This window comes from Molossus molossus, unplaced genomic scaffold (genome assembly GCF_014108415.1).
Source record: "Molossus molossus isolate mMolMol1 unplaced genomic scaffold, mMolMol1.p scaffold_m16_p_12, whole genome shotgun sequence".
In the NCBI taxonomy this organism is placed as follows: domain Eukaryota; kingdom Metazoa; phylum Chordata; class Mammalia; order Chiroptera; family Molossidae; genus Molossus; species Molossus molossus.
Genome location: NW_023425347.1, coordinates 54,602,106 through 54,890,463, shown reverse-complemented (window position 1 = coordinate 54,890,463; position 288,358 = coordinate 54,602,106). Strand labels below are relative to the sequence as shown.

Below are 288,358 nucleotides of genomic sequence, written 5' to 3'. Positions count from 1 at the left end.
TTTAGACATTTTCCCCAGTTACCCTCTCCAATGAAATCTTAATACCACAGATATATTACACATCTGTTCTATACTGTAGATCTGTTTATGTGCTCTACTCATGAAGAGTAAGAGTTTTTTCAATCCCAAGAATCAATATTTGCCCCCTTGGGGGCGATATTGCCCTTGTTGAGAATGCATGGAACAGAGAGACCAAAAATGGCCAGGTTACCAAGGCCTTGAAATTCAGGCACAGAAACTAAATTTAGTGCAGTAAGCAATAGGGAGCCATAGTAGGTTCTTGAGCAGGGGGATGCATTGAGGAAAGAGGTGAAGAGTATCCATTAAACACTACATGCCAGCTATTCTGCCAGCACTGTCAATATCATTAAGAAAAAGACCAACATGGCCCTCCAATGCCTTCACAGGGTAGAGGGAAACAATGTTTAATATATATACAAATAATTATTAGAGTTATGATAAATGCTGAAACCAGCTTTGTATTTTGTTTTATTTAACTAGCATTTATATAGTGCTTATTACACTCCAGATGCTATGCTAAGCACTATACTAATAATTAGCTCATTTAATCTTACAAGAGAAGTATAGCTAATTATATCCATTTTGCAGATTGGGAAATTGAGGCACAGAAAGTATCTTGCCTAAAGGCACAAGGCTTGTAAGGGTGGAGCTGAGATTCAAATCCAGGCAGTCTGGCTCCAGAGTCAGTATTCTAAACTGCTACACGACATGATGTGAAAAAATAGAACCTATTTGTGTGAAACCATAATTCAGTCTGTACCCAGTGTGGGGTGCCAATATGGATTCATTGACCTTTTGCCATAAGTCAAATGGAGCCAAGGGCTGCCAGTTGGAAACTGGTGGACTAGAAGATTTTTAAAATGTCTTTATGACTCTAAAGTTCATGCTTCCAATGGAATTTTTAGAAGGGCGTAGGAGTTCAGGCCCTGTTAACTTCAACTCGTGTAACCAGAACAAGCCAACTGACCTCAGGCTCCCTTCTCAGCAACCAGCAGAAGAGGCACCCCCCCTTGGTGCTGGATGTGGATGAAATGTAACACACAGGCTGTGACTAAGTCATGTATTCGAGTCTCTAGTGAAGGACAAATGTGCCCCTGGACTTGAACATGAAGAGGCATGAAACCAAAAACATTACTTATGCTTAACTATTTGGTCACTCTGAACTTTTTCCTCTCCACCCTTTTGACTGTTACCAACGAATGAGATAGATTTCTTTTTAACGATAACTTTTGCTTATACAGGATTCATCTACCAGCCATAATCTGTAGTTTTTTCCTTTAATTAAAAACAATCAAACCTGTTTTTCCTTAGAGGTCTTATCCTACTAAGATACCAGTTGGAAGGATAATGAACTAAACTCGGAAGAAATCCCTCTCCAAGCCTGTCACTGTCCTGTCACTGTCCCGTTACTGAACTCCTCCTACATGCCAGGCACTGTGCTTGGTGCTGGAAATGCAGAGATCAACGAGTCATAGGAACTCACAGATGAGTAGGGGAGACTGATATGTACAGAAATCATTGCAGTGCAGGGGTTATATTAATATATATACACCACAGGTTCCATGATGATTTTAGCCTATAGACCTTTGCACATGCTGTTCCCAAGGTTGGGAATGTGTTTTCTTGACATTTTGGTAGGCTAATTCCTGTGGGATAGCGCATAGAACAGGTATCCTTAACCTAGCAGAGGTCATCAGAGATGGATCCCTGGAGGAGGAATGTGTAAGCCGAGACTTTTAAAGATTAGCATTCAGCTTGGTTGTCTATGTCTCTAGTTAGACTTCCTGAGCCCACTGACTGAGTGACGTGTGCCTCCTTTGTACTCCCTAGCCTCCTAGGAAAAAAGTAAATATTTGTGACTGCTGAATAAATAGCACTCATCAACATCTTGTAAATGTCTATAAACTAGTTAACTTCTCTACAAGACTGTGAGCTCTCTGAGGGGAAGGAGTGTATAGGGTTTTTCTTTCTATCTTTGTCAATCAGGGAAGTGTCTTGCCAAGATAAGTCCTCACTGAGGGCAGATTCAGGGATGGATGGAGGCATGGCTAGATGAAGTCATGGATGGATGAATGGGTGAGTGTTTGGGTATCTGGGAACACAGAGAAGAGAGTATATAACACTGTCCAAATGGAGATAAGGGGATAAGTTGGATAGGAGGACCAGTGACACTTTCATAGAGGTGATGACTTTGTGTTGCCCCTAAAGAGTAATCTAGTGCTGTGCTTTTCAAATGGTAAGGCACTTACGAATCACCTGGGGGTCTTGTTAGAATGCACTAACTCATTCAGTAGGTCTGGGGTGGAGCAGCACATTCTACATTTCTAATAAGCTCCAGGAAATACTGCTCCTGCTGACCCTGAGACTGAACTTTTGAGTACCACTGGTGTTTGGAGAGTGTGGGTTTGGGGACAGGGAAGAAGAGAAGATGCTCTAAGCAGATGGAACCGCTGGGAGATGTGCTGGTTCAACCATGGTGCAAACAGGGACCTCAGTGCCACAGCCTAGGGAGGCAGGTGAAGGGAGAAAGGATGGCACAGGATGGTGGACATAGGGCTGTCTCCGAAGGTATGGGGAACTCAGGCTGTCTTGGAGAGTCAAGGAGACCTAAAGCAATGGACATGGCAACCAAAGCTGAGATACATGAAAGGCAGGCAGAGAACACATGTTTCTTGAATATGTGTCTTCTGTTGACATCCTAATCTATATTCATACCTGTATCTATTGATCACATTCATTTTGTCCTCATAACAGCCCTAAGGATATGCAGAAAATTGAGGTTCTTTCATCCCTTCCCTTCTTCTTCCTTCCTCCCTCCCTTTCTCCCTCCCTTCCTTCCTTCTTCTTCTTCTCTCTCTCTACCTCTCTCCCCTCCTTCCCCTTTGCTCTATTTATTTATTTTTTGTTGCACTTTCTTTGCTTGTTTTTAAGTAGGTTACTTCACTAGGGCATCCTTCTCTTAATGTGCTATAGGTTGCAGATTCAATTCCAGTCAAAAAATAAAAACAAAAACATTCTTTTTTTGGTCTTCATTTATGCCATTGATCACAGAGAAAGTGAAACATAAATCTGTACTACTGTCATTGAAAATAGTAAAATATTTTGAACGAAAAGAAAAAGAAACATGGAGATTCAGAAAGCTTAGGTTACTTGTCTTAAGTCTCGCAGATAGTGACAGAGTTGCTATTCCAGCCAGGTCTAAGTAGGTATGAGAACCCGATTAAGTAGACGGAAGGTCAAAGACCTCTCAGCCCCATGGGGAGTTCAAGTATACAGGAGGCATTTGGAGCTTCCTGCAGCTGCACAAGCGGGGGCAGTAGATCAGGATTCTGGAAGGCTGGCATCTAAGAGTAGGCTAGAGCAGGGGCCCTGGGCTCCCAGCAGGTTCAGAGAGCAGTCCAATCCCACATTCCCAGACCCAGCAAAGCAAGAGCTGAAGTTAGAGGACCCACTTCCGTCCAGATGACTAGAAGACTCCATGGCAAAACCTATAGGACAGCAGCCCATAAATGTGGGTGAGGAGTCCTGGGGAAGACAAGGGAGAGGGAGTAGAGAGATAACTTATTAACTCAGTAAACGCAAGGATAAGAAAATCTTACTTAAATTTTAACAGATTTCTTGTCTTTTGCCATAATGAAATTACAGCGTTCTTGAGGCAAACATAGGTTCTTTTTGAGCTCCTCAACACAGGCTCCCCCCTCCCTCATCCATCCATTTAACGTTAAATAGAGACTACCTATGTAACCACCAAGGACTGCACCTTTCAACTAAGAAATGTCTACAATAAAATAGGTTTGGTTTAGGAATGGAATTGCTTCACTTAATTTGTAAGTAGCTCTGTTATTCCAACTCACTATGTTATGACCCATTTAGTCCATTTTCTGAATAACTGAAGACATATTTTTAAAATCTCTATTTTAGCCCAGACCAGGTAGCTCTGTTGGTCAGAGCATCGTCCCAATACCCCAAGGTTGCGGGTGGGATATCTGGTCAGTGCACCTACAAGAATCAACCAATGAATGTGTCAGTAAATGGAACAAAACAAAACAAAAAAATCAATGTTTCTCTCTCTCTCTAAAATCAATCAATAAACTTTAAAAATTAAAAAAAAATATTATTAACAAACAAAAATCTATGTTATACATAGCTCTGTATGAACTAGGGAACTCCCTAAGGAAACCTAAAAATAAACTGCATTCTATAAAAAAACAAAATGACATTGTTTTGATTGTGACCCACTCACATGTGCTTTCCAGGTAGGAGGGTGAGCACCAGAAGTCAAGGGATGCAGAGGCTGTGACACCCAAAGAATTATCTGTATGGGTAAGGAAATCACAGGATTGTGATGGGAATACTGCTGGGAGAGGCACAGCAAGCCAGGAGCTAAATCGGCAACCCAAGTGTTGGTAGATGACTATAATGAATATAGTGGGCAGCATGGTCTGAGAATATGAGAGTTACTGCTGGGGCTAGCAGGGTCCTTAAAAAGTCCTTTAATGCCTTTCACTCAAAGGTTTAAAATAGAGACCTGGAGCCCTGGCCAGTTTGGCTCAGTGGTTAGAACTTCAGCCTGCAGTCTGGAGGGACCCAGGTTCAGTTCCCACTAAGGGCACGTATCTTGATTGCAGTTTGTCCCCAGCCATGGTTGGGGTTGTGTGGGTGGCAGCCAGTTGATGTGTCTCTCTCACATCAATGTTTCTTCGCTATGTCTCTTCCTCCCTCTCTCCCTCTCGCTCTAAGAATGCAAAAAGTATCCTCAGATGAGGATTAAAAAAAAAAAGAGACCTGGTGATAAACTATTGGAATAGTTATATTTATTTTCTTTAACAGGTGCATAGTGCTTATTGTGAATCAGACATTGTTCTGGGCACTTTTATGAATATCAAGCCAGTGAATCCTATGAGGTAGATATTATTTCTATCCCCATTTTTCAGCGAGGAAACTTAGACATACAGAGAGCTTAGGTCGCTGCCTGAACCTTAACAAACATGCAGTTCAAGATTCCAAAATGGCGGCGGAGTGAATGGAAGGTATACAGCCAAGACCAGACTGGAATTACAACTAAAAAAAAAAAGCAACTGAAAAGCAGCTTGGAGGACCATATAACCAGGGACACTGACTCCATCCTGGTAGGATTGAGGAGGCACAAGAGGCCGGCTGGGAGCCCACGGTCGGCAGCTCGGCAGCGGCCTCAGCTGGGAGCAGCGCCCTCGGGTTACACTCCCAGGCGGCTCCACAGCGCAGAGCCAGAACAGAGGCTGAAACAGCCACAGCCACTCACCCTGGGCTCCGGCAGAGGGAGGGCGGACTGGACTGGAGCTGTGTGGGGACACTCGGGATTTGCAGGGCACTCAGAGCTTTTGCTGAGTTGCAGCCACACAGGACGGTGGCCATATTGCTCCTTCCCAGGGCTCTGGGGAGAGGCAGCAGCCCCTCCCTCGGAGATCCAACCCCACCCTGTGGGCCACTGAAGTGCTAATTGAAGCTCATTAACAACCAGCATCTGCCCCACCCTCGAGAATCCCCTTACATTGAGTGCCTGAGGGAGTTTTTCATTCAACTGAGCACCCAAGGCTACTGATAGCCTGTAGGCAAAAGCTGGGGGATAACTGAACCATTCCTGGACAAGCAACTCTAACCAGGAAAATAAGACTTGACAGTGGTGTTTAATGTGGGTCCTCCCACACTCATCCAAACCCAGTAGAGGGAGCTGCAAACAGCAGAACACCAACACCCACAGGGAAAATTTGGCAGGCTCCAAAGCCCACTGTGATAGCCAAAATGGTGAAACAAAGAAACAAATGCCAAATGAAAGAACGAGAGACCTCCACTGAAGATGAGATAAATGAGGAGCAGTTAAGCAAGTTATCAGAGGTAGAATTCAGAGCCATGATGTTGAGGAAGCTCAACAGCATGAGTAAGGATATCAACACCATAAAAGTCATAGACATGTTGGAAATCAACGAATTGAAAATTAAAAACCAAGAAGAAATGAAGAATGACATATCAGAAATAAAGAACACATTAGAAGGTCTAAACAGTAGAGTAGAGGAAGCTGAGGACCGGATCAGTGAATTAGAAAACAGGGTAGAAAAAATCAACCAATCAGAAAACCAAAAAGAAAAAACAATGAAAAAACAGGAAGACAGCTTAAGACAACTGGAAACGTAATAATATTCACATCACAGGAGTCCCCGAAGAAGAAGAAAATGAGCAAGGGTCAGAAAATATATTTGAAGAAATGGTGACAGAAAACTTCCCTAATTTGGTGAAAGAAGAAGGCATTCAAGTTCAAGAAGCACAGAGAGCCCCAAGTAAGAAGAACCCAAACAGGCCCACACCAAGACACATAGTAATTAAAATGCCAAATATTAAAGACAAAGAGAGAATCCTAAAAGCAGCAAGAGATAAGCAACAGGTTACCTACAAAGGAAACCCCATGAGGCTCTCAGCTGACTTCTCACAAGAAACTCTACAGGCCAGAAGGGAATGGCATGAAGTAATCAAGGTCATGAAAAACAAGGATTGGAATCCAAGACTACTCTACCCAGCAAGGCTATCATTCAAAATAGAAGGTCAAATAAAGAGCTTCCCAGACAAAAAAAGGCTAAGGGAATACATTAGCACCAAACCAGCACTGGAAGAAATGTTCAAAGGACTGCTGTAACTAGTAGAAGAAATAAGAAGAAAAATATAACCACACTAAACAAAAATGGCAATAAATAAGTACATATCAATAATCACCTTAAATGTAAATGGATTGAATGCTCCCATAAAAAGACACAGAGTAGCTGATTGGATAAGAAAGCATGACTCATCTATATGTTGTTTACAAGAGACCCACCTCACAACAAAAGACTTACATAGGTTGAAAGTGAAGGGATGGAAAAAAATCTTCCAAGCAAACGGAAAGGAAAAAAAAACTGGGGTAGCAATACTCATATCTGATAAAATAGATTTCAAAATAAAGGCCATAACTAGAGACAAAGAAGGCCACTACATAATATTGAAAGGATCTATCCAACAGGAAAATATAACCTTGATAAACATATATGCACCCAATATAGGAGCACCAAAATATATTAAAAATCTTCTGGAGGACTTCAAAGGAGAAATCAACAGTAATACAATCATAGCAGGGGACTTCAACACCCCGCTGACATCACTGGATAGATCCTCTAGACAAAAATTAGCAAGGAAACAGAGATTCTAAATGAAGCACTAGACCAAATGGATTTAATAGATATCTACAGAGAATTACACCCCAAAACTACAGAATACACATTCTTCTCAAGTGCACTTGGGACATTCTCAAAGATAGAACACATGTTAGGACACAAACTAAATCTCTACAAGTTCAAGAAGATTGAAATCATATCACGCATCTTCTCAGATCACAATGGCATGAAACTAGAAATCAATTGCAACAAGAACATGCAAAGACATTTCAACACATGGAGGCTAAATAGCATGTTATTAAACAATGAATGGGTTACCGAGGAGATTAAGGAAGAAATTAAAAACTTACTTGAAACCAATGAAAATGAACACACAACAACACAATATCTATGGGATGCAGCGAAAGCAGTTCTGAGAGGGAAGTTCATAGCACTACAGGCCTACCTCAAGAAACAAGAAAAATTTCTAATAGACTATCTAACCTCACAACTTAAAGAACTAGAAAGCAAACAAAAAGAAAACCCCAGTGCAAGTAGAAGGAAGGAAATAGTAAAGATCAGAGCAGAAAGAAATGACATAGAGAAAAAAAAAACAATTCAAAGGATCGATGTAACAAAGAGCTGGTTTTTCAAAAAGATAAACAAGATTGATGGACCCTTAGCTAGACTCACCAAGAAACAAAGAGAGAGACCCTAAATACACAAAATCAGAAATGAGAGAGGAGAAGTGACAACTGACAGCACAGAAATACAAAGGATCCATTAACAAATACTATGAACAATTATATGGCAACAAATTCGACAATCTAAAGAAATGGAAAAATTTCTAGAAACACACAGTTTACCAAAACTGGACCGGGAAGAGATAGAAAACTTGAACAGACCAATAACAACTAAGGAAATTGAAGATGTGATCAAGACTCTCCCAGCAAACAAAGCCCAGGCCCTGATGGCTTCACGGGGGAGTTTTACCGAACATTCAAAAATGAACTAACACCCATTCTCCTCAAACTATTTCAAAAAATTCAAGAAGAAGGAAGACTTCCAAACTCGTTTTATGAGGCCAGCATAATTCTAATTCCAAAACCAGAAAAAAACACTACAAGGAAAGAAAACTACAGGCCAATATCCCTTATGAACATAGACGCCAAAATCCTGAACAAAATACTAGCAAATCGGATCCAGCAATACATCAAAAAAAATTATTCACCATAACCAAGTGGGATTCATCCCAGGATTGCAAGGCTGGTACAATATTCGCAAATCAATAAATGTGATACACCACATAAACAAAATGAAGAATAAAAACCACATGATCATATCAATACATGCTGAAAAAGCATTGGACAAAATCCAGCATCCATTTCTGATAAAAACGCTCAGCAATGTGGGAATAGAGGGATCATATCTCGACATAATAAAGGCCATACATGAAAGACCTACAGCCAACATCATATTCAATGGGCAGAAACTAAAAGCATTTCCCTTAAGAACAGGAACAAGACAGGGATGCCCACTTTTGCCACTCTTATTTAACATGGTATTGGAAGTCTTAGCCACAGCAATCAGACATAAAGAAAAAATAAAAGGGATCCAAATTGGAAAGGAGGAAGTGAAACTGTCATTATTTGCAGATGACATGATATTATACGTAGATAACCCTAAAGACTCCATCAAAAATCTACTAGACTTAGCCCTGGCCGGTTTGGCTCAGCGGTTAGAGCGTCCACCTGCGGTCCCGAGAGACCCGGGTTCGGTTCCCGCTAAGGGCACGTACCTCGGTTGCAGTTTGTCCCCGGCCCTGGTTGGTCGTGCGGGTGGCAGCCACTCAATGTGTCCCTTTCACATCGATGTTTCCCTCTCTCTCTCTCTTCCTCTCTCTCCCTCCCACTCTGTCTGTACAAAAAATGGAAAAATGTCCTCAGATGAGGATAAAAAAACAACAAAAACAAAATGGAATGGCAACCTACTGTATGGGAGAGCATCATTGGTAATGATACATCAGATAAGGGGTTAATTTCCAAAATATATACAGTGCTCATACAACTCAACAAAAGGAAGACAAAGAACCCAATTAAAAAATGGGCAGAGGAGCTGAACAGACACTTCCCCAAAAAGGACATACAAATGGACAAGAGACATATGAAGAAATGCTCAACATCACTAATCATCAGAGAGATGCAAATTAAAACAACAATGAGGTATCACCTCACGCCTGTCAGAATGGCCGCCATCAACAAATCATCAAACAAGTGTTGGCGAGGGTGTGGAGAAAAGGGGACTCTAATACACTGCTGGTGGGAATGCAGATTGGTGCAGCCACTATGGAAAACAATATGGTGTTATCTCAAAAAAATTAAAAATTGAATTGTCATTTGACCCAGTGATCCACTTCTAGGAATACACCCTAAGAAGCCTGAAACACCAATCAGAAAGAATATATGTACCCCCATGTTCATAGCAGCACTATTTACAATAGCTAAGATCAGGAAACAGCCCAAGTGTCCATCAGTAGATGAATGGATAAAAAAGCAGTGGTACATATACACAATAGAGTACTATGCAGCTGTAAGAAAGAAAGATCTCTTAACCTTTGAGAGGACATGGAGGGACCTGGAACGTATTATCCTAAGTGAAGCAAGCCAAGCAGAAAAAGACAAATACCACATGATCTCACTTATGGTTATATAATGATCATAACAGTCTGAGGTATAGGGTAGACCCAGAGACGTGGAAGTAGGGTACAGACTGACAACCCTCAGAAGAGGGGGTAGTGGGGAGAGGGAAGAAATAAACCACAGAACTTATATGCATGAACGCATAACCAATGGACATGGACAACAAAGCCGGGGACGGGGTGAGGGAGATGGGGAAGAGGGAGTCAATGGGGTAAAGAAGGAGAAACATCTGTAACAAAAATAAAAAAAAATAAAAAAAGAAACATACAGTTCAGTGGAGACACTGAGTCCCAAAGAGGTGAACATATTTGCAGCGGAGTATAAGGGAAGCAGAAAGGGGTTAGAGCTCCCATTTCCCGAATCTCAGCTCACTACCTTTTTAGCATAACATCTTGCCACTTGCTCAAATCTAAGATTTTAGAAACAAGGGGGTCATTTCATTGACATCTTCTCTAGCCCCTTGTGCCTCTGCGAGACTTCGCACGTATCATTTGCGCACTTACCCCACTGTCTTGAGAACATCTGTGTTCCCGTCTTCCCGACTAGACTTCCAGCTGCTGGGAGGCAGTAGCTACATCTTGCTCCTTCCTGGGTGGATAGTGGCGGCTGAGCACAGCCCCGGCATATACTGGGCATATTTGTTTATTGAATAAGTGAATGGATTAAGTCTAAAAAAACTCACCCTGATTCTTTGCTGAGTGCTAGTGCTTTGCCGCCTTGGATTTATCTTTCTGATGCCATGGAAGCCTGGTCCAGAGGCATCGCAACATCACCTGTCTTACCTGATGGCCCTCTGTGTTCCCAACATTTCATAACTGCGGGCTGTATGTCCTTTGTTCTGGGCCTGGCACTATGCCAGGGAAATATCTGACCGAGTGGTTTTCTGCAGAATAGGCTTGACCTTCTGCTTTTCTTTCTTTCTTTCTTTGTTTATTTATTTAGTTGGTATGTGACCCTAGTGGGAACCTAACCCGGGACTCTCTGGTCTGCAGGCCGACGCTTCAACCGCTGAGCCAAACCAGCCAGGGCGACATTCTGCTTTTCTAGTTGTTTTAGTGCCCAAGTTTTGGTTTCTTCATATGTTGTTCTTTCTGTCTGCTTTTCAGACCAAATGCACTGCCCCTGAGTGATTAAGCAGCACATATAGGGTGGGGCAAAAGGAGGTTTACAGTTGTTTGTGTGGAAAATAATACAGTAATTAATAAAGAATAAACTCTTTATTTCATGTACTCGCAACTGTAAACCTACTTTCCTACCCTATATAGTGTAAGAACTTAAGATAGAAATTTATTTAGAGTAAATTAACAATTTGTGAAGTATTTCTAATGTGTCAGGTACCTTGCATTCATTATCTCACTTAATCCTCAAGAAATTTCTGTGAAAGAGGCATTATCCCCATTTTACAGATGTTGAAAATGGAGGCTCAGAGGGGCTAAGTGATTGATCTAAGTTTATGCTGCCAGTAAATAGTAAAGCCTGGATATGTGTGTATATGGCCAAAAATTATGCTCTTTCCCCTATAGCACACTCTTGAGGGAAATATATATATATATTTTACAAAAGCAGTCTGTGGAAGATCTGCCTGGCTATATGCTAGTATTTTTTAGAGATTCTTAGTGATTTGAGTGACAGCGAACTCTGGGTAGATTGTCACTGTTGAGGTAGAGTAACTGCCAATGCAGGTAGCAGTGAGCTAGAATGCATTAGCTGACTTTGAAAGCATCCAGAAGGAGACAAGAGTCTGGCTTTATTTGGGGAATAAGATAGATACATTCTCTTTCCTCAAGGAGTTTCTAGTTGGGTATTGTTTTCAGTCTTGGCCATGCAATTCAGTTGTGAAGCTGACAAACAGCAAAGCATGTGGAGAAGTAGGACCAGAATGGTGAGAAACAAGAAGGAGCAGTTGAAAGAACTACAAACAGATAGATAACAGAGATCTAGAGATTAGATATATTCTAAGTGGCACTTGAAGGTATAAATCCTGCTGGACTGAATACAGCTGGCATTTAAAAAATATATTTCCAAGCCCGGCTGGTGTGACTCAGTGGTTGAGCATCAACCTATGCACCAAGAGGTCACTGGTTCGATTCCCCATCAGGGCACATGCCTGGGTTTTGGGCTTGATTCCCAGTAGAGGACCTGCAGGAGGCAGTCAATCAATGTTGATGCTTCTTTCATTGATGTTTCTCTCTCTCTCTCTCTCTCTCTCTCTCTCTCTCTCTCTCTCTCCCTTCCCCTCTCTCTCTACAAAAATCAATTAAAAAAAAACATTAAAAAATAAATATATTTTCTAATAACTAGCAATACATTGCCTCTAAAAATAGTAAGCCTCCATTATTGGTCCAAGCAAAGATTGTGATCACTTTTTAGTGACATCAAGAGTAGCAGTGTGCCTGAGCAATGAGGATGGACTCTGGTTTACTGCCTGTGTATCACTGGAAAATTACTTAGCCTATTTTTTTTATCTCAGCTGGGAAAATGAAGCCCCTTCCTCTGGGGAGGCTATGAAGTAGCAGAGCATATAGCTGATAGTAAGCCCTCAGGAAACGGTGTCGAGTGTTATTGGTACATCAGTAGAGGTGAGAGTAGATGGCCATTAAGTCCCTTTCAAGTACACGAGTCTATGGCTCCACACTTAGCATTGAATTTGCTCCCTGGTGAAATTTTACAAAAATGGTTTCTGAATGTCCATAATTCCTGTGCAAGTACCCTGGCTGGGAGAGAGTTGGGAGAAGAGATTAAGGAGAGGAGCCCCCTCTAGTAGGTTCTCAACTCCCCCAAAACTGCTGATGCTGTTTGTTTTGTGAGGTAAAAGAGAAATAAGTGTGATTCTATTGGAGGATGTAACTGTCCTTGCTGAACCAATAGTTCTTCACACTTGTTTGCCCCAACTTCCTTGTGGTCACACAGGGTTCTTCTCTAGGGTACTTCTCTAGTTTGTGTGTTAGGGAGAAACACCTTCAAACTTGAAGGCAAAAAGGGAGAGAAGAGAACAGAAAAGAAAAGATTTGTAATAGTGAAAATCAAGGCATGACCCAATGAACATGCTCCTGTTATGAAGAGCAAGGGCCCCCAAGATCTTCCTGAATAAATAGGGCTCTGCCTGTAGGAAATGTGATCTGATTTTTCCTCTTCCTTTGCCATGGAAAAATTCCACTCCCATCACTAGTAACTCCTTTGGCTCAGAGCCAAGAGGCAATCAAACTGCCTTTTTCCACTTTTCTCCTTCCCCAGAACACAGAGTTCGGAAGGACCGTTCCGGGGCTCGGGATTCCTCAGCCCTCAGCAGGCTGGTCAAGTTAAGAAAAGATTTACGGAGCTCAGTCACAGGGTTTTAGCCTTCGTTTTCCCAGGTGTGTGTGTGTGTGTGTGTGTGTGTGTGTGTGTGTGTACTTTTAAACTTTAGATTTTCATGTTGAAGTACAAAACTAATGACAGCTTGAAGTAACAAACAGATGATATCACTGTGTAAATCAGTCAACAATATCCCCTTCTGCTTAATCTTCCCAGCTCTAACAAATGTGAACTCAGCATATGTCTTTCCTCACTCTTATCTATGTGTATGTGTGCGTCTGTATATACGTACATATATCTATATATATATCTATATATATATCTATATATCTATATATGTAGCTACACACATATTACATACATAAGTATATGCATATTCACTTATTTAAAGATATTTAAAGATTTTGTCATACTCTCTTTTTTTTTTCCCCTCGAGGATAGAGTAGGGAGGGAGAGAGAAAGAGAGAGAGACAGAGAAACATCCATGTGAAGGAGACACATTGACTAGGTTGCTTCCCACACAACCCCAACCAGAGCTGGGGACGAACCATAACCAAGGTACATGCCCTTGGCCAGAATTGAACCCCGGTCTCCGGTCCGCTGGCCAATGCACTAACTGCTGAGCCAAACCGGCCAGGGCTGTCATACTCTTTTAAAATGGGACTTATAAACTCATAAAAATAACTTGCTTTTTTTCATTTAAACTCCTCTAGGTAAATACATATAATTTTAACTTATTTTATGCATAATATCAATAGTTTGCATATACCATATTTTATTTATATATTCCCCTATACTACATATCCAAGTCGTTTCTAGTGTTATTGTCTTTTGCCACTTCAAATCATATTGCATACATATGATACATACATATAGATACATAAAAGAGTCATGTATCTATGTTCTCATTTATTCATAATTTTAGTTTAGAGGAGAGATTTTCAACAGTCAAATTTCTGGGTTCACCAGAGGATTTTAGATATTACCAGAGAGAAACATTCAATGCCTAGCAAAACACACATCCCTTTGGCAATAGCTTTTTCCTCTCTGTTGGGAAGAAGGCCTGGAAAAATAATGTCCCTTTCTCTTCTTTCCCCACACATTATTCTTCTGCAGCAGAATGGGCAAGGATAATACATCCTGTGTAATTCAGCAAGGACTAAGAATCATCAGTTTGCTGGGTTGTTAGAGGATACAAGCGAGGCCCCAATTAAATCACTACATATTCTTTCAGTCATTCTTCTGTTCCTTTTTTTTTTTTTTTATCTTTATGAAAAGACAGACAATAAAGAAGAGGAGTTAAAGAAAGATAGACTGCATTGCTGGGCTTTAATAGGTCGATAGTTAAATAACGGCACCTGTAAGGCCATTGGCTTATTTCTCGTTCAGGATCTGAACATATCTTCCTTTCTGTAGACCAGAGGGAAAAGGAAGTGAGATGACTGAGAAGAATCACACCAAATGTCCTCTCTCATTACGATTTTCAAGTGTTCCCATCCCAGCTCAAGTTTGGAAGTGATCTTCAGACATCTGGTCTGTTCACTGTGTCTGGCCTCATCTTGTTCCTAGTTTCTGCATTTCTCCATAACACAGTGTGTTTGGTTATTTCTTTCTTCCCTCTATGCCTTCAAAAGAACATTTATTGAATGCTTCCTGTGTGTTAGATCCCAAGCTAGTCTCTGAGGGTAAAGAGGAAAGTCACAGACCCAGGCCTAAAGTAGCTCACAAATAAGAGGAAGAAAAATCAGTAGACTTAAAGTGATAAAGGAAGAAAGTAGATGTGTGCGAGCACTCAGACAACACAGAACATGGAGGAGCAGCACCCACCATAGTGACACCTGGGCATATGAGAGGTGAGAAGAGGCTGGTGAGATCAAGCTGATTTTAAGATTGAATAGAATTTTGCTACCTCTGACTATGCAGAAGGTACAGTATATACAAAGGCCCGGAGATCAGTGAGAACACAATACATTAACGTTGTGATTGTAATTGATTAAGAGTGGCAGAACTATAGGGTGCCTATGTGGAATGATGGAATATGAGCGTGGAGAGGGAGGTAAGAGCCAGATTTTGAAAAACCATATGTTCCTCGCTAAGGAGTTTGTGTTTTATCCTTACGCAAATGGGGAAAATTTTTAAGTGTAGAGTGACAAGATTGGATATGCATTTTATAAGGATCTTGTCAGAGTCAGTGCAGAAAATGTCAGGGAACATGAAAGAAGGGTTTGCTAGTTTAAGGAAAGTTAGGTAAGGAATGAGCAGATCTGGAGGCAAGATGGACATATGAGTGATCGTGTGCAGGTTTTAATAAAGAATTAAATATCCAGCACAGCTGGTGTGGCTCAGTGTTGAGTGTCAACCCATGCACCAAGAGGTCACCAGTTCAACGCCGGGTCAGGGCACATGCCCAGGTTGTGGCTTGATCCCCAGTAGGGACCATGCAGGAGGCAGCCAATCAATGTTTCTGTCATTGATGTTTCTCTCTCTCTCCCTCTCCCTTCCTTTCTCTCTAAAAATCAATAAAAACATATATTTTTTTAAAAAAAGAATTAAATATTCCCACAGTTACACTGAATTTCAGTTGTGGATATACATTGAACATATAAACCTGAGATTCATAGGTAGGAGTCCATGTAGAATTTGGGAATTTTTTAGCATAGAAATTAATATTGTAGGAAAGAATGAAACAAGCAAACAAAAAAGGTCAGGAGTAAGAGACTAGACCCAGGGAGACAACTGGGAAGCTGGCAAGTCAGTGAGAAACAGCAAGAAATAAGGAGGAGGACCTGCATTAGACAGTGGCATTGGCCTGGATCACTAGACAGTGGATAGAATAGACTGGCCCTGCGACTCTTTAAAAATGGAGGGAAAGAAAGTGAGAGGAATCCCAGAGGCACTTAGGTTTCTGATTTAGTCTACTAGGTAGTTGGTACTTCCCACTGATTTAGATAGGGAATTAGTTCAAAGTTCCTGAGATATATCCAAGTAGAGGTGGGCATAGCAGTTAGCTATATGAGTCTGGAGTTCAGAAAATAAGTATAAGTCAGAAATATACACTTTGATTTTACCAACCTGTGAGTGGTGGTTGAAGCCAAAATTGTGGCCAAGATCACTCAATGAGAGAATACAGAGTGATGGACAGACAGGTCAGAGACAAAAGCCATAGGGAAAAAAAACTACTCATGTTTAAGAATTACGTGCCATTTGTGATCACGTGGACAAACCTAGAGGGCATCGTGCTAAGTGAAATAAGCCAGGCAGAGACAGACAAAAAATGTATAGTATCACTTATATGTGAAATCCTAAAAAAAAAACAAAAAAAAAAAACCCAAACCCACAACAGCCATTAAAGCCAATTTCATAGAAACAAAGAGAATGGTGGTTGCCAGAGGCTGGAAAAGGGAGAAATGGGATGATGCAAATCAAGGGTACACATTTTCAGATATAAAAAGAATACGTTCGGAGGGTCTAATATACAGCATGGTGACTACAGTTAATAATAAGGTATTGTGTACTTGAAAGTTGCCAAGAGTAGATCTTAAGCATTCTCACCACAGGCAAAGGCAGGGTTAACTATGTGAGGTGATGGATGTGTTAATTATCTTGGTCTTCGTAACCATTCCACAATATATATCAAATCATGACACTGTACATTTAAAATACTATATGCAATCACACTTGTCAATTATTTCTCAGTAAAGTTAAAAAGTTAGGTAGGGGATGAGGTGCTCAAGAACAACAGTGGGATGGACAGAGAAGAAGCAGGAAAACTGGAGGAAAATGGCATGGTAGAAGCCAAGAGAGAAAGAATTTTCAAGATGGAAGGCGAAGTCAATAGTTGGTGAATGCTGCAGAGAGTCAAATAAAGTTAATAGTGAGAAATGTCTTTCAGATTTAAGAAGCAGGAGTCCCTTCTCCCTTCTCATTTGGTCTTTTGCCTCAGGGTCTTTGTACTTGCTGTCCCCCTTTCTTAAACTCCTCTTACCCCTCCCCCCACATATTTGTATGTCTTACACCACAATTTCGGTCAGACTTCTGCCTCAAATGTTACCTTTTCAAAGAGGCCTTCTTTGACAACTTCATCTAATCTAGCATCCCCATCTCACTCCAGCCCCTTATCCAGATGAGTTTCTCATTATGGCACTTAGCTCTGCTTGACATCACAAGATGTGTCAGTTAATTGTCTGTTACCCCTGCTGGGATGGGAACTATGTAAGTACAGGGATTTTGTTGAGTGCCTGGCATAGAGTAGGCCTTCAGTGAAGATGATTGAGAGAGAAATGACTGACAGGTCATCTTGATAAAAGGAATTTCAGGGAGGTGGTTCGGACAGAAGTCAGACTGTAATAGGCAAAGGCATGAATGGCAGGTATGGAGGAGGAGACATGGAGTGAAAACAATTCCTTCTAGAAGGAAAAGAGAAACAGCTGGGGAAGGAGAGATGGCTCAAGATCCGAGAGACTTGAGCTGGCATGTATAATCAGAACGAGAACACAGTAGAGAGGGAGAGGTGGAAACTACACAAGAGGAGATCATTGAGAGGACAGGATTCAGACGAGGCCCCCAAACAAAATGTTCCAGGGGATTTGATTCTGTAACTTCCTCCAGTGTTGGAGAGGTGGATGCAGCCATGTGTCTAGACCTGACTGGTGGGCATGTAATGGAACCAAAGAGTCTGTTTCTAGAGAAGATCCCCTAAAGCCAGATGCCCATCTAACAGTGAAGCAACATTTTTGTTGGTGGTATTAAAGATGGTACAGAAGAATGCAATTTGAGAGACTACTTTGAACGGTATGGTAAGGTTGAAACCACAGAAGTTATGGAAGACAAGCAGAATGTAAGATCGATTTGCTTTTGACATTTTTGGTGATGCAGCTGATGTGGTTGTTCAGAAATACTACACTATTAATGGGCATACTTGCAAAGTAAAAAAGTCTCTTTCTAATCAAGAAATGCAGTCTTCTGGGTCACAAACAGGTATGGAGGGGATCTGGCAATTTTATGGGCCACAGAGGGAACTCTCGCCCTCGAGGTAACTTCGATGGAGTCAAGTATGGTAAAGGAGGTGATGGCATCGCAGGCAGTTATGAAGGACATAATAGTAGATACAGTAGATTTGCAGGTGACTGGTAACTACGGCAGATGTAGTTATAGCAGTAGAGGGGGTGATGGGCCAGGATGTGGAAACCAAGGTGGAGGCACTGTGGTAGTGCTGGAGGATATAATGGTTACGAGATGGAGAACATTTTGGCCATGGTAACTATAGTGGTGGAGGAAACTATAAAGATTTTGGAAATTAGCCCTGGCCGGTTTGGCTCAGCGGTTAGAGCGTCGGCCTGCAGTCCAGAGAGACCCCGGTTCGGTTCCCGCTAAGGGCATGTACCTTGGTTGCAGTTTGTCCCCGGCCCTGGTTGGGTTGTGCAGGTGTCCCTTTCACATTGATGTCTCTCTCTAATCCTCCCACTCTTTCTGAACAAAAAATGGGAAAATGTCCTCGGGTGAGGATAAAAAAAAAAGATTTTGGAAATTATAGTGGACAACAGAAATCAAATTATGGACCAATAAAGGGGGCAGTCCTTATGGTGGTGAGTATGAATCTGATGGTAGACGTGGTGGGTATGGTAGTAGAAGGCTCTAAAATCTCAGCAGAAAAGGGCCATAGTTCTTAGCAGGAGAGAGAACAAGCAGTCGTCAGGGAAGCCGCAGGTTGAGAGTCATCCGAAATGCATTAGAGGAGCTATAAAAATCTTCCACAAAAGGAATGATGATCACCCATAGCCAGCGACGTTACTGCAGCTTAAACAGGAAACCCTGCTTGCTCAGGACTGTTAGAGTCACAGCTAGCAAAAAGTGCAATGAAAATGAATGCAACATAGCGCCAATTAGATGTACATTCTTGGCTCTTTAATGAGTTGTAGTTTTCCCTTTTTCTTTTTGCATCAGGCGTATTGCCCTGATTTGTAAATTGTGGTAGCGGTAGCAGGAATAAAAAAGTTAGGACTTACAAAGAGAGACAGAACTCATGGACAGGAACAACAGTGTGGTCATTGCTGGGGGTAGGGAAATGGGGAGGTGGAGGAGGGTACAGGGGAGATAAATGATGATGGATGAAGATTTGACTTGCTTTGGTGAACACACAATACAGTGTACAGATAATGTGTTCTAGAACTGTGCACCTGAAACCTGTATAATTTTGTTAACCAGTGTCACTCCAATAAATTCAATAAAAAGAAAAAAAGTTAGGACTGTTTAACTCCACACCCTACCCCCACCCCCACCCCAAAAGGGTGATGCAGTGGTTTTAAAAGGTCAGTATTTATAATACCCAGGAAATCTAGCCTTTGCAATTACTTAAACTGATGATCAAAAGTTCTATATGTCAACATAAAAAGGTACAAGGTGAGCAAAAACACTTAAGGAACATAGGTATAGAGGAAAGAGTGCAGCTTTGGACTAAGGAGGCTTAGAAGCTGCTTGTCATTGTGTGTTCTTGGGCGAGTCACTTTACCTCTCTCAATTAGGTTTCCTCCTCTGGGTATGCTACCATTAAAATGGATTTAATAATATCCCACACTTCAGAGGGAGGATTAACAAGATAAGACACATACAAGAGCCTGAAACATGGTAAATGATAAGTAGTACTTCCTTTCTCCTTACAACAATGCTGCAAGAAGGTATTGATTCGTTCATTCAACAGCAATTTTTAGCACCCATGTGTCAGTTGCTATTCTTGAACCTGGAAATACAGGCTGAATAAAGCAAACAAGGTTACTAGGACGTGGATAAGAGTAAGCTCTTGGAGCTGGAGTGTCTGGATTAGAATCCACTCTTTACTAGCTGTATAATCATTGACAACTCACTTAATGTATCTCGGCTTCAAGCCCTACATGACAGGGATGGTGATAGTACCTTGAAGGGTCCATGTGTTAAATTGTCAAGGAGTTAGCAATGTGCCTGACACATGGTAAGCACTCAGTAAATGTTAGCAATTAATGTGATTCTTCTTGAAGCTTGCAGTCTAATGTGGAGAGAAGAGGGCAAAAATATTTGTCAGATTTTATAGGTAAAAAACTGAAGTTCAGAGAGGTTAAGTAAACTACCTAAGTCAAATAGACAGTGGAGGTGGAGATGAGACTTCCAAGCCTACACTATCTCTGTCGAGCCCAGCGAATTCTTGCAGGGCGTGTCTTCTCTGGGACATCCCCCACTACAAATTCTACTGGTTTTGCTTTCAATGGAAGGCTTAGAAAAATCCAAGGAAAGAATTTGTAAGCCTCCAGAGCCCTTCATGATCTTGGGTCTGTCCATTGCAAAGTCCAGCTTCTGTCCCTTTGGGTAAGACGTTGTATCCCTCAAACCATCAAATTATCTGGAAGGAACTCAGAACTCAGGAAACATGCCGTACTCAGAAGTGGCGATTGTCATTGATTCAACGTAATATCAACTAGCCTTTTGATTGTTTGACATTTTGAAACTGTGCGATGATCTAGGTACTTTCCTGCATCATGAGGCTGTCAGGTCAAACACACAGTCCCTGTCTCTTCACAGTTAGGGGGATCCCACCCATGAAATCAGAACCCCTAGCACAACGTGCTGTATCCTATGACAACTTTGATGTAAAACCCAGCAGTAGGACTTCTGAGAGGGACGTAATTAGCTGAGCTACGGGGGTGAGACCCCTGAAGAGGAGAAGTGTAAGCTGGACCTTCAGGCACGAGTAGGTACATTCTTGTGGGAGCAGGGGAAGAGTTATCTGGGCCCTGGACAAAAATCCGAAGTCTGAGAGGGAAAGAGAGTTAGGTGGAAGGGGCTGGAACACACTGTTCAGGAAAAAAATTTGTGGTGAGGCAAGGGGGTGATGCTCCAGGAGAAAAGGGACTTTCCTTTCTCATCCCGAGGCTTAAAATTGTGCATGACATGTAGCTGCTACTCATTAATTACTTGTTAATTAATTGAAAGCTAAAATAGTGTGTCTTCTCCCAGGGATCCTGACTCCGTGGATCAGGGGAAGGGCCAGGGTGCTGGTATGTTTTAAAAACTCCCCAGGTGATTTTAATATACTTCCAGGTTTGGTACCCCAGGACGAAATGAATGACCTCCACCAGCAGAGATGAGAACATCTATATTTATAGTTTTCTTTGGGTCAGAAGGCTAAATCTTTGAAAACACCCTAGATTTTTCTGTTTTACTGCAGGGGGAAATGTAAGCTGCCCAAGGTTTGTTTAAAAATAAACCTGGCAAGTATGGTAAAATGGTATAATATTAATGGTAGAATATAGGTGATAAGTATACAAGTGGGTATATAACTTTTTTTTCCCTCCAGTTTAGATGCATTTTTCAATATGTTTTTCTTAATAAAATGTTGGAGAAAGAAATAGCTTGAGCCAGAGATGAAACACTCATGGAGTCTCAATGAGAAATGGCCAGAAACCGGTGTGGCCCGGCATTCCCTGCGGGCGGAGAGGACCCGCCGAGGCCGTCCAGGTGCGAAGCCAGCGGCGCCGGGTTGCCTGCCACTCTGCTCGCTGGAGCACAAGCCGGGTGCTCTGGGAAAGAGCCCAGGCTGTCATTTCAGCTGGGGTCCAGTGACTGTGGCAACTCTCATGACGCCTCTGCACCTTAGTTTCCTTCTCTGTTAAATGAGAGTCATGTTAACAGCTGTTTGAAGTACAGAACTCACGAGTTTCCCAAGACAGATACAAAGAGTTCCCAAGAGGCCGGGCAGCAGAGAGGATCTCAGGGGAGCTGATTTCCATGCGTGGTTTTGCTAGCAAGGACTTCTCTGAGAAGGTGCTGTGTGTTGAGGTGTTATGCCAGTTTTCTTTCTCAACTCCACTTTCGTAATTAGCCACGTCCCATCTGATAAAATAAAAAGGTCAGCTTGTCCCGTCCCGTCCCCCCACCCCCCCTCTTACTCCGCTGGAGGCAAACACCCCAGAGCTCCCAGGAGACCCTTCCGAGTGCTGCGTTAGGCTGACCCTGCGCTGGTCCAGGCAGTGCGCACCCAAAGCAGGGCTTGTGCTTCTTCCTGACTTACACAGGCTGTCAAGAAAGAACGGTGGCATCTGGAATGGACTATTTTTGCCCCCGTTGGGATGTTTTGAATCTGGTTACACAGTTTTTATTTGACTCCCTCAGCCTTTCTACCCCCTGACTGATGGCAAAGAATCTATCACTTCTGATACAGAGTCGTGTGGCAGCCAACACACACACACAAACAAAACCGCCCTAAACAAAACGGGGTTTTGATTTTTTAAAAAAGCAAAAAAATTAACTACAATGACATTTTATATATTCCATTTCATTCAGGAACACATTCTCAGCAGGGTTCTCTTTCTCTCTCTCTTTGAATTCAGAAGTGAGATGGTTGTCATGGGGATGTGTCTTAACATGTTTATTTGAATAGAAAAATGTAGTCAGATCTTTTCTGACACAGAAAAAAATCTGATTTGGCCAGTTGGTTTGACAGTGAGGGCTGACTTTGGCAGTTAGGTGGCAGGTGAATATTTTCCATAAATCAGATGAGCTGGAAATACAGCACCAAGATTTTAAAATATATTATATTTAAGTCACATGATTTAAGTGAGAAAAATTTCTTGCCAAAAATTTTATTAACCGAGGTATTTTGAAATTAAAAATGATTTTCATTTGCTAATCCTTTCTGAACATATCAGGTTAATCAAAATGTCTGTAGGTGAAAAAATAACAGGTATGATTTAATAATCATTTAAAAATTCTTTAGAAAGCCTTTTTAATAAACTTGCCAGAAATCCAGAGGGTGAATGACTTTCATGACTGGATAACAAACCCTTTTGCAAGTCAGATGCTTGTAATTTTTTGCAACAGAATTGAGGGAAGAATCAAGTTTCAGCTAACGGATGAGTACAAAATGCATTTTTAAACATAGATCACTCTGTGGTTTTTGGAATATAACTTGGGAGCTATTCAAAGAAGTGAATGATATTGCTGCAACAAAACTTCTATTCCCAACCTCTGATTTATGTGAACAAGTTTTCTCAACACTTATAGCTAATAAAAAAAAAAAAAAAAATGGGGTAGAATAAATGCTGAACACTAACTCAGTCTAGCAACAATATTCTCATGAACCAATTTTTAAAATGATAATTTATCTTAATAAGAGAGGCATTTATAATAAAATATTTCATTTAATCATTTTGATCAAAAATAGTCAGGCATTGTTTATTTGGATCAGTTGTATATGACTAATCGTTATAACAACAACTCAATTCCTAGAACTGAGTTCTTTTTGAACTGTTTTAACAGGTGTGAGGTGATACATCTCATAGTGGTTTTGATTTGCTTTTCCCTGATAATTAGTGATGCTGAGCTCCTTTTTATGTACTTGTTGGCTATTGATATATTTTGTTTGGAAAAATGTCTGTTTGGATCCTCTGCCCATTTTTTAATGATTTTTTTTTTTTTTTGCTATTGTAGAATCGAGTTATTAAAAAAAGAAGAGTTTAAGGTCACAGGAAATGATCAAAATTGATGTATGTATATATTGCCAAATATATTAGGGTAATGAAGAAAAGACTTTCAAGAATAAAAATCTATTACATCACAATAAAAGCGAAAGTGGGATGGAGATGTTGGTTCAGGTTCAAAAAGATGGAAGTAAAAATTTGACTGTCATAGAAGAACTTGTTTATGTACTTTTCAAGATGATAGTGCTTATCCATTGTCTAGGCATTTAGGTTCCAATACGCTTAAAAGAGTAATATAAGTTTTATTTTAAAATGTCAGTATTATAATATGGCTGGAAATTATACTCCTTGCCACTTTTTACATTTATAATGTACAATTTTAATAGGCAATGTGATGTAATAGATTTTAGGGTTATGTGTTTCTAAATTATTTTAGGAGGTAATGGCACACAAAAGTTCAAAGGCCCCTGATACAATATATGTGAGAAGAATTCTTTACCCCTCACCTGTTCTCCTCCTGTGTTTCCTGGCTCGGTGAGGGGCACCATTTTTCCTTAGTCGTAAAAGTCAGAAACCTGACTATCATTCTTACTGCTTTCTCTTCCCCTACATCAAGCCACTTTATACTAGTTCTTAGGTAATTCTTATATTCAGTTCTTCTCTTCTATCCCTCCTGCCACTGTCTCTCCTAGAATATTATCAATATCATCTTAATTCATTTACCTAGACTCGATCCATTCTATTGGGATGTCTGCAAGGAGAACAAATTTATTTTTCTAAAATTCAGAACCAATCACACCACTTTTGTTCTTGTATAATTCAATGATTCTCCATTCCCTTCACATACAATCTAAGTGGTTAGGACTGGAGAGAAATCTTTCTGGGATCTGGCTTCTGCCCTCTCTCCTGCCTTTTCTATCCTTACTCCTTTACTCTTTAACCTGTAGTAATTCTGGGTCTTTTTCTCCCTCTACACCCCACATTCTCGATGTTATTCCCTTTGCCTGGGGTACACTGTGCACTTCTGAACCCTTGGCAGATACATCCTCAAAATCAAACCTCAGGAATTATGAATTTCTAGAAAGGCTCCCTTGTGTCCCTCCGATAGACTGAAGTGATTTGCCTTTTCTTTTTCTTTTACATATTTATCCAGTGCCTACCACGTGCCTGGTACATTGCTAACATAGCGGAGCTGTTGGTTTCTCACCCATGTTTCCTTAACCCTGCGGTGAGATCAAATGCAGACAATTCCTATGCATGCAGGGGGCTTCCTGGCTCTTTCTGCTTGAGGGATGCCTTATGAGCAGACTTCCACCGATGAAGAACAAGTTGGTGGACTAAGTACGTTGAGTGCTGAGGTGCTTTTACACAATCATTCTTTTTTTTTTTTTTTATCCTCACCCGAGGACATTTTTCCATTTTTTTGTTCAGATAGAGTGGGAGGGAAAGAGAGGAAGAAAGAGAGAGAGAGAAAAACATCGATGTGAAAGGGACACATCGAGTGGCTGCCACCCACATGACCCAACCAGGGCCGGGGACAAACTGCAACCAAGGTACATGCCCTTAGCAGGAACCGAACCCAGGTCTCTCTGGACCACAGGCCAGCACTCTAACCACTGAGCCAAACTGACCAGGGCTACACAATCATTCTTACAGAGGGTCGATCACTATAAGAATGAGTTCCAGTTGCCCACAGAAGTAACCCTGTAAATCACATATACTGTATTGGCTTCCCTCCATTTCCTTTCTCACTTTTCCTTCCCCTCACCATGCTGTCTATGGTCACCTCAAAAAAAAAAAAAACTTGTACCCTAGTTTTTTCCTTAGGATCTGGGAGAGTTCCAAGCTAGGAAGACCGGATTCTGGAGATATAATGGTGAGTTTCATATACACCTTCCTTATATTTATTTTATTGTATGAAACAGTAATGTAAGCCGCACAAAAGCAGAGATTTTTGTCTGTTTTATTCACTGTTGTATCACAGGCATCTAGAACAGTACTTGAAAGATAGTGTTGAATGAGTAGTAATAATAGCTAATATTTATTGAGTGCTTTCTATGTGTTTGATACATGATTTTTTAAAAAGCATTTAATCATCAAAAAAAAAAAAACCCTTATGGAATAAGTATTATCATTATTATACTCTTTGTAGATGTAAGGGGATTGAGGCTAAGCAATGGATCAAAATCACCTGGTTTGCAAATGCTGGCCCTATTTCTGATTAGGTGACTTTGACACTACAGCCCATTCTTTCAAAGTTTTTGTTTTGTTTCATTTTTGTTGTTGCATGTCTGACTCCCCAATTAAACTTAAAGTTTATTAAAGGTAAAGACCCTATTCAACTCTGTATCCCCAAAACCTAGCTGAGACCCTGGAATATAGTAGGAACTCAGTAATTTTGGTTGAATGAATGAGATGAAAATTGGCTTATTTGTACATACTTATGTTGAAGAAGAAAGGAAAATAATGTTTCCTGGATCTAGTTGGAGAGCCCTAGCCGGTTTTGCTCAGTGATTAGAGCGTCGGCCTGCGGTTTGGAGAGACTCAGGTTCGGTTCCTGCTAAGGTCTTGTACCTCGGTTGCAGTTTGTCCCCGGTCCTGGTTGGGTCATGTGGGTGGCAACCACTCAATATGTCTCTTTCACGTCGATGTTTCTCTCTCTCCCTCCCTCCCACTCTATATGAACAAAATATCGAAAAAATGTCCTTGGGTGAGAATAAAAACAAAAGAGAAATTTGTGTAGTTCAAAATGAAGTCTAGAAGATAGCATTGTAATATTCAATATATATTAGCTATTATTACTATTCTGTTTTATTAAGAAGGAAAAATTCTATCTGCTACTTATTTATTAATCTTTTGAGGGTTAATAGAACTTTTTGGGATCTCTTACTCAAGCAGCAAAAGACACACTATTGTGCTCATCCCCAGAAGGATACCATATCGCTTCAGGAATGGCTGAGTAATTCAGAATATTTAGCACAAAGAAGAGAAGCTTCCAGTGGGACAAGATGTCTGTTTTCAAAAATATTAAAGTCTTTATGTGAAAAAAAAAAACTGTACAAACAAATAATATGAACATCCTCAGAAGACAGTCCTGGTAGTGGAATATATTTGTCTGGCATGGCTTCCTTCTTCCAAGAACTTGTCTTTAGTGCCATGAAATACATTGACCTTTGTGGTGACTGAAGAACAATAGCTATGAAATTTACAATTATATAGTGCTTACTGTATACCAGGCGTTGTTCCAAGTCTTGGATATATTAACTCGTTTGAGTTCCCAACAACTCTATCACATAGGAACTACTACTGTTCCCATTTTTTTTTAGGTGGAAATAATGGAGCACCAATGAAGGAGCTAAGGTTGCACACCTGGCAAATGGTAGAGCCAAGAGTTGAATCTGTCGGTCCGTGTCTAGAGTCCATCCTCTTCACTCTTGTGCTAATTTGCCTTTCTATATTTGGGATTCACTTAGAAACTCTAATCATCTTTCTAGCAACTGGTCATCACATTTCGGAACTTTGTCATGCTCTGAGTCTTCTGGGAAACTCTCCAACAAGACACTCCTTCTAAATTATACTCCCTTTCTACACTTTTGGTTCATCTCTCAGAATGACTTGTCCATAGTAAGCACTCAGGTAAGTGGGGTCTATGACCTGGGCTGGGGGTCTGGAGTCCAGTTTGGGACTGGTGTGGTAGATAGATGGTGATGGTGGTAGAGGATGACCGCTGGAACCTGACCCTGGAGTTGGCAGGCTGGCCTGTAGCCATGGGGTGAAGAACAAAGGGGAAATGCCATTTGAGAGCCAGAGCAACAGAGCCAAGCATCATGTCAAAGGCGTCTGGCAGCAAGACCCAAACCTGGGACACAGCAATAATTTGGCAGCAGAAGGCTGACAGATGAACTGGCAAATTCAGGAGGAAAGATGTGAGTTAAAACCTGTGGAGATTCCTGAAAGAGAGGGACTAGTGGGAAGAACCTTTCATAGAACCCCAGCTGTCTCACCCAGTTGTTGACATGAGTGACTTTCTCCTTCCTGTTAGCGTGTCTCTATATAATCAGGTGCAGAATCTCCTGACAGTCTTAGAAACCCCTTGACTCAAGTACTAGGGACACTGGGTAGGGTGTAGTAGTTTCCTGCTTTGTCCCTGATGCTTAGGATCAAATCCCAGCTCTGCTACTAACTGAATCAATGACTTTGGGGGAATACATTACCTAACCTCTTAGTGTCTTAGTTTCTTTCTATAAAATACAAAAATAAGTGTTACTCCAGAGGTCTCTGAATCAGTATAGCACTGTAATTAAAGAGAATGGGCTCCGGAGTCAGGATGCTTGATTTGTGTCCTTAATCTTCCACTTACATCTATGGGACTCAGGCAAGTTACCAGATGTCTTGCTTCAGTTTTAAGGTCTATAAAATGTTCACACAGTAGTAGGCCTCCTATGGTATAGTTCAAGAGAGAGAGAGAGAGAGAGAGAGAGAGAGAGAGAGAGAGAGAGAGAGAACTGGCCTGGCACATAGCAAACACTCAATAAATATTAATTATAATCTTTTTTTTATCCTCACCCGAGGACATTTTTCCATTTTTTATTCAGATAGAGTGGGAGGGAGAGAGAGGAAGAGAGAGAGAGAAACATCAACATGGAAGGGACACATTGAGTGGCTGCCACCCGCACGACCCAACCAGGGCTGGGGACAAACTGCGACCAAAGTACATGCCCTTAGCGGGAACCGAACCCGGGTCTCTCTGGACCGCAGGCCGATGCTCTAACCACTGACCCAAACCGGCCAGGGCAATTATAATCTTTACTGCCCTTATCAGAAGACCAAACTTAGAAGACTTCCACACATGGGATCCTCTTTACCCACCCAGCCTTGTTGAGCTAGTCTGGAGCAGGATATACTCAGTGTTCAGTTCCAGTCCCTCCATTCAGTTGGAGCAGAGAAAAGTTGCACTTTCCCTGGCAGTTACCTTCCACCCAGGAAAGACACACCCAAAGTCATCTGATCTCCAGACACGCCTACTATAACCCCAAGGCAACATCTAGAAGGAATTCTGCTAGTGCTGTGATTAGAAAGATAAGGTGAACAGTGGGAATGACACAGCCCAATTCATTCCCACTACATGATGTACAAAGCAGAGCAAAGTTCTGAGCAAGATGCCATCATCCTATCATATTTGGAGGGGAAAGCATAATGGATTGTTACTTTGAGAGCGCCTCTGTCATAAACTGTGATTCCAGGAGAGATTTGTAAAATAGTCTGTTGCTCATAGAGAATAATGGTCGTGACAGTTAAATACAAAGAATGTTGATTTCTTTCCTCTCAGTTATTTATTTTTTTAACTGCTTGGGAACTTCTTTGTTTGTTTGTTTGAGATAGCAGGCTTGTAAAATAAATGCTGTCTCTTTTCAATACCTGTTAATAGCATGTGGGCTAGTAAAATTTGGGGATGATTTTTTTTCACTTTTAAGAACACACTATGTTCACAAATAATGCCATGTTAGTCCTATATCCACCATTTATTCTCTCAGTGTGACCATTTGGCTTCTTGAGTGTTTAATGAGTGCGTGCAGGAGAAAGGAGCTGGGTACACTTGGACTGAAAAAACACTTGGAGTGTTTTTTCTTCCTATGATTTTCCAGCTTTCTTTTGTGAATCTTGGCATGTCCAAGTCACTAGCCTTTCTTCTGTATATCCAGAGAAGCTGCACAGAGGGCAAAGAGAGAAATAACCATCCACTCATTCATTCAGCAGTGAGTCAGTCATTCAATAATATTTGCTCTCCATGTCTGGACTCCGTACCTGGCAGTGTAGAGGCCATGATGAAAACGAGGAAGCCACATGTTTAAAGATCCTACTGTTTCCATCAAATACAACAGAAATATGCCTAACATTATGATAGAAAGTGACCAAGAGATGATAGCCAGAAGAGTGGTGTTTAACTTCTGAAGTGGGATCCGTATCATATCTGTGAACAGTGGTTGGGGTGGTCACGTCATTAAAAAATGCTGGTGGGTTAAATTACATTTCCGAGGTACACTTTGAGGTACAGTAGAGTATGTGACATGCATCCCTGATGATGTAAGAGATAATTTGATATAGTGTTAGAGATGATTCTAGGTGGTACATGGAGCTGGCTTCAGATAATATTAAACTGAATATTTTGAAGGTAATCCATTTCTAATTTCATTTTGAGCTATGCAATTATAGATAAACAGAAAATCTTTAGGTGTTACATGGTCTTTAACATCTCTCTAACACTTGGTAAACAACCCCCTTACTTCTTGTTTTAAATAAAGATTAAACTCAGAAACTCAATGGGTAGTCAGTTAATAGAGTCCAGTTGGAATATGGTAACTGTTTTATTTTTATTACACCCATTTTAGTGGGTGTAAAATAAAATCCTTTTATTTATGGTTTGTAAATTATATATAGTTTCTTTTTCAAATAAACTATTTAAACAAATTGAGTTGATGTAAAGAAACATGGTAAGCAGGTAAGAGCTGAGGTGAGACAGGGCTATGGCAAAATTATGAAGGTAGTGTAGCAGTGACAAGTTTAACCAACAAGAGTGCTGTGCTCGAAATGAGAAAACGAGGGATTGAGTCCCTGCTGCATCACCTGCTAACTCTCTGGCCTTGGGCAAATTACCTAATCTCTTGAACCTTAGTTTTCTCATCTGTAAAATAGGAGCAAGAACATTACCTTCTTTGCATGCTTGTGAGAATATGATGAAGGAATGTGTAAATGTAGACTTTGTGTTACCACCTAGTGAAGTTGCAGACAGGCTAGACCGCTTAATGTTAAGTGTGTTGGGAGGAGGAGGGAGACTTGCCAACAGGAACAGAGTACTTATTATATGCAAAGTGCTGTATACTTTTGAGAAAAGAGTGATGAATAAAACTTGGCCTCTGTCTTTAGAGGTTAGTTTGTCTACAGGAGAGACAAACACATAGATACATATTATTTTGTAGACTGTGATCAATTATAAATGGGGTTAAAACTGTAGGCAAAGGAAATAGGAAGAAGTTGATTACAGGAATATATGTGATAAGAATAGCTACCATTTCTTAAGGCCAGGGCGCCTGTTAGGTTCTTTGTCACATTAGCTCATTTATTTCCCACAATTTGGGAACTGAGATTGAAGAGGCTAAGTAATTGTTCCATGGTTAATAATGATGATGTTTATGATGAAATACTTATTGTACGCCCAGCACTGTGGTAAATCCTTTACATGCATTATCTCATTTCAACCTCATCTCCTTTTTTTTTTTTTTTACTGATGAGCAAACTAAGGATCACAGAGGTCAAGAGGCTTGCAGACTTAGTAAATGGTGCTGTTGCAGTCTAATCCCAGGGTGTTTGACTCTAAAATCCATTTCTTCTGACTCTACTGCTCCAATCAGCAGCTGAGCTGTGGGGCTCTGATGTGGCCATGCACATGGAAGGTACTTTGAGTGCTCTTTTGTGAAATGCTAGGTTCCAGTCCAGGCTGGGTTTCTCTAGTGAGTTTACCTATGTCACAACTCCTTTTTCTGTTTCACAATAGAAGCTCTTAAGCCCCCTAAAGAACAAAGTCCTAGGACCATGTGAGTGGCCAACACTGCTCCATGATACTATAAGGTAAAGGCATTTCAAAAGTAGACAAGAGAACTGGGTGATAGGTCAAGGTTTTTGTGGAGGCTAGAGGCTGTATTTTCTGTATGAACTTACAGAATTAATTTTTGATAGATACAAAGGGCCACACATGCCACAGCAGGCAGAGGAATCAAGATACCGGAAGTCTCCCATATGTCAATGCTCATATCACTAGAGCAGTGGTTTTTAAAGTGTGGTCTCAGGTCAGCAGCCACAGCATTACCTGGGAACTTGTTAGAAATGCCCACCTTGGACCCATGAATCAGAAACTGGGAAATGGCACTCAGTAATCTGTTTTAACAAGCCCAGGGAGAGATTCTGAGGCATGCTCAGGTTTGAGTACCAGCACAAAGTATGTGATATATATTATGGCATATGGCAGGAAGAAGAGGAGAGATTTAACCCATTCCACCCCGCCCCCCAGCTATTCTTTGCTCCCAGGTGAAAGACTGAAGGGGATCAGTGTAACAACCACCCCCCTGAGATCTACAGCAGCTCCGATATTTTAGAGAGGGGGATGAGCCCATGGAACCAGGGCTACCCTGGCATTGGCAATCGAGTGCGCTCCTAGGTAGCCAGACACTAGGTGCTGCCAGGTTGCCTGTGGGTGGAGGACCAGGGTTGCCAGAGGCAGGGAAAGGATACTATGCCAGGCTCTTCCCTTCACCCCAGCCTCCCAATACAGACAGAGCATCCAGGAATCTAGAGAAGACTTCTCTACACTGTCCCTCTCCAACTGTGAACCATGGTTGGTGGCACTCAGAACCTTGCAATGGATTTCCCAACTGCAGGAAGCCTGTAGAAAGGGGGTAGAGAAAGGGGAGTTGGTGGAATGCAAATATACGTGGAAGACACCGGTTTGTGTTTTTTTTGTTTGTTTGTTTTCTGCTGGATATTTTTACTTTATCTTGAAGGGACAATAATATCTGAGGTGAGAAAATAATAGAAATTGATTTGCACTTTAGCAATATCTCTGGCAGCCGTGAGGATGGACTGAAGGAAGCCAGAGACTTTTGGGCCAGCAGTTATCACACTAGTCCCAGTGAGAAATCAGGTCGGAACTGATTTAAGATTTATGAATTTGGATATTCAGGGGAGAGGAGAGAAGAGATAGCACCCATTTGTATTTGATTAATTGTAAATGCATTGTCAACAGCTGGGCCCTGCAGTCCTGGAATCAGTTGGCTATAAGATTCTGAGCACAGGTGAGTGAACACCCCCTTCTTCTTTCTGCCCCAAGGAACCTAGGTTTTGGAATGAAGCAGACGAGGGTTCAAAATGCCCGCTGGAATGTGGCTTCCACCGGGGCGGAATTCTATCTCTGATTCACGTCTGCCAAACGTGTGTGTCTGGCACACAGTAGTCACTCAATAAACATTTGCTGAATGAATGAATCAGTGAATGAAATGAATGGTCATACTACTCCAAGCCTTTTTTCCTCAACTGTGACTACCCTACCAGGACTGGTCATGGCCTAAGGAAATCACCTAGCCCCCAACTCCACACACAGCAGGCGCTCAGCAAGTTGTGTTTTCCTTTCCCGTTCATAGTAGGTCAGGTCCTCAGGCGACCACAAAAAAGCGCTTTCGGTCCCTTCTGTCTTCTCCACCTCCCTTCGCCCCCACAGCCCCTACTGGGTCTCGAGGAGCACGTGGGCCCAGGAAGGCGGGGTGGCAGAGCGGTGGGCAGGGGAGCGGACACGGGCGGCCTCTCGCGCGGAGCCCGGCTCCCCGGCTTACGTAAAGCCGAGTTCTGCGCCGCCGGCCGGGACCGGGGTGGGGGCGGGTGGAGGCGGCACCGCCCAGAAGGATCCGGGCTGGCAGCCTGTCGGAGGGCCGAGTCCCAGCCGAGGTGTATGTTTATGTGACTGCTTTGGGTGGAGACGCGCTGGACCCCGGGGGAGCACATCTATCAACCCCCGGTGGAGGTGGGCGCTGGGGTGTTTGCACCGGCAGCAGGCGGGCGGCCCCCCGGGGTGACTGGGGGATGTGACAGCCTCCAAGGAGGGTGAGGAGCAGACTAAACAGCTGCCCACGTGCGCAGACCGGGTCAGGGGCTCAGCCCCCTTGACGCCTGGGGCGTGGAATTCAGGGGCGAGGGTGTGCGCTTGGAGTCACCGCCGACCAGCTTCCCCTCTGTGGGGACTGGCTTGGGGATGCCGCTTGGTCCGTTCCTCTGACGCGGCATGGAGAGCAAGACAGAGGGAGGGATCGAGGTAGGACTGGCCTGCCGACCTCTGAGCCCCGAAGGCTGATCATGCCAGCGGCGGGGGCGCGGGACTTCTCCAAGCTCCAGGCGTGGGGGCGAGGAGGGCGGGGAGGTGTAGCGTGGCGCCTCACTCCGCCTTCCAGCCGCCCCGCAGCGGGCTGAGGGGAGGGGCTGTCTCAAAACTCTGCTTCCCCTGCAGGGGCGGCCGACAAGTCCCCGAGCGAGCGGAGGGTGTCAGCAGCAGAGGCAGAATAAACAAAGTTCCCGGGGCTCCTCCGAGGCTGCTGTCCCCATTCCCCGTTTGGCTGCCCCACTCCTCGAGAAGGCAATGGCTTCCAAACTCCTGCGCGCGGTCATCCTCGGGCCGCCTGGCTCGGGCAAGGGCACCGTGTGCCAGAGGATCGCCCAGAACTTTGGCCTCCAGCATCTCTCCAGCGGCCACTTCTTGCGGGAGAACATCAAGGCCGACACGGGTGAGGGGGGTTCGGGGGCGAGGGGCGGGGGTGATCCGAAGCAGGATCCGGTAGGGCCGGGCAGAGGATCGGCCTGAGAGGGGCCGGGTCTCCTCGGTCCCCGGGGGCCCTTCCCCCGCCCGCGTGTGGTCGTGCAGGCTCCTACGTGCCGGGGCGCATGCAGCCGGTGGCCCGCGGCGGTGCGCCGGGGGAGAAGGCCGAGGCTCGCGGGGAGGAGGGTGGGAGGTGCACGCGGCTCCTCTCTGCGCCCGGGCTCCTGCGGGGAAAAGCCGGTAACCACCCAGCTGAGGGAGCGAGAACCTGGCAGCTGACAACGCCGAGTACCCCTCTAGCACTGTTTCCTTAAAGCAAAACCTCTGGTCCATCCCGGAGCCCACTCCTCGCCCAGGCCCCCCAGGCCAAGCGCCACCCACCTGTGGGAGTCTGTCCGGGTGCGCGCTGGGGAACCTGTGGCTCCGCGCAGTTCCGAGCCACGCACTGTTCCAGCCCCAGTGTCGCCTCGGGCCTCCGGGCAGAGCCCTGGTGGCTCTCAAAGGCCTGTCTGTTCCTTGCAGTCTTCTAAGGTGAATTCTCAGCACGAACTACCCCCCTCTCCAAGCCTGGGCCTGGCTGTTAGGAGACCAGTGGGAGACTAGATCTGATAAATTTAATACTGAATCTAGCTTCCACAGAACTGGCTTTTTGAGAATGCCTCCTTTGGCTTGCATGATGAATTTGGGGATATAGATCTGATCTCTTGGGCTTTCAGGACAGCCCGTCTCTCTCTCCTTCCACCCCACCTTCACACCAGTTCATTTACTGGCATTAAAAGGCAAGAGGTAGCTGTTGTGCTGCTTGGAGGTACATAACCCTCCTGGGATGCGGATGCTTATAATTAGCAATGCCTTTATGAAAACTTGTTATTGCAAACCGGGTGCTGGACAATCGCTTCTGTTCTCAGTGTCCAAGGTGGTTATTATCCAGGGATCTTCATTATTACAGAAGCACACATTAATTTGAGGAGGTGGGTGAAGAACTGTGTGGGAAAACAAGCTCAAAAGTTAGGAATTAAGTATCTTAAAGGCAGAATTTTATTATCTCTTAAGCGGGTAGTAAAATGCAAGTTTTTACTTTGATTTTCAAGAATACTCGCTCCCCCAGCCCCCATGTCTTGGAAGGCAGAGTTCTGTTTTTACTGGGAGGTATAGTTACTTAAATTAGGTCTATTTTAACTTTAATACCGGATTCAAATGCATTTTATTCTTGCAGTGTTTGGGATTGTTCTTCCAGTTTTGGGGGAGTACAGTGTGAGAGGGAAGGCTGGCTGTCAACCTAGGGGTTTTGTGATGAGGGGAGGGAATGGCAGAATATGACTGAGCCATTTCATAGCATTCTTTATACCTGACTTTGTGACCCCTTTCCATCTGGCATGAAGGGCTTCACACCTACACTGTGGGACTGGATTAGTGGTCCTTTCCATTTTTAAAGAGAATGGGATGGGAAGTGGTGTATTTCTGCCCCTTTTTAGAGGTCTTAAAATTTTTCCACTTGCTCTCTTCTCTTATTCTCATTTTATTTTTCATTTGACCTTTCCTTTGTTCTGAATTTTAGTTTTCATTATCTTTCAAATACCTTCATCTCCCATCCCCCACCCCCAGTGCTTCTCCCTGGAGTAAGAAGCGACTATGAAATGTTTATATTATCTTTTTCTTTTTTCTGTTGGGAATCAAGTAGTTTTTGCATGAACCCATTTAGAGAAGAAGAAAAATAAAGGATAGGGATTGTTTTTTCTCTCATTGATAATTAGACCGAGATGAAGGGTGAGGGAGAGAGAGAGAGAAACATCAATGTGAGAGCAAACTATTGAATTGGCAACTTTTCTGTTCAAGGGATGATGCCCAATCAACTGAGCCACACCGACCAGCCAGCAATTTGTTTTAAAGTAGCTTGTTTCTAGTGGATTTGGAGGGTGTTCTCATATTATTTTTCTCAGAAGGTCTAAGAGTCTTACAGGCTCACTGCCTAGTAAATAAAACATTCCACAGTATTTTTCTGTTACCTGCTGTTTTCTTTTAGCTAATTTCCTGGTAGAGAAGCACAACAACCCCTGTGTATGTACCCCCTTTATAGTTGAAGGCTTGAAGGCGATGATGAAACACAACAAAACCCCAGGAAAGAAAACCTTGGTAGGGATTTGAATTGGAAAGTAGCTCAGGCCATCTGTTCCAGCTTCGATCAGGGCATACTCCTGTCCACATGGCTTTCTGGCAGCCTCTGCCTGCTGAAAAGCTGTTCCTCCAGGGAAGGGCTACTCTTTGCTTCTGGGAAATCTTCCTTGCTTTACCTTCTCTGGCAGAATTTGTCTTTTTCCTCTGCACATAGCTTGTTTGAGTTGGTTGCTGCTGTCACATACAGTTATAACGAAGTGCAGTAAATGTCTGTCCGAGTCAGCCAATAGATATTTACTGAGAACCTGCTGTGTATCAGACAGTGTTCCAGGTGCTGGGGGCTATAGCAATATTAAAGATGGTTTTGTGCCCCTTGGTCCTTCTTCCTTCACTGTGTTGCAGTTCCCACTGAGGAACCTAGAGGAGAGGGATTAACTAATGCATAAAATGAGTTCAACAAGTCTGTGTCAAAGGCATGGGTCAGAAATTCTATCTACATCTTCTCCAGAAGGAGTCAAACAGCCTCCAGTGATCAAATTCATTCTGCTCAATTAGCTCGAATTTATGGTAAACATTTGTACTTACTATTTGGGGGGAGGAAACATTTTCCTCTACCCTTTGTTAAAAAAAAAAATTCAACTGAATTAATTTGAACATAGAATTGGCATTATTAAGTATTCATGAATGGGGCAGAATCCTATCTAGCAACTAAAAGGACACTCAGAGGGGTTTACAAAATGGAAGACTTTTATAGGAGCAAGGGCTGGGCAAGGGAGCCATTAACAAAAGAAAAACGATTATTTTAATCTTTTTTTGGAGGGGGGTGGGGATGGGGAAAATGGGAAGTTTGTTTTTTGTTTTTGTTAAACCTCACTGGAGGATATTTTTCCATTGATTTTTAGATAGAGTGGAAGGGAAGGAGGAAAATAGAGAGAAACATTGAGGTGAGAGAGACACATTGATTGGTTTTCTCTCGCCTGGCCCCAAATAGGGCTGGGGATCGAACCTGCAACCCAGCTACGTGCCCTTGTGCCCTTGACGGGAATCAAACCAATGAACATGGGCTGATGCTCTAACCTCAAAGCCAAACTGACCAGGGCTGGGAAGAGTTTTTATCATGCACACTTTCTTTTTTTTTTTTTTATCCTCACTGAGGACTTTTTGCATTTATCTTCAGATAGAGCAAGAGGGAGAGAGGAAGGAAGAGAGAGAGAAACATCAATGTGAGAGAGACACATTGACTTGCTGCTACCCACACAACCCCAACTGGGGCTGGGGACAAACTGCAACCGAGGTACGCGCCCTTAGTGGGAACCGAACTCCAGTCTCTCTGGACCGCGGGCCAATGCTTTAACCGCTGAGCCAAACCAGCCAGGGCCATTTTCTCTTTTTTGATTCCTATATTGGTCTTTATTTAAAAGAGAATGATTTAAAAAAAAATTAATTTATTTTCCAATTACAGTTGACATATATATTATATTTGTTTCAGGTGTACAACATAGTGATTAGACATTTATATACCTTATGAACTGATCATCCCCAAAAGTCTAGTACCCATCTAATACCATACACAGTTATTGCAATATTATTGACTGCGTTGCCTATGCTGTACTTTACATCCCCGTGACTGTTTTTATAACTGAGATGATTCTTTCTCTGGGGGATGTAGAGGGCCCATGTGACAGATTATCTCATTGGTGTTGACCAGAAAAGTCCAGACTGGTTGATTAAGATTATATTTCTGGAGAGGTTGAAAATGTAATCAGACTAGGCATTATGGGCTTGGTATCATGGGCTTTTAGGGTTGTGGTTTTCTCTTTAACACCTTCATGATACTTCTGGCTGGTCTAATAATCAAATTAACATGAGGCAGATTAGCAAGAGAGAAACAAAAGTTTAATAACATGTATGTTTTCATATTGTATATATGGAGAAAACCCAGGAAAACTGAGTAGCTTTCCAAAATGGCAGAAGCCATCACCTTAAATACCATCTTCAGCTAAAGACAAAAGATGTTGGAGGGAGAGAGTCAGTTTATGATAGATTACCAGTCTGCGGTTTCTTTAAATTAACGAGTCTAAAATAATTGCTGTCCCAAAGAGTCATATTTTGGGGTGGCAAGCTCTGCTCTCTTTCAGTTCCATCTTTGGAACTTCAAGTAAGAAATTTCACATTCCAGAGCAATGTTTATAGATTGTTCCATGTCTCACGGAACTAGTCTCAGTCTTGAGAATAGGTCAGTTTAGGTAAGCAGTTGTATTGCATTTCAGGATGTGGTCTCGCAGATGGGCTTCCAACATCAGGCCTGTATTGAGCAGGCAATCAGGTAATTAATAAGGGGTATCTCTGTGGAAACAAAAGAAAATCAAAGGCTAATGATTGGATCAAATGATAAAGCAGTTTCTGAGCCAAGGCAGTAGCCATTGAAGAAGATTTCTGGGTGTCAGGCTCAGAGCTTCTTTTGCAGGTTGAAATGTCTATGATGTCATCAGGTGCCTGGAGAACATTTTTAGTGGCTTATGTCAGACCTAGAGGTTGACTAAACATGAGCTACTGTGGCAGTGTTTTCGGTTTCTCTTATGTTTTTATGTTGAGTCGTCTAGTTGCAGTTTGCAGGGCTTCAGGAAAGAGGGCTGTTTTAGTTCTCAGTGGTTCCAAGTTAAAGGATGGGAGAAGACGTGAAACATTAGTTTGGAGAGTTCAGCCAAATATTTGAGGAAACTAGAGTAATTTGGAATCCCGTCCAGTTTGCAGATAGGAGCAAAACCTTAAAAGACAATGACTAGCACTAGAATTTTATATCCACAAAAGTGTAGTACTGAAAGAAATATTTCTCTCTAAAATCACTCTCATATTTACCAAAGATTGCCAAATTAAGACTAATTTATTTGCAAAATAAGGCTAGTTTCAATAAATTTGGCCTAATTGTGTAAGTTCAACAAGAATAGTAATGAATTATATAGGTGCTTTTAAATCTGCTTTGCTGGAATTTTTCATAAGGAATCTTTAGATTGAACTTTTAATAGCCTCTCAAGGCCAGAAAAGCCAAGCTAAGGACTTGCCATTCGATTTCATGTACAAGACCTATAGATTTGGATGTAACCCTCTTTTTTTGAGGTCCCCAAAATATCTTGAGGATCCTGTACCTACCAGGAAGTGACCTTCACTTACTTGGTAGGCTGCTGGGAACCCTGTAAGCAAGGTATCAATCAGGCTGGTATTGTCAGGAGGCTTTTTATTGGCTCCGAAAGTCCATAAAGCTGTCTGGTCGTATCTGAGTCTATGCCATGTCTCTCTTAAATATGACAGTCCAGTTAAAGCTTTGGTGATAAAACCAATGTTTCCAAATGTGTCCTGTTACAAGGAAAACAAATTCTTATTGAACTTATGCAAACAACTATATAATTGCCATAAAAATAAGAATACTCACTAAGAGTTTCCAAATTCTGGAGGGATCACGTGGGGAGAAAAACATAAATGTTTTAATTCTGTTCACAAAGGTATCATTTACCAAATCGATCTAAGTCATAGGTAGTTTAAGAGAAGCAACTTTTCTTATATCTGGAAAGTGAAAGATTTAAAAAAGCAGCAATATTTCAAACAAAAAGTCATAAAAATTATAATCATTCTTATGAGTTCATTCATTCCCAGTGTAATTCAGGCTTGCTCTACTGGAATCCAGTTTTTCCATTTATTCTCTTGACCTTCACTGCTGATTGAGGGTGGTAATGACAATTCCAAAAAGTTTGCAAGTCCTTCATTGAGGCTCTTATGATTTGCCCAGTGCGTTGGATGCCTTGAACACTAGAAGCTGTGGAAGGTGTACCCCAAGTAGGAAACACATTTTCTGACAGTTTCTTTGTCACTGTGAGGGCATCAGCCTTGCAGCAGGGGAAGGCTACAACCCATCTGGAAAACATGCAACACAAACGTATTGATAACACATACCGAGTGGCCCTGGAATGAAGTCCGGCCTGATTGCCCTACGGTGAATAAAGAATTGCAAAATACTGCAAAATGGGATCTGCCTGGGAGCCTGGAAGAACCAAGAGGCTTCCTAGGTTTCTTGCAGCCCCGACTATTCACTTAATTTACAAACATTTTTTACCCTCACGGTATACCCTAGTAGTTTATCATTACTTATTTGACCTTGGTTTCCATGCGATTCAACAAACCGAATAAGCCAAATTAGTTTATGCTCTCCTCTTATAAGCAGAGAAATATCCTTTGAAATGACTCAAGGGCCCTTTTAGAAAATCTCCAAGTTATCTTTAGTTTAGGAAAAAGACTCTACTTAAATATTTGAATTTTGGGAAGTGGTCAAAAATATCAAAAGATTTAAAAACACTTGACTGAATAGGATCATAGGTCATAATGAAACAATACTTAATTATTTAACTAAAGCTACAATAAAAGATTCCAAAGACAAATACAGGTTATATCATTGTTAGCAAAACCTGGCTCTTACTATTGAGAAGATTTAGGTTTTTTAAGTGGTCCAGAATGTGATTCAGACAACATAATTCCCTGGCTGGTGTGGCTCCATTGGGCGTAGTCCCATGCCGGAGACAACTTCGATTATACTCAGAGCACATGCCTGGGTTGCAGGCTTGATCCTCGGTCAGGAGCTTAGAGGAGGCAGCGGATTGATGTTTCTTTCTCTCCCTCCCCCTTCCTGTCTAAAAAAAATACTTTTTAAAAATATCTTTTTATTTATTGATTTTAGAGAGAGAGAAGGAGAGAGAGATAGAAACATCGATGAGAAAGAACATTGACTGGCTGCCTCCTGCATGCCCCCACTGGGGATCGGGCCCACAACCTGAGCATGTACCCTGACCGGGAATTGAACCGGCGACCTTTTGGTCCATGGGTCGATGCTGACCACTGAGGTACACCGGCCGGGCTCTAAAAAATTTTTTTAAATTAAAGAAAAAAATAAGAAGAGGAAACATGCTTCGCCAGAGTTTTTTTCTAAAACACAGACAACATAAAACACAGAAAATAAATTTAATAAAACAGAATATTTGCTTTCTTGCTTTCTTGACAGATTGCCTGAAAAGGAAAACCTTTTACAATCTCTAATACGGAGGAGCCTGACAGTCTAAGAAAATTCTGTTCTTTTAGCAGATAAAAGAAAATTAAGTTATAGCATTAACCTAAGTATACCATTCCTATTAAAGCTTACTTTTAAAAACCTTTATAACAACAATTTAACTGTAGTCAGTTTAATTACACAAGGTAAAATTTTCTTTCTCTTCAGCTTTTGTATATTCATAGTTTTGCCCTTTATAGCCTCACAGACTAGTTTAAACAAAATTACCCTCATTTTCTTGAACAAAAGTACATGTCCATATCTCACATCCCCACCCCCACTTTTTTTTTTTTTTTACTAAAAGCACATTCTACTTTCCTTCCATTTAAAGTTGTTTCCCTTATTCCTAGTCATTTCAATTACATACATAGGGACATTTAACCATTATAAACTTTGATTTCTAATCAAAAATAAATAAGTAAGCAATTAGGATTCTTTAGATTGGCAAATATATGAATACATTTAATCAATAGAAACACATAGGCTCTTTTACCAGCAAATATATTTTATAATTTCAAGAAATATGCCCTTTTTAATAGTACAGTCTTTCACTCTGACATAAGACATATTTACTACCAAACTCAAATTCATCTTTTACTTTCTCTGTAACGAGAACCAAAGTAGATAAACTTAGACTTTTTAAACAATTACTATTTCAGTATTTATCTTTTTTGGAAATGATCTAGATACTTAATAATTTTCATCATTTAATTCAACTTAGTAAAACTCTGAGGTTTCAAGTTGCCAAAATATTTGGGGAAACTATTTAGGCAGACGTACCATAGAACAAATATTGCTGAAAACTTCATTTAAAATCCTTTTATTCCACCTATATTTATTTATTTTACTTGTTCTCAATAATTATGTTTAGGATACCCACAAAACTTTTATGAAATGTGAGACTAGCCCTGGCCAGTTTGGCTCAGCGGTAGAGTGTCGCCCGTGGACCAATGAGTCTCGGGTTCGCTTTCGGTCAAGGGCACGCACCTCGGTTGCAGTTTGTCCCCAGTCCTGGTCGGGGTCGTGTGACACGGAGGCAACCAGTCGATGTGGCTCTATCACACTGATGTTTCTCTCTCTCTCTCTCTCCCCCTCCCTCCCTCCCACTTTATCTGATGATAAATAGAAAAATAGCCTTGGGTGAGGAATTAAATAAATAAATAAATAAAATGTGAGACCAAATCAGCTACCATTCTAATTTGTTATTTTTGCTCATAAGCTTATAGGCCTAAGTAGAATAAAAGTATTATATTTAAGGCTAACTCTAAATACATCTGTTTTAATTAAACCAACAAACAATTTTTAATTCTGAATATTTTCCCCAAATCATGTTACCTGATTTGGGAAAAACATTTAGGTTAGTTTCCCATATTTCTGATAATTTTAGAATACCCCCCCCTTTTTTTTTTTTTTCAAATTAAAAGGAGAGTATTTTGTTCTTTTATTGAGGCTCATTTAATCGAGGGGTAGGACATTCAATCAGGGGGAGGAGTATTCCAGGGAAGGGGCTGAGACTTGTTGGAAGAGCCCCATTGGCCATTTTGTGTCCTGTTATTGGTGGGGTGTCCTCTGTGGCCCCACCTGTTGCTGGTGGAAGTGGGCTTCTTGTGATGTCATAAGAAAAGGAATTTTCTGAGACTTGCAGAGGAGAATGAGGTATCATAGCTTTATTTCTGTGGAATCAAATCCCTGAGTTTCCGAGGTCCCCTCTCCCTGTATCCGGCTATGAAAGAAGTCCAGCTGTGTCTTCAGCAGAGCCAGGATTAAAGCCGTTGCCCAGTTTCTGTTTCAGATTTACACGGTCCAGTCCAGCGTCAGGTTAGCTTAGCTTCTGTTTCCAGCTGTAATCCATTGTGTGTGTGCTCGGCCATGTGGCTTCTAGGGCCACATGAGTATGGAGGGAACAGGGTTAAGCGCAAGGAAGCAGGAGCAAAACCAGAGGAACAAGAGAGAAACAAAAGAGAATTCCTTTAGGGATTTTAACCTGCTAAGATTTTGCTCACTTGCAGTGGTTTCCTGCCTCTGGCCATTTATTTTTGTTTCCGGGTTAGACTGACAGGCAAGTGTTTTCCCTGTGGTACCCTGACTTTACATCTCCCCCTGCCTCCAGCGATCTGCAGGGAAGGGACAGGTGGTGCCCTGGGGATGCAGAGTTGCAGCTTCCTGGTAAAGCTCAGATGGCCGTGCTTATGATGTGTGGCCTTTTCTTTGTTTCTTTTCTGTTATTAATAACTAGTTAATTACAACAGTAACACTTACATGGGCTTTCTGTTCCTAGTCCTGGGGCCAGCTGATCATGGTAGGGTGAGCTGTGTGCCAGTGTATTACAATGGGTATATAATGAGGCTAGGGGTCACTGTAAGGCGAGATGAGTTCCCATCTTGGATCAAGTTGGTATTCTCCCGGTTCTCAGCCGTAAATCTGTTGGGGGTTCATCTTATTATATCCTTGATAGTCTCTGTAGTCCTTATTGGTGGCATACCTATGTCACCAGAGTTAGTAACAGCTATTCCAAAATACGGGGAATCATGTGCTCCCCCTACCCCCGCTTTTGAAGAGAGTAGAGAGAATAGGGTATCTTCATTTAAAAAAATGCTGTGTCTTCAGATCCACTGCCTGCTGGATGAATATCATCCTCTGGCTGGCAGAAAACTGAAGCCATGAGGGGCCCTGTTTTTGCCATCTTTGGAGGAACTGGATCAACAGAAAACAAGAACATTCAAACCAAATCTTTACCAGAGTTTTGTTTGCCCAAGAAACTAGTTTCATTAATATTTTCTTCTGCCCATCTTAAATGAACTCACCATGTCTGACTTTCTCCTAGCCCCAAAGATGGAATTCAGGGAAGCTGACCGAGTAAGAATGCTTACTTCCTGCCTGGCTCCCCAACTTTGGGGGAGGAAAAATTTTCCTCTTCCTTCTGGTGGTTGGTCAAATAATCAAATTGATCTAAGGCAGATTAGCAGGAGAAAAACAAATAAAAAGTGTAATAACATGTATGCCTCCTGTATACATGGGCGACACCCAGGAAAACTGAGTAACTGGCAAAAATGGCAGAAGTCATCACCTTAAATACCACCTTCAACTAAAGACAAAAAAAGATGTGGGTAGCCCTGGCTGGTGTGGCTCAGTTGGTTGGCGCCTTGTCCCATACACCAGAAGATAGCAGGTTCCATTTCCGGTCAGAGTACATGCCCAGGTTGCGAGTTCCATCCCGTCAGGGTGTGTGCTGGAGGCAAGTGATCGACGTTTCTTCTTTCTCATCAATGTTTCTTAAAAAGAAAAAAAAAAAATGTTGCTGGTGGAGAGTCACGTATGGGAGGTTACCAGGAAAAGCACAGTAAACAGGGTAAGATTGCTATGCAGATTCAAATCCAAGCCTTCTCTGTTGATAGTGCAGGCAAGCCTGGTACAGTGAGGGAAACACCCTCCCAAATGGAGATTTCCCTTACAAATGTAAATGTACTTCTCAAAGGGTAACTTCTTGTTTTTCAGAGCTTTTCCCATGTCTGCTGTGCTTAAAATTAACCAGCCTAAAATAGTATCCCAAAGAGGCATATTTTGGGGTGGCAAACTCTGCTTCCCTTCACTACAGATCTGCGATTAGCCTTATGTTAGCTGTCACACATTAGCTCTGCCTAGTCTGCCTGGAGCAGTGCAGGCTGAGACTTATCAAATACCTTATTTGAAGACTCATCCCAGATCTTTGGCTCACATTATCTTTAGCTCATTGCATGAGTAAATAGAAGGGAGAGTTCTCTAAGTTTATAGGAGCTGGGTCCTATACTCTGACATAAGGAGTATTAGCTTGTGTGTGTGTGTGTGTGTGTGTGTGTGTGTGTGTGTGTGTATGGACTCAGTAGTGAATCTCACTAAAACTTTTTTATATGTAGTGATAGCTTCCTTTGTTGAGTGATGGGTGACTGAAACCTTCCTCTGAAGTATGTGAGTATCCTGTGTTAAGGGTTGCACAAGTAGTGGTGTTTTTAAAAATCACATTCTTCTGTATTGGATCTATCTCAAGTGCAGGAAAGTTAGCAGATTTTCATTTGGAAGCTTCCTGGACCTGACTGAGAGAAAAGATGTTCAAGAACAAACCTGTTTCTGCTCTTAATTATTAACTGCAGCTCTTGCTGGGGTTTGCAGATGGGACTAGCATTTCAAATTAGACTATGGTCTGAGTCTGCTCTGAAAAGATGACCTAGTTCAGAGGGCTCAGGATTTTTTTTTGGGGGGGGGGTACTCATTAAGTATAAATGTGTGTCTTATGTAAGAATGAGGTGGAACCAGGCGGTGCAGGGTCTCCAGAAGTGCAGGTTTATTGGGAATCAGCCTGCCGGGCTACCTCTAAGGAGAGAGTAGCAACCGGCTTGTACAGACTAGGGATTTTTAAACTCAGGGCTGGGGTGGTGGTCGTTCAGCTGAGGAGACGTGGTCATCTTTGATTGGCCGGGGTCTCCCCAGTTCTTGATTGGTCGGGGGCTGGGGTCTCCTGAAACTTGTTTTTCTTGTGGAGCGACCGTTTGCAGTTTTGGGTGGGTTAGGGTGGTTCCATCATATTGATCCTCCTGACTGGAGTGATGGGTTTTAGTTTTCTGGAATGAGAGGCTTAGGGCAAGGTTAAATGATAAGAGTGATGGGTTTTGGTTTCTTGGAATGAGAGGCCTAGGGCAAGGTTAAACGATAAGAGTGATGGGTTTTGGTTTCTTGGAATGAGAAGGTTTAGGGCAGTAACATGGAAGTTAAGATCTAACATTTTATTACGTAAGTGAAAACTTCTGAGAATTGAAGGGTAGAGAAAAGCCGTGTTAGAGAGACTTGAGAGACAGAGTTCAACAATGTATCTAAAGCAACTTTATATAGTTAACCTTTGTGTAGATCCTCCGGGGCCTTGGCTTATTACAGGATTTCTAGATTATGCTTTAATGCATTTTTCTCTCTAGCTGGGTGAGACTAGGGATGTAGCCCTGGTCAAGGAGTCTGACCAGTTATGAGGCATCTCTTTAGTCTGCTAAACATCTTTTTTTTTTTTCTGGTTTCTTTGGGGTTTTCACACATTTGTAGATAACTGTTTGTGACTTGAATAAAGTAGTCCATGACAGTAGGTCTACCTCAGCCACAGGTATTGCTGAATCTGAACATTCTTTCAGTGCAGACATTTTTTTTTAAAGTAGCTTTTTCTGATCAAAGTCATACATTTTAGAAAATTTGGAAATGTGAACCTGGGAGAAATTGAAGAGACAATAAAAATTACCCATAATAACCACCCTGACACTTGAAAATTCTGATAAGTTCTTTTCTTTTCTGTGTCTTGGCTCTGCTACTTCTAACAAACTAACTTGGGGTTGTATTAGCTGATAACTTTTGTCCTCCCACTTAGATATATGTATTGTGATAATTTTTTCTGTGTTTTTAACGCTTTTTCAAAAGTATTTTTTTTTAATTCTCACTTGAGGATATGTTTTTTTTTTTCCTCACCCGAGAACATTTTTCCATTTTTTGTACAGATAGAGTGGGAGGGAGAGAGAGGAAGAGACAGAGAGAGAGAAACATCGATGTGAAAGGGACACATCGAGTGGCTGCCACCCGCACGACCAACCAGGGCCGGGGACAAACTGCAACCGAAGTACGTGCCCTTAGCGGGAACTGAACCCGGGTCTCTCCGGACCGCAGGCCGGCGCTCTAACCGCTGAGCCAAACCGGCCAGGGCTGAGGATATGTTTTATTGATTTTTAGAGAGAGAGGAATGGAGAGAGAGAGAAAGAAACATTCATGTGAGAGAGAAACATCGATTAATTGCCTCCTGTATGTGTCCTGACCAGGGATTGAATCTGCAAACTAGGTATGTGCCCTGACTAGGAATCAACCTGCCACCTTTTGGTGTACAAGATGATGCTCCAACCAACTGAGCCACCTAGCCAGGGCCTTTAAAGTCATTTTTAATTTCTATATAATATTCCATTTATTCAGCAGTTTTTTGACTATCTACTCATGCATCCCTTTGTTCTTAGAAATGCCAGTCCCCAGGTACATGAAGGGACAAGGAAATTAAGAGGACAAATGAGTCCATATGGAATAAACAGGATAGGATTAGATGGAGGAATATGTTATGAAGGAAATGAAATGGTGACCAATTAGTAATGAGGGCTAAGGTGGCTATCCAAGGTGGGATGATTAGGAAAGGCCTCTCTGGGAGGTGAACAGCCATAGGAATGAACATGTAATGATCTGGGATCAGAGTGTCTGAGGGAGAAGCAAGTGCCAAGGCTTTGAGGGGATAAAAAACACAGTTTGCTTGAGGCACAGAGTTTTTGGATCATAGTGAGCAAGGGGAATATGGACAGAGGTCAGGTGAGAAAGATGAACAAATAGTTCTGTAAGAGTCCTGAAAAGGATGGTTTTTATTGAATGGCATTGGAAGGCTATGGGAGGGTCTTTAAATAAGACAGTGATGTTCGGATTTACCTTCTAAAAGTTGACCTTTGGGATGCTGTGTGAAGTGACTGCGGGTGACCTAGAGTGGTATCAGAGGAAAGCGTATAATACCTGCTCCGTGTCACTTTTGCCAGCTTCCTTACTTGTGCTTGTCTTTAAGGTACACACAAATACTGTGCCATCCTAATTTATGAAACTTTAAAACTTCTGCTTCAAACTTCCTGGAACTCAGGTAATCGCAACTGATCATGAAACTAGTTAATGGGGGACCAGACTCTTAGCTATAAATCCACCCATCATCAAGGACATATTGAATTGCCTGTTTCCTTTAACATCTACCAAGTAAATTGTCAAAGGGTATTGTATTACGCTAGTCCACTCTTCAGCACTCCGTGTGGTCCATGCTGTGAGAGAATTTAAGGACTTGGAAATTATGTTAGTGTTGTCAAGTTTTTAGACAGTATGCTTTCACAGTGGGTCAGATATGTCAACCATGTATTGTCTTTCAGCAAACTACATTTTTTTTTTTTTGAAAGCATAAGCAGGTAATAGAGGTTTTGGATTACTTTGTGCGCCCCCCCCCCCAACACTTGAAGTTTAGTTTGCAGGTTGGCCTTTAAGACCTGGTACAGAAGGTCTCATTTTTATAGCTTCATGATGTCCAAGTAGATGTCTGATGTTACATTTTAACAGTCGCACTTCTAAATTCCGAGAATTCTTATACTAGTTATATGACAGGTCAAGCATCCCTGACTTAGCCAGTGAAAGTGGTAGTATCGAAATAATGCAGAGTCACTCCTACTCATGAAATTGCCAAGAATCTAGAAATCAGCTGTTTTCTGTTCTTAGTACTTTCTTCTTGACCAGCAACCTGTGACACTGGCACTTTTTGTAATTCTCGTGACTTGGTCATTATACCTAACATTTGCAGTAGGTCAAGCATGTGCTAGGCTTGGTACTGGTGAATGTATGCATATTATCCCTTAGTCCACACACCGATCTACTGAGCAGGTGTTACTATATCTTTTTTTTTTATTTTTTTTATCCTCACCTGAGGACATTTTTCCATTTTTTGTTCAGGTAGAGTGGGAGGGAGAGAGAGGAACAGAGAGAGAGAGAGAGAAACATCGACGTGAAAGGAACACATCGAGTGGCTGCCACCCGCACGACCGACCAGGGCCGGGGACAAACTGCAACCGAGGTACGCGCCCCCTTAGCGGGAACCAAACCGGGGTCTCTCTGGACCGCGGGCCGACGCTCTAACCACTGAGCCAAACCGGCCAGGGCACTATATCATTTTTAAAATAAAGAAAAGGCCTCAGAGAGGCTGAGTTATTTGCCGTAGGTTAAACAGCCAATTAATAGAGAAGCTAGCATTCAAACTTGAGACTCCATAGCTAGGGATAAACCTTCCCTTATGTCATGCTGCCATCAGGTATTCCAGTAACTCGTGAAATATCCACTTCGTGTCCCATGAATGCCACACTGGGACAGTGGACAACAGGGAATTTTTGCAGCTTAGTCCTCCACAGGTGCACTGAAATTCAGCAGGTTCTTGAAGGGTAGGCTGGAGGTATGTGGTTTGTTGTTGTTGCTCTGTCCTTAAAACATTTAAAAAAATTTAAAAAAAGGAAAAACCGACGTCCTTCTCCCTCCCCCAAAAGGACCAAAAAAAGGTCTAAAGTAGAAACCGTATGTCATTGTGAGGAGGTAGAAGTTGCTTTTCATCACAATGGTAAGAATTCTGGAATAATATCTGAACTTGATATTTCCTTAGTCACAGGACAGATGTTTCTATGCCTGCATTAGGTATAGGGAGGCATGCAGAAAGAAAACCTGGCCTCTGCCCGTGAGGCACTGACAATCAGGGTTCAGGTTCTAGGTTCTGTATCATATTCTCATGAGTCATGGTGGGGAGTATGTGCGGGTGAAGTGTTAAAATCATGGATCAGGAGAGGGAGGGCATTGTTCACAGGTACCTTTCTCCAGGATTCCTTTCACACCTGTTGATCTTGCAAAGTCTATTTTCAGTCGCATCACTTTGGTGAAGCTATTCCATAGCTGTTGCAGCTACATGTCATTTTCTTCCCTGAAATTTCTCTGGTTTCTAGTCTGTACTTATAATATGGTATTCAGAATCATCTCCCTGCAAGACGATCTATTTCATGACTTCAGTTATTGTCTGTTGCCACCTGAATAGTAAATCCATTAGTGCCAGTTCAAACGTTTTATAACCTACATGGCAGGAGAGAAGACATGGAAAATAATCAAGATAACCTAGTATTTCTTATGCCATACCTTATATATTGTATAAGTACTACAAAGGAAGTACAGCAGTGCAACGATGGGTAGTGACTGGGAAACTAGATTGTGGAGTCGGAGAAGGTCTCCCTGAAGTGATGTTTACACTGAGCTCTGAATGAGGGTAGGAGCCAGATGTGTGAAGAGTTGGGGACAGAGGGAGCAGCATGTGGAAAAAGCCTGATGTAGGAGTAAGCTTTCCATAAGTGGAGAGGAGAAGAAGCAGGTGTCTCTGGAGCACTATGGGTGAGGAGGAGATGGTAGAAGAGGAGGCTGGAAAGGTAGGCATAAGGCATTGAGGCGTGACCAGGAGTTTGAGCTTCAGTGTGACTGATGGGAAGAGATTGGGGTTTTTTGTTGTTGTTATTTTTGTTTGTTTTTGTGTATAACAACTTTACTAAGACATAACTTGCATATAATAAAATTTACCCGTTTAAAGTGTACAAATCAATGGTTTTTAGTACATTTTAGACAATTGTGAAATTTCAGAACATTTTCATTATCCCAGAAGGAAACCCTGAACCCTTCAGCCGCCATTGTCCATTCCCTCTCCTTCCAAGCCCACGCAGTCACCAATCTACTGACCGTAAGGATTCGCTTATTCTGAATATTCAATATAAATGGACTTATATAATATGTAACTGTGTATCTGGCTTCTTTCACTCAGCGTGTTTTCAAGGTTCAACAGTGTTGTAATATGTATCGGTACTTAATTCCTATTTTTTATTTTATTTTCTTTTTTTCTTTTTATTTTTTTATCTTCACCCGAGGACATTTTTCCATTTTTTACTCAGATAGAGCGGGAAGGAGAGAGAGGAAGAGAGAGAAACATCGATGTGAAGGGGACACATCGAGTGGCCGCCACCCACACGACCCAACCAGGGCCGGGGACAAACTGCAGCCAAGGTACATGCCCTTAGCGGGAACCGAACCCAGGTCTCTCTGGACCGCAGGCTGATGCTCTAACCACTGAGCAAAACCGGCCAGGGCTAATTCCTATTTATTGCCAGGTAATATTCGATTATATGGATATACCACATTTCCTGCTATGAACAGTAGTATACACTTTTGTGTTGATATATGTTTTCATTTTTCTTGGGTACATACCTAAAAATGAGATTGCTGGGTTATGTGGTAATACTATGTTTGACATTTTCAGGAACTGCCAAATGTTTTTCAAAACAGCTGCACCATTTTACATTCCTACCAGCAGTGAATGAGGTTCCAAGCCTTTTCACATCCTCGTCAACATTTACTGCCTTTTTTATTTTAGCCACCTAGTGGTTGTGAAGTGGTATCTCATTGTAATTTTTAAAAATATATATTTTTATTGATTTTAGAGGCGGGTGGGGGGAGGGGAGACATTGAAGTGAAAGAGAAACATCTATTGGCTGCCTCCCCCATGCACCCCTAGTATAGATTGTGCCCACAGCCTGGGCATGTGCCCTGACCAGGAATCAAACTGGAGACCTTTCAATGCACTGGAGGATGCTCAACCAACTGAACCATACCAGCCAGGGCTCCTTATTGTGATTTTGATTTGCATTTCTCTAAGGACTCATGATATCTTTTTATGTGCTATTGACCATTTGTATATGTTTGGAGAAATGTCTGTTCAAATCCTTTTAATGAGTTCATTTGTCCTTTTATTGTTGAGTTCTTTATATATTCTGGATACAAGTCCTTTATTAGATACATGATTTGTATATATTTTCTCCCATTCTGTGGGTTGTCTTCTTATTTTCTTGATGAAGTCCATGGAAGCACAAATGTTTTTAATTTTGATGAAGTCCAGTTTATCTATTTTTTTCTTTTGTTGCCTGTGCTTTTGGTATCGCAGATAATAAGCCATTGCCTAATCCAAGGTGAAGTCATTGTTTTTAAATATGGGATGGCAGTCTGATTTACATTTTTAATAGATCGCTCAGGCTATTTGGAAGCGGAATTGGAAGGCTCTACAGTGGAACTAGAGAGAATAGTTAAAAGGGTGTTGTAGTATCCACAGACAGATGGGTAGATTTAAATGTCAGTACAGTGATACCTCGGTTCTCGAACATAATTCGTTCCAGGAGGATGGTCGAGAACCAAATTGTTCGAGAACCGAAGCAATGAAACCCAATAGGAAATAATGGAAACTGGATTAATTCGTTCCAAGCCCCAGAAAATGCCTATTTACTGGCCTAATTTGTATATAATATGTAGAAAAACATAAGTCTCAACAAGAAATAAAAGTGTACAGTATGTCTAAGGGTTAAATTCAGTGTAAAGCGTGACTCTCTCCACAAAGCGTGACTCTCTCTCTGCACGCACACTGATGACGCAAGCAAGGCGCGCTGGGCCGAATGAACGCCAGTCGGCTCAACTCGGCTCATCTCGGAAGTTTGAGTTCCAAATATTTGTTCGGATTCCAAGACAAAAGTTTCTCGAATCTCCTGGTCGAATACCGATTTGGTCGAAAGTCAAGGCGTTCGAGAACCGAGGTATCACTGTAAGTACTTGTTAAGTCAATGTATTCCAATAGCATCCTGTTAACGGGAATAAAAATGGTCTCCACCTTTAAGGAATTGACAAGGTAAAACATATGCCCAACGAACTGTTTTATAAGGCAGAGTACACTGAGTACCATAAAAAATGAATAAAATAAAAAAAATTTTAATAAGGACAGTGAAGAGAGAAGTTACTTGTATAAACTCTTGAGTTCGTGTTTGTATCTCCAACATCTAGCCTACAGTCATTGCTTACTGGTTGTTTGTTACACCTCTGCACGAAAGAGTAAATGGAAGCTATCGGAGAGATGGCATTAGAGCCGAGCCTTGAAGCACGGGTAAGGTTGCAGCAGGTGGAGAAGTGGGAGCAGGGTGTTTTTGATGGAGGTGTCATATCATATCTGGGAGTAGGTCATTAAAATTAAGGATATTTTGGTTGAAACCAAGAGTTGGAGGAATTATAGGCGGGAAGTTGGAAATGTTCCTTGGGGCTTACATGTGATTCCAGATTGCATTTATAAATAGGAAGCGTGTGGGAGTCAGTGTCTTCCTCCAAGTCCTTCAGTGGCTGGTTGTTGTCTGTCATAGCAAAGGAGAGTGGATTGTAGGGGAGAGAAAGTGGAGCACAGTCAAGGCTGCACCACAACGCTTTCGATCAGCTGTAGGATAAAAGTTAGGGAAAGAAGGGGATTGGGAGAAGTTGAGGTAGTGATGCAAGTACTCAATATGATTGTGTGTGGGGATGGCGGGAAGGGCAGAGCCAACCGCAGCCCTTTGAAGGGTTGAACGTCAGTGATTGTGGGGGAGAGCGGTCCCCTTTAACAGAAAGAGGGCAGTCCAGAGTTGGGGAGGATCAGGAGTTTAACATGCCTGCACATTTGCGGAAGTTCCAGGTGGAAGGTGCCCAGTGGGTTTTGGCATCGCAAGCGGTAGGCACAACAGCTGGCTGTGTGGCATAGAGAAAATGGAATTGGGCTTTGGAGTCAGACATACCTCTGGCTTGAACTCTTACTGGCTTTGTAAATTTGGGGGGAAGATAATGAACTTGGTTTCCTCCTTTGTGAGACTCCCTACCTCACAGGGTTCTTAGGAGGGTCAGATGGGGTCGTCTCTGTCCAGTGCCTGGCGAGTAGGAAGCTTCTTCCCTCTGGTTTGTTCCCTTCTGCCCTGGAGTCATAATGCTTTGGTTTCATTTGAACTCTCCCCCAGTGGATGTGGTGCATTGAATGGAGCCACTGGCACGGCCCAGGAGGCTTGAGGCAGTGGGTGTGCACGCCTGTGTGTGTAGCTAAAGCTGCAAGCACTCACTCACTGTGTTTAAACTCGTTGTCAGTTGTGTTGTTCTATTTTCCTTTCAACCTGTCTTGTTTCCACTGCTGTCTGAACAGAAATACTTACATTAAAGTTATGTGTGTAACAATTTTGGAAGATTCCCCAAACACAAAATGGCTGTTTAAAAGTTGCCCTGGCCAGTTTGGTTCAGTGGTTAGTGTGTCGGCCCTCAGACCAAACATCGAGGGTTCGATTCTGGTCAAGGGCACCTACCTCTGTTGTTTCCATCCCCTGCCCTGGTTGGGGTTGTGCGGGAGGCCACCAATCAATGTGTCTCTCTCACGTCGATGTTTCTCTTTCTTTCTCTCCCATCCACTCTATCTGAAGATAAATGGAAAAATATCCTTGGATGAGGATTTAAAAAAAAAAAATATGTGTCATCATTAAGATGGACTGTTTTCAAACTTTACCAGTTTGACTGGATAGGTTTTCTCAAGGTCTTTTAATGTGCTGGGCTGCCGGTAACACCTGATTCGACTTTTGCTTTGTTTTGTTTGCCTAACTTCTAATGCAACTGCTTCTATGTTTTGTTTCTTTTTTTTCCCTACGTGATACCTGTAGATCTTTGTAAGAATAGCCAATGTAATTTTCAGGATCGCTATAAAATATTGATTGCATATGTGAGTAGTTTCCCACATATAAATACTATCTCAGGACATATTTTAGTTTTTCCAAAAGGGAGATTGATTTTTAACTTGTCAATACTTCAGTGGCTTGGTAATTTTAAAAAATCAAGAATCTAGCTTGGAATAAAATGGAACTGTAAGACCTCCTTTCCATTAAGCTCATAGCTTTCTTTTAGTTTTCTAGGGTTTTTAGGAAGTAAACACTGTGCATAACAATGAATGTGTTAAGTTCAATTATTTGTTCAATTTCTTAATGTCTTAGAATTGGAAGGGATTTTAAGTCTTTCTGTCCAAGTGGCCGTTCTGTGCCGGATCCTTCTATAGCAGCGGACAGCCAGCTCGCCTCCCCTGGCTCAGGCTCTTTCATCGCTAGACAGGTCTAATTGTTGGAAGACTTTTTCCTTATACTGAGATGAAAGCCAGCTCCTTGAGACTGTTACCCATAAACTGTCAACCACTTGTCCAACTTCATTCTTTTGGTGTCACATAAATTAAATCCACTGGTTCTTCAGATAATTGAAAATAGTTGCTAGGCACCATTTCCCCAACTTCTAAGTTGTCTTTCCCCCACCCCCTACAAGAAAAATAGCTTTGGTTTCCTCAGCCATTCTTCCCATGATATCATTTCTAGGTTGTTTTTGAGCCTGTTTCACTGTGACCCTTTTTTTTTTTTTTTTATCCTCACCCGAGGACACTTTTCCATTTTTTGTACAGACAGAGCAGGAGGGAGAGAGAGGGAGAGAGAGAGAGGGAAACATCGATGTTAAAGGGATACATCGAGTGGCTGCCACCCGCATGACTAACCAGGGCCGGGGGACAAAACTGCAACCGAGGTACGTGCCCTTAGCGGGAACCGAACCTGGGTCTCTCCGGACCGCAGGCCGATGCTCCAACCGCTGAGCCAAACCGGCCAGGGCTCACTGTGACCCTTTTTAACTGCAGTGTCCACCACCACTATGATCTGGCTGAACGTGGTAAGACTATTGTAGCTGAAGTGGATTTATTTCTAAGTTCTGCGCTCTTTGTAAATGAATACCTTATTTGGAAGTGTTTCTGAATATTGTCCTACAATGCACACTGTAGCTCAATTAGCCCCCTAACTCTGACAGTATTTGTGGGTATGTACCAGGGTCATCTCAAAACCTAATCATTGGCACCGGCTACTTCAGGCTACTCAAATGTGTAGTCCTGTCCCTTTAAGTGAGGATCCAGATATCCCCTCTCTCCCTTGGCTCATTCTAAGGGTTAGGATGGCTAAAGAATTAGAGACAGATTAGAAAAATTCCAGGAGTTTGGTGGAATTAACTAATAGTCTAAACATTGCAGGACATTAATCAGTGATGAACAAGTGAAGACTAAATTTGCCTAGATTATCATTAATTATAGTTTATTTGGATTGTTTTCCACATATTGTTTCTTAAAATGCAGGACCATATAGATTAATGCTGAATGCTTTAGTGATTCAAAGCTCAGAGAGGTAGTGTGGTGCCTTAGGGCGTGGGCTCTGAGCCACATGGCTGGATGTGGAGTCCGACTTGGCTTTCCCGGCTCTACAATCTTAGGCAAAACAGTTAACCGTTTTCATTTGTTTGCTCACAGATGAGAGTAACTGTAGAACTATCTCAAAGATAAATATTAAATTAATATGTGGCGACAGGGCTGAGGCTAGGGTGAGGGTAGTGAGGCATTCTCCTTGAGTGAAAAATTTAAGGGGGCACCAGAAAACCCCACAACTCAATAATTTAGATAAGTAGTAGTTTAATGCAATAAAATGAACAAAATACCAACATTTTATTTATTTATTTATATTGAATTTATTGGGATGACATTGGTTAATTATGTAGTTGTGCCTTGGCTGGTTTGCTCAGCGGTTAGAGTGTTGGCCTGTGGAACAAAGAGTCGTGGGTTCAAGTCTGGTCGAAGGCACATACCTCGGTTGTGGTTCAGGGTTGTGCAGGAGGCAACCAAATCCATGTGTCTCTCTCACATTGATGTTTCTTTTTCTCTCTCCAACTCTATTGGTAGGTAAATGGAAAAATATCCTCGGGTGAGGATTAAAAAAAAATTATGTAGGTTTCAGGTGTAAAATTCTATAATACATCATCTGTATATTGTATTGTGTGTTCCCCACCCCAAATCAAGTCTCCTTTTATCACCATTTATCCCTCCTATACCCTCTCTACCTCACCCCCCTCCCCTTTCACTCTGGTTATCACTATACTGTTGTCTATAAGATTTGGGGGATTTTTTTTGCCTAATCCCTTCACCTAGCTCCTCAACCTCCCTCCCCTTTGACAGTTGTCAGTCTGTTCTCTGTATCTATGAGTCTTTTTCTATTTTGTTAGTTAATTTTGTTCATTAGATTCCACATGTAAGTGAAATCATATGGTACTTGTTTTTCTCTGACTGACTTATTTTACTTAGCACTGTCCAGGTCCCTCCATTGCAGTCCCAAAGGGGTAAGATTTCCTTCTTTTCTAAGGCCGAGTAGTATTCTGTTGTGTAAATGTACCACAGCTTTTAATGCCAACATTTTGAATCCAGTAGGATTGAGATTAGGGTGAAGTCAATGAGTTGTACAAGTGTAGTGTTGGATCCTGTCTTTATTTAAAATTTTCATAATGGATTTTTGTGTGTGCAATTTTTCTATTTTAAAATATTGCAACAAAATATTATTTGTCTTGATCACTAACAGAAGACAGTGACCAAATGTATTGCATATGTATGTATGGGAGTTCCCTAAGAATATGGGACCCATGGACAGTTGGGACAGTTAATGGCTTATATGCCATCTTGAGTTAAAGAGAAGGTGGGGAGGGGTTGTGATTTGGGACTTCACAGGGCCAGAAGGCAATTCCCATGGGGACTGAAAGGCAAATGTTTGGTAGATAAGTGTTTGCTGAGCCATCTTGACAGTGGGGCACAGGTCGCACTTAGTAGGTTCCTTCTTGTCTGTCACACTTCATTCATATTGAACTTTAGTCATCTACCATAGTAGTTCCCTTCCTGGAGCAGGTCCTCTGTCAAAATTCCCTTGAGGCAGTTGGAGGGAAGGTCAATAGATTTCCCAGAGTTGTTTATTTCTTGAAAATAACTAGCTTAAAATGATCAATACCCCAAAAGGCATATTTTGGAGTGGCAGACTTTGTTTCACCTCAATTGCAATGATATTTTATAGAGGAAATGAATTTTAAGAGCCTAGGGGAAGGATTTTTTTCCCCAGTGCAGATATTGTCTCCAAGTGTCAGGCTAAATCTTACAATCAAGGTCAGTTTTAGGTTCTGAATGTCATGTTTCAAAAACTCTAGGAGCTCAAACCCCAGAGAATAACAAATGGGAACACTTAGCTTATGTCTAGAGGAACCTAGCCAAGCCAAATAGCACTGAAATATTGCTTGTCCTTGATGGCCAGGATTGTGAAAGACAGCCACAGATGGTGGCTGAGCCATAGCTGGAACTACTGTTAGTCAGCCCAGGATGTTCTCCGTGACAGAGCCAGGAACCCACTGAGGGTGGGTTGCTGGGAAGTGTGGTGTTTTTGGAAGTTAAATTATGATGACAGAATCTTTCTGTAAATCTGGTTCTACTCCAACTTGCTTTTAGTTATATAGACCTGAATATACCCATGTCTTAGGAATCTGTTTCATAATTAGTGGCCCATGAAAGGCAGAAAACATGCTGCAGAATCGATTTTTTTTTAAAGCTTAATTCTTGGCAGTCCAAGCGTCACACAAGGCAAGGCAGCTGTTATCTGTTGGGGCATCGTCCCTGGTGTAGTGGCCTCTCTCTCTCTCTCCTTCCTCCTTCCCTTCCTCCCTCCCTTTCTCTCTTTGTTTTTGTTTTTCTTTTTGACACAGATTTATTTAATGATACTTTCTGCACAAAGTAGTAGAAATAGTTGCTCTTACATGAACTGGATGTTGCTGATGTTTGGCATAAAATAGGTAATAATAGCCACTATCACAGTTATCATTGGCTTTGATTAGATTTAAATGTATCTGAAAATTTTATCCTTTTGTTTTTAGATTGCTAAGTAGAGGAATCCAATTATGTACTTGAGATTTGGAATGCGTTTAAAACATGACTTTATGTTGTTGGCTGCTGCCAGACATGACCGCCTTGCTGTAGTGGGTGACTCAACTGCATGAGTTTGATCCCCCCCCCCAAATATTTTTATTGATTTTTTTTTAGAGAGAGAGAGGAATGGAGAGGGACAGAGAGAGGACTATCAATGGGAGAGTAGAACATCCATCGGCTGCCTCCTGCACGCCCCCTACTGGGGATCGAACCTGCAACCCGGGCATGTGCACTGACTGGGAATCGAACCTATAACCTTTTGATGCACAGGACGACGCCCAACCAACTGAGCCACACCAGCCAGGGTGAGTTTGATTACTTTTAGAGACTCCAGGTATCTTCTGGCTTAGTATTAACAAACAAACAAACAGGGATGGAAAATTCTTGTTTCAAAAAGAATATATGTCTCCTTCTTTGTACCACTTTTTAGAGAACAGCTGTGGCAGCCGAACTACCTATGCTTGCTTTGTTTTCCTCCTTTCACTTGGCAGGTGGAGCAAGAGTGAGGTTTTAAAGTGAGTCTAAGATTAGTCTAGTGCAGCATTCAATTTCATGTATATGCTACTTGGAATAGCAATATGTAACAGAAGGAGATGTAGAGATTTGAGTCAGAATGAGCTTAGAGATTGAAATAAAAAGGCCAGTGCAGTTTGATTTATGAGGGAAATATTCTCAGATATCTAAGAACTCATTGAATAGAGGCAACTGTGTGAATAGCTTGTCTTACCCCGAAAGTGATCCTTGGTTTAAAGGGCAGGGTTTGATGTTTCCTGCTGGGTAATGTAGCAGCTCATCTTTAGATTAGTTAGTGAGGTAGGACTTCCCGAGTTGCAAGATGAAATCCAGTGCTTTCTTCTCCTCCTTCTCACTGCTTCTGCTTTGGACTGAGTGAGAGATTTGCAAACTCAAATCCCGGTTGTGAGTTTTGAGCCATTATGAGCTGTAGCATGGGACTGATTGCATTGCGTGGGAACAGGTGTGCTCTCGCAGCGGGAGTGGTTGGTGCCACTGGATAACAGTCTGTCGCACTTGCTGGGCCTCCAGCATTATCTACTGAACTGAAAGACTTAGGTCCTCGTCACCAGCTTGGGGCATGCGTAGTGTTTGCTCCACTCCACTGTGTACACACCTTTCTCTATCACCTCTCAGATTCCATGTTTCTCTGGGATTCTTCACTTCTGCTTTCCAGTATCTTGTAAGGGACCGCCCTCTGCATTCCTTCACCCTATGTTGGACACTACCTTTGTTTTCCTCTCCCAAAGGACCCCTAATATAAGGTGACTGTATTACTGGTTTGTGGGTGACGGGGGTTAGAGTCTGGCACAGGCAACATCTTGACATGGCGTATTAGACGCCTCTGCCCTACGACCTGTCAGTCATTCCCTACACTCCTGCTCCTGTCCACCCTTCCCCTAGCTGAGAGCTCCATCTTTCACCTCCTTTCTCTTTTCCCTTCTGGAGAATTTGTTCTTTTTCTGTCTCCCTGATTTCAGTCCTCCAATACCTGTTACTTTCTTATCCAAAACAGTTTGCCTCTTCACTGCTAACCCCCAAATAAATCCTAGCCCTACCTTTGCTGAGCCCAAAACTTATTAGATTACTTTCCCTGAGCAAAGGACCTGGAACAAAGCATAGATTGATGCTTTAAAACTTTAGTGTGCGGCCCAGCCAGGACGGAGTGGTCCGGGTTCGACTCCCGTTGGGGCACATGACTGGGTTGCAGGCTCAGTCCCCAGTGGGGCGAAGGCGGCAGGTGGATGTTTCTCTCTCACCTTGATGTTTCCATCTCTCTCTCTAAAAAAAACCAATAAAAACATATTTTAAAGAAACATACAAAGTGTGTGTGTGTATGTGTGTTTTAACCTGATTAAAATTTTAAAGTGTTTTATTTCCCCTCAAGTATCTAAGAAAGAGAGGCGTATTATTAAGACTTAGTTTCCCTTTGCCTAGGATAGGTTTATTATTTTTTTCTTGCTACCTTTTATTTTGCTTTTCTTCTTTAAAAAAAAAATCCATCTTTATTTATTCCCTTATTCAACTTAAAAACTATTGAAGGTATCTTTCGTTCCCGAGGCTCAGTGTAAGTCCCTCAGCGAACAAACGTCTCAAGGGGCAAGGGCAGATGGACCAGGATTCGGTGTGGCGGGATCGGGGGACGAGGCTGATTGCTCGAGGAAGTGGAGGAATGCTTTGGAGGCAGGGCTGGGACGACGCCCCACGCAGGGCATCGGAGCGATCGGCCTCTGGGATCGCACTGTCTGGGAAGCCGGCCAGCAAGCTGTTCAGGCGCTTCGCATCTCTCTCACCACAGACCCAGATGACACTGGTACTGCCCTCTTAGTGTTGTAAGAATTAAATGAGATGATGTGTGTAAGGGATTAGAGTAAGGCTTGGCCCCGTATTTCATGTTTTTGGTTTGTTTGTCTTGTTTTGTTTAATTTTTTTTTTTTTTTATTAATTTTTGTTACAGATGTTTCTCCTTTTCCCCCCACTGATTCCCCCCTCCCCTCCCTCCCTGCCCTTTCCCCAGTTTGTTGTCCATGTCCACTGTTCATGCATACATGCATGTAAGTTCTGTGGTTTTGTTTTGTTTAATTTTTAAAAATGTGACCCATAGTAGTGGTGAAATAAATTTCTCGGCCGGAGGACCGGCTCCTGCCTGGGTGCCGCGCCACCGCTCTGAAACAGACAGCTCGTGTCCCTGTGAGTGTGCTGCTCCGCCGATCTTGGCTGCTGTGAACAGTGCTGCAGTGAACGGGGGGTGGGGGGGTGGGGTGCATGTATCTTTTTGAGTTAATGTTTTCATTTTCTTTGGATAAATACCCGGAAGCGATTCTTTTTGTCAATGTTTTGGGGGAGCCTCCATACTGTGTTTCACAGTGGCTGCCCTTTGGCTTTGTTGCTCTTGCTGGGTGTTAAAGGATCGTTGCGTGTCACCCGACTCAGTGGACCTTATGACCCCACTGGGAGCCCTGTCAGAAAAGAGGGTTAGCATCAGCTGCTTGTCTCCTTCTCTTCCCTTTGTTTGCAGGACGGTCTGCTGCCAGCTCTGGGCAGCTGGTGAGCATGGCACACCTCTGGTGTCCTTGTTGCCAGTGCTACACCAGAGCTCGGCCAGAGACCTATGACCGAGGGAGGGGGGAGAGCCCCATGGGCAGCAGTAGCGGTCCATCCAGTTTGAACAGATGGCACTGGAGGAAACAGCAGCCTCCCTCCGCTGATCTGCCACAAGATCCTGCACAGAGAGGCCAGTGGAAAGGTGCCTGGCACAGCCAGATCCGCACCCCGGGCCTTCTGCAGTGAGAAGGAATTTCTTTTTATGGTGCTTTAAAAGTGACATTCCTCCCTATCCTCTGAATGGGGCTGGTAATTGGGTTGTGATAAGGTGATAGGGGAGGCAGAGAAAATCCAGAGACTCTAGAGATGAGAAGTACGACCCTACTCCTTGGGGCTGAAAGTGCCCGGTGAGGTGGATACCGAGGCAGACGTGCCAAGCGTGGACTTGAGGAGATGGTTAAACTTTTGGGTCTAAAATGCCTCTGGAGTTCTGGTAGACCTTTCAGATTACTTGCCTTTTCCCATTTGTTCCCTTGCCCAGCTTCTGTTGCCTCCACTCCAATCTGCTTTTTTTCCTCTGCTGCTTATATAAGGCAGCACATGGTCCTACGCCAGATGTTCATGGTGTGCTTATAAGTGCACGTGTTCCGATTCTGGGCCAAGAAAATACTCCTGACGTGGGACAGCCAGTATTTTTTTGGCTTATGTAACCCCAACATCTTTTTCTTTCATGATTTATTTAAAGTCTTAAAATGAGATTACTGCAGTGTTTTATTCTTTGAATCAGTACGGAGGGTCAAACAATAATGGACCTGTTGGTGGACTGAGAACGCTCACGGGTGGAGAATCTGCTGGCTGTCCTTTGTGCTTAGACACTGGATCCCTCCTCTCAGTAATGCGAGCCCCTCCCCTCCCCGAAGTCTTTGTTGCTCTTGTCCATGCATATTTTTATCTTGGCTATTACAGAAACACACCCACTGCCAACACGTTTCAGGACCCACAGTTACAAAATTAGACTGAGTGTAAATATCCAGTCTGGCTAGAGGGAAAAGAGCAGAGGCCTAACAAAGCATTGGCCCTTCTTCCCAGAAAGTCTTCCAGGCCAGGTATGATAGACAGGACACTAACAGATGACTGGTGTCTGAGTTCTGGTCTGGACTCCACTCCTTATGTCTAGAATGGGTGCAGTGATCCGTGCGTGCCTTGGCTGCTCATGACAGCTGGGAGACTTGCCTTAATCTCAGTAGGTATAAGGATACTCGTGTCGTTTGAGGCCCACTGGGGAAGCCAGTCCACTCACTTTCACAGGTGGCCACAGGGCCAGGTACAGGAAATTGGAATTCCAGCTCTGAGATGACAGAGGTGGAAGGGTCCAGCTCTCTCGTGCGGAGGAGGAAACTTGAGGCCATAAGTGAAGTACACTGATGTGTTCAGCCCCGTGGGCAGTCACTTGGAAGCAGAACTGGAGAGCCAACTCTAGATTCCTAGCCTGCTGGCAATTCCTTGTATCGTACTGACTTTTTGCCTTATTATGAAGCCATGCCAGTGTTTTTGAAAGAGTATTTTCTCATGATCAAAAGGTAGGTATCAAGAATAAATCAACTATATGATGTCACTTATGTGTGGAATCTAAAAAACAAGACCAACTGAAAAACCAAGTTTATAGATACAGAGAACAGACTGGTGGTTGCCAGAGCTGGGGAATTGGGGGTAGGAGAGTGGGGGAGGGGAGGGGCAAAATGGGTGAAAGGAGTTAAAAGGTACAAACTTCCAGTTATAAAATAAGTAAATCATGGGGCTATATACAGCATAATGACTATAGTTAATAATACTGTCTTGGGTATTTGAAAGTTGCCAAGAGAGTAGATCTTAAAAGTTCTCATTACAAGAAGAGATAATTTGTAACTATATATGGTGACAGATGTTAATTATACCTATTGTGGCTATCATTCTGTGTTTGATATACAAATATCAAATCATTATGTTGTATGACTAAAACTAATGTTATCTGTCAATTGTACCTTAATAAAAAAAGAAATATAATTTCGTTTTAAATCTCACCATTAGTGGTAAAGAGATACACCCACATATTGGTACTTTACATAAACTTGGGTTCAAATCTAGGTTACAAGAAACTTTTTTTTTTCTATTAATCTTCTTTTCACTTAGGAAATGATTAATTATATAGGTCACAGATTCAAATAATTTTAGCTACAATTTCATTTGGCTAATACACCTATAATAATTGTCCTTATGATGAGCTAAATATTGTACCCTAAGATTAATAGCAAAATAAAGACAGGTGTACTCTGTGTGAAGTCACTGTTCCTCAGGGGAGACATGATCAGTAACTTGATCCCATGGGGATCTTAGTCTGCTAATGTCCAAAGGAACAAAGAATAAATAGTGATTAAAGAATGAATGAATGATTAAAGTCGTACTTTATAGTTTCAAAGTGTATTATTTTATATTAAATAAATTATAAAGCTATCTTTCTTACTGTCTTTAGAAATAGTTTACAGTTCCTAATGTCTTGTGATTTATCAGAAAACCTTTAGGGTAAAGATTATTCTAGAAAACCCAGACGAAGAGAAAAGTTCAAAGACAGGTAGCGTATTCTTTTGGTCATCTAGTCTAGTATAACCCCTCCCTTGGGGTGACTTCCAATTACCTACATATTAGTTTGACAATAAGTTGTTTCCTTCATGCTAAACTTTCTGCTTTTTTTGTTAGAGAATATTTTGGAGTCATAAGCTCAGAAATCTTTAGAAGTTGACTCATACCTATTTTGTGGGTGTTTAAAAACATCAGATGGCTTCAGGAGGAGCAGGCCTCCATCTGTAGGGACAGATCGGTCTTGTTAGGAGGTCAGGCTTGGGATGCAAATGCAACCTGTGGTAATGGCCGTGGGGTGGCGGGGGAGGTGTTGGGGGAGAAGAGGACTTTGCACACCACCAAGGAATTATCTAGTACCAGCAGGGTGTCCTACATTGCAACTCAATTCTGACATTGTCTGGAAACAGGCTCAGATGCCATAGTCCACCTAGTTCAGATACCAATTGTCAGCCCAGGCGGTCACCTGTGCTTCTGACCTACTGACTATAAATCAGAGGTTCCCACGACTTCCTCCTTGGATTCTGTTGCTAGAGCAGCTCCCAGAATTCAGGAAACCCATTTACTTATTAGATTACCCGTTTATTACATAGGATATTAAAGGATACAAATCAGCAGCCAGATGAAGAGATACAGAGAGTGAGGTCCTGAACAAAGGAGCTTCTGTCTTCATGGATGTTTGGGGTCGGCACACTGAAGTGTTGTGGGTCCCCAGCCTGGAAGCTCTCCAAACCCCCTCTTTTTTGGGTTTTTATGAAGGCCACATTCCATAGGCATGATTGATGAACTCACTGGCCATTGGTGATTCCAGCCCCTCTCCCCTTCCAGGAAATCAGGGGGTGGGAGTGAAAGTATATTCCTCTATTCATGGTTGTTGCTCTGACAACCAGTGCTCACCCTTGGGTGCTTTCCAGCAGTCACCTCATTAATATAAACCCCGTTGTGGAAAGGGGCTTATTATGAATAACAAGACACCATTTCACTTTTAGGGCTCTGGATCATTTTCAGGAACTAAGGACAAGAGACCATATATTCTAGTGAAAGATGCTCCCATTGCTCTTGCCACTCAGGAAATTCCAAGGGTTTGGGGAGCTCTGAGCCCCACTTTGGGCCATCTGTATGTTTCTTACAAATCACAAATTACACGTGTACTCTAACATTCAAAGTGCTTCTGTTCAAGGAAATGCTCACAGACATTGAGAGACAGTGTAGTATAATGAGTGGTTACGAAAATGAGCTTGGTGCCAGCCTGCTTGAGTTTGAGTTCCAGCTCCACCATTTATTAGCTGAATTACTGTGGGCAGTTTACTTAACCTCTCTGCTTCAGTTGACTTACTTATGAAATGGGGAAAATAATAACATTGACCTTGTAGATATTTATGACGGTTAAATGGGTTCATGTATATAAACTACTTAGAACAACACCTGCCATATAGAAGCAACTACTCTCTCCATATCCTTGAATGAAATTTGCAAAGAGCCATTATTTCAAGTCCTTTACACTTATTAACCACATACAACCTCAAAACAACCCTAGGTGGTATTATTCCCAACTTAGAGATGAAGAAACTGAGGCAAAAACACACAATGTGACCAAAGTCTTAAAAGCCTTTAAGTGGCAGTGTTAGGATTTGAACCCAGGAAAAATGCTTGTAAAGTATCTGCTCTTGACCATTACACCAGACTCAGAATTGTCTTCATACCTACCAACCGGGAGGTTCGTGGAGGGCTTTGTGTTCATGTCTATTTGGTGGGAAGGAAAAGAAAGCCTGTCTTGGAGCAGGGCCAAACTGAAAGGTGGGATACTGGACATCTGAAATGAGTCATTCAGTGAAGTGCCAAAATACCCTAAATTTAGGAGTTTCTTCCATAATGTTCACCTCTAAAGGTCCTTGGTATTTATTTCTTAACCAAGATTTTTTTTGTTAAAGCTTATTTTCCTAACCAGAAGAAACTCATCAAAGTGATAGCAAGGATAAGCAGTTGATAGAATGACATTTTTCTTTGTTTTATTAATTTTTTTCAAGTAACTACTTCGGTGCAAAATATTCTTCAGGGTGGGGGAAAAAGAACTTGTAGTTGGCAGAATCACAAAGCTACAGTTCATCTTGCCCCTGCCTCGGATGGTGCATGCGTGCGTGCGTTTTGGCATTTTCAGTGACCTTTTGAAGAAGGGATGATCCTGGGAGGGGCATGTTTCTCCTAGTGCTGGGCAGCCTTAGGAGGGAATCGAGCTCTTTGATAGGGCTCTTTCATCCTCAGTTTTCTGGCATGAACGATGGAAAGGACATTGAGTTGTTATCTGTTTCTGGTGATTTGGCTAGGCATCTTGGGGAATTTGCTGCTTTGTGGACACTTGTCCAGCTCTGTGTTCCATATCCAGTTTGCCCTGACTTTATGGACAATCAGCACAAAAAGACAATGTGTATTTGTCTACAGCCTTTCTTTGGAATTCTGCTTGAGAAATTGGAGCAGCTATGTGTTGTATCCAAACATGCTAGCGTTCACACTGAAGGATACTGTTATGTCTTCCAAGCAAATTGATAGGGGCAAGTGAAGGTCGTATTTTCTGGAATGGACCTCTGTCTTCTGACCCACATTTTATTGGTTTGCTGTTGTGGTAGGATCTTCATTCAGATGCAGTTATGTTCTTAAATCCATTTCGCTCTGGCTGTTGACCTTTCCAGGTTTTCACGGTGGGGACTGAGGGAGGTGGTGGAAATTTGATTTTGTATCAGATTGAGGATGTCATGCCTGTCCTGCTCCAGAGAAGAACCGTGGCTGCCAATTCTTATTTCCTACATACTCAAGAAAAGATTTTTGACTTTTCTGTCTTTGTTAATCTGACAGGTGAAAAATGATAACTTGTAGCTTTAGTTTGTGTGGCTTATTATGGATGAAAGAACCTCTGATTTCTTTATGGAATTTTTATAGCTCCCATTTCAGTGTTGAAGTTGAAGTTAGGAGTGGAGACCCAGTCTTGGGAAGGAAAGGCTCTACCTTAACTTCAAGGTGAAGGTAGGGAGAAAAGGATTCTTGGGCTTTCCCCCCGCATAGTAATACAATTCTGCTTCATGTTTTTATACGAACTTAATTGGCTTGTGGAGAATGTGGTTCTTAATGGTTCACTGGCATTTCCCTGGAGAGCGAAGGACTTCATCTTGGTTTTAAAAAAAAATTCAGTTCCTAGAAATTTAACCAGTTTAAACTGATAATTTTTTCTCCTGAGCCCAGCTCACAACCTCCACAAGTAAGGAATTGTTTTAAATTGAGATAGAAGCACTTGCCCTGGCCAGTTTGGCTCAGCGGTTAGAGCGTCGGCCTGCGGTCTGGAGAGACCCAGGTTCGGTTCCCGCTAAGGGCACGTACTTCGGTTGCAGTTTGTCCCCGGCCCTGGTTGGTCGTGCGGGTGGCAGCCACTCGATGTGTCCCTTCACGTCGATGTTTTTCTCTCTCTCCCTTCCTCTCTCTCCCTCCCACTCTATCTGTAAAAAAAAATGGAAAAATATCCTCCAGTGAGGATAAAAAAAAAAAAAAAAATTCTCACTAGGAGATAGAAGCACTTTTTTACCCCTGAACTTAGCATTCCGCTAATAACACAAAGTTTCTTTTACAATTATGTCAGTATGATGCCATTTGCTTATACTTGAGGCTCCCTAAAAGAAATAAAACTATTGTTTGTATTATCCAGCATTCTTTCTAGAAGAACAGTGGAAATGTTTTTCCTTTGGCTCTGAGGAATGGTTGTGCTTCTCAGCTTCCTTCAGTCTTCTGCATACCATGAGCCATGCAGGTGGCCACATTTCCTCGTTAGAGACTGTTGGGAGGCTCAGTGTCCAGTTTGTTGCTCACCTTCAAGAAGATGCCAAAACTTCCTTCCTGGCCTTTTGTGTACCACCCTGTCTCTGGACTCCAATTTTGTTTCTTACTCTTATTTTAACTTTATGTCTAACTTATATATTTTTATTTTTATTTCTGTCTGTGTATATCTTTAAGAGCTGCTTTTAAAATTTTGGGGGAGACAAGAGGGAGACAGTGCCACCATTATTGAAGATAGTATTTATTAAATTTTTTTTTTCCTTTTTGGTTTTAGAGAGAGGAAGGGAGAGGGAGAGACAGATAGAAACATCGATGAGAGAGAACATCAATTGGCTGCCTCCTGCCTGCTCTCCACTAGGGATCCGGCCCACAACGTGGACACATGCCCTGACCGGGAAATGAACTGGCGACCTCGTGGTGCATGGGTCAATGCTCAACCACTGAGCCACACCAGCCAGGCTGAAGACAGCATTTAAAACATTACTCTAAAAACATGTCTTTAACGTTTCCCCCATAGCAACCAGGAGAAATGGGAGATAAGGCAAAACTGTCAAAAAAGGGTTTGTAAGTTTTTTATTTTTATGAAGCTTTTTTTTGAGTGTCTCTTCTTTCCTGTCTTTTAATAGAAGTTGGAGATATGGCAAAGCAGTACATAGAGAAAGGTCTTTTGGTTCCAGATCACGTGATCACACGCCTGATGATGTCGGAGCTGGAGAACAGGCGGGATCAGCACTGGCTACTAGATGGTGAGTTGAAGCCATGGGTAAGCTGGATTTCTGGGAGTCGTTTGTCCTTCATTGAATTCCGTTATTTTTCCAGTTTTGAGGATGCCTTTTGTTTCCATGACTAAGTCGTCAAAAGTATGACATCTGAAATCAGAGGTTCTTTCATTATAATAGGCCACACAAATTAAAGCCATGAGTTACCACTTTTCACCCATCTGATTAACAAAGATAGAAAATTTGAAAATATCTTATTGAGTAGGTAGAAAACAAGTATTGCTGAGAATATAAAACGGGCAACCTGTGGAGAGCAGTTTGTCAATCTTTATACTTTTCATTTCAGCATTATTTATAAATAGCAAGACATTGGTAACAACCTAAGTAGCTGTCAGGGGATGACTTAAATTTTGGTATATTCAATAGCCAAATAATCTGTATCCATGTGTTAATATGGATAGATCTCAAGTTAAACTTCCAAGTGAACAAAGTTACTTGCAGTATAGTACATATCATGTATTTATGTAGAAATGGAGGGATGGTAAAATATTACTGTATATACTTATGAACACATGCATAAGCTGTCTTTGGAAGGATATAAAAGCTGATAACAGTGGTTGACTCTAGATAAGGATTAGGGTTGGGAGACTTAACCTTTCACCATCTATACCCTTTGACATGTTTAATTTTTAATATGTATTTAAACAATACATGAACCTGATTTAAAAACTCAGCGGTTCCTAATCCTTTTAGGCATTATGGATCCCTTGATGAGAACTATGACACTGCACCCAGGAATATGCATAGAAAATACTGCACAATTTTGCACTTCAGCAAGCTAGGATTCAGGATCTTCTCCTTTTAAGTTTGCTCAGTATACATCTTTTGATTGATTAAAGGAAAAAGATGGGCGGGGTGGATTCTTCATCTTACCAAATAGCAAGATGTCTTAGTGCGAAGAAAATAGAGACAGGATGAACGTACTACTTTCTCTGAGCAAAAGATGTGGCGTTGCACTTTAGCTCTGACAAATGTCTCTAGTTCACACGGTGCACTCATTTCTTCCTTCATCTGGTGAAACCCAAACCTTAGGAAGCTGTGACGGTTAAAACCTTGTTTGCCAGTCATAGAGAAACCAGAGGAATTGTCCTGCATTGAAACTATCAGATGGCCTGCATTTCTGCTCAAGTGTAGAGCCACGAATCTCCCAAATGACTAATATGGTGAATATTTACTCGTATCAGTCTTTCTCAGTGTGTAGTGTGCAGTGTTTATAACTGCTAGACTAGAAAACAGGCTTTGTGTTCAAATATGTTTAGAAAATGTCAGTTTAAATATTAAAAAAGGCCAACACTTACTGTGTGTCAAGAATTATTCTGACCGCCATCAACAAATCATCAAACAAGTGTTGGCGAGGGTGTGGAGAAAAGGGGACTCTAGTGCACTGCTGGTGGGAATGCAGACTAGTGCAGCCACTATGGAAAACAATATGGTGTTACCTCAAAAAATTAAAAATTGAACTTCCATTTGACCCAGTGATCCCACTTCTAGGAATATATCGTACGAAGCCTGAAACACCAGTCAGAAAGAATGTATGTACCCCTATGTTCATAGCAGCTCTATTTACAACAGCTAAAATCTGGAAACAACCCAAATGTCCATCAGTAGATGAATGGATAAAAAAGCAGTGGTACATATACACAATGGAGTACTATGCAGCTGTAAGAAAGAAAGATCTCTATCCTTTGAGACGACATGGAGGGACCTGGAAAGTGTCATCCTAAGTGAAACAAGCCAAACAGAGAAAGACAAGTATCATATGATCTCACTTATTTGTGGAATATAATGAACATAACAGTCTGAGGAATGGGGTAGTCCCAGAGACGTGGAAGTGAGGTACAGACTGACAATCCCCAGAAGAGGGGGTGGTGTGGGAGAGAGAAACCACAGAACTTATATGCATGTATGCATGAACAGGGGACATGGACAACAAAGCTGGGGACGGGGTGGGGAAGGGGGGAAGCGGGAATCAGTGGGGGAGAAACATCTGTAACAAAAATAAATAAATTAATTGAAAAAAAAAGAATTATTCTGAACACTAGATATTATCTCTTTCAGTCTCTACCATAACTGTATGAAGTGGGTATCATTATCCACATTTAATAGATGAGAAAACTGAGACAAAGTAGGGTTGTTACCTGCCCAGAATTAGTAAGTATCAAAGTTTTAACCAGTTTCCTTTACTTAAGGATTTTGCCAAAACTTTAATATGATAATGTAATTTGTTGCTTAACAGAAAGAGACATCGTGAGGTATTTTCTGACCCTAGAATCTCCCGCCTCGTTCCCAGCACCCAATGAGAACCTCCAGGATGGGTCTGTGGAGCATTCTTTGTGAACTGCTAGTCAACATGTTTCTCACTTTGTAGGTGTTCTGAAAAGTTGACTATAAAGTAGATCATATCTTTTTAGAATACCTTCCCTTAAAAAATGTGGAACTATGTCCTCATACGGCTAGAGGGAACCAATAGACTAAATTGAAAACTTTTGTTAAGAGAAAGGCTGGCCCTGGCTGGTGTGGCTGTTGGTTGGGCACCATCTCATACACCAAAACGTTGCCAGTTTGATTCCCGGTCAGGGCACATGCCTGGGATTTGGGCTCGATCCCTGTTAGAGAGAGTGCAGGAGGCAGCTAGTATATGTTCTGCTCTCAGATCAATGTTTCTGTCTCTCCTCTCCCTTCCTTTCTAAAACTCAATAAAAATATTTTAAAAAGACTATATGGCTTACAGAGCCTAAACAAAAACAAGAAAAAAAGAGAAAGGCTATCATGGCTTGTGGAAGGCAATAATGAATAAAGTACCTACATGTGTCATAAACTATTAAATGATGTTGATAAAAATGGTAAGACATTGTCTCTACTCCTTTAAGGGACTTGTATCACAGAAGGGGAGTCAGGTATGTAAAAAAATTAATTACTGAGGTATAATAGAAATACGTATATATATGTGGTACCCTGAGGGCATAAAGGAGACAATTATGGTCTATTAGTGGGAGGAGGAATTGGAACAACTTTTGAAAAAGAGATGAATAGAAAGATGTTCTGCAGGTTGATGAATAGGGATGGGGGGGGCGGATTTTTTCCAGCAGAGGGGCAGTGTGACTGGCAAGAGAGAAATGCCAGCCTACTATTTCCTGGGCCTACAGGCAGGAGTCAGCAAGAGAAATCCTGGAGTGGGTGGTATTTGAGTCTACACAAAGATGATGGAATGGAAAGTACTGGCTATAGGGACCAGTGACGAGTTGTTAAGTAGGGGCGTGACGTGATCTGATCTGTGTCTCAGAAAGAGGAGAGATTCGGTTCTGGGGCAGGGAGGGGTGATGACTAGAAGCCAAGAAAGAGATTGGTAGAACAGTTGGACCGAGGGACGCTGAAGGTCTGAGTGTAAGCAGTAGCAGGGTGATGGAAAGGAAACACCATTTGGGAGAGAATAGATTGACCAGGAAGAATTGACAGGGTTGTGACTGATGTTAGTTAGGTACCACAGCCTTGGAGTTTTTTTAATTGTCTTTTCCAGCCAGGTGAATTTCCCTAGACATTACACATTTAACTCACAAAAGTTAGCCCATCCAACACTTCCTGGGTCGGTATTTGCCGTGACTGATAAACTTTGGCTTTGCCACCACCCAACAGTGATTTCCCAAGTTAAAATTAAAAAAAAAATTTTCTTTATTGATTTTAGAGAGAGAGGAAAGGAGAGGGAGAGAGAGATGAGACAGAAACATCAATAAGAGAGAACATCAATTGGCCCCCTCCTGCATGTCCCCCACTGGGGATTTGGCCCACAACCTGGGCATGTGCCCTGACTGGGAATTGAACCGGTGACCTCTTGGTGCATGGGTCGACACTCAACCATCGAGCCACACTGGCCAGGTTTGAATTTAATGTAAGGCTCTCAACTTATAAAACGCACATTTTTAGTAAACTTAAAATCTGTTTTGAAAAGGGCTCATCTGTGTTACACATTTTTGGGAAGGTGGTTAGTGTAATAATAATGAACCTCAGGTAGTGCCAGACTGCCCATTTTGAATCTCAGCTCTGCCATTTACTGGCACTGTGTGTGACCTTGGGCAAGATACCCTTCCTGTATGCATCCCCTTCCTCATGGAAAACAGGGATTAGAAAAGGGTTTGTCAGGATCAAATGAGTGAATGTATGCAAAGTGCTTAGAAGAATGCTTGCATCTAGAAAGTGCTATGTCAGTATGAGATTCTGTTATTATTTGCTGTACACAATATGCTGAACTATTTTTTTCTTGGTCACATCATGAAGTGCTAAGTTCAAAAGTCCTCTTAAAAACATTCAGCTATGCGAAGTTGAAAAGGCAGTTTCAGTTATGGAGTGTTTTATTTATCTTTTCAATGCTCTGCTTGGGCCGTAACTTTTCCTCTCAGGGTGAATAGCCCCAGTTCTTTTACATCATAGGTCTGTTTTTAATCAAGCACGCCCGTTTCCTAACTGACTTCGTTTGTATGTTTCTCCTTGAACACCCATCTGGTCACTTTTTCAGTTGTGATTTTCCTGTAAAGTTCTGGAGTAACTCCATTTGGCAGCGTGAGGAGTGTCGGGAATGCTGCGTCCCGTGTTCGGCCTTAACTGTCTGGGTGCAGAGCACGTGCTCTGCAGAGGATGAGCCTGTCGAGTGTGCAAAGGGGGACTGAGTGTGGAAAGGCCAAGAGAAGAATTCTGGATGACAGATGACTCATCCTCTTGGTCCATATGGTGTAGAGAGGCGTCCTGTGAGCGGTGGGTGGAAATGCGTCCAGTGGACACAAGCCAAGGGAACACCAGGTGGTTGGAGGATGGGGTTGGTGGAACTCTGGGGTTTGGTCAGCTGTGTCCTTGCTTAAAAAAGTTTAGGACCACCTCACCTTCACAGTGTACTTTCCAGTTGGGTAAGAAACACTCTTTCATGCATTAATATGTGTGGGTTTTTTTTTTTTGTTTTGTTTTCCTTTAATTTCCTTGAATGTGTGAGAGCCGTATTTTAAGAAGAGTTTTCTTTAATGTTTAAAAAAAATATTCTGTCAGAGGAAGGTAGTGCACAAGACTTCTAAATGTGTTATAAAACCATGTGTTTTTTAGTTTCATAGAAAAGATATTTACTGCTTGCTAGGTGAACTTAATGTGAAATAGTAACTAGGGAATAATACCAGCTCTTTAAAACAAATACAATTTCTTTGTTTTTAAAAAAGAGGGCTGGCAATAATGTGGGCCAGGAGGGAGGTTTGTTGGTATTAGATATATATTTTTTATTTTTAAACTAGACTGTCAGCCTGTGCATTTAAACAGTAAACCTGTATGTTCTTAAACTTAGTCTAATTTATCTCTAGGTAGCAAGATGCAATAGGATTGTCTGCCAGGTGATTTTAGGTGTATGTCTCAAAATATTTTAAATTTGTTGTCAAAGTTTGGCTTCACAGAAAGCAGCCTTAAAGTTTGGGATTCTAAGTGGAATAGAAGTTAAGCTTCTCCTTAGAGAGAAAGATACCCTTAGAATGAGAGGCGTCATTCAGCCCTTGGATGTGAGTTCCATTAGTTTTGTTCCGAGCAGTGTTGTTCTCTGGTGCTTTCCGTAGGTAATTCTGGGATTTTTAAGAAAGCAGAGGTCTGAGCCGCTTGAACGTGTGCAGTGTTTTGCGTGTGTTTGTTTTCCCTGAGGGTTAAATGATCTCAGACTTGAGCTATTCCAGGGTACATGTTCACTCAGAGCCCTAGGTATCTTTATAAAGGTGGGCGCTGGGAAACCAAACTACAGATAACAGACCTGGTATTTTGTTCTGATTTTGCAAATGTGTTTTGCTCTCCCGGACTGATACATAACTGCTCTGGCTTTATCCTCTCCATATTTTTCTCTCTGAATCAGATACTCTGAAGAGTGTCAGATCCCACTGGGCAACATATGCCTACAGAAAAAGAAAGCCGATGATCACATAACTTCTGAATCACATCTTTGAAGAAATGCCAAGGGCAATTTTTTTTTTTCTCTTGCTCTTATGAATGTAGGGTATGTTTCAAGAATCAAATGTATGGCCCAGCCTGTGTGGCTCAGTGGATTGAGCGTTGTCCCATGGACTGATGTCCCAGTTCAACTCCTGGTCAGGGCACATGCCCAGGTTTCAGGATCGATCTCCAGTGTGTGTGTGTGTGTGGGGGGGCATGCTGTTTCTCTCTCACATCAATGTTTCTATCTCTCTCTCTCTTCCTCTCTCTAAAAAAATAAATAAAAACATATTAAGCCCTGGCCAGTTTGGCTCAGTGGTTAGAGTGTCAGCCCTTGGACCAATGAGTCATGGGTTCGATTCAGGTCAAGGGCACGTACCTTGGTTGCGATTTGTCCCCGGCCCTGGTTGGGGTGGTGTGGGAGGCAGCCACTCAATGTGTACCTTTCACGTCAACGTTTCTCTCTCTCTCTCTTCCTCTCTCTCCCTCCCACTCTATCTGAACAAAAATGGAAAAATGTCCTCAGGTGAGGATTAAAAAAACAGCATAAAAAAAAGAATAAAATGCATGATAGGTTTGTTTGGAAAGTCACTGAACAAGCAAACAAACAAAAGCATCAGGCTTTTCTCTCTCTCCGTGTATGTGCGTGTGTGTGTGCCCACATGTGAGTGAAAGGGTAATAGGTGATCTCACCTGTTTACCTTCAGGTGCGCAGTCCTGAAAAACAGTACTGGCAGATGACCTCCGTATCCTAGGTCATTGCTAAGGCAGCCACGTGTACTCTGATACTCCGAGCGGAAGATCTGAAGCAAGCGGAACGGTTCCTCGAGAACGGAGAGCGGTCACAGAGTTGGTGGGACGCCTCCGGGGTATGGTGGCAGTGTGTCTGCCACACAGAGGTTGAGCAGTCAAAACCTCTGGTGCCTCGTCAGCCTCGTCCTTCTGACACACTCACGACCGGCCCCTCCTTGTAGCTGTTCGTTCAACACAGATTTATTATACAAACTTAAATGGGTGAAATACCTGCCGACTCCTGGGTATTTCTAAAGTGAATAAAGTATAGGCACGACTGACCTTGCCCTGGCTCGGTGTCCATGCACACAGAAAGAGGGAAAGTCGTTGGAGAGAGCGCAGAGTGGGGTAAGCTTAGCAAGGACTCCGGGTGAAGACTTGTGCAGCCTGTCTGGCCACCGTGAGGTGGTGTCTGTTCTGAGAGAGACGTGGAAAGATTTTTTTTTTTCAAGAAAGGAATAGTATTCTTGGTGAAAATGACAAAGGTAGGTGTGTGTATAATTAGTCTAAGTGCCACACTGCCGGAGACCCGTTCATGCCCTGAAGGAGTGTAAATGTCTGACAAATGATTCCTTCTGTTTTGTTCGTATCCAAAATTCTCCTTTGAGGGACAATTTGGGCAGCAGTCCTTAAATGAATGTTGTTTTGCTTATTTTGTGTGTGGGTATGTTTTTATTATTATTGTTAATATTATTATTATCATTATTGTTTTAGTGCTATGAAGGTGGAGTTTGATGAAGGTTAATTGTATGTTTGGGTTTCATGAAGGATCAATATCTATTTGTGGGCTTGGTTGACTTACAAAGCTGTTATTATAGCCAAATAGCCATAATAGTCTTCTTAAAAAAATGGTGCATCTTTACATTTGTGGTTTAAAAACAAACTTGTCACTTTAAAATCGTATTCTTGGAGGAATGAATTATAAAACCTGAATCCTGTGTTAGCTTATGCTTCCTAACATGATGAAGTATTTGGGTATTCTTAAATGAAAGGAGGTGTAGGCATATAATTTGTTGCAGGCTGAGCGGTATGCAGAGGAAGGGCACATGACTCACCAGGGGGAGGGAGGCAGTAAGACTAAGTAACAATTTTCTCAACAAAGCGGTATTGGTCGAGTTAGGCAGGAAAGACGGTTCCTCAGCGGGGTTAGGTTATGAAGAATCATTTTGATGACACCCGAATTGAAATTTAGCAGACGCTCTCCTCTTCTGACAAACCTTATCCAAAGTCCATGATTGCAGGGGACTGTGCACATTTCTTTCGGCTCTAAGTATTCATAATTTTCCCTACAACTAAGTGTGTATTGAGCACCAGTTCTGTGCCAGGCACTGTCCAGACATCACGGGAGAACAAAAGCGTGGGCAGGGCCTGGCCCTCTTGGAATTCGGTTCAGCCGTTGAGCTACCCTCCCTAGACAGTGAGGGTTGTCTCTTATTTCTTTGATTTAAATCCAAACTATATGAACTTGGTTTTTACCAATTGTTTCAATAAGAGCTCGAGAGGACTTCAGTGAAAAACAGTGTGAAGCCTTGAGTGTTTTCTTCATGTGCTTGGATTCTCTTCTGAGACCCTGCTCCTGTGTCCATTTCTGGTAGATTCTTCTCATTGATCTGACTGCTGCCTTGGGATGAGAAGCGACCTTCATGTAATAGACAGCCCTGTTTATTCGGTTTGTTTTATCAGAGAATGACTAGATTTTAATATGAACGCATTAAGGGCCATGCATATGGAAAACATATGTATTCGGATATTTGAGCATGGCCTAGAGAAACGGTGAAGAGATCAAAAGTGTGCCCTGATGTTCTTGGCGTGGGTCCGTCTGGGGAGGGAAGAGAGCACGTGTCCTGACCTCATAGTCCAGGGGAACAAATCCTGCGTAAACAGTTGCAGTGTAGGATCTTGGGAGCACCAGTGAAGGGCAAAGGTAGGAGGTAGCACTTAGCAGAAAGTGGCTGTCACCCTCTTTTGGGGGAGAGACAGCTATTAGGAAGGCTTCCTGGAGAAGCTGACACCAACAGCTAAATTTTGAAAGTGAGAAGAAAGCACATTTTAGACAGAGGGAACATCATGTGCAAAAGATACAGAGACATGAAACAGTATGACGTATTCTGGAAACCATAGTAGTTGGATGATCTTAGAGCCGAAAATATGAGCAGATGAGGCTGGAAAAGTGTATGGGGGCAAAAAATGAAATGCCGCATAAAATTAAAAAACAGGGAGTTGAATAAGTATCAAAGTTAATATTGAATATGAGTGGGAAGTTAAAAATAAAATTTAAAACTTTGAGTTTGAAAGAGTGAATAACCTATTTTTTAACTTTCTTATCAGCATTTAAAAATCAACTAGATTAGCCCTGGCTGGTTTGGCTCAGTGGTTAGAGCATCGGCCTGCGGACCAGTGAGTCGCCTGTTCGATTCCAGGGCACGTAGCTTGGTTGTGGTTCATCCCAGCCCATGTCCGGGTCATGTGGGAGGCAACCAGTCAATGTGTCCCTCTCACGTCAATGTTTCTCTCTCTCTCTTTTCCTTTTTCTCCCTCTCTCCCCCGCCCACTCTATCTGAAGATAAATAGAAAAGTATCCTAAGGTGAGGATTAAAAAATCAACTAGATTTAAAATTTTTAATTTAAATACACTGTAGACATGGAACTATGGTTTCTCTACATTCGGGCCGTGTCTTGTCATACACTTTCAGTTACACTTCATCCTGTTTGTTATTGCTAGTTAATTAGAAGTCTGTAAAGTAAGGCACAGGATCTGACTGTCTTCAAATCCTAATTTTAGGTGTTAGGAGAGCCTGCTTCCCTAAAGTATGGAACAGGCATCTTGAAAATTGGATAGACTTAGAAAATTTATCGCAAAGCTTCATGTGAAACATCTGAGGTATGCTTTGCTAGTTTAAAATTAAACAGTTATTGTGCACTTAGTCTGCACAAAGCACCATACTGAAAAACAGTGACGTGGTGGAGGAAGCATGGACTTAGGAATCAGATCTGCCTGAATAACGTATTATCCATGTCGTCTTGATCAAGCAAAGTCACCTTTCTTGGATTCCTTTTTTTTTTTTTTTAAGATCAAGGAACACCTGGCCCATTTCTTTTCTTTTAAATATGTTTTTATTGATTTTTTTTTAGAGAGAGGGAGAAACATCGATGTGAGAGAGAACATCGATTGGCTGCCTCCTGCACGCCTCCTCCTACTGGGGATGGAGCCCACAATCAGGGCACGTGGTATTCCATTGTAAATGTACCACCGATTTTTTTCTGACAAGGAATCAAACTGGAACCTTTCAGTCCATGGGAGGACGCTCAATTCACTGAGCCACACCTGCTGGGCTTGGATTCCTTTTTTCTCATCCATAAAGTAGGCGTATGTATGGCATAGGTTTGTGAGGACTGACTAACAAATGTAAAACTCCTGGTGCAGGTCTGGAATGTAGTAGGTGGTCAAATGGTAGATATGTGTTGTTACGATTATCAATGTTAAGCTCTTGTTAGAACTTAACATTTCAATACTCTTAACTGCTGAACTTGTTATTCAATAATATTAACTGAGAACTTAAAAGTGTTGGCATTCTAATAATTAAGGATGATCATATTTACTCCTTATTAAGTACACTTGGGGAAAACATAACTAAGTAAAATCACTCATCTTTCATTAAAATCTACCTAGTAACTTAATATAAAACAGTTGATTGTGCTGTCACTAATAAGAAAATCTAGATTTTGGAAAGATGAACAAGTTGATTAGGGTTAAAAATAGAATGTGAGCCCGGCCAGTGTGGCTCATTGGTTGAGTGTCGACCCATGCACCAAGAGGTTGCTGGTTCGATCCCTGGTCAGGGCACATGCCCAGGTTGTGGTCCCAATCCCCAGTGGGGGGCATGCAGGAGGTGGCCAGTCGATGTTCTCTCTCATCAATATTTCTATCTCTCTCTCCCTCTCCCTTCCTTTCTCACTCAAATTAATAAAGAACAATTATTAAAAATAGAATGTGATGTGGGGAAATGCAGAGAATTTAATCTTTTTACAGTGTTTTTATAAAAGTGTTATATGATCACTGTAAAACATTCAAACCATATGGAGAAATGAAAAGAAAAGCAACAAATCACCTAAAATCGCACTAGCCCCAAATAACCAGGGTTAACAATCAAAGGCCATCATTGTAGACACCTCTCCATGTATATGCGCAGATGGAAATGTTTGAGAACGACGTCATACTTTACATACTTTTGAAAAATATTTAATTTTACTCAAATTTAACAGCCAAAGCTAAAGTGAACCTGAAGGAATTATTACTGAATTTCAGATAAACCTTTGTTCATCACCACGGATATTAATTCCTATGGGAGCTCTCTAATATTATGAAAGCCATTAGGAGATTGACATATTTTAAAATTTTTTCACATTTCAAATTTACACAGGAGACATTGTCTTTTTTTTTTCTCTTTATTCATTTTTTTTTTACAGCTGTCCCTCCTTTTCCCCTTATTGACACCCATTACTCTGCTTCCGTCCCCCTCCCCACCTTCACCTTACTATTGTCTGTGTCCATAGGTAGTGCATATATGCATATAAGTTCTTTGGTTTATCTATTCCCACCCTCCCACGCCCTTTCCTCTAAGGCAGCCGTTCTCAACCTGTGGGTCGCGACCCCTTTTGGGTTCAAATGACCTTTCACAGGGGTCGCCTAAGACATAACAGTAGCAAAATTACAGTTATGAAGTAGCAATGAAAGTAATGTTATGGTTAAGGGTCACCACATGAGGAACTGTATTAAAGCATCGCCGCATTAGGAAGGTTGAGAACCACTGCTCTAAGGTTTGTCAGTCTGTTCCCTACTTCCATGACTCTGGATCTGTTTTGTTCATCAGCTTATTATGTTCATGATATTTCACAAATAAGTGAGATCATGTGATATTTGTCTTTCTGTGATTGGCTTATTACGTTTAGCATAATACTCTCCAGGTTCCTCCATGTTGTCTCTTTCTTACAGCTGCATAGTATTCCATTGTGTACATGTACCACAGCTTTTTTTGATGGACACTTGGGATGTTTCCAGATCTTAGCTATTGAAAATGGTGCTGCTGTGAACATAGGGGTGCATATATTCTTTCTGATTGGTGTTTCAGGCTTCTTAGGATATATTCCTAGAAGTGGGATCACTGGGTCAAGTGGCAGTTCAGTTATTTAATTTTTGGGGGAAATATACTGCTTTCCATAGTGGCTACATCAGTCTGCATTCCCACCAGCAGTGTACCAGAGTCCCCTTTTCTCCACACCCTCGCCAGCACTTGTTTGATGATCTGTTGATGGTAGCCATTCTGACAGGTGTGAGGTGATACCTCATTGTTGTTTTAATTTGCATCTCTCTGATGATTAGTGACATTGAGCATTTTTTTTATATGTTTCTTGGCCATTTGTATGTCCTGTTTAGAGAAGTATCTATTCAGGTCCACTGCCCATTTTTTAACTGGGATTATTTGTCTTTCTTTTGTTGAGTTGTATGAGCACTCTATATGTTTTGGAAATTACCCTTTATCTGATGTATCATTGGCAAATATGTTCTCCCATAAAGTGGGTTCCCTTTCCATTTGGATGCTGGCTTCTTTTGCTGTTCAGAAGCTTTTTAGTTTGATGTAGTCCCATTTATTAATTTTTTCCTTTTTCTCTCTTGCCCTAGGTGATGTATCAGTGAAAATTCTGCTACGTGTAATAACGTTTGAGATTTTGCTGCCTAAATTTTCTTTTAGGACTTTTATGGTTTCATGAGTTATATTTAAGTTCTTTATCCATTTTGAGTTTATTCTTGTATGTGGTGGTCTAGTTTCATTTTTTTCCTGTACCTGTCTAATTTTCCCAACACCATTTATTGAAGAGACTGTCTTTACTCCATTGTATGTTTTTGCCACCTTTGTCAAATCAAATATTAATTGAGCATAATATCTTGGGTTGATTTTCGGGTTCTCTGTTCTGTTCCATTGATTTATATACCTGTTTTTGTGCCAGTATCAGGCTCTTTTTATTACAGTGGCTTTGTAATATAACCTGATATCCATAATTGTGATTCCTCCAAATGTGTTCTTCTTTTTCAAGATTGTTGTGGCTATTCAGGGTCTTTTATGGTTCCATATCAGTTTTTGGAGTATTTGTTCTCGATCTGTGAACTACACCATTGGTATTTTAATAAGGATTGCATTGAATCTATAGATTGCTTTGGGTAGTACGAACATTTTAATGATGTTAATTTTTCTAATCCATGAACATGGTATATGCTTCTACTTTTTTATATCTTCCACTATTTCTTTTTTCAATGTCCTGTACTTTTCTGAGAACAGGTCTTTTACCTGTTAAGTTTATTCCTAGGTATCTTAATTTTTTGTTGCAATGATAAATAGGATTTTAAAAAAATTTCTCTTTCTGTGTGTTCATTAATGGTGTATAAAAATCCAGTGATTTTTGGATGTTGATTTTATATCCTGCTATTTTGTTGAATCCATTGATTAAATCTAGTAGTTTTTGGTGGAGTCTTTAGGGTTTTCTGTGTACAATATCATGTCATCTGCAAATAACGACAGTTTTACTTCCTCTTTTCCAATTTGGATGCCTTTTATTTTTTCTTGTCTGATTACTGTGGAGACATTGTCTCTTTACAGTGAATAGTAACCTCTTATATACTTCCTTCTACCTCCTCTTCCAATTTTTTTTTTATCCTCATCTGAAGACATGTTTGCATTTCAATAGAGCAGGGGGTGGGGGGGAAGAGAGAGAGAAACATGGATGTGAGAGAGACACATCGACTGGTTGCCACCCACACAACCCCTACCAGGGCCAGGAACAAACTGCAGTCGAGGTACGTGCCCTTAGTGGGAACCGAACCTGGGTCTCTCTGGACTGCAGGCCGATACTCTAACCGCTGAGCCAAACCGGCCAGGGCCCTTCCTCCTAATTTTTGTTGGCTTTTGTTGTTAATATTTATTATAAATTTACTTTCTCCATTGATTTTTAAAGAGAGTAGAAGGGATGGGGGAATAGGAGAAACATTGACGTGAAAGAGACACATTGGCTGGTTGCCACCCATACACGCCCCGACGGGATAGGGATCGAACCTGCAACCCAGATATGTGCCCTTGACTAGGAATTAAACCTGCGACCCTTCGGTGCTCAGGCTGATGCTCTAGCCACTGAGCTACGCCAGCCAGAGCTCTTCTGTATCTTTAATTCCCTCCCTTTTTTGTTTTACATTTTTAAAAAATTTAAATGAATTTTCTGCAGCATTCTCCCCACCCCCTCAAGTCCCACTTCTCTGTTCATTTTATTCTGATTAATCTCTTGGTGATATATCTGTGACTATACTAGAAATCATTGTATTGTGCACTTTAAATGAATGAATTGTGTGGCAATGAATTCTGTCTGAATAAAGCCACGCTTCTTTTTGACACAACTTTTCCATTCATCACTTGATTGACTAGATTTTTTAAGCTAGTTTTTCCTCCCTTCTTTTCTCTTTCCCTCCCTCCTTGCAGAAGGGCTTATGAGGCGCTATGTTCCATGAGTTTGCATGTTTGAAAATGTCTTTTTGTTGTTCAGCAGTTCAGCTGACCGTGATATTCTTGAGGAGTGGTCCTCGTGTCCAGAACTTTGTAGCCGTTATTGCATCTTCTTCTGGCCTGAGTTATTGCTCTGTAGAATCCTAAGGCGCATCTGACTCTCCCTCCCCCCACCCCTTTGAATATGGTATTTTTTCTATATCGACTTCCTGAGGAATTGTTTCTTCTTACTTGAAGTAAATAGAACACCCCCGTGCTTTCCCCCTCCTTGATGCAGTGTGTCCTTTGGATCTGCGTGCAGATTTCCATGTGGATCGCTGGGTTCAGGTCTCTGCTGAAACATTGTCAGCTCAGAGTCCTTCCTGCACCAGCCTGTCTACCCAGGTCGCGCTCTCTTCTTACCTTCTAGTCAGCTCTTTCCCTTTAGGGACGTTCTCCTGTATTTTATCTTTTTCATCCATTTGTTCAGTGTTTCTGTTTCAAGAATTCCAGTTATCTGTATATTTGATGTTTGCCCCTTCCCTATACCCTCAGCCTCAAAAAGGCCTCAGGAAGCGGGTCTCTCTGTTTTGGTTATGGCTGTATTGCCAGTACCTACAACTGTGTTTGACACAGAAAATATATATCCGATGATAGAGAGGTCTCACCTGCAGCCTGTTGTTGAACCTATGTAGGGGATACTCAGCCTCTGTGTTTTCCTTGGAGCAAAAATATGGGTCTATGTGAAATTATTATAAATTCCTATTGTGTTAACTTAGATAGAGTAGGACCAGTCTCCCCCTAATTTGTTTCTAGAGATTTATGTTCAAAGAACAAGCAAGCAGAATTCTTAAACAGCAGAGCCTTGAAGGAAGGAATTTGCAGACGACAGATCCTTCCTTAATGTAGTATGCCTCTCCCTTACTAGGAAAAGGGTTCAGTGATTGTAGCATAATGTGTTTAAAAACAAAGGTTATACGCTAATATTCATCTGTGTCCTTAAACAAGAAAAATCATGCGGATATCAGAGGATCTTAGTGTCATTTAGAAATTTCCCCAGAAATGCCTATCGCATAGGAATTCATCTTTTATTTTACTAAGCCACTTTGAAGAGGCAGACATATGATTTAAAACCAAATTTTCTAGAATATCTTTCTCTTTATCAGTGGATCAATAAGTAGTGATTATAACATATCTAGGCTTTAAAATCATTTACCACTAATCTACAAGCTCCTTGAGAGCAGGGCCCATTTATTACAAATCTTTTAAACTCTAGGATGTAGTAGAGAGGAGTCCCAAGGGTCCCAGGAAGGTTTTAGTGAGCAGGAAGTGGGTCCCAGGGCTCACAAAGCAACACGGTGTAGCCTGGGCTCTGTGTGCCAACATCTGGAGCACCATCTGTCCATAAAAACCAGATAAAGTGGAATATGGAAGTCTTAGATACACATCCAAGTAAACATTGTATGGACAGATAAGATAATTATAAGATGAGAGAGAAAAGGCCTTCAGAAAACAGGTTTTGATGGTGATTACGTTTAACTTGCTACTGAGGCTTCTGGCTGGTGACGTGGAAGGTGTGGATGTCTCTGGGTTAGGGAAGACTGTGGAAGAACAACCGGACTGCCTGCTTTCAACTTCAGTTGATCGCTCCGTGATTGATTGTGAGGAGCCATGGCTTGTATTTGCAATTTGATTCTTGCTTTCCCAACAAGCTGGGAAGAGGTGGACGGCCTCTTCCATACTAGCCCCAGGTTTTTTGGGGGTTTTTTTCAGTTACAGTTTACATTCAGTATCGTTTTTGTATTAGTTTCAGGTTTACAACATAGTGGTTAGATAATCATATGCTTTACAAAGTGTTTCCCCCAATATTTCCAGTACCCAGCTGGCACCACATACAGTTATTACAATATTACTGACTATAGTCCCTGTGCTGTACTTTACATACCCGTGACTGTTTTGTAACTACCAATCTGTACTGCTTAATCCATTCATTTTTTTTTTTCCAATCCTCACTTGAGGACATTTTTTCCATTTTTTGGTTCAGATAGAGCCGGAGGGAGAGAGAGAAAGAGATATATATAGAGAGAAACATTGACATGAAAGGGACACATTGAGTGGCTGCCACCCACACGACCCAACCAGGGCCAAGGACAAACTGCAACCGAGGTACATGCCCTTAGCAGGAACCGAACCTGGGTCTCTCTGGACCGCAGGCCGACGCTTTAACTGCTGAGCCAAACCGGCCAGGGCAATCCATTCACCTTTTTCACTAGATTCCCCCAACCCCCTCCCCTCTGACAACCATCAGTCTGTTCTCTGTATCTATGAGTCTGTTTCTGTTTTGTTCATTTATTTTGTTCTTTAGATTCCTCATATAAGTAAGATCATATGGTATTTGCCTTTCTTTCACTAACTTATTTCACTTAGCTTAATACCGTCTAGGTCCATCCATGCTATCACAGGTGGTAAGATTTCACTTTTTTTTTTTGGTTAATCCTCACCCAAGGATACTTTTTCTGTTAATTTTTAGAGAGAGTAGAAGGGGGTAGGGGGGAGAGAGAGAAACCAACACCGATGTGAAAGAGACACATCGATTGGTTGCCTCCTGCACATGCCCGACTGGAGCCAGGGATTGAGCATGCAACCCAGGTACGTGCCCTAGACCAAGAATCGAACCTGTGACCCTTTGGGCCGTGGGCTCCAACCACTGAGCCACACCAGCCAGGGCAAGATTTCATTCTTAATGGCGGTAGGAAGGGGGCCTGATGTCACACGGCGTTTTCACTAGCTGCCAGTCATAGGCTGATGTTGCCCTCAGAGCTGCTGTTTTATTTCCATCAAGTGGAGGGCTTGCTTTCCTGCTTGTGAATGTGGAGTGGACTCTGGCTCTGAATGCGACTCCAAATTAGAAAAACAGAAGCGTCCTAGCTCCCTGTTCCCTTCCACCGCTACAGCTTGTTGCTGTGGCACCAGCTGCCCTCGGGCTCTTGGCATGGCTAAGAGGAGCACTGCTGGGAAGACCGCACCAGTCAGGAACTTAGTCACATCTCCCTGCACTTAGTGAATCTGTTTTGAGAGGGACGATGTCTAAAATGCAACCTGTAGGCACCAGAATTCATGATATAGCATGCCAGGTTTGAGGAGAAATTTATGTAAAATTTTAGCTTTCAACCTGGATTTGCTGTTCGATTCAACAGGACAGAGCAGCTTTTCTAGGCTGTGGTGTGAGATGAGGGATAGGAATTGCCCAGTATAGAAGCATAAGGTAGGTTTTCCATACTCTTGGTGAGAAATCAAGTGATGGAACAGTCTTGTGTGTAGTTAACAGGGAGGAAAACAAGCTTTCTGTGTTTAAAATGTGATCTTTATTTTTCTGTGCCTATTGGGTTTTCTAGTTTCCTCAACAATTAATGGAATATATTCACTCGGAAACCATTATCTAAGGAAGCTGGAAAATGCTAGTTATTTAGAAAGCATGTGTTTGAGGATTGCTTTAGTAAAGATAAAACCATACCAGAACTTGGTCGCAGTTCTTTCTAAAAGGAAAAATTATTCATGCTGCCACCTGTTGACAGGATTTGAGTGTGCATCTAGTCCACAGGTCAGTAATCCCTGCCCATCAAGAATACAATATCCTCTTGGAATCTTGGGCACTTCAGGAATAAACTCAGCCCCAGCCCTCAAGGAGCTTCTGATTTTCACAGAGGCTACAAACAAGCACATTTAAAGAAGAATACACAAGCCCTGGCCGGTTTGGCTCAGCGGTTAGAGCATCAGCCTGCAGTCAGAGAGACCTGGGTTTGGTTCCCGCTAAGGGCACATATCTTGGTTGCAGTTTGTCCCCAGCCCTGGTTGAGTCGTGCGGGTGGCAACCACTCGATGTGTCCCTTTCACCTCAATGTTTCTCTCTCTCTCTTTCTCTCTTTCCCTCCCACTCTATCTGAACAAAAAATGGAAAATTGTCCTCGGGTGAGGATAAAAAAAAAAAGAATACACTCAAAGCTGGAGTGTCAAATTCTCCTTGGGCCTACCTATGTAATCAAAGCCAGTTCAGTGTCGATCGCTTATTTAAGAGAAGATAATCTCTAAGTTAGAATGCATTTAAGTACATATGCATTGAAATACTTTCATGTTTAGAATGGCTATTTTTATTTAGATATAGATTTTCTGTTACAAGAATTCCACAGATCCTGTTCTAACATTCAATACATCTAACAATTATTTTCCTTGCAAATCCCGATATCCAACTAAGTTGATACATCTACTAATTATTTGTTTCCTTTCAAATCTTGATATCCTAGGAAGTCGAAGTACCAAAGAATTCAGTCTCATATCAGTAGTTCTCTAGAAGAGAACCTGGATCAGTGGATAGCAAATGTCAACTAAATGTATTCGACAGCAAAATAACCACGTGCCCCCTTCCCCAAATTAATATGAACATTTCACGTCCTGGTACAGGAACATTCTTGATGAACAGGTTTCCACTAGTTATAACATTTTAGTCCTCTGACAATATGCTCCTTTTTCAAAATATACAGTATATGGCTGGATAATGGCACTTTGCAAAAAAATGGTTTAAAATGTGCCAGTCAGATTGCACCTTATTTGACACTCTGTTCTAGGCAGCTGATTGATGTGAAATCACACTTGAATTACTTTCATAATTTGCTCAGCCCGAGTTGAGACCTTGATATAAGTCAGTTCAAGGAATTCTGGAAATGCTGTGTCTACCTTTTAGGACACCATTTCGTACCTGTGCCCTGAAGCCTTTGTTAGGCTGAAGACTCTCCATATTTTAAGAGTCTGGTAGATAAGTAAACATGGCTGTTCACTTCATGGAGCCTTTGCCCTTATGCCTAACCCGAGTGATGAAAGAAAGCCTGTCTCCAGACCTGTGACACTGCACCTCAAACTTCAGTGGGAGCCCCAGGCCCTCCCCAGGGCCCTGGTGACAACTCCAAGGATTAGGGCAGCACATCTGCCCTGACTTATGCTGTTTGAGGCTAGTCACTTTCAGATGTGCCTTCATCCCTGTGATGCTTGGGTAGTAATAGAAAGGTAAGCCATCCCTCAATGTCCTTTTTTAAAAAATTTAATGTTTTCTATTACCGACTCCTCCTCCTTCCCCCTGATTTTTGACCCTGTCCCTGTCCCCTCTGGAATCCTCTTTCCTTGTGCGTTTCTTCACCCTCCTGTCCACATGCTCCCTAGCTCTTTGCAGAATGCTCACGTTTTCTGCCTTAAAGGAAACATGGTCTCCCCTTAGGATGCTCCTTTCTTGTCTCTTCTGTTATCAAGGAGCCTCCTTCTCCCACGTGAAAGCATCACGTTGGGTAAGGGTGGTGGTGGTGGTGATGTTTCGTCTCCCAGACTTACCTTCATCCTGTGTTTGCTGAGTGACTACTGAACTGTGGACTTGGAAGCCGTCCCGTTCAGCTTCTCCCACGTAGAGTTGCCTCGTCTGAGTGGATGCCTCGAGGAGTGGGGCCCTCGTGAGTGGAAAAGGCTGACAAGCCCTCCCTGTCTTGACTTGGGTTCTGTGTGACGGTTCCTGCAGCCTGTGTGTGGAGGGTGTGTCCCGGTCCGGCCTCCTGCTAATCTTGCACTATCAGCAGCTTCCGGCTGAGTCTTAGTGCTAATTTCCTAGTCTTTTCATTAAATCCAAAGTAAAGCTTGTCGTGATGAGGTGTTGAGCTGGATCAGGAAAGCAGATTGAAGGAGCTTTACTATTAAGAAATGAGGTGGGTGATGAGAGGGGCAAGCAGGTAACCCACAGAGCGGGAGCCTCATAGCAGAGCAGCTGTGCTGTGCCTGGGGCCTAAGCTGTGTTGAGCTCCCTTGCGCGTGGGCGGGGACCGGAATGTGGGTCCCTGTGACTCACTGGACGTGCCGAGCTGTAATTGTGGCAGAGAGCACAGAGCTCCAGTGACTCCTAAACTCTTCGAAAATCTCAGCAAAGGAATAGAAGACGGGCGAGTTGGTGAGTCGGGGACCTTCGGTTGCACTGGGAGACCAGCTGAGCTCCGGGAGCGCTCCACCAACCGCAGCCGCAGCCATGACCGATCACGCACGCTGTCCACACCTCTTTGCGTGTTAAACATTTTATAGGGACCGGCTCTTCTAATGTCAGCTGCCCGATGCAGTAGGCATTACCTTCTTTATGAGCTGAGTTTTGTTTACCCCAGATTTACGTGTTGGATACAAACGAGGAAAGACCCTATGATGGCACACAGGAAAGATGGTAGTCTGCAAGGCAAGGAGAAAAGCCTCAAGAAACCAACCCTGCTGCCCTGGCCAGCATGTGCAGTGGTTAGAGTGCCGGCCCACACGCCAGAGAGTTGTGGGTTCTGTTCCCTGTCAAGGGCTCATATCTGGGTTGTAAGTTCAATCGCTGGCCCTGGTTGGGGAGCATGCGGAAGGCATCCATTCGATGTGTCTCTCTCACATCAATGTTTCTCTCTCCTTCTCTCCCTCTCTCTTCCTCACTTCCACTCTCTCTAAAAATCAATAGGATATTGGGTAAGGATTAACCAATAAAAAGAAAAGGACCCAGCCCTGCTAATACCTGGATCTCAAACTGCTAGCTTCCAGTACTATGTGAAAATACATTTCTGCTGTTTCAGCCACCTGTTCTGGGATACTTTGCTACAGCAGTCCTAGCAAAGTAACACACCCTTGTTCTATATCTGGTAAGCTAAGGATAGAGAGATGACAGAACGTGGGGAAGTTTTCCCAGTGATGGCTGGATTGAGCTGGGGTTGAAATCTAGGTGTGTTTGATTCTAATGCTTGTTACCCGTAACTAACAGGTCATACTGAGTCCTGAGTGTGTCTGACTTAAGGCTGCTTCTCCTCACTTTTGAAACAGCAACTGTTACCCAGATCTTTGACTTCTGGTCTACTATTTTCACTAATATACCGTATTTTATCCCCTGCCACTTTCTTTAGAGGTAAGTCCCTGGATAGGAATGGGATGAACAAGTGACTGGGATTAGGGGCTTACTGAGTCTGGAAAGACTGGCCTGCATTTGGGACCTCCCTTCTCTGCTCTCCCATGAACAGAGATAAAGGACACTCAGTGTTTGAAGTAGTTTGTATCTGCTTAGAATTGGTGTGAAAACTCCCCAAAATGGGTCAGATAAAAGTACTTAATACTGCATTTTCATTCTTGCTGTCACTAAGAAATTTGGTGGTTCTTTGTCAGAAGGAATTATTAGGATGACCTAAATACGTTTTAAAAAATACCTAAGTCCTGATCCTGTGGCTAGATACTATGTTCTAGGAAGCCTGGGGTGGAATCTGGACACCCATAACCTTTATTTTCTCCTTTAAATCTTCCCTAACAGTTTTGATGTGTTCTATCAGTTAGGGGAACCCTTGAAGCTGTGAAATGATTCTGTTGTTGGTATTTCTAAACCAGCAATTTTCGACCTTTTTCATCTCATGGCACACATAAAGTAATTACTAAAATTGTGCAGCATTTTGCTGATCTAACAAAAAATAGGTATAATTTTGATTTATTGATACAAGACAGCTATTGTGGTATTGGCTGTTGTCATCTTTTTTATTTGACGATCTAAGGAAAAGAAGGTCAGTGTCCCTAACTCATTAGTCAAGTATTGCATGTTTTAAAAATTCTTGTGGCACACTGGTTAAAAAGCACTGTTTTAAACTATTGAAATGGCCCAGCTGGTGTGGCTCAGTGGTTGAGCGTCGACCCATGCACCAAATGGTCGTAGGTTCGATTCCCTGTCAGGGCACATGCCCAGGTCGTGGGCCCGATCCCCAGTGGGGAGCATGCAGAAGGCGGCCAATCAATGTTCTCTCTCCCATCAATGTTTCTGTCTCTTCCTCTCCCTTCCTCTCTCTCTAAAAAAAAAAAATCAATAAAGAAAAAAAATTAAAAAAAAACAACTTGAAATGGTTGCATTCCAACAATATTAACATCTCACAACTAAGGCTTTCATTTTAACTTTCCTTAGATGTATGTATTTTCTATGGTTCTTTTAACTTTAACCTATTTTGAAGTTGGAAGGACATGAGAAGAGCCCTGGACCTAACAGAAGGCCTCTAAGCCACCAGAATTAACGATTCTGTGTGGGTCTTAGCAGTTCTGAAAGTGAGAGCCCAATAGGTAGGGACTACCCAAAATATTTTTTGAAATCTGTTCATTCTGAGTTCCGATTATTTTGTACACGGTTGCATTTTCCACCCATTCCTCCAGAGGGCCCCAGAGTTCAGAAACAGTTGGGAAGCTGAGCAGATTGGCTTGCAACCTGGTTACACAAGGAAATGTTAGCCAATAACAAGGTTTGAGCTTTTATTTGTTGGGAGAACTGTTATGTTCTCTTTTAGAGTTCCTCATTCTTTCCTTCTGCTTTTTTCAGCTCTCAGCCTCTATCCAAAGGGTAATGAACAATGTTTTCTTGTCGGGGTAGTAGCTCGTGATGTGAAAACACAAGACTCAGGCCTGTAGCTGAGAACTCAGGCTTTTAGTGGCATGATCTCTCAAATTCTTTGTGCACATTTACCAGTAAAAATATTGAATGTTCATCTTCATATATAGATATTTATGCATAAATTATGTGTGCATACAATTTTATTATATACCTTATAAAATGTTTCCTCCAAAATAGAAGGTTAAAAAGAATGAACAACAACAACAAAAAATACAATAGGGTTTGGCCAGTGCGGCTCGGTTGGCTGAGTGTCATCCTGTTCACCAGGAGGCTGCTTGTTGGATTCCTGGTCAGGGCACATGTCCGGGTTGCCGACTCCATCCCCAGTAGGGGTTCTGCAGGAGGCAGCTGAGTGATGTTTCTCTCTCATCAGTGTTTCTATCTCTCTCTTTCTCTCCCTTCCTCTCTCTGAAATCAATTTAAAAATGTATTTTAAAAATACAATAGAAGCTCTGTTATGTTCTGTGCTCTAGTTGGCGTCGCTGGACGCTACTGCTTTAGAAAATGGATTTTTTAAAAAGGATTTGAGGAAAGAGCATAGAGATTGATCTTGGGGTTATTTTGGCTGCAGGAACCTTTAAAAAAAATTTTTTCTTTATTGATTTCAGAGATAGATAGAAACATCGATAAGATAGAACATTGATTGGCTGCCTCCTGCATGCCCCCCACTGGGGATCAGACCGACAACCTGGGCATGTGCCCTGACCAGGAATCAAACCGGTGACCTCTTGGTGCATGGATCAACGCTCAACCACTGAGCCACACCAGCTGGGTGGCTATGGGAACTTTTAAAATTCCAGTTGTCATCTTTATTTAGTGAAAACTGGGTCACACAGGGCAGTCAGTGAGGGAGTGCCTTTATGTGGAAGGCTCGCTGTCCTCTCTGTGCTGGGGCTCAGTGTAGAAGGTACCATGTGTAGCACCAGAGGATAACAAGGGGAGTAAGACACATCTTAATCCTCGTATCAGAAAGCTCATCTTCCAGGCCAGACTCTGGTGCAGTGCAGGAGAAGGGAGTCTAAAGTACAGACTTCGCATAGTGCCCAGGCCTGCTCCCAGGGTCCTCTCTCTGGCATCCCCGTTCTGATCTAGTGAGCTGCTGGGGGAGGGGAGGCAGAGGAAAGGGTCTGGTTGAGGGTATGTGTAGTATTATAAAGGTATTTGATGGGAACGCTAAAGGAGGCATGGCTTTATCTGGACTCTTCTGAGACTCCTTCCCCACCCTCCAGTCTATGTAGCCGTAGATTGACTTGAGCCCTGAGGGCCCACATGGGTGCAAATCTTGCTCCTTGGTGACTCAGACAGCATCACACTGTTATCTACCTGGTAGCTATGGTACATTTGGTGCTCAAGAATACAGCCAGGTGCTATAAAACCCCAATTATAAAATTTAGTTTTTAAACTTAATAATCAAAAGAAAAGTTGCTTAATAAATTAACAGTAAAGCAATCAAGCCATTCCATAATAGAAAGAAGGTCACATATTGAGTTTACAGAGCTCAAAAGAGTCATATAATTTCATGAAATTAAATTAAGATTTTTTTTTTTTGTATGTGCCCCTAGTGGGAACTGAACCCGGGACTCTCTGGTCCGCAGTCCAATGCTCCACCCTCTGAGCCAAACTGGCCAGGGCTAAATTAAGATTTTAAAATAATCTGGCTGGTGTGGCTCAGTGGATTGAGCGTCGTCCCATGGACTGAGAGGTCCCAGTTTGTTTCCTGATCAGGGCACAGGCCCAGGTTGCCAGCTCGATCCCCAGTAGAGGGAATGCAGGAGGCAGCTGATCCGTGTTTCTCTCTCACATTGATGTTTCTATCTCTCCCTTCTCTCTTAAAAAAAAAAATCAATAAAAACATAAAGTAAGGTGAACTGGTCAAATAAGTATTGTCACGGAATGGAAAGCAGGAAGACAACGACCCTAGTGTCACATTTCGTGTTTGCCCACTGTGCGCCAGGACTTACTGCCTTCCAAAGCTAAGGCCAAGGTTTCCATGGTATGTGATTTGGGCAGATATGATTTGACCTTTCACTTCCCCAAACGTCAAGTAACCATAACTGAATCTAATAGAAATTATGTTGGAATTTGAGAAAATCTAGTCAGCAATTCTCTCTATAAAGGCAGAATGCTTTTTCCATTCTGAAAATATCATATGCTCAATTAGAAAGTGTAGAAGAACAGAAAGGAATCACCCATCTTTTCATTGCAAAAGAAAGCCACCGTGAACATACTTCCCAGCCTAATTTCCCAACGTGTGGGCGCCTTCAAATGAGGAGGATGCTTAGCCAGAGTCACTGTGTGAGGAAGGGTGGCTAGGTGGCTGTTGGCACAGGAGCCTGGGCTGCAGATCAGAAACACCGGTGTCTCTGTTGAATTTCTCTGTTGAAGCCAGTCTGAACGCCAGCTGGATCGGAGGACAGCTGTGAGGATGTGAAAGCATCCTTCGGACGCCATCTGTAGTGCTGGAACAACCATTTCACCTGGCGGGAATATGCGTATATTGAGTTAGGCACCTGGTAACCAGGAAACTGACATGGAACCTGCAAGAGAAGCCTTTGCCCACCTCTGAACTTGTTCTAGCTTTTCTGGCCATAAGCATGGTGTTAAACTCACTGCAGGTTCAGTGCTCTCTGTTCTTGTGACCTTTTGGGAAGAGATGCAACTTACTTTATATCCCTTCCGTAATAAACACTATCAAGTTATACACTGGGGCCACTGGATGCTCTCCCTTATTGAAATTACAAAGTAAGCTTGAAGGGAACCCTGGAACAAACTATCTGTAGTGAAAGTCTAGTTTTATTTTTCCCCCCCCAATCCATTGTAAAACAATACTTTTGTCAAATACAACAAAAACAAATTACTAGAAAATTAAGAGAAAAATAAATTCAAGCCAAACTTTTAGATTAAAAAAAAAAAAAATTCAAATGACTCTAGAATTTGCTATAAAATTGCTAAATACTTTTTCTCATTTCTGTGCTTACTGTGACCCAGACTTGCACTAGACTGCAGACCACAGGTTGAGTTTTATAAGATGTAGGGAATAATTTCTGATGGATTTGCAACCTTAGATAGAAAATATAAGCAAGTTTATTAGGGCATAAACTTTGGAAATAAGGCCATATACTAATTTGCTTATCTGTGTTTATATTTTAAGGAGCTAAAGGGTATAGCAATGTTCAAGACAAAGTCCATTTTCTCAGGATGTGAGGTAGGAATAGAAAAAAAAATAAATGCTAAGAAATTATTTATAGTAATAAATAATAGAAATAAAAAGAATACTGAGATAGAAGATGGGAGGGGAATGGGGCTATTTTAATATTCTAGTTCCAGAAGTCTCCCTGAGAAGTTACTTAGGCACATATATCCCAGATGATAAGGAGGCAGATATTCAGAGATCTGCATGAAGAACACTCTGGGCATAGAACAGCAAGTGCCAAGGCCCTGCGGTAGAGGTGTCCTCCACACATTCAATGACAGAAAAGAGCTAAGAAGGTCTGCAGAGAGCAATACTGAAAGTAAGTTGATGCGGCCAAAGTCATCTTTGCGCTTCATGTCATTTGATGATGGACAAAAGAAGAATAAATTAAGGAAGTGTAGATAAGTAGAATGGTTACATGGGCAGCCTGAAAGTGAAATTGTGGGAACAGGTGAGTTGGGTTGCAACAGAGTAACATGCAAGACCCAGGAAAATTAGGGATCTCATTTATGCCTAAGCCCATAGCCCTGCTATGTGGAGAGGAAGGCAAGAGGGGCCTTTTCCTTTATGGAAAAGTTGGTTGATGAGGAGCCTGGGAGAGATGGGTTTTGGAGAGCGGGGCCTGGCCTCATGGACAGGCAACAAGGAAGGCTTTACAGGGAATTTTGGAGAGAGTTTTCAACAGTGATTGGTACCTGAAGCAGGGATATAGAAACAGCCTTTGAATGGACTTTGTCACATATAACTCAACAAGCACTCTGAAATTTGACATTAATGCCACTTTGGAATTTCAACACAGAGCGTAGGACATTCATGTTTATTCATGTTTGAACAACTGACTTCCTGTAGTAGGAAAAGGAGTTCTTTGAATAGTATGGGTTTTAGGGCTACGAATACCCGTCTTTACATCCTCATCTTGTTATTTCAGTGGTGGAAAGGTGGAGATAGGCTGGTGTCCTTACCTACGTGATTTAAAACCTTCTCTTCTGAATGCTGCACTTGCTGTGATACTTTCCGTTCGGCTTGCCATCCACCCGACTCTCTTTCCCGTGATGTAAAGGACATTTTTATTTTTAAAGTGATGTTAGACACAAGAAGGTTTTTAATAGAGGCGACAGCCTGAAATGATTCATTTTAGGAAAAATATAATACCACTGTGTATAATATACCCCAGCTATACCTGGAGTTACATTTAAAGCAGATTAATCCCTGGGTTAAAAAAACATAATTCGGAGTCACCTAACTCCCAAGGTCACCTGGAGTTTATGCTTAAAGGGAAAAAAGGAAGAGATGCGCATGCACCCACATTTCAGTTTCGCTGTTTATTTTCCCACGCGTGGAAAACCAGGCTGAGTTTATACACTTTGCAGTACCCACATAGTTTTAAAAGCACCAGTTCTTCTTGAGATTGGACTTTTTCCCACCTTGTGAAGATGCAGGCTCAAATGAAGCCAGAGTGGAAAATCCCACTTTAATTGACTTAGGCTCTTAAAAAAATAAAAACATACACAATTTTTGTGTGGTAACCTAAGAATAATATACTCACAAGCTTTTAGAGATAAAAGGGCACAAATATAATTTTGACCCCTCACTTCTTTAACAACAGAGGAAGTGGGAGTGATACCACTTGTCCACGGTCACACAGGTGGGTACGAGCAGAGCCAAGACGGGGTCTGGGACTAGTTGCGTGATTTTTAGTTCAGTGCACTTTCTCCTTTTATGTGACTCCTTACCCTTTGAGTATCCCAGATGCTGGAACCACATCCGAAAGTAGCGTGTTTTCTTCTCATATTAAATTTTGGGGGTAGATACTATTTCAGTGACGGATTGGAATTGAGACATGTCTTGCATTTGTTGTGTTTTGTGTGGTTGGCATTTAGGTTTCCCCAGGACACTAGTCCAGGCTGAGGCCCTGGACAGAATCTGTGACCTGGATCTAGTGATCACTTTGAACATTCCCTTTGAAACACTCAAAGATCGTCTCAGCCGGCGCTGGATTCACCCTGCGAGCGGAAGGGTGTATAACCTGGACTTCAATCCGCCTCAAGTTCATGTAAGCATATACAACGCGCTCTCACACACTGACAAGGAACGTGGGTAAAAGATATGAAGAGACTGTTCAAAAATGAACAAATATACACAAGCCAACAAATGTTTAAAATGCTCCTTCACTGGTGGTTAAGGAATGTAAACATAGATTGCTGAATGGAATGTTGGGAAAATGGTGCTCTCATCTTTATTAAGTATATGAAATATTAATAGTCTTTAAGAAAGCAACCTAATAGTGACCATTAAGGGTGCCCTCCTAGCTCCTGGATGGAGGTTCAGTCAGGCTCCATGAGTTTTGCTCATCTGTGTTGAGCACCAGCCTCTTTTTGAGGTCTTCTTTTTCAAATGGAAGTAGTTCTGGAATTCCTTTATTCGGTCTTTCTCCCCAAGAAGCTAGTGGGGATGGGGGTGGGGGAGGGAAGAGGGTTCTGAGTATGCACTGAAGTCCAGTACAAATGCTTCCCAGTTTGCCCCGCCCAGACCTGCTTTTGCAGAGATTCTCATACCATTTGAGAAGCTTCAACACTGACTCGCTTTCCAAAGACTGGGTTTCCCGACAGGAACACCTGCAGTTACAATACTGCTTCCAGAGACAGCAGGGGAAGTGCTTGTCCGGGCCAGCTCCGCCAGCGGCTGTGGCCCAGCCCCCCAGGGGCACGGGGCTGTCGCCTGGCATCCTTCTGCTCTTTCTGGAAGCCGCTGTGCTCGCTGGTGCTCTGAAGTCCTGGAAATGGGACAAAAGGAAGATAAACGAGACGGGAATGAATATAGGTGATGTGCAGCCTCCCCATCCCGGTCGCTCCTGTTGTGTCAGGGTCATGACCATGGGGTGCACACGTGGTAATTATGTGATTGTGAGTAAATCATCAGTGTCAGCTATGGGCCCAAGACCCTGAGCTGTAATGGGATTTTAGTGCTTTTCAAATTTACAGCCAGTTTCTGATTATCCCGTTGAGTTGCCTGAGCATTTTGGTTGTGCTCTAGCCTGCCTTTGGACAGATTTACTTCTTTTGACCATCTCCCCTGGTGAATAATAGCCATGGACTTGGGAGGCAGAGTTCTGATGTGTCGAATTTGCTATTTCTAAGTATGGCTCCCGACAAGGTTAGAATACATTTAAAAATCAAGGTTTTTTTTTAATTGCCATTTTTCAGTTCCCAGAGTGCTTGTTCCTGATTACCATGGGTGTGTGATTCATGCCTATTTTAATTTACCTTTAGATAAGTCATTATTTGACTTAGGAAAATAACCTGAGTAAGATTACTCCTCAAAAAGCTACACGATAGAATTTGAACATTAGCTGAGACAGGATGGAAATACCTTCTCCTCGACGAGGGTTTTTCATAAGCAAACCAGTGGTTCCTTGAAACATTTTATTTTCTAACTCGGACTTTGGAAAGCAGGTTTGTTTTTGGAATGTTTAGGGGGCCAGAGTAGCATTGTTCAAAGCTTGCTTGTTGGCGGAGGGAGGCGGCGTGGAAATTTAAACTGAATTAAAGGTATCATTTATCACCAGCACAGGAACATGTTTGGAAAGATCTGAGAAGTTAATAAAGATTTAATGTCAGCTCTCATGAAGTAAGGTTGACATGCTGTTAAGAGTGCTGTTTCTTTTCAAGTACCTTTACCATTACCTTTGTTACCCAGGCCTGATGGATTATGTGGGAGGAATCAAAGGGGGATACGTGGTTTTGCCAGGAAAGTTTTTACCTGGGGTTTCTCTGGTATTTGTAGGGGGTTGATGACGTCACTGGTGAACCGTTGGCCCAGCAGGAGGACGATAAACCAGAAGCAGTTGCTGCCAGGCTAAGACAGTACAAGGATGTGGCGAAGCCAGTCATTGAACTGTACAAGTGAGTGCGCGTCCGTGTTTCAGTGGCCGTGGGCCAACGGGAAAGACGTGGAGCCTCGTGGGAAGGGCCTTGGGGTGATGTCTCTTTCAGCAAGATAAACCCTACAAGGCCAACACATCTCCACATGTCAGATGAAGTGCTGGAGTTGTTTGTGAGAGATAAAGCCCAGTAAAAGCTCTGCAACCTGACTGTCCCTGTCTGGTTGTAAATTTCATCTAGACCTCTATTCTTTTTTTTTTTTCTTTTATCCTCACCTGAGGACATTTTTCCATATTTTGTTATTGTTGTTCAGATATAGTAGGAGGGAGAGAGAGGGAGAGAGGGAGAGAGAGAGAGAGAGAGAGAGAGAGAGAGAGAGAGAGAGGAGAGAGAGAGAAACATTGACGTGAAAGGGACACATCGAGTGGCTGCCACCCGCATGACCCAACCAGGGCCAGGGACAAACTGCAGTAGAGGTATGTGCCCTTAGCGGGAACCGAACCCGGGTCTCTCTGGACCACTGGCCGATGCTCTAACCGCTGAGCCAAATTGGCCAGGGCTTCATTTTTTTTTTTTTAAATGGCCGAAATAATGTTTTACATTTTGACACCACCACACATAAATATCATATTTGGCTAAAAGATTCGATGTGTGGCCTAGATGTGTCTGGAGGGAGTTTAACAAAGAAAAGCTAAAACTACGTTGCAGATTGCAAATTCAAATGGCTGCAGGGGCCAGGCAGGTACTGGAAATGAGTGTCAAGCCTTGGGGTGGGGGCAGGTGCAAGGGCAGTTGGGTGACAGTTGAATGTACAGCTTCTAGGCAGCTCCAGCCAATTATCACCACAGGGGTCCTCAGGCTCAGTGTGACCAATGATCCCTGTTTTTTCAAGAGAAGCAGAAATCTGGCTCTTTGTGTGGAAAAAAAAAATCCAATTTTTATATTAGTGACAAATTTAAAAAATGTTAATAGCATGTAGGCCAAATGAACCCACACAGGCACCTGCACTCAGGACAGCAGTTCACAGCCTCCGCTGTAACCCGTTCCTGACCTTGCAGCCTCCAAATAATTTAGCCAGCCGATCAGATTATTATGATTCATTTTGCAATTTTATGATCATGGTCATGATTTAGGTTTTAGAACACCAAATTTTGTCAGTGATTCGCTTTTCAGAAGTGTGTAGTGAGGCAGATTTGGGATTGTCCTCAAAGAGTAATGTTATTCTTTGATATGTTTTTTATCCTCACCCGAGGACATTTTTCCATTTTTTGTTCAGGTAGAGTGGGAGGGAGAGAGAGGAAGAGAGAGAGAAACATCGATGTGAAAGGGACACATCGAATGGCTGCCACCCACACAACCAACCAGGGCCGGGGACAAACTGCAACCGAGGTACATGCCCTTAGCGGGAACCGAACCCGGGTCTCTCGGGACCGCAGGCCAATGCTCTAACCACTGAGCCAAACTGGCCAGGGTGTTCTTTGATATGTTTTAAAGGGAGAAGAAAGATGGCATCGTGGCAAGTCAGCCAGAATTGCAGAAGCCATGGCCTCCTTTAGATACGCCTGTTGCGGGTGGTGATACGTTTGAAGGGGCCGTTCAGGCACTTAGCAGTGTGTGGTGTAGACTACAAGACTGAGCTTGCATTTTACCTGGGACTCTCATGTTATCGGCTCTCATGTTATGTTAAAAGGAAGCTAAAATGCCTTGTGTGCTGGGCTTTGTTTTTCAGGAGCCGAGGAGTGCTCCACCAGTTTTCTGGAACGGAGACTAACAAGATCTGGCCCTATGTTTACACGCTGTTCTCGAACAAGATCACACCTATTCAGTCCAAAGAAGCATACTGAGCCGGCCGGGAAGAACCAGGAAGACGTGGTCGCTCTTTCCATTGTCTGTGTAGTATTGGTGCCGTGTCCCAAGTAGGAGCTAGCTGAGATAGCTTGCCGTGTCTTTTCTAGTTTAAGTGGGGGACTGACTGAAAACTGATGCGTGAACGGAGTTCATGAAGAGGCTCCTGTCTGCCTTTGGAGAGAAGGGTCACCTCCAAGGACTGAAGATGTCTCTGCACCGTTGTCCAGCCCTTCACCAGAAAGCGAGTACAGACTGGATCTCCAACGATGTAAACCCAAGCTCTAGCTGATTTCTGACAATGATGTTGCCATAGTGGTATCTCTCACCCGTAATGGTGGAGGTCTCTGGTTCTCCCACCCCCTAAAGGCCATTGAACCATAGCACCTGTAGGCCTGACAGGGCCAAGGGCTGTAGCCCGAGCTTTGTTTCACGGCCTCTGGTGTGTGCCCCCTGGAGACAGTGAGGTTGAAGCCATTGGCTCTCAGTGGTTGCTTCTCTGACTTCCGGTGACTGAATCCACAATGTTCTTTGGTTGGGAGAGATATTCTTGTCTGCATCCATGCTCCATAGAATCTCTCCTTTTCGGATATCCCGGAATGAAAGGATTTGGCTTCTGCTATTTTTATTAGACTGTGGTTTTTTTTTTTTACATCTGTTTCGTCCCCTCCCTTTCTCCCAACAGATGCTTACTGCTTTTATCCCTCTGAACTGTCTAAGAGCTGAGACTAAGGGGTGATGTCAGATCGCTTCATGTACCAGGAACTGAGCTCTTGGAGGCTCTCCTTCAACTGCTGGTCTGACTCTCATGGGTGGACATCGTTCCTTTCGTTTTCTGTGGAAAAATAAAATTCTCAAAAAGTAAGAAATATTCACCTACATAAATGTTGAGAGATCATATCTTATGTATAGCTGTAATAAGACCCTATGGAATTACTGGACTAAAGGAATAGTTTACTTTTTATTCAAGATAAAAAAAAATGTATTTTGAAAATGCTGCTAAATGTTGATGCTGATAGTGTTTTTCTCCTGTGAGTGACCCAAGCGTATTATAGACGGTGGGTAAAGGGAAGGGAGCCTGTGGGGTTGTGGGAACAGGCTGCGCCGGCCGTGCCTACACTGTGTGTGACAGCTTTACAATGATGAGCAAACAAAATCTGAGTTTTTCTTCTAGTCCAAAGATTCTATAGGGTGGCCATAAAGTCTAAAAATACAGATAGTACTGTTTTGTCATTCATCGTAATATAATATCAATACATCATTTATTAAGGACTTGCTTGCTTTCCAGACTTGGTGGCCACCTTGTATAATTAATTCTCGCTCTCCTCTGGGATGGGCAATGAAATGTATTCCTGTTGCCTTAAAAATAAATACCCCTCTTCATGCATTGTGATTGTCCCCAGCGAGGGTCCTTTACTGTTCCTGGGAGTGACTTCAGTGCAATCACTGCCTTTGGAGTTTTGGGGGGAGGTATAGGGAAAGGGAAGTGGCCTGATCCCCGAGGCCACACTCTATGCCTCCATCCTTCACTCTCTTCTCCCTCCCAGCAAGATCCACGGCCACAGCCAGTGCCAGGCCACAGCGTGTCTCGCAGTGTTTGCTCTTTCTGAGACTGCACAACACCTGGGGGCCCTCGGCTGGGTGAGACCAACAAAGGACAAACACCTTTTCCATGGCCTTTGACAGACGATGCTTGTTGCACGTTCAGTGGCCGAAAATATATATATTTCTGGTTTTCTTCAACAAACCCCTTCGGTGATTTTGTAAAAAAGTTAAAATTTTTTTGGAAAATATTTTGAGGAAAGTGAAATTCAAGAGACAGCTTTTCCTGGTTTTCATTCCACTGCCCCCCCGCACCCCACACACGGTTCCTTGGCTGCTCCACAGGCATAGTCTGGACGGTCTCTAAGGTTCCGGCTTGTCCTCACGTGCTGGAGTTCCAACCAGCTCCGAATTCACTCTGCTCCCCATTATCCTGGCAGGCTGCCTACTTCTTGAGAACTACAAAATGTCGCTGTGTTTACCTTTACCATGAATGCAAACATCAAATAGGTACCATTTATTGAAGGCCTACTGAGTGATAGGTTCAGTTTTAGGACCTGTATCATGACAGGGTGGGACACAAGTAGGTTTCCAGTTCATATGGGAAATAATAAAATAATTAATAGATAATGATACAAGAATAAAATATGTGTTGTGGACTCACCCCTGTCAACCTGCCTTTGCCCCGCCCGTGTTCCGTCTTTCAAGCATCCTATGTGATAGGCACCACCCCACAGTTATAAAAGAAGGTCAGACAGGTGAAATGCGCTGGCCCAGCTCCTGCTGCCAATAAACAGCATAGCCAGGACTCACTCGGGTTTCCTGACTCTGCAGCCTGAGTTTGCTCTTGGATGCTAACTACCTGTGTGCTGTCCCAAGCAACCCAGGCGAGAGCTTGCTTGGTTTTGCTTGTATTTAAGAGTGGCCTCACATCAAAATAGAGTTTCCTATGGTGACACTCTTCTTCTTTGTCCCATTGCTTAAGCAAAGGAAGCTGCTAGAGGACAGTCTGAGCCCTGATCCTCCTCCGTAACTACTCATTTATAAACAACACGAAAGGCTGTCAAAGTAGGCTGGCTGGCGTCCAGGCTAATCAACGGAGAAGGCGAGCTCATGTCCCTCACCAGCCTTTTGTGTCCATTGTTTTGTGCCCTCAGCCATGGTGCTCACACATAGGTCTGGGCTCCTGGGAGCTCTCCAGATACTACTCACTTTTCTTTCCTGAGATCAGAACAAATAACTTCCTCGCTGCCACCCCAGGCAAGGCCCTGCTAATAAACTGATCCTGAAGTTCTGGCAGGTGAACCAGTGGTGACTGTGTGCCCAGCCCAGGGTAGCCCTGACTTTATACTATTTCCCTGTATTCCCTCCCACCCTGACATGCTTCTGATGGCCGAATTCACACCTTTGCCTGCCATCTGAGGTGGTGGCAAAACGGGGGAGATCGGCTTCCTGTCTACCCCGCTTCCCCGGGGTCACTTCCCATCAGCCTCCAGGAGACATGCTCAGATGAGCTCCAGCTTCAGCCAGGGTCTGCCCCCCAATTTGGAAGGGGAGGGAAAGGAAGGAATAGTGATGGGTGAGAGGTGCTGCTGCGGCTTTTCGTGCCACTTAAAATGTTGAGACAGGATAATGTTAGACAGAAAGATGCCTGCGCAGACCCATACGTAGGGCTTTTATAAAATTTAATTCACTGGAACCCGAGTTCAGTATTTGACTTTCGCTGTCTGTCTAAACAGTTGACCAGCCTGCTGCGCGTCTTTGCTCCCATCATAAAGACCACACCTTCGCGAATGTTCCGTGGCATGGGCATCCTTAGCAGCTGCTGGTTACTGCTACTTCATGCTAAGTGCATTACATGCATTGTCTAATTAAATCCTTAACACTTACCCTAAATAATAGATATTATTTCAATGATCCTGCCTCCTTGTATTTAAAAACGGAAATAAGCCTGTTTATGTCCATTTGTGTTTTCATGTTCCTAGAGGGATTAATCAGGAAATTCAACAGGGCCTCTTTGGTACCTTTCCATTCTCATTAATAGGCAAAACAATGTATTTGCTCCCGCCTGGAATCTTTGTTTTTGGCGCTCTGGTACTGAGACAGGAAATGGGCACTCAGTGGGTCCTGGTGGTAGTGTACACTGAATATGCAGAGGGCACACGTCTCATCTGTACTCTGCCTGGGTTACAGGATCTCGGGAGGCATCCCTGTCTACCTGATGAACTTTGTTTATTACCTTTCATTTAACAGTGTCTTTTCTTGCTGCAGTTAATTTTGCCAGAGGCCATTCATAATGCAGAGTTGGGAAAAAAAAAAGAACATGAACATGGAGTCATGTTCACAGTGTGAATTGCTTCTCTCTTCCCCTCCATTTTTAGTAACTCCTTTGTGTATTTGGTGTTTCAAAAGAAGAATGTGGTCTGGTCCTAGGTTATCATCCTTTCTGAATGTAACTGACTCATTCTGGTTCCCAGAGGAGAAGTGTGCAAGCCCCAGCTGTCGGGAAACCATGAAGCCGTACTTCAGCTGTGAAGAAAAATCTGCTTCCTGCATCTGTTGAGATGTATTATAATTACAATTGTTTATTAAATGCCATACCTTATCTTCCTTTTAATAAATTGCACAGTTCTTGCCAAAAATAAATGCCATTATCTGTATGTTTCAGGGAACCCCTGATTTAATTAGTGTGTGTGTGAGAGAGAAAGAGATAGATGGTAAAACATTCCCAAAGGGAGAAAGCTCTCGTGGCATGGATATTCCTTCCTTGGTGATACTTAGGCTGTGCCAGGAAGTTCAGTATCTTGGAAATAAAAACTTCCTGTTTAAAACTTATCACAGGAGCTGTGCACCTAGAAGATTCTCTCTGGCATTAGTGGTGTGTCTAACTCCATTTCATTGAAACTTTTTTCCCTGTACTTTAAAGCTTTGGCTACTACGTCAGAAATGTACTAATAAAAACAAACTGATTTGTGTTTTATTTAAGAGACCAGGAAAGAAAAACGAAAACTCAGTCTTAATGTAAGCTCCAAGGTGTCAGGGTTTAGAGGGCTTTTCTAGTTTTATGAGAATTTGTACTACTGATTTTTATATACTCTTGTTTTCGAGATGAACAGATCTCTGGGGGGAAATTGCTGAGTTCCGATGGCAGTTCACTGTGAACCCTCTCAAGCTTACATCAGTTTTTTAGCCTATTGACTTGTCTGTTCGGTTTACTGTCCTGTGAAACGTCAGCTCCGAGTCCCCAGAAGTCACGTGTTTACGATAAGTCAGCGTTTTCCCTCCGCGGGAAGGCCCTCGGCCCCCTTGACTTGGGTGTATGTGCTTAATTCAAAGTATCTAAACCTAATCTGTAAGTGTCCTAACTGTTAATTGTATTGATTATTTTGATTATCTTGCTTGAAGCTTATTCCTACTTTTTGATTTGACAGAAATAAAGTTTTTTCTGCTTCTAACTAGTGAATTCATTTAACACTGGTATAGCTTTTCACACTTGACACTACATGTCTTCACGGATATTCTCATTGTGCCACTCTAGCCACTCCATTACCAAAGTGTTTCATCTCCAAAGTACGGACGGGGAAGTAGAGAACGCAGTGTTGCCTGGGTAGGTTAGTGGCAGAGCAACATCCTGAACCGAGATAGGATCCCCAGTCTCCTTGTTTTTTTCTACTGCATCATGTTGCCTCATTTTGTATACCCTCAAGTACCTTATTTGTCCAGCACCTTATTTTTCACATGTATTCAGGGACATTCTTTCATTTTATTTGTGAAACAACTGGGTGATGTGAGCAGATCCCATCCTACTCAGATCCCATCCTATAGATTAGGAGACTGGATCAAAGTACACGACTCAGTCCACAGCGCCCGGGTGCTCAGCAGAAGCGGAAACCTCGGCAGGCCCGCCTGGTGATGGTTGAAGCCATGGAGGAAATACAGCCTCTGCAGGAGGAGCCCCGGCGCTGGGAGGCAGCCAAATGCCCTGGCTTCTCCCAGCCTCACACTGGCCTGTCTGCTGGGAGGGCTTCCCATTAGCAGAAGCCAGCTGACAGAGAAACCTGAGAAATGTGTTCTGCAGGTTCCATGGCCCGAGGATGGCGAACTGGATGTGATGGCAGAGTGGTAAATTGTATTCAAATGCAAGCTATTCACCTTTTAAGAGGATTTTGCATCTCTGCCCCATTGGCTTCATGCTGGTGCATATGATTTGCGTTAGCCAATGGAATATGAGCAGAAATGAAGTGTGCCACTCAGAGCAGGAGCCTAAATGCATCAGGAGCCAGAACATAGACACCAGCCTCATGCTGCAGCGAGACTGGCAGTCCCACGGGGCTTTTCTATCAACCTGGGTCCTAAAGTGAAGACATGGAGGCGGGATGCAGCCAATCCATGATGCAAAAATAAACCTTTCCTTGTATCAGCCACTGAGATTTGGTACCACAGCATAATTTAGCCCAAGCTGACGGGTCAAAATGGATTTAGTATATGTCAAGCATCCAGTTAGAACTTTCTTTATTGAGCACTATTAGGCTCTGGGGATGCAAAGATGAGTGAGACCCAGTTCTTGCCCTTCCTCTTGGAGGGAACGAACATATGATTATATAACTCTACACATAACTGTTGGAATTAATCACTGGATTACACTTGAGAGAACACAGGAGTGACACTTGGCTGGCCAGGTAGAGACCAAGGAAGAGCTCGTTGAGCTTGGCGATGCAGGAAAGGGAGCCCGAGCAGAGGGAAAGGTATGTGTACGCCGGGAGGCGGGACGGGGAGATAAAGATAAGATTGAGTTGGATTGGGAAGCTGTGTGGACCTAGTCTTTACTGTTCACAGTCCAGTCCAGTCTATGCCAGAAAGGGATTTACTCAGCAGGCTTACATGATAACATCGGAATTGTACTTGAGGTCTGGACTAGGATGTGGAAGTAGAATTCAACCAAAAAGGATGGTTGGAACAGGAGTCAAAAGAGTCAAATACCTCTGGGGGAGAAGTCAGGACCGAAAATGAGTGAAACGCGAGTGTGAGGCCGTAGAGAGGGGCAGGGCTGTGAGGAACTTCTCTCTAACCGGGAGTCACGGCTCAGCCCAGCAGAAAGTCACTGCCTCAGGAATGCTGCCCAGTCATTCCACTTGTGGAAAGAAACCAGAAATATTTTCTTGTGTGAAATCTTACATTTAAATGTTTGCAATGTAAATTTTGATAAAATGTGGCACAGGCCAAACAGCACATCCGTTTTGGGACTTCTGCGCTGGAGACATGGTGGGTAGGGGTGAGGGTCTTCGTGGCTAGATGGATATCTACGAAGTACGGAGGCAGGTTATGTAAGGGCAAAGAGTGTGAGGGGAGATTGTTTAGCTTTCACAACGATGACAAATGTATAGTTATATAGAATTTTGCTTTATCAGAGAATACCACCTGTCCAAACAAATCGCTTCAGTTTTTTTTGCTACAGATTTCAGCTGAGTGGGATTTTCCCCATATTCATTTCAGCAAGTTGATATGTAAGCATCTAATAATTTTTTGTTGTTAATCCTCACCCAAGGATTTTTTTCCACTGATTTTTAGAGAGAGGGGGAGGGAGGGAGGGAAGGAGGGAGGGAGGGAGGGAGGGAGGGAGGGAGGGGGAGAGGAAAACAACCCATCAATGTGGGAGAGAGACGTCGATTGGTTGCCTCCCACATGACCCTGACTGGGGCTGGGGATTGAACCTGCAACCCAGGTACATGCCCTGGACGAGAATGGAGCCCATGACCATGGGCTGATGTTCTAACTGCGAAGCCAAATTGGCCAGGGCAACATCTAATAATTAAATGAAAACCATACCCATACTTGGAGAAACCTACCTAAACTATGAGTGTGTATGTTTTGTATATATGTGTGTGTATGCAGAGGTGGGCAAAAGTAGGCTTATGGTTACTTGTATGGAAAAATAGAATAGTTAATAAAAAAAAAAATACAAGAATAAACTTTCACATACAACTGTAAACCTACCTTTGCCTACCTCTGCATATTTTTATATGAGTGTGTAAATAGAATTATATGTATATGTATATACACACATGCATATGTAATTGAAGACAGTTAAATTTTTTTGAAGGTGTATCGTGGTGCCAGGCAATAGGCCAGCACTGCACAACAACTACAGATGATGAACCTCAGGCTCAGAGAAATGAGGTGTTAGTTTAACCAGTCAGTGGTAGAAGGAAGACTTCAACTCCAGTGCTTATGACTGGTCAGCTGTTCTGCCTTATTCTGACTCTCACTACCCAAAGACTTAGAGGGACCACAGTTAGGGGCCTGCAATCAAGGCACCTTTGACCTTGGGCAGAACTTCCAGGAATTGGGTGAAGAGTCCTGCCACTTGGAGGTGACTAGGACCTGAGCAGTATGGAGTCTCTCCTGTGGCCAGCTCTCCTCCTAGCCTGGATCCTAGGACCAGCTTCTTTAACAAGCCTAGAAGGCCTTCCATGGAGAGATTAGATCTCATATCCCATCAGGAGCTGACACCACACACTCCTCCAGTCTAGGGCCATCTACCCAAGAAGAGATAATATTTCCTGACAAGGAAGAATCAAGGATACAAAAATGAATGATCCATATCCAAATCAATCAATACAGACCAGCCTCTCACTCTCTTCACAGTGATGGTCCACGTACTATAAACACTCTAGATCCACTGACTATGTCATACACATCAAGTATCCTGGGTGCACTGACCATCTGAGACTACTCTGGACATACTGACCACCAGGACATTCTACCCTGGACACTTTGATCACATGCATTCACCACAGTGAGGAATTCTATCGGTGCAACAGGGTCAGGGAGAATGGGTGAAGGCTGAAATTGCTTAGAGATCTGAATGAACCATCTTCTATATTTCATTTGTATAAAAAATGTTGCTGTGTTTCCTTCATATGGAGCCAATAAGACAGCCCAATTGTCTAGTGCTCATATGAAACTCTCCTCTAACAATTTATGTGTCGGCGTTTATCAATTGAGGCTGTAGAATGAGGGCTCTTTGAAGATAATGACAGATGCCTAAACTAAATCTCTCTGCATGTCTTCCAAAAACCATACAGATCAAGGACAGCAAATAAAATCACAGTTAACTCACCATCCAACACAATTATATCTACCATATGACCAGGACATAGAATACTGCAAACTCCCATTTCATTTGAGGGGAGTAGTAAACACCAGAAGTCAGTGGCACCGGCTGTAGAGCCCACGAGGAAGCGCAGAGTTAAGCAGGGACTCTGGAAAGGAGAGTGCAGTGGCATCTCAGAGGGTCCCACACTGAGAAGAGAAATGCCGAGAACAGCCACGTTAGCTTAGAGCACTCACTAGTAGGGAATTGAAAAGGGGGCTTGAAAGTACATGAGTTTAAATGTGTATGTATAGAGATGGTGTAGCTTTTGGACAAGAACAAGGGAACTTAGAAGAAGGGACATCTTTTGAAGATTTGGTGATGAAGAGGAAAAAAAAGAAGTTGGTGGAAATTAAGGTTCCTACAGAAATTAAGAGTTTCATAAAATCTAAGACATACTAAACTCTCCCTATCCCTCCTCCCCCACTGCCAAAAGATGCTATTTATTAAAGAAGTTGAACTTCATTGTACCAACTGAAGAGAGCAGTCATGAACTAAGAAAAATAGTAAGCCACCCAAATCCTTCAACCACATCTGTAGAAACCCCTGGTCCAGGAAAATCCAAGTCTTGAAAATAAACAGTAAGAGAAAGTCAGTATCCACATAAAGTTACTCTAAAAAGGAAATAAATGGAGACTCAACATTCTTCATCTGATGAAAATGCTCAAGACCCAATCTTGAAGCAGAAGAAACTGTAACACAACACTCCAGCATGAATCAAATATTGTTAGACAAGCAATAATAAGTATGAAAAAACACCACAAATCATAAATTCACAAATGCAGAAGAGAAGTGGGTACAAAACAAAAATAAATAAGAATTGATTGAACATAGAAAAGAAAGTGAAGAAAAAGACAATGATCTCAAAATTTAGGACTAAATTAAAAGATGCACAAAAAAGTAAAGGTTTTTAAAAGTACACAGAACAGACATGGAAAAGTGAAATGAATATTTCCAAGAGACTAAAACAAAACAAGAAAACACAAAAAGCTCAGAAAACAAATAATAGTTATAGAAGATCTAACACGCCTATAACTGAATTCTCTAAAGAAGAAAAACAAAACAATAAATCAAAACCAAGGTTAAAAGCTATAATCCAATAAACACTTGCAATAAATAAATAAATCCTGAATCTATATTTGAAAGGATACATGGTAGAACTATGAAAATTGGCTCAGTAAAATCAACTTTAAGATATTTCACTATGTCCAGAAAACGCGCACACACACACACACACACACACACACACACACACAAACAAACAAAAAAACTCCTCTAAACTTTCAGGCAAAAAGACCAAGCAATTTGATATACAAATCAAAACAACAGTAAAGCAACATTTTCGTGGAAGGAAACTGAACGAAGGATTTTATATCTACTCAAACTGACCTTCAATTATCAAACAAATGTGGCAAAAAATGTATATAGTTGCTGACTATGGGTGAAGGGCACCAGGGGTAGTATTAGCTTTTCTATAAGTGGGAAAATTTCTAAATACTACATTGGGGAAATTTTTTTTTTAAATTTAAACAAGTTTTGACTATTTCTTGATCTCATATTTCCTCCCTCTCCCCAGCCCCTGACAACCACTAATCTACTTTCTGTCTAGAGATTTGCCTATTCTGGACATTCCCAGAAATAGAAATTTCTTATATAAATTGAATCATCTAAGTGTCTTTTTGTGATTGGCTTTTTTACTTAGCACAATATTTTTAAGGTTTATCCATGTTTTAGTGTGGATCAATACTTTATTCCTTTTTACGACCAAATAATATTCTGTTGTTTGGATGTACCACATTTTGTTCATTCACCAATGGACATGAGTTGTTTCCACTTTTTGGCTATCATGAATAATGCTGGTGTGAACATTTGTATACACACTTTTATGTGGACATGTTTTGCATTCTTTTGAGTATCTATGTAAGAGTCAAATGACTGGGTCTTATGGTAACTGTTAAACTTTTTCAATAACAGCCAAACTGTTTTCCAAAGCGACTGCACCATTTTACCTTCCTACGAGCAGTGAATGTGGGTTTCAGTTTCTCCACATCCTTGCCAACACTTGTGTCATTTGATTGTAGCCATCTTTGTGGGTGTGAAGTGGTATCTCATTTTGATTTACATTTCCCTAATGACGTTGAACATCTTTTCATATTTCATTATTGGCCATTTGTATATCTTCTTTGAAGAAATGCCTATTTGAATCCTTGGCCCATTTTATAACTGGTTTCGTTGAGTTGTAAAAGTCCTTAAAATTTTTTTTTGAGATTTCATGTTTGTTTTTATTTATTTGTTACTCTTAGACAATCTCAGTTTTGGCTGCCCGCAGACTTCAAGGTAGATGCTCTCAGAGAGGACAACCTACGTCTCTTAGCAATCTGTTCCTGGCGGTATTCTTTGGCCTCCTTCATTTTCTTAGCCAAAAGTTTAGCATATTCTGTGGCATCTTCCTTGTTTTTCTTAGTTCGTTGTTTCTTCAGGGCAATGTGCTGGCATTTGTATTGCAGGACACGTGGAGTAATAAGATGCTGAATCTTGGGTGCTTTGTTCCTAGGTTTCTTACCTTCTTTATTTAGGGACTTTCTCACAACACATTGGCAAACATCATCTTCTTTAGAGAGAATGAAAAGTTCGCAGATTCTGCTAGCTCTTTAGGGCCCCAGGCAATGAGGCATAGCAGTATCAGTGAGACCAGGGATATCTTTCTCCCCTTTTTCCCCACTATGACCAAGTTGAGAACACGGAGACTCTCACAACCGTCTATATTTGTTGTTTTCTCTTCCTTCCCTCACTGTGGCAATGAGCACAAAAGAGCCAAACTGTTTGAATCAGAGAATTGTAGTAACAGAAATTTGCTTAATATTTTTAAATATTTTCATGTGATTTTTTTTTTAACTCATATTTATATTGATGTAGAAGAAAGATCTGGAAAGGTATATGTCAAACAGTTAACAGTGACTGCTTCTGGAGAAGACTGTAAAAAGTGGGGCCCTGGCCAGTTTGGTTCAGCGGTTAGAGCGTCGGTCTGCAGTCCTGGGAGACCCAGGTTCGGTTCCCGCTAAGGGCATGTACCTCGGTTGCAGTTTGTCCCGGGCCCCTGTTGGGGTTGTGTGGGTGGCAGCCACTCGATGTGTCCCTTTCACGTCGATGTTTCTCTCTCTCTCTCTCTCTCTCTCTCTCTCTCTCTCTCTCTCTCTCTCCCCCTCCCTCCCTCCCACTCTACCTGAACAGAAAAAGAAAAAATGTCCTCGGGTGAGGATGAAAAAAAAAAAGTGGGAAGCTGCACCCTGCCATGTGCCTGGAGGGAGACAGAACTTAACATCTGTGAAACCCATTAATGACTTCACATCCTCCAGACTAGAGGTTCTGAAAAAGTGACATGTACAAGAAGGATTCCCTCTCCACTCTGTGCTGGGTGATTCTTCACAAGGAGAGTAGGTGTCACCTGTCTTTCGTCTTCTCCTGACTGGGGATATGATTAATAAGTAATGAATTTATCACATGAATTTCTGATCTATATTTAAATTCTGATTGGAATCTTCAGTGCACCCCCCAAACTGTATTTTATCTCCATTGTTTCAAACCTCTCCTGTGTTGCGTTTTGTCTCCAAAGCTATTAGGAGTAGTAAAGTAAAGTTTATGTCCTCTCTTTCACCGAGCTTGACTGTCTTTTGGTTTTGGTCTAAACAGAGAGACCTAAGACGGAGGAGGGGGGAAAGCAAAGGGTCAGGACCCAGGAGAACAGGTGGTCCCGGGACAACATTCCGGTCAAGATCAGTGCAAGGGGAAGCAGATCTACATATCAGGAGCAAGGCCACATTTGTTACATGACATACAGGCCGCTTCTTGGCCCTGAGTGCTTCAGTGACATGGAAGTAAAATCATGGTGACTCATTCACAGCTGGGAGGGATCACTGTCTGGACAAATGACTCAAGGTTTCAAAAGACCTTGAGTCTAGGTCAAAAAAAAAAACACAACTTAATGGAAACAAATGCCAAGTCTTACATTTAGGTTTAAAATATTTAGTTGGAGAAGTATATATAGAATAGGAGAAAATTGGCTTATTATTTTATTTTTTAAAATCTTTATTGTTGAAAGTATTAGGAAATTGGCTTATGACAAGTATTATGAAAATCATTCTGAGATTTTAGATGATGCTACATTAACTTAACCTAATATTAAAAATTTCCCACCCCCTGCAAAGAACAACTAATATAATCTGAGCTCCTATGATAGAACTGTAGTATTGTGTTCAGATTAATGAAGGTCATTATATCACTGTACTCAGCTTTGAAAATATTTCCAGATATGTTTTTTTTTTTTTTAATCCTCATCCGAGGACATTTTTCCATTTTTTGTACAGACAGAGTGGGAGGGAGAGAGAGGAAGAGAGAGAGAGGGAAACATCGATGTGAAAGGGACACATCGAGTGGTCGCCACCCGCATGACCAACCAGGGCCGGGGACAAACTGCAACCGAGGTACATGCCCTTAGCGGGAACCGAACCCGGGTCTCTCCAGACCGCAGGCGGATGCTCTAACCTCTGAGCCAAACCGGCCAGGGCTTTTTTTTTTTTTTTATCCTCACCCGAGGACATTTTTCCATTTTTTGTTCAGATAGAGTGGGAGGGAGAGAGAGGAAGAGAGAGAGAGAAACATCGATGTGAAGGGACACATTGAGTAGCTGCCACCCGCACGACCAACCAGGGCCGAGGACAAACTGCAACGGAGGTACGTGCCCTTAGCGGGAACCGAACCCAGGTCTCTCTGTACCGCAGGCCGACGCTCCAACAGCTGAGCCAAACCGTCCAGGGTCCAGATATGTTGTTAATGAACACTATGTACAATATGTAGACTATGATACCATTTATGTAAATAAAAGTGTGTGTGTGTGTGTGTGTGTGTGTGTGTGTAGTGGATATGAACTAAATTTTACATTTAACTCTCAAGATTTAGTTGCAGAAGTAAATCTTCATAAATTCATTAAAAATTTTAAATGAATACCCCCTCATGGCCATGTATCTTGGTAAGCATTGAATATGTAGTATTTAAAAAATGTCTGAAGTACTTGGGAAAGTTCTGGGTTCTACTTTCTGAAAGATATTGTGAAAAAAGAAAATATTCAGAAGAGAGTGAAGAGGAGGAGCCAAATGAGGGTGTGAAGGTGGAGGACCTGGTCCAGGGTGTGGGGAGGGGACAACAGTCATATTCTTAGATATCGAAGAGCTGTTATGAGCAGCCCAAGGCAGAACTACGACCAGTGACTGAATGCTATAAAGAAGATAAATCTGTGACGGTCATTACTATGCCATAGTGGATAAGGTTGAGTTCCTTCCCACTGTATCCCTTGCCAACTGGGATGATGATGATGATGTGAGCAAAAATGGTTACTATTTATTGAGTATCTACTAAGTGTTTTTCATGTATCTTATTTAATATTCTCAGCAATGCTAGAAGGCTCAGAGAAGTTAAGTAACTTGACCAAGGTTTGAGTGCCCACACACAAACCCACAAAAGAGGGGTAGTCTAGTACATCCATGTTTCAAACACGTTTTGCTCTAGTCATCTAACGGCCTTTTAGCAAAATGAGAATTCAGCTTATTTCAATAGCTAGCAGAGACCCTACAGGAGTAGATGTTCAGTGTACACTGAATGAGAAAGAGTACTCTCTGAATGGGAATGAAGCACAGTGTGTAAGAATGGGGTTTGGAATAAATGCACCCAGCACTCTGCCATGGTTACAGATCTTGAGAAGAGCCCAAGAGGCTAATAGGGTTGTTGGAAGGATTAAATACACAAATATATGTAAAATACTTAGGTCGCTGCCTGACACATAATAAATGTTATACAAGTGTTGGTTATGTAGTAACAGTCCTCTTACATTAGGGTTCATTTCCTATACCTTGAATATTTTTCTCCTGGACTACTGATCATCCTGCAGGTCTCAAAGTCAATGCCATTTTCTCAGGGAGACTTTCCCTTTCATTTCTCCTCGCCAGCACTGTTATACGCCCTACCCGTGCTCCTAGGCCGGGCTTTTCCTTCCTATCGCCTATTCCACTCGCATGGTCATCTATTTGGGGGATTGGTTGTGTGATGTATTTCTCCTCCATTAGACTACACGCTTCTTGAGGAAAAGAACCACAGTTGCCCAGTTGTTCAGAGTTGTATCCTCAGGGACTAGTGTAGTATCTGTTCAAAGCAGTTGTTTAATAAAAGAAAGAGTTCGTGGTGGTATATCAGTAGTACAGGAGAGGGCAACCTAGTCTATCAAGCCGAACGAACAGAAGCAAGCTCTCAAACATTCATAATGTCTTTGTTTTTTTGGTTGTTTTTTTTTGTGGTACGTGCCTCTAGTGGGTTGGGAACCGAACTTGGGACTCTCTGATCCGCAGGCTGACACTCAACTGCTGAGCCAAACTGGCCAGGGCTCAAACATTCATAGTGTCAAACCCTTTTCCACTTTGTAACACCTTTCACTCTGTCCACCTGGTTCAGCTCTCTCCATATCATTAACAACCTGCAGTTAAGCAGAGGTAGTTATTCATGGAAGAGGGAAGCATAAACCAGCCAACGTAATTCAGAGAAATTTGTCTTCAGAGGTTACATGAAATGATCTTATTTGTGTTTTGTGGCCCCTTGACAGATGTTGACATGCAGCTCCAGCTAATCCTCCCTTGAAAATGTCCATCTGACATCATGTTGGACACCACTCGGGGTCAGTTACTATTTCTCCCCCAGTATGTAGCCTCTGTAGGTGTCTTAGTAAAGTGTATGCTCACTGCTATAACAAACAACAGCAGAGTCTCAATGCTGGGCATGGCAAAGGGGTTTCTTGCTCACATTGCGGTCCAATGTGATTGATGGAGAAGGGTTTGTTTTATGCAATCATTCAGGGACCCAGGTTCCCTCCCTCTGGTAGCTCCACCATCCTTCAGGGCTTCAAAGTCAGCCACTGGACCGTCAGCCTCCAGCCAGCTGATGGTGAAGAAAGAGAGCTGGAGGGCTAAAGGGGAGCTTTCAGAGGCCAGGCTATAAGCAGTGTATATCACTGTCTCCCATTCCCTTAGCCAGACTCAGTAGCATGACCATGACCAACTGCAAGGCAGGCTGGGAAAGTAGTCTAGCTGTGTCCCCATGATGGGAAGAGATGCGGATGTTGGTGAGCACCTGACATCTCTGTCACAAAAGCAAAATAATACCACGATAACAAAGACACATGGCAAAGGGGGGAGGGAGGAGACTCCAATGTTAACTATAATTACACCTCAACCCAAAAAAGAGAGTGTGTACACATTCTAAGTCTTGAGAGCATATAGGTTTCTCTGAAGAAACCACACCACGACCCTAACTATTGCCAAGGCAATCTCCAGAACAGAAGAGATGAGGACTGCAGACCCAGAGGGCGAGGCTGGTTTGAAATGCTCATGGCTGTCCACGCAGCTGCAGCTCAGTACCTACTGGGGCCCATCACTTCCACTGGCCTCGCCACCCACCCAGTGTGAAGCCTCCCCAACAGTCTTCTCTTTCAGGGGGCCTAAAACTGGACACCTAATTTTTTCTTATTATACAAGTAAGATTCACTCATAGAAAGCTTGAAAAAAGAAAAGAAATAAACATGAAGAAAAAAAAAATTGATCATCACTGATTGGGTTGTCATTTTCAAAAAGAAGATTGAAGAAAGAAAGGGAGGGAGCCCCAAAGCACCCTCTCTCAGGCCCTGCCAGCCACTCCCATGGTCCTGTCCTCCACCTTGAAGGCCTCTCAGCTGTGTCTATAATCACCCCCGTGTTTCATTTCCCATCCAAGGCATACGGTTAAACCCCGAGCCATCGGACAAAAATTTCTAGGAAGGTCCCTTGCCCTTTGATGGATTTCCCAGTTTCTACATAAAAGTTCTCTAATAGACAAGAGTTGAATACAAGACCCTTTTGTTGTAATATGCTCTGTGTCATTTAAAGGGGAGGGTGGGGATTAGCACAGTCTGAACATTTGCTTTATGTCAGACAAGCCTGGATGCTTTATACATATAATCTCACATTTCATCTTTATCCCTCTGGGCCAGATATTCATTTCCCAATTTTGCAGGGGAGAAAACTAAGTCACAGAGAGGCCAGGACCCTGACCAGGGTTGCCCAGAAGTGGTCAGCTCTGTGCCTTTAATCAGCCTTCTCCACGGCTCCTAAGCTCCAGATATTGCGGGGAACACAGGGAGGAGGACTTCTGGGAAAGCTCCTTCGAAGTGGGGGATGTCTGGGCCATGCTAAGGTCCAGGTCAGAAAACAGTTTGAGGCAGAGCCTATTTCTTCTCCTAGGTATCACCTTGGTTCCAGCTTCTGTCTGGTGATCCCCAACCCTGGACTACTGTAACTCTTCCTTTAAAAAATTTTTTTTAATTTTTTATAATGCATGAAGTAGGCACACAAACTCCATACTGGACTTTCTTTTTCTTTATAAAAAAAATTTTTTTTTATCCTCACCCGAGGACATTTTTCCATTTTTTGTTCAGATAAAGTGGGAGGAAGAGAGAGGGAGAGAAAGGGGGAGAGAGAGAGAGAAAGAGAGAATAAGAATGAGAGAGAGAAAGAGAGAAACATCGACGTGAAAGGGACACATCGAGTGGCTGCCACCCGCACGACCAACCAGGGCCAGGGACAAACTGCAACTGAGGTACATGCCCTTAGCGGGAACCGAACCTGGGTCTCTCTGGATTGCAGGCCGACGCTCTAACCACTGAGCCAAACTGGCCAGGGCCTTACTGGACTTTCTACTTCTTCTCACCTTCCCATCTCATCTCACCGTTGCACCTAACACCTGCTGTGACAAATCGGCATTGCAGGTGATGGATTCAATCCACCGCCCCTCTGCCCCAGCTGGTTTCAGGCACTGTTTTGGCAGAAAGTGAGGTCCAGGGGGTTTGCTCCCTTTAAAGTTCTGAGCTTTTAAGAGTAGTGCATCATTTATTTACAAAACATTTGCAAAGCGGTTTATTGGATTATTGTCAACAGAGCACGTTCGCACGTGCTCTCATTGCTGTCTCCTTGCAGTCCAGGATAATTGGAAATGCCCCATTATGAACAAAAGGCAAATATTATTATCCCCAATTCACTCGCACGATGAGGAAAGTGAAGCTCAGACAATTAAGTGACATTGTGTAAGGACATTAAATGACAAGTAAATTAGACTCAATCCAGGATTTTGATGCCAAGCCTGGTATTCTTTTCACATCACTTAGTGGGAGAGAGTCACGAGATTTAGTTTGGCACTGTAGGTGCTCAAAAAACATCTCTATGATTTTAATTTGTGATATTATGATTTTTGCCTTTGAATAAGTGTCCCCTTTTTATGCCCATCTTCCCATTTAGTGGGCCTTTTGCAGAACCCCAAGTTCTGTGAGGAGTGTTCATTCAGCACAATCCTCTGCTGTCTATGAGACTCCGGGTATAACGCCACATATTGCTGGTTGGGGTTATTCTTTGACTGGTGGGGGCCTGTGCTGTCTAGTCCCTGAAGGTGATTTCAAATTATTCTGCCCTTTTCGTATGTGTATGTCACTCACCTCTCCAAGAGGTGAAGCTTATGACTTCTCCCTTGAGCAGCTGAGCCTGTGGCCGAGTTGACCAACAGAAGAGGGATGAAATGCCCAGGATGCTATGAAATCACCGCTGTCGTTAGCCTTGCGCGGACAGTATTCTGTGCTGCTGCTGCACTGTGCGCTGTCAGCCTACAGCAGGAAAAGCCAGGCTTACAGAAGGAGGCTCCTTCAGCAGTACTAAAAGCACCCTGAATCAATAATGAGTAGGGAACCACTCCAATAAACATATTTTGTAGAACAACAACAAAAAAGAAGGCTAGCAGTTCAGCTTTTTACCTTTTGGAACCCAGCCACCGTGCTCTGAGGAGGTGTAAGCAACCCTGTGGAGGAGGACCAAGGCTCCTGGCCGAGCCGCCAGCCGGCACCATTTCGCGAGCTCTGTGACTGAGCCACCTTAGAAGCGGATCTTCAAGCCCTGAGCAAGCCCAGCTCACTTCAGGTGGAGCAGAAATGGGCTGTCCCCTCTGAGCCCTGCCTAAACGGCAAAGTCATTTGCCAACAGATGATTGTTTTTTTGTTGTTTTTTTTTATCCTCACCCGAGGACATTTTTCCATTTTTTTGTTCAGATAGAGCGGGAGGGAGAGAGAGGAAGAGAGAGAGAGAAACATCGATGTGAAAGGGACACATCGAGTGGCTGCCACCCGCACGACCAACCAGGGCCGGGGACAAACTGCAACCGAGGTACATGCCCTTAGCGGGAACCGAACCCGGGTCTCTCTGGACCGCAGGCCGACGCTCTAACCGCTGAGCCAAACCGGCCAGGGCGATTGTTGTTGTTTTAAGCCATTTAGTTTGGGGGTGATTTATTATGCAGCAAGAGGTAATTGAGACAGATCTGTTGGAGGCTCGGAAAACGTTTTCCATGAGCAGTGTCCCTCCACGCGCACCAGAGACCACCGCTGAAAATGTCGTGGCTGGGAGGCTTTCGGTGGGTGCTGCTTTTACGTCTTGAGGACATCCTAATCTTGTCAACTGAGAACTCCAGGTTGGAAAATAAGTTTAAAGTGCTTTCTGAACTAATTGGCATTGCTGCTGGGGTCAAAGAAAACACTGGAAGGCTCTCAAGATGACTTTAGTGGTACAGCTTTGTTTATATTCTAGAACTCTCTGTAAGGGAAGGTAGGTAGCAGGACCCTTCAAGCATAACAGGAGACACAAGACTAAATCATGAAGTTTGAAGGGTGTGGCCTTCACCCCAAATCAATATTTTTCCATTTCTCTCTCTTAACACACAAACACACATTTGTTGCAAAAGAAGGTGCTATTATTTTCTATCTGTCATTGTCTCCCTAAATGAACATATTATTATAATAAGCTACCATTTATTTAATCTATTCAATGCTTTACATATAACAGTAAAACGTAACCCTGTGAGGCAGGAACTCTTTACTATTTCCATTTTGCAGATGGGGAAACTGAGACAGAGAAATTAGGTACGCTGCATAAGATCGCACAGTTAGTAAGTGGCAGAGCCAGGATTCACTCAGCTTTGTATAGCTGGAAACTCTAAGTTCTTTCTATTAGCCCCCCCACACACACACCCATGCACACATGCAGAAGAATCGTGTATCTCATTGACTCTGACGTCTGTCAGTTTCATATTTCTGGACCTAGCTTTGAAAGTACAATGATGTGAATGAAATTCAAGAATTTTTTCCTATTTGTTTTCTCCCTATGCCCAGTGAGCCAGATGTACAAATAAGTGGGCTTGTTTCGCATTTTTGACATTTGAAAAGACGTTCTATGTTGCTGTTGCTCATGAATGTGCCTAGGGGCACTTGGGTGTTTCTGCTTGGGTGGAAGATCGCTCAGGCCGCATTCTTTTCCCATGGACTCCAAAGGCTCGGAGAAGACGCCCTGCTGGATCTGCCTGGAGCAAGCTGTGACTGTGGGAGCCGGAGACTTCTGGCCTTGTTTTAGCTCCAGGCTGGAGGACTGCCACGAAATCACATGATGTTTGGACTAAAAGGGCAAGCCAGAGAATGTGTCTTTCATCCTTCCTGGACCAGTGAAGTCTAAGCAGTGAGAAAGCGGGCCCCTCCCAGGAACTTTTCTGATGCACTGGCTGTATCAGGGCAATGCAAGAAAAGGTGAAGCCAGGCCCACTGGGGTTGCTGACACTTAGCAGTATCCCGTAACCAGTTAGTGAGAGTCAGGACACGCAGGGAAGGATGGTGGGAGACCCCGGATGGAAATGTCTATGTCACCTTGTTAAATCCCCTCCATTAACAGGACTGGAGGTGATGGCGGAGATTAAAATGGGAAGCCAGGTGGGGAAGGAACAGAACCAATATTTCACAGATGGTTGGGGTAACCAGGACTAGATTCCAGGTGTCCTAACCCCAAGGCCAGGTAAGACGTCCCAGGAGCAGAGTGAAACTCTTGTCCTAGGGAATTAGTTGGTAGTATGCAGCTGCTACTCCTGAGTAGCTTTGTTAATTAGATTGTTTCTTCTCAGGGCCTATTTTTCAGACTTCAGTCTGGATGACTTAGGGAATGAAGTCTGGTGTAGAAGAAAATCAGCCTGTTGTTGACAGAGAGGACACCTCTCAAGGTCCACCCTCTTGACAGTCTCTCCCACCTCCCTTCTTTGTTTCATATTACATCTTCCTATTCTTCTGGATTAGAGAAAGAATAAAGTACGGCTGTGCCATACTTGCTCCCGGAGTGTCACTTAACTAAAATCACTAAGGGACTCATTCCAATCAGGAGAATAATGCAGCCCTCCCTGACTGACCTGGGTCGCTGTGCTCCTGTGACCTCTCTGAGTCCCTCATGCTTCCCTTCTGAGGCCTGGCAGATAATCCCTGGCCTCCCGCAGTGAGCCAGGGACCGTGAGAAAGTTAGCGGAGCCATCAAGGAAGGGGTCTAGGTTAAATCTTGGCTCAACTACATTTTAGATATTGAAGTGAACTATACGAAATTATAGATATGTAATGAAAAAAAGATTAAACATTTTATTTTTAAAATAATTATCAATTCACATGCAGTTGTAAAAAATAAGAATACAGAGAGATCCCATGTACACTCTTACCCTTTGCTCATAATGGGAGCATTGTGCAAAACTGTAGTCTAATACCACAATCAGTGTATTGACATTGATACAGTGAAGACACAGAACAGTTCCATCACCACAGAACCCCTCCTGTTGTCCTTTTATAGCCACACCTGCTCCCTGGCAACCACTATCTGTCCCTCTATTTCCACAATTTTTCCATTTCCAGAATGTTCTATAAATGGAATCATATAGTATGTAACTTTGAGATTGGCTTTTTTTATTCAACATAATTCCCCAGAGATGCATATAGTTTGTTGCCTGTGTCAAACGTTTGTTACTTTTTATTGCTGAGTAGTATTCCATGGAACGGACATTTCACAGCTTGTTTAACCGTTCACCCATTAAAGGACACCTGGCCCAACTGCTGTGGCTCAGTGGTTGAGGCTGACCCATGCACCAAGAGATTACAGATTTGATTCCGGGGTACATATTCAGGTAAGGGCTCCATCCTCAATAGGGGGCATGTAGGAGACAGTTGATTGATGTTTCTCTCACATCTCTTTCTAAAAACAAATCAATAAAAACATACATATATATTGATTGATTGATTTTTTTAGAGTGAGAGGAAGGGAGAGAGAAACTTTGATGTGAGAGAGATACAATGTGAGAGAAATACATCAGTTGGCTGCCTCCTGCACACCCCCAGTGGGGATCAAGCCCACAACCTTGCATGTACCCTGACGGGGAATCAAACCAGGACCTCTCCGTCCATGGGAGGATGCTCAATCCACTGAGACACACCAGCAGGGCTAAAACATTTTGTTTAAAAAACGACATCTGGGTTGTTTCCAGTTTGGGGCTATTACAAGCCAAGTTGCTATGCACATTTGTGTATAGGGTTTTTGTTGTTGTTGTTGTTTTTTCTGGAGAAAGTACCCAAGAGCACAACTGCTGGTCTTACAGACTTTGCGTGTTTAGTTTTATAATAAACTGTGAAACTCTTTTCCAGAGAGTCTATACCATTCTACATTCATGTATGAGTGATCCAGTTTCTCCCTCTACATCCTCACCAGCATTTTGGTGATGTCACTATTTTTTCATATTAGCCATTCTGATGTGTGTGTAGTGATATCTCATTGTGTTTTTTGTTTGTTTTTATCCTCACTCAAGGACACTTTCCCACTTATTTTCCGAGCAGGAGGGAGAAAGGGAGAAAGAGAGAGTAATATCAATGTGAGAGAGACACATTGAGTGGTTGCCACCCACACGACCCCAACCAGGGCCGGGGACAAATTGCAAGTGAGGTATATGCCCTTAGCGGCCCTTAGCGGGAACAGAACCTGGAACTCTCTGGTCCAAAGGCCGCCACTCTAATCGCTAAGCCAAACTGGCCTGGGCTCATTGTGTTTTAATTTGTATTTCCTTAATGGCTAATGATGCCAAGTATCTTTTCATATGCTTATTTTCCATCTGCATATCCTCTTCAGTGATAGATTTGTCTTTTGCACATTTTCTAGGATTTTTTTTTTTAATGTTGAGTTTTAAGACCTCTTTGTGTATTATAAATAATGGTCCTTTGTTGGATATGTGGTTTGCAAATATTTTTGCCAGTCTGTAGCTTTTCTTTTCATCCTCCTTAACAGGGTCTGACACAGAGCAAAAGTATTTAGTTTTGATAAGGTCCAATTTATCAATGTCCCCTTATGGATTGTGCTTTTGATAACAAATCTAAGAACATATTGCATAACTCTAGGTCCTAGTTTTTCTCCTAAAACTTTTTTACATTTATGTTTGCAATCCATTTGACTTCATTTTTGTATAAAGTGTGAGGTTTAGGTCGAGTTTTATTTATTTATTTATTTGTCAATGGATGTTATAGCACCATTTGTTGAAAATTTTATTTTTCTTCTGTTGTATTGCTTTTACACCTTTGTCAAAAATCAGTTGGGAATATTTATGTGGGTCTATTTCTGGATTCCTCTGTTTAATTGATCTTTCTGCCAATGCCACACTGTTTTGATAACTATAGCTCTATAGTAGGCCTTCATATCAAGTAAAGTGATTTTTACCACTTTATATATTTTTTCCTATGGAAAAATATTTTTATCATTTTACTTGGGAATAAATGTTAAAGTTGCAAGAGTAAAAATAGTACAAGAAATACTCATATACTCTTTTTATAGATTCACCTATTATTTACATTTTGCTACATTTGTTTTATTGTTTGACCCCCCCTCCCCCCCGGCCACACACTTTAATCTATTTATTTTTACTAAACTGTTTAAAGAAAGCTAAGTTAAATGCAGCATGGACCTTTGTTCCTAAACACCTAATGTGTCTTTCCTAGAAATATGGATTTTTTTTTAACATAACTAAAATACAGTTACTACTCCAATGAATTTATCATTGATAAATACTCTTAATCTGCTATACGTATTTTAATTTTTTTTAATTGACCCAGTAAATGTCCTTTAAAGTCTTTTTTAAAAACCCACTCCAACACAAGGTTTAGTCTAGAATCAGGCATTACATTTAGCTGCCATGTCTCTTTACCATCCTTTAATATAGAACAACTCCACATCCATTCTTCATCTTTTATGTTATTGATGCTTTTGAAGAATACATCCCACCCACCAACTTTTAATAGTTCAGCCCTCATTTAGATTTCCCTATGATTAGATTTAGGTGGTACATTCTTAGCCAAAATACTACAAAGGTGATGTGACTTTCTCGGTGTAACATCTGGAGGCTGTCCATTTTCATCTGCCTCCACTGGTGGTTTTAATTTTGATCATCTGGTGAAGTTATAGTATGATACTTGTTTAGGCCTACAAAGATGGCAATTTCACAATTCAACCTAACATATAACCTTCATTAATTTTTATATGTGTAATCTGACCCCCCTGATGCTTTGTTTCCTCCATTAATTAAACTTGGATATTAGTAATTTGTCTCCCACGAGTGTCATCGGAGAGTTAAACAGGTAATGTATGTAAAATCTGGCCCATGGAAAGCAGCCCATAAACATTAGCTATTACCGCATCCAGGTAGTATTAAAGGAACCTTGGTTTTGATTTTCCTCGCAGACACCCCCCCCCCCCCCCCCCCCCCCCCCCCCCACACACACTGACACGCAAATCCAGGACAGAGACAAAATGGTTGGAGTGGAGGCAGCCTCAACTCTGCCATTTCAATCTCTTCCTCTGCAAAATGGGAAACCGCCTCCCACCGCACAGGTGTCCCATGAGGTTTAATGGCATGTATGTAAAAGTGCCCGGACATAGAACAGATTCTCAAAAAATCGTGAATGATTCACATAACCTGTTGTACGAGGAAATTAGAAATATCTGTCAAACTTAAAAACAAAACCCCCAAACACTACCATAACGTGGCATCACTCAGAGGCAGTAGCAAGGTATGAAAGAGAGCTCAGGGCTTGAGAGACGTCACCATGTAGCAGTTGGGTGATCTCTGGGCAGACTCGAACCACTCGGAGCTTCCATTTTACCTCTGTAATTTGGGGACAAAATCACACCCCTTGAGATTGTCCTGTTAACTAATGTCGCGTAGCAGCACTTGGGCCCTCCAGCGACACCCCCTGAGCGGAGGACGCGCGCTGAGCCCTCGCCGGGAGGGCGGCGCGGCACCAAGCGCTCCCGGCCCAGCGCATCACAGTAGCGCCCACGCCCGGGCCGGACCGCGCCCCGCAGGCGCCGCCCCGGCAGCTGCCCCCTCCCCCGCCTCCGCCCCTCCACCCCTCCACCCCCACTCCCCCGGCCTCAAGCTCCTCCCCCCGCGGCCGCGTCTACCCAGGCGACTGCCTGGCACCGGGCAGACGCGCGGCGGCGGGGGAGGCAGAGGCGACCCTCGGGCGGTGGCGGGGGAGGGGCGCGGGCGCACAGATGGGAGCAACTGAGAAGGGCGGCAAGAAGAGCCGGAGGCTGTTTTCTTCTCTGCGGCCGTGGAAGGCCACCCGGCGGCTGTGGAGGACGCGCTCAGCTCCCACGACGGCGCAGGGTGAGTGTGGGCGCGGCCGGGGACCTGTTACCACGCGCGGCCGGCGTTGGCCACCCAGTGCTGCGACTCAGGCCGAGTTCTCGGCCCCCGGGACCTGCGGGCCGGGGCGGCACGGCCTGGAGGTCCAGCCTGGCGCCCCTGCACCCCGACCCTCGGCCGTGGGAACGAGACCACCCCCCGAGCTCCCCTGGGGCCCATCGACCAAGCGCAGGGGCCAGTCTTGTCACTGTCCCCTCTCCCCCTCCTGCGTCTCCCGTTGGCCGAGGTGGTTGCAGCTTATTTCCCGCAAAAGTCCTTTTCTGCCCGTTTGGCTCTGGACGGAAGGAATCCAGTTGCCTCGGGGACACAGCTTTACTCAGGTTTGCATCCGTCCCCCACCACCCAACACCTGGTCGGCAGCTGCAATGCAGTACTTTGGGGGAATGAATCTGGACCCAATGATATCTTCAAGGTCCTCCACCATTGGACCCACCCCCTTTCCAACCTGTTTGGGGTGACTCCCTGTTATCTCCTAAGCTCTAGTCACAATAAACTATTTCCCAAACATATTCCACCCTGTCCTCATCAGGGCCTTAACTCATTTATTCAGTCACTGACTCACACCATTCATTCATCCCACAATTTTTATCCAGTCCCTACTGTGTGCCAGGGCCTGGAGTGAACAAGAGAGGCAAGACTCCAGCTCATGGACCAACTTTTAGACAGGGAAAGAGACATTACACATATAAAACAGGTAAAAATCCCCTTTAGAAATTGCTATGTGTCCTGAGAAGGAATCAGTCAGCTGGGAGAAGAGAAAAGGGGGGGAGGGGTCCCGTTTACCTGGCAGGTGGACAGGGGAGGGCTCTCCGAGGCAAGGCAATATAAATTCGGACCTGAACTCTGATTAGGAGTTATTCCAGCATGGAGCCCAGGAGAGCATTCCTGCCAGAGGGAATAACAGGTGGAAAGGTTCCCAATGTGCCCAGGGAAAGTGGGGGAAGTGGGGCCTGGATCGGGGTCTGGGTAGGCCATGACGAGGAGTTTGGATTTTATTCTTAGTGGATTGGGGAACCATTAAAGTATTCTCTCAGGGACATGACATGATCTGCTGGCTCACTGCCTTCTTTCTGTCTGCAATGGTCATGCCTTCATCTTTCAGCCCGGCCTATCCTACCCATCCGTCAAGACTAGCATAGATGCCATCTCCTCCGTGAAGCCTTTCCTGCCACCCGGAACCTCTCTTTTAGTATTTCATCACCCGTTGGGCATTTGTTGCTGCTTATTATAGATTCCATGCCACAGGTTCTCATCGGTCTCATCTTGGCATTCTGCTCTAGGCTCAGTCAGGGTTTGGCATTTTGTAGATACCTGTTTGCGTGCATGTGTTTGTCCTATCTTGTCCTTTTCATCTGTTTCCATCATCTGAAGATTCTTCTTGTGAGACACTGACATGCCTTGATTTCTAAAATGGCCGATCTGAACCAGGGCAGAGGCTGGATTGCACTGGAGCCCTGTCATTCATGTGGTCCTCACCCTCTCACCCCAGGGTTGTTTGAGCATTAAATGAATTAGTGAGTTAATAAATATAAAGTGCTGATGCCTAGTAAGCATACTAAAAATAAATTTGACAAGGAGCACCAATAATTATCTTTCAAACTTTTATTGCATTAGAAACAGGCTTTTCTATTGTTGGTAGTTAGGGAGACTCTGTAGCTTGGCATTGTCCTCTTGTGGCTTTCAAAGGATGTGTGATTACTTACATCAATGCACCAATTAAATCCCTTCCCCGCTGACATCCAGAACTGTTGCTGAAACTTAGTAGGGCTGAAGGCTGACCACCCCGTTTCTTGATCTTGCCTGAGTAGTTGAATACATTGGGAATGACAACAAGTATTCCTTGAGTGATAATCACATGCCTAGTGTCATTCCAGGTGCTGTGTGAATGTTTACAAAAGAGGAGTAAATGGATATTGCCACTGTATTGAATTAACTTAGAATAAGTTTCCCAGTTTTATAATTTTTAGAACCAGTTCCATACGGTGTATGCAGCCGTCCTCTCCTCCCTGCCCCTCCTAGAGTTCACCCGTTGCCATGCTATACCTCTCTTTCCTTCATTAGCATCTCGGCGGCTCCCTACATTTCTCTACATCCCCATCTCCTGTACAACCTGGGGATGAGGTCATTACAATGTCTTGTGTTATGAGATCCTTTACAGTTTACGGAATAGGTCAACTACAGAATCTTGGTTAGGTCTGACAACGCCCCTGGAAGGAGGGAGGGAAGATGATTTGTTTTCCCATTTATAGATGAGGAAGGTGAAACAAAAGATAGAGTGACGTGCAGGAGCTTATGTGACGGGTGAGTGGCAGACCCACACAGCACCTTTTCTGCCACATCTCCAATATCTATACTCATGGAAGGGAGACGTAAAATATCTTGCAATGAAAGAAATGTACATTCCAATTTTATTTTATTTTAAAGGTTAGCCTGAATATCTCATGAGGATGTCCCCATCACTTTGGGCACCTAGAATCATATGCTTTGGCGTCAGACAGACTATGGTTTGAATCTGCCACTAATAAGTGACATACTAAGAAAGTGTGTGATCTTGGGCAAGGTCCTAAATCTTTCTAAGTCTAAAACTCCTTTATAAATCATATATAAACTAAGGATGATAATGCCTATGTCATAATGTTACTGCGATGATTAAATGAGTTAATGTATATAAAATGCCTTGTTCATAGTGGCTCACAAGGTGGTGGTTGTTTTTATTAATATTAGTTCAGATCTTCTACCATATGATCATACCCCACATATGTTCAGTCGCGGGGCTGGAAAGTTCAATGAGCCATGGAAAAAACCATGGCTGGAAGTGCTTTGGGACAGCAGTCCCTTCTGGACCAACCAGAAGGTCTTCCACATCACCATTTCCCACAGAAGGCTGCAGTTCTGTGAGAAGCAACATGCCTTCTGGGGACTCCTACATCTTTTCAGCCTCACACTGTCCTGAACCGAAGCAGACACTCAATTCACACGTTTGTAATGAGTGAATCCTCTAGGGGATACATATATCTCCAAAGAAAAGGAGTTTGAAATTGAGGTCTGAACACCTGTGACTAAAAGTCTACGATAAATACCTAAAAGGACAGTTACTCAGTTAAAGGGTGTATGCTTCTTTCTTTTTGAAAGATGTTGCTAAGTTGACCTCACTATATTTGAGCTAATTTGGTTCCCTCCCATAGGGTATGAAATTCCCGATTCCTTATCTCCTTGCTGATACTGAATACTGTTAGACTTTTTAATGCTTGGCAATTTGATGGGTGTGAAATGGTACTGTATGGCTTTATATGGAATTTCTTTGACTAATAATGAAGCTGAAGATTTTTCACACGAATATCGGTCATGCGTGATCCTCTCTGAAATGCCTGTTTATGTCTTTCCCCATTTTTTTTCTTCCTGGGTAGTTTATCTTGTTCTTGTCCACTTATAAGGGTTTTTGAATATTCCAGACACTAATCAGTTGTTGGCTTATATGTTCAAACAATTGAAAGACTATACCTAACCGGGCAAATGGTTCTAAATGGGAATGTGAGCAAGCCGTGCCTGGTGGAAATTAACCCCCCATATGCTTCCATCCTTTCCAGAAAACCATATTTTAGTCAAATATGGAAGCTTTTAGGTTCTAGAAAAAGGAGCAAACAGCTGGTGGAAGAATTTTGTGAGTAGTAGTCTTGCTTAACCCTGGAAGTGATGGTAGAAAATGGATCCTCAGATCCTCCCATTAGAAATTACCTCCTCCAAACCCTGCTGGGGTGAAGAACCCTTTCCTGCAATATTTCCTGGGGAAACACAATTGGAGCTAGAGTCAGTCTCCATCAGCAGATAATGCTTTCCAGGATGAGTTAGGTGGCGAAGAGGACAGACTACTTGCGAGGTGATCTGTGGTTTCATGCGTCACTGCCATTTTCTGGCCATAAGTCCCCAAAACAAATCACATTGAATGGAAATAATAATCACTACCTAGGAATATTGGAAAGATCAAATGAGATCACAAATATGAAAGACGATGTAAATACAAGATATATTTTCGAGGCTCTTGAAGTAACTGGCACTGCTAGAGTGGGGAAACCTTGTTGAACTACAGTCTTTAGGCCCTGTCCCTTCTACCACCTGTTCTGCATACAGGTGCATGATTGTAGTGCAGTTGTTTTCCCAGCGTTGTCTCTGGGCCAGCAACATCTACACCACCAGGAATTTGCTAGAAATGCAAATTATTGGCCGGACCCTAAGAGCTACTGAATCAGCAACGTTGGAGGTGGGGCCCAGCCATTTGTCATAACCAGCCCCGCAGTCACTGTGACATGTGCTAAAGTTTGAGAACCACTGACCTAGCGGGATGTGCCAAAGCTTTGTAGTCAGCAGATGTGGATTTTAAATCTTAACTCTCCCACTTGCCACTTGTGACATGAGCAAGTTACTAGACCCCTGCTGGGCTTCCAAGCTCTCATTCAATAAAAAGAAGATGATATTGCCCTCATCATCTGTTGCTGTGAGAAGGAAGCGACAGGAAGAACCCTAGCTCTGCTACTTTTTAGCTGTGTCTCCTTTGGCAAGTTACCTTGCTTCTTTCTGCCTCTTTTTTTCTCATCTAAAAAGATGAGATGCAAGAGTTAACACGTACACACTGCTTACTATGTAACAGCCACTGTCCTAAACCTGTGCATATTTTTATTTTATTCAATTCTTATAATAACCCTGTTGTTTTACACATGAGAAAACCGAAGCACAGAGAGCTGAAGTTTCCAAAGTTACATAATGAGTGAGCTGGAATTCGAGCCCAGGCGTGTGCTGTGAAAATTCTTGCCTCTCACAATGCTTGGACATAATAAGTTCTCAGTTACGGTATGACGATGATAAGAAGAAGATTGCCTGGAACACAGTAGATATGCTTCATATATTAATTCCCTTCCCTTGCCTTGTGGCCTGGCTTCCTGAGAGCTCACCTAGCTTTCTTTATAGTCGTGCTGCCGTCTTCTGCTCTGACTGATTTTAAACCACCACCCACCCGTAGGCAGTTTGTACCCCTCACCTCTTTTATGGTCACTTGGATGCTCTGAGCAAACCAAACAGAGGCTTGGCCTGCTGGAAGAAGACCAAACGTGGTGGTTCAGGTGAAGCTAGCTACCCTCCTGTCACCCCACCTGACATGTTTTGGGAATGAATGACCAAGCTAGAAGAGGTTCCAGGCAAGTGGTTGAAAGATCATTAAGTTTGCCTAATTTTGGACATAGTCTCCAAGTTTCTTCTGCTCTCAGATTTCTAAGGGAATATAAAAGCAGCTTCTTCTTCTTCTTTTTTTTTTTTGCTCAGTTTTTTCCTTCAAATTAAAACGTACAGCTGGGAAATTTAACTCACAATATTACAGCAGCGTTTCTTCTTTCGTTTTTGTTTTGTTGGGACAATATAAAGCCTGTTCTCTTCCAGTGCAGAGTCCCACCGATTGTTCTTGGAAGTTCTCTTTGATTTTGCTTTCAAGATGGTCTCCCTAGCTGGGCATGACTCACCAGACTAGTGACTCAGAAGTGGCCTCTAACAAGACAAGGACTGTGCAGAGCTGTGAAGGGAGTTGGTGGCTAGTGGAGCTCACCGGAAACTTTCCCTAAACCCAGTTAATGAGCTGGAGCATCGTTTTCGTGAATGCATGTTTACAGTGGTTCTTGGTACCAGTGTATTTGAAGTATGGGGTCTGCCAGAGACGTTGCCTTGTTCTAGAAAGCTCCAGCGCTTGAGTCCATCCTTGCCCCTCATCTGGGTGTGGCTTCAGGTTTACTATGGGGCAAGACAGAGCTTGTGAGAATTTACCGGACCCCGCTTGGAATGGCCATAGACTCAGGAGGTCTGAGGCTTCTGTAAATGCTGTGTCAGGAGGAAAAGTAAAGCCTCTTTTTATTTGAAGAGGTCTTCAAACCTGTTTCAACTTAATTTTTAAAATATGTTTTTATTGCCTTGGCCGGTTTGGCTCAGTGGCTGGAGCATCGGCCTGCGGACCAGAGAGTCCCGGGTTCGGTTCCTACTAGGAGCAAGTACCAAAAAAAAAATAAAATGTTTTTATTGATTTTAGAGAGAGAGAGAGAAGAAAGGAGAGGGAGAGAGAGAAGAAACGTCCATTGGCTGCCTCCTGCACGCCCCCTTACTGGGGATCCAGCCTCAAACCTGGTTGTGTGCTCTGCCTGGGAATCGAACTGGCAACCTCTTTGGTGCACAGGATGACACTCAACCAACCAAGCCACACCAGCCAGGCTCTTCTGCCCTTTTTTTTATGTTTGAAACTTTTCAGAATGCAATGTTGGGTAAAATGCAGGTACCCCTAAACATGACCACATTCTCAAAAAATTACTTCTTCTTCAATATAAATAGCCACACTTCCTCACTCCTCCCAGCCTTAGTCTTTTTCCCCTGGGAAACCTGCTTAATTAAAAAGGGCCTAGAGGGTGGCTGGCAGGGGGTGAGCCACTCCTTTATGCCAAGAGCTTTGTATTATTCCCGATGTGTAACTCTCACAATAGCACCAGCTAGTTATTATTGTCTGCATTTTATGAGGAAACTGAGGTGCAGCGGGGTAAACCTGACCCAGGTCACAAGGTGCTAATACTAGCCTTGTAGCATTTATGGAGCCCTTACTTTATGTTTGTCAGGCTGTGTGTTTTGTCCTTTACATGCAACAACTTGTTTCAGCCTCACCCAAGCCTAGGAGGTAGGTACCATTATTATCTTCATCAGCGAATAGAGACTTAGGTGCAAGAACACGTCTCAGCTTACTCTAGGGGTCAGAAATGGCAGAACCCATGTGGGAACCCAGTCTCTCCCGCTTAGAGCCCCTGCCTCCCTCGGCAGGCCCAGGCCCTGGCATTCCTCTTCCTAGTTAAGTAAAGTGGCGTACCTTGTGGAACCCTCTTGCCCTGAGACCACAGCTCTTTGAGGACAGAGAATGTTTTGTTCAGCACTGTGTTATTCCCAGTGTTCAGAGCAGTGCCTGGCACAATGAATATTTATTGAGTGAAAGAATGGTGGTTTTTCACCACCTACTTCTTCTTTCACCCTCCCAGCCTCTAAAGGTGCTCTTACTAGGCACATTTAGTGTGTCCTGGACTTGGTACTTAGAGATAGAGATGCCTGTTCCTTTGATGTGATTTATGGGCCATTGTGGCTAATTTGGTAGTAGCAAGGAGTTCTAATGAAGGCAGACTTTCTTCATTAATCTTATATTGTCAAAGATGTGCAGAAAGGTGTTATTCACTATCAATGAAAAATGGGACCAAAAGTGAAATACTCAAAATTTCCCCCAAATGTCAGGAGTCTTTAAATTGTGGTAGCCAGAAATTAACCCCAGAACCTCTAGTGGTCATGATAGCTTTCATTCTACAGCTGTATTTGACTCTTGGGCTATAGTAATGAACTGGTAAACACTAGTAATTAGTTCTCTTAAGTGTGACCAAGCATGTTGATAACTATCTTATATTTATATCATGCTTAGTTACAAAGTATCATATCTGGTCTCCCTTTTGATCTTCTGAACAGCCTGGTACACACACAGGCTGGTATGATTAGCCCCACATTACAGACGAGGGAACTAGTGCCCGAGAGGCTAAGTCACCTGCCTACACCACTCAGTTGATAGTGATAGAGATAGGTCTTCAACCCTCTTGCCTCAACTCCTACTCCAGCACATTTTCCATGTCAACATTGTATTGAACCCAATAGTTTCTGGGGATGAGAGCAATAGGTAGATGTATTTCTTTTTGTTGCTCTTCGGCCAATTTAGTGAGGTCTTTGACTGGATCAGTTAATCTTTTTGGATATCAGTTTACCAATCTGTATAATGGGGGAATAAACACCACCCATTAGTGAGTACACTTGGAGCAGAGGAGTTTGTGAGGATTCCAAACTTAAAAAACAACTTCATAGTGAAGATATTTGGAAGGGACCATAATGATCCTGACCAATTTTTCATAAAATAAGTTAAATATCACCTCCCTTTACCAAATATCACTTCACTTTACCAAAAATGGCACCCCTGCTCCTTCATAACCATGCTTCATTTTTCTTCACATTATTCATTGGCATTTATTATCTGTTTATATTGATTTGTTTATTGTCTGTCTGAATCCTCCCACCAGAGTGTAATAGCCATGATAGCAGGGACTTGGTCTGTTTTTTTTTTTTTTTATATCCTCACCCGAGGACATTTTTCCTTTTTTTTTTGTTCAGATAGAGTGGGAGGGAGAGAGAGGAAAAGAGAGAGAGAGAGAGAGAGAGAGAGAGAGAGAGAAACATTGATGTGAAAGGTACACATCAAGTGGCTGCCACCCGCATGACCCATCCAGAGCCGGGGACAAATTGCAACTGAGATACGTGCCATTAGCGGGAACCGAACCCAGGTCTTTCTGGACCGCAGGTTGACACTCCAACTGCTGAGCCAAACCGGCCAGGGCTGGTCTGTTTTTTTGTATTCCTAGATCCCTAACAAGTAGAATAGTGCCTGGAACAAATACCATGTGGAAGGGAGAAAGGAAAAGTAAGAAAGGAAGGAAGGAAGGAATGAATTTGAGTTGTGTAATGATTGAAAGTAAGCTTGAACTGGATGATTGGAAGATTTACTCGAATATTCCTTGCCCTCCAACAGAGGGGTCTCATGGTTTGGTTTCCTCATACCCATTTCTGGCTCAGCCACACAGTGACTTATAATCAATCATTGAGGCCTCCTTGAATAACTTATATCTGGGTGAAATGGGTTCAGTAACTGGTGGCCATGCAGCATTCGTAGGTCATTGTATTGTACTGTATGCCTCTGTATTGTAAGAGTCTGTGAGGACTGAGGCAAAGCCCCTTCACTGCCGTATCCCCAGTACTAAGCAGAGAGCCTGGTCCACAGAGAGGTAAAATAAGTGTTTGTTGAATGAATGAATGAATGAATGAATGAATGAATATGTAAGAGGAAACCCAGCACAGGAGTCTTAATCCCCCTCCAAAGTTAAGGTCTCCATTTGAAAACAAGCCTGGTACATGGCACAGACACTCCCTTTCAACTTGAACCACATCTCTCCAGAGACAAGGAGGTGCTAAACAGTTGGTTCCCTAACCTAAGGGAAGGAAGGCATGCCTAGGCTCCAGATCCAATTCCATGCCATGTTTTGGAAGTTGTGTTTACGTCTGCCTTCATCCCTATCCTTTCGGCTCCAGCATAAGCAAAATTATAACCCTGCACACTGACTTGCTTGCAATTATCAGAGCCCCGGTGCTCCTCTGTTGAGGGACTTCGCCCCTGAGACCGCCGACTGTCTGTGAATGACAAATCAAAAGTCAGGGTTGCAGAATCATCTGGACTTTCCTGCCCATTTGCAGCAGAGGGAGGAAGGAGAGAATGAAAGATTCTGAAAATAAAGGTAAGGGCCCAACTGCAGAGGGGAGGCAAAAAGATGCTAGAGATGAGATGGCACTCCATGGACATGTTTAGTTTGTATGAATGACTAATTTAGCATTCCTGTGCATGTATCGTTTTAACATACTAGTTACATAATAAACATGACTTTTTTAAAAGACTGGCTTCTAAAAAAGTATACACAAATGAAAATGACTGGCTTCTGGTTTCCAAATATTGTGTCATTCAATTTTGCATTTTTGTGCTACTAAATATAGCCATATTTTTTGCATTCTTCATGTAATCTTAGCTAAGTAACATATTTCCATTTCACAGATTTCTTTATGACAGCTACCAGGGTTTTGGTAATTTTATATTGGGAGAGTTCACAATAGTTAATTAATGTGTAGGTTTTCAATGTATTATTGGAATTGGAATATCTGAAATACTTTGGACTTACACAGTTTGGGTTCTCAAGGAAAAAACGATGCCTGAGAATCCCTTAATGACCATTAATCTTTTTAGGATGACTCAGTGGGGAGCTTTCACTGACCTTCAGAACTGTTTACCTTGCAGAGATAGTCGCATGCAAACTTCCCCCATTCCTCCAGCCTTCACCCCCTAGATCCTTGGTACATTAACATCCCCCAACCCCCATCACTCTATTTCCGTTGGAGGTATGGTGGAGGAGAGAAACGGTTTTAAATTCTGAGGCTCTTTGAAATTTCTGCCGCAGTTGGGGGAGGAGCGACAGACCCCAAGGTCTCAGGAGGCTACACGTGTCCCCCGATCCTGTTTCCAGGACGGGGCCCTTCCTTTCTGCTGCGTTGGTCCAGCCCCTGGTCTGGGTGCCGGAAGGGGTGCAGGGACGGCAGGCTCTCGGGGAAGCTCCCGGGTGGCCACCCGGGCAGAGGACGCCATCTCCGCGCGCCGGTGGCCTGCCGCTGCTTCCTGGGCGCTAATTTTAGGGTTTGCCTGCTCCCCTCCCCCTTTCCCCGCGCGCTTTCGCGGGTCTCTCCCCCGAGCCACTGCGCATCAATTTGCACCCAGCCCTCCCCCCGTGCTCTCTGCGTTGAGGAGGCCCGGGCACCTTGCCCTTGGGTACCCGGGCTTGGGTGCGCAGGTGGAGGCTGGAACGCAGCAACCAGGCAGGTGACTCCCGCGCCAGTGAAGTTTGGGTGATCCGTGCAGCCACACGGCCCCCAACCCCCTCCTTCCTGTGAGCAGGGCCGCCTTCTTGGCCTTCTCCCGACCAGTCCCCAGCCACTTTTTCTGACTTGTTATAATATTCCAAATTAAAACTAAGAAAACAAAACAAAACTAAAAAAACACACACAGCCCGAGGTCGGTGGGGAGACGGGCATTTCAAGCTGCCAAGCTGTTTGTAATGACGGCCCTTAGCCGCCCCACTGTCTGTCACTGAGGCTTAAAAAGGGGGTGGGGTAGCTGCTCTTGGTACTAGTAACATCTAATAAGCTCTGGATCATTCATATCCACGTATTGATCTTTGTGGTTTAGATGTTTAAATTTTAATTAAGCAGCCTTAGCAGGGAAGAAAACAGCTATGCGTGGGCCTGGTGAGTGGAGAGAGGATCTATCCACTCCTGTTTCGAAGCCAGCCTCTCATGGACAAATAAAACCTGTGTGTGTCATTGAAGTATTTTAAATGAATTCAAGGAGAATGTTGGCTTTTTCTGGAGAAAGGGTTACTGGAAAGAAAAAAATTGTTTATATGCCATGTCATGCTAGGCCAGTGGCATGATTTTGAAAAACATTAAGGCTGCCTGAATTGGAGGCTTAGGCTGTGGTTAATATTCACCGTGGTTTGGAATTGAATCACTCCCAGTGTCTCGGTGTATCAGCATGTTTTCGATTTAAAATTCCAGCTGCTTTTTTGAAGTGAGTTGGTATTTAGAATTTTTGTTTCACTTAGTTTTGGAAAGGGCCTTTGGTCAGGAATCAGAATAGTTAGTGTAGGTTCTGGCTTTTTCTGCCACAAACTCATTAGTGACCTAGGACTTTATTTTTTTGGATCTCAGTTTCCTAATCTCAGAAATGGAGAAATGTTAGACTAGATCACTGCTCTTCAGATTGTGGGTGGTAAGAAAGCTATTTAGTTAGTCTCAAGCAACATTTAGAAAGATGAAATTTGATAGAAAATGGTAGACACCATTATACATAGTAAGGGTAAGTATTGTTGCCTGAGACTTCTGTTTTCGGTATTTATGTTTGTTTTGGTATGTAGGTATGGGCTATATGATGTCATGTTCTGTTCCTCACTGTGACTCCCAGTCAGAAGAGTTTGAGAAACACTGAAATAAAGAAGAGCTTCTTTAATTTGGTTTGCAATTTTATATACATGTCCTTTTTTGCTTATATATGAGAATATCTGTAGTTTTCCTCAGATTTTCAAAGGGGGTATAAGCCCCCAAACTGGTTATAAATTATTATATTTCTTCCAAACCTCTTCCTAGATAATTTCTTAGAGATCAAAGAATCCTTTCAGGGCTGGGAGGTGGTTCAGTGTTGGCAAAGACCAGATGAGATTGTGATGTGATGTGGGATGTGCGTGTGTGTGCGTGTGTGTGCATGTTGAAGAGGGGGTGTGACCATGGTAACCACACCCTGAGAGCTCTTTGTAGGTTCCAAAGGATCAGTTGGTGACCTGAATATGAAATATAAATATACTAAAAATTAGAGTCTTTGTGCTAAAAACTACTACAGAAAAACTATTAAAATGTTGTGAATTGTTCGGAAGTCAACTCTCCTTACAAAGACAAAAAGAGAGAGTCAGATAAAATTTAAAGAGGTTGACAGGTGCAAATAAACACTCAGGATATTGGTAGGAGAAACTGAATTTTTATAAGCTATCATCACATGGCTAGTGTTTAGTAAATGTTAAATTGTGGTTTAATAAATGCCTTTCTTTTTCCTATTTTTGGTATATGTTGTCTGAAGACAGTCTGGCGCCACTGTCTTATACAAGAGACATTGTGTAACATTTACACAGCATATCTCAAAATGCTTTGCAAGCCAGGAAAAAAAACACATATGTATGAGGCAACTCAGGAGAAAATAGTTGAATGAGTTAATAAGTAGGTATTGGCAAACATGACAGCTAATTATAATAATAATCATAGCTCCTATTTAATGAACAACTAGTATGTGAAAAGGTTGTTTGCAAGGAGCTTTACATATTGTCACAACATTGATGGGTAGGGGGTATTTTATATGTAAGGAAATGGATTAAGAATTTTGTGCAGGGCCCTGGCCGGTGTGGCTCAGTTGGTTGGGCATTGTCCTGTGCACCAAAAGGTTGCTGTTTTGATTCCTTATCAGGGCACATGCCCAGATTTTGGGCTCAATCTCCCAAGGGGGGTGTGTGCAGGAGGTGGCTATTCTCAGATCACTGTTTCTCTCTCTCCCTCACTGCCTCTCTCTCAGAATCAATAAAAAATATTTTTAAAAAAGGCTTATGTACAGAGACACAGCTAGTAAGTGGCAGAGGCAGGATTCAAACCCAGGTCATTTTATCTCCCAAACCATTCATTCACATGGTAGACAAGGGCTTGAGAATAAGTAGCATGGCAAATTTGCAGTTTTTACTAAAATTTTCAACATCATTTATTATTAGAATTAATTTACTTACTGTAAAAGGGAAATGTGAGCCATAGGAAATAATGGCCTTTGACTAATTTTCTAGATTGTGTTTATTTGAAAAAGACATCTTAAGTTCAGCTCCAAATTTTTCTTTTATTTAGTAAGTTCTCTGAGTATTTTATGCAACAAGGTTTTAGAAACCTTGAAAGGACAGCAGTGGAGAATTTGAAACGTTGGGTGGAATATTTTTTTTTCTACAAGAATTCAGGACATTTTTTTCTGTTATTTTTCTGTATATTATTTCAAAATAACAAACATGATATTTTATGAGCAAGTGAGATATGTATAGCATATATATATGTATTTTTTTATCCTCACCCGAGGACATTTTTCCATTTTTTTGTTCAGATAGAGTGATAGGGAGAGAGAGGAAGAGAGAGAGAGAAACATCAATGTGAAAGGGACACATCGAGTGGCCGCCACCCGCACGACCAACCAGGGCCGGGGACAAACTGCAACCGAGGTACATGCCCTTAGCGGGAACCGAACCCGGGTCTCTCTGGACCGCAGGCCGACTCTCTAACCGCTGAGCCAAACCGGCCAGGGCTGTATAGCATATTTTAATGTCGTTAAACTAGGATTGGAACATTGGTCTATGCTAGTAGTTCCTGAAAGAATTTGATTTTTTATTGAAATTTATTATAGAATCTGTTTGAGAGTTTGAATATGGTTAGATCCAGACTTTTAGGCCCTGAATATTAAAAAGACTCTGGTATCTACCCCCCCCCCCCAGTCTGTGATTCAAATTAAAGAAGTATAAGGAAATGCAAAAGTATTGTATTTTTTCTTAACCATCACGCTTACTTTGATACTTTTGGAGAACTCAGATTCTCTCCAGGATTTTTGTTATTGCTTCTTGTGACTCTGTGGGTTGAGGATACAGTATTTTAGCTGGGGTGATATGTAAAATAGCTGCGTGGCTTTCGGGTTTCAGGGCTAACATGTGATAAAGCTGGTTTTACCACCTGGCATGTCTACAGTTTTCGAATGGGCATGGTACTGCCTGTGGGAAACTGGATCTATGCAAGGGGCTCTCGAAGCATTCACTGGGAAGAAACCAGAAATGCTCGACGTACCGGAATGTTCTAGTCTGTTCTATCGCATGACAAATGATCTCATGTTCTGTGCAACTTTCAAATGTTTTGCTGAAGAGGCAAGTAAAAACCTTCTATACTTTTCTGAGCCTAGAACACAAATTGGTTTGACTTACACACTAAAATTTCCAGGATTAAAAATACTGTTTAAATTGATGAAAGATTGTAGTTTATTTTGTTGAGAACTTCACTTACCCAAAGTGACACTGCTTGATTTGACACTACAATACAGTACACCAGTCTTAGTCCATGTACGTACAGGCATATGTATCTGACTACTTTATTATGTCCCCTGATATAGTCCTGCTTGATCGTGTACATATTGAAGTCCATATTGTTTTATTATAAATAATTTTTCTTTCAGTTCTATTTTATATTATAGTTGGTATGTTATATATCTTTTTTAAAATTTTGTATTAGGTAGGTCATTTTATCTTTGAATTTCATTTTGAGATACTAAACAGGAAACTTTATATATGTTTGTGTTACTCAGAGTTTATAAAATGACTTTATTTTGGCCTCCTTGATATTTAAAAAAAAAAAATTGGAGCCAACATCAAAACTTTCAAAGAATTAGAACTATCTACAGCAATGAGATTGAGCTGGGTGTAAACTGCCCTATTTAAGTGCAGAAGTGCTGGAATGTTGGAGTTATACATCTAAAATATGTTGTTATTGGTAACTTTTTTTTTGATAATGTAACTGTCACTTTCAAAGTGCCAAGGGCAAAAATGCTTGAGAACCACTGATCAAGTTTAGTTTCCAACCCCAGACTGATTAGGGATGAGGACACGGAAGCTTGGAAAGGGAAAATTACTTGAGGGTTTGGGGAGTGTCACATATAATAGGGACTGACACTCAGGCCTCTGACTCTGGTTCTGTCTTATTTTTCTTACTTTTCAGAAAGGGGATGAGGAAAAATCCAACATATACTAGTATTGGAGCTGGATGACATTTTCAGAACCCCTAATGCATCTTGCATGAGTCATCACTTAACTCTCTACTCTTTTTTTGCCCTCTTCAACATTTTCTCTGGTCATTTAAAAACACTTTTTTAAAATCTTATGTGAACTTGGAGATGGTTATTTATTACCTAAGAATCATTTGACTACATATGCTTAGGAAAAAAGGTAATTCATGCCTGTGAAATCTAACAAGAGCCAGGCACAAGGTAGTTTGTTTCCCTTTCTAAGCCATTTTTAGTTTGATGCTGTGTGGTTTAAATTTAGAATACTTTTTCCAAACCGGGTGTGTGTGTGTGTGGGGGGGGTGTTGGTGCAGAGAATGAACCCAGCAGTGACTCCTGCTGCTGTGAGTTAAATGGTAAAATCTGGAAACCAGTGTTAAAGGAGAGGGCTCTCAGAGGGGGCATGCAGGAGAGCAGACTTACCTTAATTGGGGAGGTGGAGGGCAATAAGGAGAAAGAATCAGTAGGAAGTATCTCTTTTCCTCCTGCTTCTATGGGACTTGGCCTACTGAGGATGTGGTGATGGTATCTGCACACACACACACGTACACATACAGGCATGCGTGTGCGTACACACACATACAATGACACACACACATAACTTGGCTTGGAATTGGTAGTATGTCATTATGTCATCCTGGATTTTTTTTTTTTATTCTCTCCCGAGGACATTTTTGCATTCATCTTTAGATAGTGAGAGGAAGAGAGAGAAACATTGATGTGAGAGTGACACATTGAGTGATTGCCATCCACACGACCCCATCCGGGGCCGGGGACAAACCGCATCTGAGGCACGTGCCCCTAGTGGGAACTGACCCGGGAGTCTCTGGTTTGTGGGCCGACGCTCTAACTGCTGAGCCAAACCGACCAGGACTGTCATCCTGTATTTATTTCACTTTCCCAAAGGCTAGATTTTGAGTTTCCAACATTCTGTTCCTTTCACCTGGAATATATTTCCCCTCTTGTCTGCTCAGTTCTTCTTTTTTGAATAGTAGCTTCCTCTTGAAGGCTTTCTCTGACTCCAGGTCCCCACCATGTACTGCTTTGTAACACTCCTAAGCATCTTGTGTTTGCCCTTTCATGTCACTTTCCATACTTTTTTTTTTTTTTATCCTCACCCGAGGACATTTTTCCATTTTTTACTCAGATAGAGCGGGAAGGAGAGAGAGGAAGAGAGAGAAACATCGATGTGAAAGGGACACATCGAGTGGCCGCCACCCACACGACCCAACCAGGGCTGGGGACAAACTGCAGCCAAGGTACATGTCCTTAGCGGGAACCGAACCCGGGTCTCTCTGGACCGCAGGCTGACGCTCTAACCTCTGAGCCAAACCGGCCAGGGCACTTTCCATACTTTTAATTACTAGATTAAATTCTGGCACATGATAGGTCTTCAGTACATATTATAAAATGGAGGGAGGAAAGAAAAAGAATAAAGGAGGGTGGGAGAGAGGGAAAGGGAAGGGAAGGGGCCATGTTTGGACTCCTCTTAAACTTAGCAAGGTAGACAAGTTCCTTAACTTCTCTGAGCCTCATTTGCAAAAGTGAAGTAGTAACACAGAACTCATAGGGTAGTTATGAGATTAGAAATAATACATTAAAGCTATCTAGCATAGTGCTTGACACATAATAGGTACTCAATACATTGTAATTTAAAAGTATATATGTTTCCAAAAGGAAATTATGAAAATTCAGAAAAGTACAGAGAAAACCTGTAAGAACCATCTGGCATTCTGTCCCTTAGAGGTAATTGCTGTTAAAGCTTGAGTGTCTCCCCTTTCTGTGATATCTTTATATATCCATATATGTGCTTTACTTGGTTGAAATTATTTTTTTTCACTTCATGTGACTGCCAACTTTCTACATCTTTAGTGTCTGAAAAATACAACATTTATAATATTTTATAACAATAACTAGGCCTTCAGTTATTTATATTTGGCCTTTTTTAAAGTAGAGAGGGAGGAAGGGAGAGGGAGAGAGAGAGACATAGAAACATCAATGAGAGAGAACATTGATTGGCCACCTCCTTCATGCCCCCCGCCAGGGATCTGGCCCACAACCTGGGCACGTGCCCTGACTGGGAATCGAACTGGCGACCTCTTGGTACATGGGTGGACACTCAACCACTGAGTCACACCGGCTGGGTGGCTTTTTTAAAAAATTATTTTTGTTACAGATGTTTCTCCTTTGCCCCCTCAGACACCCTCCTCCCAACCCCCACCACCCAGCATTGTTGTCTATGTCCATTGGTTATGCATACATGCATATAAGTTCTTTAGTTTATTTCATCCCCCTCCCACCCTCAAGGTTTGTCAGTCTGAACCATACTCCTTTCTATGTCTCTGGGTCTATTTTGTTCATCAGCTTATTTTGTTCATTATATTCCACAAATAAGTGAGATCATGTGGTATTTGTCTTTCTCTGATTGGTTTATTTTGCTTAGCATAATACTCTCCAGGGCCCTCCATGTTGTCTCAAAGGATAAGAGATCTTTCTTTCTCTAGACTGCAGGCCAATGCTCTAACCGCTGAGCCAAACCAGCCAGGGCGAGATCTTTCTTTCTTATAGCTGCATAGTGTTCCATTGTGTAAATGTACCACAGCTTTTTTATCCACTCATTTACTGATGGACACTTGGGCAGTTTCCAGATCTTAGCTATTGTAAATAGTGCTGCTATGAACATAGGGGTGCATATATTCTTTCTGATTGGTGTTTTGGGCTTCTTAGGATGAATTACTAAAAGTGGGATCACTGGGTTCAATGGCAGTTCAATTTTTAATTTTTTGAGGAAGGAGATTTAAATACTGGAACTTTTAACCATTCAAACTCTTCATAACTGGAAAATATGTTTTTTTTTTTTTTTTTTAGGAGGCTAATTCAAGTTCCAGAGTAAATAAATGATACAGTGGATAGGGCACACATTAACTTTTCTTTCTTTTTAAAAAATAACCTTCCTTGTTTATTTCAGTGGATTGGAAAATTATTTCAGATTTTTAAAGAAATGATGCAGCAGGTGGAATGAAAAATCTATTGTCCAGAACTTAAGAGATCTGAAATTTTCCTACTTACAGTCCAGTCACTGAATCACCTTGAGTCAGTCATTTCACATTGCACTGTGCCTATCACAAAGTCAATGCCCAGGATACATTTTTGGAATTGTTTATTATATCCCCATCCCCAGCAACTTGGGGGATCAGTGAGCATGTGCTACATGAAACTGACTTATTGTGTGTGTATTCTTCTCTCACAAAACCAGAACCTAATTTAATTTTGTTAATTAATATTCTGCATTTGTCACTTAAATAGTGAAAATCCAAGCTAGATAGAATAGTGGTCATCTGGTTTTGTTTGTTTGCGTTTTGTGATGATCTATAGATCACTTCTTAGGATTGAAAAGCCCGTGGGCCATTTCTTTCATTTTGTTTGATAAACGTGGAAAACGACAGCAGAAATGATGGGAGGAATGTATTGGGCTTGGTGTAACTCTAGTGAGGTGATGCATATAAATTTAAAATCTTAGATACAGAAAGTAGGTTAATACATTTAAGAAACAAGTTGCAGGGACTTCCGGTCAAGATGGCAGTGTAGGTCAATGTGGTACTCACATCTTCCCACAACCACATAAAAATTATAACTAAAGTACAGAACAACCATCATTCAGAACCATCTGAAATCTGGCTGAATGGAAGTCCTACAACTAGGGATTTAAAGAAATTACATTGAGACTGGTAGGAGGGGTGTTGATGCAGAACGGGCTGGTCCCATACCCACGTGTAGCAGATAAAAATTGGGAGGGATATCTTGGCTGCAGAGGTCCTCCCTGAGAAGTGAGGGGTCCCAGCCCCACACCAGGCTCCTCAGCCCAGGGGTCCAGTGCCAGGAAGAGAGGTCCCCATAATTTCTGGATGTAAAAACTAGTGGGGATAGTGGCTGAGTGAGATTGAGGGCTTCTAGAGCCCTAGGCAGTTCTTCTTAAAGGGCCTATGCACGGACTCACCAGACTCACTCCCTCTGAGCTCCAGCACTGGGGCAGCAGCTCCAAAGGCACCAGGGACATATGGGGGAAGGGGAAACTGAATTGTCTGGCATCAGAATGAGAGCTGGGGTTTGGGGGGCAGCTTTCTCCCAGACAAAAGTGCTGGCAAAGGCCCTTGTTCCTTTTCTGAGACCATCCCTCACCCCCACAGAACCAGCAGGTGGGCACCATATCTGAGTCTTCATCAGTCAGGCTCATATTGTTTGCCCCATCCTGGTGATTCTCGAGACCCCACCCCACCTAACCTGTAGCCCACCCAAGCTGTTTTCAGTGACTTTTCCATAAAAATGGCCTGTGTTGGCTCATGCTTTAGACTTTCCTAAAAGCTCTCAAGCAAGCAGCACCTGGCCTCAGTGTGCCCCGGACCTCATGATAAGTGGCCCCAGGCCTGGCACTGGTAGCATCCAGCCTTGGTTTGCAGCTTGACCTCTCCTGGGTACCTTCAAGCCCAGCACAAGTAGCAGCTATCTGCAGATTGCTTTTTTTTTTTTTTTTTTATCCTCACCCGAGGATATTTTTCCATTTTTTGTACAGATAGAGTGGGAGGGAGAGAGAGGAAGGGAGAGAGAGAGAGAAACATCGACGTGAAGGGACACATCGAGTGGCTGCCACCCGCACGACCAACCAGGGCCGGGGACAAACTGCAACCGAAGTACACGCCCTTAGCGGGAACCGAACCCGGGTCTCTCTGGACCGCAGGCCGACGCTCTAACCACTGAGCCAAACCGGCCAGGGCATCTGCAGATTGCTTTGTAGCTCATGCCAGGCGGCCCTGGGAAGAACACAGGCAGCAGCTGACCTTGACTTGCACCTCCTGGCAGGCCCCAGAACCAGTGCACATAGTGGACAAGTCCAGACCACATTGAAGCACCAACTGATCACCTCTGCAAGCAACACGCTCAAGGGGCACACCCAGTGGGCACTAGAGCCCTGCTGAAGTAAGTCCTGCTCCATGAGGTGGGCCCCTGCACAGTTGATCCTCCATGGTGGTCAGTGGTCACAGCTAGTCATTACAGCCAATTAGCTTGGGGATAAATCCCTCCTATTTATGTACCAACAGCAGTTGAGGCTCAACTACAACAGGAGGGTGTACACAGACCACACAGGGGGATTCACTTGGAGTGCCCAGCTTGGGTAATTGGGGAGATTGTGCCTCTGGACCTTACAGAACACCTACTCTACCAAGGCTGGGAGACATAGCAGTTCTACCTAATACATAGAAACAAACAAAGAGAGGCTCCCAAAATGAGGAGACAAAGAAACATGTCCAAATGAAACAACAGAACATAACTCGAGAAAAGGAATTAAACAAAACACTGGTTATAAGTATGCTCAATGAGAACTTAGTGAGAACTTGAACAGTATAAAAAAAGACATGGAAACCATAAAAAAGAATCAGTGAGAAACAAAGGATACAATAACTGAAATGAAGAATAATTTACAGGGAATCAACAGTACAGTAAATGAAGCCAGAAATCAAATTAGCAATTTGGAGTATAAGGAAGCAAAAAATACTCTATCAGAATAACAAAAGGAAAAAAGAATAAAAAAATGAGGATAGTATAAAGAGTCTCTAAGACAACTTTAAGAATACCAACATTTACGTCATGCAGGTGCCAAAAAGAGAAGAGAGAGACCAAGAAATTGAAAACCCATTTGTAAAAATAATGACAGAAAACTTCCCTAACCTGGTGAAGGAAATAGACATATAAATCCAGGAAACATGGAGTCCCAAACAAGATGAACCCAAAGAGGACCACACCAAGACACATCATAATTAAAATGCAAAAGGTTAAAGACAAAGAGAGAATCTTAAAAGCAGCAAGAGAAAAGCAGTTAGTTTACCTACAGGGGAGCTCCCATAAGACTGTCAGATGATTTTTCAACAGAAACATTTCAGGCCAGAAGAAATTGGCAAGAAATATTCAAATGATGAAAAGCAAGGACTTACAACCAAGACTACTTTACCCAGCAAAGCTAGCCTTTAGAATCAAAGGACATATATACAGCTTCCTAGACAAGAAAAAACTAAAGGAGTTAATCACCACCAAACCAGTGTTACATGAAATGTTTGTCTTCTTTAAAAATAAGGAAAAACAGACAAAAAAATATGAACAATAAAGTGGCAATAAATACATATCTGTCAACAATAGAATCTAAAAACCAAATTAATGAACAAGCAGAGCAGAAACAGACTCTTAGATATAGAGAACATTTGACAGTTGCCAGATGGGAGGGGAATTGAAGGGATGGGTGAAAAAGGTGAAGGGATTACGAAATGCAAATTGGTAGTTACTGAATAATCATGAGTATGTAAAGTACAGCATAGAGAATATAGTCTATAATCTAATAACTATGCATGGTATCAGATGGGTACAAGATTTATCAGGATGATCACTTAGTAAGTTATATAATGTGTAATCACTGGGGTGTACACCTGAAACTAATGTAATATTGTATGTCAACTGTAACTGAAAAATAAAAAATGATTTAAATTAAAAAGAGAGAGAAACAAGTTGATGCTTAGCATATTTTATCTAACTTAAAACTAGCAATAATTCTGAGATAGGTATTAATATCCCCATTTTATTGATGAAGGCATTGAAGATCAGAATCAGGAAATAATCTACTTCAAGTCAGACGGCTAGTAGGTGGTGGATCCAGGATCCTAACATAGGTTTCTTTCACCCACAGCTTAGGTTCTCAATGCTGTTTTGTCTCTTTTGACAAAAGCAGAAACTGTCACATTGTGAGAGTTAATGACCATCCGAAAATTGTTTTTGAAAAGTATCTTTAAATTATCCCTGTCTAATATAAAAACACATAAACCAATGAGTGAATGGGTGAAGTTTGAGTGAAAAAAAGAGTGGACAAAAGGTTGGGATAAAGCGAAATTACAGTGTATTACTATGTCAGACACTTAAAATCAGATATTTATAATAGTAGATTTGCTAGAAAATGATCTTAAATAAAAAGCCCATTTAAACATTGCAGGTAAATGAGTGAGTGCAATGTAAAAACATGGAAAAGATGATAAGCATATATGTAACATATTTCAAAACTAATATTATAGTTCTTGAATCAGTGGGATAATAAGATACTGCTATAGTTTATTTTGGCCTCAGTCCCTTACCTCCTTACATGAAGGTCCTTCCTCAGTCACTGTCCAGTAACGGTTATTTATTTCTGCTTGCAATATATTTTCTTTTATTCCTTTTATCTTTTTTTCTCTTTTGGCAACAGACTTGTTTTATTAAGCTTCATAGGTTAAGTGAAAAATAAGTACTTTCCTGTTTGCCTGCTTCCTTTTGTTCTGCCATTTAATTTCTTTTAACAGGATGCCATCACACCCCATGAATGCTGAGGGTCTTAGCATCCAGAATATCAACATTCACTTTAATTCCTTAGCCTTAAACTATGCCTGGCGTTCCCTTGTCCAGTGAGCCTCTTGATGCTCTTTCCACAGAATAAGCCTCTGGCCTTCTGCTGGGGTTGGGGAACGGCACCTGCCCAGCTGAATGAGTGAGGGTTGGGGTGCACTTGGAGTCTGCCTCCACCCCGCACCACATCACTCACAGGTGGGATGCTGTCAGATCTTGAGTTCTTAGGGGATTCTATATTGTAAGCTGGCTTGCCAGGTTTTAGCTTCCTTGATTCTGTTTTTAATCTTCTGAAATTTGTTGCTAGTCTCCTCTGAATTCATAAAAAAGGGTTGAAAAGCTTAACTCTAGCATGAGAAATTTATAACTAATGACAGCACCAGGAAAAGGCCAAACTGACAATATATAAAAGTTAATAAAGACATTTCACAAATAGCCATAGTCTTCTCAGGAGATGAACTAGTAAATTTTGGCTTCAGAATTCTGCTTATTGAATTGTATGATTATATCCTGACAATATAGAATTTTTAAGCAATCTTTTAAATAAAATACATTGAAAAATACATACAACTTCTGAGTGTACAGGTTGATGAGTTTTTATAAAGTTAATAACTTATGAAATGAGTTTCCAAATCAAGTAACAGGACATTACTAGCAACCCAGAAGTCCTCATTTATTAACTACCCATCCTCCCACACTGCTAGGAGTAACTACTAATCTCAGGTCCAACACTAAATAGTTTTGCTTGTTTTTGAATTTTATGTAAATGGAATCATTCAGAATATACTTCTTTTGCCAAGTGCTGCTTTGTGTGTGTGTGTGTGTGTATTTTGTGGTAGTTGTAGTTCATTCATTCTCATTGTTGTATGGTATTTCTTCAAGTGAATAGACCACTTTGCTATTTTAATTTTAATTTTGACAGACATTTGTGTAATTTCCAGTTTTGGTGTATTACAAAAATACTGCTATGAACATTCTCTTCTGTGTCTTTTGGTGCACATCTGTACATATTTCTGTTGGTTATATATTAAGTGAAACTAGTAGGTCATAGCATATCTATACATTATACTTTAGTAGATACTGCCAAAACAGTTTTACAAAGAGATTGTACTAAGTTTTACTCCCAACAGCACTGTATGTGATGTCTAGTTGCTTCAAATCCTTATCAACATTGGATGCTGTCAGTCTTTTAAATATTAGCCATTCTGGTTGGTGTGTAGTAGTATAGCATTGTAGTTTTAATTCAAATTTCCATGATGAATCTGAGATTAAAACCTGTGTAGAAGTTTATTAGCCATTTATATGTGTTTTTTTGTGAAAGACCTGATTATGACTTTTGCCAAATGTTCTATTGGGTTGTCTGACTTTTTCTTATTGATTTGAAGATTTCTTATTGAATTATTTATTCTGGATATGAATCCTTTGGATATATGTATTGCACAAATCTTCTCTTATATGTGGCTTGTATATTATTCTTGATGTCTTTTGATCAGAAAATTTTTAATGTAGTACACTTTATTAATTTTTGCTTTATAGCTACTATTTTTTGGGTCCTGTTTAAGAAATATTTGCTTGCCCCAATGTCATAAGATTGTTTTATGCTTCTTATAAAAGGTTTATTATGTCAGTGTATGATTTCAAAAAATTTAAATGCATTTGTTTACATACCTGATTGGTTGAAAACAGTTAAACACGCAGTAAGTTTAAATAATGACTTTTCCATAACTTCTTACCTGTGTGATCTTTGACAAGGCAAATTAGCATTCTTAACTTAATTTTTTCAATTATAAATGGGAATAATAATATTTACCTCAAAGTATTGTAAGCATCATATCTGTTTAAATATAAACTATTATTTAAAAGTTCACTATTATAAAAAATGTGTTTGGAACAATTGGGGATATCTGAATGTAGACTGACATTAGGTGACATTGGTAATTATTATTAATATTTTCTAATTATTCTTAATGATTACTAGTTATCACTAATTATTAATTATTATTAATCTAAGAAGGGCATTGTTAGGAGATGCATAATGAAGAGTTGAGGGGTAAATATGATGTTTCAGTTAATTTTCAGTAAGTTCAGCAAAAAGGAAAAAACCCTCAAATATCTAGATAAAGCAAACTGGTAAACTCTTTTCAACTGTTGAATCTAGGTATTAGATATATGGGTATTCATTGTGTGAAATTCTTTCAATTTTTTGGTATGTTTGAAATTTTTATAATAAAATGTCCAGGGAATAGTTATAGCATTCCTTTATCTAAAGTAAAAGGTACATGAGAACATAATTAAATTGATTTTGAGTAAGTTGGCTTATTCCATCTGGGAAAGGAGAAGAAAATGAATTAAGAATAAAAAGTGAACTAAATAAAGTGTTGCATGCTGGAGTGGGGTAAATCTCAGCTATGTACATAGAAATATAGGCATTGCTGGGAATATAAGGAAGAAGTTAGGAAGGAATCTGGGATGAATTGAGTACCCATTTAGCTACTCTGCTACATGCTGTAAATATTATCACTGTTTATTTAAAAAGCATATGTATGAGATAGGTCATATTAGAAAAGTTTGATATGTTTTGGATAACTTGGCTAACATAGCTACTAGATGGTGGAGCCAGGAGTTAAACCCAGATCTGTGGTTTTTTTTTTGGTCTCCTTTCTTATTTACAAATGAGGGTTTTTTTTTTGTTTGTTTATTAAATGAGTGTTATGCTTTTTTCATTGTAGAAACTTTGAAAAATGCATATGTATCAGTTAGGCTTGGGAGAATACATATGTATTAATTAGATTTGGGTAACAAAACGCCCCAAAATTTAGTGGTTTAAGATAACATATATTTACTTAGCTCATAATTCTGCAGTAGGTGGGCTCAGCTGGGCAGTTTTTTTTTTTTTTTTTGGTATGTGCCCCTAGCGGGAACTGAACCCAGGACTCTCTGGTTTGCAGGCCGATACTCTAACCGCTGAGCCAAACCAGCCAGGGCTGGGCAGTTCTTCTAATCTGGGCCAAGCTCAGCTTTGGTCAATGAGGCTCAGCCACAGGTCTGGGATATCTGCACCAGCTTCCCCATGTGGTCTCCCCTTCCGTGGCAGACTAGATTGGGCTTGTTCTCCTGGAAAAGGAGGAGAGAAGCCAAGAGAGCAAGCAGAAGTCCAGCAAACAGAGTCCAGAGGCCTCTTGGGTACAATGTCACTTCCCTTCTGTCATAGTCCATGACATAAGACTAAGAGGTTTAAACCACAGACATTTATTTATCATAGTTTTGGAGGCTGGTAAATCCTACGTCAAGGTGCTAGCACATTCAGTTCCTGGTGACAGCCCTCTTCCTGGCTTGCAGAAGGCTACCTTCTTGCTGTGTCCTGACATGACTAGGAGAGGGTGAGCTTTGGTCTCTCCTCTTATAAGGTTACTAGTCCCATCATGGGACCCTCACCTTCATGATCCCATCTACACCTCCAAATACTATCCCATTGGAATCTAGGGCTGTAACATGAATTGGAAGGGGGAGCATTCAGTCTATAACAGCCTTTGTGGTTCAAAGTGAGTTACATGCTGGTTCAGATTCAAGGATTGAGGAAGTAGACTCTAGGTCTTGGTGAGGGGTAATGTGAAGTAACATTGCAATGTGGAATGGGCACCATGGAGTGGGGGGGAGAAAGTGTGGAGTGAATGATTGCTACCGTTTTTGCAAACAGTCTTCTAGAACATACAAAAATAACCATCTTTCAGATTATTTATATTACCACTATCGAGAGACAATCATTGTTAGTATATTTTCTTCTGTTATTTTGTTTCTGCACATATGAAGGAAGACTTTCTTTTTTTAAAGGATATGATTCACATTTTAGAATCAGATTTGTGTTCTGTTAATTTTCCTTAACATTATATTGTAGGTATTTTCCCAGGCATTAATTTTTCCTTGAAGCATGGTTTACTCTGTGGTGTGAAGGAAACCAGCATAATTGCTATATTCCAGGCGCTTTGCTAAGCACTTTCACACAGTTATCTTGACTGAAAGGAACGTTTCTTGTTCATTTGCAGAATTTTCAGGATTGACACTCAGCCACCAAAAAATTCGATTGCTGTTGCAAAGGGAAAACCATGGATTTTGTTTTTTAAAAGATGCAGAGAAAATGATAGTGGTTGAGATAGATCAGTAATGCCCATTTTTCTTTTGGCAGCCCGACCTGCCAACTGTAACTGCACAGAAAAGGGCAGTCTCCCGCTGTAAACAGTTGGAACATCGGCAATAGATGAGGCTGTGTGCTCTCCATTTCTCCCTGTTGCTTAAAGAAATCATTTTTGCTGGACTAGCTCACATGCTAAAGTTATGTTGAAGGCCATTGCCGACCATTTCAGTGAACAATTTTATTTGCAAACATTTGGATTTGAGTCTGTGAACAAAGCAATAACTTGTTAGAAAAGAAGCAAAGCTGGAGGGAACACATCCATTGGTGACAGGGAGAGATTAGTTTTACTCATCAAACAGTAGATACAGAGAACTATGGGTTTTGGGGGATTGTTCCCTCTTGAGGTACTCTGTCCCATTGGCAGGCTGTATATCCTAAGGGATGAATCAGAAAATATAACCTTGGTATCGGGAGACTACCTGTCCAACCCTCTTTATTTTATAGTTGAAGCCATGTGATTATAAATTTATTTAATCGATCTGGCTATATTTCAGGGTCATGTTGAACATTAATTAGTCCTTATTGTATGGACAGCATAATAGGGAGCATCAAATGTGAAGGCCAAGCAGGAATTGGCCAGGCAGGGGGTCCTAAAGAAGCCCCGTGGACTTCAAGGCAGGCGAAGTGGAGAGGGCTGAGTCTCCAGAGGGACACATCTGGCTTCGGATGTGAAGGGTCCATTGCGTCAAACACCTTCAACTGAGGACGACGGAAAGCCTTGAATGGTTTGAAGCTGCTGAGTCACGTACATTCGTCCCTCGCCGCTTCGCGCTTCAACTGTCGCGGCTTCACTCTATCGCAGTTTTTTCAAATATATTCATTAAAAAGTTGATCGAGACTGTGAATATGATACAGTGTGCGCTCGGTTGTCTGAGTCAATTATGCACCGCTGTATTACAATTACAATCAAATTACTGTACGTATGGACTGTAGGCCTATGTATTCGTGCACCCCAAGAATCCTTCAACACCGGGTACAACCACTAGAGTCTGGAACTTGTTAACTGTGATAAACGAGGGATGACTATAGTTGGGTTGGCAGTTGTTTTTTTTTTTTTTCCTTTATTGATTTTAGAGAGAGAGGAAGGGAGAGGGGAGAAAGATAGAAACATCGATGAGAGAGAACATCGATTGGCTGCCTCCTGCATGCTCCCCACTGGGGATCTGGCCTATAACCTGGGCATGTGCCCTGACCGGGAATCGTACTGGTGACCTCTTGGTACACGGGTCGATGCTCAGCCACTGAGCCACACCGACCAGGCTGGATTGGCAGTTTTGAAAGCTCTAATGTGAATCACTTTGCTCACTTCTCTGTCTCAATTTTCTTATTTCTACATTGAAAGGGTTAGCCTACCCTTGTCAACTCTTTCCAACTTTAATATTCCATAAATTTCTCCTGTTTTGGGAAAACTTAATTCCAGGCTGATTTCTAGATTTCTTGGGTAACAAGTTCCAAGATCACAAGTAGTGCTTGAAGAAGTGAGTTTGTGGGGAAGGGGGTGGTTGGCAGTGGGGACAGGACGTTGAATGGACTGATACGCCATTTCCACGGGGAAATAAGAAAACTGAAAGGTTAGGCAGCTTTCTCTGACAGTCTCCCGAAAGCTCCTGGTGGAGAGCTGTAGCCTCCCGGCAGGCAGGTCAGTGTCACCGTGCCCTGCTTCTAGTACCGAAGAAATATGATAGGTATTTTACAAAAATTAAAGTGCTGCATACTGAACTATTTACTGGTGAAATGATACAAAGTCTAGGATTTGCTCAAAAGAAGTGAGGCATCTATATATCTAAAACATGATTGGCCATGGCTTGGTAATTGTTGATGCTGAAAGATGGGTACAAAAGGATTCATTATATAATTTTCTCTATTTTGTATATGTTCGAAAATTTCCATAATGGAAAGTAAAATGATAAATAATAAAATAAGATGCCTTAACCTGTCACTGAAATTCCTCACTTTTAGCACAAACGGAGTCATACTCTCTCATTTGGCCATATTGAAGTAAATAGATTCAGAACCATAAGGGCATAAATGCTGACACTTTCTTTTAAGTTCTGATTCAGCTTTGATGGCTTAAAATGTTCCAAATGACACAGATTATTTAGGCAGATCAAAGGAAGGCTACACCCCCAAGGAAGGGAGTTTCCTGATGACATAGTTAGGGATCTGCAGCTCTGGGCTGGCTCTGCCCAGGAAGGCAGTCTCTGGGTAGCAGGTGAGGTGGAGAGATCACTGGCTTTGGAGTTATGCACAGTGGACTCAGCTATGTATCAGTCGAAGAACAGTGACAAGAAATAACAAAGGTAACATTCAATGAACTCTACAAGCCAGGAACTCTCTTAGTATGTTTTATACCATGTAATTCTGATAGCTGCCCGAAGATGCTACTGTTTTACAGAAGAGGACACGGAGGCATAGAGAAGTTACATAATTTGTCCATGGCCACATAGCTTTTGTGTAATTCCCAGTAAATATAGTGGTAAACAAATAACTAAAATGGATCGCCCAGCCAATGTGGCTCAGTGGTTGACCATCCACCCATGCACTAAAAGGTCACCTGTTCAATTTCCAGTCAGGGCACATGCCTTGGTTGTGGGCTTGATCCCCAATAGGGGGTGTGCAGGAGGCAGCTGCTTGATGTTTCTCTCTCCTTGATGTTTCTAGCTGTCTCTTCCTAAAAAATAAAATCAATAAAAAACATATTTAAAAAAAAACCCAGTGGCTAAATTGCAGTTTGTAGTTAGGATTAGGTTTAGATGCACATAACAGAAAAAAGCAAAAACAACAACTTAAAATAATTTGTTTCTCTTTCACCTTTAAGAAGTCTAGAGATAAGCAGTATAGGGCTGCCATGGTTCCCTGGGGATCAGGTTTCTTCTGTCTTGTTGTTTCATTGTCAAAGTCCTCCATTTCAAGGTCACCTCATGGTCCATGATATGTGTTGGAGCTCTATATTTTACCCGGAAGAAAGGAAAAAGAGTGGAAGAAGAGCACACCGCCCATCCCCCCCCCCCATTTTTACATTTACCTTTAGATAGAGCAGGGGGGAGGGGGGGAAGAGAGAGAGAGAGAAACATTGATGTGAGAGAGACACATCGACTGGTGGCCACCCACACGACCCCAACAGGGGCCAGGGACAAACTGCAACTGAGGTACGTGCCCTTAGCAGGAACTGAACCTGGACTCTCTGGTCTGCAGGCCAACGCTCTAACCGCCGAGCCAAACCGGCCAGAGCCACCCATCCTCCCTTTTAAGGATGCATACCAGAAATTGCACTTAACATTTCTGCTTATAGTACAGTGACCACGACTTAGTCCCATGTACATACCTAGCAGATTATAGAAAACTTGCATGTGACAGGTCCAAGACATGAAAGAAGACTGAGAAATGTTTTCTTTATACTGTATGACTTTGTGCCCAGCTAAAGATCAAGGGTTCTGTTAGCAAAGACTATGGAAAGGAATATCGGGGATCACTGCTTAGCCCAGGATCAGCTGTATTTCAGAGCTCTGGTCTCCATAGGTATGGTAGGGCATGGTAATCCTCAAAAGACCTTTCCCGTTTAGACGGGTAAATACATGAGAAACCCAGGCTCTTAATTTAGTGCTCAGGAAATAAAAGTTCCTTCCTTCCCTCCAGTTAAATGTGGTAAGTGGGCAGCAGTGTCTTGATGCCTTAGAAACTTACTGGAGACTCAGCACCCCAAGAATCGACTCTGTATGTATCTGGGGAGACCACTGCCTTCCTCATCGCCATCATATGCTGTTGGGCTCACAGCCTTCAGGCACAAAGGGATTACAGAGAATAAGCATTCACATTTTAAGGATCTCGAGCATAAACTCATATATAATGAACTCAGGGCCAAACATGGGAGTGTCCAGGATTTAGGAAAACTTTCACTTCTGTGTAGATTTGCACCTGACTTTGGAAAACTATTCACCATGCAAAATGTTTCCGTCTGTTTTCCCCAAGACTGATTGCAATTGAGCACAGAGCCTGCTGACGGTAGTCTGTTGGTGTCTGTCCATTGGACAAACTGACGTTTTCCTGCTTGTAAGATGACAGGTGAAAGGGACAGGTGCTTCTATGAGTTACTCTTGAAATGGTAATGTAGGTGTAAAATTGTTATACAATGAGCCTGTTCTTGTAAAGTCAAGGGTAAGTTGAATGTTAGCAAATGAAACTGTGTTTTAAGTGTACTTACCAAGGAAATCCATGGGAAATTTTTCTGCAAGCTAAAATGCATGCCCAAACAATTGTCCACATTTTCATTCAATTAGCAGATGCTATTGAGCACCTACTACTTAGCGTGGAACTGTGCTAGGCCTGGGAGAACATGATGAATATTGTCGTTACCTACCAGAGTTGCTCAAAATACCTGAATTATAAATAGACAGTATTCTCAAGCTAACATAGTCAAATAATAAAATTTGTTACATCAATTCTAAAACAGTTTTTTTATATATTAACATTTATGCAGTCTCGAAGCGTCTTTAAATTGACAGTATGTCATGTGTGTCATACTTCATCAATAGTATATTTTTTCTGTTCAATGCTGTAATTTAAAATGGATTATTTATTAGATATGATGCAGTATTTGAGTAGGTCTTTAGTGTTTTTTACATGCTTTCATGTGCCTTATTTCATTTGATTCTTCCTAGGAGGGAGGAAAAGTCGTCTCCTCATGAGTCTGTGAGTGGTAAACAGATTATAGAAGGCTCGCATGTGGCAGGTCCAGAACTCAAACATACTTGCACATTTTCCTCCAAAGCTAGTGGTTTTCCACTATGGCTTGATATCTTTTTAATTTGCATACACACATGTTTATACACATACATGTGTGAACACAGAGGTCAAGCTTTTTTTTAAACTAGAAGCTTGCCTTTAAAAAAATGTTTCTATTGATGTTTTAGAGAGAGAGGAAGGGAGAGAGGGAGAGAGACATCAGTGAGAGAGAGAAACATCATTCCACTACCTCCTGCATGCCCCCTGCTGGGGATCAAGTCTGCAACCCCGGGAATGTGCTCTGACGAGGAGTCAAACCGGGACCTCTTAGTCTGTGGGATGATGCTCCATTGAGCCACACCGGCCGGGCTAGAAGCTTGCTTTAAATGAAAATAAATATATATTTTTTCCTCTAGTGATTTAAAACTATGTCAAAGAGTAACCAAATATCAATTTTCAGCAGCACAACATACAAACTCCTCTAAGCCAGATTGTTACAGAATGAGACTGCATTGGGAAGTTACATTCATTGTAAACGTTCAGGTTTCATTGAGCAGAACCCGCCATGTGGGTAGCAAAGCAAGGGTAGTTCCCACAAGGTGTCCAAACCATTTTTCAATGGCCACACTTAGGTCAGATCCAACCTATTGCTCTTTCTCCTGGACTGTGGCCTAACGACGTGGCTTCTGGTACTTGTCTTGGTGTTGTTACTCCTCTGGTTTTGGCTACTGCACTACAGGTCTCAAAATCAAATGCCTGCAAGGGCTGACTGACAGTGGGAATGAGTGGGACAGACTGGGTATTATACATTGGGAAGTGGTGATGAAATATGGCCCTCAAACTGAAGCCTGTCTCCCTTCAATGTAGGCATCTTAGCGTTTTTATTATTATTATTTTTTTATCCTCACCTGAGGACATTTTTCTATTTTTTGTTCAGGTAGAGTGGGAGGGGGAGAGAGGAAGAGAGAGAGAGAAACATCGATGTGAAAGGGACACATCGAGTGGCTGCCACCCGCACGACCAACCAGGGCCGGGGACAAACTGCAACCGAGGTACGTGCCCTTAGCGGGAACCGAACCCGGGTCTCTCGGGACCGCAGGCCGATGCTCTAACCGCTGAGCCACACTGGCTAGGGCAGCTTTTTTATTTTTTTTAAATACAGAACAAACAAAACATGTCTGGAGGCTCGTTTGAGTACCTTGTACCAACTATATCCACAGGCCTTATGCAGAAAGGAGATCATCTGAATTATGTACCTGTGGCAAGTTGCCAAAGAAAGTGTCAATACTGTTCATTGATTTATATGAGCTAAAGTGGAACATTAAAGAAGTGCATTTTAGAAACCTAATCATAATAAGTTTGCAATAGAGAGAACACAGGAGAAGCTCTGCCCTGATTTACTGTCTGGTTAGCCAGAATTCTTTGCTGTCCAATGGTCCAAGTGAATTCAGGTATCATAGGGTGTTAAAATTGGAAAACTAGCCCTGGCCGGGTGGTTCAGTTGGTTGGAGTGTCATCCTGTACACCAGTGGTTACTAGTTCAGTCTCCAGTCGGGGCATATTTGGGAGGGAATCGATCGATGTTTCTCTCCCTCATTCTCTCTCCCTTCCTCTCTCTCTCAAATCAGTAAAACATGACCTTGGGTGAGGATTAAAAATATCTGGGAAAACTAGAACCTCTCAGTACTGAGGTGTCATATATAGACATTCAAACATTTAATACTGGGAACTATACTGAGATATACTTTTATGTCATTTTTGAGCAGAAACACACACACCACACAAACTCAAAGTAATATTTTGAGAAACAGTATCTTATTATGTGTGCCCAAACTGAGGTTTTCTAGCCTGTTTCATTTTGATTAAAATATGGTCATGAGTTGCCAAGTTTATTTTATAATCTACTAGTAGACCACAACATTTAGTGTTAAAAAAAAAAGATCACTGGACTAGGTGATGCTAATACATTTTTATTTATTCATTAATTTATTAATTCAGTAGATATTTACTTAATCTCTAATGAGTGTGAGGTACAGAACATGGGTTTTTGTCCTCTAGGAGTCCAGAATCTAATGGGAAAGACATGCATGAAAATGTCTAAAAATTCAAGGCAGAACAGTCAGTTCACATTTCACTTGACACTTTTTTATTATCATACATCATAATAACAGTCTTTTAAGTAGGCAGTACAGAATTTAGCCTAATTTTACAGATAGGAAATTGTGTTTTTGAAAAAGTGACTTACCCATATGAAAATAGTAGAACAACAACAGTGATAAAAGGTAGCATTTGTTAAGCACTTCGTGTATTTAATTCTCACTACAACCTTATTCTTCTGGTACTAATATTATGCTCATTTTGTAGAGGAGAAAAATGAAACAGAAGTCAAGTAGCTCGCCCAAGGTCATGGAGCTGAGTCTGAGGAACTAGGATCCAATCCTAGGAAATATGGTCCCAGAACCTCACTCTTAACCAATATATTATAGTTCCTGGAAATCAAAAAACATAGACCATAATTCCAGATAGGTTGTGTCATACATTTGCCTTCTCATATCCCCTCCACAAAAGTAGTGTGACATCCCGGCCAGTGTGGCTCAGTGGTTGAGCGTCGACCCATGCACCAAGAGGTCGCCAGTTCAACTCCTGGTCAGGGCACGGGCCCAGGTTGTGGGCCCGGTCCCCAGTGGGGGCATGCAGGAGGTGGCCAGTCGATGTCCTCTCTCTTCAGTGTTTCTGTCTCTCTCTCCCTCTGCCTTCCTCTTTCTCTAAAACCAATAAAGAAAAAAATAATTTAAAAAAAGTAATGTGACATCGGTGACAGGAGAACATTTTGGAGGTAGAGGAGATGGGGAGAAATAGAGCCTGGCTCTTGAATATTTCTCACTGTGTATAATCTTCACCAAGTTAATAAAAGTGACTAAAGTCAGTAATATAAAGGGAAAGAATGCTCTCGCTCAAAGAGGGCATCTAGTCCTTTGGTGCTGTTCCATGTATGATGTATTCTTGAGATAAATTATGGAGCAATTGTGATCTTGAAAAAACAGGAGAGTTTGGCTCTAAATGTTCCCTTCGGGCTTTACCAGTGTCATTTCCCTTTCTTAAGTGCAGGTTCTCATTCAGAATCACACAGATAAGTTTCCATTTCATAGTCCTGGAAAAAGTAATACTTAGCTTTTGTCAAGTTACTCCAGTTCGAGGAACTAGAACTGTCAAGCACTGAGGATAGAGCTGTGACCAAGCCACATCAATAATAGTAATAATAGTGCACTGCTGGTGTGGCTCAGTGGTTGAGCGCTGACCCGTGCACCAAGAGGTCGCCGGTTGGATTCCCAGTCAGGGCACATGCATGGATGTGGGCCAAATCCCCAGTGGGGGGCATGCAGGAGAAGACCAGTCAATGTTCTCTCTCATCGATGTTTCCATCTCTCCCTTTCCCTTCCTTTCTCTCTAAAATCAATAAAGAAAAAAAAAATCTTTTTAATTAAAAAAACAAAAATGGTCTTCTCTAAATTCTCTTAATCCAGTGATTATAAATCCAGAATTTGTCAGGGTACTTGATGGACTCTGGGTATTTACTCTCTCTAGGGGTCAGTAATGAATTAAATGAAAAGGAAATGTGCAGAAAAAAGATGATTTAATATGTAATTGGAAAAGATTTATTTACTAGACTGTACAGAGTATAACTTCTGTCAAGTAACTAAAATAGCTCAATCTGACATATTTGAAAAATTGGAAGTATAAAATTTGTGTTTAAAATTTTATTGTCACCACTCAAGTTGTTTTGATCTTGTAAATGAGTATTAACTGATACATGATTCAGGTCAGACCCGTACCTCCACCAGGTAATGTAGTTAGGAAAGCAACTGGGCAGGGACTGGAGGGATCTATAAGACAGCACTCTTTTTTTTTTTTTTTTTTGTATTGAATTGACACTGGCTAACAAAATTATACAAGTTTCAGGTGCACAATTCTACTATACATTATAAGAGAAATCTTGGCCCCTACTGATTCATTCTTTTCCTACAAAAACTTGCATTTGCGTGATTCTTGAACAGAAAACTTCTCCCAACCCAATTAATTTATTTTATGTAGACCTATGTAGAGCTAGAACTTCCAGGAAACTCGTTGGGTTCCCAAATGATTTGGACTGAGGTCTCTTAGATGATATAGTTTGATTTTGTATCCTAGGAGAAAAAAAATCATAACAGTAAGAGAAAGCCATGAAATGTGAGAAGGCAAAACTGGCTTTGTGTATGGGTTTAAGAAAATTTTACATACGTGTACTTTTTTCTTGTTATTTTGGTGATGAAAATAGTCTCACTTATTCCAAATCCTAGTAGGGAAAAGGATAATTTTAGTCAAGATTTTCACCTGGTCTTCACCTGAAATGATGAAAATGATGGCTACTTCTGCAGTCTTATTAGTTCAGGTGAAAATGAATGTTTGGTAATTACATTTTGAGATTAGAGTTATATCCAGGTTTTGTAAGGCTTGGAACTTATACAATGTTGGGGTCCACTTTAGGAATGAGAATATGAGCCCTGGCCGGTTTTGCTCAATGGTTAGAGCGTCGGCCTGCGGTCCAGAGAGGCCCGGGTTCGGTTCTGGCTAAGGGCGCATACCTCAGTTGCGGTTTGTCCCCAGCACTGGTTGGGTCGTGCAGGAGGCAGCCACTAGATGTGTCCCTTTCACGTCGATGTTTCTCTCTCTCTCTCTCTCTCTCTCACTGTGTCTGAACAAAATATGGAAAAATGTCCTCTGGTGAGGATAAAAAAAAAAAAAAAAGAATGAGAATATGAAATTACAATTGTTAAATAGGCACACAGCTTTGAAAGGGGCTTTGGCAAGAATGGGGCCCTGACCCTTAAGCCTCATTACCTTCATGATAAATTCCCCTCTGATAAGAAGCGACTGCTTTCTTTGCCAAAAACTGTGAAAGAAAAAAAAGAGGAAGGGGCTAGAGAATGGAAAAAAAATCCTTGTTTAGCTTGCTTCCCAACCATCCCCTCAAGCCAACTTAGTGGTTTGGTCCTTTCTCCAGGTCCCAAGGTAAATGATGTCACATCTGAAATTGCACCTGATTCAGCCATGCTCCCCACCTCCTTCCTCAATTTGTTCCTTCAGCAAATAGTTACTAAACAGTCACTTATATTTACTAGATGGAATGGACCCCAATTGCCTCCTAGCGTTAGAATAGCCAGCTCTTTGATATCTCTTTTAGGGATCATCTCCATTATGTGAAATGCGCAAAAATACTGCTGTTTCTTTGTATTCTAGCAATACATATAGCCTGAATTAACATGCATTCTTTTTTCTGTTCAATTGAATTACAAATCAGCCCTCCAGGACGGTAACCGTCGGGGTGGATTGACTTGCCGAATCTTCCAGCAAATATAGGTTAAGTTATACGAAATGGGCGTGCCTGGATCTTACCAAGAGACGCCCTCATCCCCAAAGCTTACCAGTCAGAGACATCCAGTCCCTCGCACTCGAAAACACCCTCTACTCCGGTTGTAGTCGTCCCCTCCCCCTCCCACCCCGCCCCATTTTCCGCCTTCAGCCCACCTCCCTGAGAATCTCCCCTCCCTTACTCCCTCTCTTTTCTTCCTTCCCTGTGGGCCAGCCGCGCTTGGAGCTGCCCTACTGCACGGCGGGGCGACGCGGCGACACCTATAGGATTGCTTCCGGGCATTCTCCAGCTGGAGTGTGGCTGGCCGGGAGCCTGGAGCTCCGCACGGCCGGCGGCCCCGGCTCCGCGGCGGCCCCGAGGACGCGCGCACCCGCCCCCCTCCGTCCTTCCCTCCCTCCCTTGCGCCGGGCGCCCGGAGCCGCGGTCTGCCCTGGGCGGTGGCTTCGCCGCGCCCCACACGGCTCCTCTACGTTGGCCGCTCCCTCTTTCCCTCCTCTTTGCGACATGTCGGGCACTTGATAATTTTTCTTTCTTTCTTTTTTAATTTCTCCTTTAGCCCGTTCCACCTTTCACCTCCCTACTCGTCTCCCAGGTTGATTTTTTCCCTCTTCTCTGGGCTTGCCCATGAGCCTCCTTGGGAACTACCGGAAAAAGACCAGCAACGATGGTTACGAATCCTTGCAGCTGGTGGACAGTAATGGGGACTTAAGCGCGGGGAGCGGCGGGGGTGGCGTCAAGCAGAGAGTGAATGTCGGGGCGGCGGCGCGGAGTCCCGCCCGGCAGCCTCCGGACCGCGCCAGCACCATGGACAGCTCAGGTAGCGCCGTCGGCCGGGAGCACCAGGCTGAACTCCGGGTGGCCCTCCAGAAGCGGCCCAGTCCACTAGTCCGAGGCCCCCACCCCAGCCCTGGCCTGGGAGAGGCTGGGACAGAGGGGAAGGCATCTAATACCACCAGGGTGTCGCGTCTCTAATTTCTGTAGTTCAGCGGGCTAGGAAACGTTAGATCCGTCCCGAGGCCCAGTGACCCTAGTGAGCGCCTCTTAATCTCGCTAGGCTGCTGAATTCACCTGCTGGGAGCTGGGAGGGGAGGGGTGGGCAGGTGCGGGGGAGGGGTTGGTGCGAGGAGCGGCTGGGAAGGAGGGCGGGGAGAGGCAGCTGCTTTCACTACCCTGCTGGATGAGCGGGAGAGATGAAGGAGCAAGTGCTTTGATTGTTTTTGCAGCTTGGAGATGGTGTTTATTCCAGTTGTTCTGGTAATACTGATGTTATTTGCAATTGCGTAAAGCTCTGCCCCTTCTCAATTCTGGTATCTGCTAGGGTTAATGCTGTTTCTTGAGAAGTTTTTTTTTTTTTTTTTTTAACCTGAGATCTAGAACCCTTTTACACAGCTTTTATGATTTGCACAATGAAAGTTTTTTTCATGTGCTGTTGGCTTTGATCTTGTTTTTCTTTAGCTTTTTGCATTGAGTGTATTAATATTTCATAAACCTTTACATGTAAGGAAAATGGAAATGCCTCCAAACTTTGTATCTGGGCTTGCAACCATCTTCTATAAAGCATTTTAGCAAGTTGGATTTTGCTCTTGAAAATGCTTTTTTAAAAGTGACTTCCATGCCCTGGCCTCTTTGGCTCAGCGGTTAGAGCATCGGCCTGCGGTCCGGAGAGACCCGGGTTCGGTTCCCGCTAAGGGCATGTATCTTGGTTGCAGTTTGTCCCAGTTTGTCCCCGGCCCTGGTTGGTCGTGCGGGTGGCAGCCACTCGATGTGTCTCTTTCACGTCGATGTTTCTCTCTCTCTCTTTCTTCCTCTCTCTCCCTCCCACTCTATCTGTTCAAAAAATGGAAAAATGTCTTCGGGTGAGGATAAAAAAAATAATAATAATTTAAAAAGTGACTTCCACAGCAAAAGTCATTTAATGTATCCATGTTGGAACAGGAGTATTATTATAGCTGTTTGCTTACCTTTTCAAGGAACCAGGATCTGAGGATTGTTTACATAGAGATAATTTGTAAATGAAGTGCTGAGTGGTTTCTTCTACTTTGGTAACTTTAATACTGGACAACTGAGGACTCCAGAGGAAAGATTCATGTTGGGTTGTTTGCAAAGTAATGAAACTAAGCTGAATTAAATCCCTGCACTTTGCAAACAAATGCTTCTTCTTTAATTGTGCAATGGTTCTCCCTGAGCTACCATTTTCTTTCTCATCCTATAAGTGGGATGAAATATTGTTAACAAGTATTCAAGTGTTCTGGCCTGAAAATGAATTTTACCCACACAAGTTCTTACTGAAGTTAAATAAGGTATTGGTGGGATGTTCTCTCAGGATCATTTAAAATTAAAGCTAAGATGGGACTGATGGTTTCAAGAGCTGTGGTATTGATGTTGTATGTGGTTATTTGATTTATGTTTTTCCAAATCTGTGCTACACCAAAGTCTACACCATCTTTAGACTGTTTATGATCTCCTTTAAATCTTAAATAAAGATTCATGTACTTCAAATGATGCCACTGTAATCCTTTCTGGAACATAGTAAACAAATAACTAAAATGAAAATGAACAGTTTCCAAATGAGTGTGGAGGAGCCCCACTTAAGGGAAATGAAAGAATTATGAGATTTTGTATATTTAACTTTTATAGAGATTTTCATTTTTAGAATTGGAATTTGTTTTGAAAGTATGTTAGATTCTAGAATAAATTCCACACATATTTCCTGAGCGTGTTATATGCCAGGTACTGTGCTAAACACTATGGGGACCATAGAGACACTTTTGGACTCTAGGGGGTGGCCATTTAATAGAGGCAGGAACTCAAACACACAGCTCCCTGTGGTACGTCCTGTTTCTTTGAAGATTATCTTTTTCACTGTATCCGAGTTTTTCAATAGTTTTAAAGAAGAATGAGTTGCCTTGATAGACTGTTGTAATGGGAAAGCATTTTTATTAAGAATATTGTTATCTCTAAAACACTGTTACTAGGAGCTGATTCTTCAGCTGAATCAAACTAGCACTATATAAATAGGTTGCAGGAATTCATCCCCTCCTCCACGCTTTCTGGTTAGGGGAATGCTGTGGCTTTGTTGAGGCACTACTCTGTATTCTATGACTATTTTGATGCATATATACAGTTGAAAATGCAGTTTGGGAGGATGCTGTTTATTTGGTTTGGATGAGGTATTGAGCCCTGAGAATGGGGTTTCTTTCAGTGGCTAGCAAGTTTCATTTACTATTGCAGCTATATCTGTCTTGTCTAATTATAGTTCTTTCTTCTAAGATTCTCAATGAGCGGCCTTGTGCAGTGTAAATGTATCCATTTGTTTAACATCTTTAATTAAACTCATGGATCATTTCTAAAGTAGCAGTACTCTGCCCATTCATTCGACTGATAGTGCTGTGACGTGCTGCATAGGCTAGGTGGTTCATGGGGCCTTTGCTGTAACAGAAATGTTTATGAATGGAGAAAATGTGTTGAGGTCCCTCTAGAGATTTAAAGCTTTGTTTTAACACTACCTCATATATGTATAGCTAATTGTAATAGATTGAACACTTGGACAGTAATCTTATTTAATTTCCCCAGAATTCTATTAGGTGGAGTAAATAGTATGTGTCTGTGACTGGGGTTTTGGGGTCAAACCTCTGCACTATTGTTATTAGCTGTAAAACCTAGAAAATATTTAAGCATGTTCCCCATTATAAAAGGAAAATCATAATAGAGCTTTAGTTTAAGGCTTAAAACAACATGAGAATATATTTGCAATTTTTCTTTACTTTGTTTTCTGTGCCCTTCCAATCAGATGAGGAGACTTAATCTTAGAGATGGCAGGAGACTTGTTCAAGGTAAAATAGCTGCTTCGTGACAGCAAGATTTGGGTCTATGACTCTAAGGTCTATGTTTTCCCCCACTGAACAAACTGTCTTTCTGTGTAGGCATATCAACTGATTGTTGAAATAGAAACAATGTTATCTACTTCAACTTTTCTGTTTTTAGATAAAAGAGTGACAGATGTTCAGAGAAGTTGAATGACTTTCTAAGTCAACAGATTCTCAAGTGGTAGATTCCAGAGCAACTGGCTAGCCAGATGTAACTTGTGGAGCGCTCTACCTGCCCTGGCCCACTTTCTCTTCACTTGAATTATTCTCTAGAAAAGGTTGTCATTCCAAGGTCATCCTGTCATATTCCACTGGCACGTCAGCTATCCCAATTCATTAGCTCAGAAACCCCATATTTCTCTTGTGTGCATTTTACCTTCTATGGAAAGTAGAATTCACAAAAGCAGAACTCCCAGTCTTGAGTCACCGACGAGTTCCAATGTTGGGCTTTACTAACCAAATTCATAATGACAAGCCATAAAACAGTAGTCCAATTAAAAGTATAAGGATAATGGCCCTGGCTAGGTGGCTCGATTGGTTGGACCATCGTCCCACATACCAAAAGGCTACAGGTTCGCCCTGGCCAGTTTGGCTCAGCTGTTAGAGCATCGGCCCACAGACCAGAGAGTCCCGGGTTCACTTCCCGCTAAGGGCACCTACCTCGGTTGCAGTTTGTCCCCAGACCCGGTTGGGGCCGTGTGGGTAGCAACCAGTTGAAGTGTCTCTCTTGCATCGGTGTTTCTCTTTCTCTCTTCCTCCTTCTCTCCCTCCTGCTCTGTCTGAAGATAAATGCAAGAATGTCCATGAGTGAGGATAAGAAAAAAAAAAAGGCTGCAAGTTTGATTCCTGGTCAGAACATCTACCTAGTTTGTGGGTTCAATCCCCAATTGGGGTGCATATGGTAGGCAACCGATCAATGTTTCTCTCTCACATCAATGATGCCTTTCTCTCTTCTTCTCTCTCTCTAAAATTAATAAAAACATATCCTCAGGTGAGGGTTGATTAAAAAAAAAGTATAAGAGTAATGAAGAATGCTGAAATACTTTCTTGTTTAGTATGGATCTGATTGGAAACAAAAATAATTTTTAACAAATATAGGTTGGGGCAAAAGAAGGTTTGCAGTTGTTTGTATGGAAAACAATACATTAATTAGTAAATAATAATACAAGAACAAACTCTGTTTCACATACTCAGAACTATAAACCTACGTTTGCCCCACCCTGTAGATGTCTACTTTTCCAGGTTATCTCCTACTCATTCTTCAGGACTTGGCTTCAATATCCTTAAACCCTATAGGCTGCATGAGATGATCATTCTCCATACCCTTCCAGCAGTCCATACATCCCTGTCATAGCTGTCATCACATTGAGTTGTGATATGTTGCTTGGCCTGTCTCTCCCTCTAGACTATAAATGAAGTTCAGAACCAAGCTGTGTCTTATTCACCTTTGCATTCTTGTTACTGCTTGGCATTTATTAAGGAGCCTGATAAATACTTGCTGAATGAATGAAAGCATGAATAGATTTTGAATTTTTTAAAAGGGCATTTATAATGAAATATGTCCATCCAAACTAAAAATAATCATGCAGCTAGATTTTAACAGAAATGAGGCCAGACTTAAAAGAAATGAAACTGTTGGCAAAAAGCTAGACCAATTCAATGATGAGCGTGGTTAATATTCAAGGACACTAGAGGGGAGAGAAAGATTGTTAATATGTAGTCCCAGACCTCCAAGAGTTTCCTAATGTGGAAATGTAAAGAAATTAGCTCACCAAAACACTGGGCTCTTTTGACAAAAAGATGCAATCTATCTTGTGATTCATCATCCAGGTAATATTTTTTTAGCAGAAAAAAAGGAACACTAAATGTATACCTTTTTTTTTTTTTAAACAGACTAACAGTAGATTACTTTTCTTTGTAGATTTGTATTTCTTTGTCATTATCACAAAGTTTGACTCAACTATTTTCAGGTTTAATACTAAAAATTCTTTGTATTATCTTTGGCTATCTGTAGTTATATGTAAGCTTTATGATGACTTACTGTTTTCCAAAACCTATACTAACCATCTTGAATCTCTTTAGGAAAGAATCTATAATTTTGAGGTGTATTGAAGAACTCTGGAGTTTGCATTGTACATTTCCTTGTTGGCAAAACTTGCAATTCAGAAAAAAACTAAATTATAGTTATTGCATATTAAACAGCATCTCTTGAAATTTACTTGGAAGCTTTTGACAGAATAACTCAGTATCTGAGGAATAAGCCCTTCACAGTCCAAAGAATTAGAAAATTTTATAATGTGTCTCAAGAGACCTGGCAGTTTTTACTACCTTTAATTGCTTTACCTGACATGTCATGGGCCATAGTCTAGATCTAATATATCCTCCACCCTCCAATAGTGCATCAACACATAATTTTAAAAGGTACTGGGGATGGTACCAGTGTGTGGTGTTAACAATGCAAATAACCCCACCAAGGAAGAAATCAGATGACTCAGTGCCTTCTATGCAGTGTTGGGTTTGCATGTACAGAAAATTAGTGTTCGTATGTTGCACAATAGACCTCTACCTGGTGGCTGGTGAGTTTGTTAGGCATAGGTTATAAACTACTTTCTGATTTTAGAAATGTTATGTTGTGAAAGAAATGCCCATTAGAATTGGGTATATTTGGCAACAACAGGGTGAATAAGTGATATAATAATAGACATGTAAAATGCTATGGGGGTGCAGAAGAAGGAGCCATAGTTTCAACCAGGAGGACTAGGGAAGGCCACAGTGCAATATGATGTGTGAGCCAGAAGTCAGTAGGTGGAGAAGGAAAGGAAGATCATTTTGGACTGAGGGCTAAAGCACCGTGCCATCATCGTGCATGCTGGTTGAGAGAAACTGCTTTAGACCTAGAAACTGGAGCTCATAAAGGTGGGAGGTTCTATGGTGGATGGCACTGGGAAGAGAGATTGAATCCAGATCAGGGTGAGCCTGCTGAGGAGGTTGACCTTTTTCTGTAGGCAATGGGAGCAGGGATGAAGGAGGGCCAACTTACCCAACAGGCATAGTGCCTAGGGACTACAATAATCTAAAACCCACAAAAATGTTTTAATTTTAAAAACCAGAATTTTATACTTTCTGAGAGCCACTGTGGTCTACACTCCCAGGCCCCCAAAGGTGTATAGTTGCTCTTGAGTACCATTTGGAATACTTTTCATTGAAAAGCACTAAATGACAGTAAAGCCCTATCAAAATGTGCCCCTTGATGGTGCTAACTGGAATGCTAAGTGATTAGCTATTGGCTCTCAACCCCTATTCCCAGAAGAGACAGTCTAAGATGCTTATCTTCTACAGTGGGGAGAGTAGAAGGGAGGACAAAATGAATTCTTGGTGCACATGTATTTGTAATACTCTTTTCCTAGATAGCTAATAAATGAAAAATTTTATTTTCCTGTATAGTGACAGAAGGCTGACTGAAAGATATTGTTTTTCATTATTTTTGCAATAATGAGGCTCTTCATGTTATGCAATTGACATTTTTTGACCTTATTTATAGCATTATGGCAGAATTTACTCTACTTAATCTTCCTGGGCCTTTTATTGGCCGAGACAGCAAACTACCTATATTGTAGTTGGCTCATCTATAAAATTAAACTTGCATACATTAGGGATAACAATTATGAGACACAAATGCTTCCCCTCCCCCTGGTAAAAATAAATAAATAAATAAATAAACACCAGAATTTAAAAACTGAGTATAATGGTTAGGAATTATTTTTCTTTGTACAAATGTGGTCAAAATATGTCTTTTTTTAAAATTGGGAAATGGGCACTCGCGGGGAAAAGTGCCTAGGGCCCACGAAAGTCCTACTGCAGCCCCAGGGAGAAAATGGATGTGTGAATCCGCAGATAATTGCAGGTGTGTAAAGGTAGAATCTCATCTTGGTTCCTAGCTGTGGCCTGTTTCCCTGGGAAGCTAGTTGAAAACGCAGATTCCTGGGCCCCAGGAATTTCTGATTTAGTAAGGAGGGAGGGAGTGACTGCCCGAGGACAGGGAGAGCAAGTGAGGAATAATGAGAACCCAAACCTGGGCAGTGCCAGGCGGCTGTGGCAGAAAGAGGCAGCTCTGGAAAGCATCACACAGAAGAATGGACAGACCGACCACTGATTGGACATGGGGTGGGATGTATAGGGAAAGCTAGAGAGACATCTAGCCTGGATGGCAAGAGAGGGAAGAGTTCAGTCTTGGCCAGAAAGGGAAAATGTGACCAACTGGTTTCTTGTGCTGCATAATGTACCACAAGCACCCTTGTGGAGGGGCTGAATACACACTGTCAGCTTGGCACAAGGTTTCACCAGGCTTTCAGCTTCTTGGGAGGCTGCCCATTAGGCTGTGCAGATCTTCAGGGGAGTGCCGTGGAGAAGGCCGGAGGCAGGAGCAGGCCAGGTGTTCGCCTGGGGGAGGGGTCAGGTAGTCAGTGGAAATGCTAGAACTGAAACTCTGGGGCACCCGGCTGAGTCCAGGCGGGAGGCCGGAGGCTAGGCCGGTGTAGGGTAGCCAGGCTGCCCTTATGCCCGCCCTCACTGGGTGAGCCTCTGGTTCCTTGCCTGGTGATGGGGGCACAGGAAGAAAGCTCAAACACCAGTGAAATTTGGAAGATGATTATTAATGCAAGACTTTTTGGTCTCTATGGAAACAGACAGATGCCTGAAAAAAAAAAATCCTGACCCCAGTACTGCCTTATCCTAGCATTCGGCTGCTTGAGCACTGCAGCAGAAATCTTAGCAGGCTAGCGGTCCTCATTTCTCCCGGCCCCTCTTCTTTCACTGCCTTTCTCTTCTGTCCCCCCTCCCTTCTCTTCTGTTTCCTTGCCCTCCATCTTCAACTCCCTTGTTCCTCTCTCCTCCTTTGTTTCTGCTACTCTCCCGCTCTCTGCTCTCTCCGTTTGCCCTCTCCCATGTGGATCCTCTCCCCCTCTCTGCTGGCAGTGAGTCAGCATATTTGGGCGACTTGGCGCCCCATGCCAGAAGGTGTGTGGAGGACTGTGGTTTTGGGGGTTGTGTGTGGGTGTATGTATGACTTAGATCCCAGCTTGCTGCATCTGTGGTCCGGTAGGTGTGAACACCGGTGTCACTTTCCAATTTGGGTAACTGTATCTGACCTGCCTAAAATTTCACTTACTGTTTTAATTAGCAAAGCGTTCCACACTGTGACTTGGTGATGAGAGGTTTCATAAGTTTCTCTCTCAGAGGCAGCTGCGTTTCATTCAGATGAAGGGAAGGGTACTGCTTACTAATTCACAGCAAGGGCGTGCAAAATAATAGCTCGCCACTTTCCCCTCCCTGTCTCAGACCTCACCCCTGCAGATCTGTCTCTTCCTCTCCCCTGTTGCTGAAGCCTAGATAAATCTCTCTGTTTTCAACCCTGCCAAGTCTAATTTTTGGATGCAGTTGAGCTGTGGGGGTATTAGGGAATCATGAATCAGAAACCCACATAAGCTCTGGCTTTGTCGTTTACAAAATGGGACCTTGGGCAGGAAATTCAAGTGAGAAAAATTATACTGACCCTGACTGTTTCACAGGCAAGGTGAAATGTGAGAATGTAGATGAAAGCACTTTGCCGTGAATAACTCTATTCTTTTATTTCCTAAAAGTCTCCTGACTGCCTACTACGTGTGGGCACTGTTCTAGGCACAGGGTACAGTGGAGGATGAGACCTCAGCACGTGTGAGCTTACGTGATGGTGCAGAAGGTGTCATAAGCCAGGAATCAAGATGAAGGATTATACAGTATGCTAAACACTATGCAGGACTGGAGTGAGGTGAGAATAACCCATGGTGCTGGGTGGGAGGGGAGAGGCCTGGCCTACAGACCGTGATCAAGAAAGCTTTTCTTTTTTTTTTTTTATCCTCACCCGAGGACATTTTTCCATTTTTTGCTCAGGTAGAGTGGGAGAGAGAGAGAGGAACAGAGAGAGAGAGAGAAACATCGACGTGAAAGGAACACATCGAGTGGCTGCCACCCGCACAACCGACCAGGGCCGGGGACAAACTGCAACCGAGGTACATGCCCTTAGCGGGAACCGAACCCGGGTCTTTCAGGACCGCAGGCCGACGCTCTAACCGCTGAGCCAAACCGGCTAGGGCAAGAAAGCTTTTCTGAGGAGGTAACATTTGAGCTGACACCTGAAAAAACAGAAATGGGGTGGGGGAGAGCTGAGTTTTAGAGCAAGCACTTCAAGTACTAGGTACAGCAGATGCACCTGGAAGAGGGAGAAAGCTTTGCAGAAAGGAGTAGATAAATAGTGCAGCTGGCAGTTAGTGAGCCAGGAGGGAATGGCTGCAGGAAGTCCCAGTTGTGTTTACCAGACCATCTTGGCTGCTTGCATCAAGAAAAAATGTGAGGTGGCTTTCTAGGTACTCCAGCTTGTAGGCTGGATTTACCTGGCACAGATGAGGTCAGCAACTGTGCTGGTCAACACTCATGGTCAGCCTTTTTTTTTTTCCCAAGTGAACTAACATTATCATAGCATCTTAGTTTTGGCAACATGCCTTTTTCTTTTCTTTTTCTTTTTTTTTAAAGATATCTGGTTTTGTTTTTTTTAATTTTTTATTGATTTTAAAGAGAGAGGAAGTGAGAAGAAGAGAGAGATAGAAACATCGGTGAGAGAGAACATTGATTGGCTGCCTCCTGCATGCCCCCCACTGGGGATCGGGCCCACAACCTGGGCATGTGCCCTGACCAGGAATCGAACTGGTGACCTCTTGGTGCATGGGTCGATGCTCAACCACTGAACCACACCGGCCGGATTGGCAACGTGCCTTTTGGTACCCTATCATATTTAGTTGTTAGAATTATCCAGTGGAGTAGGGGGCATTGACAAAATGTTTGAGAGATGAGAAGCTCTGTTATGTTCAGTGAGCTGAGCCATAGCCAAGCCAGCTGCATGGCCCAGGTCTTCTGACATACTGGAGAGTGACAGAGAGGAGAACTGAGATCTTGCACCTGTGGCCAAGATGCATCAGGTCCTTTAGGAGGAGACACGCTGGCGGGATAGAACAGGACAAATTGGGTTTTAACTCCAGGGAAATTAGCTTAGGTTGCCTCGAAAAGTATAGCAGGATTTCACTTTACTTATTGGTCCTAAAATCTGGCCGATTCCCCTAACAGGGTAGGAGCTGGCTCTGTCTCTCCGAGCGTGCCAGGAAAGAGCTGTCTCCATTATGCCTCTTATTGGCACACAGAGCCCGCAGGCCTTTCACACACTGTCTTGTTTTGTGAGCATTTGCAGTCCTAACAGAAGACAGTTCTATTTCATGTGCTACGTTGTTTTCAAGCCATTGCCCGAGAGCTGGGCTGCTTGTATCTCAAGAACCCAAACCGAACAAAACAAAACCCTGTTTTTGCTTATAGCAGGGATACATATGCATGAAAAAATTTTTAAACAGAACAAAACTCAGAGAATGGTATAAAAATGAAAATAAAAGCCCATTTCCTTTCTCCCCAGCTTAAGAAAATTTTACTCTCTAGATATAATTAACACTAATGGTTCTTGTATATACTTACAGAATTTTCTATGCCTATGCAAGCTTGTACACAACCACATGGACACAAGCAGATTCCTGCACAGCACACATGCATAAATATACATATTTATATCTAATGTATACCTGTGTGTCCTGGAGTCCTATACATGCTGTTATTTAACTTAATTTTTAATTAACACTATGTCTTGGATAACTTTCTACATTATTTATTTATTTATTTTTTTGTGGTATGTGCCCCTAGCAGTAACCGAACCTGGGACTCTTTGGCCCGCAGGCTGATGCTCAACCGCTGAGCCAAACTGACCAGGGCTTTTATTTATTTATTTATTTATTTTTATTTTATTTTTTTAACTTTCTACATTAGTATCTAGAGATGTATGTCGTTTTCTCTAATGGCAGTTTTAAATTCCACTGTCCCAGTTCCTGTACTGATAGGAAGTAAGTATCTTTGAGCATGTATATTGGTAAACTGTTCTTAGAAGAGGAAGTGCTAGGAGAGAGAGCACCTGTACTTCACTTTAGGATAGCTCTTGCCATATTGCTGACTCAGAACCTGTAGCAACTTAAGTTCCCACTAACAGTGTGCAAGGCTACTTGTTTGTCACACCCTTGTCAAAACTGAGTATTATCAAACTTATGCATTTTTGGCAGTCTCATAAGTGAATAATAGTACTTACTAATGGTTCATCTAAGACTGTCATTAAAGCCCAGTTGGTGTGGCTCAGTGGCTGAGTGTCAACCCATGCACCAGGAGGTCGCCAGTTCACTTCCTGGTCAGGGCCCAGGTTTCAGGCTCGATCCCTCGTAGGGGGTGTGCAAGAGGGGCCAATTGATGTTTCTCTCTCATCGATGTCTCAGTCTCTCTCTCCCTCTTCATTCCTCTCTCTCAAATCAATAAAAACATATTAAAACAAAACAAAAAAACACTAGCTTTAAATGTTGATACATCCATGAGTTATTTTTGTAGTCAAAAATGGATTTTAATTATTTTCTGTTGTAGTTACATAGGTGATACATATTTAGGACAACAATTTAGAAAATGCAGAAAAGGACAAATAAAAGTGGAAATAATTGATAAACTTTTTTTTTCCGTGGATGACCATTGTTAACCTGTTGAAATACATCCTTTTGTCTCTTATCTATGTGTAAAGTATGAATTGAAAGATTTTCTCTTACCTTCCTGGCTCTCCGTTGATTGTGGGCACTATTTTTCTTGGAGAATACTGCAGTACAGGAGTGGAGGGCACACTGGAGTTGGAGCTGGTGGTTCTAGATTCAAGTTCTGTGTCGCTGACCATCTTTGACACCTTGCACAAGTCATTGTACCCTTTAAGCCCCTCTGTAAAACAGACAGTGCCTTTCTCATCATGTTGTTAGGAAAAGCAAAGGGATAAGGTATAGAAAAGTGCCCAGCGAATTCCCTGCCCAAGAACAGATGCGTGATAAGTGTTGGCTGTATCAGGAGGTTGATGGTAAGTGGGACCCTGTTGGGAATATTTTATTATCCTGAGGTTTCTTCAAGGTGGATCATTGTACTCTCTTCATTTTTTGAGGTTCTGAGCATTTTCTTCATTGTATTCATTCTGGGATTGTTTATAAGCTTTAAGGCAATTTGTGATCACCAAGTAGTCCACATAACTAGGTAGGCTATTCACCACCAGTGAATAGCCTGGTTACATTATGCAGTACTCAGGACAGCTCCATTGAGGGGGAATTGCAAGGGGGCAGGATGAAACGTAGGCACTTTCCAAGGATGAAGGGAAACTAGCATTTATGTTCTCAGCATGATTAGGCATTGCTTATTTTTCTCTATCTTCATTTATTTTTTCCCTAGTGTTGCTGCAAAAGCTAGTGCATGTAAAGCAGTGGTTCTTGACGAGGGACTCTTTTATGCCCCTCCCCGACGTTTGGCAATGCCTGGAGATATTTGGTTATCACAATCGGTGGTGGTGGGATGTCACTGGCATCCAGTGGATAGAGGCCAGGGTGGTACTAAACAGCCTGTGTACAGTGCTTACAAGACAGCTCCACACGGTAAAGAACTGTCTGGCCCCAAATGTCAACAGTGCGAAGTCTGAGAAATCCTGATATAAAAGAAATGAATGTATCGATTAGGAATTGAAGAAAGCAGATGTGGTGAAGTATGCATAGTCCATGGCCCATCAAGCTGATGGTACTGGCCGGCACTACATAGTAAACCCTGTCTAAGAGGAATCTCTTCCTGGCTGCAGGAAGGTCCTTTGCTTTTCAGGGACATGGTATAGACAGGGTCCAAGTTGTAAAATGGTTCTGTTTAGGTAGAGTTATTACCTGGAGGCAGCCACATTGCCAGAAAGTTCAAGTTCACGTCTCAGTGTCCATGGAATTCAAGATAGACTTTCTTTTTCATGCAAGCATTTATTAATCCCACAAGCACTGTTAAGTGATAATCAGCCCGAGTGCTGTGCTGTGAGATAAAAAAGAGAAAAAACAAAACTCAAACCATGGTATCCGCCCTAGCGGACCTTAGAAGGCAGTATTATTGGGGTTAATGACTTAGATCTGGATCTGTGTTTCCTGACCTCAAATCCTGCCTCTGCCACTTTGCTCATTTTAGCATAAGGTAAGGAATATCTATCCCACATGATTGTTGGGATGGTTAAAATGTAGACACGGCCCTGGCCCGTGTGGCTCGGTTGGTTGGAGCGTCGTTCTGCACACTGAGAGGATTCTGGTTTGATTCCCCGTCAGGGCACATACCTAGGGTGCGGGTTTAATCCTCAGCAGGGGCGCATGCGGGAGGCAGCTGATCGATGTTTCTCTCTCTCCCTCCCTTTCACTCTTGGAAATCAGTAAGCATGTCCTTGGGTGAGGATTTTTAAAAAAATGTTGACATAGAGTGTTTAGCTCAATAAAATTTTAGTTGTTTTTGTTATTTTTCATTTCACTGTTACTACTGGACTCTTGGAGCCTTATGAATGATCTGGTTTAGGGTTTTCAAATTTGATTAGCACTAGATTCCTTTTCTCAGTAACCCTAATCCACACCGACAACATATGAAAACAGAGCAACTCTGGTTAGAATAAGGACGGGAGGCCAGACACTGCTCTCAGGGGACCGCTCACCGCTTTACTCCCAAGAGTTTGCTGTGCATAACTGCAGAAGCTGGGGCTGTGTAGGACCTAGTCGGACAACTGCTGGTCTCATTCAGTCCATCCGTTTTAAGAGAGAGGGAGTGATTTAACGGGAGAGGAAGGCTGGTCCATCAGTAGCTCTGATGAGCACGGGCCAGACACAGACACGATACCATGTGAGGGAGGTCAGAAAGGGCAGAGACAACTCTTCCTCGGTCAGGCCTGATTTACATCTGGTCTTGAAGGGTGGGTAGGATGTGAGCATTTCGGAGAAAGTTAGAAAGAGTATTTTCCGAGGAAGAAATAGAATGATAAAGGGATGGAAGAAAAAGCATGGGAGTCTTTACACGTCTTAGTAAATTATCTTTGGTTGCAAGTAATAAAGGTCGATTTCAAAACATCTTAATTGAAAACCAAAGAGAGGGAGTTGTTATGAAGTCACAGGGTCCCTTCTGGGTCCCGGGGTCAGAATGTGGAGCCTGGCACTGCAGAGCTGAGAGCCTCCTGGCAGCCCTGCGCTCTCTAGTGCTTGGTGGTTCTTGTTTGCTCTCTCCAGTGCGTTTACTTTATCCTTTATTCTCTCTCTGCAAATCAGCTTTCTTGTCTTCTCTGTTACCTTGCTTCCCTGAAGTGCCCAAGTTTACATGTCACTCATTCAAGCAATCAGCCTTCACTGTTCTGCTGCGTGTGAACTCCAGACTCTGAATTCTAGGAGAGAATCCGTTGTCTCAGTAGGTGGGGGGATGTGAGGAGCCTGTCTTTTCCTGTTAATATGGTTGGCAAAGCCCTGTACAGAGTTGGAAAGGGAGCAGGCTGACCTTTAGGGTGCTCCTTTACCATTGGTAGAGACAGGCATTTATGTACCTATAGCAAAGTCTGGGGTCGATAATGTGGGTGAGAAGTAAGTTGGTGGGTTGATAAAGGCATCTCTGAACAGGGACATTAGTGCTGATTCTGAAGTGAGGCAGGATTTCCTCAGGTGGGGAGAGCGAGGAGGAAGGACACTCCAAACAGGAGCTGACCAGAAAGGTGGAAGAACTAGAATGTTGGGGTCACAGTGAGCAGCTTCGGACCTGTATGTGCCAGTAACTTCAGTCATCCAGGTGACAAATACTTATTGAGGACCTACAGGAGGATGGTATGTTTATAGATGACAAAACAAAATTAAAATAATTCAGTGACTTCCCCACTGTCATAGATAACTGGAAATATGAACCATATCTAGAATGTTTTAGTCTTAAAACATTTTTTCTCTATAGTTACTTTGTTGATGCTTTTTCTAATTGATTCTACAGGGTCATAAATGACTTAGAGCACGGCTGGTGGGTTTTTTGTTTGTTTGTTTGTTTGTTAACAGCTGTTGAAATGGTGCATTATGCTTACTTCCCAAAGTGAGAATAGGCATACAGTTTCCATAACTACAAAATGACTTCTGTGTGGATGTATGTTTTATGAGGATTGTTTGGTCAGATGATTTCTAAGATCCTCTCCAACTTTAACATTTCAAGGGCTTGTTCTCTTTCATCTCAGTAATGTCAGCAACTAGTTAGATTTAATTTATTGTAGAATTACTTATAATAGAGAAGAATATAAAGCTGCCTAAAATGTTCCAAAATAAGAGATTGGTTCAGGTCATTATGATTTGCCTATATGGTATTATTAAATAGCCATCAGAAATAATTATTTAACAAACTTTTAATATAATGAGAAGATCTTTGAAATATAAAATTTTGGAATAAGTAAAAAACTATATGCTGAATTAAAGTATATAAACACACATTTATATATTTACAGGAAAATCATTGTAAGGATGTATACTAGTCTAAAAATTAAGGAATTACATCGAAATATTATAAAAGGAATTTTGGACAGTAGAATACCCGTCATTTTAACATTTTATTTTTATGTGTTCTACTACAGTTTCAACAATGAATTTACATTTCATAACTACAGTTTTATATAACTATATTATTTTTCTGTAGCTACTTATGCAATTAAAATTTTTATTGAAATTATTATAGATTCACATGCACTTGTGAGAACAATACAGAGAGATTTTTGTAAACTTTGCTTTTTCTCCCAATGGTAATATTTTTCAAAACTCTAGAGTAATATCACAGTGAAGATATTGACATTGATACATTCACGTCGCACTCCCTGGTTCCGTGGTTTTATTTGTGTGTGTGTGTGTGCGCGTACGCACACACTCTGTACTATTTGTTACCTGTGTGAGTTCATCAATTCACCACCATGGTCTAGATACTTAACAGTTCCAACAACACAGAGAGCACAAATGTTGCCCTTTTATACCAACGTCCACACCCACCACTATTTAAAAAAAACAGTATGATGAACTCAAATGTTGTAGGGCATTTAATATATTTTGCTTTTTCATTCGAAGCCATAATTGTAGAACCTTAGAGTTGGGATAAACTTAGCAGCCTTTTTGGTCACACATAATGTGGACATTTCAGAGGGGAAGTGGGGGAGATATTATGATCCCCCTTCTTCCTGTAAACATAGCGTAGCTTGAGCTCTCTCCCTACCCTTCACTCCAAACATCATGGCCTCAGTAATCACTTTCTCAGGAAAAGCCTTATCTGACCCTTTAAATCTGGGTCAGCTGCTGTTTCTTTGGGCTCTGATTATACTCTGTATTTTCCTCATGGTGCACTTTCCTCATCTTATAATTGTTCATGGATAATGAATACGTGTTGGATGGACAGATGAACCTGGATGAGTCCTTTCCCAGTTCTGATGAGCTTCCAAATGCTAGCTCCCTTTCTTCCACCCTTTGAGTAGCACTTGACTGTATTAAGTGGCCAGCCTAGTTTATTTCGCTGTGCCACTGCATGCCCCTCCACAGAGTCCAGCCCTCTACCTGCTGGCGTTTACGCCAGGATGACTGACCCTTATCTTCCGAGCCCTTCACATTTTTCTTTTTTCCTTCTCCATTTCTAAATATGTTGATGATGACCACGACAAATAGGAGCCTAGCACTGTGCTATGTGCTTGACATGTATTATCTCGTTTAACACAATGTATCTCAAATTATGTTTTACTGTCCTGGTTTGTAAAATGAGGAAATGGAGACTACAAAAAAAAAAAAAAAAAAAAAAGGTGAATGACATGTAGCCAAGTAAGAGAACTGCATTGAAATCCAGGACTGGCTACTGACCATTCTGTATGAAGGAGCTGAGTCTGCTTTAACTCCATGGTCCTCCCAAAAATTAGCACTTTCTCTAGGAACCTGTCTAGCTTCTGATTAACTCTTCCAATCAGGTAACCATGGACTTTGAAAGGCCACCATTATAATTCAGGACATAAAGCATCACTAGGAAGTCGTCTTTGATATTCAGTGAAAATCTTTTCTTCACTCTCTCAGTGCTATATCTACCTGGGTTGTAGTTCTGTCCTGTCATGCAACATAAATTCCTCTATAGCTCCCACATGCGACAGTTAGAAGGGACTTGAATGATTTTCTGGTCTTCTCTATTACAGGTGAGGAAACTAGAGTGCAAAGAGAGGAGCCCTGTTCAGCTTACTACCCTTCAGTTACTTGAAACCTAATCCTATTGCTCTGGCTTACCTTTCTCCTTCTAGCTCTTACAGTCTTTCCTCAGAGATGGGTTTTTTCGACCTTTCATTGCCCTAGTCATTCTCCCATGGACACCCTCCAGCTGGCCACTCTCCTTTCTGTTTTTGGAGTTGATCTCAATATTCCAAATTTAGGTTGATTGCCTGGAGTCCTAGAGAGGATGTTTAATTCTGAAACTAATTGTGAGAACCTACTCTGTGCCAAGGTCTGCCACGTTCTGCCTTTCTTCTTCCTTTCTCTACATTGTCCACAATACTGATAAGGCTATAAGTTTGGCTGCCTGTTAACAAGGCCATCAAAACTATGGCTTCAACAGATGACAGCATATTTCTTGCTCATATAAAAGCCGGATCTGAATGGCAGCTCTAATCTATAAAATAACTAGTTCCCAGGCTCCTTCTGTCTTGTTGTTTTATGCTCCTTAGGGTGTTACTCTCTTTCTTCTTATCTAAGATGGCCAACCAACACATTTGTTTCCCAGCATACCCCTTCCCTCTAAGCAACACCCTGGAATTTGCACTCTTATTGGTTGGAACTTAATCACAGGGTCACAACCTTGATGAAGGGAAGCCTGGGAAATGTAGTCTTTTATTCTAGAAGGCCACATGATGTGACCAGCTTAAAAAAATATTCCTAAGGAAGAAGAAGGCAGAATGAATATTGGTTTGACAAACAACAGTCTCTGCCACACCCCTCCTTCTATTTCAGCTCTAGGAAAACAGACCCTGGAATGGTACTCTAGAGCCAGTAGCCTCCCAGGCTTATAACATTTCATTTCTAGGAAAAATGGCAAAACAGGACCTCCCATATAATGAACAAAAAAAGCCAATGAACAAAATAGACCCAGAGACATAGAAAGGAGTATGGTTCAGACTGACAAACCTCAGAGGAGAGGGGCGGTGGGGAGGGATTAGATATACCAAAGAACTTATATTCATATATGCATAACCAATGGACATGGACAACAATGCTTGGGGGTGGGGGGAAAGGAGAAACATCTGTGACAAAAATAAATTAATAAAAAAGTTCATTAATAATAACAACAACAACAAAAAACAGGACCTCCCATTGGAGTCAAGAGAAATTCTCAGAACTTCATGAAAGACTGAAATTCAGAATCTTTGGTGAGGAGGTCAACATGGTAAAAATAGCTGTCATTTATTCAGAACTTACTCTTTATTTGCTGTGCATGTCTCAAAAACTTAATATGCATTATCTTATTTAATTTAGGAGACAAGTACTATTATTAATCCCCAATTTTACAGGTCATGTTTTCCAGAGATGAATAACTTCCCCAGGGTCACATCACAAATACATGATGACACCTGCCACCCATTTATCCTGATGCCCTGGAGGCCTGAGGTCATTGCCCTCTTCACTTTGATACCATACAAATTGGCGTGGCTCATTAACACTTCAGAAAGCCCTCTCATGTCATGGAATAATCAGATACCTTTAATTATAACTTGAGCAGGAAGTGTTATTTTCAATAGGTTATGAGTCCCAAGTGGAAGGGCTGGATCTTACATCCTGTTTGCTAAGTCTGAGCTGAGGTCAGAAAAAAGATACAGCGACTGCAGTGGCAAAGGCTCTGGTCCCTGTGCTACATCTCGCTGTCAGCACTGCTCTTTGGGATTTTTCTTTTGCATGAGGAAACGGAGGAGCAGAGCTATCCAGGGACTTGCTACATGTGGTAGAGTTGGAATTTGACTCCACTCAGTTTGATGTCAAACTGGAAATCTTAATTTGCCCCCTGCCTCGTGTTCGTGATTTTCCTGGGCCTGGGCTCTGTTTCCTCACGTTCTCGGGATATCCTGAGACCCGGAGCCAGGCCTGTGTTTGCCGGCCTTGCTGTGTCTGTTTAGAGATTGTAGGCTCTGATTGATCACAGACTTTCTGGGCCCTGTTTGATGATAGCCTTGACTTTTAACATTTGTATTTTGTTTTGTTTTTCCTCTTAAAAGTATGGTGAACGGGTTATACATACGGAAAGGTGAAAGTCAGTGCTTCTAGGTACGCGGGCATGCTAAATAGCAATCTTAGACGGTGAATAAAGAAAATGTGGGTTTATTTAAAGAAAAGGGGGTGGGGGATGGGGCTCTCCAAGGTTCCAGGGCTACACATCACCGAGCCATGGGGTACTGGGAGGAGCTGGACTTTCGTCCTTATATACATCCACTGGTGGGAAGCTTTTGTCAGTCAGTGGGTTTTGGGGTCTTGGTTGGTGGGTTTGGGCAGGGGGTTGGGTCTTCAGGAATGCGGATGTGCTATTGGGTGCTTCTTTGGATCCTGGTGTCTGGTGGCATGTCTTGTCAGTTCTTCTGTCAGTTCTTCTGTGCAGGAAGTTCGCTCTTTGTTCTTCTGGGGTGGGAGGCTTGCAGGATGGCCCTTGGGAATTACGTGGCCTGTGTAAGTCCTAATACATAAAAATATTAACCATGAGGCGTTCTGTGAGGAAACCATATCTCCGTGGTCAAATCTCTTTTCCAGCCCCAAATCAGTATATGTAGACCACAGGAGGGCCACCTGAAACCTGGACATTTCAGAATAATGAATATTTGGCCAATTGTGGAGTTGTGATTGGGGCTGCTTTAGACCTGGTGGGGGAGGGGACATCTTTCTGAATGGGTAGCATTTACAGTAGGATATTCCAGAGAATGAGAAGGAATCAATCATGCAAAGAGCCAGGAAGAGGTTCCTAGTAGAAGGAATAACAAAAGCAAATACTCTGAGTGGGGAAAATGGAAAAGAAGCAAGAAATAAAATTAATATCATGTTTGAGCCTTATATATCGTAGAGTGTGTTACAGAAGGGGAGACAGAGCTCAATGTGAGTCGTGCCCCAGTACCCCATGCCAGTGGGGAAGTAGTGGCTATTTTAGGACAAGCCTCAGTGATGCCTGGGGAATGCTTTCCTGCTGGTCAGATGCTCCTTTGCTTAGGTATATTTGGAAGAATGAGCAATAATTTCCTTGGTGAATCATTGTTCTCCTTCACTTCACTAAACTCACCTTTGAAAGTGGTCACATTGACAATGTTCCTTTCAGAATTCTTTTGAGATCTTCCAGAGGCTTTGAAGCTAAGAAAAGAGCAATGTTTTTGATATTAGCAGTGGTTCATAAAAATATTTAGCTTAGCCTTTCCTCTTAAAATTCACTCAAGCACTTAAAGTGCTGGGAATGAGATAATTCTACTGGTCACAAACCTGGAATTGATAGAAAACTGGAGGATACTCAAAGGCTGTTCTGTTGGCAGAAAGGCTGAGCTGCTCCGAAAACATGGCAGATTCTTGGGTTGTCACTGGAGCCCCACAGATGTGCACAGCCGGCGGCAGTCCCTCCGTCACCAGCAGATTTGCACATGGCTCCACTGTGGGCACCTGAGTTCTTAATCTGATTTTAATTCAGCTGTTTATTTTAAGGTTTATAACATACATACCAAGATGTTCTTTTAAAAAGGTAAACAAAGCCCTGGCCGGTTTGGCTCAGCGGTTAGAGCATCGGCCTGCGGTCCAGAGAGACCCGGGTTCGGTTCCCGCTAAGGGCACGTACCTCGGTTGCAGTTTGTCCCTGGCCCTGGTTGGTTGTGTGGGTGGCAGCCACTTGATGTGTCCCTTTCACATTGATGTCTCTCTCCTCCTCCTCCTCCTCCTTCTTCTTCTCTCTCCCTCTCACTCTATCTGATCAAAAAATGGAAAAAAATGTCCTTGGGTGAGGATAAAAAAAAAAAGAAAAACACAAGTTTAGTAGTTAATTGTGGGAATTTGATAGTACATTCTGGGCTTATTTGTTATTTTCCCAGGCTCAGCAAAGATCCTTTTGATGTACTTCCAATAACAATAAAAATGACAGCTTGGTGAAATAAGCAGGCTCTTCAGTGGAGAACTGAAGTTCTAGGAAGAGCCTTATCTTCTAATTGCTCTTTGGCACTGGCCACCAGGACAAACCATCAATGCCATAGTTTTAGTTTGCAGAGCACTTCCACGAACAGCATATTTCTTCACTGTTACATCTGCCTTATCTGAGTTTAATTACCTTCATTTTATGTCTGATGAGACCAAAGCTCAAAAGGGGTAAGTGACTTGCTCAAGATCACAACATAGGTAGCAGGTGACAGAATCAGGACTCCAACCCAGCTGTTGTTATACTTATAACTCCTGAAAAACCGAGTCATTTTATATTATAAAAAGTGCCAGTGCCATCTTTAGGATAGTATCTTAAGAGTTTTTCCTTCCATGAGTATTGTTTTAAACATTTAAGGAAATAACTGCAAATTCTGTTCCATACTAACCCTAATAATGCTTTCCATAGTGTCCTTGAGTCCAGAACTCCTCAAGACTATTTGGCATTCCCCCACATTGTACTCTTTAATATTACCTTGTGTTTGGTTATATCATAATAAGCGCAGAGCTTGGAGAATCATTATTAAGGATTTGTAGGTTGTTTGTATGAACTTTTTTTTTTATCCTCACCCGAGGACATTTTTCCATTTTTTGTTCAGATAGAGTGGGAGGGAAAGAGAGGAAGAGAGAGAGAGAGAAACATCGATGTGAAAGGAGCACATCGAGTGGCTGCCACCTGCACGACCGATCAGGGCCGGGGACAAACTGCAACCGAGGTACGTGCCCTTAGCGGGAACCGAACCCAGGTCTCTCTGGACCACAGGCCGACACTCTAACTGCTGAGCCAAACCGGCCAGGGCATGCATGAACTCTTTAAAGAGGAAGCATGGATGGTGCACCCACATGACCCAGCAATTCCATTTCTGGGTATTTATCTGAAGAAATCCAAAGCACTAATTTGAAAAGATATATGAACCCCTATGTTCACTGCAGCATTATTTACAATAACCAAGACATGGAAGCAACCTAAGTGTCCACTGATAGATGAATGGATAAAGATGTGTTACATATATACAATGGAATGTTACTCAGCCATAAAGAATGAAATCTTACCATTTGCAACAACAGGATTGGAGCTAGAGGGTATTATGTTAAGTGAAATAATGCAGACAGAGTAAGCCAAATGCTATATGATTTCACTTATATGTGGAATTTAAAAAACAAAATAAATGAACAAACAAAAGAGAAATAGACTCATAGGCACAGAGAACATGTTGATGGTTGCCAGATGGGAGGGGGGCCGGTAGATGGATGAAAAAGGTGAATGGATTAGAAGTACAAATTTCCAGTTACAAAAATAGTCACAAGGATGTAAAGTACAGCACAGGGAATATTATCAATAATATTTTAATAAGTATGTGTGGTATTAGATGGGGTAGCAGACTTATAGCGTGATCACTTTGTAAATTATACAAATGTGTAATCACAGTTGTACACCTGAAACTAATATAAAATTGCATGTCAACTCCAATTGAAAAAATAACTTTTTTAAAGAAGCATATAAATTAATAGAAATAAATTAAAACTCTATTTTACAATGTAACCTTGGCTTCAGCCATGTCCGTATCTGATTCACTTATTAAAAGAAATTCTTTTGAAGATATGTTTCTAATCTCTTGGACTAGATGACTGAGGACAAGATGGCAGTTCTGTTGTTAGGTTAATTTAGCAATCCCTGCTTTGGGAGAGGGCAATAGAAGACTCCCAAATGAGATTACACTTGCAAGATTTTCCAGGCAGACTGAACACTGCAAGTGTACGATGTAATCATGTTTGACACAAGAACCAGGAGAACATTAACTACAACAACAACAAAAAAGCCGTAAGCCTGACAGCTTCTGCAAGTAACAGTGGCAAATAATGTGAGGTCTTTTAGAATGGCCTTTCTAGGCTAAGGCACAAAATGTAACACATGTAACATGGGCGGGCTTGCTGCTGCAGAGAGGAGGACAAGGGTGCCGAGACGCTGAAGCCTGGAGACCCAGGGAAGCACGTGTGAGGTTCCAGAAGAAAGCGAGAGCGCGGGCGGGGGGGACTGCCTGGTTCCCGGGGACTGGGGGGGCTGGACGAAGAGCCGGGCTGGGGGGGCTCACAGGAGGTGAGGTGGTAGAGGTAGTCAGCTTCCAGGTAATTCAGGGCTCTTTAAACCCAGGTACCTGGAGGCCCTGACAGTTTCCAGGGAGGGGAACGCTCAGATTAAATTTGCACAGTAACAACACCCCTTTGGAGAGGACTAGAAAGAAGGGCTCGAGGCTGTTAGTCTGCAGGACAGTTGGGAGGCCGGAGAGGCGGGTGGCCTGAACTAAGGGATAGCTGGCAGTGGGTGTGTGGAAAGGTGCAATGGACTTGGTGTTTGCCTATAGGAACAGCAGGAGGAGACAAGGTGATGCTCAGATTTCTTTGTATTACCCATTCTTACCCCATGACCTCCTGTGCCACAGTAGGGCAACTGGTTCTTTCTTAGTAATCATCCCCACCCTAAGTTGCTAGTGCCCTTGGTACATTTTTTTTTTTTATCCTCACCCGAGGACAGTTTTTGATATTTTGTTCAGATAGAGTGGGAGGGAGAGAGAGAGAGAGAGAAACATCGCCGTGAAAGGGACACATTGAGTGGCTGCCACCCACACCACCCAATCAGGGCTGGGGACTAACTGCAACCGAGGTACGTGCCCCTAGCGGGAACCGAACCCGGGTCTCTCCAGTCCACAGGCCAATTCTCTAACTGCTGAGCCAAACCGGCCAGGGCCCTTAATACATTTTTACTTAAAGAACCTTGTGGGTGAATAATTGCCTTTTGGTGTATATGTCCACATTGCTCTCTGCAGGGCCATTTTATTCTCACCCAGAAAGAACAACTGTCTACGTGGCTGACCAGAAGGACAGTGGTTCATTTTCTTTAGTTAGAAGGTGATAGACCTCATATACATATACCATTAAACACCAAAAACATCTGTGCTTCTTTTAATATGGTAGCGAAAGTGGCAAGAATGACTAAAACTACAATTTGAAGGCCTGTTCAGTATAGCTGAGGCTCCCCATTACCCACACGGTAACATTTGAGTGTCTTAAAGGGACATACAATCATTCCATAATGTGGTTCCTACCTACCCCACCGCCCTTTGCTGGACACTTTCTGTGAAGTATTGCTGACTACTTGATAGTTCAGAATTCAAGGTCAAAATCAATACTTATTGAGCCAGAAACTTTGGAAAAACAATGCCCCAAACAAACCATATCTATCCTTTCACAGACCTTCTTTTCTAGTAGGTGGAGACAGAAAGAAAAAAAAAAAGAGAGAATTTAAAAAAATACCATGAAGAAAATAAATAGAATAAGGAGATTGGGGAGATCGGAGGATGGTGCTACTTTGTATAGGGTGACCTGGAAAACCTCTCTGACATCTAAGCAGACTTGTGGGATGTCTGAAAGAAAGAAAGCCACATGACTGTCTGGGGGAAGAGTGGGAGACTAAGTGCCAAGGCCCTGGGGCAGGTATATATTGAATAGAGTTGTGCTGTGGCTGCAGTCAGGAGACAAGGAAGGAGAGTCAGGAGGTAAGGCCAAAGAGGAATGCAGAGCTCAACTCTTATAGAACCTTTTAGGCCATAATAAGAACTTTGATTTTTACTCTAAGTGGGATGGGAAACTATTGGAAGATGTTAAGCAGAAGTAGAATGTGGTTTACCTTATTTCTTAAAAGAATACTTTTGTTGCTCTCTAACAGACTGCAGGGAGGCAAGGGTGGTGGTGAAGACACCAATTCAGAGCCTACTGCAATATTCAGTGAGAAATGAGAGTGATTTAAATCTATGGTTGGAAGCACCATGGGTAGTGAGAAAAGGTAGACTATATCTATATGCACGTGTGTATATAAAATATATATATTATGTATGATGGTATAATATACAAACATATATAGCTTTCTGATTTTAAATATATATGTAAAAGTAGGAAGAGGAAATAGCACAGGTAGAAAGCAGAAACTTGGGTCCCTGCCCCCTACCTTTAACAGTTTCTAGTCATGACCACTTACATTTCATCTGTGCCTGTACCTGCCCCTCTGGATTATTGAGAAGTAAATCCCAGCCATACTATCACTTCATTCTTAAATATTTCATTGTGTCTCTAAAGTATAAGGGCTTCTTTTAAAAACATTATCACAATATCCTCATCACATCTAGAATATAATAGTAATTCCTTAATATCATCCAGTATCCACTCTGTTCAGATTTTCCCAATTCTTTTAAATGGGAGTCTTAATTTTTTTTTCTTATGACAGTTTGTTTGAACAAGGATCCAAATAATGTTCATGCATTGAAGTTGGTTGATGTCTCTTAATTCTCTTTATCTTTTAAAGTTTCCTTTTCATCTCTTTCTTTGTCCTCTTGCAATATCTTTGTTGAAAAATCAGGTTACTTGCACTGTAAATTTCCCCCCAACATCTGGCTCTTGCTGACTTCATCCCAGAGGTGGCACTTAAGCTAGTGCCCCGTCCCCTGTGTTGCCTGGTAGTTAGATCTAGAGACTTGATCAGATTTAGATTCAGATTAGATTTTTGTAAGGCTGTCGCATGGATTGTGTTTTGTATTTCCGTTGGGAGTACATAATGCATGAGTCTGCTTTTGTGATCACTGCCTAATTTTGTTATTTTATTAGGAGTTGCAAAGGCAGGACAAGACTTGATTATTTACCTTTATGAGTTTTCAACACACACACACACACACACACACACACACGCACACACACACACACTGATTCCCTGGTCTTCTCCAAGGGTGACTAATGAAGTTTTTCTTTTTTCCTCTTTATCTTATTATTATTAACTCATGTTTGTAAACATATATTTATGTTTCAATTGATTGCTGTTGTTGTTCTGACTGATGCTCAGATGGACCTATCTGGCCACTGGAAGCCTCTCGAATCAGTGTCGAGTCCTTCGGATGCACTGCAGGAGTCTCATGCGTTCTCTGCTTTCTGATGTCACAGACCAGGCTCACCTTGTGCATTTTCCATCCCGATATCAGAATCAGCTATTTTTTCGAAGGGCCCTAACTCTTTTTAGAAGGCAATGGTGTTTCAAGACCACAATCTTGGTGTGACAGGTGCTCAGTGCTATTGCTCTGGTTGTTGTGTCCACTGCTTTTCAGTAGATAGAGTCAGACTCAATTTTTAAGAGATAAAATGCATTATGGATTCATAATGATACTTTCAACTCATATCCAGGAACATTTTTTTACACTTAATTTCATCAATCTCTTACATCAGTATCTCTTACGTCTATAGCTCCTTTCTCCCATGCCAAGAATCCTGGCTCTCAGTTGAGTCAGTATACTTACTGGTTTGCTTTATGCCATGATACAGTCACAGAATAACAATACCAACACGACCACCAAAACAGTTTGAAGTTGTAAGGTTTATTGTTTCTGTTTTTTCGGTCTGGATATATGTCTCTTTAAGATAGTTACTTTGTGTCTTAAAGTCACTTGAGATAGTTTCTCTGTGTGGCTAACATCATCAATTTGATACTTGGGTTTGTTTGCCTCTCAGTAGATAGGGGTTGCTTTTCAATTTGTGTTTGTAATTCTGTAGAGTATTTACATAGTTCCAAATTTAGATCTATAAAATAAGTTATATTAAAAGAATTCCATATTCTATCCCTGCCCCCTATGCCTCATATGTAGTTTTAGGCATATATATATATATATATTATGTACACAAATATACACACTTATTATATATGTTTTTATATGCTCCCCACCCCCATCATGTTCCTCCACTCTGTCTTAGATAAGCAGGAGTTCTACCCACATTTTAGATTCTGGATAAAAATTGAAGGTAGCACAGACAGTATTTTCCAAAACTGAACATGATATATGAGAATAAGGTCAAGGTCGATACCCTGGAGTGTGGCTTAATCAACTGACAGAATGGAATAACCTGGCCCCGACTACCCTTTGCTCATCTGTTTGGTTAGCCTTGCTCCTCCCTTCAGACTCTGTTCAGCTTTCTTTGCCCCCAGGTGCTCTTCTCTGTGTTCCAGTGATACCCTGTACATGAGAACATTATCCTCCCCACATGGGATAGACTCTTTTTTTAAAATGTTTGATTAGTAGACTGTGAGCAACCTGAGGGCTGGGATTGTGCTTTCTTCTAGTTTCCTACCACCTAGCACTAAGCCTTTTACTGAGTAGCATTATCCATGAGTAAATTACTAGACCAGGCACAACAGTAGGTTCTTTTACAGGTATTTGCCTTTAATATTCAGCATGACCTCACAAGGTAGATGTTGTTAGCCCATTTTCCAGATGAAGAAACTGAGGCACAGAAAGGTTTAAGCAGCTTGTCTAAAGAAACAGCTAGTGAATTGCTGAGCTGGAGTTTGGACCCAGGTCTGTCTAATGCCAAAGTCACACAGCTCCAACTGTTTATCAGTCACTCAACAAGTGGTGTGGGACACTGTCCACATTGCCTTTATTAACTCTGACCTCAGCAAGTAAGATGGCTTCTCTGTATCTGTTTCCACATCTAAAAAATATAAGAGTGATTATGCACACCTCATAGAGCTGTAGAGCATTTAGAACAATGCCTGCTACATAGTAGGCACTCAAATGTTAGCTGATTTCAGTTTGCTATTTTTAGTAGCAGAATACTAGAATACTCTTACTGTCAGTGTCCACAGCTGTGCCCTGCACCGTGTGTGCAGTCTTGTCTAACCACCCAACTTACCTTCTAGGAGTATACTTTGAGTTAAAAAGGCAAGATGCAAATGTTTAAAGGTTATCAAAAGGGGCAGCCGGTGAATAGGGAGTGGGCCATTCAGTTTGAGAATAAGGCCAAGTTCAGTGAAGAGGACAGAAGGAGTTTGCAGCCGACCCACCTGTTATATAACAGCCCTCACCAGGGAGGGCTTCCCAGACAGAAATGTAACCAGAAGCCTTGATGATGATTGAATGCTTTTGTTTGATGCTGCCCTTAGTGGCAGTTAAAATGTCATGTCCATTTTGGTGGGGCTCCACCCTGTACCTTGCCCTGCAGTAAATTGCATGCATCACAGTTAAACTCACATTTTGTAGAGTCGGTGAATCATGCGTCACTCAGTATGAAGGGACCTTGGAGAGTAGCTAACTCCACCTCCTGGTTTTATGGAGGAGGAGGCTTTGCCCAGAGAGGGAAAGCTGTCTGCTTAAGGGCGCACAGGTATTTGGAACACAGACTTCTTTGGTTACCCTCACGGGTCAGGTAATGCAGTTCCCAGATGCCAGGGCTCGTGCCTGGGAGGCAGTGGATGCCAGTGTGGAAGTGCACGGGGAGGAGGGATGATGGCTCCACTCCCGTGCTGTCCCCATTGTCGCTGGCACATCCAGGCTCCACCCCTGTGGAAAGCACAGCCACAGTGGCTGCTGCGGGAAGATTTGGGCACCCCCAGGACATAGGCTTTTCTGCTGCCTGATTCAGAGAGTGAGGTCTTCCGGGGCTCTTTTAGAGGTTCCCCCTCCCCCGTGTGTTGGTGATCGCACTGAGACCTCTGGTCTTCTGTCTCAAACAGGAAATGAAGAAGGTGACAGTGATGGGCACAGGATTCAGAGCCAGGCAGACCTGGTTCATGGTCTGACCTGCTATTTGGTAGATATGTGACCTTTCTAGAATTATTTAACTTTCATGAGCTGCAATTTCCTCCTTTGTTAAATGGGCATAATAATATGCTTCACAACAGGTCGTTGTAAGGATTGAATGTGACAGTGTACATGGAGCCCCTGACAGATCGAGTTGCTCAGTAAATGGTAGCTCCTGTCTCCATCTCCCCCAACCCCGGCCCGTCATCTAAGATCGCTGATTCGCAGTGAGGAAGTATGACATAGGCCCTTTGTCACACTTCCCTGTTCATCTGAAGCTCCCGAGGGGGTGAAGAAAGATGCAGGCTTTGGGCCTCACCCTCAGATAGTCTGAAAAACTAGAACTTTGCAGTTCCCGCAGGTACCCGAAGCTGTTTGATCCAGGGGTCTGGCACCCTACGTCTGGAGTCAGACCCGGCAGTGAATCCTGGGACCCCTTACCCCACTGCTTGCTGGGCTTCTGAGTAGGGCAGACAGGGAGCCTCTCTGAGCCTCATTTTGGCACCTGTAAAGTGGGACCAACTTAGCCTCTTCTGCAGGGTCTTGTAAGGGTGAAATGAAGCGGTGCGTGGGAAGCATCTCGCTTGGGCCTGGCACATAGGGGAGCCCCGTGAAAATGTATTCCCCCTGGTGCTGCCACTTTGCTTGCACAGTCATGCTACACACAGATGGGCTCGTTCGAGGGGTTGAGTGGACTGAGATCGGATGCCAAGGAGCCGAACACCCTTTTCAACATGTACAAAGGTCTGTATAAGCTAGCTGAAACCCCCTTTCCTCCCGTTGAAGGAAGAGACCAAACCTTTAACATGCATCTGCCAGCCCCCTCACACACATTCTCTGGGTTTTGCAGAGAACACATTACTCATGACGGAAGGCCACCTGCTTCGAGCCTCTCACCTTGTCCCTCCTTTACCGAGCCCCCTTTTGTGGCTGTGTCCGTCTTTGAAATCTCAGAGCCCATGAGCTCTGATCATGTTATCTGGGATCTGAAAGGCACCAAGGGAGACCAGATGGTGCTAATGATTTATCAGCTCTGTCAGCTGTTGTCTTCTCAAAGAAGGCGGTGACCCTGGGCTTGTCGGCACTAACGTGCTTTATACCTTAAAGGGCCTCGACAACGGGCAGGTCTACGAAGTCTGTAGAGTGGTTTTGTGGGGGGAAGATGGAGAGCATATTCGCAGACTGGTTCCTCGAGCTCTTGTCCTCTCTCCTCTCCTGGGCTTTGCTGCCGTCCCTGATATGCACGTGACTGGTGAACAGGAGACTCAAAGGCAGAGCCGCAGCTGCTGACCCTGAAGACTGCGAGCCCGGAGCGTGGGTGGCACCGGGCAGCAAGCACGGGCTCATTTAGGAAAGAACATCTTTAAAATATATAATATTCACATATATCAACATAACATTATGGAACTTAAGGCGTACATGTTGACTTGATACATTTATGTATTGTGGTATAATTGCTATTGTAGCAATAGTTGGCACCTCTAGCATGTCACATAATTACCGTTTCCTTTTTGTGGTTTGAATAATTAAGATCTAGTCTCTTAGCAAGTTTTATTATATATAAGTTTGATTGTTATGATTATTGTCTATAATCACTGTATTGTACGTTAGCTCTCTAGGACTTATTTACCACTCATTGCAAGTTTGTAGCCTTAAATATCTCTCCTGTCCCCTCACACTCCAGATTCTGGTCATCACCGTTTTACTCTCTGGTTTACACGTTTGGCTTTTTCAGATTCCACATATGAGCCAAGAGCGTCTTAAGCTGCCGCACCCTCCCTTTGTGTGACCAAGTCCACACGAGGGACCGTGAGCACAGCTAGGCCTTGTCTTTCCTTTGCTGCCTGTTGAAGTCTCAGAAGGTCATTTCTTTCCTTTGTACCTTCCCAGCAACCGATGGTTAGCAGGTTTTCTCTCCTTAGTGACTGGTCTTCAAAGTATTCTTAGACACCAGAGCAGGATCTGGCTTCTCTATTCCCCGGCAGTGCTGTCTGTTTCACTGTTTCCCTTTATGGTTGAAGCTTTTAGCGTGTGTGTGTGTGTGTGTGTGTGTGTGTGTGTGTGTAGCAACAAAATGTCATGAGAAGAACACAGGCTCGGAGTGAGACAGACCTGTGGAAGGGCCCTGGCTGTGTGGCCATATTTGCCTCTTGGGTCCTCAGTTTGCTCATCTGAGGAAAGGGAATAATAGAACTTATTGGCAGCATGACTGTGAGGATTAAATGAGATAATGGATACAAACATAGTCCCAGTTCCCAGCAATCAGAAGGTGGTTAATAAATGATGCTTACTGCCATTATTACCTTGCAGCATTTCAGCGCAGTTGTAATTGGTTTAAGTCTGAAGTAGAGCTCGTGGTTTCTTGACACATTTAATTTTGTGACCTATTTTAAACTGTTTACCCTGGTAGGTGTTCTGCTGCATGCGTGGTACAGATACGGTATAAACTGAGCACTGTCCCTGTTCTCACTAAGCTCTTCTTGCTCATCTTCAATTAATTTTGTCTTGTTGTAGCTTCCAACAAAAGTGTTCCTACACCCCTCCCAGAAATTCTAAATAACTCTGTGTTCTCCTTTGAAGGTTAGTTTGACCTTCAAGCCTTTTGGGATGTGAGGACCACTGACCTTTCTAGTCTTCCCTCCCTCCCTCTCTAACCCATAGCACATGCTCTATATCCTCCCCACTCCCCAAGGAGGCTGCGTGCCCCCCTGGTTCCAGTACTCACTGCGATCAGTGCCTCAGACACATCACCCACCGCCTCCGAGTCCCCTCCTCGTGGAGAATGTCATACCCTTCTCAGTGCTGGGTGAGGGTTCATGCCTGTAAATGTCTGTCCTACGAGAAGATGGACATACACGGACCAGACTGCAGGAAACAGAAGAGGCATAGAATCTGTATCTGCCAAATGCCAAGCAGAGGCAGAAGCTGCCTTGAGCTCAGGGAGGCCCTTGGTGCACAGTGATCTGTCTGTGCCGTACGTGGTGCCATTTCTGCCACCTGTAGAAGAGAAGTCACACAGCTCTCTCTCCTGTTCCTTCCCCTGCAAACTCCTCATCATAGTGGGTGATGGTGAATATGGACTGATGATAGGGTTACTTCTTATCGAGCATCACACACACACACAGACACACGCATGCACACACACACTTAACAATTACTGTCTCAAACTGAGGTTCAGAGAGGTTACATAGAACCCTTGAGCATGTAGAAGACAATGAACATCTGAAATGACGGTGACCGACTCTCCAAAGCATGACTTCTGATAGTTGGGGAACTAGTATGCCAGGGAAATAATCAGTTGTCTGACTCATCCGCAACAGCTACCGTTTGGGTCATTGTCATTAGTGCATTTCAGTTATCTTCATGCAGGTGAAGAAACAGTCTCAGAGAATGTCATCCAGCCGGCCGGGCTACGCCCAGGATGCAGTTAAGTCCATGATTTCCAATTAATAGGCCCTCATGCCCAGATTGAGGTCACAACATTAATCTTGCTTTATTTTAGGATTTCCGTTGTCATGATTTATAGCCAGTCTTGTCAGAATTATTGGAGCATAATTAAGCCAGAAAGAGCCGGAGCAGCTAGTTAACACGGGAGCCAGGGAGAGACTCCCTTTGTCTGCTTGGGAAGCCTGCCTCAGGTACCCTGCGAGGGTTTCCCTCTGAGCACCGTTTCCTGGACATCTCCTCTCTGCGCTTCCAGTCCCCATATGATAAAAATCTCCAGACAAGAAAAGGATTTGAGAGTCCCAGTTGGTGACCCATTGTGAGCAGTGTTCTAGTTAATTCAGTGACACCTCATTTGCGGACACCCCAGGTCAGCACTTACTAAGCTGTGACAGTAGCAGACAGGATGCCCTTCGAGTTGGTGGAGTTCATCTCTGTGATGATGCTGTGAGGAAGGTATTTAAGCTTTCTCTTTGCATAAGGCTGCAGAGAGCGATGGCCTTTCCCGGAATCCGTGGGAGAACGTGGCAGTTCCTCGAGGCAGACCTTTTCCACGTGCCCGTTTCTTTGCTTTTCTCATGGTTGTTTTGCCCACAGGATCGCTTCCCTTTCCCGTGTGGAATAAGAAGACAGGCAGGCATAGGTGAATAGTAGTTATGACTACCTTTCAGGTGGAAGATGCTTCTCTGTCATTTTCTCTTTTAAACCTCCTCACCTGCATGGGAAGAAGATATCATCTGCCCCCGTTTTATAGTGGAGAAAACAGAGGCTTAGAGAGATTCCACTGTTATAAAGGTAGTAAGGAGGGAGGGTCCGTGTCCTAAATCCAGGTCTGCTTATTTGCAAAGCCTCTGTGTTTTTGTTTTTGTTTTAAATTTTTTTATTGATTTTTTAGAGAGAGAGGAAGGGAGAGAGAGATAGAAACATTGATGTGAGAGAGAAACATCTATTGGCTGCTTCTTGCACACCCCCCACTGGGACCGAGCCCACAACCCGGGCAAGTGCCCTGATCAGGAATTGAACTGGGACCTCTCAGTCCATGGGGTGACACTCAATCCACTGAACCACACTTGCCGGGCAGAGCCTCTGTTCTTTCAACAATATCATGCTGGTACCAAACGCTTCTTCTCTTTTCCTGGTTCTCCAGGAGTGTTTATTGTTGCATCGAGACTCTTTGGCACAAGTAACACAAGGAGGGTCCGTTTCTGAGTGGAGGGGTGCTGGAGAGAGGCTGTGAACCAGTCTGCTCCCCAGCAGGTAAGGGTGTGCCCCTGGGATTTAGTACATGTCTGCTGTGTGCCGAGGCCAGACCAGGGAGTTCCCGTGTCTGGCTCAGCCAACCCCTGTCATTGACTTTGCTTGAATGTTCTCAGTGTTTGCTCTCCCACTTGAGAGGGAAGTGGTCAGACCTTTATAAGGATGCCTCCACAAGTCACGTCCACACCAGACGTTGTGCTTGAGGCCAGTGGAATGGAGGAGTTGCAGGTCCCCTTTGAACTTAGGTAGCAGCTTTTCCTCCGAATGCTTGCTGTAGGGATTTGGGGTTGTGTTTTCACTTTGTTTTTGGTCTGTCCCAGGATTCACCTTCAGAGTGTTTCTGCACTCCCTGTTGAGTTAGCATTCACAGTGCCCTCACTGAGTTTGCCTCACCTCATTGAGCATTTTTATGCTTGGCTCTGCTGCTGCTTCCTCGCTGCCTGCCAGAGTTCCTGCTCATGCCTTTCTCTGGTTGTTAGGGGCTGAGCTACTGCCTTGAAATTTCCTTCAGCTGCCCTCTGATGGAGCTCTGGCTTTTGAAATATGGCCTAAGTGTGTGCTCTCCCTGGGAAATCCCCTTGTCTGAGGCGATATTAATCGTCTCTGAGAAAATCTTCTTGGAAATCTGTTGATGACCATTTTTTGTCATTTGTTATTTATGTGTGACAACCAAACCCCGCAGCAGTTGTACTGAGAGCAGGTAAAGGTTCTTATGTTTCGCTTGACCCTCAATCATTCTGGGGTCTGAGGACCACTCACCTTCTCAGGCTCCCCGCCTTCCTCTCTCACTCCCTCTGCCTCCCCGCAGTGTGCTGAGGAAACAGCCTCCTACCCGAGTTCCAGTACGGTGCCCTAGACAAATTCCTTATCGTCTGAGTCCCTCCCTCCCTCCCGTTTAGTGGGGACAGTAATGTCTAGCTCAGTGCTCTAGCATGGCCCTAGTAAGTTCTCACAGGTGCTCAGTATGATCCTGTTCCTTTTATGCGTGTCCTCGACTTGGTGGGCTCTTGGTGACCTGTGCTTGCTCTCCTCCCTCAGCTTGAAATGTCCTGTAGCCATTTCTACCCAAACTGCAATTCAAATGCCACCTCTTCCGTAAAGCTTTTCTCTTCTATATCCAGCTACTTGTATTCCTCTCTTCAGTAAGCTCCTCTGAGCTCCTGTCTGCTTTATCTACATGGTGAATCCGTGCAAAGAAAATCAGTTAATAGTTATGCTGCAGCTCTATGAGAGATGTTAAAGGAAAAATATTTATGACTTATAAAATACTCTTCAGTATTAAGTAGGAAAAATGGCAGGTACAAAACTGTATATGATGTGATCTTATTTCTGTGTTTGTGTTCACTGAACACAATATATATGTGTGCACGTTGTCAACTGATGGTCTTTGGTGCTGATTTAGCACCAACAGGAATCCCCAATTTGATGTGCAGTGAAGAGGGACACTTTGTTCAGTGCAAAACGGCTCAACTGTGATACAGTGTGGTGTGAGAACAGGAGAGCTACAGGCAACCCTGGAGGCCAGGCAGCTCTGGGTCCAGGACCTTCTCTGGCTGCACAGCTCTGCTCCTTGATGATGTTCTGCTCTGCTCCGTGCCTGTCTGCTCCACTCTGCTCCAATGAGACATCTTCCACGTTTCAGCTCAGCCTTGGGTAGAAAGGGAGAGTGCACTCTCAGAGCCAGAGGGGAGCTGGCTTATATAGATAGAAGTTCCTGCCCCTGATCTCTGATTGGTCTGTCCTCATGCAAATGAGGACTCCCAAGTCCTTGCAGTTTGATTAGTCCAAAAGGAACTTCCTGATTGGTCAGAATAGAGCTGCTCTGGTTGGTTGGAACTGTGCAGCTCTGACTGGATGGGGAAAGCCTCAGACCCTCAGACCTATTGGTTGAAATAGGATTCCAGGAACTACTTTATAAGGGCTGGCTCCGGTGGCAGAAACACAGTAGGCAGGCAGTTCAGTGCAGAGGCAGACAGTTCAGTTCAGGCTTCTCCATGAAGTACGGTGTGCATGAGAGGCCCTTGTGTAGAAATGGCTACTAGGCTCTGTTTTTTTCAATTTTAGCCCAGTTAGCCACCAGGAGCCCTCCTTAGTATGTGTCGTCTTTCTCAGGGTCACAATGCACAGGAAAACACAGAGCTAAAAATGCAAGGATATACAGTTCTCTAAAATGTTAACAGTGGTTACCCTGTTAGTTCTCTTGTTTCATTTTCTTCTCTGTTTACATTCTTTTTCCTTTGGTTTTAGTGAACCTCAGGTGCAGAGAAGTGAGTTAATCATACTGCCATGTGATCTTTATACTACATAGGGCCATTCTCTAGATTTTCTTTTTTTCTACCTTTATCCCTAATCCCATTCTCTTTTCTAAGTCATTTGCTTCTTTTCTAGAATGATCTTGAAATATGTCCTTAGATGTGCCCAGATTTTCCATATTGAATGTGAATGATTTCTGTATTCTATATACTATACTATTACATAATAAAGTATTTGTTATATATAAGAAAACATGATATAACAAAATATTATATAACACAATATGTTATATATACATATAACATATGAAAATCTAAGTGAAAGTCTTTTTTAAAGTAGAAACCAGAATTCACATCTCTGTATTATATTGCTTTTCATTCTCCTCCCCTCAGACTCACCATCACACACACAATTTCTTGACCAATTGCAGTTCTAGCTTAAAAAGTCCAGTATTCTTTATTGCATATTGGATGTTTCCTCCCTTGAGCTCTGTGATGTATAATTATGCATGGAACTTTACTCTGACTTGTCCCAAGTAAGTAAGCACGGCTCCTACTTAACACAGCACAGAGCTTTGCAGAAAATGGCCAAGGCCAGGTAAATAGCCCTATAGAACCAAGGATGGCATTTTGTGATGATGCATTATTTGTCTTATCTTCTCCCTGTCTGGGCCCTATTCAAGGATATGATGTGTGTGTGTGTGTGTGTGTGTGTGTGTATGTGTGTGTACTTACACAAATGTATGTTAAAACTTATCAAGTGTTTACATTTTAAATATGTGCAGTTTTATTTTATGTCAATGTTGTATGTCAAGAAAGCTGTTTTTTTTCCCCAAAACATGAATCATAGCAGTAATTGAGGGAAATCATTTTATCTTCCTGGTGTGTCCATTTGAGGCATGGGGATACATTTCTAATACCTGCTGAGTGTTGAAATGTTTAAACGAGGGTTGCTTCCTCTCATGCTTCGAGCAGGACTTCCCTCGCTGTGGCTGTGTGTACCCGACTGTGAATGTAAAATGTGTGGCATCACATTTAGCTATATCCTGGCTAAGTAACCCTGTGGGAATGAATGTGCTTTTTTGGAGACACAGCCTATTTATCTAAAAAAATTAAGAGCAAAAATATCTTTGAGTATTATTGTGTGACATACTGTACATTCTTGCATAGTGCTTAGCATGTTAAGGTTCCTTTGGTGTATGTATAGCACATGTGTGTGTTATGTTAGTATATAGTATATGTACATTGACACTGACCTTGTAAACAACAAAGTCTGTTTACAGTAGTTGCTTCTCCTTGGAGAGGAACGTTTGGGTCTTTCTCTGAGAAGTCTGCTTGCAATGGTAGCTCCAGAATTTCTGTTTAGGAGGACCTGAGAAAAGACAGCCTTGTTGGAAGGAGACAGGGTTGAGAAACATCTCTTAGAGCTTAATTGCATAACCAACAGCGTTTTCCTAAAATTCCGTGTGTATCTGGGGATTATTTGGGAGGACTGCTATTCTCTCAGTCTCTCTGAGGTCTCTGCTGTCCCCCTCTCCCTACTACATGGAGCTGAACTGCTGGAAAGGAGATTCTTGCTTGACATTTTTCTTTATGTTATTCCTTAAGCAGACCATGGGTCTGCTTAGCAGTTTTCAAAAACTACAAAACTAGACCTTCACAACTGAGCACAGTGGCAGGCGGGAGTCCCACTGAGGAAACGGAGGCTCTGGTGAACTTGATTAGTAGTCGTGACAGAATGAGATCGGACCGACATTTGGCTGAACCTGAAGCTGCCACCCTTGTCCACCTCCCTGTCCTCCTCCTTTCTCGGGGGACTTCGTTTCTTATGCCCCATTCTCCCACCTCACCTTGCGCCTCCCTCCTAGGATTCAGAAGAGTCTGACTTCTATTAGGATAATTTGTGAATGGGTCTGCCCTCCACCAGCCTCAGAGTTCCGGGTCTTTAGTAGCAGGGACCATGTTTCATGCTTCTTCACACCCCTCTAAAATCTTAACAGAGGACCTGGCTCACAGTGAGCACTCAGGGTATGTGAAACGGGGCTGCTATCGAATGCAAGAATCAGAGAGAAGATGGCAGGAAAGCCCAGGCAGACCACACAGATCCACCTTGGCAGAGACCTCCTCTTTGCCTAACTGGCAGATATAACCACATGTGTTCAATGTCTGCTCGCGCGTCTCTGAGTTCCTGCTTGCAGCTCTGTATCTTTTAGCACCCACTGAGCATGCCTGCTGAAGACATGGGATTTCACAAAACTAACAAGAGTTTTATTGAACAGTAGACTAATATTTGATGAGAAGACCAGGGAGAAATTTTTATCTTCAGACAGATAAGAGGAACTAATTAAGTAACAACTACTGGCTTCTCTTTGCCCAAAGGATCTAAGATGTAAAAACAAAAAAGAAAGAAAGAATGAGAAATGCAGTCAAACTGAAGACCACATTGAGACCCAAACCGACTCTGTGAAGAGTAAAGGCACAGTGACCACTAACAGGCTGTCAGTGCTGGGGAAACGCCAGCTCAGTGGATGTAAAATACGTTACTCCTTCCTGGACCGTCGGCCTCAGACCATAGTTTCCAATCCAAATTCTAGCCAATAAGCTCTCATATGAAACATACACGTATACTGCTTAATATAATTTAACAAATATTTTAAGTATTTACGTTATGCCTGGGAAAAATTTTATGTAAGAGTTGCTCTCCAACACTCCATCATTATGAAATAAATATGATCAAATCTATTTAAGGAGATCAGAGCCCCCAGGGGAACTCTGAAGGAATAGAATGGTTCTGCCCACACATGGCCTCGCAGCTCCATCAAGAAATGTTCCCCCTTGTCTAACCGAGAGATCTGGGCTTACACTGCATTAAATGGACTACGACATTTCCCTCTAATTACTAGCCATGTTGCCTGGAACAGAGAAAATATCCTTGTTCTCTGACCCTCTCTGTGCAAGAACGTACGGTATTCCATACAATGGAACTGGAAGCTATCTTGGCTCTTATTTTGTGTGATAAGGAAGCTGTGTCTCGAAGAGGCAGATTCGTTCACACAGGGTTGCTTAGCCTGGGGTACGTGTTTATTTATTTATTTTTTATCCTCACCCGAGGACATTTTTCCATTTGTTGTTCAGATAGAGTGGGAGGGAAAGAGAGGAAGAGAGAGAGAGAGAAACATCAATGTGAAAGGGACACATCGAGTGGCTGCCACCTGCACGACCAACCAGGGCCGCAGACAAACTGCAACCGAGGTACGTGCCCTTAGCGGGGAACCGAACCCGGGTCTCTCTGGACCGCAGGCTGACGCTCTAACCGCTGAGCCATACTGGCCAGGGCTGGAGTACATGTTTAACAGATGGACTTCTCACAATGACGATAGTGTCAGGGAATTTTAGAACTAGAGGGCACTTAGGGAATCATCCCTGTTTTTATATTCTTTGAGACCCCAATCTGTGATTCTTTCGTAGCTGCATAGCTGGGCTGCCCCTTCCATCGAAGTCATGAAAAGTGGATGTAGAAATACTGTACATACTGATTGGATGGTATCAGAAATGAGACACAAACCTCAGAGCAAAGGGGGTGGGAGGGTAGGAAGAGATAAACCGAAGAACTTACTTGCATAACCAGTGGACACAGACAGCAGTAGGTGAAGGCGGACGTCGGGGGCAGGGGCAGGAGTGAGGAGGGTATCAACGGGGAAATAAAGGGGGGACATCTGTAATACTTTCTACAGTAAAGATAAATTTAAAAATAAAAGGAAAAATATTTCATAACTGGTACGATAATGTAAATGAATATATAAATATATACTATAAAGCCCTCTTATTCTCTAAACAAATATATACGTGCACATATAACTGTTTACCAGTTAATACTAATGTAGCACAATTTACTCTTAATTTCCAAATTTCTTTGTTGCTTTTGGACATTTTTTAAAGTGTCCTTATCATTAGCTAAATGCTCCCCATTTCTGAGTCATGTTTTGACACAGGGAATGGCATCAGATCCTTCAGTCAACTTCCCCATTAAATTGATTATTATGAGGGGCCCTGGCGCCTCGTTTCAGCTGAAGAAGGGCTGTGCGTGCTGTTGACCTGTCAGGGCCGTGATGCCCTTGCATGCCGGTGCCTCCTCCGTGGTTGGACCCTCCGTGCCTGAGTCACTGGCACCACCTGCTCCATGGCCTGGGCCTGCCAGTGACGAGCTCCTCTGGAGCTGTTGGTGGGGCTGCGCACACGCAGGGCTCTGCCCCCTTGGTCTGTTGAGCAGCTGCCAGACCTGTCCAAGTCTAGGGCCACTACTGCACAATGTCATCAAAGTGACTTGTAGTTTTCTTTTTTTTTTAATTCTCACCTGATGATATTTTTCCATCCATAGAGTGGGAGGGGGAAAGAGAGAGAGAGAGAGACAGAGAGAGAGAGAGAGAGATAGGAGAGAGAGAGAAACATCAATGTTAGACACATTGATTGGTTTCCTCCAGCATGTGCCCCAACTGGGCCGGGGATTGAACCTGCAACACAGGTATGTGCGCTTGACCCGGAATTGAACCCATGACTCCTCCATCAGAGGGCCGACACTCTAACCTCTGAGCAAACCTGGCCGAGGCAACATGTTTTAAAAGCTCATACTACATGGCCAATAGTACAGAAATGGTTCAGCATTTCGAAAACCAGTACCACGGAACTTGAATACCAGCCATGCAAATAACCATTTGTTGTTATAAATGAAATAAACATCCCAGTTCACTTGAAGATGCGAAGGGGAAGCCTCGGTGCTGTAGAGAGGTTCACCTCCGCTCGTTGTTTGAGATCGTGAGCTGTCAAAAGTGAAGCCTTCTGAGTGCTGTAGTGGGAGCTGCAGGAGGGAGTCTGTCGTTGTACACATCTCCACTTTGGCTTCATCCACCCTGAAACTGCATTTATTTTCTTCCTGAGGCTGCGTGGCTTTGCTGGAGACAGCAGGCATCACGGCTTTATTCTTCCTGTTCCCCAGAGCCACTTGGAAGCTCTCACTCCCTGATCGCTGACAACACCCCAGGCACTGTGCTCAGGTTTATAGAACTTTGTCTCACGTAATCCTCACCACCTAAGCCTCACCACCGTCCTCTGTGCTATTCTACGACTGCTTCCATTTTACAGACAAGGAAATCAACATTTTGATCAGTTAACTTCTCCCGGCTGTACATCCAGCTGGTAGCCAGAGTTGAAGCCAAACAGGTTCTGGCTGATGGAACATCCATATTTTGACTGTGGTGCCTTTGTCTCACGACCAACCTTTTGTTTGGTGTAGGGAGTGTTGATTTTTTTGTCCTGTGAAATCGTTATTTCTAGTTGGATTTCTGGGCATTCTGTGGTAGGTAGTCAGTTGAATGACTCATTTGCATGAGAGCTGAATTTCTAAGGATTAAAGTGAAAATTCCTGATTGTTTTAGAAAATCACATTCACACACATGCTCTCATTGGATCCTTTTGATGCCATGAGACATGCAGGAGGGTTTCTGTTCTTGTTCCAATTTGTAAAGGGAGACGAGATCTCAGAGGAATAAAACACAACCATGCTCAAGGTCAGTTTTTAGTGGAAAAACTGTCTCCTGTGTAAGATCTGTCCCTCTCCAAAGCTCATCCTCTCTTCTCTCAGCTTCCCCGAGGTAGGATGAGTGGGGGATGAGGCTGAAACTGTCTTTGGTTCTGGAAGCTGAGACATTGGTGTTTTCTGTGATATATCTAGTTGTTATCCCCATAGGATCCATTTCTCTAATTGTGGGAAGCCAGAAGATGAAACGTCTCTTACAAACAAGGATGATGAAGCTGTCTGTGGTGAGGACACTGGTTCTTTGATCCTTGCTAAGTGTGGTGGAGAAGAAACAGCATTTCCCAGGTCAGGGACTAATGGTGCATCTCTGCAAGGTCCCTTTAGTTTGGGGAATTTCTATCCTGCAATTGCCAACTTTGTAGAAGCCAGGAAGGGTCGCTTGTAGCATTGTGACACTTCCGTAGCCACAGAGGAAAATGACCCGTGGGAGAAAAGGAACGTGAATGTGAACCAATCATCATGCCAACATTCGGATTATCAGTCATCCCTTACACAGGCTGATCCCGAACACTGTGGAATAATCATAGTAATTCACAGGTTCTAGAATTGGATGACAGTGACTTTCTAGAAATGGGAAAGGTGATGCTCCGTGGAAAAGTCTTTGTGGAGGTTCAGGGGACCCACTGAGGAAGATTGTGGGTCCTAAGGATTAAAGTGTCCTAAGAACTTTAATCACTGCCAAGAGTTTTTCCCTCTCAAATTTTTTTCTTTTGCAAAAATAAGATTATTCCATGCATATTTTATCTTCTGCTTATTTTCACTTAGCCCTTTGTCATGAGTGTCTGTATTGTTCTAAGTAGTGATTTGGTAGCTAATTATGTAGAATAACACGTCAGTTGTAGTCTCTTGACTTTATGAACACTACCTCAATAAACAATACCTCAATGAACATCTTTTTTGCTAAATATTTGAATATGGTCCTTTTCTTTTGATGATGGTATTTTATGGGGATCGTCTCTTCTTAGGGTTACCAAGTAGAATTATATGCAGCCTAGGGTGTCATGGGCACTTACATTGTATGAGTAGTGGGAGTATATGTGGGGATTAACCACTGTGCATTTTGGACTCTCCAGGGCAAGGCCTCTGTCGACATTCTCCTTCTTTCACAGTACTTCCTATGGTGTTTTGCCCGTGGCTGATTGTGAATAACACATTTATCAAAAGTAGCCACACTTAACTCTTCCTATATTTCTAATTACAGTAGGGCAATTAATAAATACCAGCCTTAACATTTGTGCTAGTCTTCTTCTAAATATATTCTGTTCCAAAGAACTGTCAAATCACTTTGGAATGAAGCTTGATGAAATAAACGAGCAAACAGCTATCAGTCCAGCGGGACGCAGATGCTCTTCCAGGAGACACAAATTTGATGTCAGCGCACAAGTGAGAACTAGTCAGGTAACACCGGGGTCAGCCCCCTGACTTGGGAGGCATAGGATGCTGCTCGTGGTCCCGTAAACATTAGGAATCCCCAGAAACGGGTTTATTAGCAATGATGGGAGGGCAGGGTGCAGCTCTCTGCTGCTTGTCTCTGGTGGGCTTGGGCTTGAAAACGACAAGTATTATAGCACGAGACTCTGCCTGGGGCCCTAGAGGCACGGACCTGGGTCTCTCTGGGTGGCACCCTCATCCCCCCTCAGTCCTGTCCTCCTCACTGCCGCGGTCTGACGCCCTCAGATCCCTGAGGACCCTTTATTAAGTGCAGGGTGTGTGCTTCCCACTGGCTGCATTTTAGCAAAGCTTTTAGAAACCTGTCAGCGGTGGCGAGCCCTGGGAACCTAAGCATGGAAGTCGTTTCAACCACCTACTGCAGGGATTAGAAAACTGCTGCCGTGGAGGCCAGGCAGGAACTCCTTGAGGTTAGTGGGCCTTGGGTCTCTGCCACTGTGTAGCTCTGCACTGGTGGCGTGAAAGCAGCCTTGGACACTGTGCAAAGGCACGAGTCTGTGTTCTAGTAAAACTTTATAGATAGACACTAACATTTGACCTTCGTATTGTTTTCACTTTATTAAACCGTACTGTTTTGATTTTTTTTTTTTTATCCTCACCCGAGGACATTTTTCCTTTTTTTTTTTATTTATTTATTTTTTAATCCTCACCCGAGGATATTTTTCCATTTTTTGTACAGATAGAGTGGGAGGAGAAGAGAGAGGAAGGGAGAGAGAGAGAGAAACATCGACGTGAAGGGACACATCAAGTGGCTGCCACCCGCACGACCAACCAGGGCCGGGGACAAACTGCAACCGAAGTACGTGCCCTTAGCGGGAACCGAACCCGGGTCTCTCCGGACCACAGGCCGACGCTCTAACCGCTGAGCCAAACTGGCCAGGGCCGTACTGTTTTGATTTTAAAAAATAATTTAAAAATGGAAAACGCCGTCCGGCTGGTGTGGCTCAGGGGCTGAGCATCGACCCCATGCATCAAGATGTCGCTGGTTCAATCCCCGGCCAGGACACACGCCCAGATTGTGGGCCTGACCCCCAGTGGGGGGCATGCAGGAGGCGGCCAATCGATGTTCTCGCTCATCAATGTTTTTTTCTCTCTCTCCTTTTCACTTCCTCTCTCTCTAAAATCAATAAAAAAAGGAAAAAAAATTATATATACAAAAAGGAAAAAGCCATTCTTATTTCAAGGACAGGGGCTGTGGTTTGTCAATTCCTGATCTATTGTCATTGTTTTTCTTCTGCGTCACTTTCTGACTGTATCATTTCCCTCTTTGTTGCATCATTTTTTTCCCAAACCTTTCTGCCCTTTCTCTCAACTAGCTGAGGCTCCAGTAGCCTTTGGAGAATCTGTGCTCCTGGCCTCCCTGCAGCTCAGCGGGGAGGCCAGAGTCCCCGCCTCAGAGGCTGTTAGGCCAGAAGCAGAAGGCGTCCCTCTTCTCTTTTCTGTGCCCTGGCTAGTGTGACATACACGTTGGGACTATGAAGGTCACAGATGTGGGTCTGGTTTCTGCAGGGTTCCAAGGCTCTAATGAACAGAACATGCTGGGTGATGGCGAGAGTCGGATTTTTATATAATCAAGGATATTTATATCTTTTAATAGGTTGGTGCCTTGGAGTTCTGTTCCAGCATGAAACTGAGAGTCAGAGAGAAGTCTGGATAATAACTTTGGTGCCATCTCTTAGAACAATAATATATCAGAAGGGGATTCAGGCTGGAGTGGTAACTTGCAATGGAAATGGGGGAATTATAAACATGTTATACTGCTCTATCCTAGCTATATTTAAAATGAAAACACAATGCAGATTTTTATGTGGGGTGTGTTTAAAGGGAGATAATGTGCCCCATATCGTAGGGGAACAAAACCCAGGAGAACACCCTCAGATGTGTCGCTTTGCTGTGGTCTGCGGAGCTGCCCACCGGCCCAGCTCCTGGCGTTCTATTCAGGGCCGTGGAGCAGTGGGGACAACAGAGCTCAGGCCACCTACAGAAAGGGGTTGGTTTGGTTGGTCTGACAGATGCTGTGATTTATGAGCGTGCTTGTTAAGGGACATCTGCTGCTGAGAGCTGCCAGATGAAAGGCAGGCAGGAGGCCGGTGGCAGAGCTCAAGGCATAGGAGGGGGAGGGCTCTGTACAAGGCAGGTAAGGATCATCCGAATGGCATTTAGAATAGTGAGAAGAAATGGTTGACATAGCACAGACCTGGCTCTACTGCTCATTAGCTGAGATCTTAGGTGAGTTGCTTCCCTTTCTTTGAGCCTCCATTTCTTAAAATGGGTATAATAAACACTCTGTCTCTCCCCTACTCTTTGAAATCATACTAATGTAAAAGTCCAAGCAGAGTTCCTGGTGCATAGGAGAGCTCATTAAGTGGAGACATTATCGAAGTTTGTCCATGTGTCCGTTCATTCGTTTATGTGTCAGCATTGATTGTTCTTTGTGATTTCAAATAGAGCCTCCTTTTCAAATAGATGCCAGATGGTGGCTGCGGTAGCAATAGTGTATGTGATCAGAATGGAAGTATGAAACCTTCAACATGTATTTACAGGTATATGTCTGAGCATCTAAATGGCATATAGGAGTGCAGTAGATACCTCAAGTATGATTTAAAATACAGCCATCTGGCCAATGAATACAGTGAAAGATACACCACCTCACTAGTAATTGGGGAAATCACAAAATAAGACCAAAATAAGATATTGCTTCATACTCACCAGATTTGTAAAACATTTTTAAGTCTGACAGTATCAGTGATAAGGAGAATGTAGACAGAGGGAGCTCATATGCATTACTAGTGGGAGTTCAAACTTACATGACTTCTTTGGAAAACGACTTGTCAATATCTAGAAATTTGAAGATGTGCATATCTTATCTACTAACAAAGTTCACTCTTGGGTATAACCAAGAAAGAACCTCCCATGTGCAATCAAGTCCATGTGTTCATAACTGCTTTGTTTTAGCAAACAACCCCATTGCCCATCTTAGTGGGCAACTGTGGTGTCCAACCTTAGTGGGTAATGGATACATGCTCTAAGGGAGCTAAAGTTACATGTGATACCAGCACAGGTGAATTTTAAAACAGTGGTGAGTGAAAAAAAATGAATGCAAACAGAAAACTATTTATATATAGCTTAAAAACATGGAGGACAATATTAATATATTGCTTATGGATGCCTACATATGTAATAAAGTTTAAAGAAGTTATATGGAATGATAAATATTAAATTCAGGGTAGTATTAAGAGAAAAATGAGGGATGTGGTTGGAAAGGTTGCCTAGGGCTCAAATCCCAACTCTGCCATGTACTCACTAGCTGTATACCCTTAGACAAGTTTCTGATCTATAAAATGGAATAGATTACCTAACTCCTAGGTATGCTGTAGGTTAGATGAGTGAGTATAGTTAAAATATTATTCTAGAATAATACCTAGCAGATAGTAAGTGCTGTATAAGTTTTAGTGCATAATAGTAGTATAGTTACAGTCTGTTACTCCTTGGTATATTAGGAACTGTGCTGATAACTTGCTGGGCATTCATTTAGGCATATGAGTGCTATCTCGCAAACAGAGGCCAGGGATGTGGCTACACACCCTGCATTGCACAGGGCAGCTTCTCTCCCCAGCAGAGAAGTATTTGACTCCAAATATCAATAGTGCCAAAGCTGAGAAACTGAGCTAACTACGGGGGGCCAGCAAGTACAATTGTATGAAGCTGGAAGAGATAAGAACCTGTGGTACTTGACAAATAACACTAATGACTACCATACATCCTCAGGTCTAAAAGCTGTCAGGAAGGCCCTTCGGAAGGTGTTTTCCATGATGGAGGTGAACTGTCACTTTGAGGGACCGCCGTGGAATGGGTCTTCTCACAGTCACTCCATCAAAGGGCAGAGGAGAGCGCCGGACTCACCCTGCTCCTTGGCGGGCAGTCTGTCTGGCAGCACTGTCCGCTGTCCGAAGACACACAGTGCAGGCCACAGGTGTCATTTCTAGCATCCACGTTAAGAAAGTTAAAAGGAATAAATGAAATTAAGTTAAGAGTATAATCTATTTAATTCAGTATCTCCAAAAGACTATCATTTCAACACACAATCAATGTAAAAATACTGAGATATTTTACTTCTTTTTTTCCCTCGCCGTCTTTGAAGTTTGGTGTGTATTTTGTATTCGGACCAGCCACACTGCAAGTCCCTGTTTGGCACCTACGACTCGTGGTTACAGTATTGGTTCTGCTCTGGAGGGTTCTGATCCTGGGGCTTAGTGAGGGATTGGCCTTGGTCTCTGCTGACTGGCAGCACTGCTGTCACCCAGAGTTCGGAAGCTGAGAGCAGGGTGTGACTTCTAGGAACATCTGTGCCAGACTGCCCAAGGCGGTCTGCGGTCATAGGAACAAAGGAGCTTGGCTTTCTGTGTGCTCTGTGCCCTCACCTCCTTTCCCGTTTTTCATCGGCAGGTGCCTCGTCTCCAGACATGGAGCCCAGCTATGGGGGAGGTCTCTTTGACATGGTGAAAGGAGGTGCAGGGAGGCTCTTCAGTAACCTGAAGGACAACTTGAAAGATACCCTCAAAGACACATCTTCCAGAGTTATACAATCTGTTACCAGGTATGTGTGTGCTTCCTGGTTGAATTACTGGACCTCCGTGCCCCCAAAGGATCTGGTTACCTGCCAACTGCTTATCTGGCTCAAAGGCTGTCTGTTTTGTGATGTAATTTCATGGGATCTGGTTGACTGAGCAATGTCACTGAAGCCGTAAAGTGGAGTCCTTCAGAAGCTACCAGCAAGGCTGAGAGGACTCAGCTCGTTGGTACATGAGACTACAGTGAGTTGCCATCCCTGACTTTTGAATCCTACATCCTGGGTTCTAGTGCATTATCTGCCCTTGTTTACCATGTGACCTAAGGCAAATTAATTAACCTCTCTGAGCTTTACTTTTATACCCGGGTAGGATTTGTGCCTTTGAGTGTTTGAGAATTATATGAGATAATCACGTTTATGCAATCTGAATAAGCAATACTATCTTAATAGGTCTTTAAAATTTATTTAGTAGAAGAAGTTTTCTACCCTTTCATTGCATGAAAACTTTTACAAGCAGACATGGGAATTTTCTTATATTCTTAGGTATTAGAAAGTTTTAGGATCACTTCAAGTTACAGTGTGCAGTTTTAAATTAGAAATTTAAATGTCAAGTCCAATATATCAAACAACATTTTAATCTTTGTTCAAAAGTAAAATGTATCCCTTACCTCCAAACCCCAACCAGGGCCTGGTAGGCAAAAAAAGGATGTCCTTGGTTCCTTCTCCATCATTTCCTCTCCTGCCCCCTAGCTGCTGACATCTATGGGTGATATTTCCCTGTAGGCAGAGAGCCTGGAAAAATTATTGTTATAAATAAGCATTGTTTACTGAGTGAATTTTGGTAGATGTAAGCTCCTTGGGCTGTCTTCTCTCAACAATGCTCCCTTGTTTAGAGAGAAGGCTTGAAGGAAGTCAAAACATACCAGCTAGAAGCAAATGTCCCTGTTGATGATGGGCAAGTGATTGGGATCACTGTAATGATTGCCCTTTCTTGTCTTGCTTTTAGCTACACGAAGGGAGATTTAGACTTCACTTATGTTACCTCCAGAATTATTGGTAAGTTTCTCATGTTTATTAACTGCTCAGACTCACCTTTCAATTGCTGCTCATCATGACAGCAGACCGTGTAACCTATTTTGTTTCCGTATGACCCTCCAGTGATGTCCTTTCCTCTGGACAACGTTGACATAGGATTCAGGAATCAGGTGGATGACATTCGAAGCTTTTTGGATTCCAGACATCTTGACCACTACACAGTGTACAATCTGTCACCCAAGTCTTATCGAACTGCCAAATTTCACAGCAGGGTAAGGAATTTTAGCTCTGGGGTCACATGGTTGAAGACATAACAGGGTATTTCTCCTCTTAAGAGCTATCCTCAAAGCCTTTGCTCTGTGGCACATGAAGCTGAAAAACTGTACATTCTGGACATTTCTAGCCACAGATTGTTTATTAGGCTTTAATGAGGTATTCTGAAGATTTTGGGGGGGTTCAGATATTTGCAGGAAAGTTTATCTGTCAGTGAAACACTGTCTAAGTAGGGGCCTCAGATCAGTTGTGGTTGGTTGCTCAGCTGTTAGGGTGCATTGCTCTGCGGCTCTGCTGGAGGCTGAACCGGAACTGCTCCATAAGGCGTTGTCTCCCTGTATACCATAATACTGACTATGCCTTGAACCCTTCCTGTTGCTACCTGGGCATCACGATGAGGCAGTGGGGCTAGACCACTACAGACACACTCTTACTGATGGGATCGGCTTTCTGACGTTCAGTAAGAATGCTTCTTTCATAAGTGAGAATAGCACATGAGTAGCCTACACTGTGGGTTTGGCGGTACTGTTACTAATATGAACAGTCATGAGAGCAGCAGCCAACACGGAGCATGTGCTGGGGACTTGACATGCCGGATCTCGCTAAATTCTCTCAGCAGTGCTCTGAGGTAGATGGAGAAACTGAGGCACAAAGAGGTAAGGTAACTTGTCTAATACCACACAGCGAATACTGACAGTGTTACCTGGAAAGCTGGATTGTCTCCCTAAGGAGCTTTTGAAAAAAGGCTGAGAAATAGCCCTAGTTCAGGAGCTATGAGAGCTGACTTTGGTTGGAATCTAATGTCAAGTCTGATATTTCTGGCCACTGAATTCCTTTTTAAAAAAAAATTACATTTATTGGGATAATGGTAGTTAATAATGTTATATGTTTCAAGTATACAATTCTAGAATATATCATCAGTATATTGCATTGTGTGCTCACCACCGAAAGCCTAGTCTCTCTCTGTCACTGAATTCTTGATTTACTTCCCAAGGTAAGGCATTTTTTCTCTCAAGTACATCTTCAAATATTTTTAACATTTTTTCTTTATTGATTTTTTTTTTTTTTTTTTATCCTCACCCGAGGATATTTTTCCATTTTTTGTACAGATAGAGTGGGAGGGAGAGAGAGGAAGGGAGAGAGAGAGAGAAACATCGACGTGAAGGGACACATCGAGTGGCTGCCACCCGCACGACCAACCAGGGCCAGGGACAAACCGCAACCGAAGTACGTGCCCTTACCGGGAACCGAACCCGGGTCTCTCCAGACCGCAGGCCGACGCTCTAACCGCTGAGCCAAACTGGCCAGGGCTCTTTATTGATTTTAGAGAGAGAGGAAGGGAGAGGGAGAGAGAGAGAGAGAAACATCGATGAGAGAGAACATCGATTGGCCGTCTCCTGCATGCCCCCCACTGGGGATTTGGCCCACAACCTGGGCATGTGCCCTGACCGGGAATCGAACCAGCGACCTCTTAGTGCATGGGTTGATGCTCAACCACTGAGCCACAGTGGCCAGGCGCATCTTCAGATATTTTGACTTAGCCTTTAGATATGATTTTTCTGCAACTACATCTGGATCTGTTAATAAATAGAATGGGTTTTCTATACATTGGACCTTTTAAAAGTGAGACTTGATTTCCAATCTGTAAAATGGTAGCGGGTGGTCTGTGTATCTAGGGTCCCAGCTTTGATGCCAGAACACATTTTGCTCCAAATTTCAGTCGCCATTGATAGTCTTTGGGTCTCAGTTTCCAGATCTGTAAAAACACAAGGTTGATCTGTATATTTTCCAAGATTCTTCAGTATTCTTTATTATTCAATATGATAATGGAGGGTTTTGTTAAGGACTCTCTCTTTTCAGAGTATTCCCCAAATAGCAAGAGGTAACCCCGTGGTTCTCAAACTTTAGTGTACATCAGAATCACCTAGAGGGCTTGCTAAACACCCAGGCCCAGCACTGCTGATTCCGCAGGACAGGGGTGTGGTGAGAATCCGCTTTGCAGTTTCCTGGGTGCTACTCCTCTGTTGCCCTGGGGACCACTCCGAAGCAGTTTGGTTTAAGTTGGCATTCTGTAATGGAGATTTTAAATGTAGCTCCTTAAAATTCCCTATAATTAACTGCCCCGCCAACTCTTATTCCATCTATTAACCAATTCAGAGCAAGTGACTTGACGTCAAACAAAAATGTGGGTAGATATTCTGTTTTTAACTCACATGCAAATCTATTAAATCGATTTTTCTTTGTTTGGAGACGAAGTCAGTGCCATCATTTTTCAAACTGAAGGACTGGAACATCCTGCACAATATTTCATAGAAATTTTATTTGGTCTTGAAAGATCTGTGATAGTCTGGAACATTTTCCTTCTGAAAGTAAATAAAGATCTAGTATCATTACAGACGCATTGATACATATGAAGACATCTCTTTGGGTAGTATCTGTAAAAACCGTAACTATAATGACATTTAAAGAGAGGTATCTACTAGTGTAACCACATATTTTGTGAGTAATCTTAACAGTCTCACCAGAGGAACCAGGAATTACATGTTGAACTGACACTGCCCGAGACTGCTCTCACTTGCCTTAAAAGGGCAGGAGGCATGTTTATTTTATTTGATGCCTAGAATAGTGCCCGAGATGGTGGAACGTTTCTCAGACGAATGAAAGTGTCAAGGGCTGTTAAACACATAGATATAAAGTAAATATTTGGTTCTTGTTCTCAAGGCACTTAAGCCTAGTTGGAGAGTGAACCCAGGACATTCTGAAGACAAATGCCAATATTGTGTAGAGTGCCCACGGAGGGAGGCTAGTGAAGGGAGACAGCAGCGAGGGCTGGACCTTGAAGCATGAGGAAGTCTTGTACAGGTGAACTGTGTGGGTCTGTTTCTTTTCCAGGCAAACTGTGGAAGGTGCCTGGTGAGGTTCTTCATGATCTGGCCCCTGCCTGCCTCTCTGGCTTCATCATCCACTCTTCAGAAGCTCCATGCTCCAGCCAGGGGATACACACTTACTGTCTCTTTACATGAGCTGCTGCCTCCCCCTAAAAAGCCACCCATGGCCACACCACCCCCTCCTCTTCTTTGTTAACGTGTCTTCACTAAGGGGAATGTTTCCACAAGGCTTTTGCAATTCTTTCTTCCTAAAGCACAGGACTGCATGATGTGCTTAGCCCTTCACACACAGTCCCGGACTCTGCAGAACAGAACTCGACCCCCTGGCGTAGCTCCTGCAACCCCAGTTGCATGTCAGGTAGACAGTCCCAAAAGCTTGGTGTGTTCATCTTAGCTCTGTTTTTGATGTGGCTTTTTTCAAGCTCTTAGTGCCTCCTCTCCCCAGTACTGACACTGTGTATGAGTTACTTGCTTGTTTTTGCATTGCTTAGAAAAGTTCTTAGTTCTCACCTTCCAGTTCCTGAAGACTAGAACCATTTCTTCCTCTTTTTAGGTCAGTGGAGAGCTAGGTCTGCAATTAAATATCATTTTAATAAGTATATATGGCAGGGAAGTCCATAAATACCAGTGTTGGAAAAGACTGAACAGGAGATTAGTTTTATTTGTCGACTCACAGGCATCCAGCTCTTTCTTTCTCTTTGTGTCTTAAAACCTGAACTCAGTCACGTTACATTTTTATTCCGTGATGTGTGTTTGGGGATGCGGGTGGTAGGGGCAAAGACTAGCTGTTTCTAGGAGGACTTTATTTGCTTAGGGGTGTCATTCTACATTTTTATTAGCTTTCATGCTTAGAAATCATATGGGTTGACAGGAATTATATGCAATAATCAAAAAGCAGTTTTCTTAGTGTTTGCCTATGTAACAGAAAGTTAAAAGAGGACTCTGTTTAGTCTTATTAGCAGAAGGTTCGCCTCAAAACAGCCCGTGGAAGCTGTTGGTCCTACATTTGAAGTGAGGTGCTGGAATACCTTTGAGAACTACAGAGGAGCCACTAAAGGCCAGTGTTTAACCCTTCTAAGCCAGTACCCGCCTTACGGAAGTAAAAAGTACCAACGCTGACAGTAGAGTCCTGGAAACGAATGAGATGCATCATCTAAACCAGATGTTCTTCGTCTGAGTTCAAAAGACAGGGGTCCACTGTGTATTTAGATGCATGGATGGGCATCAGAGAGTTTAAGCATCTGCTTCCACTTCAGTTTTTAAATTATAATTGTGGAAAAATATGCATGGCATAAACATATCATTTTAACCTTTTGTATGTGTACTAATTGGTGGCATTAAATACACTCACCAAGTTGTGTTCTCCTCACCACTATGTATACATACACCTTTCCTTCATCATCCCCCAAATAAACACTGTACCCATTCACTCCGGGTATATATTTGTGTGTACACTGGTTGAGTTTCTGCACAGATGGTTTATAGCTGTGCCCCAGAATAGCAAGAACCACTGCTTTACCCAGTCTGCTATTATCAGTAAACGGGACCCGGGATAAACGGCCAGCCGATCTAGCCTGGCTCTAAAGGTCTACCAGCCTGACTAATGCCTTTTTTTTATCCTCACCTGAGGACATTTTTGGATATTTTGTTCAGATAGAGTGGGAGGGAGAGAAAGAGAGAGAGAGAGAGAGAGAGAGAGAGAGAGAGACAGAGAGAGAGAGAGAGAGACATCGATGTGAAAGGGACACATCGAGTGGCTGCCACCCGCACAACCCAACCAGGGCCGGGGACAAACCGCAACCGAGGTACATGCCCTTAGTGGGAATCGAACCCGGGTCTCTGGGGACCGCAGGCCGACGCTCCAACCCTGAGCCAAACAGGCCAGGGCCTGACTAATGCCTTTTTAGTGCCTCTTTGAGCTGCCTACCTCTGCCCAACCAGGAAGGAAGACAGCTGTTAGTAGCATGGAAAGATAACCCAGCTACTTCTTTTAGACTCTCCCTTTGTTTTGACTCTTTCCAAACCACAGGGTCTGGTAGGATTTCTTCCCTTTTGAAAACAACTTGATTTTTAGGAAACACATGATCAATTTGGGCTTCTTTAAGAGGTCATGATTTTTTGTAGGCAAACCTTTTCCTTTTCCTTCCAGAGTTCACCAAAGCTCCCATTGTTTCTGCTTTGTTTTGCTGGGTGGTGAGGGGTCGCCATGGAGGGGCGAGGCTTCATCTTGCCCCCTGCCAGCGTGCATCAGTGTGCGGACAGGACGGGGCCGAAAGGGAGCCCCGCACTGGAGCTCGGTGCGCTTCGGGGAATTGAATGTCCTAAATGTGGTCAATTATGGCCATTCCATGCAGCCGCACTAATGTAAGATGGAATTGTAGTAAATATTCATTAGACAGCATGGTATAATAGAAAGCACACACATTTACTATTTCATTGAGGTAAAGTGTATATAATACACATACATTTGAAACCTTAGAAATTACCCTAGGTTCCTGTCTCAGCTGTTCCTCTTCCTGGGCAAGTTACTGTCCATCGCTGGAGACTCAGCTGTCTCCTGTATAAAATGGGGATGACCACAGGAATACCTGGCTCACCAACACTTAGAACATTTTCTCTAGGTTTGCTTAAGAAATGAAGTTGATAGCAGTGTCTGATGCAGAGTAAGCGTTCAGTCAGTGGTAGCCGTGACTAACACGGGTGATAATAACATGCCACAGTCGAGGATTGCCCGAAATATCCGTCCTCCAGAAATGGCTTCAGATTCTGAAAACGCCAGATATGGCTCTTCAGCCTGACTTTCCGCAGCATCTTCTGCTGTGCTGCTCTGCAGACAGGATGCGTGTGCCATCTTATCTCGTGTTTGGGCAACAGACAAATGAAAACTGCGTGGCACCCAGCCCGGGTTCTGTTTTGGCCTCTTTTCCCACTGGGTGGCACCATGGCAGCCTTGTAATCCTTATGGTGTTCTCGGAACACCCGGGAGGTGTTCAAAGGGGCTGGAGATGACACAGTGGAGTGTCACTTGCCCTAAGACAGTGTTGACTGCACGAAACTGTGAACCCCAGAGAAAGAGAGAGAGAGGAGAAAAATAACCTGCAGTGATGGAACTCCTTTTAAAAATGTTTTGCATTTGTTCATGCTTCAGTGTTTTTTCCCCTTTAGACAGAGCACATGCTTTTAAAAAATTCTAATTGTATGTTTGCTTAATGATGTACAATTATATATCAAGTAAATATGTAATTATAGGGCACTTTAAATTGATATTATTTACTTGATTGATTTAATTATTCTGGAGCTATTAGCCTATTGTGCTAAGAATAATTTGGCCAACTTTTAGCTGAGACTCATCATAGATAGTGACAGTGTTTGTGTGGGTGACATACATTTTCTAAAAGGTTTAAAATATTGCCTGGGAAAACAAATTTCCTACACTTTTACATAGTTGCGATCTAAAGAAACAACAAAATGGATTCACCCGTTTCTTCCCCCAAATATTGCACATGGAAACAAATCTTAGTATAAGAAGAGATTGCCAAATGGGGCTCATTTTTTCGCTCATTCATTCACTCAGCAAATACCGACTGAGCACCTGCCATTCAACTAGCCCATGCACACTGGATTCGGGTTGCAAAGATGAGTCAGTTATGGTCTCTTCTTGTGGAACTTAGTGTCTAGACGGGAGACAAACATAAACAGCTAATTTGAATACAGCTTGATAATAAACTGGCGCTTACTGTTTACTTCATTGTGCTGCTAAATTCTCACAACAATTTGTAATGCCCATTTTCACTTTACACAAAAGAGAATTGAAGCTTAGAAAGGCTAGCAAGTTTAATTAGGTGGTAAGTGGTAAAGCCAAGGAGACAACTCAGCCTGTGGGCTTACACATGTTGCTCTTCTATGGGTTGCCCAAGATGAACATGGACAGGGGCCTGGGTCCAAAGAAGATGTCGACTAAACCTTTCCTACTAAACGTTTCTGCCTGCGGGTGTGCTAGAGGCAGGAGAGCACTTGAACTTGGGTTTTGAATGATGAATAGAGCTTTACCAGGGAAGAAAAAAAACTGGGGACAGGAAGCAGCTGATACAAATGTACATTTTGTAATTCCTCTGATGGCAAAATTTATCCTCCCAGTTATTTTTTTTAAAATCAGTATATCATCTCCATTCTGTAAGATGACATCAATGGGAGCCTATTAGGGGGATAAAAAATGGGCCAGAAACAACTCTGAATCATGTTGGGTGACAGGGACAGTGTGTTACGGAGTTTAAATCAACAAAGGCCCGATCCTGCGTGACCCTCCGTTATTTGTTAGCTATGTTGAGCATTTCAGCTACTTTGTTTAATAAACCACATCTGTCATTCCCAAAGATATAGAAGAATGGGTAATCCCTGCCACTACCCCATAATCATCATGTAGGAAAAAAGCTACAAATTGACAGAAAAGAATGCCCCAGAGAGAACCATCACGCGTTTGCTTTCAGATGTCAGCTTTACGGAGACCACATATAATTTTCCATTTATTTTTTGAGTGGTTATTATCTGGTTTCCAGAAAAGGCCAAAGCAAACAGCTGGCTCCTACTTCCCTGCTCCACTGTTCAATGGTAAGAATTGGAGACATCTGGGTTTTCTTGGGCCAGTGGTACTGGTGGTGTGGAGTACTTTCTGATGACACCACACAAAACCTATTCTTTCTTCAGAATTCCTTACACAGCAAAAGGCACCCGCTCCCATTCTTTTTGTTGTTGTTGTTAATCCTCACCTGAGGATATTTTTTCATTGATTTTTTTTTTTTTTTTTTTAGAGAGAGTGGAAGGGAGGGTGGGGGAGAGAGACAGAGAGAGAAACATCCATGTGAGGGAGACACATCCATTGGTTGCCTCCCGCATAACACCAACCAGGGCTGGGGATCTAACCTGCAATCCAGGTATGTGCCCTTGACCAGGAATTGAACCCATGACCCTTCGGTCTGTGGGGCAACAATCTAACCACTGAGCCGAACTGGCCAGGGCCCCGTTCTTTTATCCAGCCATTCACGCTGGAAGCCTGGCATCATCCTTGGCTCTTCCCCCCATTGCGCTCTTAAGTACACCCCTTCGCACTCTGCACTGCCGCCACGGGACCAGTCCCCTGCTCTGTGTATAGGTATTCCACTTCCTCTTCTTTTTAATTGAATTTATTGGCGTGGCATTAGTTAAAAATAGTATGTAGGTGTCAGCGGTACAATTCTATAATACATCATCTCTATATTATATTGTGTGTTCACCACCCCAAGTCACCACCTTCCTCTTTACTTCTCAATCCTGGAAGCCTTTTGCTCCCCGCTGCTGCTGTCAAAGCCTTGGCCACCCCCAGTCCTCATTTGTATCCCCAGCAGCCCCTTACTGGTCTCTCTGACTACTCTCACGTCATCCACATCTATTTCCTGTGTTGGGTCTTGAGGATTCTTTGGAAAATGCAGGTCTGAGAGTCACTCTTTTTAAGAAAAATACTTCTCCCAGCTCCTATCAAGGCCTTGTATGTATGAGCTGACCTCCTTCCGTCTACACTTTTGCCATACAGGGTTTCATTCTTTTTTTTTTTTCAAGCATTTTTGGCTCTATCTGACCTCAGGGCTTTGCACTGGCAAGTTACCTGACACAACAATATTAATAGCTACATTTATTGATCACTTTGTGTGTCAGGTACTGAGCTAAGCCCTTGAAATACATTCTCATGTAGTACCCCCAACCGTGTCAGGTAGGTAGGTAGGTATCATTTACCACATTTTACGAAGAAAGGCTTGTATATAATTTTATTAACCAATGTCACTCCAACAAACTCAATAAGAAGTAAAAGAAAAAAAGAAAGGCTTAAAGAGGTCACAAAGTTTGCCCTAGTCTAAGCTTCTCTTTAGTATTCATTAGTCATATTAGTGAATATCTAATCAATTGAGGCTGATGCCTAGTATTTTGAGGGAAGTAACAACCTCAACCATTACACTGTTGTCGCACAATGATTTCTAGTCAGAAGACCAAGTTGCAGTGCTGGTACCGGCCAGCAGTGTGATTTTAGATAAGACAACCTCTGAGAGTCCTTTTCGCATCTGCACAAAGCGGAGCAGATCAGTGCCTGTCTTACATGATTGCTGTACAGATCAGAGCCGAGCAGAACAGTCAGCGCTCTGCAATGTGGTAAATGAGTATGTGTGTCAGGTTAATAACGTTGCTGAAGGTTGGTCCCATGGAGTTGTGGGTCCTTCATTAAAAGAGAGAAATAAGAACCTTGTACAAGGTTTGGCTTACACAGCTGCACTTTTCATGTACTCATGAGAGCTGGTATAAAGTTAAAAATAGTGCAGGATTTATAAGATAAACCTATAATTAAACATCTAGTAGGCAGGTCAAAACATTTTGTACTTAGTAGAAATTAAATTTGGAGCTTTGTGCCATGGGTAGTATTAGAGACAATGAAATATATCTGCGACGAAATTATTGCTAATTGAAATAAAATTTTGGATAACCTCACAGAATAATAATAAAAAAAAAATCCAAATATGTAGTTTAAAAGGTCTCGCTGAATTTAAAATGTATTTTAAAATGTATTTTAAAATGTGTTTTCATACCCTGATGATGGATAAAGAATTTTTTAATGAAAAAAGATTGCTGGATTAAAGAACTCTTCTTTCTGTGAATGGACTGTTCTCAGCTGTTCCTGGCTGTATTAACAGAGGATCGAGTATCACTTCCAGAAGCAGTGGTTCGGTGTTGTACCTGCTGATGGCGAGGAAGTCGCTACAGGGAGTCATTTCCTTTTACTGTGCTCCCGCAGGTTTCAGAATGCAGTTGGCCCGTGAGGCAGGCCCCCAGTCTGCACAACCTCTTTGCTGTGTGTCGGAATATGTATAACTGGCTACTACAGAACCCCAAGAACGTCTGTGTTGTCCACTGCTTGGTGAGTGACCTTTGTTGTTGTCATTGTCTGTGGTTGTTTGGTAGAGTTAGGTCACAGACAGCTGGCCCTGTGCAGACTGATGAGCACGTAGCCCTTAAGCTGAATGATCATTTATTGATATGCTGCTTAGGAATTAGATGATCTGAAGGATATAAAAATGAGGAATGACATTATTATTCTTTTTTTTTTTTTTTTGTTCAGACAGAGCGGGAGGGAGAGAGAGGAAGAGAGAGAGAGAGAGAAACATCAATGTGAAGGGACACATCGAGTGGTTGCCACCCGCACGACCAACCAGGGCCGGGGACAAACTGCAACAGAGGTACATGCCCTTAGCGGGAACCGAACCTGGGTCTCTCTGTACCACAGGCCAACGCTCCAACCGCTGAGCCAAACCGGCCAGGGCGACATTATTATTCTTGCCTTAAAATGTGAGTATTAGTGAGAGGCAGATATGTACACACCCCACATCATACAGGGCCTCTAGAATGTGCTAAGTATTATAAAAGAGGTAGAAATAAGAGCTGTAGGTGCGAGGTGAAGATGCCATTGAGCTTGCGTGAATAAAGTTGCCATAAACACATTGGAATATTTATTTTTTCTTATTTTTAAAAAATATACTTTTTTCAATTACAATGTATTTATTCAATTACAGTTGACATACAATATTGTATTAATTTCAGGTATACCATATAGTGATTAGGGATTTATATAACATGTAGTGATCACCCTGATAGGTCTAGTACCCATCTGATACCATGCATAGTTATTACAATATTACTGACTATATTCCCTGTGCTTTCCTTATGTTTTATGTTTGAATACAAATGAAATTAAGAAAACACCCATGTCCTTATAAACAGTCACATAAAATATTGACGGTATTTTACAACAATTCCCAGTAGGACTGATGACTTTGCTGACCACTGACTTTATAGTGCCCCTTCCTCTAGCCCCTTTTCCGGAGGCCTTACCTATTGTTTAAAACTCTAATTTTCAGTAAAACCATTTTGACTCTCGAGTATTTTCACAGTGGGGACATTCCCACTGTGTATCTAAATGGCTTCTGTGGCATTCCATGCATCATCGTATGGGTGAGTTCCCTATTGTCCCACTAGACTATGAGCATCTTACAGGCAAGAACTGTGTCTTCTTCACATATGCACCCCAGATATGAAGGATTTGAATAAGTGATGAATATGTTTATGACAACATAAACAAATGAATATACAAATGGAATCTGAGCATGAATACTGGAACTATTCACTGCTTCTATAAACTTCAGGGTATATATATTGTTACCAAGATTTTACTTGATGATGCGCCCCCTTCTTCTTGAGAGCCAGTTGGCTAAGAGGGGAAAAAAGTGGAACAATTTTTTCTTCCTTCCACTTCAAATACTTAACTTTTAATATAAAACTTAAGAAAAATGTTAAAGGACCTGCATGGCAGATGAAAGGAGGGGGCCTATATTGAAGCACCTTAAGCATGTTAAAGGAGTGTCTAGAAGACTAAATTCTAAAAAAAATTAAGGTTGAGAAAAATGTCTTTTTAAAAGAAAAATGTCCTTGGAATAAGGACAACAATAAATGCTTGAGGCACATACTATAATCTGACCTTAACTCCTTTATTCTGCTCCTTTATCAGGGGAGCCGATGTCAAGCTAGAAAGGGAGTGGCAATAACTAAGACAAAGCTGGTAGGTAGTGAGAGAGTAAAAGAGCCTCACAGTATGGAGCAGCATCCACTCTCTCGACTTAAATTCTGAGGCAGAGTGCCGAAGGCACTAGGAGAGCAGTTATGGATCCCTTACGTAACACGAAGGACCTGGAAGAGGAGGTGCCAGGCGAGCAAAGACAGTTTCCAAGAGACAGGAGAGTGGTCCTGGACAGTTACAGTTCAGGCGAAATTCTCATGTACATTTTTGCACAGGTGATTTTCAACTGTTAGAAAAAACACCAAAAAGTTATTCATTATGAACACACATTTCAAGCCAATTGGACTTTTTGCAACAAGACGAATAGGTTAGTAGAAATGGTTTATTGGATTTCTGCAAGATATTTACCAGTTCCTTTAATCAAGGTGGAGAAACTTGGGCTAGGTTGTTATACATTTAGTGAAATTGTGTTTGAATATCTGCCTCCAAAGGTAGATGATTAATAGATCAGCAGCCTCCCAAGGTTGCATTTGGTTGCCCTTTTAATTAACATTTTTTATGGCAATATGGAGATCAAACGTATCCGTTTTCTCAGATTGGGAGACTCATATAATGCATCTTGATTTAAAAGTTTTTGGAGGTTGGTCGTTTAACAGAAACTATGTTAAGTTAAACTCAGGACAAATATACAGTCTTGAATTCTGATTCTAAAATATTGAATATACTTGTCTATTAGCCTAATCATCATCTGAAGAAGAACTAGGGTTTTAGTGGATAAAAAGATCAGTCAGAGCTTATGGTGTGATTTAGCTTGCATTTAAACTAATTTGGCTTGGGGTTATGTTAATGAAAGTCCTGTGTCCATACTAAGGAAGATGATACTTCCTCTCTAGTTTGGTTAGAGCACATGTCATAGCTTACATTTCACATCTGGGCAGCACATTTAAGGTGGTTATTTTAAAACTGGAGTCTTGCTCAGAGGAAGTACGCCAAATGATGATGTTTCTTAAAATGGAATTATCAAATGAGGAAGAATTGAAGGGACTGTGTATTAGTCAGGAGTCAGGGTTCTCCAGAGAACCAGAACCAATGTACTTCTATCTATCTATCTATCTTATCTGTCTGTCTGTCTGTCTGTCTAATCTATGTGTGTATGTGTGTGTGTGTGAGAGAGAGAGACATTTATTATAGGAATTGGCCGACGTGGTTATGGGGCTGCCCTCTGCAAGCCGGAGAACAAGGAAAGCCAATAGTATAACTTACTCTGTGTCTGAAGGCCTCACAACCACGGGGGCTGCCAGTGTAAGTCCAGGAGTCTGAAGGTTCCCAGGCCAGGAGCTCTGATGTATGAGGGCGGGAGAAGATGGCGGTCCCAGCTCAAGAAGAGAGAGAATCTTCCCTTCATTCACCTTTTGTTGTTTGCACCCTCAAAAGATTGGGTGATGCCCCCTTCCTTTCGATGAGGGCACATCTCTTTACTGAGTCTATTGATTCAAATGCTCCCTCCTCCAGGAATCCCCTCGCAGACACCCCCCAAAGTAATGTTTGACCAGCTGTCTGGGCGTCCCTTAGCCCAGCCAAGTCGATACATAAATGAACCATCACGGACTGGGTATGTGATTGGAAAGTAAAAGTGTTGATGGAAAGGGAGGGTATTTCAGATATGTGAAGGCTGTCACAGGGGGAAAGAAATCAGTCTACTCTTGGTCCTCCCAGAAGGAAGAAGGAGGATCATTGAGTGGCATAGACTTCAACTCAACACATGCAGTCTAAGGAAGAACTTTGTAAACTGGACTGGTCTACTCCACGTTGCAGTAAGCTCCCTGTCACTTACAGTGTTTTAGAAGAGGTTGGTCACCATCTGTCAGGAATGTCACTGTATATGTTCCTCCATTAAATGAGGTTGAATCAGGTGAAGCGTCTTCTGTATGACTTTATATGAATATAGGAGCATATATTATGTGAAATATATGCAGAGCATATTCCAAAATGCTGTATTTATCTGACCTGTGAACTCTGCCTCCAGCCCTAAACCAAGAGACTTCAACTGTTAGTTCTGAAACCACAAGTCCAAAGTTACTTTGAAGATTAGATTATTTTCCAGTGAATATATGCAAATCAAATGTATAATGTTGGGTTTCTTAGGTTAGGGAGGGTCAGTTTCATCCTAAGAATAAGTCTTTCCTTTTTGCTTTGTGAGTTAAAAAGCTGGGACTGAGTTTGGTTTTCAAGGAAGCAATTTTGAACTGACAGGCATGCCCAGTTCAAAGGATTTCTTTCTTCTCTCCCTCCCCACCCCCAACTCCTCTCTTTTAATGGCAAGTACAGCCATTCTCTGTGGAGAGTGGCTGAATGGACCATGTTTATGACAAGTTAATGCATTTTCTTTGGCAGGATGGACGGGCAGCATCGTCAATTCTGGTTGGTGCTATGTTCATTTTCTGTAATCTCTACTCTACTCCTGGCCCAGCTGTTCGATTGTTGTATGCAAAACGACCAGAAATCGGACTTTCACCATCCCACAGGAGGTCAGTCCTCTAGGTGCAGAGTAAGTGCAGATACTACAGCATTGGTGTCATGTACTTAAAAAACACACACAACCTTTTTAGGTAATTGACTTATTATCTTCTCTTTAGTTACAGTTTCTTCTTTTCTCTTACTTAAATTGCATCTCCTTACCTCTTTTTTTTTTTTTTTGGATTAAAAGTGCTTCTGATGATAACAGTGTAAAAATTTTCCATTGTCAACCTTTAACTGCTAAATCTAATCTTCTAGATCAAATAAGACTAGATGTTCAAATATTGAGCTAGAATCAAGCTCCCGCAGCGTTTTCATTTAGTAAGTGCCCCTTCACCAGTTCTTTGGGGGAAGCACAACAGCGTCCCTAGATCAAAGCTTTCCTAAATTATTGGCTGCATTCTCTTTTGCTAGTTCATATTAAATAAATTAGCATTGTACATTTTTATTGTAAGTTCGTACTTTACAAAAACAAACATCCTAGCAAAGACCGATGGCTTCTTTCTTCTGGTGTGGTGAGCACCAACAGAATGACAATCTTCTGTTTTAGGTACCTGGGCTATATGTGTGACCTCCTAGCAGAAAAACCCTACCGTCCTCACTTCAAGCCTCTCACGATCAAGTCGATCACTGTCAGTCCAGTCCCTTTTTTTAACAAACAGAGAAATGGATGTCGCCCTTACTGTGATGTACTGATTGGAGAAACCAAAATATATACAACCTGCACAGACTTTGAACGAATGAAGTAAGTCATGATACTTCACTTCTTCTTGTGAATTGCTCCATTCTTCTGTAAGTTGGATCATATTCTGCCTATGAGGACTATGTCATTGTGAAATGACTGCTATAAAAAGATGTTTATCATAGATGGTAAGCATAGAAAAGCACAACTAAATCAAGGGATGGCATAGCCCCCTTTCAAATGGTGAGACAAGCTAAGGGACTAACATGAGGTATAATGAAGGTTAAAACACTGGTATGGGATAGAGGACCTGGGTACTTAAAAAAGGGGTGACCTGGATGAGATTTGGTGAGCATAAAGGAAGAGTCAGGGATGAATGAGGTTTCTAGGTGGATGGTGATATAATTAAAGACCTTCCAGAATCTCTGAGAAAGAGCAAGCTGCCAGTGAGAGGTGATGGGGGTGTGGAGAGAAGGCTGTGGATGGTAACATGAAGTGAAATTAGTTTGGAATAGATTGAATTTGAGGATAAGTATCCAAGGCCCTCACAGAGCATTTTATTGCTGTTTCTGTACTGATCTCGGTTGGACTTTTTGTTCCCTCCATCTCTGTTTAACTATTAACTTGAAGATATAGAAAGGCTGATATATCAGGGCTAGATGTATTTGAAGAAAATGAGATCTGCAAAGTAGGGATGGTGATCATTTATCTAGAAGTCCAAATAGGATGGGGAGAGAGGCCGTGGCATCAGACCAGTGCCATCCCAAGGCAGAACCAGTTGGCACCCAGTTGGCACGGGCTGTGCTCCTAGTTTGCGCCTGGATCCAGGCCTAGGCCAACAGGTCCCTTGGCCAGAGCCACAGGGGTCTACACCTGTGCTGTTGTACCAAGTTGGACTCTCTTTCATGTATGTTTCTGTGTGTGTTTAAAGAGAATACCGTGTCCAAGATGGGAAAATCTTCATTCCCTTGAGCATCACTGTGCAAGGAGATGTGGTCGTTTCCATGTATCACTTGAGGTCAACCATCGGGAGCCGGCTACAGGCCAAGGTATGGTTTCATGGCATAAGCTCCTCTGAGCCTTCAGTGGGAGTATTTCAGTCTTTCTTCTACATCACTTAGGGCTTGAGTGTGTTATGGTTTTAGAATCAGAAGGAACTGTTAAAGATTGCTTATGTCCATCTTCATTTACAGGGGCGGGAACTGAGACTCAGAGACTTTGTTAGAAGGTGGCAGCCTGAGACTTTCTAGTCAACCTTGCATTTTAGTAGCTTGTGCTTTTTTGCAGTGTCCCATTTGGGTCAGCACGCGGGGGGTTATTTCTATTAAGGATGTGGGATTAAGTGATTCTATTTTTGCAATTTTCTTGTTATAATAAAATTCACATAACATAAAATTTACCCCTTTAAAGTATATAATGTAGTTGTTTTTAGTATTTTCAAAGGATTGTACAACCATTAGGACTGTCTAAATCCAGAACATTATCATCACCCCCCCACAAGAAACCCTGTTTCCATTAACAGTCACTGCCCAATCTCCTCCTCCACCCTCTAGGCAACCACTAGTCTACTTTCTGTCTTTATGGATTTGTCTACTTTGGACATTTCATATAAATAAAATCATACAATATATGATCTTTTGTTTTTTTTTGTTGTTGTTGTTTGTTTTTTTTTATCCTCACCCGAGGAAATTTTTTCCATTTTTTGTTCAGGTAGAGTGGGAGGGAGAGAGAGGAACAGAGAGAAAGAGAGAGAAACATCGATGTGAAAGGGACACATCAAGTGGCTGCCACCCGCATAACCGACCAGGGCCGGGGACAAACTGCAACCTAGGTACATGCCCTTAGCGGGAACCGAACCCGGGTCTCTCCGGACCGCAGGCCGACGCTCTAACCGCTGAGCCAAACCGGCCAGGGCCAATATATGATCTTTTGTGACTGGCTCTTTTCACTTAGCATAATGTTCTCGAAGTTTGTTTATGTTATAGCATGTATTAGTACTTCATTCCTTTACGTGGCCAGATAATATTCCATTATACGAGTATACCACCTTTTATTAATCTCTTCATCAGCTGATGGTCATTTGGGTGATTGCCACTTTTTGGATATTACTACAAGTAATTGCATTGCATTTCATCAAATATTTGCTAAGTACATGCTCTGTGCCAGTCGTTGCCTAGGGGTATAGGCCTGAGAAGAATAAGACTGTGTCCCTGCCTCTAAAAAACTTAGCCTAGCCCAGCTGGTGGGGCTCAGTGGGTTGAGCATCGTCCCATGGACCAGCAGGTTCCAGTTCAGTTCCTGGTCCAGGGCACACGCCCAGGTTGTGGGCTCAATCCCCAGTAGAGGGCGTGTGGGAGGCAGCCAATGGATGTTTCTCTCTCACATGGATGTTTCTATCTCTCTCTCCCTTCCTCTCTTTCTAAAAAAAACAATCAAGAAAAAACAAAAACAGCCCTGGCCGGTTTGGCTTAGCAGTTAGTGCGTCAGCCTGTGGTCCAGAGAGACCCGGGTTCGGTTCCCGCTAAGGGCGCGTACCTCAGTTGCAGTTTGTCCCCGGCCCTGGTTGGGTCATGCAGGTGGCAGCCACTCGATGTGTCCCTTTCACTTCGATGTTTCTCTCTCTCTTTCTTCCTCTCTCTCCCTCCCACTCTATCTTAACAAAAAATGTTCTCGGGTGAGGATAAAAAAAAAAAAAAAAAGAATAAAACTTAGCCTAGCAGGGGAAATTCACACTTTTTTAAATGTCCATATTAGAGGTAGGATTAGGGGCTACATTAGGAGCCATTTGCTTTAGCCAGTGGTGGCCTGGAAAGGCTGTGGAGGGGCTGTGAGCTTTCAAGGCAGGCTGTGGAGGATGTTTATCAGGCTGGAGGAGGGCATGCTGGGTGAAAGGAGTGGAATGAGCAAGTGCGGCCGTGTGCAAGAACGTGGGACTGGGGCAGACGAGGAGATGGCTTACCCAGGCAGAGTTCATGGAGAGGCTAGAAATGAAGCCACGCCTGTTCCAACTGGGAAGGTCATTTAATATTCCCAGCATAAAAAAGGTTCAGACTTTAGAGACAGTTGGAGGTGCGTGGCTCCTCAAAATATCATCTTTTGCTCTGATTCCCTTTGCACCGAGACATTGTAATGTGCTTCTGTCCTGTATTTCAGGTGACCAACACTCAAATATTCCAGCTTCAGTTTCATACTGGATTCATACCACTGGAAACAACAGTTTTAAAGTTCACCAAGTGAGTGCTGCTTGGGCCGAAAGCTCTTTTCAATCCGAGCAGCTGGGAGGTGCTGGGAGCGGTTGCTCAAGGCTCATTAGTGCTGCGCAGGGTCCCTGAATCTGCAGGACTGTTGAGCGTAGCTTAGCAATGCAGGGAGGCTGGTGTTTTGATTTGTCTTGAACACAAATGGTTGAAGGGACTTCTGATCCTAAAATTCCAGGTGAAGGAACGAGGGGAACAAAGTATCAGTGCTGTGATCCTTTGCATCTGTGTATCCCTTTGTGTTTTCAACAGGATGGCAGTTTCATCAGTGGTAGTTAATGAGCCATGGCCCTTCAGAATGGATGCCAGGCCACAGCACTGAAGCAGGGTTCTGAGAGACCCCCTTGCATCAAGCACTAACGCTTAGTTGTTGTATAATAGTGTGGTCTAGAGAACTCGGGGGTGGCTGAAGCTGCAGTTGCTGGGTCAGGGTAAGGGTCGACATTCAAGAGCTCAGGGTGGTGGCCTTGGGCCTATTTCACTATTGTAATAACAGATTTGGTCGTGCTGGTGCATACGGGCTGTATATATCACCCCTGCTTTCTGGAATGCTCTCACATGTAGTAGTAGTCAAATTCTTTGGATAGGCATTATTCTCCTCTTTTCTCTAGGAAACTGAGGCTCAGACAGGTAAAGTAACTTATCTGGTTAATGATTGCTCCAGAGTTAACCTAGCAGTGAGCCTCTAGTGGTTTCTGTGCTGAATATCATACCGGTTCCATTGTTTCTCACTGATCTTATTCTTTTACTTTCCCATTTAGGCCTGAGTTGGATGCATGCGATGTACCAGAAAAATATCCTCAGCTATTTCAGGTGACTCTGGATGTAGAATTACAGCCCCACGATAAAGTGATAGACTTAACCCCACCGTGGGAACATTACTGCACAAAAGATGTCAATCCCAGCATCCTCTTCTCCTCTCACCAGGAGCATCAAGATACTCTGGCCTTAGGAGGTAGGAGTCACCTGATGGTTTTGTTTTCAGCAGGAATCCTCAGTGTTCTTATCACATTGACTTATTGCCTGTGTTTCATTGATGCTGCATGGCCTTTTGTCTTGCAGGACAGGCTCCAATAGACGTCCCTCCAGACAACCCCAGGCACTTTGGGCAAGGTGGCTTCTTTTCCTCTCTCTGTTGGCAAGGTACTTCTAAGCCTTTCTTTAAGTTACATGGATAGGTGATGATTAGTAAAAATGGTTAGTTCTCAACACAGCCTAAAGTAAAGCAGCACTTAGAGGTCATCCACATTCCTTCTTACTTGACACTCTCTTGGCTTGTTCCTTTTTCAGATCAGGCAGCTTCCCTACTTTCAAGTCCATAAATGCTCTGAGACGGATGTAAAAGGCTATTTTAAGCTGAAGGGTACCTTTTCTCTTGATGCAGTATTTTGGATCACATTTTCCCTGGGTTTACAAATTAGCACGTTATTTTGTAGGTTCTTCCTTGACTCTGCTGACACACAATGAACTCTCTCTCCTACACTCAGCTAAATATTCTAAAACGATAAAATTCGACATTTCCCCCAGAGGGCTCTAACCATTAGTGGGGCAGAGCTGAGCTTCCCCTGGTGCAGGGAGGGCAAACGCTTTGCCCATGTGCCTCTGCTGCTTGCTTTAACAACCATGGCAGAGACCGGGCTCTTGGTACCCTTTTCTGCTGAACCTGGAGATGTTTCAGAATCTTTCTGACATAATACTTCAGATGGCTGCCATTAGTAGACTGGCACTGGCATTCTGATCAATACCCATCTGCCATCTTGTTACCCACTGGGGTCCTTGGGTTACCCAAGATGGAAATCAAAAGGAACCACCCAACACATTTTATTAGACGCGCAACTGGTGCGAGGGAGACAGCATGCAAGGACAGGGTTCCTGACTGGCTCCCCGAGTGGCTTTGTTGGGTTATTTTTAATAGGCTGTGGAAAAGCTGGGCAAGGCATGGAGTTTATTGTACGTCAGGGCCGGACCACTGCCTGTTCCTTTGAGTTGCTTAGCAGTGATCTCTGTGCCTGTTCTGTGAGGGCAAGACGGCCGCGTGGCCCACTGCGACCCTGGGGAGGCTGTACAGGGGGCAGCCTTTGGCGAAAAAAAGCGTTCGTCGAATCCATTTGAATTGAAAGGCTTACATTCAGAAATAGGACCCATGACATTTGAGAAAAGGAGAACTCGGGGAAATCTAGATAGCAGGTAGGCGTCCCAGCTCTCTCCTGGTTTCCCCCAAACTTACCTTTCTCACCTAAGGGCTTTCAGTAACACTTCACGTTTGCCTCTCTACTGCCATTTCAGTAAGTAATTTAGAAATCATCCCTGTTAGGCTCCTTAGTAAGTTTTAGCACAAATGCACGATTTCTTTTCGTAGCTTGGCAGAGCCAGAGGCGTTCGGGAAGGCAGAATTGTGTGGCGTTTAGAAAGCTGCCATGGGACATGCACCGTGTATGACTTAGTTCTTCCAGCGACATCGACCACAGCTTGTGATCACACATGAACATTTCTCTAATGCAACATAAAAAGAATGACTCTGAGTGAAATAAATGGAAACTAAAAATATTTTCACATCAGCTCTGGTCATATTTTTGTGCCAAGTGAGTTTGCACCACACTTAGGAAACCCTTTCCCTTTCATAGCTTGTTGCCTTTCAGAACTGTGGACCAGGGATGTGGATCTGGACCTAATGTGGGATGTGGATCTGTCTGACACTAAATATGAGGTCCCGTAGGAGGAGCGTCTCAGCGGGGGCCTGGAAAGTCACTCACCAGCATCCTTCCCCAGAAGATGCCTCTTTCCTGCTGCCTATTTTACACTGGAAGTAGCTCCTTCCGGGTCGGCGTAAGGACCGTCCTGAGCAGAGACATTCTCTCTGTTCCCTTGTGAGGGGTGCGGCTCACTTCGGCTGCAGACTGGGAGAAAGGCCTTGCTGTCAGCCACAGGCCACGCGAAGAGTAGAGACAGTGACAGGAGTCAGCAAAGAAATGGGAGATAATGTGTTTTTCAAAGCACCTAGCATAGCGCCTGGGAGATAATAATAATGACAACAACAATAATTATTATTGATTAGAAAACATATAAACGTACTATTGCTTACTGTTGATCTGAGCACTTCCTGTATACCATCTCATGTAGTTCTCACAGCAGCCACGTGACTTAGGTCGCGCTCATTACCCCCCTTTGGCTGAGGAGGAAACGAAGCCCTGAGACGTAAAGTAACTTTCTCAGGGTCGCAGAGCCAGTAAGTAGTGGGGTTGGGATTCAGACCCAGGTGTTCTGACTCCAGAGTTTCCGCTCTTCACCCCTCTGCTCTACTGGCGCTCAGGTGTTCGACAAATGGTCATTGAACGTAATGTGAAATACATCAAGTCTTCCACTGGCCAGGGTCTGAAAGCATTGTTTGCTCAGGGCTGCCGCTTCTCTCTTTCTGGAATATATATAAATTATAAAAAAAATAAAAAAAAAACCACCACCAACAATGCTGTGGCCAGGAACTAACCATTTCCTGGCACACTGCCTTTCTTAGATCAGAAATCGGAGAAGTCATTCTGTGAGGAGGACCACGCGGCCCTGGTGAATCAGGAAAGTGAGCAGTCAGACGATGAACTTCTGACCCTTTCCAGTCCACATGGCAATGCCAACGGTGACAAACAACAGGGAACCAAAAAGCCCAGCAAAAAGCAGCAGGAGCCAGCTGTCCCTCCACCCCCCGAGGATGTGGACCTTCTGGGCTTAGAAGGGTCTACAGTGAGTAAGAACTTCTCCCCGCCAGTGGCTCCTCCCACCAATTCTGAGCTGCTCAGTGACCTGTTTGGGTGTGCAGGTGCAGCTGGGCCTGCCCAGCCTGGACCGTCCGGGGTGGAAGATGTGTTTCACCCAAGTGGACCTGCCTCTGCCCAGTCGACACCACGCCGGTCTGCCACCTCCACCTCTGCGTCTCCAACCCTAAGAGCGGGAGAAGGTAATTTTTTCCGTGCTGCACTGGACTTCTCGGTTTTGAAATATAACCCTTGGGTCAAGCAGGTAGAATTGAACCTTGCTCATAGGCTAGACTTTCCTGGTCTCCCTGAAAGTTCATCAGAAGTCTATATCTTTATTTAAATGTGGAACACAAGAGGAAATAGAAGGTAGGACAGGGAAGAGTATATATTTGAGCTTCTCACCCTTACCTTATTATTTTTTTAATTATTTTTTTCTTTATTGATTTTAGAGAGAGAGGAAGGGAGAGGTAGAGATAGATAGAAACATCGATGAGAGAGAACATCGATTGGCCGCCTCCTGCATGCCCCCCACTGGGGATTGGGCTCACAACCTGGGCATGTGCCCTGACCGGGAATTGAACCAGTGACCTCTTGGTGCATGGGTCGACGCTCAACCACTGAGCCACACCAGCTGGGCTCACCCTTACTTTATTTTTTTTTGTTCAGGGTTTTAGTACCTGAGCATGGAGATGTAGATTGATGAATTATTATTAATAATGACAGCTTATATTTGTGGGGTATTTACTATTTGCCAAACATGGAAATTAACACTAAATGTTGATTCAGTTCTTATAAAAACCCAGTAAAAGGTGCCATTATTGTCCTACTTCATAGTCGAGGGAATAGAGGCTTAGAGTCAGATTAGTAGCATGTCATTCAGACAGTTAGTAACTGATGGGTCCAGGCTCCAAAACTAGGCCATTTGACTCCAGAGTTTTCCCTCAGGTTTTCCTGAAATGCCTTCTTGGAATGGTGGTTTTCCGAATACACTTTGGCTGCACAGAGAAGTACTTGGTCCTTTCAAGACATGTTTGAAGGACTCATGCCGGCAGCACAGCTGACGGTAGCAGAGCTGTGGGTGCCCACTAAGGAGCTGGAGCTCCGGGTGGCCCAGTGAGCTTCATCTTAGACTCAACCCCTCCTATGCCTGGACATCCACAATTTTTTGACATTTGCAAGACAGTGTAGCTGAATAAACAGAAGTCTATTATAGCTGCTAAGAACTAGCTGCCCCTTGTTACCAAGATAATATCACATTAGGAAGAGTAGAGAGAAATGTCTAAACATTCCAGGCATATGTAACTTGCAGGAACTTTCTTTGCCACGCTTATCCTTCCTTCACTTCTCGGGAGGCTTTGGGCAGGCGTTGATTTATGGTAGTTCAGCTGGAGGCATTCTTTGTAAGAGTGAGCCTCAGAATCCTAGACTAGGTGCTGGTATCAAGCTCCTACATGTTACTGGTGGAGTCGGGGTGAGGTGCCTTGAATCCCAGGATATTTCCTCTGTGTTTCACTCCCATCCAAAGTGAATAAAAGCTCTATCAGGAAATTTTTCAAAATCCCCAAGTTCCAAGGTAGCATAGTTCTCAGTGGTCACCTGTTAAGACTGTGCATCTTGTGTGACTTTTGATGATTTGGACCATCATAGTCCCATCCAGATAGTCCTGTTCCAGCGTCAGAACTAGACGTACCCTCTGAGAAATTATGTAAATCTGTGCCTCAGGTTACAGATAATGAAATTGAGGCCCAGATGTACTGATGTACTTGTCCAACGGTACACAGCTGATAGGTGGCAAACCCAGATCTAGAACTCAAGTATCCTGTCCCTGAGGAGGAAGTAGAAGGAACACAGTCCATAATTTAAGGCCTAGATTTGAATCCTGGGACCAACACAACTATTTGTGTAGTCTTATTAATAAAACCTTAATCTTCTGGTTGTAAAAAAGGAATAATACTTACCTATCAGCATTTTTGTAAAGACCAAATTTTGAGCTCTTGTGGTGTTGAGAAGTTCACTTTTAGTTATTGGAGAATGCCTCTAATTTAACATAAGTTGCTATTAAAAGTGTACCAAGTAATAGAAGATTTTAGCATCCTCCACTAGTTGGCATCAAACTTAGATATAGAGGAATTAACCCAGTGTCCTCTAAGAATTACACTATAAATCTCAGTGTTCTCATTTTATAGAAGGTATAAAGTTTTTTTTTTTTTTATCACTTTTTGTTTTGTTTTCTTAATACTCACCTGAGGATATTTTTTTCCCAATTGATTTTTAGAGAGAGTGGAAGGGAAGGGTGGAGAGAGGGAAAGAGCAAGGGAGAGAGAGAGACATCGATGTGAGAGAGACACATTGATTGGTTGCCTCCTGTACAACCCTAACTGGGGCTGGTTTAAAATCTGCAACCCAGGTATGTGCCCCTGACTGGAATCGTACCCACAACAATTGGATCCATGGGCTGATGCTCTAACACTAACCACTGAGCCAAACTGACCAGGGGTAGAAGGGATAAAGTTTTATGAGTACTAAATGATAAGGGATATATAGTGTGTAGCAGCATGCCTGACAGAAACTTGATTTATTGGTGCTATACAAGGCTAATTTGCTGTCCAGAAGCTCATAGGAGATTATTGCGGCAATGAAGTCATAGCTGAACACATTAACCAAATATCCTACCTGGGCTTTGAGAGTGGGATTTATCATTAACTTGTTTGGTTCTAGTTGTCTATTCCTAAAGGTCAGTCCCACCCCAGGAAGCAGTCAACTCGTTAGTGTGCTCCTTACAGAGTAGGAAGTGATGTCTCACTATAAGGAGCTAAAGGGAATATTGTTCCTTGCCCAATAATGAGATATTCAAGGGCATTTACACTCAGGCAGCTCCATGGTTCTCTTCACATTCATTTCACAGCTTGAGAAATGTGAGATGCCTTTGGGAAATTCCTGGAATTTGGCATCAGAAGACTTGAATGTGAATTTCAGCCCTCTTATTTACTTGATATTGGGCAAGCAACTTGGCTTTCTAAACCTCAGTTTCATTGTCTAAATAATGAAAATAATACCACTTCTGTCTGAAGGTACTGAAGATCAGCTGAGGTATTTATGAAAAGGCATCAGCTGAGCTATTCTTAATGAAAAGGCAATGTAAACCCTCAGAAATGATACAATATTAGTGTTGTTGCATTGTTTCTGGAAACCTCAGCTGCCCACTTTCTCTAGTCCCCTTAATTCATTCACAAACTTTTGATAGTCCTGGAGGAAATGTAAGGGTGAGATGGGCCCATGGAACAGCCCAGGAAGCAGGTATCACCCTGTTTTCAAAGTGTTTCGCCCAACGCCCGGCAGTAGTGACAACTCTTCAGTTTCATTGAATGAATGAACCCATAGGACAGAGAAACACATTTTTTTCTTTTGTTTTCTAGGTGCCACCTTTGACCCATTTGGAGCACCTTCTAAGCCATCAGGTCAAGATTTGCTGGCTTCCTTCCTGAACACATCCAGTACTTCCACTGACCCCTTTCTTCAGCCCACGAGAAGTCCTTCACCTACAGTGCATGGTAAGAAGTATTTTGCATTGTGTTCAGTGGAACATAGATTTCCACCAGATATCAGTAGGTCCTTAGATTTCAAAGCACCCTGTAGGTGTTTGGGTGGGATGGGGGAAGCTACATAATGAATCTCTCTCTTTTGAAAATTAACAATTCATGTTAACATATTAAACACTCTGGATGTCTTACCACAAACAAGTCTGCTTAACTTTGTTTTACTCAGCTTTTCTAAAACTTATTTGACTAGAATTCTTTTGTTGCATTAGAGCTACATGCACAGAATTATGATACCATTGATTATAGGATGTTTACTTTATATACTGATAAGAAAAAATATGCGATTATTTTTAGTTGATTGGAAGATGCATCCTAGTTGGAGACATCTTTGAAATGTGGAAAAATATGAGTCAAATTAATAAAATGTGATATGAGCAGTCTACAAAATTAATATTCTATAGAACAAAGGTTAGCATACAACACCTTGGTGAATTAGAGCTATTTTGTCTAATACGAAGTGACCATTGAGCACTTTATATATGGCTAGTCTATCTGAAATGTGCTTTAAGTATAAAATAACACCCCAGATTTCAAAACTTAGTACAAAATAAGAATATAAAATATCTCATTAGTATTTTTGATATTGATCACTTGTTAATATTTTGAATATATTGGGTTAAATAAAATATATTTCTAAAATTAATTTCACCAATGTCTTTTTACCTTTTTTACTGTGACAACTAGAAAATTTAAAATTATACCTGGCCAGGTAGCTCAGTTAGTTAGAGTGTTGTCCTGATATGCCAAGCTTACCAGTTCTACCCCTGGACAGGACACATACAAGAAGCAACTAATGAATGCGTAAATAAGTAGAACAACAAATCGATGTTTCTTTCTTTCTCTCTCTCTCTTTCAAATAATCAATTAAAAATAAGAAAATTTAAAATTACATATGCAGCCCATATTATATATATTTTTTATTTTAGAGACTTAGGTTATGTGGAAAGAATAGTGATCACATCCATTTGAAAGTGCAAAAGGATATCACTTAGGAGACAGATTAAAACTAGAGCTCTCCAGTGAAGGAAAAATGTCTTTGAGCTAGAAAATTATATATCTTTCTTGATGTTGAAGGCTATTAAACATGATTGGCCTCAACCTAGAAAACAATGTATTGTTGAAGGCACCCTGGACTTGCCTGGAGAATGCAGTCTCCTCATCAGCTTGACTTCCTGCAAGTCAGGCAAATGCAAAAGGAAGGTGAGTTATGTAACATTGGTCCAACTGTAACCTGACTAAATAGAAATCAGTCTAGGAATAACCTTTGTGGGTGATTTCCAATTAGTCTTAAATCTCAAACTGTCTGAGGTGGGTCCACAGGAGAAATTCACCTCTCACCCTTGAGTAGTGCCCACCTAAGAGAATCTCCTGGTTTCCCCGGGCAGAAAGATGCAGGGATAGAGGTTAAAGCTGTTGTTTCTGCTTACTTACATAAAATGCAAGTCACATCATTGCTCCAAATAGCTCCCTATTTCACTTAGCAGGGTTGCCCAAGTCCTCAAAGTGGCCTATGTAGGCCCTGGGTGCTCTCGAACCCCAGTCACCTCATTTCCTGTTCTCTCCCTTTCGCTCGCTCCATTGCAGCCACACCGGCCTACTTGCTGCTGCGCTGCTGTCCCCTCTTCTGAGACGTCACAGGGATCACTTTTTCACCTCTTTTGATCTTTGCCCAGACTGCTCCATTTCACTCCACAACTTGTCCCCCCGCCCCTGCCTACTCTACAGCTTCCTTCCCATGCTACTTACCAACTTCAGTATATTTAATAGTTTACTTCAGTGTTATATTTACTTTTGGTTGTCTCTCTCCAACCAAGGCAGGGATTTTTGTTTGTTTTGTTTGTTAATGCTTCCCGGGTGCTTAGAAGAATTGCTGGCACATAGTAGGTGCTGTCTGTCTTTCTATCTAATATGTAAATATAACATGAATTAACTCATTGTTTCCCTACCTAAGCCTCTTCGCTGCATAATGATAGAATGAATAAGCTTATATATTGTCCTGATGTTAATACTTTGAATCCATTGTTTTTCTAAGAGTACTGCCGTTTGTGTCCCATGCATGTGGATGTTCATACTTGGGCATGGCAGTTCTGGATCTGGGTCTCTGTTTCTTTTTCATAAAATAAGTTATTTATTCATGTAACCCTCAACCCAAGGATATATTTTTATTGATTTTTAGAGAGAGAGAGAGAGAGAGAGAGAGAGAGACATTGGTGTGAGAGAAAAATATTGAGTTTCTTTGTGTACGCCCAGGCCAGGAATCTAACCTGTGTGCCCTGACTAGGAATTGAATCCGCCACCTTTTAGGTGTACAAGACAATGTTCCAACCAACTGAGCCACCCAGCTAGGGAAAGGTTCTCTGTTTCTTGTGAGCCGGTTAGAACATGTTTAATACCCAGCTGTAGGCCAGTTAGCACCCCTTTGTTTTATAGCCACACTTCTCATTTTGGCCTGTCTTACCAGTGAGTGAAAAGAATTTCCTGCTATCCTTGCTTCAAAATCAGTGATCACGCCACTGTTAGTGGATCATTTGTACATTCTTCATATAGGATAACATATATTTGAGACTCAGAGGTCAGATTAGGAGGTCAGAATTGCCTATCCCAGAATTTCCTACCTCCGCAAAAGGTACCTGTTCCGTTCTTTTATCCAGCCATTCACGTTGGAAACTTGGAGTCATTTTGCTCAGATTTCTACAAGGCACCACCATTCTCTTCTGAAAATCAAGGAATATTACCTTTGAGCTCTACAGATATTTGTTGAATATCTATTCTAAAGAGAATAAGCACTGGAGCATAGTATTAGCTGAAAAAAGTAAACAAATAACTAATAAAAGGCAAGATAGAGAATAAAAATATTAAGTAATTACCTTTTAATGAGTGTACTCCCATCTTGAACAGATTTTAAGTTTATTGAAAATAGGCAATGTATTTTTTAGTTCAGTAGGTAGTCATAGGATTGATGAGTTTGATTAGTAATAAGGTTGAAGTTATGACATCTAATTCTACATCCTAGTTGGATTGTAAGACTAAGATCAGAGTGTAAAGTGATCATGTCATGTTCTTAACTTAATGATGGGAAGGTACAAGATGTCTTGATTTGTACTAAGCAAACAGGTAAATATAAGGCTTGGTAGTGCTAATTTTGCCGATTTGCTGATTCTTTTGGTGGTGGTGAGTGTGTATATGTTTTAAATCTGACTTGCAATGTTTGGTTTTTGCATTTTACTCACTGATTTTATGGACAGAACTTAAAGTTGCCATTGAAAGAAATTCTTTCTTATGATATCCTGTTTCTTATTTGGATTTTATAGATTCAGAAAAAAATTAGTACCAATGTGTATTCTTTTAATATGCCAGATTCTCTTTAGCTAAACATTTTTAAATTCTACATTTGGAATTTTGAGAGGGGCTAGGTGATATATTTTGAAGCTGTAGGGAGTTTGTTTTGAGTGACAGTAGATACACCCCTGACATGAGTATGATGAATGGCATGCAGTCAGTGCTCAATATGTGTTCTGAATGCCTGATCATTCTCAATTCATGTCATAGCAGAGAAGAAAACAGAATTTCCGTTCTAAGTTGATCATGCCTCTCGTACACTTGTTCATGCCAACCTAAGGCAAATTAAGTTTGCTTTTTTCATCTTTTCTTATTGCCCGTTGACTTTCAGATAAATAAGTGGGGCACACACTGATGAATGAGGTAGTTCCTGCTTTCAAGGAACTCACAACTTAGTGTAGACAGACAAATGCACAGTGATATTTCAAAGTGTGTGGATATGGAGGCAAAACAAAGTTGAGCCAAAGAAGGAATAGAAATAAACAATACGTGGCTTTGACTACCTTCACGTAAGTCACCATATTGGAATGCACAAATTATCAGGAGCTGCAAAATGTGGTGAGAGCTCAGCAGGAGGGATGAACCCTCGGGACCTTGGGAGGCCATGCAGATTTCATGGAAGGTATAGCATTTTCCTGTGTGAACTTAGCAAAGTGGGTTCTGAGCTATCATGTTTTGATTCCTTTTTTCTCCTAATTTTTAGCATCGAGTACACCTGCTGTGAACATTCAGCCAGATGTTTCAGGAAGTTGGGACTGGCATACTAAATCAGGTAAAGGTCAGCAGGCTATTTTTATATGCATAGTTAACCAATTGCTAAAGCATGACCGTTCACCCAAGATGAAGTGAGTACAGAGAGTATATAGCCCACCTATGTAATTTGTGTTGACTTTTCCTAAGAGTCATATTTGGTAGAACCTTCCCGTTGCATTTGATGGCATGGTAGTGTTGTGTATTATGTTACTTTACTTTTCTAAGTCTCATTTACTGAATGTTTGTTTAGGCAGAATTAGGCAGATCTGGATATATATCTAATTGTGCCACTTAAAAGTTCTTGGATTTTTTTCTTTTTTCTTTTTACATGTCTGAATCTCAGTTTTGTTATCTGTAATGTGGGGATCATAATTCTATACCACATACTTGTATAGTTTAAGTGAAATAACTTATAGAAAAATTTCTAGCGTGGAGTAGTGCTAAATGATTTGGATGGTCTTCCTTCTTCACAAAGGACTTGTTCCAGGGCTGGATTTGTCTGTGATAAATAAACTGTCTTCCTCATGGCTAGGTGGTGTTCATTGCCAGCCATCTTGTTCGATTGCATTCCCAGCTCTGGCAGGTTCTCTCTCTCCCCGCCCCCAGCTCTGGCAGGTTCTCTCCCCCCCCCCCCCCAGCTCTGGCAGGTTCTCTCCCCCCCCCCCAGCTCTGCAGGTTCTCTCCCCCCCCCCCCAGCTCTGGCAGGTTCTCCCCCCCCTCAGCTCTGCAGGTTCTCCCCCCCCTCAGCTCTGCAGGTTCTCTCTCCCCCCCCTCAGCTCTGCAGGTTCTCTCTCCCCCCCCCCAGCTCTGCAGGTTCTCTCCCCCCCCCCCCAGCTCTGGCAGGTTCTCCCCCCCCTCAGCTCTGCAGGTTCTCCCCCCCCCTCAGCTCTGCAGGTTCTCTCTCCCCCCCCTCAGCTCTGCAGGTTCTCTCTCCCCCCCCAGCTCTGCAGGTTCTCTCCCCCCCCCCCAGCTCTGGCAGGTTCTCCCCCCCCCTCAGCTCTGCAGGTTCTCCCCCCCCTCAGCTCTGCAGGTTCTCTCTCCCCCCCCTCAGCTCTGCAGGTTCTCTCTCCCCCCCCCAGCTCTGGCAGGTTCTCTCCCCACCCCCCCCCCCCAGCTCTGGCAGGTTCTCCCCCCCCTCAGCTCTGCAGGTTCTCTCCCCCCCCCCAGCTCTGGCAGGTTCTCTCCCCCCCACCCAGCTCTGGCAGGTTCTCCCCCACCCCCAGCTCTGGCAGGTTCTCTCTCTCTCTCTCTCTCTCTCTCTCTCTCTCTCTCTCTCACACACACACACATACACACACTCTGTGCTTATCACAGCAACTTGCTGAAGCAATTCCTGTTTCTTAACAAATGAGAAAATACTGAAACTCAGAGAAGTTAAATAACGCGCCCAAGGTCACTCACTCATCCAGGAAATAGCGGAGCCAGAATTCAGATTCAGGCCTGACTACAAATCCCACAGGCAAAATGAAGTCAGGTCACAGGAGAAGTAAACACTGGACATAACAGTTCACAGGTGTGGCCAGGAAGCGACATATGCTGTCTTTGTGCCCTGTCTCTGCTTCAGGTCACTGTTTACTTAAGTCAGAAAAGCAAGGTCTAGCAACTTCTGACGTATTTCCAGATCCTGTCCTAATTTGCCCTTAGACAAGATGAGCCATTGCTTTAGATTTCTGAATTTCAGAATTCCGCCTCAGACAACTAACTCCTTTTCAATGATCTCATTTCCTTTTCAGGAGGTTTTGGAATGGGGAGCAAGTCAGCTGCCACCAGCCCGACGGGATCCTCGCATGGCACTCCCACCCACCAAAACAAACCCCAGACTCTGGATCCTTTTGCTGACCTTGGCACACTAGGTATAAACTTAACAGGTTAAGATATGTACTTACGGCTACAAAATCTCAAATCTAAACCTTTAGTGTTCTAATAAGCTGGTACCTAAAATCTTGTATATTCTTAACTATACATACATTAAAACCCGAGATTGGCTTTAAACACACAAACAAAAACCAGCTTCAAATATTGGATTGGAACTAACCCCTATTTATCCATTTTTCCAGTGCCTAATTTTGGGTTAGTAAGATGAATAAAGTTACCAGTTCCAGAAGCATCTGACAACAGAGTTTGGCTGTAGCAGAAGTAACGAATGTGTAGAGAAACACCGAGAGACAAGGCTGGAGAGACAGAGAGGAGCCCCACGGGGCAAGCCATGCATAGGCCTTCTCGTGATGTCACCAGTGAGATCCTCCCCCCGGTTTCCCTCTTATCACTGAGTACAGTGCTCTCTGGTCAGTTTGTAAGATTACTTACAAAAGAATAGACACTCGTATAGTTTTTCCAAAGTGTTTTTCATCATGTATTAGTTGTTGTTAGAGGATAAGTGTTACATGAACATGTAACTTTGGAAACTGGGTTCAGTGGACTTTGATTACTGCAGAAACCTCTGAGGCTCACTGGTCATGATGCTTTCCAAAAGGGATACAGTTTGCAGTGTTCTCAAACTATTTCACCAAGAAAGCATTTTTCAAGGAATAGTTCGCTGGATGTTCTGAAGCCTTGTCTTCTTCCTTTATCCTTCCTCTTCTGGGCAGTGCGGAATTCAACAAGGGTGGGTGCACCCTGACACAGGTGTAAATGATCCATGTTGATAGTTCCGGTTCTCAGAAAGCCCTGGGATAGTTCGAGCCAAGTTGTCTTCAGGGAATGAGCGCATACCAGCATTTTTTACAGTAAATGTGTCAAAATCTTGACCTTTCCTTATATATGTTTTAGAATGCTTTTTTTTCTTTTAGAACTCTCAAAATTATTTTCCCTTCTTTGTATTTCAGTATAAGCATAAAAAATTTAAATAACATCAGGTGAAATTCTTTTGATCCATTTATTCATTTCATAACTATTTAGTAAGGGGCTTCAATGTGCTCATACTGTTTTAATAAAAACCAAGCCCCCCAAAACCAAAACAAAATTTCTCTTTAAAGCTTATATTCTAGAAGGGGAAACAAATAGTAAATGAATAAATATATAATATAATAACGGTGTTTATTGGGGGATTTATTATTTGCCAGGCACTTTTTTTAAGTGCTTGACATTATATACATTTATTTAATCTTTCCAATATTTTGAAGTAGAGACTATTATAATTCTTCTTTTGTAGATGAAGAAACTAGGGCACGAAAGGTGAAGTAACATGCTTCAGTCATAGGTTTCAGCACTAAACTTCCAGCTCCAAAGTTGGCACTCAGAACCCATGTGCAGATTTGCTCTGAAAAAAAATAAGGTGGAGAGCCACGGTGAGGGATGGCTGGGCTCGGGCGTTACTTTATATAACAAGTGGTTGGGGAGGGCCTCTCTGAAGAGTGACCTTTATAGGAAGTTCTTTTTTAAAATCCAACATTACGTCTTGCATTTAATTCTCATGTCCTTTTACACGCCGTTAATCTTGTATCATTCCTCACTCTTTCTTTGCTTTTTCATGACATTGATACTGGAAGGGTACAGGCCAGTTAAGAACATCTCAATTTGTTAACTTGAATCATTTGCTTAAGGTGATGTCTGCCAGTTTCCTTCACTGTAAAGTTACCATTTCCCTTTTGTAATTAATGAGTAATCTGGGGGAGATAATTTGAGACTATCCTATTTGAGATAATCCTATTGGAGAATATTTTATTCTCCATCTGACTCTTACCCACCGATTTTAGCATTCATTAATGATTCTTGCCTGAAGTAGTCAATATGGTGATGTTTGAAAAATTGTGATAGTTCTGATTCTTTCCCTTTTTTTACATTTATTAATTGGCATTTCACTGTAAGGAAAAAAATCTTTTCTCTTTCCCCTTTTCTCCCTCCCTCCCCTTCACATCAGAATGGACTAATATTTTTTTTTTTTGATTCAGTAGGTTATCATTTATTACTGTCATTATTTCCTTTAATGTTCACATTGTCCCAGATTTGATTTGTGAATGCCTCTTTGTCCTGGCTTGTGTCCTTTTCACTAGATTCCTTCTTTTAAGAATTTACTTTCTTTATAAAATAACAAGATGTCCCAGGCTTGTCTTGAAATTTTTATACCCCAGTCCTGGAATCAGTCATTCTCCAACGTATCCTCACTCCCTTTGATGGGGAATGGTATTTAGAACCCCAAATCTGTACACTAGTATGTTCACTGGTACTGGGGTGGGTGTCATTGTTCTACCTTTCAGGAGATAGAGATAGGAGATGAATGGGAATAAATACCTAGACTTCCATCCGATGCCACCGACTTCTTCCTTGCCATCCCCTAGTGCATGTGTGTGTCTTCTTTTTCCTTGGATCACAATGACATTAATAGTCAGACAACAAAAATAGCTACACGTATGTCAATATAACAAATCTGGGAGGACTTTAGGAATTCTTTGTCATTTTTGAAATGCAGTCATTTTTTACAACTGCTGGTGAAATTGGCGTCCTAAGTTTCTCCATTTTTCTAGTCACATAACTGAGGAACTTTAAGTGACTTTCCTAAAGCCACCCAATGAACAGGTATATGAGCAAGGGCTACAAGGTAGAATTTTTGAGTCCCAGGTAATTGCTTTAGAGTAAAAATTAAACTTTCCAATTATATAGCTGCAATTTAGAAAATACAAAAGACGGTGTTCTTCTCTTTAAGGAATTTTCGCATTTAACAATTCTGATACAAACACCCATGCCTTAGTTCCTCCCATAGATATTTTGATGTAATTGATTTGGCTGTGGCTTGGAAATAGCAAGTTTTAAAAGCTCCTTGGGTCATTTTAATGCACAGCTAAGGCTGTTAACCATGCTTTAGCTCTTAACGAGGATAGCAGTGGCCTTTGGGTTTTGCTGCTTCTTTGTACTTCTGTCAGTTCTGTGCTTCAGCAACATTAAAAATTAGAATTATTGAACATGGGTAGAGATGTTGTGGAAGGGTAGCCATTAGGAAGTCCTACAGTGTTGATGAGCCCCGTGAGAGCAGGGTCAGCATCAGCCTTTTCATCACTATTTGCAGCCCGGCACGTAGAAGATGTTCAGCAGCTTCAGAAATGATGGAATAAAGGACGGTGCTGTGGGAATACGGAAGCTTCTTAAAATATTTTAGGCTTGTCCATTTTAAAGCTTTATATCTATAGCTTTATCTATATCTATATGAAAAATAACAAGCATCCTTAAAATAGAAAATGAAATCTCAGTGTAGAATGAATACCCAGCCTAAGGTGTGTATGTTGATGTCCTGTGGGCAGGCGGGCCCAAGGGCTCATGAAGAGATGCTTCATGCTCTGAGTTACAGACTGAGAGGGGCCAATACCAAGCTTTAGAGTATATGCGCTGTCATGACCTTTCCCATTACCTAGTGTTTATTGAACCCTTACAATGTGCTAGTGTGTGCTAGCCGATGCTGGGCATATGAACTTGCATGGTTTTATAATATATAATACCTCTTGATTCACATAATTCATGATTTTTTAAGTACTTTTTTATAGCCATTGTGTATTTACAGTATACCTGTGATGTATATGTAGTTCTGCTTTTACAGATGAGGGGTCTGAGACTCAAGGAGGTGAAGTTTTACATCGAGCTTCAGAAATGAAAGGATTCTCTCTGTATAGACTGTTTTAAACTCTATTCCCAGTGCCCAACACAGTATCTGGCACATAGTAGATGCTCAACAAACACTGGATGAATAAATAAATGCATGCAAGATGGAATGCGTGAAGGAGAGGTAGAGCTGAGACTCAAACTCGGATTGACTCCAAGTCCAGTGGCCATAATACAACATTCCCAGTGGGGAAAGGAGGAGGAATCCCAGACCAGAATAGAGAGAAAATATCTATAGGAAGAAGAGAGAGAGTAAGGAAGAGATGAATTACAGTGAAAAACTCAGAGATATGGGGAGGAATTAGGGATTTGCGTACAGCAAATAAGTATGACATTTGGAGATAAGATGCCTATGATCAATTCCCAGCTCCATTAACTAGCTGTGTGATCATTAGTACATCAGTAAACCTCTCTGAGCCTTGATTTCCTTATTTTTTAATATAGGGCCAATAATACTACCCACCTCCTAAGAGTGTGGCATAGATTGAAGGCAATAATATACATAAACATATTTTGTAAACTCTGAAGAGCTATATAAATACTGTTTTATTATGACTGTTATTTTGGGTTTGGGCATGAAAGGTCCCTGAAGCTCACCACATTTGAGTTTCTCAATTTACCTCTTTAAACACAAGCACAGCCGGTCTTCTTATTTTGGAAACAGCCCAGCATGTATTCAGTGAGTATTTAAAAGTTAGGGGATTATGGAATCAGGATTCTATTTAAATTCCTGGCACAGAGTAGTATCATTTTTAAAAGGTTGAATAAGATCCTTTGCCCTGTTCAAAGTTGGCTGTGTTTACTTTCCTGCAATGAAATGCAAGTAGTGTGAAATTGAAACCTACTTGTGAAACTTCAAAACATATTTGTTTACTCTTGCACATTAGCCATGCTTGTAGTTATAACAAACAATGATTAATCCTAATCATTGAAGTTTAAATAGCACCTTAATGAGTGAACATACTCTGTTTTATTTCCTGTTCTTATCACTGGGGAGTTTTTACTCCAGTGGAAACATAGAACCTGCTTAGACGATGGGACGGTGGAGAGGGAAGGTTCAGTGGGAGGGGCCAGGGTTCTTCCGGCTTGGAGTCAAGACTTGGATTCAAGTCCCAGGTCTGTCACTTGCTGGTTGTGTGACTTTGAGAAAATCACTTACCTGCTCAGAGTTGCAATTTGTTCATCTAAAGAAAATATGGGACTATTAATACATACCTAAAAATGTCATTGTGGGGATTAAGGGAAATATATACCTGCCATTAAAAAAATTTTTTTTTTCTTTATTGATTTTAGAGAGACAGGAAGGGAGAGGGAGAGAGAGAGAAACATCGATGAGAGAGAACATCGATTGGCCGCCTCCTGCATGCCCCACACTGGGGATTTGGCCCACAACCTGGGCAAGTGCCCTGACTGGAATCGAACCGGCGACCTCTTGGTGCATAGGTCAATGCTCAACCACTGAGCCACACTGGCCGGGCCCTGCAATTTATTTTTAACTATTAGGACGGTTAATAGTGCTATTAGTCAAGGCAATTTCCACTAAAGTGATTGCAAATAATAACTTGGGACACAAGAGTTAGAAGCTGCTCAAAATAGCATTACCTTCTTTCTCCCCCAACCCCCCTTATTTTTCTATAGGTAGTTCTTCATTTGCCAGCAAACCCACCACACCAACTGGACTGGGCGGGGGATTTCCACCTCTCAGCTCACCCCAGAAAGCGTCTCCCCAGCCTGTGGGTGGAGCGTGGCAGCAGGGAGGCAGCTACAGCTGGCAGCAGACACAGTCCAAGCCACAGCCCAGCATGCCGCACTCCTCTCCCCAGAACCGGCCCAACTACAACGTGAGCTTCTCAGCCATGCCCGGAGTCCAGAGTGAACGTGGGAAAGGATCGGCTAATTTGGGTAAGGAAGATGGTATGGAATCTGGCTGTAGGGTGGCCTGTGTTATCATACGACTGTGTGGATGGATGTCTGAAGAAGAAGACAGGAAACAATTCCAGTGGTTTCTGAGGCAAGCTTTTAGTTGTAGAGATACAGCATGACCACCGCCTCCAGTTCTGTGCCTAGAGTACCTGGGTTTACCATGCTCGTAACACTTGTATCACGTTGTGACCGTTGGCTCACATGTCTGTTCTCCCCACACTGAGTTCAGATGGAGGGCAGGGACTGTGTATTTTTGCCATGTTACCACTAGCACATAGCACAGTGCTTGGCACACCACAGGCACCAAATGCATATTGACTGGGTGAGTGGAGGGTGGATGGATCTTGCAGCTGTCGTTTCTTTGAAAGAGGGGGTAGAGGAGAAAGGTTGGGAACCTTTCAAGCACTGTGTTCACATTGCCCTTGGGTCCTGATTAGAGTGTATCTCTCTTAGACATTTAGTCTTTGTTTTATGCTCTGTTTGGTGGATGTTCCTGAAACCTTTGGGTTTCCTGTGATGGTTTTCTCTCTCTTCTGAGAAGAAAGTTAAAAGAACATAAAATGGGCCATCAGCAAAGGCTGGAGGATACTCTGGATGGGATTCTTTTTTGAATGGTATTCTTGACAAGTAAAACATATTTTTGCATAGCAGGGATGGTAAATTTGAGTTTGTTAAAAGGTCTGGTATGATGCATTTTGCATTCCAGTTCATCTGATCGTACCCAAGAATTAATGTATAGAGACATGATGAGAAAACAGGCCTTTCCCTCTGCGGAACCCATAGAGGGAAATTCAACTCTTCCTACTAGCAGTAGCTAACATTTATTGAGTACTTACTTACTTTATGATGTTGGGTGCCATTGTAAACAATTTTCATGTATTATTTCATGTAATCTTCAAAACTAACCCCATGTTGTAGATGAGGAATTGGTGGTAGACAGTGATAAAGTGATTTCCTAAACTATACAGCTTGTATGTGACAGAGCTAAGATTTGAACCCTTTCTGGTGACCTGGCTCCAGAAAACCTGCTCTTAACCTCCACACTCTACTGGCCATGACAAGGTGCTTTCTCACAGTACTAACATGATAGGAATTCTTTTGTTGGGAATATGTAACATCGTGTTTGTTCTTTGGTGAGCAGTGGATATCTCTGGACAATTCCATGAGTCTTGGGGCTTCCTTTCTATTTTTGAGTAGATATGGGGTGAGTGTCTTCAATCATCAAATATTTATGGAGCATCTTCAGTGTAGAAAACTCTGGGGATACAGCAGTGAACAGGACAAACAAAATCCCTTGTCTCAATGTGTGCCTGTGTGAGCACCTTGGAGATGGCGAAAGGGTTTCAATTCAGACACCAGCTTTTGTTGATGGGCATTGCCAGCATGGACGGCTATGTTTTGGTTCTGTTTTGTTTTAATTTCACACACATTTAAATAGCCAGGTACTGTTCTAAGCATTTTAAAGTGTTTACATCAATTCTCACAACAACCCTATGAGGTAAGTTGTAGAGATTGTACAGATGAAGAGACTAAGGCATGGAGATGATAAGTAACTTGACCCAAGGTAACATTGCCAATAAATAGCAGAGCTGGAATTCAGAGCCCAGAGAGTCTGTCTCCAGAGTCTCTGCTCTTCACCACCATGCTAGGCCACCTCTCCAAACAGACTGAGAAAGACTGAGGCCACAAGCAGACTTGGCGAGAAAGACCACTGTGACGGACTAAAACTGTCAGCTGCGTGTAGCAAGGAAAGTGGTGGCATGCTTGGATTTCAAGTACCACAAACCCAGACCTTAGCTCCATCACTGATACTAACTAGTTGTATGACTGGAGCAGGGAGTGGGGGAGAATCATGAGTATCTTCATCTATAGATAGATGGTACAGTGGACATGGAAGTATGGAATTGGATTTAGTCTAATGATCTAGCCTCAAGTCCTAGCTTTGCTAGATCGTGAGCGTGTGATATATGATTCTGGACAAATCTCTGAAGTTCTTTTGACTTCACTTTCTTCATCTATAAAATGGGCATGGCAGTCTCATACTCTACCCACAGGGTAAATGTGAGGATTCAGGGGATCCATGCATGTGACAGCACCTCGAAGACTAAGTGTTATGAGGTGTTGGTATGATAATGTGTTTAAGTGTAAAAACTATAATGATTTTTTAAAAAAATTATATTGCAGAAGGGAAACAAAAAGCAGCTGACTTTGAAGACCTACTTTCTGGTCAAGGTTTCAATGCACACAAAGACAAAAAGGGGCCTCGAACAATAGCTGAGATGAGAAAGGAAGAAATGGCTAAGGAAATGGATCCTGAGAAATTAAAGGTGAGTGAGTCCCCGGCCCAGTGTAATCATCGTGTATGACAAGGTCATGTGTGTGGAGCATGGCGGTCCCAGTCCCCGGCCTCCTCAGTGCTTTCCTCCCCTTTTAACCAGAGCAGTTCTGCTTTTATCTGTTCTGATTCTAGAAGTCTTTCGTCTTGGAGACAAAGGATGTTCTCCATTTCTTTTAAAGTTTGCAAACCAGCCATTATAACTGCCTTATTTCACAGATGAGGAAACAGATGATAGTTCATAGATGAGGATGTTGTGTGGACAGACGGATCCAGGTTAGCTTGGAAAGAAAAGAGTGGTTATGTGGCTCTGGCCCTGGCCAGTTTGGCTCAGCGGTTGGAGCGTTGGCCTGCGGACCAGAGAGTCCCGGGTTCAGTTCCTGCTAGGGGCACATATCAAAAACAAAAACAAAAAAAAAAGAGTGGTTATAAAATAAAAATAAAAGAGTGGTTATGTTGATGAATTGTGTGAGGTAGTGGAAGAGTTTTTAAATTAAAAGAATGGGAATGCTCTTCAGAGAGAGAGAGATCCAATTCCTATGTGACAAAATACTTAATATGCTGCCACTATAACAAACTAGAAGATGAGGGTCTAATCTGTTATTGCATCAAAGGACTGATACAGCCAGTCAATCATTTTGAAAACATATAACACAGTTCTAGACAGATCTGAACACTGATGATGTGTAGACTCTTAGATACTTTTTTGAGCACAATAGAAAATCCTTTGTTTGTGTTTGCTTTTTACTTCATATAACATCACAGAAGCTTTATATTCCTTCCAAAAGTGTGTTCTATCGTGATAACTTTTGTTCTTTAGGCAAACTCTGCAGATTTCTGTAAAAGAAAGGCATGTATGTTTTTAAACCAAGCTTGGTTACTTAGTTGGTACAGAGTATTTAGTTGTTTGTGAGAGTAGCCATTGTTAACCTTGACTAAACCAGTCGTTTGACAGCAAACATGTGCTGAGCCCCTGTGGTGCACTCAGTGTGCTGCATCCTTACGAACCCGCTAACTTAATCACCTCCTTTGCTCAAAATATGAAGATCCAAACTATGAATAGTTTGAATGAATGACTAAATGGATGAATTTTTTTTTTTTATCCTCACCCGAGGACATTTTTCCATTTTTTGTTCAGATAGAGTGAGAGGGAGAGAGAGGAAGAGAGAGAGAGAGAAACATCGATGTGAAGGGACACATCGAGTGGCTGCCACCTGCACGACCAACCAGGGCCGGGGACAAACTGCAACCGAAGTACGTGCTCTTAGCGGGAACCGAACCCGGGTCTCTCTGTACCGCAGGCCGACGCTCCAACCGCTGAGCTAAACCGGCCAGGGCTAAATGGATGAATTTGACCAACCTTTTTTGAGCTCCATTCTGTGCCAGGGGAGCTACTTGGTTTCTGAGATACAGTGTCATGTAGGAAACAGTACCTTCCTGCAAACGCTCTGCCAAACAGGCAGAGGATTACAATAAAGTGTGGCCCATATTAGGATTGAAACATGTTTAAGGGAGTACCCCAGAGAAATTCTTTCTTTTTTCCAAGGGGTATTTATTTTGTATCTCTGTGCCAGATACTGTACTACACAGAATCAGACAGCAGAGACCAAAAGAGACATGGTGTGCATCCCCATGGAGTGTATACTTTAAGGGTGAATTATTAACTCTGGGGAGGGGCAGAGAGGAAGGAATTCAGACTCTCAAAGGGGAACAGTATGAAATTCCTGAGCAGCTTTTGAAGGATGATGAAGAGTTAACTAGAAAGAGAGGGCAGGAAGTAGAGGTGGGAAAGCATTCCTGGTGGAGGAAACCGCATGGAAGATGCAGGGAGCCTCAGGTACTTTGATGTTGCTGGAGCAGGAGGGTTCCCAGACTACCAACAGAGGCCTTCTGAATTTCTAATTCCCCTGCATTTACAGATTCTGGAATGGATTGAAGGCAAAGAGAGAAATATCAGAGCACTTCTCTCCACGATGCACACTGTGCTGTGGGCTGGGGAGACCAAGTGGAAACCAGTTGGCATGGCAGACCTGGTAACTCCAGAGCAGGTGAAGAAGGTGTATAGGAGGGCTGTGCTGGTGGTGCATCCAGACAAGGTGAGCATAACCTACCCTATTGTATTGCCTGTTTGGTCCTCATTTCATTCATTTATAAACAACATACTTTCATTCTGCTGGTTATTAGGCCATTTATATGATAAAATAAAGTCCATGCGCTAAAATCAAGAATTTAAACGGTTATACTTTATAAAGTGGATGAAAAAGAAATCAAACTATTACAAATAACAGAATGGGGACTTTCCTTAGAGAGATGTAAGATTCACCAGTGACTAATTTTTAGGGTCTCCAAGAACAGTTGTTTTTTTAAAATGGGAAAATGGGAGTTTACAAATGCAGTCAATTGGAGATAGGCTGTCATAAACCTTTGTCATTCAGGAGATAATTCTGGAAAACTTCTGGAGAGCGGAGAAGAATCTTTTGCTGCCCAATAAGTTCTTTCTTATCTACTCATTGACTGATTACTACCACCATACGAGAATTTCTAGTGGGGCATTCTGGGGAGGTCATATAATTAGGGCCACATAGATTGGGCTATAAGAAGAGAAATGGCTTACTAGGAACACATTTCAATAAGCATATTAGCAGTGAAAACTTAATATAAATAAAAATTTGGTCTGTGGTATCTAACATATGTTTTGTTTTCTTCTATAGGCTACTGGGCAACCTTATGAACAATATGCAAAGATGATTTTCATGGAGCTCAATGATGCCTGGTCTGAATTTGAAAATCAAGGCCAAAAGCCCTTGTATTAATTTATGAGCTTTTCCATCTCTGCTGCAGACCTGTGGTAATGCTTAGTGTGTGTCACAATTCTGAGGTTTTCAAATATGAACCAAAATCTCCAGTAACACGTATCCAGTACTAAACTGTTAAATTACTCATGAATTACTTCCTCATTGATAAAGAATATGGATGTTTGTTTTCTCAAATCCCCACCATAAAAGGTCCAGAGCAGGAGAGGACCTTTTAGTCAGATGACCTTGCAGAGTTACAACATTCCAGCCTGCCTTTTGAGGGGCCTACTCAGCATATTTGGGGAAATGGAAATCAGAGGCCACCAAAAGCGTAACACCCATCTCATTGTCTGGGAATAGGATTAATGAGCAAAAGTCATGATAATGGGATTGCGTGATGGGTTTTAACTAATGGTTTTTAGATTTTCTTGGAAAGATATAATTTGAGCAACTGCTTTAGTCTCCAGGAATACAACCACCAAGTTTTTTGTTTTTGTTTTTTATTGGTATGTGCCCCTAGCGGTAACTGAACCCAGGACTCTCTGGTCCGCAGGCCAACGCTCCAACTGCTGAGCCAAACCGGCCAGGGCCAAGTATTTTTTTTTTTTTTAATGGAAATTTACTATGGTCTTTTGCATAACACTGTATACTTCTTTGGTCAAGAGGACTAACAGATGCAAGTGAACTTGAATTGTGGGAAGTGATTATACTATAATCCAGTGATGACCACCAACTCTTTCTGGATAACCTAAAAATTAGTGAAAATGCTGGTTAAAGAAAATAGGGACTCTGAGGATATAAAATTTTATTTCTGGTCAGAAAGTTGGGCTGCTACCTTCCTTTCCCTTTAGAAAACTGGTTGCTTAATGAAAAAAGTCTTAATACCATAACAACTCAACCTGATTTGAAAGAAACTTCTAATTTTGCCATAAGGCTTAATGCTCTTCCTTTTGCTTAGCCAAGAAAATGTTCTTAGCTTGTCATAAAGCAGTTTGGCACATTCACAAGTTGCCAGGACCGATACCTAGTGTGGACGGAGTGGTTGTGGCGAGAGACTAGAAGGCAACACCGAACACTGGTAACCAGACAGGAGCAGTAGCAGTGAGAGAACTGTGCTGACCCTTCAGACCCAGTCAGATAGATGGCTTGTCAGAATTTTCAGGTTCCTCTCCCCACCTGATGAAACTGGACCCCTTGGATTATCAGTGGGGTTTATTGTTTTAAAAGTTGTTGGGGATGTACAGGAGTAACATTCACACAGGGCCATCTGTGAAAGCAAAGCAAGAATGAAACCTTTGCAGACTTCAAACTGGTTGGATTTCAGTTCATTGTTTTGGCTGTCTGTGATTTTGAGGAGTAAGCAGTTGTTATCCTGTGACTAGCAGATCTTGTTGGTGTGCACATACATAGTGCATAGTATATATATGCAAAGCAGATGGGCAAAAAGATTTTCACGCTAATTTTAAAAGGTTCATCTTCAATATTGTGAAAAGCTTTCAAAAATTGTTTTTCAAAGACAATCATTTTTTTGTTTGTTTGTTTCTATTTTAATTTTCTTGTGGCAAATTGTACTGGAAAAGCAGCATGTCAAAATGCTTTATGTTCCAAATTAGAAAAAAGAAAAAAATGTTTTATGTTCTAGATAGAACTTTCTCTCTCTCTCTCTCTTTTTTTTTTTGTTAAAAGGGTTTGTTTTTTATTTTACTTTTTACTGACAATGTGAAACTCGCAAAAAAATGTTCTTTTTAAATATACAGCTGTAAACTGTTCAAGGTAACCATAACAAACTAGGTGTTATTTATTAACGTATTCTAAAATAATGTTTGATCCAGTATGTGCTTGTCTTATTTAAAATTGGAATGTGGGACATGTTGCTGTGACCTGTTTTTTTTTTTTTTCTCATTCACATTTGTAGATATTGTGTGAACTACAGTATATAATGATAATAATTAAAAGGATATTATGTGAATGCCACGTACATTTTGCAATGATAGAACTATATTAGCTTTGTATCATGTTTGAATAATTCATCAATGTTCACAGTTTAAAACACCATTAAACATTATGTAATTAGCAATGAGAAAGAATGTTACCTAACTTAATTCTGGGTTCCCCCATCTCTTTTCCAAATATATTATAACTCTGGGCCCCTGTTTATCTCAAAATCCTTAACATATGCAGACCATCAGGTTTTTGCATTCCCTTTAAAATATCTGGTTGTGACAGATCTTCTTGTTGATCAAATTCACCATTTCATTCCTATTTATTGTAATATATTTTTGTTTTGTAAATATGTTATACACAATAAAATGTGATTGGTCTAAAATATTTGTAATGTATATTAAAAGGCTCAAAAATATTTTTAGAAATCTGTTATTTTTGCACTTGTAAGAATATAATGACAAGCTCAAATTACACCTTCTGACATGACTCACATTTTAAAAAGTTATGGCTAAAGAATATGAAAAGTGCCCTGGCCAGTTTGGCTCAGCGGTTAGAGCGTCGGCCTGCGGTCCGGAGAGACCCGGGTTCGGTTCCCGCTAAGGGCATGTACTTCGGTTGCAGTTTGTCCCCGGCCCTGGTTGGTTGTGCGGATGGCAGCCATTTGATGTGTCCCTTCACGTCGATGTTTCTCTCTCTCTCTCCCTTCCTCTCTCTCCTCCCACTCTATCTGTACAAAAAATGGAAAAATATCCTCGGGTGAGGATGATAAAAAAAAAAAAAAAAAAGAATATGAAAAGTATATAACACGTTTGTACCAAAATGTAATCTGACAGGATTTCTAGATTTATACTCTAACCCTCCCATTGCCACCGTTGCTGGGATAGGCATACACATTTTGATCATGCTACATAAATACTATGTTTCAAAAGGACTCAGCATAGAAATCCTGGTCTCTTAGCTAGAATATTAATGGGTTTTCAAAGCTTCATTTTTCTACTGAGGCAGAGCGATTGATCCTGGGAGTTTTAACAGTGTTCCTTCCATCTGTGAGGAGACAGGAGAGGAACCAGAAAAATAAACTAAACAAACAGGTAATTAAAGATGTGTTGAGACAATAATATGTGCAGTGTACAGTTTTGAAAAAGTAAACCGAGCAGGAATCTGAAAGATGATAGGGTGAGAATTTGTACTCAAGTAGCCAAGGAAACCTGGGTTCTCATGAAACCCTTTATCTTTCTGTTTTCATTGAAAATTAAGGAAACGGTTCTCCTTTAGAATGAGGGGGTAGGTGGCCCCTAACCCAACCTCCAAAGAGCTGTGTGAAGCAAGCAAGTCCTACCCTTTTTGAGCCTTTTTCTGTAAATCCACCAGATTTTTTTTTTTTTATTCCTCACCTGAGGATTTTTCTACTTATTCAGATAGAGTGGCAGGGGGAGAGAGAGAGAGGACGTGACAGAGCCACATCCACTGGTTACCTGGTTGCCTCCCCTCCACCCCCACCCGACAGGGCCACAAGCCAGGTACATGTCCAGAATCAAACCCGCGACTTTTTGGTCCGGGAGCCTACGCCCCAATCGCTGAGCCAAACCGGCCAGGGCTGGACCAGATGGTTTTTAAACTCTTTTCCAGATTGTTCTAACAAGATAAAACGTTCCATTCCCTCTGAACGGGGCTCAGGACCTAGACCTAGACGGTGGGGTCACGGGGTAAGGTCGGGGTTACTCTGAGCAAGTGGGTTTGCAGGGACGGCGCAGGATGTGGACTAAGAGGCAGGAGCCGCGCTGTGCGCGATGGGGGCGGGGTTATGGGCGAGCTGGGCGGGGCTCTGCGCGGCGGGGGCGGGCCCGACCGTGGTACCGCCCCTCGCCGGGCCAGGGCGGGGGGCTGCGGCAGGAAACCGGAAGCAGCCGCGGCCTCAGCTCGGGAGACATGGCGGGCGTTAAAGGTACATCCCCGGCCCGGCTCGCAGGTCCTGCGGTGGGTCGTGCCTCCGCTGCGGCTCGTGCCTCCGCTGCGGGCCCTGCGTGCAGCTGCGCTTTCAGCGCGTGGGCATGGGCGGCCTCCCGCAGACTCGCTGCGCTGCCCGCCTCTCCGGTGGGAGTGCTCTCGGCCACTCCCTTCGCTTCTTGGGTTGCGGGTGTTGGGGCGTCTGGGACCCTCAGCCCTCTTTTTGTTGGGCCCCTAGCCGTCACGCCCTCCCCGGCACTGCGGACCCGCCTGGCGGAGCCCTCGCGGGAGCATGGCCTGCTGGGCGACCCGCGCCCGCCCCGGAGCATCCCCCTCCCGGCGTCTCCGCTCCCCGGAGAGCTCCCACCGCTCTGCCGGGCTCTCAGCGCGGCTTCCACTCCTGACGGGCCCCCGACGCCCCTCTTTCCTGCCGCGCCCCAGTCCCCCCTTTCTTCCCGACGCGCCGCGGTCTCCAGGGTGCCCGGCTTTGGGACACGTAATCCTGTGGGTCCCGGTGATCTTTTCCAGTAGGCAGTTACTGTAGGCGGCTGGCAATGGAAAGCGCCCAGAAAGGCTGTTTCTCCTCATCGTGGAGCAAGTCAGGTGGAATTTTATCGCTGCTTTCAACTTCGGACCGACAACTGGTGTTTGTGCAGGATGTGTTTCTTAAGGGTGTGGTTGATAAAAGGGGGCATCAAGAACACCAATCCCCTTATCTGTATGTCTCCAGAGGAGAGGGGATGCTCGCGGTGGGAGAGGTCATTGGAAGGCTTCCTGTTATTTTGGGGAGAAAACCATTCCATATATAATCTTTTGACTAGAGAGCATATGTTGTTTTTTTGCTGGAATTCCCACTTTCGTTGAAATTTGTACCCAAAGATCGCTCCACCTGCTATAAACTTGTGTACGGTATTTGCACGCATGGGTATGTTCACGGTAAATTTAGCCAGGTGTGTGAGCTGTTTGCAGCGGATACATTTTATCATTATTTCTGGGTCACTTGTATTCAACATCAGTTTAGTAAACATGATTTATTTGAACAGTGTCCCACGGGTAATAAAGCCATTTGAAGCCAGTGCAGAAAACAGATGACAAGCAGTATCTCACGCACTGTGTTTAGTCATGCCCAGAAACTATCAAATAATAATGTTTGAGTGTGTTGGAAATTGTGGAGGAAGGAAGCTAAGTTATGAAATGTGAAAGGATTAAGGGAAGGAAGCATTTTGCAAGTAATTTAACTTTTGAGGGATTACTGTATGCCTGAAACTTGGGATAAAAAGATTAATGGGAAATTAGAGTTGGAAATTGTTACTATTTTACTGGCTAAGGTGTGCTCAGATGCAGTAGGAACACAAAGGTGGTGTGGGTTGAATCGTGTCTCTCAAATAGATATATTCTAAGTCCCCAACCTGTCCATGTGACCTTATCTAGAAATACGGTCTTTGCAGATGTAATAATCACGTTAAGATAATATTGCATTAGATTTGGCCCTAGCCCAATGACTAAGGTTCTTATAAGAAGAGAGACATTTTGACAAGGAGACATACAGGGACACCATATGAAGACACTAGATAAAGACAGAGGCGGAAAACCTAGTGAGCTGCAAGCCAGGGAGCACCAAAGGTCGCCTGAAACCACCAAGAGTTAGGAAGATGCAGGGAAGGATTCTTTCCTTAGAACCTCCAGAGAGAGCATGGCCTTGCCGACACCATGAAGCCTCCAGAGCTGTGAGAAAAGAAATTTCTGATGTTCTAAGCCACCATATTGATACATTGTTAATAGCAGCCCTAGTAACTAATACAGATGGGATTCCTAAACCTTGCTCCAGGGAGGAGGAGGGCCATTTCTACAGAAGAGTCAATCCTTAAATTGAAGCTAAAAAAATCAATAAGGCTTCACCTGGCAAAGGTTGAGGTGAGGACAGAGTTTATTCCAAGTGAAGAGAATAGCTTGTGACATAGGGCAGGGGGCATGAAAGGGCACATCTTTTTCTCTCCAGGGGCTTAATGCATTATTAAGACTGGAACTTAGTGGGAGAGTGGTCAGGCAGTCAGAGGTCAGACCACATTGAGCCTCAAGTGCCAGAACAACTTGTTGGCTGTGAAAGCAACTGTGAAGGGGTGACACTAACTTTATATAGTTGAGAGACCACTGGCTGCTGTGTGGAGGAGGGACTGGAAGAGATGATTAGAGGCAGGCATGAGATAAGGACCTGTGCTACAGCAGTAGCAGAAGGTTCAAGAGAAGAGGGCTGCTGTAAACTGGATGGCTTAAACAAAAATTTATTTATTCTGGAGATTGGGAAGTCCAAGATCAAGGTGCCAGCAAATTTGATGTCTGGTGAGGGCCTCCTTCCTGGTATAGACAGCCTCTTCTGTATCTTCGCATGGTGGAAGGGGTGAGGGAGCTCTCTGGGGTCTTTTATAAGGGCACTAATCCCATTAATGAGGGCTATGCCCTCATGGCCTAATCACCTCCTAAAGACCTCACATCCCAATACCATCACACTAGGCATTAGGATTTCACATTAATTTTGAGAGGTAGGGGTGGGGGTGGAATACAGGCTTTCAGTGTATAGCATTGAGGTCTGGGAGATTGAGTCTCCTTGATTTGCTGTTTTTCTGGAGGACAGAGTGCTCTGATGGTGTTGGTATTTCAAGATAGAACTTTCAAAGGGAAGAGTGTGTTTGGGAGGAAGGGGTGGGGATGTTTCAGTTTTGCACATGTTGAATTTGAGGTCCTTGTTGGCTACTCAGGCGGAGAAGTCAAGATGGAAGTTGGAAGTGCAGCATTTATGTGGTCAGGACCTTGTGGTACCAGGGAGCTTTGGGTTGAACTCAACATCTCAGCAAGAGTACAGAGTGAAAAAAGAGATGAGGTTGGAATCCTGATCAGCTCCAACTTTAAGAGACGTAGAAGATGCAATTCTTAAAGAATCAACCAGAGATAAACAGTTGTGAACCTTGAGAAATTGGTGTCACAGACCAGGAAAAAGAGGTCTGGTTTCTACGTTTGGAAGCTGTCCGGAAGAGGGAGTAGTGCAGACGGTCAGGTGCAGGGGAGTCAGTGCCAGCTAGGAAGAAATTCTCATAATGAAACAATACATGAAAACTTTTGTACATTTCTCTTGAAAAAGTAACATCTACTAAATGGAAAAATTTGTGAATTAAAATGAACAGTCTTTCCTTGTCGTAATACCTGCATACTTCCAGATGTTTTTTAAAAGCACCTTGGCATCTTCCTGTGAAACTTTCCCTCCAAATTTCTTAATGTAACCATAAGCAGTTAGAATGCTAATTAGTTTAATTAGTGACTAATTCTGAGTGTTACATATTTTTTGGATAATATATCCTATGCTTCTGATTTATACCTCTATCAAAAAGCATTGCTAAAATGAATAGATACCGACATCAGTCAACATTTACTTATTGAGCCTCTCCTTTTGCCAAACACTTTACATAGATTATCTCATTTAATTACCTTAAGCTCCCTAATAAGGTAGCACCATTATTACTATTTTATAGGTGAGAAATCAGGTTTAAAGAGGTTCAGCTTCTACTCAAGGTCACACAACCAGTTGGTAGCAGAGAGGACTTGAACCCATGTTAGTGACTCAGAGCTCAAGATTTTTTAACAAGTTCACAGCCTAAAGACAGATATGTTCCTCTCCCCTCAGAGATTAGTGTCCTAATAGATTCCAGTAATAAATATTTTATTCAGTAGCTGCGACTCATTTCCTATGAAGACATGAAAGCAATCTGCAAATACTTAAAGTACTAAGGTTTGGGGAGGCAAAAATGATCAAAGCGTATATATTACAGAGAAGCAGTTTTGCATATAATTGAAGGAAAGAAGGGTTTCAACATTTAGAAACTGTCAGATTGAAATGACCTGCCTCAGGTGGTAGTGAATTTTCTTTCACTGGAGTTGTACAGACTGGCTGGCTGGCCTCTTCTGACTGATAGGGAATTCGTACATTAGATAGAGGTTAGGTACTGGAAATTCTTGGACCTTTCTCCACCTAGTAATTTAAAAGTAGTGGATATAGGCAATGACATGCTATTCAAATGTAACATCAACTAATGAAATAAGTAAATTACTACATTTGCTGAAATTTGGAACATTTTTTTATTAAAACTTTTTATCGAGATATGTATAATTCACATACCACAAAGTTGACCTTTTTTAAAATGTTAAATTCTGTGGTTTTTAGTATATTCACAAGGTTATGCAACCATCACTACTGTCTAATTTCTAAATATTTCATCACCCCTAGGAGAAACTCTGCACCCATTAGTAGTCGCTCCCTGATCCTCCCCTCTTCCCCCAGCCCCTGGCAACTACTGATCTGGAACCTATGACTCTTGGTTTTATTTTTCACAGCTCTTGTGTTATTATCCTTCAGTGGGGCTATTGGACTGACTTTTCTTATGCTGGGATGTGCCTTAGAGGATTATGGGTAAGTTATTTCAAAAAATCTATTCTTTCTGTGTCTGTGTTGCGCGCGCGCTCGTGTGTGTGTGTGTGTGTGTGTGTGTGTGTGTGAGTGTGATAAGTGTTAGGGAGTTTGGTCAGTTTAACACCAAGCTCTAACCAATGAGTTAGTGAAATCCAAATTATGACTCCAATCCCTTCATAGGTCAGCTGTACTTGTGCAGAGAAAAGCTCTTTTTAACACTGATATATTCATTTACTAAGCATATATTGAATACATACTCTGCATCATCTAGGGATACAAGAATGAAGAGAGACATAGTCCTGTCCTCAGGGAGATTACAGTTCTAATTGTGAGTAAGAGACCGGTAACAATCCCTTTAGTAAGATGACAGCTGTAGTAGAGATACGAGAAAAGTACAGTGAGAGCTTTGAGAAAGTACATCAGAGTATCAGAGTTTCCCTGGGACAGTTGGGAGGGCTGCATAGAAGTTGTCTCTAAGCTGAGACTGTGGATAAATGAGAGTTTATCAGGCTGAGTCAGGGGGGTGCATTTCGAGAGAGGGAATATTCAACAGATTTCTTTATTCACAACTGTTGGTTCAGTGCTTGCTGTGTGCCAGTTGCTGTTATGGAAACTGGGGGTAAGAAATAAGAAAACAAGGGTCTTGCTCTCTTGCAGTATGTATTTTAGTGGGGGAGACAGCAAACAGATTTTAAAATGTTCTTGCTATCGGAGGTAGACTTGTTATGAAGAATAAAGGGTAAAAGGCACAGGGGCTCGGGATGGTGGTCATCATGTTGAAATGGTGGACCATTGGGGATGGGACAACAATAACCTTGAGGTGTGAGTTGAGGCCAAATTTTCCCAAAAGGGAAGGTCGGGTACATGGAAGATCCAGTAGTCATGTGTTATGGGCCTTCATTATGAAAAACACTCTGGATCATTTCTATCCTGTGAACTATCACGATCCAAGTTTTGCTGTCTGTCTCATTTTTCTGTATTTTGCATCTAGTATTACATTTATAAGGCTATAAAAGAGTATTAAGTTATCTTATACATCTTCAATAATCATAAACAATTGGATTATTAGCAAAACCCAAGAACAAGTATATTATTATAACTAACGTCAGCATACAGGTAAAGACAATCAAACAAATTGGTTTCTGAGCTTAGCATCAATCTGTAGATATCCAGGCCTTGTCAGTGTCTTGGGATGGCTGTCTACCTCTGATGTCAGTGGCTTCTCATCCTAGAGGAGTCTTTGATGTCTGTTGTAGGTGGAGCAAGTGTCAGAGATGGGGTAGATGTCCGTTTGTGGTTAGGTGCCTGATAAGTGAGGTTGGAGAGTGTCTTTTATTTGATATCCTTTCCAGTAATTAAAATCTCAAGATTTTAATTATTCTTAAAATCTTTGTCTTCTGGTTGTTCCTCCAGATACATTTCATAGACATCAAAGTCAATTATTAACATGGACTTCTGTTTATAAGACCCCAAGTAAAATATAATATAAATATATTAAATTTAAAGTACTAACTTAAAAGACATGTCTGTTCTACTTAAACCAACAAACTTAAACTAGTTTTTGTTTACTGACGGTTAATCTTAGATCATGTGAATTTAAAAAGCATTTGAGTTAGTTTCTGTATTTCTGAGAATTTTGAAATACCCAATCACAAGTGCTTATCTTTAAATTAATTTTAATAATAACATCCAGAGGTAGAAAATTATCTCACATTTTCAGTGTTCATATATACACACAAATAGACAAAAAACAGAAATCTTTGGCCATGAGAAAAACTCGCTAGTATATTAAAAAACACACACACACACACAAACAGTTGGACCCCCATTTTTTTTTGGAGGCATTTACAGTTTATATTGTTGATGTAAGAAATGTTTAAACCATAGAGAATTTTTAGCCCTGGCTGGTGTGACTCAATTGGTTGAGCCTTATCTCATGCACCAGAAAGTCCGGTGGTTCAATTTCAGGTCAGGGCACATGCCCGGCTGCGAGCTTAATCCCCAGTAGGGGGCGTGCTGGAGGTAGCTGATCAGTGTTTCTCACATCAATGTTTCACTCCCTCAACCTTCCTCTCTAAAAAAATCAATGAAAACATGTTTTAAAAAATAAATAAACCTGTAGAGAATTTTTATAAGAGATTATTTGAGCCAAAACTAACAATTGCTGGGAAGCAAGATTTTAAATGCTCTGAAGAACAGTTTTGCAATTTCTTTTATGTATTTGACATTAAGGAGGGAATGTAAGGAAGATTACACAAAGGTGGGAGAAATCAAGGTATAGGATAGTTAAGAAGATTACAGGCTCTCTTGAGGGTAGTTATGCTTATTTCAAAGGTATATTGGGATGCGCATACACACACACACACACAAACACAAATGGACAGGGCTTGCTTAAGGCAGAGATAAACAAACCTTTCACTAAAGAAGTTACATGCCTAGGGTGTGACTACCCACTAGGACCTGGCCATTTAGGAATTTATGATCAGATCTCCCTGTGAGGGTATCTTCTGTCACTGAACTTGTACATACTCTCTCTCTCTCTCTTTTTTTTTTTGGTCCACAGTGGCTTACTGTAAATGGGAACATAGATTTTCTTTAGAAAACTTCTTGTACTCTGGGAAGAATGAAGAGCTCTTGTCTGGGTATGTCAGGAGCAGCTAGGTCTATTCCAGACCTCTTCTCCAATCTGTATCTGTTTCCTCACTGGTACAGTAGGGCTTTGAACCAGGGAATCTCTAAAAACCCCTTCCAACGACATTGTTCAGGGATTCTTAAAATTCACTATAATTCCTCCAGTTTAACATCAGAAGCCCAGATTCAGTGTTTCTGTCCTGAGTCTCTTAAGGGCACATTCCTTTCTTGCTTTTTGGTTACCCATCCTGCCCTCCTAGGCAGTGGTCGCAGTGGGAAGCTCTCATTACAGTGTGGCTTCACACCCGCTGCTGCTCAGAGGAGCTGTCTACTGGGGTGGAACTATGTTAATCAAGGCAGTGTGGTGATGTATATAGTATTGTGGAGTACATGTATATATAAATGAGTAGAGACTATGCCTTTATTCCCCCGTCAGAGAATAAAATATAATACATGTCTAATGGAGAAAAACTTTTATTTATTGATTGATTTTAGAGATAGAGATAAAGGGAGAAAGAGAGAGAGAGAGAGAGAAACATCAATTTGTTGTTCCACTTATTTATGCATTCTTTGTTTGATTCTTGTATATGTGCCCTGACCAGGGATCGAACCCACAACCATAGCATACCAGGATGGTGCTCTAACCAATTGACCTACCCAGCCAGAGCTTGAGAAAAATATTTCTGAAGTATTTATACAGGAAATATAATTGGAAAGCAGATAACAATTTTTAATAAATGCAAAACATTGCAATTTAAGAAGAATAGCTTTTTTTTTCCGCATTACAGAATTATTGTGATCTCTTAAAAAGATTAGGGTGTACCTAAAATTTTTACTAATAAGCATATTTTGTTTCATGTCTTCCAAACTTTAAATCTATTTATCATTTTGCTCATTCAATAAATATTAATGAAGCACCCCATTCTGGGCCCTGGAGATAAATGGTGATTGACACAGACAACTCAGATCCCCATTCTCATGAACAAGAAAATATCAAATAGGAGTAAGTGCTGTGTAGAAAGTTTAAGAGGGTGATGTGCTCAGGGGTGACTTGAGGTTTTTAAAATGGATGGTCAGGCTAAGCCACTCTTAGCAGGAGACCTCTCAGTTTAGCTTGCATGATAAGAAGGAGCCAGCCAATGAGAAGATCGTGGGAGGAGCATTCCAAGCATAGGCCAAAGCTATAATACAAAGGCCCTAAGGCAGGGATGGGCTGAGAGTGTTTAAGGAACAGAAAGAAAGCTGATGTGGCTACAGATTAAGTGAATACAGTTGTCCCTCACCACTTCACATGCTTTTCGTGGCTTCACTCTATTGCCGTTTTTTCAAATATAGTATAGTATTCGAAAAAACTGCAATCAAGTGAAGCCGCGAAAGTCAAAGGGCAAAGTGGTGAGGGACGACTGTATATAAAGAATCCTACTTTGCGGAAATTCATTTATCACGGTCCAGTCTGGAACTGATTAACCACGATAAATGAGGGCCGACTGTACAGGGAAGATGGCACAAAGTGAATAAAATAACTTGACTCCATCATGTAAGATGTAGGTCAGGGCAAGGAATCTGGGTTTTACTCTAAGCCATTGGAAGTTTTCCAACATGCAAGCACTCAAAAATCTTTATTGAATTAGTATGTGCAAAGCACTATATACTATGTTCTATAGGGAAAGCAAAGATGTCTAAGTTAAGCTTTCGTTTTAAAGAAATTACAGCTCAGTAATAATGGAAAGCAGTAAAGATTCTAGATTATACATTGTGCAGTTTCTTATCACAATATTGATGATCTATATATTAATGACTAGTAATTTTTAATTACCATTATCTCTTGTCTGTTTCTGGTAGAAATCATCTTGAATGCAAACACTGACAGATGAATAAATAATTTTGGGGCCTAGACATTTTAAATAATATTAAAATAATATTAACTTTGAAACAGTAGAATGTCTTAACTGTAACTTTTCTTTTTGCATTTCTTCGGGTCCAAACAACAGTGTTTACTGGCCCCTGTTCGTCCTGATATTTCACGCCATCTCTCCCATTCCTCATTTCGTTGCCAAAAGAGCAACATACGACTCTGACGCAACAAGCAGTGCCTGTCGGGAACTGGCATATTTTTTCACTACTGGAATTGTTGTTTCTGCCTTTGGATTTCCTGTTATTCTTGCTCGTGTGGCTGTGGTGAGTTTTGTTCTCTATTATTTTGACCATTTGTTGCTGAGTTTATGTCAAAGGCCTGTGACTGGAACCACCATTTCATTTTTGTTGCTTAGACTTAATAATCAAAGCCAGCATATTTTCAGTTAATCTAGTCCACATTTTAGATGTACCTATCAACATCTTGGCCATTTTTAGAATGCTTTCTTAGTTTCTCTTACTACTTTTAGCCAGACCAAGTGATTTCTTGCTTTTTCTATTTTCTAGAATTGTTCTTAAGCCCTTGCCTTTTTTTTTTTTTTTTTATCCTCACCCGAGGATATTTTTCCATTTTTTGTACAGATAGAATGGGAGGGAGAGAGAGGAAGGGAGAGAGAGTGAGAAACATCGACGTGAAGGGACACATCGAGTGGCTGCCACCCGCACGACCAACCAGGGCCAGGGACAAACTGCAACCGAAGTACGTGCCCTTAGCGGGAACCGAACCCGGGTCTCTCCGGACCACAGGCTGACGCTCTAACCGCTGAGCCAAACTGGCCAGGGCAGCCCTTACCTTTTATCTTAGGGCAATCCACAATAACAATCTTTTTCTAGTTTCAAATTGAACATCTAAATGAGTCCTGATCACCCAGTCTCGGTGTGTGTGGAGCGGGGATTTTCCCCACAACCCCAAAGAGTAATTCTCTAACACCAGCTAGGTGTCCTAGAATTCATTCAATTCTGACACTATCTTCCCAGAGATAGCATCACAATCCTACATGTTAAGGGCTTAGTCCCACAAGACTGTCCTCTATTTCAGTTGCCAATCAAAAGTCCAGGTTGTCACTTGTGCTTCTGACTGACTGGCTGTAGATCAGAGGTCCCCACGGCCCTCATCTGGATTTGATTCATTTGTTCACAGAACTCAGGAAACCCATTTACTCACTATGTTACTAGTTTATTAAAAACAGCCTGATGGGAGAGATGCATATGGCAAGGTATGGGGAAAGGGGGAGGAGCTTCCATGTCCTCTTGAACACATCACTCTGCCCAGATCACCAAGTTGCCAACCTAGAAGCTCTCCAAAACTCTTCATTTTGGATTTTTATGGGGACTTCATTACATAGGTATGATCAATCAAATCATTGGCCATTAGTGATTGATTCAGTTTCCAGCCCCTCTCCCTTCCCCAAATGTCAGGGGAGGGTGGGACTAAAAGTTTCAACCATCTAAGCACATGGCTGGCCTCTATGGCCACCAGCCCCCATCCTTAGGTGCTTTCCAAAAGTCACCTTATTACCAATAAAAGTCACCTTTATCTCTGTTACCACTTAGGAAATATCAGATGTTTTAGGAGCTCTGTGCTAAAAGGAGAGGAAGATCAAATATATAATATTATAAATCACAATATCACAACATCATATCAGATTCTTTTCCTTCAGTAGGATCATGGACACAATTCTGAACACAATAGACATATGTTGAGGGGCAACTATATAGCTATTAGACAATACAGTGAATGAAAAACACATTATGGGTATAATTTATTTCATTCTTTTCATTTACTGTCTTTCATATTCTTTGCTTTTATTACCCCAATTACATACTGTTTTGATTTCTTGAAACTTATTGGGACATTGCATATCAGATATATACTAGTCTTATTTATTCATTTAGTAAATATTTTGTAATATCTGTTATTTCTAAGACACCAGGAATAAGAGCCAGATGTTGTCTCTGTTCCCAAAGAGCACAGAAACTGACTTGATGGGTAAACATACAATAATGTACTGTGTGATAATTAAAACAGTATCAGAATACCTTGGGAACACAGAGAGAAATTCTAACTGGCATTTGATGTGGGTTTTGATAAATAGGGTTTTGATTAAAGTAGGGAAGACTGTTAAATAGAATGGCACCCAGCTGTGAAAGTGCAATTAATATGTGGAATAAAGAGCAGTAGTCCAATATGATGGAGCAAAACAGGAGTGATTGAGATTGAGGTTAGAAAGGTTGGTGAAGCCTTGATTGGGAAGGGTCTTCGATGTTGTGCCAGTTTGAACTCTTATCTGGATAATAGAGAAGCATTGGTGGTGTTTGAATGCAAGATTGTCATGACACTATTCTTTTTATACCTCAGACTAAGTAATTCTTAAATTTTCTATAAGGATTTTTATTTTTACCTCTCATTACTGCATCTTGTTTTATGAAGCAACTTTCATTGATGTTTTTTTTTTTCTATTGGTTAAATTAAAACAAAAAATGTCCACTAGAGGGTACTCTCAACCCCAACTGTACCTCTGTAAAATCACCTGCCCCGCTGGAAAGCTGTTTACATTTGCATGCAGATTATTTTCAAAAGTTTTTTCTTGCCTAGCAAATAAACAAATCAATCCATTACCTATTTTCATGAAAGAAGGCAGTGAGTATAGAACTTTCAGTACCCAGTGTTGCCCTTGGACGCTTTATAATCTGCATGTATTTTACTAAGGCCATCATTGTCTGCGGAGAACAAGTAGGGAAGTATGTCTAATGGGGAAAATGTTACGGATGATACTAGACTTAATTAACAAGCATCGCGAAGTAATTAGACCAATTACCGAATAGTTCACTGTCTCCTGCCTGTTACATTAAGCCTTTTAGCAGTTTTATGTAATATTTCATTAGATGTTTCTAATGTAGAAAATAACAGATTTGCAAAGAATATAATATGATGAAAGTAAAGATTTAATCCTTTTTTCTTGTGTTTCAGATCAAATGGGGAGCCTGTGGCCTTGTGCTGGCAGGCAACGCAGTCATTTTCCTTACAATTCAAGGCTTTTTCCTTGTATTTGGAAGAGGAGATGATTTTAGCTGGGAGCAGTGGTAGCACTATATTCTGATAAAATGCATTTAATTTCTTAAAATTCATACTATATGTATGTGTGTGCACATGTGGCCTTTTGCTATGAAATTCAATATATTGTTTTTTTTTATACTTTTATATCATGTTCACTTTAAGGAGAACTACATGAGAAAGAGATTCATTTTATTACCAGCAAATAGACTACTCCATTTACTCAAGTTGAATTATGTTACTTGGCTGTTCATATAGTCATGGTGCTCTCAGAGAATATATTAGGACAGTGTTGTAGCCAGCTGCTCACATATGCAGTGTAGCTACACCTTTTGCCTGGGGATGTGCTTGGATAGGAGCAGGTCTCAGTTCTGCTCAGGATTTCTGAGATACACTTGTGGCCCAGAGAGACAGAGGTGGCTTATTCTTTGTGTGGTAGACCTTTGCTTCTCAAAGTGTGGTCCATAGACCAAGAGCACTGGCATCTCCTGGGCGCTTATTACAAGTGCAGAACCTGAGGCCCTACCCCAGACCTAGTGCATTTGATGACATCCCTAGGGAATTGGATGAGAAGCGCTGTCATAAAGGACTAAGCATCCTATGTAGCTTCCTTTTCTTCCCCTTGCTGACCCTGTTAACCTCTCTGGGTGTTAGCTGCTTCTTTGTGAAAATTGTTTCACCTGCCCTCATGTTGAGGGCTATTTTAGACTCTGGTATTTGTGAAATGTCCAAACCTCTAATGTATAGGCTGTTCCTCAAATGTATGAAGTGTTCTCAGTAGGGAACAGCTAGCTCTGCCTTCACACTGTCTGAAAGGCAGTGGCTGTTTTCAGTGCTCGGGACAGAAGGACCCAGAGCCCTACTGGGATGCAGGGGAGGGAGGCCAGGAACCAATCCCTGTGTTAGCAGGATGAAGAAGAATCGATAGGTAATTCTGTTTAATTTCCCTGTATAATCTGACACGTCTGTCCCGCTCCTTCCCTGTGTTGCTCCTCCCCCTCCCCCTCTTCCCCTCCCCCCTCCCCTCTCCCCCCTCCCCCTCTCCCCCTCTCCCAAACACACACTCCCAGCAGTTCTGATTTGCCCTGGCTTCTTCATGACTCTGGTGCCTCCTTTCTATAGAGACATGGAACCAAGTAAGCAAGCAGAGGGTGAGCTGCCTCATTTTACTTACATGTTGATGTACTTACTGTCTTTTATGTCCTGTAGGACTTTTTATGTATTTGATAACACTAGGCCACTTTTAAGTGAATTACTAGGCATACCTGTCATGCTGGATCTTATAATCACAGTTTTTCTAGCTCAACTTTATGTCCAAGACCTATTGAGAAAGGGAAATACGGGAATTAGAACCACTTAATCAGAATAGTATAAACAGTGATTTTAGAATATTGTTAATGTGCGATAACTGACATACATTCAAAATACTTACCCTTTAAGTTTGTAATCTGAGTAATTAGCATACCCCTTCATATTCTGGAGTCACATTGGGACCAGGAGAAGATAAAAGTGACACCTCAAAGGACAACATACAAAGTTATATTTTGACCTTGTGCATGATTTTATGTTTTTGGTGTTCTATGTACATATAGAATTGTTGAAGTTATCATTTCCAATATTTATATTAGGAAAATTATAGACACTTTCTAATTTTAACCATCATTTTTAATAACACCTGTACTTATTGTATTTTAATAAATTTCACTTTAAACACAAAAGGAGTTCAATTTAAGTCTTTTTTCTGATGTAATCTTATTTAAAATTAAGATAACAAAAAAGTGAGAATTTCTTGGTGTTCTGATATGGGCAGTTTCAAGTGATAATCTGTCTTGCAATAGAATAATAGCAATAAGATTAAGATTTCAATTTGAATGTCTAATTGGCCTGTAATAGCTTTTCTCTTCCTAAGATGGAAATAGTGTTTAATTTGTACTACCTTTTGCAAAAATGTCTTTGTTGCTTACATACATTTCAGATAACCAAGGTAGCCTTAATGTTAGCCTTAAAGCATTGCCTCTTGATTGTATTTCCAGAATGATATAAAGTACTTGCCTATAGAATATTTGTAGTTATTTCCTAATAATGGAATGGTTTGTTGAAGTGGTAGATTATTGGATTTGCTATATACCTGAAAACAGAGACACTTATTCTGGAGTGCTTACTTATTTCAGTAATAAATGTCAGTAGGAAGTTTTTCTATATATGAATGTACAAAACAAGTTTCATCTTGGTGACATACATTGGACATATTTTTCCTTATACATGTTTCTTTTTTTGTATATACCGTAGAATATATTTTGGAGATTCAAAGCACATTGATTACTTCTTTTTTTTTTTTTAATTCTCACCTGAGGATATTTTTCCATTTTTTTCAGTAGGAGGGAGAGAGAGGAAGAGAAAGAGAGAGAAACATCGACGCGAGAGGGACACATCAACTGGTTGCCTGCTCTACAACCCCTATCAGGGCCAGGGACGAACTGCAACCGAAGTACATGCCCTTGACCGGAATCAAACTCATAACTCATTGGTCCGCGGGCTGATGCTCTAACCGTTGAGCCAAACTGGCCAGGGCCACATTGATTACTTCTAAAACAGATTACACAAAGAATTGCCTATAAGTAAGTAATCTTATAAAAAGATTCTTTATCACATTCTAAACATCTGGCTTACAGGTATATTTTGGAACACTTCTCCCACAGAAACAATGGTATGCATTGATGATTGAGTTCCTAGGCCAAGTCTTCGGTGTGGGCTGCACCCTGATGTGGCTGACTTTGGTAGCTGCATGAGGTGTGGGTCTTGGAAATCGGAGTGTGAACACTTTGGAGGGAGGAAAGTATAAATTCCCATCTCTTTTCCTAAGGACTGGGTCTTTCTTCAGTTGTTGCAACCCTTTCCATCCCCTAACGCCCTTAGGGTCCAGGTACACTCCTGTAAGGTTGGCTGGCCTTCTTTCCTGGACCAGGGTCCTCCTAGCCTTCCCTGCCTCCTGGGGTTCTTCATATTCCAAAAGCACCCACCTTCCTACTACCAGTCAGTTTTCTGAGTATAGCTGATATCATAGCTGATAAGAAGAAAAGTGTTATCAAACTCCTTCCCAGAAAGAATGAATGAGGGGTTCACCTTCCCCACATCTGAAGTTCACCAATACCTACATGGTGCAGTTGCCACAGAGTGTTGCAGCTGCATTTTCACAAGGTCACACCTCGGAACCCATGACTTTCACAGAAAATGGCGGTGTTTCAAAGCAAAGTGGAAAAAGCATCCCAACCATGTATAGAAGGATAATAATGTTTTGGGGGCAGGGTCAACCCTGTCACATCTCATCTCTTCCTCAGGATGAGTTCTCAGCTAGTCCAATTTTCCATAGTTGTTTCTTTTCCTCCACTTATGAACCCACAGATTTTATTTTATTTTATTGATCTTGGAGAGACGAAGGATGAGAGAGAGAAACATCATTGTGAGAGGGAAACATCAATCAGTTGCCTCTTGCACATGCCCTAACTAGGGATCGAGCCTGCAACATGAGTATGTGTCCTGATTAGAAATCAAACCACCACCCTTTGGTGCATGGGACGAGGCTCCAACCAGCTGAGCACCACCAGCCAGGGCCCCACAGATTTTTCTTACCATCTCCTCAATGCGTCTTTACCTATGAGGTATCTTCTTCATGAAGACTTCCAGAGTATAGCTGAAATGTTTCATTACATGAATACCATTCCTTATGCTCTCAGCAAATGCTGAGATGTTACAAAAATGTGCTTTTTCAGAGTTTGCAAAATTTAGATTTTGTACCATAATTTAACCAAAATATTTATGAGGATGCTAGCATTTTCCAAGCATAGTAATTAGTTCACAACTGGGAAATATTTCTGTAGATGAATATAAGTTGTGCAATTAAATTTTCATCTTACCATTCTGCCTCATGAAGTACCTTATTTGCAAAAATTCTAGTGTGTAATAGCTCATGACTTACAATCTGCTAGGCTCCTGGAGGAGAGCAGTGATACGTGTGACCCCAAACATGAAAGATTCCAAGACTGCTTCAGAATACATTATCATATATGTAGGATGAGGATGATTACTTTTTAAAAAAATATGTTTTTATTGATTTCAGAGAGAGGAAGGGAGAGGGAGAGAGAGAGAAACATAGATGAGAGAGTGAAACATGGATCTCGGCTACCTCCTGTGCACCCCCTACAGGACTGAGCCTGAAACCCCGGCATGAGCCCTGACCAGGAAATGAACCAGCGACCTCTTGGTGCATGGGCCTAGTAGGGTCAATAAAGAGCCAAACAGGCCAGAGAGGATGACTACATTTGAAATAAAACTCATCATTTACACTTTAACAAAGACTTATATGTACATTATTATTATTATTACTATTATTATTTCATTAATCCTCACCCAAGGATATTTTTTTCATTGATTTTTAGATAGAGTGGAAGGAAAGGAGGGGGGGAGAGAGAGAGAGAGATAGAGAGAGAGAGAGAAACATCATTGTGAAGGAGACACATTGATTGCTGGCCTCCCTTACAACCCTGACTGGGGTAGAGATCAAACCTGCAACCCAGGTATAAGCTCTTGACCAGGAATCAAACCTGCAACCCTTCGGTTCGTGGATGGACTCTTAACTGCTGCGTCAAACCAGCCAGGGTTATGTATATTATTAAACTAAAAAGTTTGTATTTTACTTTGGGATACATTACATTTAGAAAGACCAGCAGATTTATTTTCTCAGTGTTTTTGTTTGGATAATCTTAATGTGAATTCAATGAGTTTTGAGCCTGTATTTACTGAAGTTGGAATGAAGCAGTCCAGGAATGTGTGCTAACTGGAAGGAATCCAGTCCCTAATTATGACTTTGCTGTAGCTAACACTCTGGAGGTGGAGGTGGGTGTAAGCGGCATGGTTAATCAAGAGTTTGCTGGACTGGAAAAGGGAGAAAAACTCAATACTTAAAAAAAGTTCTGTACATGTTCTGAAGAGTCTTTCTGCACTGCAGAAGAGAAAGCACTGATGTAAAATACTACTTAAGAAATAGTGTCCTTATGCACAAAATATTTGGGGAAGATCTGATGTCTTACAGGTGGACTTAGGAAGAAATCGAGTTAGATTATTTTTTTGTGTTGCCCAACTAAGTGTAAAGTTAAATTTTTATAGAAATTTGATAATGGCAACATAACTGGAAAATGCCCATAAGAAAAAAACAGTTCCTAAGGAAATGTCTCTGGTCCAAGGGTTTGTACATACTTATTTTCATTTGGAAAACATTCTGGATGCACTGAGATACTTCATCTGGGGCTGAGAGTGAATGTGTCTGGAGAAAGCATGTACCTACTTGCTATTTATAGCAGGGGTGTGTGTGTGTGTGTGTGTGTGTGTGTGTGTAATTTGGAGGGTCAGCTAAATGTGAATACAAAGATCTTGTTCAGTAATTATTGGGAAGTCATTTTTTTCGTTGTGCTTTCTTCAGTGGCTCTTACGTTTTTCTGTTCAAATTTCATCCTCTTTGTTTTTGCAGAAGTAGAAACAAATTGTTTTTCTTAAAAAAGCACTAAAGTTGGTGAAGAATTTACATTTCAAAGCTTTCCCACTTTTTTTTTTTAATCCTCACTGGTGGACATTTTTCCATATTTTGTTCAGATAGAGTAGGAGGCAGAGAGAGAGAGAGAGAGAGAAGCGAGAATGTGTCTGAGACACATGGACGTGAAAGACACACATCGAGTGGCTGCCACCCGCACCACCCAACCAGGGCTGGGGACAAACTGCAACCCAGGTACGTGCCCTTAGTGGGAACTGAACCCGGGTCTCTCCGGACCACAGGCCAACGCTTTAACCGCTGAGCCAAACCAGCCAGGGCTCATTATGCATTTTAAATTAAGGAGAGAATGTAAGGGAGATTACATGGAAGTAGAATAAAGCAAGGCAGGGAACACAATTGATACTAAGATTATGTGCTTTCTTGGTGGTTATTTCAAAGGCGTGTTAACCAAGGTGCACAGAAACAATGGACAGAGCTTGCAGTGAAAGGTCGGCGTGGCGGGTGAAGAGGGGAGTGTCAATGGGGGACAAAAGGAGGGACATCTGTAACACTTTCAACAATAAAGATAAACCTTTTTATTCCCTATGCTTTACCTTACACCCCCATAACAATTATTGTAGGGAACATTCTGTAACCTATATAAAAATATATCTGCTGTGCTATGCACCTGAAACTAATACAAAAAGGTGTTAACTGCAAACTGTAATTAAAAAATAAAAATAAAGGCAAACTGTCCACAAGGCCAGAAAAACAAACAAGAGGAACATCTTTTATGGACTTGGGAGGAGCTGTTGTAAACACAGAGGCCATTGGAGGAAATGGAAAGTTCTGAAGTACAGTGACTTTTCATTGGCTGAGCTATGGCAGTCTCCCATTGGCTGAGCTGTTACTGGGCTTGGGAATATTTTCTCCCTCTTGCTGAGGTAGTAAAGGTATCCCCTCCTAGTCTGCTTGGGGTCAGTAGTGTGGTTGAGTGACATGTACATGAGAGCTTTCTCTTCTGGCCTCCCAACCTTTTTAAATGAGGCTTCTGTTTATTACTTTTCATTCTTTATATATTACTAGTTTTGAAGAAATCAGTTCATTTTGGTTATGGAAACTGTACAAATTCATTTGTCCCATTTCTAAAGTCAGGTTATTAGAACGTGCGGTGTTTTCCTTGTTATCCCAAAGATTCTCAGCCGCATAGTTTGGCGACTGGTTTGTTCCTCATTCCCCGAGAGTATATTTAATTTCCTGATCACATTTAGAGTTTCCTAGGCTTTTAAAACTAATTGTAGTGAGATTTATCATTGCTGCTGCTTATTTTACACTCTTTGGTGATTGAAGAAAACAATATAGCAGTTTTTCTTTTTGCTTCTCTTTACAAATAAAGATGAAAGAATCACATTCTGTTCATTATTTTCGTGCCCACACTAACATAATTTCTTTTTCATGCATTCTATATGAAAACTACTCTTCTTCTCCCTTTGTTTTCTGCAGTCTTCTTTTACTTTGTCACCCTTAACCTTTGCTTGTCTTTTAAAATAGGAACTCTATTTAATCTGCTTTCTCTTCTGTTTGGAAAAAAGCTATCTGCAAATGTCTAAAGCTCTTGAAAAAAAATTTTTTTCAACTGAAGCAAAGGGGAAAAAAAGAAAAGGTAAACCTTTCTTTCACTTACATGTTATATGTCTGGGGTGTGTCCTGCCCAGTTGGGAATTTATGGTCAGATCACCCCGTGGGGTTACTTTCCTTAGAACCCTTTTTTTTCATTCACATATTAATCTCTAGCCTAGACTTCTCTAAACCCCGGAGTTGTATATCCTGCTGCCAGTATAAACTCACCACTCAGATGCCTAATAGGCATCTCAGACTTGGCTTGTCCAAAGTCAAACGCCTGATACTCCCTATCATTCCATTTCTCAGAACAAAAGAGTGTTTCAGAACTTCTCATTGTTGTACATCCCACATGCAATCCATCAGGAGATCTGTTGGCTTCTACTTTCAAAATGTATCCAGAATCAAAACACTTTTCATACCTTCACTGCTTCTATTGGTTCAAACACCTTGGGTCTTGTCTGGGTTATTGCACTAGCCAACTGGTCTCCCTGCGTTGACATTTTCCTCCTTCAGACTAGTCTCAATGCAGCAGTCAGTGAGCCTACAAGATGTAAATCAGATCATGTCACTCCTCTGCTCCAATGGCTTCCCATCTCATTTCAATACTAAAAAGGCAAACAACCCAGTTTTCTTTTTAAATGGATAAAGGATCTGAATAGGCATATTTCCAAAAATGTACAAGTGGCCAATAAGTGCATGAAAAGATTCTCACCATTATTAGACATCAAAATATACATCACACAAAAACTTGTAAATGAATGTTTATAACACCATTATTCATCATAGCCAAAAAGTGGAAACAATCCAAATGCCTATCAACTGATGAATGAATCATGTGGTCTGTCCACACAATGGAATATTTTTCAGCCATAAAAAAGGGCTGAAGTACTGATACATGCTACAACATGCATGAGCCTTGAAAACATTGTATTAAGTGGGGAAGGGGGGGTAGACGCAAAGGCCCAAGTATTGTATAATATCATTTATCTGAAATTTCCAGAACAAATAACTCCATAGAAAGACAGTATGTGTATGTAGTTTCCAGGGGCTGAGGGAAAGAGAAGTGAGGAGTGACTGCTAATGAGTACAGGGCTTCTTGCTGGGATGATGGACGTGTTCTGGAATGAGTGGTGATGGTTGTACAGCTCTTTAAATATACCAAAAAAGCACTGGACACTTTAAAAGGGTGAATTGTGTAGTATGTGAATTTCATCTCAATAAAACACCTACAAAAATAAAAAGTCAAACAAAAAAATAAGTAGAAACAACCCAAATATCTAATTAAAACTGAGAAGTATGGTACAACTTAAGGGAGATGAAATTGTTCTAAATTGATTTTGGTAATATTAGTAGAGTTCTGTGACTATACTAAAAACCATTGGATTGTATGCTTTAAATGGGAGAACTTTATGGTATGTTGATTTATATCTCAATAAATTTGATAACGTCATGAATGAATGAGTGAACTCTGAACTCCAAATGTAATAAATAAAAATATAAAAACAGCACACAAAAACCCCAAATCAGTTATTCCAGGCTTTGTGGGACAGTATCTTCAGGAATCCAGCCAATACCAAAACAATGAAAATTATAAGAAGGTTTTAATTTACCAGCATTGTCATTTTTCTGGATTTTGTAATATTTTTCTATGTCTCAGATTTTTTAAAATTTGAAAAGAGTTTTTTTTTTTTTTTAAGGAAGACCCCAAAATTGTATAAGTGTTAGGCCCCACAAAAGCAGTGATTAACGCAGATAAAAAACTTGCCATATTGAATTTGTATTTCAAGGAGAGAAGAAAAATAAAAACTAGATAAAAATAAAATAATATTGTATGTCAACTGTAATTGAAAAGTAAAGTAGAAAATAAAATACATGCTATGATAGATGGCATGGGGGACACACCTAGGGGGGAAGGGAGATAAATAGCATGTGGGCCCTGCAACCTCAGAGAGGGTAGCCATGTGGGCCTCACCGTGAAGAAGGCAGACCCAGAAGAAGTGAGAAAGAGAGCTATGTGGACTTCTGAGGTAAACATCCATCTTTGTATACATCCTTATTTAATTCTTTAAAAAAATTTTTTTTCTTTATTGATTTTAGAGAGAGAGGAAAACATTGATGAGAGAGAACATTGATTGACCGCCTCCTGCATGCTCCCCACTGGGGATTGGGCCCACAACCTGGGCATGTGCCCTGACCGGGAATCGAACCAGTGACCTCGTGGTGCGTGGGTCAACACTCAACCACTGAGCCACACCTGCCGGACCCTTAATTAGTTCTCTTAGATGCTTTTCTAGAAGAACAAAGGTGGGTTGAAGAGTATACACACTTTTCTTGGTGCCAAATCACTTCCTGCTCAGCGGTTCTTAGAATGCTCTTTCCTTACCAAAATGGGTGTTTTCATATTTTAAAAGAATTGCTAATTCAGAAAAAAACCCAACCTCATTGTTATTTTAAATTGAACATGTTTGAAAACTGATAATATTGGATTTTCATTTTGTTTTGTTTTTCTCTCTCTGTTGTGAATCGCTACATTCCTTCAAGAGCGTTTATCTTTTTTATTGTTTTAAGAGTTCTTCACATATTAAGATTGTAGGTATTGTTCTTTATATTTTGCAAATATATATATATTTCTTATATTTTGTCTCTATATATAAACGTGTGTGTGCGTGTGTGTGTGTGTGTGTATATATACACACATGCACACATAGGATAGCATTTGTAGCTTGAAAAATAAAAAGTATAAATGAAGCAGCTCTTAATCTAGGAAGTGTAGTTATGAGCTAGATGGGCCTCTGGCCAGGTTATGGTTACTGATAAAGAATGAGGGTTGAGCCCTGGCTGGTTTGGCTCAGTGGTTGGAGCATTGGCCCAAGGACCAAGGAGTAGAAGGTTTGATTCTCGTCAAGGGCACATGTCTTGGTTATGGTTCGATTCCCCGGTCCCCAGGTTGTGCGGGAGGCAACCAGTTGATGTGTGTGTGTCTCTCCCTCCCTCCCCACTTTTCATTCTATCTGAAGATGAATGGAAAAATATCCTCAGTTGAAGATTTTTAAAAAATAAGACTGAGGATTGAGTTGGAGAGCAACTAAAGTGGCCCTCATAGATGGATGCAACAGCAGCTGCTGTTTCCTGAACTTTGAGGACTAATTAAGGCAACGTCAGAAAAAATTTTGGTTTGATTTTGTGCTTTTCTAAAGACATTTAAAAAAAAAAATTATTACCTGACATTATCCTCATGCAGGTAGGGAACTGGTTACAGCCAATTTTTATGGGCTTTTTAATCGTAAGCCAAATCAGTACAATTACAAACCCCATTGTTTTTGAGATAACCCAAGTGATTATCCAGGTGCTCAAAAGCTTTTAGAGAACTGTTGAATCTCATGTATATCTGGGTAGCAATTAGAAGTGTTTCATTTCACATGCTCCATCAGATAAAATTGATTTCCATTTGGATTTCTTTTTTTGGAGTGAGAAATATTTTAATCAGATCAAATACAGCTAGCACATAGTGGGAACTATGAATATGAAATGACTATTTAAGTCCTGGCTGGATAGCTCTGTTGGTTAGAGCATAGTCCTTATATGGTGGGTTTGTAGGTTCGATCCTCAGTCAGGGCACATACAAGAATCAACCAATGGATGCCTGAATAAGTGGAACAACAAATTGATGTTTCTTTCCCCCTCCCTCTCTCTCTCTTTTCCTCCCTCCACCTTTCTCTCTCTCACATTAATCAATAAAACTTTTTTAAAAAGGCCATTTTATTGATACGAAGTTTCTTAGAGAAGGGTTAGTGTAGTAAGATGAACTAGCTTTAGCTAAAAATAGGTTTATTTTGTTTAAAGAGATTCCATTGTGACCTATATTTTAGCCTCTGCTTTTTAATCCTTGGCAATTTAGGACTATGTGGTGTCTTATTAAAAGTGTCTTTAATTCATTTTCAAGTTTGTCTCTTTCAACACAATAAGAAATTCTTAAGTTCTTCCGTTGCGTCTTATTTGGACATGACACAACTCTTACCAACATGTGAATAATATCTCACAAGTAGACTGGTATATTTATGTGCTTTGTTGTGCTATCTTGTTAATATCTTAAAATGCATATTCTCTTACCTTCAGCACTGTTTTTAAAATGGAATACTTGGCTTCATTCTTAACCAGTTGTGAAAAGCTTCTACAATTTCTTGTCTTTCACCTTTATATTAGCCTGTAGAGGAATGTCTTCCTGAACAGAGCCAGAAAAGTGATTCTACTGTCATAAGTGTAAATCATAGTCTAGAAATTTGGGTTCAACAATGAACTCCTGGGATGGTTGAGTTGACTGGCCATGGGGTGCCCAGATATTTGGTTAAACATTATTCTGGGTGTGTCTACGAGAGTGTTTCTGGATATGATTAACATTCTAATTGGTAGACTTGAGTAAAGCAGACTGCTCTTCCCGGGTGGGTGTGCCTCACCCAGTTCGCTGGTGGCCTGAATAGAACAAAAAACACTAAGAAATTATCTCCTCTCTCTCTCTCTCTCTTTCTCTCTCTCTCTCTCTCACCCCCCTCCCCCAAGCTGGACTTAGACTGAAACATACCATCATCTCCCATCAGCTCTCCTGGTTCTCAGACTTCTGCTTCTCCTTTATCTCCAGTATCCTAACTGCCAGTTTTGGGACTTCTCGACCTCCATATTCATATCAGGCAATTCTTTACAATAAACCTCTTTACATATCTCTATATTTCTATCTCTATATCTATCCTGTTGGTTCTGTTTCACTGGAGAACCCAGACTAATACATCAAATTAATGTGTTTTTCTTATATCAACTACTCTATGCCACCCACCTCAATGGACTGATGGGAAACTCATCTCCAGTTTTCTTGCATTGAAACCTAGAGCAACCCAGAGAACTCAGACTTTAAGTCAATGAGCAAGTTTTCTGCCTCATTCATTGTTGATTCTTACCCATGTGAGTCTCTGCTGAGATACCCATTGCCTCCAATTACACGGTCTCTTTAGGACCAGTGGTTTCTGCACCACTGAGGCCACCATTGGTGTAAAGGCCTCTGATGAAGCTTAAGACTGTAAACCTCCTTTCCCTTTTGGGTCTTGCCAACTTCTCATAGTGCTGCCAGGGAATAGAGCATGGGTCGTCACTGCTTATGGGTCATCAGATATACATCTCTGAATGGCTCGAAGGAAATAGTTAAGAAGTCAGCTCTCTCTAAACTGACCTATAGATTTAATACAATCCCAATCAAAATCCCAGAAAGATTTTTTATTTTATTTATTTATTTATCCTCACCCAAGGACATTTTTGCATTCATCTTCAAAAAGAGCGGGAGGGAGAGAGAGAAACATTGATGTGAGAGAGACACATCAAGTGGTTGCCACCCACATGACCCCAACCGGGGCCAGGGACAAACTGCAACAGAGGTACGTGCCCTCAGCGGGAACCAAACTTGGGTCTCTCTGGTTCACGGGCCGACGCTCTAATCACTGAGCCAAACCCACCAGGGCCCAGAAAGATTTTTTAGAAGAAATTAATATACTACCTTATTTCCAGAATTATTCTGAAGTTATACATTTGTTAAGATGGTGTGATATTAGAGACAGGATGCTCATATAAATAAATGGAAGAACATCAAGGGTTCAGAAATAAATCCACACATATGTGGTCAAATGATTTTTGATTTAAAAAAAGAAGCTGAGCCTGGTTGGTGTGGCTCAGTGGTTGAGCGTTGACCCATGCACCAAAAGGTCGCTGGTTCGATTTCTGATCAGGGCACATGCCCAGGTTGTGGGCCTGATCCCCAGTGGCCAATTGATGTTCTCTCTCATCAATGTTTCTATCTCTCTCTCCCTTTCTCTTCCCCTCTCTCTAAAATCAATAAAGAAAAAATATTTTTAAAAATATAATGAAATAAAAGAAGCTGAGGAGATACAGCATTGAACAGCATTTACCTTCATGGAGCTTACCTTCAAATGGGCAAGACAAATAATTAATTCTTTAAAGAAAAAAATTTGAGTAATAAAATTTGACAGTAGTGAATGCTATGAAGAAATAAATCAGAATAAAGACATAGAGAATGACTTGCAGGAAGGGCTACTTACAATGGATAGAGATGATTGTTGACAAGAGTTTTGAGTAATAAGAAGGAACAAGCGTGATGATGGGACCTATTTTTAGGGTGCATTTTGGTTTGTTTTTTCATTGTTGTTTTTTACTCATTTTTTCAATCAGTTTTTTTGTGCACCTACTATGTGCTAGATATTATTCTAGGAGCTGGTGATTGAAATACACAAAAAACAAAACAGAACAAAAAACACACCCCCATACAGCTTACGTTTTGCAGGGAGGCAAAGAATAAACTATAAGTAAAATGTACGGTATGTTAGTGGAAATGCTAAGGGAAAAAAAAAAAAATAAGAAAGGAAGGAATAGAAATAATGTGTGTGAGGGTGTGGGTGGGTAACAGTGGTTTTTATTTAAGATACAGTGGTCAGGAAAAGCTTATTTAGAAGATGACATTTGAAGGAAGTAAAGGAAGATGTGTGCAGTTACGGGGGTGGCATGGGTGAAGATAATCCAAGAGGAGCGAGCAGGTGCCAAGCTCCTGGAGGAGTACACCTGGTGGCTCACAGGAACACTCAGGGGGAGACTGGAGGGAGACAGTGTGTACAGGACTAGACAGACCCAGTGGGCCTCATACATGGGTTTTGTAAAGACTCGGACTTTTGCTTAGAGATGTGAAGTCACCAGAGGGATCTGAGCAGGAGTAGAGTAATATGACCTAACTCTTAATGGGATTGCTTTATGCTTTAATTAAAACTATTTTATAAAGAAAGAGAGGAAAAACAATTTTGCTTTTCCAAATTAACTGTGTTTGTCTTTGAAAGAAGGAATAAAGAGACCAAAAAGCCACAGAAAACATGAACAAACACATTTTGTTCAGGGACAGGTGGCTGAAGCAATGAGGGCGATTCACAGTCAGAAAGTGTCTTCCTCCCCTGTAGACTCAAGCTCATTTTGTTTTGCAACTATATGGTGGAAAAAACGATTCCCCAAATATTTGGTGATGTTTTGGACACTGAAGTGGTGATCCTTTGGTTATATGGTAGCACTTTTCCACCACCAAGAATTTGGAGTTCTGACTTGAAAAAAAATTATGTGAAAAATATTGCTTATGCTCTGGCTGGTTTGGCTCAGCAGTTAGAGTGTCAGCCTTCATACCGAAGGGTCATGGGTTGGATTCCAGGTCAAAGGCACATATTTAGATTGCAGATTCTATCCCTGGCCCCAGTTGGGATCATGCAGGAGGCAACCAATCGATGTGTCTCTCTCACATCGATGTTTCTCTCACTCTCTCTCTCCCATCCTCCCTTCCACTCTATCTTAAAATGAGTGGGTAAATATCCTAGGGTGAGGATAAAAAACAAAAAACAACAACAAAAAAAGATTGCTTAAAAACTTCATGAAATTCTTAGCAGCACTATTTGTAAGAGCTCAAACCTGGGAGCAATCCAAATGCTCATCAACAGTACGATCGATACGTAAATTGTGGAAATTTTCTGTGACAGCAAGAAGATTAAATGATCTGAATGACTCTCACAAACATAATTCAAGAGTGAATGAAACCAGATCCAAATGGGCACATATCAAAATGATTTCATTTACAGATTATTTTGATGTATATTTCATTTACACAAAAATAGGCAAAACTAACCCATGCTGTTTATTCTGCGGGCTAGTTAGGTTACAGTGCGAGGGTATGAGGTGGGCTCCAGGAATCCTGGAACATTCAGTTTCTGGATCCTAGTGATGGTTACAAGAGCAGTTTTGTTTGTGAAAGTTGACTATACTGTACACTTACAATCGACACACTTACAATTTTCTATTTGTATGTGTAAAGGAAACTTCACTTCTACGTTTCTTCTGTCAATGTAAGAACACCCAAACCTGTAAAGAATTTTTCATAAGAGTTTATTTGAGCCAAAACTGACAACAATTACCAGGAAGCAAGATCTCAAATACTTGGGAGAATAACAGATTTGCAGTTTCTTTTATGCATTTGAAATTTAAAAAATTTATATGCACATATGCAAAACCAATGAACATAGACAATAATGCTGTGGGTGGGGGGATGCAGGATCGGGAGGAGGGTGTTTAGTGGGGGAAAAAGGAGAAACATCTATAACAAAAATAAATTAATATAAAAAAGAAACTAAGGAGGGACTGTAAGGAAGATTACATGAGGGTGGGAGAAAGGAAGGGGGAGATTGGATTACAGAATTGTTAAGATTATGTGCTCTCTTGAGAGTGGTTACATTTTAGGAGGAGGGGTCTGAAAAACGGCATTTTACAAGTGTGTTAACTGCCCTGGCTGGTTTTGCTCAGCGTTGGCCCACGGACCACAGAGTCGCGGGTTCGATTCTGGCCAAGAGCACATTCCTCAGTTGTGGTTTGTCCCCAGTCCTGATCGGGGTCATGTGGGAGGCAGCCAGTCAATGTGGCTCTATCACATCGATGTTTCTCTCTCTCATCCCCCCTCCCCCTTCCCGCTTCCACTCTATCTAAAGATAAATGGAAAAAATATCCTCAAGTGAGGGTTTAAAAAAATAAATAAATAAAGCTGTGTTAACCTAAATGCACAGAAACAATGGACAGGGCTTACTTAGGGCAAAGATAAACCCTTTACTAAAGAAGTTATATGCTTGAGGCATGACTACCCACCTTGACCTGAATTAACCCTCCTTATGTGTAGCACAGGTTAAAAGCCCTTCACCAAGCTACAGAGATTGTAAAAGGTGCCCCTGGCTGTATTTACTGTTTTTGTTTTAAATCAAAGCCAATATTAAATAACTTAATCAAGCTGAACTTAGAATTGAAATGTGCTATGTGTAAAAAAAATGTCACTCATTTAGAGAGAGGTTAATATGCTGCATGTAGGGCTAACTTGCTGCTGAATATCATTCTGCCTTTTGTCCTCAGTTTCCCAAATGGCATTTGTTGTTCATGTGTCCAATACGGTGTGAGTAAGATAACACTGGGAGCTGGCTGTAATTTTATCTTCCTTCTTGAAGTCTTCTATAATGTGAAGATAATGAATAGATCTGTTGTTAAACTCATTACCAGGCACAGTCAATATTTGTGTTTCTGTGGAGCTTTTGGTGATTACATTAACTGAACAGAGCATTTTCTTTAACTGCAAATCTTTCAATATAGTAGCAATTTGAAGGTTAGCGTTCTCTAACCTGTAAAGATGTTGAACTTAGCGTTTGTTTTTTATGTTCCATTTCTGCAAATAAACAAGAAAATTTCAACTTAAAATAGAAGACTAGATCAATTGCTCAATTATATGTTTTAAATTAACCTACTAACTCTTAACAGGTGAGACTCTTTTAACACTGTTAAGTACTAAATATGAAAATGTAATGCGAAAACATTAATATTATGGGGTTGATTCTCTTCAACATTTCTATGCTTAATTTTAAGTCTTTCTGAGAATAAAGTTGTTTTCTAACTAAAAAAAAAAAAGTCATCTCAAGTAATTTGGGGAGATATTATTTAGCCAAACAAGATTGCATAATGATCAGAGATATTAACTGAGGTGCTGACTACGTTCTTGTCTGTGGCACCAATGAATCTTTTTATTTGGTTAAACATTTAGGAACAAGTTTTCTGGGTTAAATGGCAAGTGTGTGTGTTTAACTGTTCAATAAACTGCTGTTTTGTTTTCCAAAGTGGCTATGCCGATTTGCATCCCCATCAGCAATGTATGAGTCCCAGTTCTGCATCTTCACTGGTACAAGGATTCTTCAGCTTTTAAATTTCAGCCATTCTGACAGTCCTGTAGTGGCATCTCATTGTAGCTTTAATATGCATTTCCCTTATGAGTAATGATGTTTAGAATTTTTAAATGTACTTATCATCTTTACATCTTTAGTTAAGTGTCTGCACATATGTCTGGCCTATCTCTTCATTAAGCTGTTTGATTTCTTAACATTGCATTTTAAAAAAATGTTTTTATTGATTTTGGAGAGAGAAAGAGAGAGAAACATCTCATGCACCTCTATCAGGGATTGAGCCTGAAACCTGGGCATGTGCCCTGACCAGGAATCAAACTGGTGACCTTTTGGTGCAAAGGATGACACTCAACCAACTGAATCACACCAGCCAGGACTTGATATGGAATTTGGAAAATTATTATATATATTCTTGATATAGTGCTTTATCATTATGAAATTTGCAAATATTTTACCCAGTGCATGGCTTGTCGTTTTATTTTCTTAATAGCACCTTTGGAAGTTTTACATTTTGGTAAAGTTTAATTTATCAATTTTTTTCTTTGATAAATCATGATTTTGGTGATCTTAGAAGTCTGCCTCACCTAATGAGATTTTATGTTTTCCTCTGAAGTTTTATAGTTTTAGATTTAAGTTTATGGTCCAATTGAGTTAACTTTTTTTTGTAGAGTATGAGTTATGAATCGAGATTTTTTTTTATATGGATATCCAGTTGTTCCAGTACCATATGTTGTAAAGATTATTTTATTCTTAAATTTCCTTTTCCTTTTTATGAAAAGTAAATTTACATACATGTGTAGGTCTGTTTCTGGGTTCAATAATCTGTTCCATTGATTTTTGGTTTTATTATTTTTTTAATCCTTACCAGAGGACATTTTTGCACTTATCTTCAGATAGAGCGGGAGGGAGAGAGAGGGGAAGAGAGAGAGAGAGAAACATTAATGTGAGTGAGACACATCGAGTGGCTGCCACCCGCACAACCCCAACCGGGGCCGGGGACAAACTGCAACCGAGGTACATGCCCTTAAGGGGAACCAAACCCGGAACTCTCTGGCTGTTCCATTGATTTTTTATGACTACCATTCTCCAACACCACACTGTCCTGATTAATGTAGCTCTATCTATAAGTCTGAAAATCAGATAATATATTGAGTTTCACAAAAAATCCTTCTGGGAGTTCGACTGGAGTTGCATTGAACCTATAGATCAGTTTGGGGAGAACTGACATCTTAACAATTTTGAGTGTTCCAATCTCTGGACATGGTGTGTCGCTTTATTTAATTAGGTCTTGTTTGATTTCTTTCACTAGCATTTTGTTATTTTCTGCACACAAAACTTGCACTTATTATATTTATCTCTAAATATTTTGTATTTTTTGTGATCTTTTAACAATTTTTAAAATTTCGATTTCTAACTGTTCATTTCTAGTATATAGAAATAGAATTGATTAAATTT

The 288,358-nt window shown here is 42.2% G+C and overlaps 3 protein-coding genes across 4 annotated transcripts; all 3 read left to right on the top strand.

Annotated features, from left to right (window-relative positions):
- The first annotated feature begins 33,133 nt into the window (after positions 1-33,133).
- Positions 33,134-102,083, top strand: AK4 (adenylate kinase 4). Its single transcript, XM_036256166.1, has 6 exons — positions 33,134-33,184; positions 33,665-33,938; positions 68,550-68,669; positions 96,495-96,667; positions 98,398-98,516; positions 100,225-102,083. Exons 2-6 carry the CDS (start codon positions 33,794-33,796, stop codon positions 100,337-100,339), a joined length of 672 nt encoding a protein of 223 aa, XP_036112059.1. The 5' UTR covers positions 33,134-33,184; positions 33,665-33,793; the 3' UTR covers positions 100,340-102,083.
- Positions 102,084-125,533: 23,450 nt separating this feature from the next.
- On the top strand, positions 125,534-254,527 carry DNAJC6 (DnaJ heat shock protein family (Hsp40) member C6). 2 transcript variants are annotated; one of them, XM_036257429.1, is made up of 19 exons: positions 125,534-125,646; positions 210,571-210,721; positions 211,701-211,750; positions 211,853-212,001; positions 221,705-221,827; positions 225,875-226,008; positions 226,548-226,742; positions 227,611-227,728; positions 229,833-229,912; positions 230,698-230,891; positions 230,999-231,079; positions 233,448-233,882; positions 237,099-237,233; positions 241,324-241,392; positions 243,107-243,226; positions 248,601-248,864; positions 251,070-251,212; positions 253,140-253,316; positions 253,932-254,527. In XM_036257429.1, exons 2-19 carry the CDS (start codon positions 210,588-210,590, stop codon positions 254,031-254,033), a joined length of 2,703 nt encoding a protein of 900 aa, XP_036113322.1. In that variant the 5' UTR covers positions 125,534-125,646; positions 210,571-210,587; the 3' UTR covers positions 254,034-254,527. The 2 variants fall into 2 exon arrangements, with proteins under 2 accessions (XP_036113322.1, XP_036113324.1); XM_036257431.1 differs by lacking the exon at positions 125,534-125,646 and adding an exon at positions 134,899-135,071.
- A 3,282-nt stretch (positions 254,528-257,809) lies between these two features.
- LEPROT lies at positions 257,810-270,943 on the top strand. Its single transcript, XM_036257334.1, has 4 exons — positions 257,810-257,904; positions 262,290-262,365; positions 266,988-267,174; positions 269,882-270,943. Exons 1-4 carry the CDS (start codon positions 257,889-257,891, stop codon positions 269,996-269,998), a joined length of 396 nt encoding a protein of 131 aa, XP_036113227.1. The 5' UTR covers positions 257,810-257,888; the 3' UTR covers positions 269,999-270,943.
- Positions 270,944-288,358: the final 17,415 nt, after the last annotated feature.

What these genes read in the sequence shown, in the direction of transcription:
- AK4 (XM_036256166.1), top strand. Translation starts at nt 33,794, where the DNA reads ATGGCTTCCAAACTCCTGCGCGCGGTCATCCTCGGGCCGCCTGGCTCG. An exon ending in TCAATCCGCCTCAAGTTCAT is followed by an intron (nt 96,668 to 98,397) that starts GTAAGCATATAC and finishes TGGTATTTGTAG; the next exon opens with GGGGTTGATGACGTCACTGG. An exon ending in CCAGTCATTGAACTGTACAA is followed by an intron (nt 98,517 to 100,224) that starts GTGAGTGCGCGT and finishes TTTGTTTTTCAG; the next exon opens with GAGCCGAGGAGTGCTCCACC.
- DNAJC6 (XM_036257431.1), top strand. Translation starts at nt 135,050, where the DNA reads ATGAAAGATTCTGAAAATAAAG. An exon ending in GGAGCCGGCTACAGGCCAAG is followed by an intron (nt 227,729 to 229,832) that starts GTATGGTTTCAT and finishes CCTGTATTTCAG; the next exon opens with GTGACCAACACTCAAATATT. An exon ending in TGGTGGTGCATCCAGACAAG is followed by an intron (nt 253,317 to 253,931) that starts GTGAGCATAACC and finishes TTTCTTCTATAG; the next exon opens with GCTACTGGGCAACCTTATGA.
- LEPROT (XM_036257334.1), top strand. An exon ending in TGTGCCTTAGAGGATTATGG is followed by an intron (nt 262,366 to 266,987) that starts GTAAGTTATTTC and finishes TCCAAACAACAG; the next exon opens with TGTTTACTGGCCCCTGTTCG. An exon ending in TTCTTGCTCGTGTGGCTGTG is followed by an intron (nt 267,175 to 269,881) that starts GTGAGTTTTGTT and finishes CTTGTGTTTCAG; the next exon opens with ATCAAATGGGGAGCCTGTGG.